Source organism: Neoarius graeffei, chromosome 13, assembly GCF_027579695.1.
Source record: "Neoarius graeffei isolate fNeoGra1 chromosome 13, fNeoGra1.pri, whole genome shotgun sequence".
Taxonomy (NCBI): domain Eukaryota; kingdom Metazoa; phylum Chordata; class Actinopteri; order Siluriformes; family Ariidae; genus Neoarius; species Neoarius graeffei.
The window spans coordinates 28,299,593-28,525,454 of NC_083581.1; the positions used below are offsets into that span (position 1 = coordinate 28,299,593).

General features: G+C 43.5%; 5 protein-coding genes and 1 long non-coding RNA gene across 14 annotated transcripts; 4 read left to right on the forward strand and 2 right to left on the reverse strand.

Moving 5' to 3' along the window:
* The first annotated feature begins 4,190 nt into the window (after positions 1 to 4,190).
* Positions 4,191 to 24,238, forward strand: ccn5 (cellular communication network factor 5). The gene is made up of 5 exons (XM_060937449.1): positions 4,191 to 4,298; positions 4,998 to 5,208; positions 9,430 to 9,678; positions 22,449 to 22,669; positions 22,895 to 24,238. Exons 1-5 carry the CDS (start codon positions 4,230 to 4,232, stop codon positions 23,174 to 23,176), a joined length of 1,032 nt encoding a protein of 343 aa, XP_060793432.1. The 5' UTR covers positions 4,191 to 4,229; the 3' UTR covers positions 23,177 to 24,238.
* Positions 24,239 to 45,327: 21,089 nt separating this feature from the next.
* On the forward strand, positions 45,328 to 48,916 carry si:dkey-78k11.9 (P2Y purinoceptor 1). Its single transcript, XM_060937457.1, has 2 exons — positions 45,328 to 45,886; positions 46,287 to 48,916. Exon 2 carries the CDS (start codon positions 46,372 to 46,374, stop codon positions 47,308 to 47,310), a length of 939 nt encoding a protein of 312 aa, XP_060793440.1. The 5' UTR covers positions 45,328 to 45,886; positions 46,287 to 46,371; the 3' UTR covers positions 47,311 to 48,916.
* A 9,591-nt stretch (positions 48,917 to 58,507) lies between these two features.
* On the forward strand, positions 58,508 to 139,107 carry pfkfb1 (6-phosphofructo-2-kinase/fructose-2,6-biphosphatase 1). Of its 7 annotated transcripts, none has more exons than XM_060937454.1 (15): positions 58,534 to 58,606; positions 76,150 to 76,271; positions 124,833 to 124,958; positions 125,463 to 125,559; positions 125,687 to 125,757; positions 128,861 to 128,945; positions 131,197 to 131,275; positions 131,403 to 131,459; positions 131,557 to 131,678; positions 131,778 to 131,985; positions 134,085 to 134,231; positions 136,225 to 136,329; positions 138,192 to 138,321; positions 138,429 to 138,643; positions 138,779 to 139,107. In XM_060937454.1, exons 3-15 carry the CDS (start codon positions 124,865 to 124,867, stop codon positions 138,836 to 138,838), a joined length of 1,470 nt encoding a protein of 489 aa, XP_060793437.1. In that variant the 5' UTR covers positions 58,534 to 58,606; positions 76,150 to 76,271; positions 124,833 to 124,864; the 3' UTR covers positions 138,839 to 139,107. The 7 variants fall into 7 exon arrangements, with proteins under 7 accessions (XP_060793434.1, XP_060793437.1, XP_060793438.1 ...); XM_060937452.1 differs by lacking the exons at positions 58,534 to 58,606; positions 76,150 to 76,271 and adding an exon at positions 122,499 to 122,717 and having other exon boundaries at positions 138,429 to 138,491; positions 138,579 to 138,643; XM_060937451.1 differs by lacking the exon at positions 76,150 to 76,271 and having other exon boundaries at positions 58,508 to 58,606.
* LOC132896546 (uncharacterized) lies at positions 119,882 to 138,240 on the reverse strand. The gene is made up of 3 exons (XR_009656080.1): positions 138,156 to 138,240; positions 120,349 to 120,497; positions 119,882 to 120,209 (listed from the first exon to the last, which is right to left on the reverse strand). It is a non-coding gene; the product is annotated as an uncharacterized LOC132896546 (long non-coding RNA).
* A 5,125-nt stretch (positions 139,108 to 144,232) lies between the features above and the next one.
* On the forward strand, positions 144,233 to 201,954 carry itih6 (inter-alpha-trypsin inhibitor heavy chain family member 6). 3 transcript variants are annotated; one of them, XM_060937458.1, is made up of 17 exons: positions 144,233 to 144,992; positions 151,156 to 151,191; positions 156,059 to 156,213; positions 159,954 to 160,064; positions 163,569 to 163,816; positions 164,116 to 164,282; positions 164,383 to 164,499; positions 164,603 to 164,774; positions 164,886 to 165,160; positions 167,774 to 168,977; positions 183,183 to 183,209; positions 183,556 to 183,573; positions 183,686 to 183,736; positions 183,932 to 183,985; positions 188,034 to 188,147; positions 194,032 to 194,406; positions 199,164 to 201,954. In XM_060937458.1, exons 1-17 carry the CDS (start codon positions 144,882 to 144,884, stop codon positions 199,430 to 199,432), a joined length of 3,504 nt encoding a protein of 1,167 aa, XP_060793441.1. In that variant the 5' UTR covers positions 144,233 to 144,881; the 3' UTR covers positions 199,433 to 201,954. The 3 variants fall into 3 exon arrangements, with proteins under 3 accessions (XP_060793441.1, XP_060793442.1, XP_060793443.1); XM_060937459.1 differs by lacking the exon at positions 183,556 to 183,573; XM_060937460.1 differs by lacking the exons at positions 144,233 to 144,992; positions 151,156 to 151,191; positions 156,059 to 156,213 and having other exon boundaries at positions 159,975 to 160,133.
* gdi1 (GDP dissociation inhibitor 1) lies at positions 200,829 to 218,232 on the reverse strand. Its single transcript, XM_060937461.1, has 11 exons — positions 217,923 to 218,232; positions 215,413 to 215,520; positions 215,128 to 215,227; positions 214,526 to 214,660; positions 214,208 to 214,406; positions 212,873 to 213,004; positions 208,653 to 208,752; positions 208,013 to 208,184; positions 205,482 to 205,626; positions 202,899 to 202,953; positions 200,829 to 202,795 (listed from the first exon to the last, which is right to left on the reverse strand). Exons 1-11 carry the CDS (start codon positions 217,965 to 217,967, stop codon positions 202,643 to 202,645), a joined length of 1,344 nt encoding a protein of 447 aa, XP_060793444.1. The 5' UTR covers positions 217,968 to 218,232; the 3' UTR covers positions 200,829 to 202,642.
* Positions 218,233 to 225,862: the final 7,630 nt, after the last annotated feature.

Sequence of the window (225,862 nt, forward strand, 5' to 3'; positions counted from 1 at the left end):
GTATGACCTAAAGTGTGACATTTTATACAACAGTTCTATAAATGAGAAATGAATATCAAGTAAGTGACATTTTGGGCACAATATGGACAAATGTTCTGTTTATTTTTGTTCTGCTAGTAGAAATAGATCCTGAAGAAGCCACACTCATTTTGTCGCATGTTGGCTATCTAGCTCACATTGATTTGTACTTTCTTGTTAAAGGTGCTTCTGGTGAAATTGCTGTCCATTCTTTCTTTTCCTTTTCATCTGACAAGTTTTCAGATTGTAAGTCAAAAGTTATATTCCTGAAAAGTATCGTTTGCCACGTCTACTGATGTCGAATTGTGGAATTTTACGTGCAGGACACAGATGAACTGCAAAAAACTGAAAACTGAATTTGAGGAGAAAATTACTTAATACTAGTGAAATTATCTTGCTGTATGGACAGATATTTTTACTTGATAAGACATCCTAGAATAAGTTGGTTGCAATCTAGAACTAGGTTTAATAATCTCAATTAATGTCTTGTATTCTTCTAATAGGAAATGCTAGATCGTTTCAACTATTTTCAAGATATTTTCACTTGCTAAGATATCATTTTTTGCAGTGTGAGTGAAGTGACAGTGAAACGTCCCAGTGCCATTATGGAAATATCAGGACCCTTGGAACACCCCTTGACCAATCTGATTAATGAAACAGACCATACTGTTGTATAACACAGGTTTTCTTTGAGCATTTAACTGTCTGTTATCCATTATCCGTAACTGCTTATCCTGTGCAGGGTCACAGGCAAGCTGGAGCCTATCCCAGGTGACTATGGGCGAGACACGGCGTACACCCTGGACAAGGTGCCAGGTCATCGCAGGGCTGACACATAGAGACAAACAACCATTCACACTCACATTCACGTCTACGGTCAATTTAGAGCCACCAATTAGCCTAACCTGCATGTCTTTGAACTGTGGGGGAAACTGGAGCACCCGGAGGAAACCCATGCAGACACGGGGAGAACATGAAAACTCCACACAGAAAGGCTCCTGTCGGCCACTGGGCTCGAACCCAGAACCTTCTTGCTGTGAGACAGCAGTGCTAACCACTACACCACTGTACCGCATGGATTTAACTGTAATACTATAAAATATGGTTCCTTACTAACATAGTAAGTTTTGTTTTTCTTTTTGTGATTGTATGACTTGATGTTTGTTTTTTGTTTGAATGTTCTTTGTTTGAGTGTTTTGTCTGCCGGTTATGGCATAGCTCCGGGCCCAGTTTTGGGCATCGATTTCCTTCAGGCCTTGGTCCGTTATGAGTGATGCCTGTGCTCCTCGCTAAGGACTGCAGTGAGCTTATTGCTCTCTTTAACATCAGGGTTGTCCAGCACTTTGTGCGGCAGTGCTTCATGTGGTGCTCCAAGCGATGTTGCCCTGTGGAGTCGTGTTGGCTGTACAGCCAGTTTGGGACATATCAGCACTCTGTGTGGTGGTGCTTCTGTGCTCACTTTGTAGATCCATGGCACAGTGTTCCAGGCATTGTTGTCTGATGGTGTCACAGTGGCTGTGCAGGCGGTGTGAGACATATCTTCACGCGCCTTTGGTGGGACTGTGGACAGCTATGCCACTGAAATTACATCCTGACCCTCTTTAGGTGGACTTTTTTTTCCGTCCCTCTAATTGTAAAGCAGCCTTGGGTGTGAGATAGGCGCTATATAAATGGAACTGATTATTATCATTTTATTATAGTAACTATTCAAGGAAGTAACAATGATCCCTACTGAGTCAAAAGTCAAATTCCTTGCTGTGCCAGGACCTGGTCTTCCCAGGTAGTCTCCTGTCGCAGTACTAACCAGGTCCTTAAAGGAGATACGCAGAACCATGGCCTCACTTTTTGTTTATAAATGCCTTGAGACCTCAAGAATGGCACAGGAATAGTTTTAAGCATTAACAATAAATCTAATATAGTAATTTTTATGATTAAAATGATTCATATAGGTAGCGGTCTGAGTGAATGACCTTGACATCTGTAACGTCACTGCAGGAAGGCTATCGGTCTCATCGCCATTTTCGCTATACTAAAACACAGAGCTAACTACAACTTCAATCCTCCATTTTGAGCTAATTTATCACCATGCCACTTAGATGTGTTGCTGGTGGGTGCAGCAACACAACAGAAGCTGGATTTATGTTGCATTCATGGCCCAAGAATGTTTCAACTGCAAAGATTTGGACATGTTTTGCGAGAAGTTCACAGGCACATTGGGCGCCTACGAAGTGGTCTCTCCTCTGTTTGCACATTTTACTGAAGACTCGTGCGAGACCTCTGATCTGTTGAGGAGCGTTGGCTATAAGCCTGTATTGAAAGCGGGTGCAGTACCAACAATTACAGGAAAAGAAAACTACAAGAAAAGGAAAGTAAGTTCAGTTGCACCAGTTCTACCAGAGTGTGAGCCGAGGGTTGTTGCTAAAACCTGGGACAGAAAGGAACGGGATGGGATGGGACATATTATCACTTGGGCAGTGACCTCCCTGTGGTTGTTGCTAAAACCGGTGACGTCCCGTCCTGGGTTTTAGTAATTGCCTGAGCCGAGCAGTAATGGCGGAGTACTCAGTGTGGAGAAATTGGAGAATGAGTGGACCAGCTGTCTGATTTCTCTGCTGGATATGCTTGACTCAGCAGCAATAACTTGCCCTTACATGGAAGAAGCAAATGAACGGATAACTGAACGAACCACTGAAAGTCAGATTGTTTCGAAACAATCGGCCACAAGGTCGGCCTTCAAGAAGCGAGAACACAGATGGGTAAGCTGTGACTCTCATTTGGATACAAAACAACAAGAACAACAACACTTGTTTACCTGCATTTAGATTAATACATGTAACTTGTATTGTGTATTTAAGTTACCGGTATAAGATTATTTAATTTGCTTCAGAATGTGATCGTCTCAATTCATCTGGTTATTTAATTAGCCTTTTACGTTTTATCAGTGAAAATGCATGCATGTACATGTATGTTATATAAGTTATAACACCTATCCTGAGTCAACCCACAATCAGTGAAGTCAAATCAGTCTTATTTGAGCAAGTGAGTAAAGGTATTTCTTACTTTCAACATAAATTTTTATTTATATGACTTTGGTCTATACCTGTCAAAGGCCTCGGCCTTAAAACCGGTTCCTACTGTGACGTCACGCACTCAGGGCTGGCTGGCTCAGCGGGGCAACTCGAATGCCAACTTTGCGGTCGATTTTAACTCTCAAAAATATATATATTTTTAATTCCCATTTATGTAGCATACAAGAGTCAATGAAGGAGATACTATCCACTCAGAAATATATTTAAAAATAAAGGTTCTGCGTATCTCCTTCAAGGCACATTGGGTGGCGCTGATCTCCGCTTCTACAGCCCTCAGCCTTTCACCTGTACAGCAGGGGGCTAGTCCTCTGGTAACCACGAGAGTTTGACTCTCCACTCACATCTGTATTGCAGTGTGCCTTGCCAGAAGGTACCATTTTTATGATGGTCTTTGATTTGACCCAACTGCAAGTAGAACTCATGATCTCCCAATCGAAAGGTGGACACACGAACCACTAGGCCAGCTCACAGTCCCCTCCTGAGTCATTTCTACTTATTTTACCAGCTCAAACATGACTCTTATGGCTGTGTATTTCCTGTAAATCTCCAGTATCATATGACAGGAAATCATGTGTACTAAATTATATTTCTTCTGTGTGCACATTTGTTGTTCTTTGTTTTCACTTTTATTCTTTATAAATATTTCCATTGTGAATAAATGTTAGCTGTTAGCGTAACACTGGCTCACAGTCACATTCCAGAACACTTAGTAAACGCTCCTCACCTAACCATCTGCATTTGCTTATCTAACTCCTAATCATCATGCAAATCCTTTGAAGCCTCACCACATTATCAGATTCATTTAGCAGGAATGTGTTGTGGCAGCCAAAACCAAATCCCCTTGCTGCGCCTGCTTTTGCTTCACAGGTTGTCTTTTGGTGTTTAAGTGTAGCTGTGAGGAGGAGAGAAGTGGAGACCGGAGAACGGACCTGGCCAGCAGTGATGTGGAATTTAAAACATTTTCTGATTACTGGCCAGCCACTGTTTACACCACAGACAGGCCATGACATCAGAGGGGGGGGGGGGGGGGGGGGGGACCTTTATAAAAGTGAGAGTGCTCTGAGCCAGCCAGTGAACAAACAGCAGCACCAGTAGCTCAGCATACCGCGTTGGGACAGTGGGATGGACAAAAACGTGCAAAACACATACCCTCTGCTGGCATGGGCACTACTTTTGTACCTGTGCTCTCAGGTGAGAAGCTTTCTCTCCACCTACACTATCTTGGAGATCTGAGGTGTTGAGGTAATTAATTCATGCTGCTTGTTTAATGTTTGCCAGTTCAGTTAGGATTAAACTGTGGAAGGTGAGTATGATGGAAAGTTTTTATTTTTATTTATTTTTTTAACGTTTAAGGTTGGGATATAGATATAAGTGTTTTATCTATAGTTTGTTTTGTTGAAATTTCTGCTTAATAGTTGTAAATGTCAGTTGGATTACAGACAAATCAGATTGTTCTGTGCTTCCTGTATAGTGTATCCGAGCTGATCCACACTAGATCTAGTCTGATCTAGTTCCAAGTTTTTGTCATTTCTAATTGAGAGCAATTTTTTATTGCCTCTGGAGTCTGAAAACTGGTTTTCAGGAGAATTTTTTTTCTTCCATCATTTTAGCCTCCTTACTCTTCAGTGTACACACACACACACACACACACACACACACACACATATATATATATATATATATATATATATATATATATATATATATATATATATATATACACACTATATATATATATATATATATATATATATATATATATATATATATATATATATATATATATATATATATGCTTAAAGAAGTGACCTAGTTGAAGCTGCACCTGCATGTAGCACTGAGACACTGATTCCTGTTTTATAGTAAACCACTTCCTCGCAACCATTTCAGGTATGCTGTCAACAGTGTGCCAGACCATGCCAGTGTCCCAGCTCTGTGCCAGCCTGCCCTCAAGGCGTTGCTCTCATCCTGGACGGATGTGGATGTTGCCAAGTGTGTGCCCGCCAGAAGGGTGAAACCTGCACTGACCTACTCCTGTGCGACAACGGCTTGGAATGTGACTACAAAGCCAGTTTCCCTGGAGATCCAGGAGAGTGTGTCAGTGAGTAGTGAGGTTTCCTGCCTTGTGCTGAACAGCGTGTTTCAGCATGCATCCAAAACAGGGTTTGTAAACAGAATTAGCAAGCATAGTTCCAAGGAGGAGGACAAATAGGGCTACTGTGTGAGGATTTACCTGCACTGGCCAATCTTTAAAATGTCTTAACAACATGCTCGCTCTGGCTTCCTTTACACTGTTGAGACTGAGGGTGAAAATGTATAAGCTGTATAACCATACAACCTAATATGATAGTAAAATATTATTATAGAACAATAAGTGTAGTATATTGCGAGATCAGCAATACACTATTACATTATTTTAGTAAAATAAGATGTATTGTTAATTCAAATAAACTTTTACCTATAGTAGTTTATCAAAACATCCATCCATTATCCATCCATCCATCCATCCATCCATCCATCCATCATCTATAGCTGCTTATCCTGTTCTACAGGGTTGCAGGCAAGCTGGAGCCTATCCCAGCTGACTATGGGCGAGAGGCAGGGTACACCCTGGACAAGTCGCCAGGTCATCACAGGGCTGACACATAGAGACGAACAACCATTCACACTCACAGTCAATTTAGAGCTACCAATTAGCCTAACCTGCATGTCTTTGGACTGTGGGGGAAACCAGAGCACCCAGAGGAAACCCACACAGACACAAGGAGAACATGCAAACTCCACACAGAAAGGCCCCCGTCAGCCACTGGGCTCGAACTCAGAACCTTCTTGCTGTGAGGCAACAGTGCTAACCACTACACCACCATGCTGCCCTTTATCAAAGCAATAATAAAAATTTACTCTAATTTATGCATGGTATATTCTTTAAAAAGTAGGCTATATAGCCTTAGATTTTTTAGTAGATTCTAAAAATCTTGGATGATATTAAGGAAGGCGGGTGGCACAGTGGTGTAGTGGTTAGTGCTGTCGCCTCACAGCAAGAAGGTCCAGGTTCGAGCCCCGTGGCCGGTGAGGGCCTTTCTGTGCGGGGTTTGCATGTTGTCCGTGTGGGTTTCTTCCAGGTGCTCCGGTTTCCCCCACAGTCCAAAGACATGCAGGTTAGGTTAACTGGTGACTCTAAATTGACCGTAGGTGTGAATGTGAGTGTGAATGGTTGTCTATGTGCCAGTCCTGTGATGACCTGGCGACTTGTCCAGGGTGTACCCTGCCTTTCACCCATAGTCACCTGGGATAGGCTCCAGCTTGCCTGCAACCCTGTAGAACAGGATAAAGCGGCTAGAGATAATGAGATGAGAATGAGATATTAAGGAAGGCTGATTATTTTCCTATATCAACCTGTCCTGACGGGCGGCACGGTGGTGTAGTGGTTAGCGCTGTCGCCTCACAGCAAGAAGGTCCTGGGTTCGAGCCCCGGGGCCGGCGAGGGCCTTTCTGTGTGGAGTTTGCATGTTCTCCCCGTGTCCGCGTGGGTTTCCTCCGGGTGCTCCGGTTTCCCCCACAGTCCAAAGACATGCAGGTTAGGTTAACTGGTGACTCTAAATTGACCGTAGGTGTGAATGTGAGTGTGAATGGTTGTCTGTGTCTATGTGTCAGCCCTGTGATGACCTGGCGACTTGTCCAGGGTGTACCCCGCCTTTCGCCCGTAGTCAGCTGGGATAGGCTCCAGCTTGCCTGCGACCCTGTAGAAGGATAAAGCGGCTAGAGATAATGAATGAATGAATGAACCTGTCCTGACGTGTTTTATTCCACACCGGTGCAAGTCCATCATCATATGGTCGTCCAGTCGGCTGATCAGCACTAGCATCGATGGCTAGATTCCTGTCCCCTTCCGGGACTGGAAGTACAGGATTTGTAGTTATTGAACCTTCCATAGCGTGTAACTTTACAATGCGAAATAAGGTAAGGTGATGGGGTCGCAACGCCACACACCACCATTATCCAACTGATTGTTGGGATTTTTTTTAATCGGGGTTGTCTCCCCTAGATTTGCTGCAATTCTGTGACACTAGGGGCAGCACTGAGAGCCACTGCGGACGGTCTTCATCATGCGAGAGGCTAGATGGTGTGGCCCCTTGCTGGAATATTGGCCGTGGTTTGCGCATCACATGATGCTGGATATGAGGAGATCAGAATAGGACACCAGGTGCATCAAGGCCACCTAGAAAGGTACTACTCCTCCAGAGATCCTTGCCCCCAGAGCAAAGCGGACTATCACAGACACCTTCCACCTGCACAATAAACTTTTCCAGTGGCTACATTCAGGCAAATGCCTCTGTAGTCATATGGTCAGGACTGAGAGGCTGAGGAGGAGGTATTTCCCAAAGCCATCAGGATACTGAATGAGGCCTGAGCACCATCTCTGTCACTGTGTCACTTTAATGCATCTGCACTTTACAATCTACAGCTAAAAATAATAGCTTACCTAGATTTGTCTATGTGTGTATACAACTTTTAAAAAATGTATATTTTAGAGGTTTATGCACAGTACTGCGCAGAGCTGTTTTTCCACACACAACATTTCACTGCCATTGTTTTTAACAATTGTGCATGTGACAAATACAGTCATCCATCCATCCTCCCTGTTATACCACATCAGGTTGCCAATGCGAGCAACTGATTTATTAAAGAATGCCAAAGCATTCTTTGGGCGGCACGGTTGTGTAGTGGTTAGCACTACTATCGCCTCCCAGCAAGAAGGTTCTGGGTTTGAGCCCAGTGGCTGACAGGGGCCTTTCTGTGTGGAGTTTGCATTTTCTCCCCGTGTCTGCATGGGTTTCCTCTGGTTTCCCCCAAAGACATGCAGGTTAGGCTAATTGGTGTCTCTAAATTGGTAGGTGTGAATGGTTGTTTGTCTCTATGTGTCAGCCCTGTGATGACCTGGCAACTTGTCCAGGGTGTACCCCACCTCTCGCCCATAGTCAGCTGGGATAGGCTCCAGCTTGCCAGTGACCCTGCATAGGATAAGCAGTTACGGATAATGGATGGACACAACGTTATTTTTACTTATTTATAGTTATGGCAAAGTAGGTCCCATTATCACTTACATTATAACAATTATATTATAAACAGTTGTTTCCTTGCCAGCCTTTCATTTTGTCTCATTTGAAGTTAATAAGACCAAAAAAAAACCCAGGTTGTCATTTTAAACTGTAAAGCTGTCTTGCCTGAAGACATAAAAAAATTAAAGGATCAGGTTTCTCTGACTAGAGACTCCAAAATGCCAAAACTGCTAATAATGTCTCCATACAGGCATCACCATATCAACAATTACACAACTTAAAAGAAAAAGAAAAGTCCATTTATGTGGAGCGTCCATCATAAAAGTCTCTGTGTAAGCTGAATAACTACTAAGATACTGTCAGAGCTGAATAACTACTGTCAGAGCTGCTGTTAAAGAAAATTAATCACACTGACCAAATTCTGACCAATCAGATTTAAGAACTGAATGTCCTGCATTATATAACAGTAAATACACACACTGGCCATTTTAATAGGAACTTGTTCTTGATTCTAAGATTCCTGTTCTTGGCTGGCAGGACTGGAACCCAATGTAGTCTTCTGTTTTCTGTTGCATGCTGAGATGCTTTTCTGCTCACCATAATTGTAAAGAGTTGCTATGAGTTACTACAGCCTTCCTGGCAAAAAAAACTTGATCCAATCTGTCCATTTTCCTCTGACCCTCTCTTATCAACAAGGCATTTGTTTCCACCCACAGAACTGTCACTCACTCACTCAATGTTTTTTTTTGTTTTTCACGCCATTCTGTGTAAACTCTAAAGACTGTTGTGTGTGAAAACCTCAGGAGATCAGCAGTTTCTGAAATACTCAAACCGGTCTATCTGGCTCAAACCAACACCCATGCCACAGTGAAAGAAAGTCACACTTTGAAATTGCAATTTTTTCCATTCTGATGTTTGAAGTGAACATTAACTGAAGCTCTTGATTTGTATCTGCATGATTTTATACATCGTGCTGCTGTCAAGGGACTGGCTGAAACAGACAGCAGGTGGATGGGTGTTCCTAATAAAGTGGCCACTGAGTGTACACATGTACCACATCCAGTGTTCGTTTTTCTTAACATGTTTGTCACTGTGCTCATTATTATTACTTGTGGCTATGCTCAAGCTCCTTCAAATGTCTTTTTTCAGTACACATTCACATTTGGGAATGTGCAACTCACTCATCCCTCAGTATGTATTTCTGTGTAACTTTACTCCATATTTTGTATCTGAATGCGCTTTGTCTCTTCTCTGATGCTCAGGTCAGGAAGAGCTGGGTTGTGAGCTGAATGGCATTTCTTATCAGGAGGGTGAAGTGTTCCAGCCATCCTGCAGCAGCCAGTGCAAATGTGCAGGTGGAGGAGTGGCCTGCGTGCCCCTGTGCCCTGAGGATGTCCGCCTGCCCAGTTCAGACTGCCCATATCCTCAAAGGGTCCAGCTGCCAGGAAAGTGCTGTAAGGAGTGGGTGTGTAAGAACTTGGACAACAATGTAATACAACCTTCTGATACAGGTGAGATCAAATAAAGCCAATTTATTGTCCTTTCATCCATATTTACATATAAAGCTTCATATTGTGCCCGGGAGATCGCGAGTTCTGGGTCATACCAAAGACCATTATAAAAATGGTACCTGCTGCCATCTGGCAAGGCACGCTGCAATACAGATGTGAGTATGGAGTCAAACTCTTGCAGTTACCAGAGGACCAGCCCCCCACTCTAACCCTAGCTGTATAGGCGAGAGGTCGAGGGCTATGGAAACGGAGATCGGCTCCGCACCCATGCGCCTCAAAATGCTGGTTAGTACTGGGACAGCAGACTGCCTTGGAAGACCAGATCCTGGCGTGGAAGGGACTTTGACTTGATTCATATTGTGCCACCTAAGATTTTGTATACAGGACACATTCAGTTCAAATCATGTAAGCTTAACAAGTGTAAGTCTAGAGCCCACTTACAGCTTCATAAATGTATATGACAGTATGGGTAACTACACAATACACTTTAAATGCATGGTACAACAGGAATATAATCACTGGCATATGCTAAGGCTGAGCTTGCAACTCTCAAAACAAGTGTTGCCAGGCAAAACAAACATCACCTAGCAGCACTTATTTTATACCTATATGTTGATAATGGTAATATTTCTCAATCATCAGCTGTCAGGTTATAGTCCTATGAAAATCCATGACCTTGAGTTTGACATTTCAAAGTCATTCAAGGTCAAAGATCATGGTGCCAAATGAAAGCCTATATGGCACTTCCTATAAGTTGATAATGGTAAACATCTGTCTACCATCAACCATTTTCAAGTTATAGCCCTCTGAAAATCTGTGACCTTGAGTTTGACCTTTCAAGGTCACTCAAGGTCAAAGATCATAGTGCCAAATGAAAGGCCATATGGGAGTTCCTATATGCTCATAATAGTAAACGTCTGTCTATCGGTAACTGTTTGAGTTATAATGGAAAATATATTATTTTGACCAAAAGGTTGACCTTTCCGAACCATTGCCCACCTACCCTGAAAATTTGAAGTCACTCGGTGCAACCATCTAGACAGCTAGATTGTTTACAGACAGACACACAAACAAACAAACCGTACTGATTACAATACCTCACCCCACTTACTCCGTCACAGGCGAGGTAATAATCTCATACATGACCAACCTGGAGTTGGAGAGTCATAGCACATCTTTATACGTACTATTAACCTGTTAGAAAGACACTAAATAAAAAATACAACATGATGGGTCATGCTGTCCATCCATCCATTATCTGTAGCTGCTTATCCTGTTCTATGGGGTCACAGGTAAGCTGGATCCTATCCCAGCTGACTATGGGTGAGAAGCAGGGTACACCCTGGACAAGTTGCCAGATCATCGCATTGCTGACACATAGAGACAAACAAACATTCACACTCACATCTACAGTCAATTTAGAGCCACCAATTAGCCTAACCTGCATGTCTTTGGACTGTGGGGGCTTGAAACCAGGACCTTCTTGCTGTGAGGTGACAGTGCCAACCACTACACCACTGCGCTGCCTGGGTCATGCTGTCACTGGAAAATAATCAGCATTTCAATATTTTTCTATAACAGCTCACCCCAACATGTTTTATTCCTCTTGTACTACAGCAGTTTATAAACAATAACAATTTTTTATTGAGTAAAGAAAATGTCATACTTGTTATCCATTTATAGTTACATTTAAAGGGCTGATGACACGTTTTTGACATCTTTGGCGATGTTTTATAACATAAAAAGTAATTCCCGATGATCCATATATTAATTCACGAAGGCGCCTATTTTACAAGTTATGATAAAAAACGTGGCTATTTGGGCAAATTTGACGGGGCTGCAGCACCCAGGAGACGAAAGAGGAGGAGGGGCTATATGACGTCAGCGAAAGAATCTTCCTCCTCACTTACCAGTTTGTTGTTGATGCGACAGGTGTTCAGTTTATCATTATTAGTATTATTATTATACATTATTATAATATATATAGTTATTATGCCTTTGCGTTGTGTTGCCGGCTTTTGCTCCAAAACCCACAAGGATGAGGTAAGTTTATTCAAGTTTCCCAGAGATCCCGAGCTGCATGCAAAGTGGGTGAAGCAAGTCAGGCGCACTCGTGACAAGTGGGAGCCCTCAGCAACATCCGTCCTGTGCTCTGAACACTTCGATTTGGATTGTTTTGACACCCTTCCCAGCTTAAAGGAATCTCTTGGGTGTTCAGTTCAGCACAAACGTGTGCTGCTACCATCAGCAGTGCCTACAGTATTCCGGAGGGGGTCTACTAGTAGCTATGCCGGATCCAGCAGTCGCCTGGGACAAGGCGACTCCTCCAAAGACAGTCCAACTGTCAGAACATGTGTTGAGAAACGACATAAGATAAAGGTACGTAGAGCTATAGAGTGCTCCGACATGATGCTAAAAATAGTAACCATGCAGTCTGCGCGGCCATCTTGGAAGTCACTTGCTCCAGAGCGCTCATAGAGTACACATCATAGAGTACACATCATAGAGTACACATTCATGATAATCATAAATGTAATCATAAAGTCGGCGTGATATCAGTCATGTATTTGCTTGTGAAAGCTTGTGGCTTTCATGTAACTGCCGCCTAGCAATGAGAGGCAAAGGGTAAAGAGGGTAGGCTATCATAGATTCTATTTGGAAGAGATCAATACATGATTGCTTAAAAATTAGGTATTTTAACAATTTGCATCTGTTTTGTGATTATTGTGACACTTGTGTGTTATATAGAACTGTATGTCTTATCAGCACATCGAGGATCTTCCACCGGAGGCTTTAGCAAGTACTCGTAGCAACACTACACTTTACCCTTTGCCATGCATTGTTAGGGAATGGTAGCAAGTACCCTGGTTTGTTGATGTGACAGATTTGTAGTAGCAGTTGTAGTATTTTGCCTTTGCATTGTGGTCTCTTATTGCCAAGTTGAAAGAATTTGTTTCTCAAAGCAAACACTGAGGGAAAGCTAACTTAGCCAGACAAGTAGGCTACAGATTGTCATTTGCTTACGCTGATGTAGGTTATCAAATATTTTGCTTCATTCAAGGATAAAACTAAGAAGCCATAAACTAGAAGACGTGCCTGCCAATATTATCCTAAATGTATCACGGATCAGGCATAGTCGTAAGCTTATTATGTTAGCCGTTTGCATGCTCCATTAGGAACTATGTATTCAGTGTAGCATACGGCTTACATGATATAAGCAGTGTTTACACATGCAAGACAACAATACACAATATTAAAATATTGATTCCGTAACATTTTGAACAAATACAGGTTGACCTACCAATCCTTGTTATCCAACCTTGTGGTGTTCAATGCTGGGCTGTCTGCCTATCCGCTGTCCATCTTGGGGTTGGAGTCGCTCTCAGATTGCACGGTAACAGGTTCAAACCTGTACGGTTGGATGCACCCGTGTTCGTCATCACTTGATTCTTCCGATCTATCCCACTCACAACACAATTCTAGACTCCCAGAAGAGGAAGAGCTAGAGAGTTCACCGGCGTTTTCATGCGCCATTTCCATTGAGTAGACAGCCAGTGAACCGCAGCGTGTTCTTCCGCTGACGTCACAACATGGCCGCGAGCCACGGACCCAGTTTTCTTGCGCTGTGCAATTAAAAGTTGGATATTCGCGTAACAACAGCTTCTTTTCACGTAATTATAACAGAAATCTAACATGTTTGCCATGTTGTATAGTTTATTTAAGAAATTGCATAGAGTCATGTTCATGTCATCAGCCCTTTAATGTCCGTAAAACAAGTTCATTCTCATTATCACTTACCTTATAACCACTCAAAATGGTTGTTCCCTCACTAGCCTTACTCTTTTTTTTGCTTAAAAAAAAAAAAAAAATATATATATATATATATATATATATATATATATATATATATATATATATATATATATATATATGCAGTTTGTCATGTTACCAAGAAACCTCAAAGTCCTCCATCTTGGACTGTTACAAAGCACTGACAATGGAGAGACTCCTTCCAAAAATGAATAACAGACAACATCACAATATGATTACACATTTTCCAAATCTATTTATATGGAATGTCCACCATACAAGTCTCTGTGCAAGCTGTTACTATAGAAACCATAAAGTATTAGATGGTGTTACATGGGGAAGCCATGGCCTAAAGGTTAGAGAAGCAGCTTTGGGACCAAATGGTCACTGGTTTGATTCCCTGGACCAACAGGAATGGCTGAAGTGCCTTTGAGCAAGACACCTAACTCCATCTGCTCCTCAGGCAGCTCTGGGTATGTTATACATCGCTCTGGATAAGAGCGTCTCGTAAAAATGCCTGTACTGTAGTGTAACAAGTGCATTAACATAAACCTGTGATTTGCTTTGGAGCCTGAACTATTGGCCAAGCTTGCTGTAATAGAAAATTAATCAACACCTTCTGACCAATCAGAATTAAGAATTCAGTGGTGTTCTGGTAACATCCATCCACTATCCGTAACCACTTATCCTGTACAGGGTCACAGGCAAGCTGGAGCCTATCCCAGCTGACTATGGGTGAGAGGTGGGGTACACCCTGGACAAGTCACCAGGTCATCGCAGGGCTGACACAGAGAGACAAACAACTATTCACACTCATTCACACCTACAGTCAATTTAGAGCCACCAATTAGTCTAACCTGCATGTCTTTGGACAGTGGGGGAAACCAGAGCACCCGGAGGAAACTCATGGGGCGAACATGCAAACTCCACACAGAAAGGCCCATTTTGGCCACTTGGCTCAAACCTAGAACCTTCTTGCTGTGAGACGACAATGCTAACCACTACACCACCATGCCACCCTCTGGTAGAACAATTAATAAAAAATCTCATTGATAATTTATCATTGTATTTAAGCCATTTCCATTTAAGGAAGAATACATGCTTTACTATTTTTCACTTCGGGATGACGAGGCCTTTTAGAGAATGTCACAAGCCATGTTTACAAGACAATAAATTTTCACAAATATCTGGAGACAAAGTTTGCTTTGGTCTTTTATCCCAGTTATTGCACAAACCACAACTGCAGTGGTTTATCATTAGTCACATTCCAGTCTGAGCTTTTTTATTGTGGGATCTTTAGCACTGAGTTGAAAATGTCTTGCCAAGATGGAGCTGAACTGCCCAAACAACAGCTGCTTCCAGAAACTTTCCATGATTCATAACCAGACTCGTGTTTATGTAAGCCAGCAATTAATGTTGAAAACTGGCCAACCGAGAGCGGACATGATGGTGCTGGCAAAACTCTGGTCACTATAGGGACATCTGGAAACTTCAACAAATGTCCCCCAAGTCAGACCAACAGCTAGAGTTTTCTTGCGTGCAATGCAGGAAAGGTTATATAGTCATGCACAGCAAGATATCAAATGAACCGCTCATTGTTATCACTTTGGCTTTCAAAATTTCCATTTGTAGCACTTTCTGATGTGGGTGGACAGTTGATGTTTATCCAAAGGTTTTATTGAGCTTTTCAGCTTCCTTTTATCTCTCTATCACTCTCTCTCTCTGTCTCTCTCTCTCACACACACACACACAGACACACGCATTGTGGTTAGGGAGAGAGCTCCCTTTCTCTGCTCTCTCTCTCCTTTTATGCTCTGTCCCTGTAACAAACAGTGACACACACACACATTAACTGACAGCAGGTGGAATGACTTAGCTACTTACCTTCCCCGACCCCACCCTCCATTCACAGACTGCTGCTGGCCATGCCCCCGCTGCCACACCATTGTTTTCTTTTTTTTCTCATACAATGAATTTTACTTGCATTAGTTTTAAAATGCTGATGGAGGCCTCACATGAGTGAAATTTAAGCTTGATATTGAGTTATTCCTCTTGTATTGTTCAGTACCCATAGTGAAACTAAATGTTAGGGGATGGAAAATGTTTGAGTAATTAAAATACACAAACACTACTGGTGGCACGGTGGTGTAGTGGTTAGCATTGTCGCCTCACAGCAAGAAGGTCCGGGTTCGAGCCCCGTGGCCAACGAGGGCCTTTCTGTGCGGAGTTTGCATGTTGTCTGCGTGGGTTTCCTCTGGGTGATCCGGTTTCCCCCACAGTCCAAAGACATGCAGGTTAGGTTACCTGGTGACTCTAAATTGACCGTGAGTGTGAATGGTTGTCTGTGTCTATGTGTCGGCCCTGTGATGATCTGGCGACTTGTCCAGGGTGTACCCCGCCTTTCGCCCGTAGTCAGCTGGGATAGGCTCCAGCTTGCCTGCGACCCTGTAGAACAGGATAAAGCGGCTAGAGATAATGAGATGAGACAAACACTACTATACTTAAGTCTTATTTTGCCACTTTTATACTTTAGTGTTTTTAAAGTACTCATACTTAATTACATATCAAAGACAAACCCTTACATTTTACTCCTTACGTTATTATTTCAACTTGTTGCACATCATGAACTTCTCTTCTACTTTCATCCAGGTAATGACAATATCGATAGAATGGGTTTAGTTTAGCATCCAATTTTGATCTAATGCTTCATCTAATTTCAATTTTCTTCATCGAATACTTAATTAGCAAACTATGTTGCATTAGCAGACTTACAGCTCGAATGATATTGTCAGGCAAAATGGAGTTGTTGCTTTAAAATAAAAATCATCTTCTATCAGTTTTAAATAAGAAATTAAAAACCTTTTTCACAGGAAATCATTACATTCATTTAATTCCAGCAGTTAGATTTACTTTTCGCTTTTTAATACTTGAGTACATTTAAATGGAGGAACTTTTTTGCTTTCACTGGAGTACATTTTTGGATTGATACTACTTTTATTTGAGTAAGATTTAGACACATTATCTATATTTTCGCTTAAGTACAATTTATCACCCTTTTTTTCCCCACCCTTGGTAGTTACAATCCCCTCCAAAAGTATTTGAACAACCAATTCTTTTGTTTTTGTGACACTGAAGTCATTTAGGTTTGAAATTGAAAGATGAATATGAAGATATTATGAATGCCCTGCCTAAAGAAAAGTTGTGCACTGTAATATTTGATTGGATCGCCTTTAGCTTTGATTACAGCATGCATTCGTTGTAGTCTTGTTTCGATAAACTTATGCAATGTCACAACATTTATTTCAGTCTAGAGTTGTATTAATTTTTCACCAAGATCCTGTGTTGAGGATGGGAGAGTCGAGTCGAACCACTGCATAAAGTCTTCTCCAGCACATCCCAAAGATTCTCAATGGGGTTAAGGTCAGGACTCTGTGGTGGTTAATTCATGTGTGAAAATGGTTCCTTATGCTCCCTGAACCACTCTTTCACAATCTGAGCCTTAATTTTATTCCCGTGCCATCAGGGAGGAAAAATCCATTGATGTGATAACCTGGTCATTCAGTACATTCAGCTCATCATTCAGCTCATCATTTATTTTATTGCCACATAATGTTGCTGAGCCTCGACCTGACCAACTAAAGCAACCCCAGATCATAACACTGCCTCCAAAGACTTGTACAGTGGCCACTAGGCATGATGGATGCATCGCTTCACATGCTTCCCTTCTTACCCTGACACACCCATCACTCAGGAATACGGTAAATCTGGACTCATCAGACCACATGACCTTTTTCCACTGCTCCAGAGTTCAGTATTTATGCTCCCTAGCAAACTGAAGCCTTTTCTCTTGATTAGTCTCACTAGCAAGTGGTTTTCTTATGGCCACACAGCTATTTAGTACCAATCCTGTAAGTTCTCATCACATTGTGAGTGTGGAAATGATCTTAACTTCACTATTAAACATAGCCATGAGTTCTATTCTTGAGTGATTATTTATTTATTTTTACGATTTGACTTCACCAAGTATTTAAGTGATCTCTGATCATGGTCAGTCAGGATCTTTTTCCAGCCACATTTTTTCCACAAAGTTGATGGTCCTCCACTATCCTTCCAGGTTTTAATAATGTGTTGGACAGTTCTTAACCCAGTTCCAGTCATTTCAGTAATCTCCTTAGTTGTTTTCTTTGCTTGATAATTTGACCCTTCTGAAACACAGTAACATCTTTTCCATGAGCACGGGATACATGTCTTCTGACACGTTTGTTTAAGAAATGAGAAGCTACTCACTGCATCAGTTTGGGTTAAAAGAACTGCTGCCAGCTGAAACACATTAATCACTGCAATAATTATCCAATCAAAGACACTTATGTATTTGCTAATTTAAATCCAAATGGCAATTGGATTTTTGGCAGTGTCTGAATATCCTGATTTTTATATCTGGATGTGTTAAACATCTTATGACACTTATGACATGGCACCTTTGGTGGCAGATCACCCAATTTTTTAAGTGAGCAAAAGTATAGTAACTGACAGTCTTAAAGTAAATTAAAATAAATAACACTTGTTATTCTACCCACATTCACTGGGTATGAGCAGTGACGCACTCTGATTGGCTATTCTGCTACTAGGCTATCAGCTTATATACCGTGAGTACAGAAAAACAAAATGGTGGCGCGTGTTGCTGAACCAACCGAGGACGAAATAAAAACTACTCAAAAACAAAAGGCCAAAAATACAGAAAAAGCAATAAAATGAATGAAAGTATTTGATGGCAAGAACATATCTTTTTTTATTTTTCAAAAATTATTATTATAACATTTTTCACAAATTGCTACTGTCATTTCATTTCACTGGTGGGCGGCACGGTGGTGTAGTGGTTAGCGCTGTCGCCTCACAGCAAGAAGGTCCTGGGTTTGAGCCCCGGGGCTGGCGAGGGCCTTTCTGTGTGGAGTTTGCATGTTCTCCCCGTGTCCGCGTGGGTTTCCTCCGGGTGCTCCGGTTTCCCCCACAGTCCAAAGACATGCAGGTTCGGTTAACTGGTGACTCTAAATTGACCGTAGGTGTGACTGTGAGTGTGAATGGTTGTCTGTGTCTATGTGTCAGCCCTGTGATGACCTGGCGACTTGTCCAGGGTGTACCCCGCCTTTCGCCCGTAGTCAGCTGGGATAGGCTCCAGCTTGCCTGCGACCCTGTAGAAGGATAAAGCAGCTAGAGATAATGAGATGAGATGAGATTTCACTGGTTTGTTTACATTCTAAGTGGAAATGATCTTGTTGGATGTTTTGTATAAAGTTTTCATTTATCGAATTTGCAAAAAATAAAAATGCTCTGTTTCTCAAAATCCACTGAATGTGGATAGAATAAAATAGTTATTCCACTCAATCTCGTCATACATGGCTTATAGCCAACTCGGCGCTACACACCTTGTCAGATCATGTACGAGTCGAATTTATGGAAGAACTGTTAAATATTTGGTTGCATATCCTTTACTTACAACAGCTGTGTCAAGCTGGAGACCCACTGACATCACCAAACTGCATTCTTTTTTTGTGATGATTTTCCTGGCCAGTTTCTTTGAGTTGTACTTTGTTATGGAGAGTTACCTTATAAATTGGCAAACAGGATATTTCTGTAGACTTCTGAATTCATTCTGCTGCTGCCATCATGAGATGGTAGCAGCAGAATGAAAAGGTCAGTGAGCCTGTTCCAGAAGCAGCCATGCAAGCCCATATCATGACACTACCTCCACCATGCTTGACCGATTAACTCATATGTTTTAGATGATGAGCAGATCCTTTTTTGCTCCACTCTTTGGCCTTTCCAGCCAGGTTCCAGAGCTGACGTCAACAATGTTTCTGACATCAACTGCTGTCATTTTCCTTGGCTGACTTGGTCGATGTCTGGTTGTTAGTATACCAGTGGCTTCTTTCTTTCTATTCAGGACATTCCAAAATGTTGCATTGGCTATGCCCAAGGGTGTGTGCAATGGCTTTGATCAATTTTCCCTCTTTTCTCTGCTCAAAAATGTCTTGCTTTTCTCCCATAGACAGCTCTCTGGTCTGAATGTTGGTTTATCCTTTTTAACAACAAATGCAGTCATCACAGGTGAAACCCAGAGCTCAAACCAAAAGTAGAATTCTAGAGCTATTAATTGTTATCCCCTTCATCCCCATGGCATATAATGCAGGGGATATAGCTATCGCTCTGTCTGTCTGTCCATCTGTAAACATTTTAGTTTCCAGAGCATAATTCAAAAACTATTAGGAATTTTTTCACGAAACCTGACAGTTATGTTAAGTGACTAGAGGAGTTGTGCCTTTTGACATTTTTGGATTTCTGTGATTTTTACTTTTTCTGTATTTCCATGCCAACCAATTCAACTTAGGAAAATTTGGATTGGTGTTTCATGTGGTGGCCAGGGGGATATGTCATCTCCTGATGACTCTTGTTTAAACGGTCAATCTAACAGGGCACACATGGGTGACAAGAAACACCTGTCAGTGACGTTCCAATTTTTTTTTTTTTGATCATTTGAAAAGTGGTTGAGTTCAAACCAAAGGTGCCATGTTCTATGTGAGTTAACACACTGAGATATATTTACAGTGGGGCAAAAAAGTATTTAGTCAGTCACCAATTGTGCAAGTTCTACCACTTTAAAAGATGAGAGAGGCCTGTAATTTTCATCATAGGTATACCTCAACTATGAGAGACAAAATGAGAAAAAAATCCAGAAAATCACATTGTCTGATTTTTAAATAATTTCTTTGCAAATTATGGTGGAAAATAAGTATTTGGTCAATAACAAAAGTTCATCTCAATACTTTGTTATATACCCTTTGTTGGCAATGACAGAGGTCAAACATTTTCTGTAAGTCTTCACAAGGTTTTCACACACTGTTGCTGATATTTTGGCCCATTCCTCCATGCAGATCTCCTCTAGAGCAGTGATGTTTTGGGGCTGTCGCTGGGCAACATGGACTTTCAACTCCCTCCAAAGATTTTCTATGGGGTTAAGATCTGGAGACTGGCTAGGCCACTCCAGGATCTTGAAATGCTTCTTACGAAGCCACTCCTTCATTGCCCGGGCAGTGTGTTTGGGATCATTGTCATGCTGAAAGACCCAGCCACATTTCATCTTCAATGCCCTTGCTGATGGAAGGAGGTTTTCACTCAAAATCTCACGATACATGGCCCCATTCATTCTTTCCTTTACACAGATCAGTCGTCCTGGTCCCTTTGCAGAAAAACAGCCCCAAAGCATGATGTCTCCACCCCCATGCTTCACAGTAGGTATGGTGTTCTTTGGATGCAACTCAGCATTCTTTCTCCTCCAAACACGACAAGTTGAGTTTTTACCAAAAAGTTCTATTTTGGTTTTATCTGACCATATGACATTCTCCCAATCCTCTTCTGGATCATCCAAATGCTCTCTAGCAAACTTCAGACGGGCCTGGACATGTACTGGCTTAAGCAGGGGGACACGTCTGGCACTGCAGGATTTGAGTCCCTGGCGGCGTAGTATGTTACTGATGGTAGCCTTTGTTACTTTGGTCCCAGCTCTCTGCAGGTCATTCACTAGGTCCCCCCGTGTGGTTCTGGGATTTTTGCTCATCGTTCTTGTGATCATTTTGACCCCACGGGGTGAGATCTTGCGTGGAGCCCCAGATCAAGGGAGATTATCAGTGGTCTTGTATGTCTTCCATTTTCTAATAATTGCTCCCACAGTTGATTTCTTCACACCAAGCTGCTTACCTATTGCAGATTCAGTCTTCCCAGCCTGGTGCAGGTCTACAATTTTGTTTCTGGTGTCCTTTGACAGCTCTTTGGTCTTGGCCATAGTGGAGTTTGGAGTGTGACTGTTTGAGGTTGTGGACAGGTGTCTTTTATACTGATAACGAGTTCAAACAGGTGCCATTAATACAGGTAACAAGTGGAGGACAGAGGAGCCTCTTAAAGAAGTTGTTACAGGTCTGTGAGAGCCAGAAATCTTGCTTGTTTGTAGGTGACCAAATACTTATTTTACCGAGGAATTTACCAATTAATTCATTAAAAATCCTACAATGTGATTTCCTGGATTCTTTCCCCCCATTCTGTCTCTCATAGTTGAAGTGTACCTATGATGAAAATTACAGGCCTCTCTCATCTTTTTAAGTGGGAGAACTTGCACAATTGGTGGCTGACTAAATACTTTTTTGCCCCACTGTATAAAGGAAACAAAAGGTAAAAATCTGAACTATCATCTTATTCATCCTTTGATCTAAAACCCAAATGTTTTCAGTGTATAGCAAAAACAAAAGAACTGGCCTTGCCGTTCCGATACTCTCAAAAGGGAGTATACAAGAGTGAGGGCATGGGAGTTTTTTTCAGTCCAAGATTGCCAGTTTAAGTATATGCACTTCACTTTTTTTCATATAAAATTATCAAGATCAAAAGATTACAACATCCATAACTGCTTATCCTGTGCAGGGTCGCTGGCAAGCTGGAGCCTGTCCCAGCTGACTATGGGTGAGAGGCAGGGTACACCCTGGACAAGTCGCCAGGTCATTGCAGGGCTGACACATAGAGACAATCATTCGTTCACATTCACACCTATGATCAATTTAGAGCCACCAATTAGCCTAACATGCATGTCTTTGGACTGTGGGAGAAACCGGAGCACCTGGAGGAAACCCAGAAACCCACGCAGACATAGGGAGAACATGCAAACTCCATACAGAAAGGCTCCCATCGGCCACTGGGTTCAAACCCAGAACTTTCTTGCTGTGAGGTGACAGTGCTAACCACTACACCACCGTGCCGCCCAGAGATTACAACATTCTTTAGTTAATTGCAATTAAGTTAATTACCTCAATCTGAGATGAAGACGTCTGATTTGCTCTTTTGGTCTCTGTTCAGTTTGTGTTAGTAGCTTTCACTGCATTTGGAGTTGAATACGTTTGATAAGTGTATTATGGTTACAGGTTACAGTTATGCCCAAATGTTGCCTGCACATCCTGGTTCCCAAGGCACACTCAGCTTAAACTGTATACACCAGAGCACAAGGTGGAGTGCCTGCTCGCATACCTGTGGCATGGGAATCTCCACACGTGTGAGCAACCAGAATGAGGCCTGCAGACTTGAGCAGCAGATCAGGCTATGTCAAATCCGACCATGCCTGGCTTTGCCACATCAAGCACCAGTGGTGAGCCATGATTAATTTAACATCAGTGCTAACACTTGAAATAATAATAATACTAAAATTCCAGGATATTGGACTGCATGTTTACTGTACTGTGTTTTACAAAAAAAATCCAGTTTTTCTTTATTGGTATAATTTTATTGTTGTAAAAAATTACAACCACATTGGAGAAGGAAGCATACACTGATGATGCATTAATCCTTGCTCTGTGTTTTTTTTCTGCATTAGTGGCCAAGGAGATGTAAGCCGAGCTATATGTCAGAATTTCCCACACGCCTGTTCTATCAAGGCTGCCACAGCACACAATTATATCGTCCACTTTACTGTGGCCTCTGCACTGACGGCCGATGTTGCACACCTTATCAGACCAACACTGTCTCAGCCACCTTCCTCTGTCCAGGGGGCCGCCTGCTCCACAAAGCTGTCATGATGATCAAGTCCTGTGTTTGCCATTCTAACTGCCCCTACTCATCTGGTGGAATCTACAGGAGGCTTCCTTTGAGGGGATAGATACTCTCATGCACTGACTCACATAAAACCCTGTTTGAAGCCTAGAAAGAATAGCACTTTGCACATACCACAGTATTTTTTTTTATTACCAGGGAAAGATTAGTAAATCCTGGGCACCTGGGTAGGAACTGGGCAGGTGCTATCCAGAAGACCTTCAGCAATTGGCTTTTTTCTTGCTTTTCCCTTCGCAAACTCTTTCACCAAATCCACCAAAGTCCAGCTCTTTAACAAGCTCCAACTCCATGGTTCGCAGTGACAGCATGTTAAGTCTTCTTTGGCCAATTTTAGTTTGTTTTTAATCCAACCTATTAGGCAAAATGGACATTCTTTGGCTTCTCTCTTCTTTTCATCAACACAGTGTGGATCTCTGTTTTTTTCCATCCACTTCTCTCTTCAGTTAGGACCTAACTGACTGCTCATTGGGTACAAATTCAGACCCATACACTAATAATTTTTCATAATTTATTTCATATTCTGTGACTTTACATTCATCAGCTTGGGTTCTATTAAAATCAGAAGGTTTTTCAATTTCATAAAACCGGTGAAATTTAGTTCCCTCTGAAATTTGGTCATTGTGCTATATGTTTATTTATGTAATATCTCACAAAATATCAAGCCACCCTGTAGCTGGGAAGTTATTTAATTTGAGGGGATTCCCTAGCAAATAATGTGCATGAAATCACGGACAGGGGAAGTCCGTGTGCGCATGTGCAGGTTTACGGCATCTTCTGAAAGGCAGTCTACCTTTAAATAACTAATGTTTGACAGTGTAAAGGTTACTTAGTCTAATGATTCATTTCAAATCTATGCTTGTTGGAGACCCACTAGTTGGAAGGTCCCCCGGACATCTGCCGAATGTCCCGGTCACTTATCCGTCTCTGCAAATTATGTCATTTTGTATAAAGAGCTTGTGATCACACATACATTTACAATGGCCTTGCTTAAGAATGTACTGGACTGGCCTGATTCTTCACTTACAGCCTGTGTATATAGATTTTGTGTGTGTGTATGATCAGAATTTTAACTTTGCTATGAATTTGAGAAGTCTGTTAAGATGTTAAACCCATCTCTTTTAGTTTGGTTTATATGATGGCAGCTATTAGGCCTGAGCACTTACAGCTTCCTTTGTAATTTAATTATCATAACTTGTATACTTACTGTCACTTAGTGATGAATACTTTTGCTTGTTTAAAACTGAGGTAGCAGTGTCAGTGTAGAACGACATTTCAAATGCTTCTTCCAAGCTTTGATCTGGAACCCTATTTTAGTTAGATATAATGGTTTTCTCATCTCATCTCATTATCTCTAGCCGCTTTATCCTTCTACAGGGTCGCAGGCAAGCTGGAGCCTATCCCAGCTGGCTACGGGCGAAAGGCGGGGTACACCCTGGACAAGTCGCCAGGTCATCACAGGGCTGACACATAGACACAGACAACCATTCACACTCACATTCACGGTCAATTTAGAATCACCAGTTAACCTAACCTGCATGTCTTTGGACTGTGGGGGAAACCGGAGCACCTGGAGGAAACACACACAGACACAGGAAGAACATGCAAACTCCGCACAGAAAGGCCCTCGCCGGCCACGGGGCTCGAACCCGGACCTTCTTGCTGTGAGGCGACAGCGCTAACCACTACACCACCGTGCCACCCTAATGGTTTTCTGTACCTTTTAAATTGGCTCTATCTATCATTTGATCTTAACCGAACTAGGCCAATGAAGATATAAATCCTGTTTCAGAAAAGTTTATGTTCAGGCACCCACTTGAATACGGGCTTGGGTGAAAAACTGTATGACCTCTTTCAAGAAACACCAAGTGTTGTGTTGCGAGACCCATTATTTTGCTCATGTAATTTGCTGTACATATTTGTAAATGCAGTTATTACATTATATATATATTGGTTTATAATTTATGTGTGCACCCTACAACATAATAGATTACATGTCTGAATCAAACAAGCATCTTTTATTTTCTAGCTTCCTGAGATTGTGCTCTGAGATCAATCATCGTCATAGAAATATCATACAAATGTTGGTGTTTGACCAAATTCTTAACTTGGGTGCTGAAGTCTGAGCTGCTTGTAAATGATGACTGGAACAGAAACCTAAATTTGGCAGAGTGGGCATGGTCAAGCATTGGCTGTAGACGGAGACAAGGTGGGTCAAACCAGTAGGTAGTGTGTGATGATTCTCACCTATGTCTGATTACTGGGATGTCTACTTAATTACGGTGTCTGCAAAAGTATTCATCCCCTTTGGTGTTTGTCCTGTTTTGTCGCATTACAAGCTGGAATTAAGATAGATTTTTGGAGGGTTAGAACCATTTGATTTACACAACATGCCTACCAGTTTAAAGGTGCAAATTGTTGTTTCATTGTGATGCAAGCAAAAATTAAGATGAAAAAAAACAGAAATCTGGAGTGTGCATAGATATTCACCCCCCCCCCCCCCCCCCCCCCCCCCCAAAAAAAAAAAAAAAAAAAAAAGTTAATACTTTGTAGAGCCACCTTTTGCTGCAATTACAGCTACAAGTTTCTTGGGGCATGTCTCTATTAGCTTAGCACATCTAGCCACTGGGATTTTTGCCCATTCCTCAAGGCAAAACTGCTCCAATTCCTTCAAGTTAGATGGGTTGCGTTGGTGTACAGCAATCTTGAAGTTATGCCACAGATTCTCAATTGGACTGAGGTCTGGGCTTTGATTAGGCCATTCCAAGACATTTAAATGTTTCCCTTTGAACCACTCTAGTGTAGCTTTAGCAGTATGTTTTAGGTCATTGTCCTGCTGGAATGTGAACCTTCATCCCAGTCTCAAACCTCTGGCTGACTCAAACAGGCTTTCCTCCAGAATTGCCCTGTATTTAGTGCCATCCATCTTTCCTTCAGGCCTGACCAGCTTTCCTGTCCTTGCAGATGAAAAATATCCCCACAGCACAATGCTGCCACCACCATGCTTCACTGTAGGAATGGTGTTCTCAGGTTGTTGGGTTTGCGCCACACATGGCATTCCCCATGATGGGCGAAAAGGTCAATTTTAGTCTCATTTGACCAGAGAATCTTCTTGCATGTGTTTGGGGAGTCTGCTACATGCTGTTGGGCAAACTCCAAATGTGTTTTCTTAAGCAATGACTTTTTTCTGGCCACTCTTCCATAAAGCCCCACTCTGTGGAGTGTATGGCTTAAAGTGGTCCTATGGACAGATACTCCCATCTCCACTGTGGATCTTTGCAGCTCCTTCAGTGTTATCTTTGGTGTCTTTGTTGCGTCTCTGATTAATACCCTCCTTGCCCGGTCTGTGAGTTTTGGTGGGCAGCCTACTCTTGTCAGGTTTGGAGTGCTCCTTGGTTCTTCTAGAACAGGTTGATTTATACAGATGTCATGTGACAGATCATGTGGTACTTTGATTGCACACAGGTGGATCTTAGTCAACTAATTATGTGACTTATGAAGTGAATTGGTTGGACCAGCTCTTATTTAGGGGTTTCATACAAAAGGGGGTGAATACCTATGCACACTCCAGATTTCTGTTTTTTTCATCTTAATTATTGTTTGTGTCACAATAAAACAACAATTTTCACCTTTAAAGTGGTAGGCATGTTGTGTACATCAAATGGTGCTACCCCTCCCAAAATCCATTTTAATTCCAACTTGTAAAGCAATAAAACAGGATAAACACCAAAGGGGGATGAATACTGTTGCAAGACACTGTACATTACATTCATTAAAAACAAACAAACAAAAAAACCTTTGAAATATGTAGCACTTTAAAACTCAACCTAAAATGGATACAGGATATTTATGGAGGCGGCACGGTGGTGTAGTGGTTAGCGCTGTCGCCTCACAGCAAGAAGGTTCGGGTTCAAGCCCCGTGGCTGGCAAGGGCCTTTCTGTGCGGAGTTTGCATGTTCTCCCCATGTCCGTGTGGGTTTCCTCCGGGTGCTCCAGTTTCCCCCACAGTCCAAAGACATGCAGGTTAGGTTAACTGGTGACTCTAAATTGACCGTAGGTGTGAGTGTGAATGGTTGTCTGTGTCTATGTGTCGGCCCTGAGATGATCTGGTGACTTGTCCAGGGTGTACCCCGCCTTTCGCCCGTAGTCAGCTGGGATAGGCTCCAGCTTGCCTGTGACCCTGTAGAACAGGATAAAGCGGCTAGAGATAATGAGATGAGATATTTATGGATGTGAAAAATATGTTCATCACCTTTTAGTGCATAAGGTTGCAGTAATTCATGTTTTGTGTTTTCAAAGAGGAAGGAAATTGTACTGGTGTATGTTTGCTCTTTGGATTGAGGAAGGAAATGGACATGCACAAACCAAATGAGAGAAACGAGTTTAAAAATATTGTGCATAAAGGAGTGTACAATGGGCGGCATGGTGGTGTAGTGGTTAGCGCTGTTGCCTCACAGCAAAAAGGTCTGGGTTCGAGCCCTGTGGCCAACGAGGGCCTTTCTGTGCGGAGTTTGCATTTTGTCTGTGTGGGTTTCCTCTGGGTGCTCCAGTTTCCCCCACAGTCCAAAGACATGCAGGTTAGGTTAACTGGTGACTCTAAATTGATCATAGATGTGAATGGTTGTCTATGTCTATGTGTCAGCCCTGTGATGGCCTGGCGACTTGTCCGGGGTGTACCCCACCTTTTGCCCATAGTCAGCTGGGATAGGCTCCAGCTTCCCTGTGACCCTGTAGAACAGGATAATGAGATGAGATGAGGTTGCAGTAATTCATGTTTTGTGTTTTCAAAGAGGAAACATACACCAGTAAAATCATTGGTCCTATACAGAATTACTGGTGAATCTTTGATGCTTGGGGGAAGGACTGCAAATTCATTGTTTTCCACTGCTTATCTCAGCCATCTCAGAGCTGAAAATAGCTGAAACCCTGTGGCTTGAAATGAGGAAGAAAATCGACATGCACAAACCAAATGAGAGAAACGAGTTTAAAAATATTGTGCATGGAGGAGCGTACGACGGAAATTGAAATCTTCCATTTTTACATTAAATGTTTAATGAAGGGTGACATGGTGGTGTAGTGGTTAGCGCTGTTGCCTCACAGCAAGAAGGTCCAGGTTCGAGCCCTGTGGCCGACGAGGGCCTTTCTGTGTGAAGTTTGCATGTTCTCCCCATGTCTGCGTGGGTTTCCTCCGGGTGCTCTGGTTTCCCCCACAGTCCAAAGACATGCAGGTTAGGTTAACTGGTGACTCTAAATTGACTGTAGGTGTGAGTGTGAATGGTTGTCTGTGTCTATGTGTACCCTGCCTTTCGCCTGTTGTCAGCTAGGATAGGCTCCAGCTTGCCTGCGACCCTGTAGAACAGGATAAAGCGGCTAGAGATGATGAGATGAGGAGTGTGCAACAACTGTCCCTAATAAGGAGTTGCATACAGCAATTATCTCTTCAACAGGAAGTGACTTTATGCTGTTATTTTCTTTCAGGGAACCTTTGCCACGGTTTCAAAAGCTGTTTTGGTGCAGATGCATTACTCAAATGCATTACTCAAGAAAAAAGATTCTGTTTCAACAAGGCAGCATTCTCATGTGTTTAAGCTCAAAATATGTCTTTAAGGTTTTCAAAGAAATATTGCCACTGACATGTCCAAGTTCAATACTTTGATAAAGTACTGAACGTTTGTGGACACCTGACCATCAATCTTTTATGTGCTTGCTGAATTCCAGATTTATTCCCCCTTTGCTGTTATAATACACTCCACTCTTCTGGGAAGGCTTTCCACTAGATTTTGGATCATGGTTGTCAGGATTTGTGTTCATCCATCCAGTCATCCATCCATTATCCATAACCACTTATCTTGTGCAGGGTCGCGGGAAAGCTGGAGCCTATCCCAGGTGACTATGGGTGAAAGGCAGGGTACACCCTGGACAAGTCGCCAAGTCATCGCAAGGCTCACACATAGAGACAAACAACAATAGATGACTTGCAACCACGTGACCAAAATGAGCAATACACGTCATGAGCGTCCGCCATGATATTAGATATACAAAGCAACTAGGATGGCAGCCGCTGAAAGCATGTCTGTAAACAATGCTGAATTTTCTCAGTATTACCATGATTTGAATGATCGAGCGAAGATTTGATACAAAGAGAAGATAGATATGTATGGTTTTGACCCCTATTATTTTAAAAAGTCAGACTTTTCTGAAGATAAGACGCTTCTACCGATCATTGAGTACAAATACAGGTCATTTAGTCCAATGACCATTTCGTCCAAAGCCTTTTTCATACGCACTATCAATTATTTTATATTTCAGGTATTTGTTTGCTCGCAAAAAGGAGGAATTCTCAATGGACTTTAACCAAAGCAGCTTCGACACTAAAGAGCATACTAAGGGGGGTGTAACACTTCCTGATGTGGGTGGAGCACAGAAGCATGGCAGGCGAGAGTTGATGTTTTACACAAATACTTCATTCTGGCTTTTCAGCTTTCTTTCTTTCTTTCATCACTCACTCACTCACTCACTCACTCACTCACACATGCATTGTGGTTGGGGAGAGAGCTCCCTTTCTCTGCTCTCTCTCTCCTTTTATGCTCCATCCCTGTAACACACACACACACACACACACACACACACACACACACACACACACATTAATTGACAGCAGGTGGAATGACTTAGCCACTTACCTTCCTCGACCCCGCCCTCCATTCACAGACTGCTGCTTGGCCACACCCCCGCTGCCACATACCCCCACCGCCTGACTCAGGCCGGGGAGTCATCCGGCCTGAAGCTGACTCCCCCCCCCCCCCCCCCAACGGGACACGAAGTCTGCCACCACCATCTGCGCCCCCGGCCTGTGGATCACCTCGAACTTAAATGGCTGGAGGGAGAGATACCAACAGGTGATCTGCACATTGGCATCCTTCATGCGGTGGAGCCACTGGAGGGGCGCGTGGTCCTAACAGAGAGTGAAAGGGCGCCCCGGCAGGTAGTATCGGAGGGCGAGGACCGCCCACTTGATGGCGAGACACTCCTTCTCAATTGTGCTGTACCTGCCTTCACGCATCGAGAGTTTCCGGCTGATGTACAGCATGGGGCGCTCCTCGCCCTCCACCTCCTAGGACAAAACAGCCCCCAGCCCTCTGTCTGATGCATTAGTCTGCAAAATAAAGGGGAGAGAGAAGTCAGGGGAGTGTAAAAGTGGCCCCCCACACAGTGCAGCTTTTACCTCAGAGAAGGCCTGTTGGCACTGCTCCATCCACTGGACCGGATCTAGAGCCCCCTTTTTAGTGAGATCAGTTAGTGGCTGGTGACGTCCGAATAATTAGGTAGAAACCTACGATAATAGCCAGCCAGCCCCAAGAACCGTCTCACCTCCTTTTTGGTCTTGGGCCTTGGGCAGGTCGCAATTGCTGGGGCCTTGTTAATTTGGGGACACACCTGCCCATGGCCCAAGTGGAACCCCAGATACTGTACTTCCACCCACCCAATCGCACACTTTTTTGGGTTAGCTGTGGGGCCCGCTCGCCTCAGCGACTTTAGAACAGCCCTCAGGTGTTCCAAGTGCCGTGGCCAATCATTACTGTAAATTACGATTTTGTCTAGATAGGTGGCCACGTAGGCAGCGTGAGGGCGGAGGACCCTGTCCATAAGCCGCTGGAACATAGCGGGCACCCCAAACAACCCAAAAGGGAGCATGACAAATTGGTGTAATTCAAACGGTGTGGAAAAGGCTGTTTTCTCTGGGGATAGAGGAGTCAAGGGGATCTGCCAATATCCCTTTGTTAGATCCAGTGTCGGATAAAAGCGAACAGCACCTAACTGATCAAGCAACTCATCAATGCGAGGCATTGGGTATGCATCAAATTTAGACACCACGTTGACCTTTCTATAGTCCACACAGAACCAGACCGACCCATCGGTCTTGGGAACCAGGACCACTGGGCTGCTCCAGTCACTGCGGGACTCCTAGACTATGCCCATTTTGAGCATGGCCTTGAGTTCATTCCGAACCACCTTCTTCTTGTGTTCGGGCAATTAGTAAGGGCGGGTACGCACTACCACCCCTGGGGTCGTTTCGATGTGATGTTCTATGAGGTGGGTACAACCAGGAAGGGGCAAGAACACATCAGAAAATTCCTTCTGCAACTTGGCTACCTCTGTGAGTTGGGCTGGTGTGAGGTGGTCTCCACAAGGGACTGGAGTAGTCCGAGATGTTATCTTTTTTACCTCCGGCCCCAGGTCCGTCTTCTCTGGGACTACCGACGCCAACACCACGGGGACCCCCTCATTCCAGCGTTTTAAAAGGTTGAGGTGGTAGATTTGCAGTGCCCCACCCCTATCCATTCGCTTCACCTCATAGTCGACATCCCCAACTCACTGTGTGACCTCAAAGGGCCCTTGCCACTTGGCGACTAATTTAGAACTCGACGTGGGCAATAATACGAGCACTTTGTCTCCCGGCGTGAACTCTCTAAGGCCCCTGTCATACAGCCGGCTTTGACGTTCTTGTGCCTGCCATAAATTCTCCTGGGTTAAGTGCGTGAGGGTGTGGAGTTTTGCGCGCAGGTCAAGAACGTACTGGATTTCATTTTTACTCAGTGAAGGTCCCTCCTCCCAATTTTCTCATAGCACGTCCAGAATGCCACGCGGCTTACGCCCATATAATAATTCAAAGGGAGAAAACCCTGTGGAGGCTTGCGGGACCTCTCATACTGCAAACAACAGGGGCTCAAGCCACTTATCCCGATTACACGCATCTTCACTTACGAATTTACAGATTATGTTTTTGAGTGTCTGGTTAAATCGCTCTACTAAGCCATCCATTTGTGGGTGATAGACACTGGTGCGGATAGACTTAATCCCCAGTTACCCATACAGCTCGCGCAGTGTGCGTGACATAAACAAAGTGCCTTGGTCTGTCAGGATTTCTTTCGGAATCCCGACCCAGGAGATAAAGCGGAAGAGCACTTCCGCAATACTGCATGCTGAGATATTGCGGAGAGGCATTGCTCCCGGATATCGCATTGCATAGTCCACCAGAACTAAAATAAAGCGATATCACCATCATGCTGACCGATCTAATGGCCCGATGAGATCCATCCCAATTCACTCAAACGGGGCCTCGATTAGAGGAAGAGGGCACATGGGCGCTTTTGGAGTGGCCGCGGGATTTACTAATTGGCATTCATGGCATGCCGCACACCACCAACAGATATCCCCGCGAATCCCTGGCCAATAGAACTGGGCCATTATTCGGGCTAGTGTTTTATCTTGCCCCAAGTGTCCAGCCATGGGATTAATGTGAGCTGCATGGAACACGAGTTCCCTTTGGCTCTTTGGGATTAACAACTGGTTTATTTGTTCCTTGGTTTGAGTGTCCTGCATCACTCGGTACAATCTATCTTTAATAATGGCAAAATAGGGAAAGGTCGGTGCTGCGCTTGGCTGAAGAGTTTGACCATCGATTACTCTCACTTGGTCAAACGCATGCCACAGAGTCTCGTCTTGTGACCGCTCTAACAGGAAATCCCCAAGGGAATCCCCGAGAGAGGGAGGAGGCACGGGCTGCTCCTCACTCTGACGTGATGTTGACATAGACGGCTCTGTGACAGCTTCTCCAGTCAATGCCACACCGGGATCTTCCCATGACCTACTAGTGCAGGACACACTGTGTGTTAAATATTCCATTAGGTTTTTAAATCCTGGCCAATCAGTACCCAAAATCAATGAGTGGGTGAGACGGGGACTAACCGCCGCCTTTATTCTATGCATTTGGCCCAGGAATAGAATTTGGACAGACACTAGAGAGTAATGGTGAACATCCCCATACACACACAACACTTTCACCGCTTGTGCTCCCCCCAGTGCCTCACCTTGCACCAGGCGTTGGTGAATTGAGGTCTGATTACAACTGGAATCCACCAAAGCATGATATGTAGCCCCTTGAATACTCACCGGTATGCGATACATTCCGGTCCAATCGGGGGCGATTTCTGGCACATCGGGGATCCGGATTACAGCACCAACCTCCCTTGTGGAGCTCTGACCTTGGAGATGCTCCGATTCCCCGCCATGCCAGCACACCGGCCCAGGCTTTCCCTCTGCACTGGTGTTATGGGTGTCACTCACCAGAGTGGGAGACAACAGAGACAGGAGAGGGGAGGACACCATATGTGCTCCTGGAGAGGAGCCAGCCGCCGTCTCCGTGGCAGGTGAATGGGGTGGGGAGGGGGATGAGAGACAGTGGGAGAAAAGAGAGAGAGAGAAGAGAAGTGAGGGGAGACGCCTCATCTGCCTGCCATTGGAGCTGCCTCCAGATGGTCCTCCGCCAGCTCGATGGCTTGCTCCAGTGACGCCAGGTGATGACACTGGACCCATTCCGACGTTCCTTCCGGAAGTCAAAAGACAAACTGCTCCAGTCCCACCAGATCGATGATCTTGTTGGCATCGTGGTTTTCTGCCCTCAGCCACCGCCGGCAGGCGGCATGGAGTTGCTGGCCGAATGCAAATGGCCAGCCAACTTCCTCCAATGCCAGCGTCCGGAAGCGCTGGCGATGTTGCTCCGGGGAGCGGCCGAGCCACTCCAGGATGGCTTTCTTTAGGTCCGCGTAGACCAGCTGGCTGTCAGCAGGGACCTGCTGTGCTGCGAGCTGTGCCTCACCAGTCAGGAGCGGGAGAAGGTGCGCCGTGCGCTGCTCCAGCAGCCACCCCCATGCCTCGGCTGCTTGCTCAAAAAGAGCGAGGAATGCTTCTGGATCGTCCTGCGGTCCCATCTTCGTGAGGGTGGCGGCAGCAGTGGTCGACGCCCCTGCTGACGCGAGCAGGTGCCGGAATGCCTGGCGATCTTCCTGCTGGGCCAGCATCAAGGCTTCAAAGCATTGCGCCTGGTTCTGCTGGGCTGTAGTGAGGGCAAGGATCAGCTCTTCGAATGGCGGGGACTCCATGGGGTGGTTCTCTTCTGTGCTCCCGGGTTTCGGCACCACTGTAACACTTCCTGATGTGGGTGGAGCACAGGCGCATGGCAGACGAGAGTTGATGTTTTACACAAATACTTTATTCTGGCTTATCAGCTTTCTTTCTTTCATCCATCACTCACTCACTCACACATGCATTGTGGTTGGGGAAAGAGCTCCCTTTCTCTGCTCTCTCTCTCCTTTTATGCTCCATCTCTCTAACACACACACACACACACACACACACACATTAATTGACAGCAGGTGGAATGACTTAGCCACTTGCCTTCCCCGACCCTGCCCTCCATTCACAGACTGCTGCTTGGTGGATTTTACTGAGGTGAATTTTTCAATTATCAACTACATTCATGTTATATATTATGCATTTCATTTGGACTAACTATAATGTCAAGTCAAGTTTATTTGTATAGTGCTTTTAACAACAGACAGAGAATTAAAGCTAGATGGCCTTTCGAGTTCATAAAATTGGTGAAATTTAGTTCCCTCTGAAATTTGGTCATTGTGATATATGTTTATTTCTGTAATATCTAAAAAAAAAACCCAGGCCATTCTATGGCTGGGAAGTTATTTAATTTGAGGGGATTCCCGAGCAAATAATGTGCATGAAATTGCTCACTTCGCGCAGTCATGCAGACAGAGGAAGTCCATATGTGCATGCACAGGTTTACCTTCTTCTTCTTCTTCTTTTGGGTTTTACTGCAGCTGGCATCCACAGTTTTGCATTACTGCCATCTACAGGTTTATCTTGACCGTGCACTGACAGTTCCATCATTCTGTCGCTAAATGAACAGCTCATCACACCGAGGTGTTCGCTGAGCGCCGATGTTTGGTCCTGCATTTCATTTCCTTCGCAACATAACGTCTTTTCTTCTCACTTTCCATTACTGTAGTTGGTCTTTCACGTTTCATTCGCACACTCACATCCTCTATTTTCTTCTCCTGTTTCAAATTTGTATCCCACAATGCCTTGCGCGAATGGGGAAAGCCCACCACGTCATGCATGACGTAGTATCTTGACTTGCATCATGATAAAGCAGGAGAACATAGCAGAGAATTTAGGGCCATGTGGCCTTAAATTCATTAATTGTTCTAGTTAAAAAGCCTAATAAAATTGGAAGTCTGTGATTCGAATTCGGTAGCTTTCGGTCCACTAAACAAAAATAATTGGGTGTTGGGAAAATTATTTTTATGACCTACACTTGAAAAATCTGAAAGGCAGTCTACCTTTAATTAAAGACCTTAAACATAAGCTAATTTTATCCCTAATTTATTTATCCCTGATGAGCAAGCCTGAGGCAATGGTGGCAAGGAAAAACTCCCTCAGAAGATGTAAGGAAGAAACCTTGAGAGAACCCAGACTCCAAAGGGAACCCATCCTCATTTGGGTGATAACAGATAGCATGATTGTTGAGAGTGGATAAATGTATGAATGCATGTAACTGTATTTGTCCGGGGGGGGGGGGGGGGGGGGGGCGCTGTTGCACCACATATGGCATGTAATTACGTGTGGCTAGTTTATAAAAGAGGGATGTTACCATCCTCTCTCTCTCTTGTTTTAGACTCTCTCGGAGAGCAGCATGTCGTGTACAGTTCAATAAACTATGCCAAGTTTGATGACTGAAGAGATAAATGTCTGAACGTCTGTTCATTCATTAGAATTATTATTCCGCAGTGCAAGGTAGGCAGAAGAAATAAGCCTACCTGTTAACAGGTTATGGACCCAGGTACCGAGAATGATTCTGAAGTTTGACGGACACATGTGTCGGCAGCTAACAAGACTGCGCTAGCATAGAAGTAGAGTTAGCCTACCCAAAAAGAGCTAGTTTAGCATCGGGAGTTCCAGGAAGCTAAAGCTAGGCTGAAAAGGAGCAAAGCTGAGCTACAAACGTAAAAAGCCATGGCGAACAGAAACAGGACTGAATGGACGAAGTTCGACGGGAGAGCAGAGGAGTATGAGCTCTGGGAAGAAAGGATGCTGTGCTGCATGCATGGAGTGGGGCTGAAGCAGACAATCTTCACAGAGCCCACTGGACCACTGACGGTGGAAGAAAAGGCTAACGACGACAAACTGAATGCGGACGCCTATTGTGCATTGGCGCCACTACTTGACAATACGAGCTTGGGACTGATATTCAGAGACACAAAGGACAATGGCCGAGAGAGTCTCAAAGTGTTGAGAGAACACTACATCGGGAGAGGTAGGCCCCAGATTGTCTCCCTGTACATAACAATGACTGCGCTGAAGAAATCTGAGAACGAGACTGTAACCGAATACGTTATCCGAGCGGAGCAGATCATTACGGCACTCAGGAATGCGGGGAAAGCACCGAGTGAGGGACTGATGATGGCAATGATCATGAGGGGGTTACCGGAGAAGTACAAGCCGTTCACACCGATGTTGACACGTGGTTCAGCGGACATGTCATTGGGAGAGTTCAAGGCAAAGTTGCGAAATTTCGAGGCCTCAGAAGACATAGACCCAGTCGCAGAAGAGGCGGAAGAAAGGGTGCTGAGGGCATAAGCGGTGCCAAGGAGAAAGACCGGGCCAGCGGAGATGGTGTGTTGGCAGTGCGGAGAAAAGGGCCATAGAAGAGGTGACTGCACAGAAAAAGTTTGGTGTAGTTTTTGCAAAAGCAGGGGGCACGCAGACAAGGCATGCACAAAGAAGGAGCATGAGCGGAGCACCCGATGTGCATGTGTCCAAGATGGCAATGGCGATAGATGTAGAGCAGATCATGGACCAGATGGTACCCGGGGAGTCGCGGGAGTAGAAGACTACACCTTCAGTGCACAAACAACAGATGCCAGCCTCTCAGGACAATGGCTGCAGATCCAGAGAAAGGGGCTGATCGTGGACACAGGAGCGACGTCTCACATCATCAATGACAGGAGCAAGTTCAAAAGCTTCGACAGCACCTTCAAGCCCGAGAGACACTGCATGGAGCTAGCAGACGGGAAGCGTACCATCGGGGTGGCGCAAGGCAAGGGAGACGCACAGGTATGTCTCATAAACAGTGAGGGCCGCTGGTGTGCAGTGACTTTAAAGAATGCTCTCTACATCCCCTCCTACCCTCAAGAACTCTTTTCAGTGAAGGCTGCCACCGATCATGGCGCCAAAGTGTTCTTTGACGAAGGTAAAGATGCCATAGTGTTGCCAGATGGCACAAAGTTCGATATTTATGTATATAAGAGAATGTACCGGTACTACTTGCAAACTGAGTGTGATGTAGATGTGTGTCATGTTAGTTACGATATCCAGACATGGCATGAGGTAATGGGTCACTGCAATTACGAGGATATCTTGAAGCTGCAGGATGTAACAGAAGGCATGCATATTAAAGGTGCAAAACGTAGGCCTGATAAAGAATGTGTAGTATGCATAGAGGGAAAGTTCACTCAAATGAGAAACAGAGATCTGACTGGTAAGGTAAAGACACCACTTGAGCTGGTGAGCACAGATCTAGCTGGTCCAGTAAACAATGAGTCCATAGACAGTTACAAGTATATGCAGTCTTTCACAGATGTATACACAGGGGCAGTGTTTGTTTACTTCCTGAAAGCAAAAAGTGATGCAGTCCAGGCCACTGAGAAGTATCTGGCAGATGTAGTGCCTTATGGCACTGTAAAATGCATTCGATCAGATAATGGGACCGAGTTCACTAGCAGAGAGTTTCAGACACTACTGAGAAAGAACAAAATCAAACACGAGACTTCCTGCCCTTACTCCCCGCACCAGAACGGGATAGCTGAAAGGGAAGGGCGCACTCTTTTCGAGATGGCCAGGTGTAAACTTATTGACAGTGGCCTACCTAAGAGTCTTTGGCACTATGCCATCCAGGAAGCAGCCTATACCAGAAACCCATGCTTTAACAAGCACACAGGCACTACCCCATATACAGCAATGATGGGTACGAAGTGCAATCTATCCAGGATGCATAAATTTGGGTCAGTGTGCTATGCCTATCATCAAGACAGAGGAAAACTAGATTCTAGATGTGAGAGAGGACTCTTTGTAGGACATGACAAAGACAGTCCTGCCTACCTAGTCTACTACCCCAGTAAAGGAAAAGTGCAGAAGCATAGACTTGTAAAGTTTGTCAGCAAGACAACCTGTGAGAACGAGACCCAGACACAGGAGCTAGGACTAGACCCCAAAGTAGGTTGTGACAAGGGAGTAGAGACTACACAGACTAGTATACTGAACACAGATGTACAGACTGATAGTCCACAGTCAGCATCAGAGAACGATAACGAAAATCACCCTAGGGTGATGCCACATGCATCAGACAGTGGGAGATACCCCACCAGAGAGCGTAAATATCTGAGGGATTATACTTCAGGAAATACTGACGATGATAGTACACTCACTAGTGTAGACTATTGCTACCGAGCAATTTGTGGTGTACCTCTGACCTTTAAAAAGGCTATGGCATCAACTGAGTCAGGAAAGTGGAGGAAAGTGATGGACGAGGAGATGAAGTCCCTAGAGGACAACCAGACCTTTACCCTGACTAAATTACCAGAGGGCAGGAAGACAGTGGGAGGGAGATGGGTGTACTCGATCAAGGATGACATTGACGGACATGACCAATACAAAGCTAGGTTTGTAGCTAAGGGATATAGTCAGAGAGCAGGGATAGATTATGGCAAGATGTTCTCTCCAACAGCCAATCTTACAAGTATATGTGTAGTGATGCAGAAGGCAGCCCAAGACGATCTGATCTTGCATCAAATGGATGTGAAAACAGCCTATCTGCATGCACCCATTGATTGAGATATCTACATGGAACAACCTGAAGGTTACAAAAAAGAGGGAGAGAAGCTAGTGTGTAAACTAGAGAAGTCAATTTACGGCCTGAAGCAGTCGGGACGTAATTGGAATGAGATGCTCCACACATGTCTAGTAGATGACAGCTTCACTCAGAATCCGACAGACCACTGCGTCTACACCAAAGAGTCTAAGGAAGCAGGGAAGGTAATAGTAGTTATCTGGGTGGATGATCTTATCATCACAGCCAGCAACAAAGGGAGTCTAGAGAAACTGAAAAACATGCTTTCTACCAGATTTAAAATGAAAGACCTAGGTAGTTTGAGGTATTTTCTGGGCATGGACTTCAGCCAGTCTGGTGGCTGTGTGAAAGTGTTGCAAAAGAGGTATGTTGAAAAGATACTGGAACATTTTGACATGCAGAAGTGTAGAATTAGAGAAACACCATGTGACCAAAAGTTAGACTGCTCTGAAGATGCGCCCAAAATGTCTGATGTGAAGAAGTACAGGGAGGCTGTCGGCAGCTTAATTTACTTGACAACCTGTATGCGTCCTGACCTATGCTTCGTAGTGAGCAAGTTATCGCAGCATTTTGCTGACCCTACAGATGAACATTGGGTTACAGTGAAACATATTTTGCATTATCTTAGAGGTACAGCAGACAAACAGCTCTGTTTCAGAAAGAGCGAAGAGGGCCTAGGCCTACGGGCATATAGTGATGCAGACTGGGCTGGAGACGATAGCGACAGACGTAGTACCTCCGGGTATTGTGTGAGTATGAGCAAAGACAGCGCCTTAGTCTCTTGGAGAGCCAAGAAGCAATCCACGGTAGCGCTATCCACATGCGAGGCCGAGTACATAGCCCTAGCGCTAACAATACAGGAGTGTATTTGTAATGGTTCACGAGGTGTGGGTGGAGCACAGAAGACGGCAGGACAGAGATCAGATTTTCAAAAGGCTTTATTGCCACACTTTTCAGTGAACAATTCTATATGGGCTAACCACACACACAGTCAGCGTCTAGTCCGGAGATGAGCTCCTCTGCTCTCGCTCTCCCGCCTTAAGTAGGGCACGGTCACTGGGAAGACACACAAACACAGGTTAATTGCCATCAAGTGTAGTGATTCTGCCACTTACCTTCCCTGACTCCGCCCTCCTGCCACAGACCGGCACTTGACCACGCCCCCGCTGCCACATACCCCCACTGCCCGACTCAGGCCGGACGGCCATCCGGCCTGCAGCCGACTCCCCCCCCCCGATGGGAGAGGAAGTCCGCCACGACCATCTGCGCCCCCGGCCTGTGGACCACCTTGAAATTGAAGGGTTGGAGTGCCAGATACCAACGGGTGATCCGCGCGTTGGCATCCTTCATGCGGTGGAGCCACTGGAGGGGCGCGTGGTCCGAACAGAGGGTGAAAGGGTGTCCCAGCAGGTAGTAGCGGAGGGCGAGGACCGCCCACTTGATCGCCAGACACTCCTTCTTGATAGTGCTGTAGCGCCCCTCATGCACTGACAGCTTCCTGCTAATGTACAGGATGGGGCGGTCCTCCCCCTCCACCTCCTGGGACAAAACCGCCCCCAGCCCTCTGTCCGACGCATCGTTCTGCAACATAAAAGGGAGAGAAAAGTCAGGGGAGTGTAATAGTGGCCCCCCACACAGTGCAGCCTTTGCCTCAGAGAAAGCCCGCTGGCATTGCTCCATCCACTGGACCGGATCTGGTGCCCCCTTTTTAGTGAGATCAGTCAGCGGGCTGGTGATGTCCGAATAATTAGGTATAAACCTACGATAGTACCCAGCCAGCCCCAGGAACTGTCTCACCCCCTTTTTGGTCTTGGGCCTCGGGCAGGCCGCAATTGCTGCTGTCTTGTTAATTTGGGGACGCACCTGCCCGTTGCCCAAGTGGAAGCCCAGATACCGTACTTCCACCCGCCCAATCGCACACTTCTTTGGGTTGGCTGTGAGACCCGCTCGCCTCAGCGACTTAAGGACGGCCCTCAGGTGTTGTAAGTGCCGCTGCCAGTCATTACTATAAATGATGATATAATCGAGGTATGCGGCCGCATAGGTGGCGTGGGGGCGGAGGACCCTGTCCATCAGCCGCTGAAATGTAGCAGGCACCCCAAACAGCCCAAACGGAAGTGTGATGAATTGGTGCAAGCCAAACGGTGTGAAAAAGGCCGTTTTTTTCCAGGATAATGGAGTCAAGGGGATCTGCCAATAACCCTTTGTTAAATCCAGCGTCGAGTAAAAATGAGCCATGCCTAGCCGATCGAGCAACTCATCAATACAAGGCATTGGGTACGCATCAAATTTAGACACCGCGTTGACTTTTCTATAGTCCACACAGAACCAGACCGACCCGTCGGCCTTGGGTACCAAGACCACTGGGCTGCTCCAGTCACTGTGGGACTCCTCGACGATGCCCATTTCGAGCATGGCCTCGAGTTCTTCCCGAACCACTTTTTTCTTGTGCTCGGGTAACCTGTAAGGGCGGCTACGCACTACCACCCCCGGGGGCGCCTCAATGTGGTGCTCTATGAGGTTGGTGCGGCTGGGCAGGGGCGAGAACATGTCCGAAAACTCGGTCTGCAACTGGGCAACCTCCGCGAGTTGGGTCGGAGAGAGGTGGTCTCCACAGGGGACCGGAGAGGTACTCGATGCCAATGTTCCCTTTTGCACCTCCGGCCCCAGCTCCGCCTTCTCCGGAACCACCGACACCAACGCCACGGGGACCTCCTCGTTCCAGAGTTTGAGTAGGTTGAGGTGGTAAATCTGTAGCGCCCCGCCCCTATCCGTCCGCCTTACCTCATAGTCAATGTCCCCGACTCGCCGTGTGACCTCAAAGGGTCCTTGCCACTTGGCGACTAATTTGGAGCTCGATGTGGGCAACAGTACGAGTACTTTCTCTCCCAGCGCGAACTCCCTAAGGCACGTACCCTTGTCATACAGGCAGGCTTGTCGTTCTTGGGCCTGCCGCAAATTCTCCTGAGTTAGGTGCGTGAGCGTGTGGAGTTTTGCATGCAGGTCAATAACGTATTGGATTTCATTTTTACTTGGTGAAGGTCCCTCCTCCCAATTTTCCCGCAGCACGTCTAGCTTACGCCCGTATAACAATTCGAATGGGGAGAACCCCGTGGAGGCTTGGGGGTTCGAGCCATCTATCCCAATTACGTGCGTCCTCACTTACAAATTTTTTAATTATGTTCTTGAGGGTGCGGTTGAACCGTTCAACTAAACCGTCTGTTTGTGGGTGATACACACTGGTGCGGATCGGCTTAATACCCAATAACCCATACAGTTCGTTCAGTGTATGTGAAATAAATGAGGTGCCTTGGTCAGTCAGAATCTCTTTCGGAATTCCAACTCAGGAGATAATGCGGAAGAGTGCCTCCGCAATACTGCGTGCTGAGATATTGCGAAGAGGCACTGCTTCCGGGTATCGCATTGCATAGTCCACTAGAACTAATATAAAGAGGTACCCTCATGCTGACCGATCTAATGGCCCGACGAGATCCATCCCAATTCTTTCGAACGGGGTCTCGATTAACAGTAGAGGGCGCAAAGGCGCTTTTGGAATGGCCGCTGGATTTACTAACTGGCATTCGCGGCACGCCGTATACCACCTACGGACATCACCGCGAATCCCCGGCCAATAGAATTGGGCCATTATTCGGGCTAGTGTTTTATCCTGCCCTAAGTGTCCAGCCATGGGATTAAAGTGAGCCGCCTGGAATACCAATTCCCGGCGGCTCTTCGGAATTAAAAGTTGCATGACTCGCTCTTTAGTTTGAGTGTCCTGCGTCACTCAATATAATCTATCCTTCATAATCGTGAAGTAGGGGACGGACGGGGTAGCGTTCGGCGGGAGCGTTTGACCATCGATTACTCTCACTTGGTCAAATGCATGCCTCAGAGTCTCGTCTCGCGACTGTTCTAATGGGAAATCTGCGAGGGATTCCCCAATAGAGAGAGGAGGAGCCGGTGGCTCCTCACTCTGACGCAGAGAGGACGTAGACGGCTCTGTGACAGCTGCTCCCGCCAAAGCAACACCGGGACCTCCCCCTGTTAAGTGGCAGGACCCACTCCTCACTAAATGTGTCGTTAAATCCCGAAATCCCGGCCAATCCGTCCCCAAAATTAAAGAGTGGGTAAGGCGAGGATTAACCACCGCCTTCACTATGGCTTTTTCCTCTCTGAAAAAAATGTGGACTGACACCAAAGGGTAGCGGTGAACATCCCCGTGCACACACAACACCTTCACCCCCTGTGCTCCCCCCAATGCCTCGTTTTGAACCAGGCTTTGGCAAATTGAGGTCTGATTACAACCAGAATCCACCAACGCCTGATATGTAGCCCCTTGGATACTCACCGGTATGCGATACGCTCCGGCCTGATCGAGGGCGGCCTCTGGCGCGTCGGGGATCCAAACCACCGCGCCCACTTCCATTGCCGTGCACTGTTGTTGAAGATGGCCCGGCTCCCCGCAGCGCCAGCAAACCGGCCCGGGCTTTCCCTCTGCACCTATGTTCTGGGGCTCACTCACCTGAGGTGGGGGAGAGACAGACACAGAAGGGAGAAATGGGAGGGCACTGCGGGTGCGGCGGGCCGGCTGGGGTGGCGCCGGCCCCCGTCTCCACAGTGGGGGAATGGGTCGAGGATGGGACACAGAAGGAGGGGGAGAGAGAGAGAGAGAGAGAAGAGGAGAGAAGTGAAGAGGCTGTCTGCTGTCCTGCCGCCGGAACAGCCGCCAAATGATCCTCCGCCAGCTCAACTGCCTGATCCAGTGACGCCGGGCAGTGGCACTGGACCCACTCCGCTGTTCCTGCTGGTAGGCGAGCGATGAATTGTTCCAGCACCACCTAGTCGATGATCCCCTCGGCGTCACGGTTGTCGGTCCTCAACCACTGCCAGCAGGTGTCCCGGAGCTGCTGGCCAAACGCGAACGGCCGGCCGACTTCCTCCAAGCGCAAAGCGCGGAATCACTGGCGCTGTTGCTCTAGTGTGCGCCCCACGTGCTGGAGGACGGCCCGGCGGAGGTCCGCGTAGGCCAGCCGGCGGTCAGCGGGGAGCTGTAGCGCGGCCAGCTGCGCATCTCCCGTTAGGAGGGGGAGAAGGCGCGCCGCGCGCTGCTCCATCGTCCACCCCGAGGCTTCTGTGACTTGTTCGAATAACGTGATGAAAGCCTCGGGGTCGTCCTGCAGACCCATCTTGGTAACGGTGAGGGGAGACGGGCCTGCGGCCGGAGTGCTGGTGGACCCCGCTGACGCGAGGAGGTGCCGGAACGCCTCGCGGTCTTCCTGCTGGGCTAGCACCAGGGCTTCGAAACGTCGCTCCTGTTCCTTCCGGAGGGTGACGAGCGCCTGGTGCTGGCTTTGCTGGGCCGTGGCGAGGGCGTGGACCAGGTTGGCGAACGGGGAGGACTCCATGGGGCTGATCTGCTGGTGCTCCACTCTGGTCCCGGGTTTCGGCACCACTGTAACGGTTCACGAGGTGTGGGTGGAGCACAGAGGACGGCAGGACAGTGATCAGATTTTCAAAAGGCTTTATTGCCACACTTTTCAGTGAACAATTCTATATGGGCTAGCCACACACACAGTCAGCGTCTAGTCCGGAGATGAGCTCCTCTGCTCTCGCTCTCCCTCCTTAAGTAGGGCGCGGTCACTGGGAAGACACACAAACACAGGTTAATTGCCGTCAGGTGTAGTGATTCTGCCACTTACCTTCCCTGACTCCGCCCTCCTGTCACAGACCGGCGCTTGACCACGCCCCCGCTGCCACAGTATTCATTTGGAACAACTACTGGGAGGCATAGATACCTATGTGTACAAGAAAACTGTTGTCTATGAGGATAACCAGGGGGCAATTGCACTCGTAAAGAACCCCGTGTGTAGGCAAAGATGTAAGCATGTGGACGTTAAGTATCACTTCATTAGGTCTATCATAAAGGAAGAAAAATGTAACTTGTTTACTGTCCCACAGACGACATGGTGGCAGATGTTATGACAAAACCTGCCTCCAGGCTTAAGCTGCAGAAATTTGCTGAAGTCATGTTTGGTGTGTAACATGTTTGACATTTGACTACGCCATTTTTTTTGTTGTTGTTTTTTTTGTTTTGTTTATTTGGTTATGTAAAAGTTGTACTGTATACACGTCATTTATAAGTGGGAGTGTTGACAGTGGATAAGTGTATGAATGCATGTAACTATATTTGTCCGGGGGGGGGAGCGCTGTTGCACCAAATATGGCATGTAATTACGTGTGGCTAGTTTTTAAAAGGGGGATGTTACCATCCTCTCTCTCTCTTGTTTTTGACTCTCTCGGAGAGCAGCATGTCGTGTACAGTTCAATAAACTATGCCGAGTTTGATGGCTGAAGAGACAAACGTCTGAACGTCTGTTCATTCATTAGAATTATTATTCCGCAGTGCAAGGTAGGCAGAAGAAATAAGCCTACCTGTTAACAATGATTATAAATAACTTGCTTCTATCATTAATGTATCTTTTGTTCCATGGGCCACTGATATCACGATCCATATTACAGTGTGTTGTGTTGCTGCACAAAGGTTTGATCATGTCTCTTTTAACTCTGGTAAAGTTAGTTAATTTTCACCATTCACTATTTCTGGGTAATAGCACATAAGTGTCACAGACTATTGTTAGACTAAACGATTTGCATGTGACATTAAAAGGAGAACTAACTGATTCTGAGTTTCCTCTGAAACGTTCAAGACCACTGGTATAAAAAAAAATGTGAAAAAATATCTTAGCCATCACCAACTGCGTGGTTTCAGTAACACCTTGAAGGTGGAGCTATGAAATGTCAACCACTGCAAACAACTACCGCACACACAGACAAACTAATAAGCTCACTTTTTTCTGATGGAAGGAATAAGAACATAATAATAAGAGTAGCACATTACATTACAGGCATTTAGTGAACTCTAAGTAACTCTAGACGTACAAGAAGTTTTATCCAATCTGCATGTCTTTGAAATGGAAGGAAACCCATACAGACATGGTAAGAATATGCAAACTCAAGATAGAAAGGTTCCTATCGGCTGTGATGTTCAAACCCAGAACCTTCTTGCTGTGAGGCAACATTAATAACCACTGCACCACCATGTTATGCCTTTTGAATAGTATCTCAAAATCTAGTAGTACAAACAACTAGTGGATTCTACAGTAATCATTGGCTGTAGAGTTGTAGGGCATAATTAACTTTAAAATATAATGGATTTTTAAAATAATTATAATTATTAATCATTGATACTGATATAAAATGGTAATCAGTTGCTTTCATATAATAAATTACCTACTTATGCTATATTATCATTACATTATACCATCTCTTTTTATGTGTTACTCAAGGTACAAACTTCTGCAAACCTAATTTCCTGCCTCGTGGTTTGTCCTTTCAGAAAAGCATGCATGCTCATGAAATGCATGGGCAGAACATTCAGAAGGCGTTCAAGAAACGGTTGCTGTTGCATCAGCTGAAAAGTGATGGCCAATATGACTGATGACTGCAGGAAAGTTAACTTTGATTTTCCGAAGATCTACTTACCCACTGTTTTTGTTTTTGTTTTTGTTTTTGGACTTCTTGGTAATGCTTGGGGCTTGAAATATATTATTATCAACTGGAGGAAACTTGGAAGCTGTAAAATATTTGCTTTAAACTTATGTATTGCTGATCTTCTGTATTTGCTTACCTTGCCGTTTCTGGTGACCTATCAAGTGAAGAGGCAACAATGGATCTTTGGACAGCCTTTCTGCAAGGTAACAAGATTCCTATTCAATGTCAATCTCTATGGGAGTATTGGATTTATCACATGCATCAGTGTGTACAGATATCTGGGCATTGTGCATACTCTGAAGGTGAAAGGCAGGATAAAAGTGCGCCACTGTATAGGAATAGCTGCACTGGTCTGGATTGTGGTGTTGCTTCAATGTCTGCCTGATATGTTTTTTCCTAAAACTTGTTTCAATAAAACCAAATGCTTTGACACAACTGGAAAAAACACCACTGAGCCTTACTTGAAGTACAGCCTTACACAGACAGTTATTGGATTTGTAATCCCTTTGGTGATAATATTGTGCTGCTATGGCCACATTGCCGTGATTCTAGCCATGAAGAAAGACATCGGAGATACCAGGCTGAAGTTGAAGTGCCTCAGACTGGTGGTGATCCTGGCTGTGCTCTTTTCCATATGCTACATCCCCATCAACATCTTCAGAAATCTCAACCTAATGACTCGCATATCAAAAGACAAGTATGGCATCTGTAAGTCATGGTACGCCAGCATATACATCGCCAAACAAGCAAGCGACGGGCTAGCATGTCTGAACAGTGCTATTAACCCGCTAGTATATCTGGTGAATCTGAAGAGAATTATAGAGCAAAAAGACAAGAAGGTCCAAATTCACCTGAATTTTGGCCTGTGACATCAACGAAGTAATGAACTAAATAATTATACATGTCTAAAACAAGTGATCAGTATAATCAGGTTCATGTGTGTGGGTGGGGTGGGGTGGTGGTGGGGGTGATATATTTGCTGTGTTTGTGATTTTATTTTTTATTTCGGTGGAATTTCTCAAAGTATTTAGTGCACTGAATCTTCAGACAAAAGCTCTTGCATGAGGTTCTGTGGTTTATTTTTCAATATTAAAACTGACTCTAAAAAGGGTAGTGGTAGTCTAAGATAAAGATTTTTTTAAAAAAGATAAAATTAGGCAGCACAGTGGTGTAGTGGTTAGCACTGTTGCCTCACAGCAAGAAGGTTCTGGCTTCAAGCCCAGTGGCCGACAGGGGCCTTTCTGTGTGGAGTTTGCATGTTGTCTGTGTGGGTTTCCTCCGGGTGCTCCGGTTTCTCCCGCAGTCCAAAGGCATGCAGGTTAGGTTAATTGGTGGCTCTAAATTGACCGTAGGTGTGAATGGTTGTTTGTCTCTATGTGTCAGCCCTGTGATGATCTGACAATTTGTCCAGGGTGTACCCCACCTCTCGCCCGTAGTCAGCTGGGATAGGCTCCAGCTTGCCCGTGACCCTATACAGTGTACAGGATAAGTGGTTATGGATAATAGATAGATGGATGGATGGAAAATAAAAATCTAAGATAAAAATAAATCTAGGATCTAATGTAACACAGTTCACAATATAAAATATTATAGAGAATTATTATATTATAATAGTTAGGTGCATGTTATTATTATTATTATTATTATTATAACTGATACACCAAAAAATAAGTGTGGTTTTTATCAATTATATAATGTGTACTTGAATATTTCTGCAACTATTAGCATTTTTGGCTGTATATTTTTGTTGTTGTTGTTGTTGTTGTTGTTTGGAAAACAAAAAGCAAAATGACCAAAATGTAATATAGTTTCAAATTTAAAAATATATAAAGTGCTGTGCAAAAGTCTTAGGAACATGTAAAGAAATGCTGTCGACCAAAAATGGCTTAAAAATATTGAAATGAAATGTTTCAACATTAAAAAAAATACTACAAACAGTAAGCAGTAAGCCATAATAAATGAAACAAAGTCAGTATTTGGTGTGAGATGACCCTTTGCTTAAAAAAAAAATAGTAGTCATCTCAGGTACAATGAGTGCAGTTTTATAAGGAAATGAGCTGTAGGTTTTACTGAGCATCTTACAGAACCAGTTCTTCTGGACACTTTGACTGACACTTCTGGACACTTCTGGACACTGGCTTCTTAATTTTGCACCCAAACCCAGTAACCTTCGTTATGTTTTCTTTTTTAATCTGAAAAGTGCTCTCTTGTGGAATGCTGCTCAGATGCAAACTTTTTTTTGGTGGCATTTAATTTTGTGCTGGAAAACAAACATTTGGACTCTAAAATGTTTTTGTACTGACTCGATAATGTAGACGTCGTAAAATAGAAATCTATAACAAAGTTTGTCTGAAAAAATAGGGTGTCAAAGACTTTTGCACAGTACTGTGTCTTTTAGTTTTCAATATTTGTCCTTACTGTAATCAAACAATAAAAATTCAGCTTACGTCTGTTTCTGATAACTCATTGTTAATCGTGGCAAATACTTTTGTTAAAAGTCATTAAAACAATTATTTTGCACAACTGAGTCTCTAATATTATAAATGCATTTTCTTAATGTTTATAAAGGATACATTTGTAGACTTTTTTAATCACAGTTCAAAAATCAACTAGAATCCCAATGACATTTTCAAGCTGATTATTGAAAGAAAATCAAATAATTGTTATTAAAATTGTCTCTTTGCTACAATAAGTGTCAGTAAAGAAAGACTGTTTCAGTAATGACAAACCAAATCATAACTACAAACTTCATCCCAAAATACCACAAAATTTATGAGATTTTGAAATGTTAGCATTTTCGAATGAACAAATATACACTGCAACAAATTGAAAACTGAATTTGAGGAGAAAATTACTTAATACTAGTAAAATTATTTTGCTGCATGGACAGGTATTTTTACTTGATAAGAAATCTTAGAATAAGTTGGTTGCAATCTAGAACTAAGTTTAATAATCTCAGAAATTGGTGTCTTGTATTCTTCTAATAGGAAATGCTAGATGGTTTCAACTATTTTCAAGATATTTTCACTTGCTAAGATATCATTTTTTGCAGTGTATACAATAGCTAGTAACAATTAAAGAACTAGTAGACAATGAAAGGCTAAATTCACAAAAGACACAGGCAAGATTCAAAATATTAACCTAATATCTGATTAATCACCATACCGATTATATCAGTAATGAAGACGTGGCATTTGTTTGTATGTATTATATGATAACATATTTTATTGGTCTATGAAATTTGTTTACCCCAACCCCGTGCAAAATTTTAAACAAAGCAGAAGTCTTTCAATCAACATCTTGGATGCTGCCTGGATATGGATCGTTGTCATCCTGAACCCAACACCATTCACTGATCCATCCTTCACTGACCTCATAAATGTGTGTGATATAAAATCGTATTTGAATTTGTCTGTACAGTGAAATGAGGATTTTAACACAACATTCTGAGCTGTAAGGTCATTCACAGGCAAGACTTTTTTCACTGTTTTTGTGAATAAATAACAAATAGTGTGGTCTGCTACATTAGCACACATCTTGAAATATATTTGATTTTTAATAGGAATTTTCTCCCCTGGATGGCTGTGGGATTGTGTTCTTAATTCTTAATGTTTTTGAGATCAAACAGTAAATAGTAAAAATACAAATAATAAAATAGCCTTATTCCATCCACAACTGTAGTAATCCACATTATGTCATGAACCGCTCAACTAAGTAAAGAGAAACGACATCTGTCATTACTTTAAGACATGAAGAAGTGACTTTTAATTCATAAAAATGAAGTAAAAACACTGAATTAGAAGGTGTGCCCAGATTTTTGACTGGTACTGTGTGTGTGTGTGTGTGTGTGTGTGTGTGTGTGTGTTATTTATTTTATTATTGTTACAAATTTATTTATTAATATAGTAATTTATTAATATAGTAATTTATTAATATAATTTATTAAACAATGCACTTAATAATAATAATAATAATAATAATAATAATAATAATAATACAATCATGCTAAGATCCTGTGGGATTTCATGATCCAATATGACCATGAAATAGAAAGCCAGATATTGTTGTAATAGATAAAATTGACAAACAATGCTTGATCATAGATGTTGCGTGCCCTGGAAAAATAAAGAAAAGGAAAAACAGAAAGACTTAGCAAGAGAGATAAAAAAAAAAGGCCATGGTATATGAAGAAGGGCAGTGTAATACCAATTATTGTGGGTGCACGAGGTACAGTCAGTCAATAGATTGAAAATTGGATTTAAAAAAAGGGGTAAACATCAGGGTTGAACGCTTAACAGCTCAATTACTCAGAAAGGTGCTTGAATGTTAACGGTGTCAACATTCATCTCCAGCTAGAGAAGCTGAGTGACAACGAAAATAATAATAATAATAATAATAATAATAATAATAATAATAATAACATTATATATGCACACATGAAACAGAAAGGCCATCCAGAGTTACTCTGTAATCAGAAAACCTACTTCTAGCTGCATGTGGTCCTAGCAAGGGCGCCGCTGGGGGGGTTAGGACGATTCTAAGGGCCTGGCACTGACAGGGGGGCCTGTGAGGGATATTAATATTATTTTAATAGTATTGCCTTGTGTAAGTTTTTGAAATAAAATAGTTCATTTCATCTGTTAAAATATGCAAATTATACATGGTTATGATTTGCTATAACATTTTTCTTGAATTATTTATGATATTGTCATTTCACCTCTCCACCATTTTTACTAATGGTACAGTCTGATTCTGGGCGCGGGACACGTGAAATGTGTAGCTCCGTGTATGCGCAGAGCTATTAGCGCAGCTTAGATCAGCTGGCAGTTTTTCTATGTGCGCAACAGAGGTGTGCATTCTAGAAGTTGCTAAGCAGGAGCAGGTGTGATGAATTATGAAGTCCGGATATCACACTGTGTGTGAAAAAAAAATCACCTTTTTTCATAGGTATCTTTCTTGTATAATTAAGTCTAGGTGTTTTGCCATTGTTCATGTGTGGATTTGTTGATATTGTTAAGTATTTAACTTTAATATTTTGCACATTAGCTGTGGTCAGAGATATCATTGCTATTGTTCATGTGTGGATTTATTGATACTGTTGCTAAGTATTTAACTTGAATATTTGAACATTTGCTGTGTTTTCTAATAAACGTGTGATGCCTTAAAGAAACCAAAAACACTTAGTGGATTTCTTGCAGTGCACTCTGTAATTGTATCAAAAAACTAGTGTAGTTATTCGTCAAGGCATACATTTGATCACATACAATAAGTCAATAAATGGAGGAAACAAAGGAATACATTTTGTAATCCTGATTATTGATGATGTTTGCTGGAGGGCTCTGGAGTATCCATAATGTGCATACAGAATGTTATAAATCCATACTGATACAGTGATGCATGCAATTTCTCTCAACACAAACATTTGGATTCAGTTGCTTGAGCTTGAAAATTTTACCGGGGGGGCCTAAATTGTAATCTTTCATAGGGCCCAAGATTTCTAGCGGCGCCCCTGGGTCCTAGTACAAGTACTTCTGAGTCTCCACTAGCAATACTATGGCAGTTTAGAAAAAGTAAAATTGAAAACTGTATAAATTTAAACTGAGAACTGAACCCTGATTACAGATGTGCAAAAACACCCATTTACTTCACCTCAAAGGGAAACATGCAGGTTTATCAGTGAGTCAGTTTCCTTTGTTGCTAAGAATACTATGCATTTACCACATGCAAAAGCAAACATTTTGCATTTTGCAATAACCATTTAAACCTCAAATGTTTTGATAATCGTATATCTACTTCTGATAGCACAATGGTGTAGTGGTTATCACTGTCACCTCACAGCAAGAAGGTTCTGGGTTCGAGCCTAGTGTCCGACAGGGGCCTTTCTGTGTGGAGTTTGCATGTTCTCCCTGTGTCTGCATGGGTTTCCTCTGGGTGCTTCGGTTTCCTCCCACAGTCCAAAGACATGCAGGTTAGGCTAATTGGTGGCTCTAAATTGACTGTAGGTGTGAATATGAGTGTGAATGGTTATTTGTCTTGATGTGTCAGCCCTGCGATGGTCTGGCAACTTCTCCAGGGTGTACCCCGCCTCTCGCCCATAGTCAGCTGGGATAGGTTCCAACTTGCCTGCGACCCTGCACAGGATAAGTGGTTACAGATAATGGATGGATGGATGGATGGATGGATATATCTACTTCTGCAGTGACATCTGCTGGCTAATCAATGTTTCTGACCTTCATTCACTTCATCAATCTCCTGTCCTCAGTGTGTGGTTGAACATTGAAAGTTGTAACTTTTCAACCTTTCTTCACCTTCTCCAGCATTTCCATCTATTCACTGGGTGACGGTAAATATTAATCCTTTAAATTAGCACAGTTTTATCGTGGTTAACCAATTTTTTAAACATTGCAATTGACTGTAAACAGTTCAAAGTCTATTTCTATTACAGTTCCCTAGATGTGTAAAACAATGCCAAGGCTAATTAAAGCTCTTTTGATGGCACCGGTGTCCCAACATTTTATTAACACCATGTTATTAATTTGTCAAACATCTGTAATCAATCACACAAGCAGTTTTTAACAGGATATTTTAACAGGATAAAAGTTGGCATATTTTCCAAACTGCAATAAAAACAAAAATCTGTGATTTGTTAACTCATGAACCTTTTTTTAAATGGAGAAAAGTACAAAGAAAAAATTTCCAATAGTTTTTCTGACCAACTTAATTATGTTTTGTAAATATTCATGAAGTGTTTTGAAGAATTTTATGTCTGCAACACACTCAAAAAAAGTTGGGACAGAGGCAAAATAAGACTGAAAAGTTTATTGGATATTCAAGTAACACCACGTTGGAAGATTCCACAATAAGCAGGCTAACTGGTAAAGTGATTGAGTATAAAACGATCATGCACCAAAGGCTCAGTCTTTGCAAGCAAGGATGGGTTGTGGCTCACTCTTCTGGGCCAAAATTCATGAAATAATTGTTAGTCAATTAAAAAAAGAACATTTATCAATGCAAGATTTTACGTATTTCAAAATCTACAGTACATTAATATTCTGAAAAGATTCAGGGAATTCAGAGACATCTCAGTGTGTAAAGGGTAAGGCTGGAAACCACTGTTGAATGTGCATGACCTTCGAGCACTCAGTTGGCACTGCCTGAGAAACCGTGATACTAATATGACAAATTTTGCCACATGGGCTCGGGAGTACTTCGGAAAACCATTGTCACTTAAAAGAGTCTGCCGCTACATCCAGAAATGCCACCTGAAACTGTATTACACAAGGAGAAAGCCATTTATCAATTCTATGCAGAAACACCACTGATTTCTCTGGGCCCAAACTCATCTCAGATGGACCAAAAGACAGTGGAAACTAGGCTTGGCACGGTTATGGGAAAAAGACCGAACCGTACGATACGCCTGTTGCGGTGCAATACGCGTATAAACCGCAGTACCCCTATTTAAGACGTTCGCCAAAAAAAAAAAAAGCCGAATGCCCATATGAAACCACGTGGTTCTCTTTCGCGCGAACAGGGGTGATAGCGTTCCGGCGCCGCGCCGGATTTCCGGCGTACCGCGGCGCCGGAAAAAAAAAATCTAGTTCGCCCATTATCCTGTGTCATTCTGAGATGCGCAGATAGACAGTAAAGGGAATTCGGAATTCCCTTTACTGTCTATCTGCGCATCTCAGAATGACACAGGATAATGGGCGAACTAGATTTTTTTTTTTTCCGGAGAGGGGAGGGGAGGTTTGTTTTAAACAGTGCAGTGATTGGTTTTATTGCAATATTTTATATTGGCTGTGTGTGTATTTTGTTATAAATCGTTCTAAGAATACAGTGGCACTTTAAGATTAGATAAGAAATCCAGCCATACGTTTCAAAACACTGCACTTTAATTTCAAGTGAAAAAATACATCCTCACTCTCAGGGATTAGAAGAGTTTTTGATTCGGTTTTTGTATATAGGTGGTTGGTTGGTCGCCACATAAAAGTTTAAGTTTTAACACACACATCTGTTCAAAAGTAAGCTTTAAGAACTCATTTTTATTTCTTCCAATTATGAAAACTCTGTATGTGACAAAAGACACCTGGTTCCTCTAGATGCCACAACATGGCAGCAAACACTCCTGACACTTTGTATAAATACTGTAGTAAATAAAAAAGCTGTTGAAATCATCCATGTCTTCCCTCTTGCTGTTTCAAAATACTACCTGGCTTTTCATCAGAGATTGTTCATAAAATGTGCTTATGTCAACTCAAACTCAGTTTGTGCATGATTATTTCATTGTAACTATAATTTTAACCTCTCTTAAATGCTGTATCCTAAACTATGTTTACTTAAGGTAAATAGTAGGCTATATGCCCAAATACAGAGTACTTAAGATTTAAAAAAAAAAAAAACCGCAATACGTACCGAACCGCAGACCTCAAACCGCAATACGTACCGAACCGCGACTTTTGTGAACCATGCCACCCCTAGTGGAAACGTTTGCTGTGGTCAGATGAGTCCACATTTCAGTTTGTTTTCAGGAAAACTGGAACTCGCTGGAATTCTCAGTGCCAAAGATGAACACAACCATCTAGTTTGTTATCAGAGAAAGGTACAAAAACCAGCATTTATGATGGTATGGGGGCATCAGTGCCCATGGCATGGGTAAGTTGCATGCTTGTGAAGGTACCTTTGATATATTGGGGCATATATTGGGAGTTTAGAGAGGCATGTTCATCAAGGTGACATCTTTTCCCAATGCTTATTTGAGCAGGACAATGCCAGGCCTCATTCTGCACAAGCTATAACAGCATGGCTTCATAGACAGACTGCATGTGCTTGACTGGCCTGCTGCCAGCCCAGATCTGTCTCCTATTGAGAATGTATGGAGCATCATGAAGAGGAGAATCAGACAACGGCGGCCACGGACTGTTGAGCAGCTGAAGCCTTGTATCAAGCAACAATGGACAAAAATTCTAACTGCAACAATTAGTATCCTCAGATTCCATGTGATTAAAAAGTGTTATTACGGGAAGTCATGGCCTAATGATTAGAGAAGCAGCTTTAGGCCCAAAAGGTCGCTGGTTCAATTCCCTGGACTGGCAGGAATGGCTGAGTGCCCTTGAGCAAGGCACCTAACCCCCAACTGCTATCCAGGCTGCTCTGGATATGTTGTACAACCCTGATTCCAAAAAAGTTGGGACACATTGTAAATAAAAACGGAATGCAATGATGTGGAAGTTTCAAAATTCCATATTTTATTCAGAATAGAACATAGATAATGTGAGGGAAATTTAGTGGATGAACATTCTTATTCTCTGTGTTTCTGTGTGTTGAGCTCAAGTGACTTAGTGTACTGAGAAAAGAAAGTTTTTCTAATGCTGTAATTGCCTTTCTGTGGCCTTGGCTGGTGATAAGCAGGGTGCCTGAATTCTCCATAACTATGCATCTGCCTGCACATACCAGAGCACGCCAGGTGCACGCTTTAACAAAGCTTCATAGAAAATCTTGAGCCAATCACGTGAAGATGCAAGCAGTAAGCGAATGCCTTTAGAATATAATAGATAACAGCCACTAAAACACAACTCAGAGTGCGCATACTCTTGGCATCATCAGATGTGGTGTCTTCTTCTATTCTTCTCTTTCCTTTCCTATTTTATATATCTGTTATATGATCTACTATAATAAATAACTCAAAAGACGACTGCTAAGCGTTTTGAAGTGTTTATTAGAAGTTTCCATTACAGATAACATATCAAATGTTTAAACTGAGAAAATGTATCATTTAAAGAGAAAAATTAGGTGATTTTAAATTTCATGACAACACCACATCTCAAAAAAGTTGGGACAAGGCCATGTTTACCACTGTGAGACATCCCCTTTTCTCTTTACAACAGTCTGTAAACGTCTGGGGACTGAGGTGACAAGTTGCTCAAGTTTAGGGATAGGAATGTTAACCCATTCTTGCCTAATGTAGGATTCTAGTTGCTCAGCTGTCTTAGGTCTTTTTTGTCGTATCTTCCGTTTTATGATGCGCCAAATGTTTTCTATGGGTGAAAGATCTGGACTGCAGGCTGGCCAGTTCAGTACCCGGACCCTTCTTCTACGCAGCCATGATGCTGTAATTGATGCAGTATGTGGTTTGGCATTGTCATGTTGGAAAATGCAAGGTCTTCCCTGAAAGAGACGTCGTCTGGATGGGAGCATATGTTGCTCTAGAACCTGGATATACCTTTCAGCATTGATGGTGTCTTTCCAGATGTGTAAGCTGCCCATGCCACACGCACTAATGCAACCCCATACCATCAGAGATGCAGGCTTCTGAACTGAGCGCTGATAACAACTTGGGTCGTCCTTCTCCTCTTTAGTCTGAATGACACGGTGTCCCTGATTTCCATAAAGAACTTCACATTTTGATTCGTCTGACCACAGAACAGTTTTCCCCTTTGCCACAGTCCATTTTAAATGAACCTTGGCCCAGAGAAGACGTCTGCGCTTCTGGATCATGTTTAGATACAGCTTCTTCTTTGAACTACAGAGTTTTAGCTGGCAACGGCGGATGGCATGGTGAATTGTGTTCACAGATAATGTTCTCTGGAAATATTCCTGAGCCCATTTTGTGATTTCCAATACAGAAGCATGCCTGTATGTGATGCAGTGCCGTCTAAGGGCCCGAAGATCATGGGCACCCAGTATGGTTTTCCGGCCTTGACCCTTACGCACAGAGATTCTTCCAGATTCTCTGAATCTTTTGATGATATTATGCACCGTAGATGATGATATGTTCAAACTCTTTGCAATTTTACACTGTCGAACTCCTTTCTGATATTGCTCCACTATTTGTCGGCGCAGAATTAGGGGGATTGGTGATCCTCTTCCCATCTTAACTTCTGAGAGCCGCTGCCACTCCAAGATGCTCTTTTTATACCCAGTCATGTTAATGACCTATTGCCAGTTGACCTAATGGGTTGCAATTTGGTCCTCCAGCTGTTCCTTTTTTGTACCTTTAACTTTTCCAGCCTCTTATTGCCCCTGTCCCAACTTTTTTGAGATGTGTTGCTGTCATGAAATTTCAAATGAGCCAATATTTGGCATGAAATTTCAAAATGTCTCACTTTCGACATTTGATATGTTGTCTATGTTCTATTGTGAATACAATATCAATTTTTGAGATTTGTAAATTATTGCATTCCGTTTTTATTTACAATTTGTACTTTGTCCCAACTTTTTTGGAATCAGGGTTGTATGTTGCTCTGGATAAGAGCATTTGTTAAATGACTGTAATGTAATTAAGGGAAAAGTGATGTAACTCAGTGGTAATAATGCCTCTGCCCAACTTTTTTTTGAGTGTGTTGCAGCATCAAATTCTAACTTCGTTTATATTAACAAAATACAGTTAAGTTGGTCAGTAAAACTATTGAAAATCTTTTCTTTGTACTTTTGTCATTTAAATAAAGGTTCGCATGAATTAAGAAATCACAGATTTTTGTTTTTATTGAATTTTGGAAAATATCCCAACTTTTCTGAAAACAGGGTTAGTATTTAACAATATCAGTTAAAATGTATGAAATATTATAGATAGGCTATTACATATCATAATGTAAATGATGCATGATTTTAACTTAATAATATATTGTTTGTGCTGTTTTATTCCATAAAGTGATCAACTTTTGAGCAGGGAATAAGATATAAGAATACAAAAAATGGTGTTATATTACAGTATTTCTCCATTAGATCAGTGTATAAAACCAGCAGCTTCAGTCTACTATGTACACCAAAAATATATATTGTAGACTTACCGTATGTTGTAGAATCTGTGTGAATAATCAGAGAGGATTGATGTGACCAACTGCCAAAGACAATTCTTCTGTATGTGATCAATGGAGCATGTGTGTAAATGCCAAAAGCCACAGCATGACCTTTGGTCTTGTTCTGTGTGTATCCCTTGGTCTGGATGATGTTAAAGGCCAAGGTCTGGCTGCCCAGATCGTATTTCTGTGTATAATCAGAGAGGGTGTATGAACCTCAGCCAGAGCCAAAGCCTCTCAGTTACAGTTAACAAGAGCATCCAGTAAGTACGGCATAGTGGTGTGTTCGGGCGTTTTCTTTTCAGTCTTCTTCTGGCGATGGACACATTTCCGAAAGAGATGCGCACGCGAACCCTCTGTGACAGTGTAGGTGAGGACCACGAGGATGGACTAATCAGATGACCCATAACTGAACCTATAGAGAGCACACACTAATAGACTATATCACCTAACTGCATGTGTACTACATGAATCGATTTTGGATATAATTTACATAAATAGTTTCACTGTTAAAAGAATGCTCAGTAAACAAAAATGTTTGGTGCTCCATATCTGTGGTTTTGCACTGAATCTAAGAAGCTAAGTAACGGAAGTCTGTGTCGACATCCTGTTCATGAGTAATATAACAGAGTTGAGATGTTTTATTAAGATACAGTGAGGTTGACTGTAATCTATAAACAGTAACAATCAGTCTTGTTCAACCACAGTCACGTTTCTTTTTGCTTGGTGCAACCTACAATGCTATAATATATAATAAAATTTACATAACTGGGCAGGAATGAATGAAAAGTACTATATTAACACCAAAGATACTGCATTGAACGATTAATAAATACTGGGTAATTATTCAGTAAGTGATAATAAAGTAGTGGTTTGTTCATAGTCTGTTGTGATTGAAGTAATAATTACAGAAACTTGCAATCTAATACATAGTACTTTAACTTGCTAACTACAGGTTATGCAGGTGATAAGCTTTTTAAACTTACAGACTATCCCTGCTATTTTACAAAATCATATTTCTTAATAGAAATTCCAAAATGTAGCTTAATAATGTCATTTGGAAAAGAATATGAAGATTTGGGCATGTATTTGCATAACATATTCTGGGTAAGACTTCTAATACTTGTTAGATACATTTGTCTCTTTGCTCCAGTGCAAAACTAACATCAGACATCAAGCATGTGATGGCTGGTCGACTAACTTTATCGTAGTAATTAGAACATCATGAATGCATCTCATGCTTTGTTGGTGTATATGAGCTGTTGTTTAAGCATTTTGTCATCTTTCTCTTTTGTTTTCTACATTTTTTTCTATTTACAGACCATGCATGCTTTCGTGAGGATAGTTAGCAACTCCCCTGGGTTCAAAACAGCCACTGCGAACATACTGACTGGGTTGCGTCACTCCAGCTGGTCAGGCTTTTAATAGCACCAGACATTTATGGAGTAACTATAAGAGCAGGACACAGATATTTTATAAGATATTTTATGTGAGTCAAGGATGGCTTAGTAAAACATTTCGTCTTTATATATTTTGTTGCTTTTAACTGTTGGTGTATTCATTATACAAGATCATCTGAACTTTTATCTTTTGGCATATTTGCCCTTAATTAGTATTCATGCAATATTCTGTACACCCACATATCCACCTGCTGTTTTATGCAGTTCTCGACTCAGCCAGTGCCTTGACAGCAGCACAATGCATCAAATAATGATGATACAAATCAAGACCTTCAGTTAATGTTCACTTCAACCATCAGCATGGGAAACATTGTGATCTCAAAGTGTAAACACTGATTATAATAAACACACATATTTAACTATTCAAAATGTGTATTGGTCAACCTCAGGCTACATTACAAGGTTTGGAAGTCAAAGATGGCTGCATTTTTTTCAGTCCTGTTACCAAAACTCTGAAAGTAACAGGACTGAGTTTTTAGCCTAGGATTAGCTAATACATGGATGTGGCAGTTCGTGTAAATGGGTGGAGCACAGAAGGACGGCAGGACAGAACTGAGCATACAGAAACTCTCTTTATTCAGCTTTTCAGCTGTAGATACACACACACACAGACACATGCACACACATTAGCTGTCTGGTTATGGAGAGAGTCCCTCTGCTCTCACTCTCTCTCCTTAAGAAGGGCGCGGTCACTGGGAAGACACACAAACATCAATTAACAACAGGTGAAATGATTCTGCCACTTAACTTCCCCGACTCCGCCCTCCTGTCACAGACCGATGCTAGACCACGCCCCCGCTGCCACATACCCCCACCGCCCGACTCAGGCCGGGCAGCCGTCCGGCCCGCAGCCGACTCCCCCCCCCCCTTGACGGGAGAGGAAGTCCGCCACGACCATTTGCGCCCCCGGCCTGTGGATCACCTTGAAGTTAAAGGGTTGGAGTGCCAGATACCAACGGGTCATCCGCGCATTGGCATCCTTCATGCGGTGGAGCCACTGGAGGGGCGCGTGGTCCGAACAGAGGGTGAAAGGGCGTCCCAGCAGGTAGTACCGGAGGGCGAGGACCGCCCACTTGATTGCCAGGCACTCCTTTTCGATGGTGCTGTAGCGCCCCTCACGCACCGACAGCTTGCGGCTAATGTACAAGACAGGGCGATCCTCCCCCTCCACCTGCTGGGACAAAACGGCCCCCAGCCCTCTGTCCGACGCATCCGTCTGCAACATAAAAGGGAGAGAAAAGTCAGGGGAGTGTAAAAGTGGCCCCCCACACAGTGCAGCCTTAACCTTAGAAAAAGCCCGCTGGCATTGCTCCGTCCACTGGACCGGATCTGGTGCCCCCTTTTTAGTCAGATCAGTCAGCGGGCTGGTGACGTCCGAATAATTAGGTATAAACCTACGATAATAGCCAGCCAGCCCCAGGAACTGTCTCACCCCCTTTTTGGTCTTGGGCCTCGGGCAGGCCGCAATTGCTGCAGTCTTGTTAATTTGGGGACGCACTTGCCCGTTGCCCAAGTGGAAGCCCAGATACCGTACTTCCACCCGCCCAATCGCACACTTCTTCGGGTTGGCCGTGAGACCCGCCCGCCTCAGCGACCTAAGGACGGCCCTCAGGTGTTGTAGGTGCCGCGGCCAGTCATTACTATAAATAATGATATCATCCAAGTACGCGGCCGCATAGGTGGCGTGGGGGCGGAGGACCCTGTCCATCAGCCGCTGAAACGTAGCAGGCGCCCCAAACAGCCCAAAAGGAAGTGTGACGAATTGGTGTAAGCCGAACGGTGTGGAAAAGGCCGTTTTTTCACGGGATAATGGAGTCAAGGGGATCTGCCAATAACCCTTTGTTAAATCCAGTGTCGAGTAAAAACGAGCCGTGCCTAGCCGATCGAGCAACTCATCAATACGAGGCATTGGGTACGCATCGAATTTAGACACCGCGTTGACTTTTCTATAGTCCACACAGAACCGGACCGACCCGTCGGCCTTGGGTACCAAGACCACCGGGCTGCTCCAGTCACTGTGGGACTCCTCGACGATGCCCATTTCGAGCATGGCCTCGAGTTCTTCCCGAACCACCTTTTTCTTGTGTTCGGGTAACCTGTAAGGGCGGCTACGCACTACCACCCCCGGGGGCGTCTCAATGTGGTGCTCTATGAGGTTAGTGCGGCCGGGCAGGGGTGAGAACACGTCCGAAAACTCGGTCTGCAACTGGGCAACCTCCGCGAGTTGGGTCGGGGAGAGGTGGTCTCCACAGGGGACCGGAGAGGGACGTGATGCTAATATTCCTTTTTGAACCTCCGGCCCCAGCTCCGCCTTCTCTGGAACCACCGACACCAACGCCACGGGGACCTCCTCGTTCCAGAGTTTGAGTAGGTTGAGGTGGTAAATCTGTAGCGCCCCACCCCTGTCCGTTCGTTTCACCTCATAGTCGACGTCCCCGACACGCCGTGTGACCTCAAAGGGCCCTTGCCACTTGGCGACTAATTTAGAGCTCGATGTGGGCAACAGTACGAGTACTTTCTCTCCCGGTGCAAACTCTCTAAGGCGCGTACCCTTGTCGTACAGGCGGGTTTGCCGTTCTTGGGCCTGCCGCAAATTCTCCTGGGTTAGTTGTGTGAGTGTGTGGAGTTTTGCGCGCAGGTCAATAACGTATTGAATTTCATTTTTGCTTGGTGAAAGTCCCTCCTCCCAATTTTCTCGCAGCACATCTAAAATGCCGCGCGGCTTATGCCCATATAATAATTCAAACGGGGAGAATCCCGTGGAGGCTTGGGGGACTTCTCGCACTGCAAAGAGCAAGGGTTCGAGCCATTTATCCCAGTTACGCGCGTCCTCGCTTACAAATTTCTTAATTATGTTTTTAAGGGTGCGATTAAACCGTTCCACTAAGCCGTCCGTTTGTGGGTGATAAACGCTGGTGCGGATCGGCTTAATACCTAATAACCCATACAGTTCCTTCAGTGTTCGTGACATAAACGAGGTGCCTTGATCAGTCAGAATCTCTTTCGGGATTCCAACTCGGGAGATAACGCGGAAGAGTGCCTCCGCAATACTGCGTGCTGAGATATTGCGAAGAGGCACCGCTTCCGGGTATCGCGTTGCATAGTCCACCAGAACTAATATAAAGCGGTACCCTCGTGTTGACCGATCTAATGGCCCGACGAGATCCATGCCAATTCTTTCGAACGGGGTCTCGATTAACGGTAGAGGGCGCAAAGGCGCTTTTGGAATGGCCGCTGGGTTTACTAACTGGCATTCGCGGCATGCCGTACACCACCTACGGACATCGCCGCGAATCCCCGGCCAATAGAATCGGGCCATTATTCAGGCTAGTGTTTTATCCTGCCCCAAGTGTCCAGCCATGGGATTAAAGTGAGCCGCCTGGAATACCAATTCCCGGCGGCTCTTCGGAATTAACAGCTGCGTGACTCGCTCTTTAGTTTGAGTGTCCTGCGTCACTCGGTATAATCTATCCTTCATAATTGCGAAGTAGGGGAAGGACGGGGTGGCGTTCGGCTGGAGCGTTTGACCATCGATTACTCTCACTTGGTCAAAAGCATGCCGCAGAGTCTCGTCTCGCGATTGCTCTAACGGGAAATCCGCGAGGGATTCCCCAATAGAGAGAGGAGGAGCCGGCGGCTCCTCACTCTGGCGCGGAGATGACGTAGACGGCTCTGTGACAGCTGCTCCCGCCAAAGCGACACTGGGACCTCCCCCTGTCAAATGGCAGGACCCACTCTTGACCAAGTGCGTCATTAAACCCCGAAATCCCGGCCAATCAGTCCCCAAAATTAAAGAGTGGGTAAGGCGAGGATTAACCGCCGCCTTCACTATAAATTTTTCCCCTCTGAAAATAATGTGGACCGACACCAAAGGGTAGTTGTGAACATCCCCGTGCACACAACACCTTCACCAATTGTGCTCCCCCCAATGCCTCGTCTTGCACCAGGTTTTGGTGGATTGAGGTCTGATTACAGCCAGAATCCACCAACGCCTGATATGTATCCCCTTGGATACTCACCGGTATGCGATACGCTCCGGCCCGATCGAGGGCGGCTCCTGGCGCGTTGGGGATCCGAACCACCGCGTCCACCTCCATTATCGAGCACTGCTGTTGGAGGTGGCCCGGTTCCCCGCAGCGCCAGCAAACCGGCCCAGGCTTCCTCTCTGCACTAGTGCTCTGGGGCTCACTCACCTGAGGGGGGGGAGAGACAGACACAGAAGGGAGACACGGAAGGGCACCGCGGGTGCGGCGGGCCGGCTGAGGTGGCGCCGGCCCCCGTCTCCGCGGTGGGGGAATGGGGCGAGGAGAAGACACAGGAGGAAGAGAGAGAGAGGAGAGAAGAGAAGAGGTCGTCTGCTGTCCTGCCGTCGGGACAGCCGCCAGATGATCCTCCGCCAGCTCGATTGCCTGATCCAGCGACGCCGGGCGGTGGCACTGGACCCACTCTGCGGTTCCCGCTGGTAGACGCGCGACGAACTGTTCCAGTACCACCTGGTCGATGAGTCCCTCGGCGTCGCAGCTGTCGGCCCTCAACCACTGCCAGCAGGCGTCCCGGAGTTGCTGGCCAAACGCGAACGGCCGGCCGACTTCCTCCAAGCGCAGAGCGCGGAAACGCTGATGATGTTGCTCTGGGGTGCGTCCCACCCGCTGGAGGACAGCCCGGCGAAGGTCTGCGTAGGCCAGCCGGCGGTCGGCGGGGAGCTGTAGCGCGGCCAGCTGCGCCTCTCCCGTTAGCAGGGGGAGGAGGCGCGCCGCGCGCTGTTCCACCGGCCACCCCGAGGTCTCTGCTACCTGCTCAAAGAGCGTGAAGAATGCCTCGGGGTCGTCCTGCGGGCCCATCTTCGTGAGGGTGAGGGGGGAAGGGCCCGCGGCGGTGGAGTTGGTGGACCCCGCCGACGCGAGGAGGTGCCGGAACGCCCGACGATCTTCCTGTTGCGCCAGCACCAGGGCCTCGAACCGTTGTTCTTGCTCCTTTCGGAGGGCGAGCAGCCCCTGGTGCTGGCTCTGTTGGGCCGTGGCGAAGGCGTGGATCAGGTCGGCGAAGGTGGAGGACTCCATGGGGCTGTTGTCTTCTGTGCTCATCCCGGGTTTCGGCACCACTGTGGCAGTTCGTGTAAATGGGTGGAGCACAGAAGGACGGCAGGACAGAACTGAGCATACAGAAACTCTCTTTATTCAGCTTTTCAGCTGTAGATACACACACACACAGACACATGCACACACATTAGCTGTCTGGTTATGGAGAGAGTCCCTCTGCTCTCACTCTCTCTCCTTAAGAAGGGCGCGGTCACTGGGAAGACACACAAACATCAATTAACAACAGGTGAAATGATTCTGCCACTTAACTTCCCCGACTCCGCCCTCCTGTCACAGACCGATGCTAGACCACGCCCCCGCTGCCACAATGGAATTAAGCCACATGGCGTCATCGCTAATAGCATGACCACACTTAGCACATTCTAGTGATTTACCAAAAATCTGTATTTTTAAAATAAACAAATATCATCTAAGAAATAATTTAAGTAACAGGACAGTATGTTGACATTGACCTTATCAGTCAAAGTTAAAAAAAAAAATCATCAGATATACAGAAAAGTAAATGAGAGAACTAACTTTTGGTCTTCCCATGGCCTTCAGAAGACACAACTGATGTAACTTCCTGTTGAGCATGTGATTTATGGAATGTTCCAAATTTGTCAGATGGGGTAATATGTTTGGGTAACAGGACTGAGTGAAAACCCAGGGACACGACTAAAATGTGTATTTTAACTAAGATATTGTGGATTTCTTATGAAAAAAATATATTTAAACCATGGATAGGATATGGAGTCACACAACAGTGCAAAAGAAATACTGTTTCTGAAGGATTTTAATCATAATATTTCATAGTTAAGTATAAAGTTAGAGTGCAGGGACAGGTAACACATGCTATTTTTCAGTGTTTTAGGTAGTTTTTATTAATCTTTACAATTATACATCTTAAATTTGAAATCAGATCAATGTGCAGGACATTCTGCGTAATAAGGAAATGTATTTTAAAGTACATTTTTATGTGCATTTATACATATAATTTTCTAGGGACGGAAATGGCACCGATTCGGTGGAATGGCTCATAAGGATCACAGTGCAAGCTGTTTAACTCTACTCATTTATTATACTACACTATTATTAGACTACACAAATATGTAAGTATAGGCATACATACAGCAAATGAACACAGACCTAACCTAAAGGTCTCCAAGCAGTAAGAACATTATTTATGTGCTGAGAAGCATGTTTGGTTAAGTCTGAATCCCACTTTGAACTTTGACATTAAATAGAACAAATCTAAGTTTGTGATCTCTCTTTTGCTCACACATAGGTACATATTTTCTGTGGCAGAAAAATAAGTCATAGCTTACCACACAAACCCCCAGAAATGTCACAGATCATCAGCGCTCAAGGTAGAATGTGTAAAATGTTGATCACATACAGTACAAGCAACTGTCACCACATGTTGTTCCTGTTTTTACTCACACAAAACTGAAGAAATCACACCTACTGAAGCAAGTATTTGTTTTTCAATTGAATTGTACAGGTTATAGGTCACATTAAAAGGTGGGAAAAGTTTTGAATGAGACCATGATAAATAATTTCAAAACTTTTCCCACTTTTAATGTGACCTATAACCTGTACAATTCAATTGAAAAACAAACACTTGCTTCAATAGGTGTGATTTCTTCAGTTTTGTGCGAGGAAAATAGCTAGGTAGGGGTCTTAATAATCTTATGCTTCATTCCTCATCCTAAGTGATTAAGCAAAAGCACTGCGTTGAGACGTTTGTCATGAAAACTAAGAGTTAGAGACCTACTCTTCTCTGCTTCTTGATTGCAAGAGTATCTAGTTTGTGTCTCATCTCATCTCATTATCTCTAGCCGCTTTATCCTTCTACAGGGTCGCAGGCAAACTGGAGCCTATCCCAGCTGACTACGGGCGAAAGGTGGGGTACACCCTGGACAAGTCGCCAGGTCATCACAGGGCTGACACATAGACACAGACAACCATTCACACTCACATTCACACCTACGGTCAATTTAGAGTCACCAGTTAACCTAACCTGCATGTCTTTGGACTGTGGGGGAAACCAGAGCACCCGGAGGAAACCCACGCGGACACGAGGAGAACATGCAAACTCCACACAGAAAGGCCCTCACCGGCCACGGGGCTCGAACCCAGGACCTTCTTGCTGTGAGGTGACAGCGCTAACCACTACACCACCGTGCCGCCCCTAGTTTGTGTCATCTGTCTCTAATTCTATTTTTACTTCTGAGATACCTCCGAAAACAACACCTGAAGAGGCTGCAGTAGCCTACAAGCCTAGGAAAACATCACAAAACAAGAATGCAACAGTTAAATATCTATCTATCTATCTATCTATCTATCTATCTATCTATCTATCTATCTATCTATCTATCTACAGTGGATATAAAAAGTGTACACATCCCATTAAAATGATAGATTTTTCTGGTGTAAAAAAAAAGGGACCATGATAAATCATTTCAAAACTTTTCCCACCTTTAAATGTGACCTATAACCTGTACAATTCAATTGAAAAGCAAACAAATCTGTTTGGGGGAAAAAATTAAAAAAAAAACATACAATAAGCTGGTTGCATAAGTGTGCAGACCCTTAAAGTGCATATCCTGGACCAATTTCGTTTTTTTTTTTTAATATGAAAGTATGTCTCTTTACACACTCATCCAGAAGGGTAATTTTGCACAAGGCCATCTGTCTACAGCAGAAAAAAATTAAAATAACAAAATGCGTCTGGAAAAATCCCAAGGGAGTCTGGAGTCAGATTCGTGACGTCACCTGCGGAAGCGCCAGCAGGCTGCGAGAGCTTGCACGGTTTCAGTGCACAGCCTGTGTAGACCAAGTTTAGCAGCTAGCGATTTTGCATTGAAATATGGAATTGTCAGCTTCAGCTTCTAAACCCATGGATTCATGTATCAATGCTCATCTATCTATTGTTACATAAATCATATTTTTCTAATTACTATTATGTATTTATATATTTCTTCATTTAGAAGAGTACTGGCTACTGTAGGAGAAAGATTTCATAAGCTACACACATAGAATCGGCTAAGCAGGATTGAATATACATTTAATGTGTTTGACAGGTCCCAAGATCTCAAGCCCTGACACGCATATCCCTTGATACATGTGAAGTAAAATGTAAAGAAAATGTGACCTTGGGCGCTGTGTGAGATGGCTGCCTCTCCAGTAGCTCTGTAGTTTTTAGCTCTTTAAACCTCTTTTTTCCCACCTTTTTACTTTTCTGCTCTTCTTACGAAGACATAGTGTGTTTTTCTTCATATCCCATGGATATTTTTAACTTTAACATGCAACCAGGAGCCAATTTTTTCATTTATTCAAGAGAGGAGCTGCTGGCCCTGAAAACAATGGGACAAGCCAGGATACGACACCCCATCCCAGCCAAGCTGAGGAGAAAACCCAGGGGCTGCAAAGCCGGGGCTAAGCTAAAGGCTGGGCTAGCAGACAACCGGCGGCGCTACAAACCATCCATTCCCTCCGTTATCATGGGGAATGTGAACTTGCTGCCGAATAAGGTCGACGAGCTATCCGCACTGAACAATCAGCGGATTTACCAGGAGAGCAGCTTATTTATTTTTACGGTGACATGCCTAACACACCTTGTACCAGATGCTACGTAACGTGGACCTGCGGGGATTCACTGCTGTGAGAGCTGACAGAGACACTAAAGCATGCGGGAAAGGCAAAGGTGGGGGACTCATCATTTATGTGAACAACCGCTGGTGTAACCCAGGACATTTCTCTGTAAAGACAGTCTTATGTTGCCCGGACTTGGAGCTGCTAGTATCACCATCTGTGTTTACATCCCTCCGAGGGCAGATGCAGCCACTGCATGTGAGAGGATTCACTCTGTCACAGCAAGGCTGCAGACACAGCACCCTGAGGCATTTATGATCATTTCTGGGGATTTTAAACATGCTACTTTGGACTGTACTTTGGCTGCTTTTTACCAGGCTGTGGACTGTACCTTTTTAATTTCCCTGAGGGAACCCTCCCAAAGGGATCAATAAAGTTCTATCTAATCTAATCTAAGTAAGTGTATTATCACCCAGCACTTTCGTGTTGTTTACTTTTGTGTGTGTCAATAAATAACATTATCCATGTACCACACAAACACAGGAATACCTAATTTAGAGTATAGTCTCTCTTATTTCTTACCCTGGCAACGGTCAACTTGTGAATCGCCAATTTTCTTGGTCTTTTTCTCGGCTCTGCTTTGGTCCTCGGCTTCCGGGAGCCTCGCATGAAGCGCTCCCATTTCTCTCTGATTGTCTGGTCTTTTGGAAAACGATGAGTACTAATCCCATCAAGATTGGTGTTGCTACACCCTCCTATGATACATCTGTTAACCATTTTAATAATTACGTGATAGCGTTGAAGAAATTTGCAGAAAACCACCAGGTCGTTTTCTCATAAACAAACCAGCGCTGACGTAGGATTCAGAAGGAGGCATCCCGCACGTGACATCACGAAAATCAACGTTTGTCGGGAAATCCAAATGCCAAGTTTTTTCAGAGGCGGACCAATTCGCCTCAAATGGCTTGATTTCAACTGAATTTTTCTGGTATTGCGCAAGGTAAAAAAAATTGCATAAAATGCAAAATGTGACAGATATTTGACCAAAGTTTAATATAAAATAGGAGAATTACATTGATCTTGCTCCTGAATTTACCCGTGATATGCACTTTAAACTAATACTTTGTTGAAGCTCCTTTTGATTTAATTACAGCATTCAGTCTTTTTGGGTACACACCAGCCATCAATTAAAAGGACTCTGATTAACCCCATAATAAAGTTCAGCTGTCCTACTAGGATTTTCCTGACATTTACTTAATTGCATCCTCCAGCAAAAGCCAGGGTTCACAGAGAGCTTACAAAGCATCAAAGAGATCTCGTTGTTGAAAGGTATCAGTCAGGAGAAGGGTACAAAAAAAATTCCACAGCATTAGATATACCATGGAGCACAGTGAAGACAGTCATCAAGAAGTGGAGAAAATATGGGACAACAGTGACATTACTGAGAACTGGACATCCCTCCAAAATTGATGAAAAAGTCAAGTTGAAAAGTGGTCAGGGAGGCTGCCAAGAGTCCTACAGCAACACTGAAGGAGCTGCAGGAACTTCTGGCAAGTACTGGTTGTGTACTAGAGAGAAACTCACAATTTCCGGTTATGAGTGAACGCTGGCGCATTTGGCTGCCGCTAATCCCCGGTCCTGCATTTGTTTGATTGTTATTTTTAGCATTTTAAGTATTTTACTTTCACGCTATCTGTGTTTTATTTTCCCAAACCTTCTCTGGGAGATGGGTTTCTTATCTCACGCTTCCTTGAATGTCATCTGCAAATACTAGCCTAAACAATAACGTTACCTGTTGAGCGGATTCCAGGACTACCTGTGTCAGATATTTCCAACGCCCTCGGAAACCTGTTTGTTCTTGACATCCTAAGATAAGCCATCTGCTACTGCTGAAATCAGGATATAGACTGTGTACTGACTGGGGATTCATCTTATCTACCTGTCTGGACTTTAAAACGGGAGTTTACTGAACTGTTGGCCAAACTGATGGACTAGGCTACTACTAACGCTGACTACCCTGTATTACCTTGCGCGAGGCCTCTTAGATGTGTCTGCCTTAACTGTTCCTTTGGGTAACTCTCTTACTTGCTATGTGGGTAAGCGTCTTGTTAGAATAGGGTGACCAGACGTCCCGATTTGGGTTTGTGTGTCCCGAGTCCAGACAAAAGTCTGTCGGGACACGGATATGTCCCGGTTTTTGCCACTCGCGACGTTTGCGACTGAGCAGCGTGGGAATCATTAGCAGAGAAATGTCTGCATTTACTATTTTGATGAATTGACAGGAATCGCAAACTTTCCTGGTTACTGCCCCCTGGCCCTGTGGCATGGGTGTTTATTTAGCCACATTATTCCAGACAACAGAACGTGTTGCCATGCAACAATAAAATAAACATTAACTGGCGCGAATGTTCTTTGTCTAGCAGCCAGCAGCAGTAATGCTGCAGCAATTATGCCGAAAAGAAAATGTACCTTTTCCAAAGATTTACAGGGCACCTACCCCTTCCTCCGAGAGGTGCAGAACAATGCGCACGAAGCCTACTGCACACACTAAGTGTTTTGTTCTTGTACTGAGTTGGGTAGCCTATGCTGCAAATGCTGTGCGCTCCTGTGGGGGCTTTCCTCGGGCTGTCGCCCCTCTCCTCCTTTATTGCTGTTTTGTTTGAGTGTATATTTACGGAAGCCGAGAGAGGCCCTTCATATAATCTTTTTTTATTCACCTTGTTATCCCGAGGTAACGACATAATTAATTCAGGATCTTGAGAAAACACCACAACTAATTCAAGATCTCGAGAAAACAAAACCGTTATTCCGAGATCTCGAGAAAACAAAACAATTATTTCATGATCTCAGCTGGATCACTGTATCTCCGTCGGTAGAGGCGAAGCCGGGCCAGTCTTCTGCGGAGGTGCCGCGGACTAATTTTGAAATTATCCCTTATTAAAAGACTTAATGCAATCTCTCCCTGTGTCAACCTCTGATCAAAATATTGCCTTATTAGGTGATCGATTATTCCAGACATTCTAATGACCAAAGTTGTGTCTATACCATAGGTGGCCAACCCGCGGCTCGCGAGCCGCATGCGGCTCTTTGCCTGGTGTCATGCGGCTCTCACCTTCACGTCCAAGTTGGTGTTCGTTTGTGGTTTTATGTGCGTTTTCGCTTCACTGCAGTTAATTACGGTTATTTTATTAAAGGTGCTTCGCTTGGTTTCATTACGGTATTTTCACATCATGACAAATGCGCAGGTGCGTGAGATGATATGCTAAATTCCCCTACAAGTAGCACTTCTGCTGTGTGTGTGTATATGTGTGTACATTTGAGTATGTGAATGTGTGCTGATGTGAATTCAGATACACTACAGGCCAAAAGTTTGAACATACCTTCTCATTGAAGTAGCGGGTGACCGTTTGTGATGCTAACTGCGTGTGTGAGTATTGTGTGAGCCGCATGACACCAGGCAAAGAGCCGCATGCGGCTCGCGAGCCGCGGGTTGGCCACCTATGCTATAGTGCATACAATTTTAGAGATATAGCCTACATGTGCATATGCATTCTTCTTGGTGTTCTCACAAACAGGTGAAATAAATCAGTTTAAATTTGGCCTATGGACATAGCCTGGCCTATTCTCAGCCATTACAAAATCTGTTGTCTGACCATAATTTAACTGATCTGTATACCACTATGCTACTAGATAACAAAATGCCTGTTTGTTTTATTTCATGTGAGATGTTGACAAATGTGAGCTTCAACAAAATAAGAGCACCTCTCTGAGTGTCACGTTTACGTAAAAAAAAGGTGTGCGTGCACGAGCATGGTCGCGCGCAAAAGTGTCCCGGTTTCAGACTAGGGAAATCTGGTCACCCTATGTTAGAATGAACTATTGCTCTCCCTAGGGCTGGCTATTTCTGTTGCCTGCCCTCTGGAGTGTCAAGTCGTGTATCCTGTTGGCTAACATGTTAAGATCAGGACACAGGCATCTGGCTAGCTGCTCTGTGTGTAGCCTACATTTGTTTGCTTGGATGGTGACTTGTCACACGTAGGCTACTCTGTTCAAATGCGTGCAACAGTGATTCTACTCTGGCTCCTTGTTTTGATCTAAGTCACCTACACTGGCTTCACAGTGAGCCAAAACTTTCGCATCGGCTTTCCTGGGACTTCTCCATGGCGCTTAAATATTCATCTGCCTATCTGCACTATTTGGGGAATAAAACATATAAATTCCCTGACACTCTGCTTGCGCACAAACATTTTGGGTTCCTGCATCGGCCTAAATATATAAATAGGGGCTCTGGACGGACGTTTGCTCGCCACCAACATCCAAATTCATTTTTTGATTCATTTTGGAGCTGGATCGTAACATCAAGCAGACTGTCGTTGAGAGGCGCTCTGTTGACTTTACGAACTTGTGTTCCATAAATTTAGTTAAAACTTCACAGAATTGCCCTTCCTCAAGAAATGCACAGTTTGCTTTATTAAATGTGTGATCTCTTAATAAAAAAGCACCCTACATTAATGACTTGATCACTGATGTTGGCATAGATCTACTATGTTTTACTGAAATTTGGCAAATACCAAATGATCTTCTGGCTTTAAATGAAGCTACTCCTGTAGGATATGAGTATATGGAGAAGCCATGTTTAACTGGGGGGGGGCTTGCTGTGATCTATCGCTCCAGTTATAGGATTGTATCTATGCCCTTGCAGGATTTTTCATCATTTGAATGTCTTGCTCTGAAATTTACTGGTGGTCTACCTCTACTGCTTTTGCTCATTTACTGGCCTCCCAGAGTTTCCTCTGTTTTTATTAATGAATTGTCTGAGCTGCTTTCATCTGTCAGTGCTCTATGTCCATCTATACTGGTGCTTGGTGATTTGAACATTCATGTTGACTCAGATAACTGTGATTTTGCTAAAAACTTTGTGGCTGTCCTTGATTGTTTTGATTTCACCCAATATGTAGATTTTCCCACCCACTCAAAGGGTCATATCTTAGATCTTGTTTGTACCTCTGGCATCACACCATCAAATTTATATTCTAGAGATTTCTGTGTTTCTGATCACATGGCTATTTTATTTAATATTGCGGTCCCTGAGCCTCTCCATCGCAGGCGTGCATTTCGCACCATCACATACAGGAACACAAAAAACATAGTTACAGCTGATTTATTTGACACACTACATCCTATTCTGACCATTAAATCATTAAACTCATCCCCTGAGGAGTTAGTCATGCTCTACAACTCTCACCTTGCTGACTCTCTCAATCACCTTGCCCCCCTGAAGATGCGTACTGTCTCTTTTTCTCACTCTGCTTCGTGGTTCACACCTGAGCTTCGTAAAATGAAGTGCTGCTGGTCGGCAGCTGGAGAGACTTAGTCGTAAAACTGGCCTGACAGTTCATGCGCTGGCATACAGTGACCATGTCTCTGCCTACAAAGAGTCTCTAATTGATACCAAGACCAGCTATTACACCACCATCATTACCAGAGGCCAAGGAAACCCTAGAGCCCTTTTTTCTACTGTGAACAAACTTCTCTTGCCTGCTAAAAACTTTCCTCTTACTCCTTCCACTGATTTTTGTTGTAAATTTCTTGAATTTTTTTCAAAACAAAATTAGCTCTATATACAAGCAGATCAAATCCACTCCCATCACTCCCTCTAATGTCCCCTTTCCCTGTCCACCACCAGCTGGATCTTTCTCTGCTTTCTCATTAGTTGATGAGCAGTATGTCCTCGGCTTAGCATCTAAATCCAGGCCTACCACCTGTCTCCTCGACCCTATGCCCACCCCTTTGGTTAAGATTTGCCTGCCAGTTCTCTGCCCCCTGCCGGTCAAGATAATACTCGTCCCTTTCAACTGGATTAGTCCCTCAGGCTCTCAAAACAGCAGCCATCACGCCTGTCTTGAAAAAACTGGGAGCAGCTATTGATGATTTTAAAAATTATCACCCCATTTCTAATCTTCCCTTCATTGCAAAAGTCCTAGAGCATATTGTTGCCAATCAGCTCCAAGAGCATTTAGCCCAATACAATCTTTGGGAGAAGTTTCAGTCTGGGTTTAGGGCCATGCACAGCACCGAGACTGCCCTGGTCAAGGTTGTCAACGATTTGCTGTTAGCTGCTGACACTGGCCATGTCAGTATACTTGTTCTCCTCGACCTTACAGCAGCTTTTGACACTATGTCACAATCTTTTATTGAGCTGCTTAGAAACTCTGCTTGGCATCACTGGTTCTTCTTTAGCCTGGTTAAAATCTTATCTTACCATGAGAGAACAGTTTGTGTCAATTGGAGACTTTAGATCCCCTAAATCACCCCTCCTTCATGGTGTCCCTCAGGGCTCTGTCCTGGGACCCTTAATATTTGTAATATACATCCTCCCTCTTGGCCACATAATGCAGCATTATGGGCTGAACTTTCATTGTTATGCAGATGACGCCCAAATTTACATTCAAACCAAACCCTCTCACCCACTCCCTCCGTCCAATCTTGTCAACTGTCTAAATGCAGTTAACAATTGGATGGTGCAGAACTTTCTTAAATTAAATCAAGACAAAACAGAAGCCATCCTCATTTCCACCCCTTCTATCTTGGAAAAAAATGGAGCACTCACAGCTATCTATTCCTGGTTATTTCACCTTCACTACTGTTGAAGTAAGAAATCTGGGTGTTATTCTGGACTCTACTCTCTCTTTTGACTCACACATTAAAACTATTACTAAAACAGCTTTCTTTCACCTGAAAAATCTCTCCAAACTCCGTCCCTTTTTAACTTCATCTGCAGCTGAAACGCTTATACATGCTTTTATCACCTCAAGACTGGACTACTGCAATGCCCTACTCGATGGCATCCCAGCCAAGCGACTAAATAGGCTACAATATGTCCAAAACTCAGCTGCTAGGGTACTCACTCACACCAGGCCCTGGGATCATATTATTCTTATTCTCTACAACCTGCACTGGCTCCCAGTCAAATACCGCATCCAGTACAAAATTATCCTGCTTGTCTACAAATCCCTACATAACGTGGCCCCTCCCTATTTATCAAATCTCCTAACTCCATATCAGCTCTCTCTAAGTCTTCACTCCACAGATGTCCACCTATTAGCAGTCCCTTACTCTCGGCTCTGCTCTATGGGTGACAGGGCTTTCAGTGTTAATGGCCCTAAGCTGCGGAATGCCCTGCCACTAGCATTGCGCCAATGCTCAACACTGTCCACTTTCAAAAAAGAGCTAAAAACACATCTCTTTAGCTTGGCCTTTTCTCTCTGATTTTTAATAACGTTATTATTATTATTATTATTATTATTGATTTCTCGTGATCTTATTATTGTTGTTCTTATCCTATTGTTTTGCTTTTTATTGTTTGTTTTTTATTGTTCAGTGTCCTTGGGTACCTTGAAAGGCGCTTATAAATAAAATGTATTATTATTATTATTACTACTACTACTACTACTACTACATGTGACAATCTCCCGCATTCTCCATATGTCTGGACTATGGGGTAGGGTCAAAGAAAAACATCCAGGCCCGGCTAAATTTTGCAAAAAATAATAAATACATCAACTCTCCCGAAAGCATGTGGGAAAATGTTTTATGGTCTAATGAAACCAAAGTTGAACTTTTTGGCCACAGTTCCAAAAGGTATGTTTGGCTCAAAAAGTCAAGTCAAATCAAGTTTATTTTTATAACGCTTTTAACAATAGACATTGTCGCAAAGCAGCTTTACAGAATTTTAATGACTTTAAATATGAGCTAATTTTATCCTTAATCTTTCCCCAAAGAGCAAGCCTCTGCTGACAGTGGCAAGGAAAAACTCCCTCAGATGACATAAGGAAGAAACCTCAAGAGGAACCAGACTCAAAAGGGGAACCCATCCTCATTTGGGTGATAACAAACAGACAATGTGATTATAACATTTTGAACAGTTTTAACATGAAGTCTGTTTTGTTGAGGTTATAATTCTTCACTGATGGAAACTTGAGTGCAAAACTGTTCATGACAACTAGTCCTTAAGTTAGCAAGTCAGCTGTAGTCCTCAGCCATAAAAGCATTACTGTAAGTGTCCAGAGCATCTTCCAAGTGTGACTTTCAACTGTCCATATGGGGCCGTCCTCCACAGGAGCAATGTGATGAGACTCCAGTCAGACATAGGGCATCAGGATGGATCAGGTAGGTCTGAGGAGCAGAAGAGGTCAGCATCTCGATCTCAGGATTGACATGTAACTCAGAGGGATGGGGGGAGAAAAAGAGAAAGAGAAAACACAGGTTGTTAGGTACCGTATGCCAAATGTCACCTGATGATTAGGAACAGTATACATTTTGCTCTGCGTGCAAGCAGGGACTCTGGCAAAACTAACTATGACAGCATAACTAAAAGGGGAGAGCCAGAAGGTAACACAGGCATGAGGGAGCCCCGGGACATAAAGCAGCCAGCCACTACACCGTCAACAAACTTAAGTGAGCAAGCGAGTGGGGGACTGACAGCATCCATACATCCAGAGATTAAATTGGGCCGGAGCCCTCCGGAGCTCAGCTCTGCCTCCTCACCTCGGCAGTACAGCCAGTAGGAGCTGAGCTCCCTCTGCTTCAGTGTTTATAATAATAAGAAAGAAAGAAAGAAAGAAAGAAAGAAAGAAAGAAAGAAAGAAAGAAAGAAAGAAAGAACAACTTTATTCATCACACACTTGTGAAATTTCTTCTCTGCATTTAACCCATCTGAAGCAGTGAACACACACATGCACAATGAGCACACACATGTAGCATCCCCTAGCTGGCCTGGCTATGTGTTGGAGTGCGCTCCCCAAATCCATGTGTGGCGAAAGATCTCTCTCTCTAGAGTCAACTAATGCACTAATTTAGTTAATTAGGAATCACTTACAAGGTTACTGTTGGAACTAATCAGTGGTACTAATCATAGCACTAGGCTACCTTCATCTCATCTCATCTCATTATCTCTAGCCGCTTTATCCTTCTACAGGGTCGCAGGCAAGCTGGAACCCATCCCAGCTGACTACGGGCGAAAGGCGGCGTACACCCTGGACAAGTCGCCAGGTCATCACAGGGCTGACACATAGACACAGACAACCATTCACACTCACATTCACACCTACGGTCAATTTAGAGTCACCAGTTAACCTAACCTGCATGTCTTTGGACTGTGGGGGAAACCGGAGCACCCGGAGGAAACCCATGCAGACACGGGGAGAACATGCAAACTCTGCACAGAAAGGCCCTCGCCAGCCACGGGGCTCGAACCCAGACCTTCTTAATGTGAGGCGACAGCGCTAACCACTACACCACCGTGCCGCCCAGGCTACCTTCAATAACCCTTTAACATAATCCAAATGTCAAATTAATAAATAAACCTTGAAATCCAGTCTCTTTCGTAATGTATCGTAAACACTTTACATGAATTATGTACCTCAACTGAATGCTAACCTTTTTAGAATTTTCACACTTTTTACCCTTTACTCCTTTAATCTTAGTATTCAAATGTTACTACTGTATGAATTACCCAAATAAAATATCCACATATGCACAAAAACAAAGTTTAACTATTTACTTAAAATTAGATTTACATATATACATTCAAGCAATATGCTTCAAAACACAAAATATTTTTTTCTTTTCAGTTCAGTTCTTTCAAAATAGTTCGGTTCACTTTCAATTGCAAATCAACTCAAAAGTCTCACTTCAGTAGCGATAGAAAAAATAAAATCCATAGGCTAAACCTTATCCTAAAGCCGGCAGTTTATAAACCTAAACTGAAATATTACCAAATAACGAAAAGGGTACCCAACCACACCAAGGTGTCAGTCAGAGAAAGATGCAGGCCTGTAGTGTGGCTTGGGAGCGGAGAGACCTAAAACAACATGGCCTCTTCAAGCCGTGGCGCATGAAATAAAACTCACTGCTGCTGTCACTGTCGTCATCACCGTCAGCCTCTCGGTAGCCTTGCAGCGCTGGCAGTGCTGGGGGAAACCGGCGTCGTCGTCACAGCCAAACAAATGTGCCTCCGAGGATTGGAATCTGCTGGTCTGAACACTGAAGTAGGGCTGGGCAGGCCACTCGCTTGCACAGTCCAAGTAGAACTCCAACGAGTGAAGTCGGGTTGACTAGCACTCATGGTATCCTTGCGGGAAACTTTTAGCCAAAGTATTCCATATAAATTGCGTGTAACACTACTATGCTCAGGCAGAATGTCCATACGCGACTCACTGTCCGTTTGTCACTCAACATTTACCCTTACATACATAAAATTAGCATCTTGCCAACTCTACAGTTCATCAGTGTCACTGCGTAACTCCTTACTCCTCTCTCATTCTCTCCCGCTCGCTCTTCTCCTCACTACCACCATTTCCTGTTCCTTCTCGACCTCCAACCCCAACTCTGATTGGCCAACATAACAGGTAAGTGCTTTACAAACTTAATTCTTTTCACATGTACACAGTTTTCACAGTTTTAACATAACATTCACATTTTAAAAGTCAATAAACAAAATAAAAATGAAAATAAAATATCACTTAGGAATTCAATAACTCCAAATTCCCACAGGGCTACACATACATACCCAGAGCAGTGGGCAGCCATGCTAACAGAGCCCAGGGAGTAGTTGGGAATCAGGTGCCTCGCTCAAAGGCACCTCAGCCCAAGGCGGTCCCATATTAACCTAACCGCATGTCTTTGGACTGTGGGGGAAACCGGAGCAAACCCACAGACACAGGGAGAACATGCAAACTCCACACAGAAAGGCCCTCACCGGCCACTGGGTACGAGCCCAGAACCTTCTTGCTGTGAGGCGACCATGCTAACTACTTACACCACCATGCCGCCCACAATGTGATACTTTTATTCATTTTCATCTACTCTAAAAACACAATCAATATGAGAGTTCGTCAATAATGATTTAGACAACAAAAAAATAAGCTAAACTGAATTACACCCATCAATTTAAAAAAAAAATTTTCATTGGAATTATCATTGAATAGACATGCGCTGCTAGAATGCTTGACATCACACAGCATCATCATACATTTAATGTTAAGGTTAATGGACTTCAGCTCGAGAAATTGGCACCACTGTTTTCTATCAGTCCGTCATTGTGGCAGCGGGGGCGTGGTCAAGCGTCGGTCTGTGACCGGAGGGCGGAGTCAGGGAAGGTAAGTGGCAGAATCACTGCACCTGATGTTAATTAATGTGTTTGTGTGTCTTCCCCAGTGACCGCGCCCTATTTAAGGAGAGAGAGCGAGAGCAGAGGGAGCTCTCTCCCCAACCAGATGACTTGTGTGTGTGTGCGCGGGTGTGGCTGGGAGAGTCAAAGTTTGCACTGAAAAGTGAAAATAAAAAGAGTTTTGTGAACTCAGTTCTGGCCTGCCGTCTTCTGTGCTCCACCCACCCATATGAACTGTCACAGTAGTGCCGAAACCCGGGACTGAGCACAGAAGAGAACAGCCCCATGGAGTCCTCCCCCTTCCCAGACCTGATCCATGCCCTCACCACGGCCCAACAGAGCCAGCACCAGGTGCTGCTCGCCCTCCGAAAGGAGCAAGAACAACGGTTCAAGGCCCTGGTGCTGGCGCAACAGGAAGATCATCGGGCGTTCCGGCACCTCCTCGCGTCGGCGGGGTCCACCAACTCCACCACCGCGGGCCCTTCCCCCCTCACCCTAACGAAGATGGGCCCGCAGGATGACCCCGAGGCCTTCCTCACGCACTTTGAGCAGGTAGCAAAGACCTCGGGGTGGCCGGTGGAACAGCGCGCGGCGCGCCTCCTCCCCCTGCTAATGGGAGAGGCGCAGCTGGCCACGCTACAGCTCCCCGCTGACCGCCGGCTGGCCTATGCGGACCTTCGCCGGGCCATCCTCCAGCGTGTGGGGCGCACCCCCGAGCAACAACGTCAGCGCTTCCGGGCTTTGCACTTGGAGGAAGTCGGCCGGCTGTTCGCATTTGGCCAGCAACTCCGGGACGCCTGCTGGCAGTGGTTGAGGGCCGACAACCGCGACGCCGAGCGAATCATCGACCAGGTGGTACTGGAGCAGTTCATCGTGCGTTTACCAGCAGGAGCCGCAGAGTGGGTCCAGTGCCACCGCCCGGCGTCGCTGGATCAGGCAATCGAGCTGGTGGAGGACCATTTGGAGGCTGTCCCGATGGCAGGACAGCAGACAACCTCTTCTCTTCTCTCCTCTCTCTCTCTTCCTGTGTCTCCTCCTCGCCCATTCCCCCACCACGGAGGTGGGGGCCGGCGCCACCCCAGCCGGCCCGCCGCACCCGCGGTGCCCTCCCGTTTCTCCCTTCTATGTCTGTCTCTCCCCCCCCTCAGGTGAGTGAGCCCCAGAGCACTAGTGCAGAGAGGAAGCCTGGGCCGGTTTGCTGGCGCTGTGGGGAGCCGGGCCACCTCCAACAGCAGTGCTCGGTAATGGAAGTGGACGCGGTGGTTCGGATCCCCGACGCGCCAGGAGCCGCCCTCGATCGGGCCGGAGCGTATCGCATACCGGTGAGTATCCAAGGGGATACATATCAGGCGTTGGTGGATTCTGGTTGGAATCAGACCTCAATCCACCAAAACCTGGTGCAAGACGAAGCATTGGGGGGAGCACAATTGGTGAAGGTGTTGTGTGTGCATGGGGATGTTCACAACTACCCTTTAGTGTCGGTCCACATTTTTTTTTGAGGGGAAAAATTTATAGTAAAAGGCGGTGGTTAATCCTTACCTTACCCACTCGATAATTTTGGGGACGGATTGGCCGGGATTTGGGGAATTAATGAGTCATCTAGTGAAGAGTGGGTCCTACCATAGTTTAGTAGGGGGAGGTCCCGGTGTCGCGTTGGCAGAAGCAGCTGTCACAGAGCCGTCTATGTCAGCTCTGCGTCAGAGTGAGGAGCCGCCGGCTCCTCCTCTCTCTATTGGGGAATCCCTCGTGGATTTTCCATTAGAGCAGTCGCGAGACGAGACTCTGCAGCATGCGTTTGACCAAGTGAGAGTAATCGATGGTCAAACGCTTCAGCCAAACACCACCCTGTCCTTCCCCTACTTCGCAATTATGAAGGATAGATTGTACCGAGTGATGCAGGACACTCAGACTAAAGAGCGAGTCAAGCAGCTTTTGATTCCGAAGAGCTGCCGGGAATTGGTATTCCAGGCGGCTCACTTTAATCCCATGGCTGGACACTTAGGGCAGGATAAAACACTAGCCCGAATAATGGCCCGGTTCTATTGGCCAGGGATTCGCGGCAATGTCCGTAGGTGGTGTACGGTGTGCCACGAATGCCAGTTAGTAAATCCAGCGGCCATTCCAAAAGCACCTTTGCGCCCTCTCCCATTAATCGAGACCCCGTCCGAAAGAATTGGGATGGATCTCGTCGGGCCATTAGATCGGTCAACACGAGGGTACCGCTTTATATTACTTCTGGTGGACTATGCAACGCGATACCCAGAAGCGGTGCCTCTTCGCAATATCTCAGCACGCAGTATTGCAGAAGCGCTCTTCCACGTCATCTCCTGAGTTGGAATCCCGAAAGAGATTCTGACTGACCAAGGCACCTCGTTTATGTCACGTACACTGAATGAACTGTATGGGTTGTTGGGTATTAAGCCGATCCGCACCAGCGTGTATCACCCACAAATGGACGGTTTAGTTGAACGGTTCAATTGCACCCTCAAGAATATAATTAAAAAATTCGTAAGTGAGGATGCACGTAATTGGGATAAATGGCTCGAACCCTTGCTATTTGCAGTGCAAGAGGTCCCCCAAGCCTCCATGGGGTTCTCCCCATTTGAATTGTTATATGGGCGTAAGCTACTCGGCATTCTAGATGTGCTGTGGGAAAATTGGGAGGAGGGACCTTCACCAAGTAAAAATGAAATCCAATACGTTATTGACCTGCGTGCAAAACTCCACACACTCACCAACCTAACCCAGGAGAATTTGCGGCAGGCCCAAGAACGACAAACCCGCCTGTACGACAAGGGTACGCGGCTTAGATAGTTCGCACCGGGAGATAAAGTACTCATACTGTTGCCCACATCGAGCTCCAAATTAGTCGCCAAGTGGCAAGGACCCTTTGAGGTCACACGGCGAGTCGGGGATGTCGACTATGAGGTGAGGCGAACGGACAGGGGTGGGGCGCTACAGATTTACCACCTCAATCTGCTCAAACTCTGGAATGAGCGGGTCCCCATGGCGTTGGTGTCGGTGGTTCCAGAGAAGGCAAAGCTGGGGCCGGAGGTTCAAAAAGGAACATTGGCATCGCGTACCTCTCCAGTCCCCTGTGGAAACCACCTCTCCCCGACCCAACTCGTGGAGGTTGCCCAGTTGCAGACCGAGTTTTCGGATGTGTTCTCGCCCCTGCCCGGCCGCACCAACCTCATAGAGCACCACATTGAGATGCCCCCGGGGTGGTAGTGCGTAGCTGCCCTAACAGGCTACCCGAACACAAGAAAAAAGTGGTTCGGGAAGAACTCGAGGCCATGCTCGAAATGGGCATCGTCGAGGAGTCCCACAGTGACTGGAGCAGCCCAGTGGTCTTGGTACCCAAGGCCGACGGGTCGGTCCGGTTCTGTGTAGACTATAGAAAAGTCAACGCGGTGTCTAAATTCGACGCATACCCAATGCCTTGTATTGATGAGTTGCTCGATCGACTAGGCACGGTTCACTTTTACTCGACACTGGATTTAACAAAGGGTTATTGGCAGATCCCCTTGACTCCATTATCCCGAGAAAAAACAGCCTTTTCCACACCGTTTGGCTTGCACCAATTTGTCACACTTCCTTTTGGGCTGTTTGGGGCGCCCGCTACGTTTCAGCGGCTGATGGATAGGGTCCTCCGCCCCCATGCCACCTATGCGGCCGCCTACCTCAACGACATCATTATCTATAGTAATGACTGGCCGAGGCGCTTCCAACATCTGAGGGCCGTCCTTAGGTCGCTGAGGCGAGCGGGTCTCACAGCCAACCCGAAGAAGTGTGCGATTGGGTTGGTGGAAGTACGGTATCTGGGCTTCCACTTGGGCAATGGGCAGGTGCGTCCCCAAATTAACAAGACAGCAGCAATTGTGGCCTGCCCGAGGCCCAAGACCAAAAAGGGGGTGAGACAGTTCCTGGGGCTGGCTGGCTATTATCGTAGGTTTATACCTAATTATTCGGATGTCACCAGCCCGCTGACTGATCTGACTAAAAAGGGGGCACCAGATCCGGTCCAGTGGACGGAGCAATGCCAGCGAGCTTTTTCTGAGGTAAAGGCTGCACTGTGTGGGGGGGCCACTTTTACACTCCCCTGACTTTTCTCTCCCCTTTATGTTACAGACGGATGCGTTGGACAGAGGGCTGGGGGCTGTTTTGTCCCAGGAGGTGGAGGGGGAGGACTGCCCAGTGTTGTACATCAGTAGAAAGTTGTCGGTGTGTGAGGGGCGCTACAGCACCATTGAAAAAGATGCTTAGCAATCAAGTGGGCGGTCCTCACCCTCCGTTACTACCTGCTGGGACACCCTTTCACCCTCTGTTCGGACCAAGCGCCCCTCCAGTGGCTCCACCGCATGAAGGATGCCAACACGCAGATCACCCGTTGGTATCTGGCACTCCAACCCTTTAACTTCAAGGTGATCCACAGACCGGGGGCGCAGATGGTTATGGCGGACTTCCTCTCCCGTCAATGGGGGGGGGGGGGGGGGAGTCGGCTGCAGGCCGGATGGCCATCCGGCCTGAGTCGGGCGGTGGGGGTATGTGGCAGCGGAGGCGTGGTCAAGCGTCGGTCTGTGACTGTAGGGCGGAGTCAGGGATGGTAAGTGGCAGAATCACTGCACCTGATGTTAATGCGTTTGTGTGTCTTCCCCAGTGACCGTGCCCTATTTAAGAAGAGAGAGCAAGAGCAGAGGGAGCTCTCTCCCCAACCAGACGACTTGTGTGTGTGCACACGCGCGTGTGTGGCTGGGAGAGTCAAAGTTTGCACTGAAAAGTGAAAATAAAAAGAGTTTTGTGAACTCAGTTCTGGCCTGCCGTCCCTCTGTGCTCCACCCACTCATACGAACTGTCACAGTCATACTTTATATGAGGATTTATGTCGTACGAAGTTGTAACTATCTGCTAAACACGATGCCTTAGCAAAGCAGACAGAGGTAAGTCATGGAAAGTTTATTTTGTCTTTAGTTAAGAAACTTTCTCAGGCAAAATATACTAGTGCAGCAGATGACATAAGTACCGTTAGCTAACACTGACAGACAGGATACTAGTCGAAAAATTCACGCCTCCATTTGCTGAAGTTCAGATCTTTTTGTCTGTAGTTCTGTCATATTTTATCTTCATTTACTAAGTTGTAGCTGTTTTCTGTGTTTTTAGCTTTCAGGTAAATCTCAGAAAATTGAGTTAGCTAATTTAATGGATGCCTGCTAACCTATCTTTGCGCATGGAATGCTAGCAAACCTCCCTTGTGATAGTGAGAACTGGCAGCCTGGACTTTTCCGTTGACTCGCGTGCTCCACTCCCAATCCAATGCTGCTTTGGGGTACTAAGACTAGACTAAATAACAAAATTAAACGATTCAGACATCCCTAGTCTCCCAGACTCTCTGGGAGTCTCCCGTATTTAGACAGTGGCCCTCGCGTGCCCGTGAGTGATAACATTTCCCGTAAGCCGTTTTTTTCATTCCCGCTAAAGAAGCTATCATTTTAAAGACGAAATGATTTGATGATGAGAGAGATAGAGGTCGTCTGTTAAGGTATATGTCTGCAAAAATACCATACAGGACTGATCACACTCTCTCTCTCCCTCGCTTCCCCCGTCTCACCATCTCCCACTCGCAAATTTCACTTGCGAGTGGGAGAAGCCGTCAGAAGCAGTGGCAGAGGCAGCGCGAGTGAGTGAAGGTAAGTTGGGGGGAGCGAGGGAGAGAGAGTGTGTGAGCATCAGTCCAGACATGTGGAATCCAACCAAACATGTTAAGCAGTGGGTTATGACCCGGAGGTCGGCAGACCATATAGCATGTAGACAGAGACAGGAAAGGCAGGAGAAACTTGATGTAAGTCCTATTTGGAAAGTTATAAATTAAATTGTAATGACTGGCTATTGCTGATATGTGGTTTGATGTTGTGACATGTAAGTAAGTTTAGCAAACAATTGATTTGATTGATGTAGATTTATGGTGCGAGATGTAAAGAACTATTGTTAATATGTGAATTGATGGTGTGAGATGTAAACAAGTAATGCAAATAATAGTGTAGATTGATGAGATGTAAATAACTATTGCTAATATGTGAATTGGTGGTGTATATTGTGAATAAGTTTTACAAATTACAGTGTAGATTGATGGTGAAACATAGGCTTAATAAGTTACCAATATGTGCATTGATGTGAGATATAAATAAGTAGGCCATAAGTTGATAAAATGTATTAAACCGATGGTGCAATAAATAAGAATGTTTTTAGAGATATTGACCACTGTGAGTGAAGAAGGGCTCCCCCTCTTTACAAAAGCCAATTTAACCACTGCATACATCCCAGTTTACCAAAACACTATGTCTGAGGACCTTCCAGATCTACTCCTTTACCTCATAAACACCATTAACAAATGGCTTGACTAAACAGATATGTTTTCAGCCTAGACTTAAATGCTGAGACTGTGTCTGGTTCCCAAACACTACTTGGAAGGCTGTTCCATAACTGTGGGGCTTTGAAAGAAAAGGCTCTGCCCCCTGATGTAGCCTTCACTATACGAGGTACCAACAGATAGCCTGCACCTTTTGATCTAAGTAGACATGGCGGGTCATAAAGGACCAGAAGTTCATTCAGTTACTGTGGCGCAAGACCATTCAGTGCTTTAAAGGTCAATAGCACTGGCGCCATCTGCAGGGGGGCACAGACCTTTTTGACTCCCCAAAGATAAAGTTGGGGGGGCAAAAACACCCCAATAATGAAACGTGAAAAAGTAGTAAACAGTACAGATGAATATGTTAACTGACGATTGAAACCAACTAAACAAATAATAGCCTAGCTTTGAATGCAAAATAAGTAATCTATAGAAACGTCACCTAAAATGTTATGATCGGACATGACCCGCCCCCTTTTCCACTTGCAATATTCCAATGTTTGGCAGTGAGTGATTGACAGGTTGCACTCCACAAAATTTACACTGCGTAGCACTAGGCCTACGCGGCCCAGGCAAAAATAAATAAATAAATAAATAAATAAATAAGGGCGGCACGGTGGTGTAGTGGTTAGCGCTGTCGCCTCACAGCAAGAAGGTCCTGGGTTCGAGCCCCGGGGCCGGCGAGGGCCTTTCTGTGTGGAGTTTGCATGTTCTCCCCGTGTCCGCGTGGGTTTCCTCCGGGTGCTCCGGTTTCCCCCACAGTCCAAAGACATGCAGGTTAGGTTAACTGGTGACTCTAAATTGACCGTAGGTGTGAATGTGAGTGTGAATGGTTGTCTGTGTCTATGTGTCAGCCCTGTGATGACCTGGCGACTTGTCCAGGGTGTACCCCGCCTTTCGCCCGTAGTCAGCTGGGATAGGCTCCAGCTTGCCTGCGACCCTGTAGAAGGATAAAGCGGCTAGAGATAATGAGATGAGATGAGATAAATAAATAAATAAATAAAATGGTTTGTTGTGTAGCAACCAAGGCAGCACTACTGAGGTGAAAAGTTCTGTGTGGCCTCCCGCAACCGTTTTCACTGAACAGTGAACATAGAAATGAAGCAAAATGGACAAGTGGATTATCCGAACCAACAGGCCGGCAGCCACCAGCGATGAAGGTGATCATGTTGTGCAGAATTTGGACACTGAAGTCTGTGTTAAAGCCGATGCGGATATATGAGTTTAACGCACTTAAGCCTTTTTATGGCGTATGGTGCACGTTTTTTTTTTTGCACTATTCTTGTCAGTTGTCTGCCGAATTCATCTCAAAGAAAATTGCATTAAACTAAATTTGTTTATTGAATAAATTGTGTTTCATACAATGTTTAAAGTCGTGAGATTTTTTTAATGCATCATAAGTTATGGTTAAAATGGGCGCTTCCCACTTGCAACGGTGAATAGTAATGAATGAAAATGACTTACAACTGAGTCTTTGATATTCAACTACATACACTGCCGACGTCATGACGTCACGGTGCAAGAACATAATTCTGACCCCCCAATGTTGACATGAAGTTGGCGCCTATGGTCAATAGTAGTATTTTATAATCAATACAAAATTTGATTGGGAGCCATTGCAGTGTGGATATGACAGGGGTGATGTGGTCATATTTTCTAGTTTTAGTAAGGACTCTTGCTGCTGCATTTTGAACTAACTGGAGCTTGTTTATGCACTTTATGCACATCCAGACAGTAAGGCATTACAATAATCCAACCTGGAGGTAACAAAAGCATGAACTAGTTTTTCCGCGTCATGTAGTGACATTAAATTTCTTATCTTAGCAATATTACTGAGATGAAAGAAAGCTATCCGGGTGATGTTATCGATATGAGTTTCAAATGAAAGACTGGGGTCAATAATCACCCTGAGGTCTTTTACTGCTGTGCATGAATAAAAAGGCCATCCAGAGTTACTGTGTAATCAGAAAAACTACTTCTAGCTGCATGTGGTCCTAGTACAAATACTTCTGTCTTGTCAGAGTTAAGCAGAAGGAAGTTAATAAGCATCCAGTGTCTAATGTCCTTTACACATTTCTCAATTCTATTAAGCTGGTGTCTCTCATCTGGTTTTGCAGAAACATACAACTGTATGTCATCAGCATAACAGTGGAAACTAATACCATGCTTACGAATAATATCACTCAGAGGTAACATATCTAAAGAAAAAAGCAGTGGGCCTAAGACAGAACTTTGTGGAACACCAAATTTTACCTCAGTATGTCTAGAAAAATCACAATTTACGTCAACATACTGATAGCGATCAGTTAAATAAGACCTGAGCCAGGAGAGGGCCATTCCCTTAACTTCCACAACATTTTCTAGTCTATCCAAAAGACTAGAATGATCAATGGTATCAAATGCTGCACTAAGGTCAAGCAACACAAGCAGCGAGACACAGCCCTGATCAGATGCCAACAGTAGGTTATTTAGTACTTTAACCAGAGCTGTCTCAGTGCTATGAAGGGGTCTAAATCCTGACTGATATGTTTCATGGATGTTATTCCTATGTAAATATAAGCATAACTGCTGTGCCACAGCTTTTTCTAGGATCTTGGAGATAAAGGGGAGGTTTGATATTGGCTGATAATTGGACAGCTGACAGGGATCAAGGTCAGGTTTTTTAATCAGGGGTTTGATAACTACAAGTTTAAAGGATTTGGGTACATAGCCAATCCTAAGAGAAGAATTTATTATTTTTAGAAGCAGTTCAATTACTTTAGGTATTATCTGTTTGAATAGATGTGTAAGTAAGGGATCTAGTATGCAAGTTGAGGCTTTTGATGCAGAGATTAATGAAAGTAGTTCGATTTCTCTAAGGGGAGTAAAACATTGTAATTGCTGATCTGATACAGTTATATTGTTAACTATAAAAAACAACACTGCGCATCACCAAAAGAACACCATACCCACAGTGAAGTGTGGTGGTGGCAGCATTATATTTTGAGGTTGTTTTTCTTCAGCTGGAACAAGGGCTTTAGTTAAGGTGGAGGGAATTATGAACAGTTCTAAATACCAGTCAAATTTGGCCCAAAACCTTCAGGTGTCTGCTAGAAAGATGAAGATGAATTTCATATTTCAGCACGACAATGACCCCAAGCATACATCGAAATCAACAAAAGAATGGCTTCACCAGAAGAAAATTAAAGTTTTGGAATGGCCCAGCCAGAGCCCAGACCTAAATACAATTAAAAATCTGTGGGGTGACCTGAAAAGGGCTGTGCACAAGAGATGCCCTCGCAATCTGACAGATTTGGAGTGCTTTTGCAAGGAAGAGTGGGCAAATATTGCCAAGTCTAGATGTGGCAGGCTGATAGACTCTGACCCAAAAAGACTGAATGCTGTAATTAAATCAAAAGGTGCTTCAACAAAGTATTAGTTTAAGGGTGTGCACACTTGTGCAACCAGCTTATTGTATGTTTTTTATTTTTTATGTTCCCCCCCCCCCAATAGATTTGTTTGTTTTTCAATTGAATTGTACAGGTTATAGGTCACATTAAAGGTGGGAAAAGTTTCGAAATTATTTATCGTGGTCTCATTTTTTTTTACATCAGAAAAACCTATTGTGTTAATGGGGTGTGTACACTTATATCTATCTATCTATCTATCTATCTATCTATCTATCTATCTATCTATCTTGCCATCCATTCATTTTGTCTTGGTATTAACCAAAGGCTAATTCTCAAATTAATTTAAAATATAGCATAATATGATACTCTAAATCAGCATTGATCTACACCTTAATTTACTTGTTTATTTTTAAACATAGATTATTTGTCTTACCAGTTTTCTTTGACTGAAATCATGAAGTGTTTTCCAATGAAACACGGTATAAACACAGAGCTATGCGCTTCAGGCACGCCGAGAAATTGTAAGAATGTTCACATTAGCTAACTAGCTAACTGCTAGCAGGTAGCTAAAAATAAAAAGGTGCTTTCATGTTTTAGACCGTGAGTTGGCCTAGTGGTTAATGTGTCCACCTCTCGACTGGGAAATTGCAGGTTCTACTTAGAGTCGGCCATACCAAAGACCATTATTAAAATGGTACCTACCGCCATTTGGCAAGGCACCACAGTACAGATGGAGTTAAACTCTCATGGCTACTGGAGGACCAGCCCCCCACCGTAACCCTAGCTATGTAATGTATGTACCGGTAATAGAAATGGAGCTCGATGCCACCCAATGCACCTTAAGGGCCTGGTTAGTACTGGGATGGGAAACTGCCTGGGAAGACATGGGAGGGACTTTGACTTATGTTTTATTACATAAAAAGTCAAAGTCATTTGACTTTTTATGTAATACATTTAAAACATCCTGGTTTTATGTTTTATTTACTACTAATTCTGGTCTATAATTAATTAGGACCTGAGCACTGTTCGGTGCGAAGACCCTATTGTTTTTCGAAGGATTATTATTCTTATTTTTCTGCCGTGTTTGGCTTTGTTTGAGGCATTTCCCATGCACGAAAACTCATGAAATTTGATACACACATCAGTCATTGTAACCGCTTCTCAGCCACAGACGTTTGGCCCCGGGCATGGCCCGGGGACTTCATAGTGCCCCCTAATTGAAACAAAACTCTTCAGAATTTATGGCCAGAACCTACTCCCCCCCCCCCATCTGTCCCTCTGAGTTACATGTTGGTCCTGGGATTGAGATGCTGGCCTCTGCTGCCCCTCGGACCTGCTTGATCCATCCTGGTGCCCTGTGTCTGGTTGGAGTTTTATCGCATCGCTCCTGTGGAGGACGGCCCCATGAGGACAGTTGAGGGTTACACCTGGAGGACGCTCTGGACTCTTACAGTAATGCTTTTATAACTGAGGACTACAGTTGACTTGCTAACTTTAGGACTGCAGTTGTCATGAACAGTTTTGCACTCAAGTTTCCATCAATGAAGAGTTACAACATCAGCGAAACTGTCTTCATGTTTAAACTGTTAATATTATAGTCATGCTGTCTGTTGTTGCCCAAATGAGGATGGGTTCCCTTTTGAGTCTGGTTCCTCTCGAGGTTTCTTCCTCATGTCGTCTGAGGGAGTTTTTCCTTGCCACCGTCACCACAGGCTTGCTCATTGGGGATAGATCAGGGACAAAATTAGCTCATGTTTTAAGTCGTTCAAATTCTGTAAAGCTGCTTTGCGACAATGTTTATTGTTAAAAGCGCTATACAAATAAACTTGACTTACTCAGAACCCTTAGATCAGTACAAAAATGACATGAATCATGATAGTTGTCCTAGCAACAGACACACACACACACAATAATAGTGACCTGCCATCATTGTGCATTTTGTTTCAGACATATGAAAACTCTGCATGCACACACACACACACACACACACACTGCAGACACAGGAAACCTAAGATGACTTAAGATTACAGTGTGAGCTAGAGATAAGGAGGAAACACGTATAGTTTTGTATATATATATAAAAATGTACATCTTCACACCATGGAACACACACACACACACACACAGTCTTTGTCTATCTCGCATCCGTCAAGCAGTCATGGCATTTGCAATATGCACATCACCTTTGAACATTTGATGAATATATGACATGTGACTGTTTTGTTGGGTGGCGGAATGTCCTGGGTTGCGGAACCACACGTGCGAAGGCCCATCAAGGCCGCTAGCAGCTTTAATTCTGTTTATTGTTACTTTAGGCTACTTCTAGACTACTAATATGCTAAGCTTAATTTTCTCAGCCATTAACACACAGCTAGCTAGCTATCAGTGCTAGGTTAATATACTGATTGCAGAAATGGGAATTAACAAAGTAAAATTACTGTACTGTTATTCTATTTGTGTGGTTTGTAAATATCTTTGAGTTTTCTTTCACCTAATACTTCTGACATTTACTTACTACATTCCAAAAGAAAAAAAATCTGTTCACTACATTTTCAACATTAAGTCACTGCATTTCTCAGTAAGCATATATTTCTAAATTCAATTCAATTCATCTCATTATCTCTAGCCGCTTTATCCTTCTACAGGGTCGCAGGCAAGCTGGAGCCTATCCCAGCTGACTATGGGCGAAAGGCAGGGTACACCCTGGACAAGTCGCCAGGGCCCTGTACTACGAAGCGGGTTTTCTGGCTTACCAGGTTAACTTCGAGAGTAACTTGATCACGTGCAGCGTAACTTCCCGATTAACCCATACTACGAAAGTTGGCTATGTTCAAACCGAGGTATGCTGCCATGGCAACTTACGCTGCATCTCAAACCTGCTCGTCTCAGGTTATGTTCTTGGTTAACCCGAGGTTTCCGATTAACCACACCCTTTTTAAACACCACCTCTCCACCGACATTTCCTCTAGAGACAATGCCAGCGTACCTGGATGACCCGTGCGATATCGGAGCACAGATTAGAGATGGAGTTTATGGCTCTTTGATGGGATCCGCATCTTTGTGATCCGTTCTTTGAAAAGAGCCGTTCAAAAGACTGGCTCATTTGGCTCTTTTTAAATATTTATTCAGTTTTAAGAAGACAGCGTCTAAAGAAGCCAGATCCCTCTGCTTAGACAGTGACATCAATATTTCTGGACATACCTTTTATATAAAGCAACCTCGACTTACATTATTGTAACCCCTAAACGCTCATAAATAACCATTAAAAAAAAATGAGGGCTTCAATGAATGTCCATGCAGAACGGCTTTTCTGTAAAAAAAAAAAAAAAAACCCACTCAAGAACATAGTTATCAAGAACGCAAGAATATTTTATAGAAAAACACTTGTTTTACAAAAATACAAAATAGATACAACTACAATAAATATAACACGAGCTAGTTATCACACAAGAACATTTTAATAGAAAAAAACAAACTTTCTATATTAAAAATATTGAAATTGTAACAAAAATAGATACAACTAAACAGTCAGATAAATAAAGTTATAACAAGAACAAGATTATTTTAATAGGAAAAAACAAACTATTAATGCAAAAAATATATTAGAAAAATAGATACAACTAGACAAACAGATAAATAAATAAAATACACAAAAATAGAACAAACAAAATGACGATAGAATAAATTAAATGAACGTCCGTGCAAAGTAGTTTTCCCACAATATTATCATTAATATCACACAACATTATAAACTGTATACAAAACAATTTGAACTATTAGGCAAACAGATAAAACTTGAATAAATAAAAGGCAAATGAATGCTTGCTGGGCGGCACGGTGGTGTAGTGGTTAGCGCTGTCGCCTCACAGCAAGAAGGTCCTGGGTTCGAGCCCCGGGGCCGGCGAGGGCCTTTCTGTGCGGAGTTTGCATGTTCTCCCCGTGTCCGCGTGGGTTTCCTCCGGGTGCTCCGGTTTCCCCCACAGTCCAAAGACATGCAGGTTAGGTTAACTGGTGACTCTAAATTGACCGTAGGTGTGAATGTGAGTGTGAATGGTTGTCTGTGTCTATGTGTCAGCCCTGTGATGACCTGGCGACTTGTCCAGGGTGTACCCCGCCTTTCGCCCGTAGTCAGCTGGGATAGGCTCCAGCTTGCCTGCGACCCTGTAGAAGGATAAAGCGGCTAGAGATAATGAATGAATGAATGAATGAATGCTTGCTTGCTTGCACGCGCACACACACCATTATGAATGATGTTTTTGTATTTCATTTTCACCTGTTGCCAGGTGCGTTTGGCACTGCTGTTGCCTCTGAAATGTTCACAGGACATACACCAACTTAGTCAAAGGGACTGAACAGTCAGTCATCCTAATTCATGTGACTCTGTGCACATATCAGCTTAAGTAGGCTACTCCATGAATTTACCATACCAAATTTTATTCAGGATTTTTCGGACATTAAACAAGCTATATATGACTGAGGCCACGTCGAAGGACCATTTTCTGTGACTTGTGATTGATCATGAAGCTTTCTCTCATCCTATACTTCTGTTCTGGAACATGTAGAAGGGAGAATGTACTTACGCATTTACCCAATCGGCAATTCGTTGCCAACATGCTTGCCGCTCCTTATTGGCAGCCGCTGTGTTAGATTTTGCTCTTAATGTTGTTTTGAACTCCTCGTAGCTTTGCATTATGACAGCGCATTCTTCCTCCATGAAGTACGGCGACCGTGCCATTGTGAACAGTGGTGATTTGCACTGATAACCTCCCCTTTAACGTGAACGCGCATTAACCCTGATTAGGTTAAACCAGGTTCAACAAATCAACTTCATAACTGGCGTCGTAGTACCGTTTAAGCCCAAACAAGATAACCAGGTTTTGTCAACCCCAGTTTAGCGGGGGAACCCTGGGTTACTTCTGGGTAGGTTAACCTCCGTTCGTAGTACAGGGCCCAGGTCATCACAGGGCTGACTGTTATGGAGCAGGGTGTCGAGGGCCTTAGAAGTTAACACACAGATACGGCAGGAGGCAAGAGATGACGTTTTTGCCTTTTATTTTTGCACACCACAGATAAGATAATGAGCCAGAGACCAATAACTAACTAAAATAAACCAAAATGAAAGTATAGAAAAATATAACTATACAATATTTACAAACATACAGAAAATAAACATAAACAAAAGATAAACTAGCCTAAGGCTCAAGAAAGCAAAATTCAAGTCAATGTACTCACACAGCTGAGTGTAGGACAGAGCAATATAAACACAGGTCTTATAATAAACACATGACCATTATAAATGATACCTGTCTCCTCCCTATAGTTGGCCAATACACTTGCCTAAACCAAAAAGCAGGGAGTTTTTAGTTAGGCACTCAATAATAACTCATCTCATCTCATTATCTCTAGCCGCTTTATCCTTCTACAGGGTCGCAGGCAAGCTGGAGCCTATCCCAGCTGACTATGGGCGAAAGGCGGGGTACACCCTGGACAAGTCGCCAGGTCATCACAGGGCTGACAGATAGACACAGACACCCATTCACACTCACATTCACACCTACGGTCAATTTAGAGTCACCAGTTAACCTAACCTGCATGTCTTTGGACTGTGGGGGAAACCGGAGCACCCGGAGGAAACCCACGCGGACACGAGGAGAACATGCAAACTCCGCACAGAAAGGCCCTCGCCAGCCACGGGGCTCGAACCCGGACCTTCTTGCTGTGAGGCGACAGTGCTAACCACTACACCACCGTGCCGCTCAATAATAACTAATTTAAACATTTTAAAATAGCGCTATAAAGAAGTACATATTCTCAGGCCTTACAAAAAAATAATACACAAATACATACATATAGGTACACAAATACCAACTATTCAGACATTTTACACGTTTAACCGTCACCGCGAGGGCGCGCACACGTGAACGTGCCCAATGATAAAAACATCCTCAGCACCATCACGCAACCCTTTGTCACAACAAGGAAGCGCTGCCACCGGTAAGACATGGAGCTTTTTAAATGCCAAATAAACATTGGTTGGTGTTCTTAAACACGTAAAAACCACTCGTTTGCACTCATTAAGGCCAGATGTTATGACTAGGCACAATAAATAAAGAAACAAAACATGTTGACAAAGCGTTGTTTCTGAGTTGTTTGTATTTGCGTTGATATGTGTGGAATGTAATGTATTTTAATACTATGTGCGTGAATGGTTGTTACGCTAAACATGTGTCGACCCATGTTAACTAACAAAACCACAATGCACAAAAAAAGGGTTAAAACTCACGTACTGCAGTTTATAAAGTCCATGAACCATCATAACAATGCGAGAAAAGTTTGAATGGGGGAAATGACAGTACATGCTTTCAATGGCGGCTGCCATAGGAGACGCCGTGATGGTGTGCTCATGGGTCGCATCATCACACTGACAACCATTCACACTCACACCTACGGTCAATTTAGAGTCACCAGTTAACCTAACCTGCATGTCTTTGGACTGTGGGGGAAACCGGAACACCCGGAGGAAACCCATGCGGACACGGGGAGAACATGCAAACTCCGCACAGAAAGGCCCTCGCCGGCCACGGGGCTCGAACCCGGACCTTCATGCTGTGAGGCGACAGCGCTAACCACTACACCACCGTGATAACAGATAGCGTGATTATACAGTGGGGTAAAAAAGTATTTAGTCAGTCACCAATTGTGCAAGTTCTCCCACTTAAAAAGATGAGAGAGGCCTGTAATTTTCATCATAGGTATACCTCAACTATGAGAGACAAAATGAGAAAAAAAATCCAGAAAAATCACTGTCTGATTTTTAAATAATTTATTTGCAAATTATGGTGGAAAATAAGTATTTGGTCAATAACAAAAGTTCATCTCAATACTTTTATATACCCTTTGTTGGCAATGACAGGTCAAATGTTTTCTGCAAGTCTTCACAAGATTTTCACACACTGCTGCTGGTATTTTGGCCCATTCCTCCATGCAGATCTCCTCTAGAGCAGTGATGTTTTGGGGCTGTCGCTGGGCAACATGGACTTTCAACTCCCTCCAAAGATTTTCTATGGGGTTGAGATCTGGAGACTGGCTAGGCAACTCCAGGACCTTGAAATGCTTCTTACGAAGCCACTCCTTCGTTGCCCGGGTGGTGTGTTTGGGATCATTGTCATGCTGAAAAACCCAGCCACATTTCATCTTCAATGCCCTTGCTGATGGAAGGAGGTTTTCACTCAAAATCTCACGATACATGGCCCCATTCATTCTTTCCTTTACACGGATCAGTCGTCCTGGTCCCTTTGCAGAAAAACAGCCCCAAAGCATGATGTTTCCACCCCCATGCTTCACAGTAGGTATGGTGTTCTTTGGATGCAACTCAGCATTCTTTCTCCTCCAAACACGATAAGTTGAGTTTTTACCAAAAAGTTCTATTTTGGTTTCATCTGACCACATGACATTCTCCCAATCCTCTTCTGCATCATCCAGATGCTCTCTAGCAAACTTCAGACGGGCCTGGACATGTACTGGCTTAAGCAGGGGGACACGTCTGGCACTGCAGGATTTGAGTCCCTGGCGGCGTAGTGTGTTACTGATGGTAGCCTTTGTTACTTTGGTCCCAGCTCTCTGCAGGTCATTCACTAGGTCCCCCCGTGTGGTTCTGGGATTTTTGCTCATCGTTCTTGTGATCATTTTGACCCCACGGGGTGAGATCTTGCGTGGAGCCCCAAGTCGAGGGAGATTATCAGTGGTCTTGTATGTCTTCCATTTTCTAGTAATTGCTCCCACAGTTGATTTCTTCACACCAAGCTGCTTACCTATTGCAGATTCAGTCTTCCCAGCCTGGTGCAAGTCTACAATTTTGTTTCTGGTGTCCTTTGACAGCTCTTTGGTCTTGGCCATAGTGGAGTTTGGAGTGTGACTGTTTGAGGTTGTGGACAGGTGTCTTTTATACTGATAACGAGTTCAAACAGGTGCCATTAATACAGGTAACGAGTGGAGGACAGAGGAGCCTCTTAAAGAAGTTGTTACAGGTCTGTGAGAGCCAGAAATCTTGCTTGTTTGTAGGTGACCAAATACTTATTTTACTGAGGAATTTACCAATTAATCAATTAAAAATCCTACAATGTGATTTCCTGGATTCTTTCCCCCCATTCTGTTTCTCATAGTTGAAGTGTACCTGTGATGAAAATTACAGGCCTCTCTCATCTTTTTAAGTGGGAGAACTTGCACAATTGGTGGCTGACTAAATACTTTTTTGCCCCACTGTAAATAACTCACTTCTGTAACTGTAATCCTATATGGTCAAAAAAGTACAATTGTGTAACCAGGAGATTCATTGCTTTTACATGAAGTCTATTTTATTGAAGTTATCAACTATTCATTGATGGAGACTGTAGCGCGGACAATGAGTGGGTGGAGCACAGAGGACGGCAGGACAACGTTTGGAGGTAGTGACAGCGTATTTATTAATAAACTTTTCAGTCTTAATAATCGCAGCACACAGACACACACTCAGCCTCCAATCCCGGGTCGCGCTCCCTCTGCTCTCTCTCAGCCTCCTAAAATAGGGAGCGGTTTACTGGGAAAACACACACAAAACACAGGTTAATTACAGTCAGGTGTAGCGAATCTGCCACTCACCTTCCCCGGCTCCACCCTCCTGTCACAGACCGATGCTTGACCACGCCCCCACTGCCACATACCCCCACCGCCCGACTCAGGCCGGGCGCCCGTCCGGCCCGCAGCCGACTCCCCCCCCCCCCCCCCCCCCCTTGACGGGAGAGGAAGTCCGCCACGACCATCTGCGCCCCCGGCCTGTGGACCACCTTGAAGTTGAAGGGTTGGAGTGCCAGATACCAACGGGTGATCCGCGCGTTGGCATCCTTCATGCGGTGGAGCCACTGGAGGGGCGCGTGGTCCGAACAGAGGGTGAAAGAGCGCCCCAGCAGGTAGTAACGGAGGGCGAGGACCGCCCACTTGATCGCCAGGCACTCCTTCTCAATGGTGCTGTAGCGCCCCTCACGCACTGACAGCTTGCGGCTGATGTATAGGACTGGGCGGTCCTCCCCCTCCACCTGCTGGGACAAAACGGCCCCCAGCCCTCTGTCCGACGCATCCGTCTGCAACAAAAAAGGGAGAGAGAAGTCAGGGGAGTGTAAGAGTGGCCCCCCACACAGTGCAGCCTTTATCTCAGAGAAAGCCTGCTGGCACTGCTCCGTCCACTGGACCGGATCTGGCGCCCCCTTTTTAGTGAGGTCAGTCAGCGGGCTGGTGACGTCCGAATAATTAGGTATAAACCTACGATAGTAGCCAGCCAGCCCCAGGAACTGTCTCACCCCCTTTTTGGTCTTGGGCCTCGGGCAGGCCGCAATCGCTGCCGTCTTATTAATTTGGGGACGCACCTGCCCGTTGCCCAAGTGGAAGCCCAGATACCGTACTTCCACCCGCCCAATCGCACACTTCTTCGGGTTGGCAGTGAGTCCCGCCCGCCTCAGCGACCTAAGGACGGCCCTCAGGTGTTGCAGGTGCCGCTGCCAGTCATTGCTATAAATGATGATGTCGTCTAGGTACGCGGCCGCATAGGTGGCGTGCGGCCGGAGGACCCGGTCCATCAGCCGCTGAAACGTAGCGGGCGCCCCAAACAGCCCAAACGGAAGTGTGACGAACTGGTGTAAGCCGAACGGTGTGGAAAAGGCCATTTTCTCTCGGGATAATGGAGTCAAGGGGATCTGCCAATATCCCTTCGTCAAATCCAGTGTTGAGTAAAAGCGAGCCGTGCCTAGTCGATCGAGCAGCTCATCAATACGAGGCATTGGGTACGCGTCGAATTTAGACACCGCGTTGACTTTTCTATAGTCCACACAGAACCGGACCGACCCGTCGGCCTTGGAAACCAAGACCACCGGGCTGCTCCAGTCACTGTGGGACTCCTCGACGATGCCCATTTCGAGCATGGCCTGAAGTTCTTCCCGGACCACCTTTTTTTTGTGTTCGGGTAATCTATAAGGGCGGCTACGCACTACCACCCCCGGGGGCGTCTCTATGTGGTGTTCTATGAGGTTAGTGCGACCGGGCAGGGGCGAGAACACATCCGAAAACTCGGCCTGCAACTGGGCGACCTCCGCGAGTTGGGTCGAGGAGAGGTGGTCTCCACAGGGGACCGGAGAGGTACGTGATGCCAATGACCCTTTAGGGACCTCCGGCCCCAGCTCCGCCTTCTCCGGAACTACCGACACCAACGCCACGGGGACCTCCTCATTCCAGAGTTTCAGCAGATTGAGGTGGTAGATCTGTAGCGCCCCCTCCCTGTCCGTTCGCCTAACCTCATAGTCGACGTCCCCGACTCGCCATGTGACCTCAAAGGGTCCTTGCCACTTGGCGATTAATTTGGAGCTCGACGTGGGCAACAGGACGAGTACCTTATCTCCCGGAGTGAACTCTCTAAGGCGCGTGCCCTTGTTGTACAGGCGGGCTTGCCGTTCCTGAGCCTGCCGCAAATTCTCCTGAGTTAGGTGGGTGAGCGTGTGGAGTTTTGCGCGCAGATCCATAACGTACTGAATTTCGTTTTTGCTCTGTGAAGGTCCCTCCTCCCAATTTTCCCGCAGTACATCTAAGATGCCGCGCGGCTTACGCCCGTATAATAATTCAAACGGGGAGAACCCCGTGGAGGCTTGGGGGACCTCTCGCACTGCAAACAACAAGGGTTCGAGCCACTTATCCCAGTTACGTGCGTCCTCACTTACGAATTTTTTAATAATATTCTTGAGGGTGCGATTGAACCGTTCAACTAAACCGTCCGTCTGTGGGTGATAAACGCTGGTGCGGATCGGCTTAATACCTAGTCGCCCATACAGTTCGCTCAGTGTCCGTGACATAAACGAGGTGCCTTGGTCAGTCAGAATCTCTTTCGGGATTCCAACCCGGGAGATGACGTGGAAGAGGGCCTCTGCAATACTGCGTGCTGAGATATTGCGAAGAGGCACCGCTTCCGGGTATCGCGTTGCATAGTCCACCAGAACTAATATAAAGCGGTACCCTCGTGTTGACCGATCTAATGGCCCGACGAGATCCATCCCAATTCTTTCGAACGGGGTCTCGATTAATGGTAGGGGGCGCAAGGGCGCTTTTGGAATGGCCGCTGGATTTACTAACTGGCATTCGCGGCACGCCGTACACCACTTACGGACGTCGCCGCGAATCCCCGGCCAGTAGAATCGGGCCATTATCCGGGCGAGTGTCTTATCCTGCCCGAGGTGTCCAGCCATGGGATTAAAGTGGGCCGCCTGGAATACCAATTCCCGGCGGCTCTTTGGAATTAATAACTGGGTGACTCGCTCTTTCGTCTGAGTGTCCTGCGTCACTCGGTATAATCTATCCTTCAAAATGGAAAAATAGGGGAAGGACGGGGTGGCGTTCGGCTGGAGCGTTTGACCATCGATTACTCTCACTTGGTCAAACGCGTGTCGCAGAGTCTCGTCTCGCGATTGTTCCAGTGGGAAATCCACGAGGGATTCCCCAATAGAAAGAGGAGGGGCCAGCGGCTCCTCCCCCTGTCGCGGAGATGACGTAGACGGCTCTGCGACCGCCACTCCAGCCAAAGCGACACCGGGACCCTCCCCCGTCAACCGGCAGGACCCACTCTTTACTAGGCGTGCCATTAAACCCCGAAATCCCGGCCAATCGGTCCCCAAGATCAAAGAGTGGGTAAGGCGAGGATTAACCGCCGCCTTCACTATAGATTTTTCCCCTCTAAAATATATGTGGACTGACACCAACGGGTAGCTGTGAATATCCCCGTGCACACACAACACCTTCACCCCTTGTGCTCCCCCCAATGCCTCGTCTTGCACCAGGCTTTGGCGGATCGAGGTCTGATTGCAGCCTGAATCCACCAACGCCTGATATGTAGCCCCTTGTACACTTACCGGTATGCGATACGCTCCGGCCCGATCGAGGGCAGCCTCTGGCACGTCGGGGATCCGCACCACCGCCCCCACCTCCATCGCTGCACATTGTTGCTGCAGGTGGCCCGGTTCCCCGCAGCGCCAGCAAACCGGCCCGGGCCTTCCCTCTGCAGCTGTGTTCTGGGGCTCACTCACCTGAGGGGGGGGAGAGACAGACACAGAAGGGAGAAACGGGAGGGCACCACGGGTGCGGCGGGCCGGCTGGGGTGGAGCCGGCCCCCGCCTCCGTGGTGGGGGAATGGGGCGAGGACGGGACACAGGAGGAGGGGGGGAAGACAGAGAGAGAGAAGAGGAGACAGAAGACGATGTCATCTGTTGTCCTGCCGCCGGAACAGCCGCCAGATGATCCTCCGCCAGTCCTACGGCCTGATCCAGCGACGCCGGGCGGTGGCACTGGACCCACTCCGCGGTTCCGGCTGGTAAGCAGGCACCGAACTGTTCCAGCGCCACCTGGTCGATGATTCCCTCGGCGTCGCGATCTTCGGCCCTCAGCCACCGCCAGCAGGCGTCCCGGAGCTGCTGGCCGAACGCGAACGGGCTGCCGACTTCCTCCATCCGCAGCGCGCGGAAGCGCTGGCGCTGCTGCTCCGGCGTGCGCCCCACGCGCTGGAGGACGGCCCGGCGAAGGTCAGCGTAGGCCAGCCGGCGGTCGGCGGGGAGCTGTAATGCGGCCAGCTGCGCCTCTCCAGTCAGGAGGGGGAGGAGGCGCGCCGCGCGCTGCTCCATCGGCCACCCCGAGGCTTCGGCGACCTGCTCGAACATCGTGATGAAAGCCTCGGGGTCGTCCTGCGGGCCCATCTTGGTCACAGTGAGGGGAGACGGGCCCGCGGCCGGGGCGCTGGTGGACCCCGCCGACGCGAGGAGCCGCCAGAACGCCTCTCGATCTTCCTGTTGAGCCAGCACCAGGGCTTCGAAGTGGCGCTCCTGCTCCTTTCGGAGCGTGACGAGTGCCTGGTGCTGGCTCTGCTGAGCCGTGGCGAGGGCGTGGACCAAGTCCGCGAACGGGGAGGATTCCATGGAGCTGCAGCACTGGTGCTCCACCTTTTCCCGGGTTTCGGCACCACTGTAGCACGGACAATGAGTGGGTGGAGCACAGAGGACGGCAGGACAACGTTTGGAGGTAGTGACAGCGTATTTATTAATAAACTTTTCAGTCTTAATAATCGCAGCACACAGACACACACTCAGCCTCCAATCCCGGGTCGCGCTCCCTCTGCTCTCTCTCAGCCTCCTAAAATAGGGAGCGGTTTACTGGGAAAACACACACAAAACACAGGTTAATTACAGTCAGGTGTAGCGAATCTGCCACTCACCTTCCCCGGCTCCACCCTCCTGTCACAAACCGATGCTTGACCACGCCCCCGCTGCCACAGAGACTTGGGTACAAAACTGCTCATGACAAACGCAGTCCTACAGTTATTATGGCAATTGTAGTCCTCAGCCATCATAGCAAAGCTGTTTGTATTAAGTGTCCAGAGCCACTTCTAAGTGCATAGGCTGTCCATATTGGGTCATCCTCTACAGGAGCAAAGAGATGAGAACTCCAGTGAGAAGTAGGGCATCAGGATGGATCAGGCAGGTTTGGAGAGCAGGAGAGGTCAGCATCACTTTTGTCACCTAATGGTTAAGGACAGCATACACTGAGAGCTACTTCAGGGAGAGGTGTGCATGGCTCTAGCTGAGCTGGCCCGTGGCCACAAGGAGAACCAGGACCTGATATTACATCGTTTGTTTGACGTTTGTCGTTTCCGGTTTGTTTCCTGAAATGGCGGCCGCTGAGTTTCTCCAAAACGCTAGACCGCTGTCTACCAGCTTCGTCCTGACTGAGATTAAAAGTGAACTCGCTTTGATTGAGCAACTTATTTCAGTCCTTCTACAAAAACAAGCTGATCTTGGTGCACGTCTTACCTTTTTGGATGATCCACGGCTACCTGGCCCGCCCACGTTGGATACTACTTTGACCCCCATCCCAGGTTGCTCTTCCTGGTCTACGGTGGCTGGTGGTAGGACTCGCCGCTCTCCTCCTCCGGTCTCGGCTTGCCAGGCCAGGATTGCTGCGGAGTTAGATCTCAACAACTCTTTTGCTCCTCTCGCAGATCTCCCCACGTCGCCTGCCCCACGGCGGAGTGGATTTGAACGTCCGGAGGACCAGGATCGAGAGACGTGCCCCTCGTCCATACAGCCTGCTTTCCTGCCGGGACGACCAGCTCTTTCCTCACCGCCGCGTCAACATGGAGTCCGTAAGGCTACCTCCAAGCAAAACAGGTCTCCAGGCAGCGACGTTTCAAGTCCTGTGCATGGCTCTGATAAGCGGCTCAGAGTCTCTTCGTCTCCGACGGTGGCTGCATCAGTTGCTACGGTTTCCCTCTCTCCGACGGTCTGTATTGGCCTCCGCTCCTCGGGTCCGTCTGACAGTCTGTCTGTTGCTCCGTTGCCTCCAACGAGCAGTACCCTTGTCGACTCTGCCGACACTGACTGTTTTCAACTTCCTCCTTACACTACTATCCACTTTAACCGTGATATTCTGTGTAATCCTGAAATTCTCATTGTTGGTGATTCGATTGTCAGAGACCTAATTATTCCTAGTGCTATCACTTACTGTATCTCAGGGGGAAGGGTTATTGACATTTCTCAACTCATTCCCTCACTACTTGACCGACATCCTTCCATCAACATTGTCATTGTCCACGTGGGAACAAATGACGTCATGGCCAGAACCTCTATCAAGCTTCAGGACGAGCTGGAAACTTTATGTCTCACCATAGAAAGTCACGGAAAACGCTGCATCATGTCTGGCCCGATTCCATTTAACTCCAGTCACTCTGAACATTTCAGCAGGTTGTACAGTCTCCATACCTGGTTAAAGAATTTCTGCAGTGCAGCTGGTCACGATTATATTGCTAATTTTGATATATTCTGGACAAAATCTAGTCTTTATCGATCTGATGGTGTGCACCCAAATAAACTGGGTCTCCTACAGTTAACCACTAACTTTATTCAGTTTATTGCTTTCAGTACACCTTGACATGCATCACAGCATGACCCAATTCAGTTCATAAATACACCTAGCTCTAGTATGGGTCCTGCTGATTCTTGTTGCTCTCCCTCTCCTGTTTTAGCACTTGGGGATCAATCTGCACTGGTAAAGTGTAGTTCCCCTCATCACCTGCAGATGGCCCTTCTAAATATCAGATCGCTCCGTAATAAAACATTTCTGGTAAATGACATTATCACGTCCCATAAGTTAAACTGTATTTTTCTTACTGAAACATGGCTTGATTCCTCAGGTAATTATGAACTTCTTGAGGCATCACCATCTGACTTTTCTTTTGCTCACTGCTCTCGTTCACATCAGAAAGGGGGAGGTGTAGCAGCCCTTTTTTCTCATGTGCTACCCTGTAAGACTGTTTCTTTTGGTACTTTCCCTGCTTTTGAATATTTAGCTCTGAGACAGTCTAACAATTTTCTTATAGTCACAGTCTATCATCCACCACAGTATAGAGTGGGTTTTATTTCTGAGTTTGGGGATTTTTTATCTAATATCGTGGTATGATTGTATTCTTATCTCTGGTGACTTTAATATTCATGTTGATAACATGGCTGACTCTTTTGCAATTCAGTTCATAGATCTGTTGACATCTTTTGAGTTCATACAACATATTTCTGCTCCTACTCACAGCCACGGCCACACCTTAGACCTGGTTATTTCAAAAGGCCTAGAAATCTCTATAAATGGCACCTTATGGCCCTTTTCCACTACCCTTTTTCAGCTCACTTCAGCTCGCTTCAGCTCACTTCAGCCCGACACGGCTCGCGTTTCGACTACCAAAAACCAGCACGACTCAGCTCGTTTCAGCCCTGCTTATCCCCTAAAACTCGCACCGTTTTGGAGTGGGGCTGAAGCGAGCCAAGCCGTGCCGAGTGAGGCTGGGGGCGTGAGGAGACACTCCCCTGTGCACTGATTGGTGAGGAGGAGTGTCCTCACATGCCCACACACGCCCCGCGAGCGCGCTGGGATCTGTAAACACCGTAAACCCGGAAGGAGAATAATTAGGAATTACGAGAATTTCTGAAGCCTTATGCGCCTCGCCTCATCTATATGCTCTTGCCAGTATCTGTCCGCGTTGTCGGTGACAACAAGCCACAGCACCAAGACCAGCAACACTAACGACTCCATGTCCTCCATGTTTATTGTTTACTCTCCGGGTCGTGAGACTACCGCTTAAAAGCTCACTGATGTCACTGTTTGCGCTGCTTAACGACATCACGTGACGTCCACCCACTTTCGCTAACTCCACCCAATGTGTCCACCCACTTCCAGCCAGCACGGTTCAGCGCGGTTGTAGTCGAAATGCAACTCCAACAGCCCCACTCAGCTCGACTCAGCACGGCACGGCTCAGCCCGACTCAGCCGTGTTTGTAGTGGAAAAGCGGCATTAGATGTTGGTTTTTCTGACCACCTCTGTATATTTTTCAGTGTTTCCTGGCCGACGACTAGATATGTATCCGGTGTGAAAACACTCTTAAGGCGCAGGATTAGGGAAGACACCTCAGATAAATTTATTATGACTTTTAATGCTGCTCGGTCATGTGACCTCAGCCAGGTATCTGTTATGCCAACTCCTATCTCTCCTATGGGTTCTGTATGTGACTCTGCTGTATCCCCCTGTTGTGACACCTTAGTCAATTCTTTCAACTCTTCTGTCACACGTATTATGGACAGCATTGCGCCATTGCAAATTAAGACTATTTCAGGTAAACGTAGGTCACCCTGGAGAACATCACAGAATATCAGCACCTTTAAAAGAACCTGCCGCTTTTATGAACGAAAATGGCGTAAATCTAAACTGCAGGCTGATTTTGTAAATTATAAGAATCATATTCTTATGTATAACGGTGAACTTAAAAAAGCTCGAAGGCAGTACTTCTCTCAGATTATTGCTGAAAATTCAAATAACTCTAAAATACTGTTCAATACTATTGATAAACTTATCAACCCTCCACTTACGATTCCCACAGAACTTCATTCTGTAGAGAAGTGTAATGAGTTTGCAACCTTTTTCAGTGAAAAAATTTTAACTATCAGGAGCAATATCAAGATACCCTCTCATACTGATGCCAGTTACCTTTCTCCAAGCCGATCTCTGCTTGTTAGCTCAGCCTGTTTCCCCAGTTTTACTCCTATTCATCAAGGTGAGTTAGGAGAGATAGTTCAACAGCTTGGTTCTGCTACCTGCTCACTTGATCCGTTACCTACCAAGCTGCTCAAACAGGTTTTCAGTTGTTTAGCTAGTGACATTCTCAATATTGTTAATACGTCTCTCCTATCTGGTACTTTCCCTTCTTGTCTTAAACATGCGTTGGTTACTCCTCTACTAAAAAAACATACCCTTGATCCCTTGGCTTGTGAAAGTTATAGGCCCATTTCTAACCTACCTTTTTTAGGTAAAATTCTTGAGAAGGTTGTTTACAAGCAGCTTTACTCTTATCTGTCTCATAACACTCTCTTCGATGCCTATCAGTCTGGATTCCGTGTGAATCATAGTACAGAGACTGCTTTGGTCAGAGTTATAAATGATTTCAAAATTGCCACTGATAACCATAAAGTATCTGTTCTTGTGCTTCTTGACTTAAGTGCTGCGTTTGATACTGTGGATCATATTTTAATTCAATGCCTGCAAGATCTAATTGGCATTCGCGGTACAGCTCTTGCCTGGATCTCTTCTTACTTAAATGGGAGATCTTTTTCTGTCACTATTAACAATTTCTGTTCTGACACTATGGACATCTCTTATGGGGTACCTCAGGGGTCAATCCTTGGCCCTCTGCTTTTTAATTTATACATGTTACCACTTGGGTCTATTATCCGGCGCCATAATATTTCGTATCATTCATATGCAGATGACACCCAACTTTACATTTCTTTTTCCCCTGACGACCCCAGTCCAGTAAATGATCTAATTAGTTGCATATCTGACATTAAAAACTGGATGGCTCAGAATTTTCTGTTGTTAAACGACAGTAAGACTGAGATTTTAGTTGTAGGCCCTAAGGCTCGCAGAGAACATCTTTGTACCTTTTTTACCCCCCTTCTGGTAAAACCTTGTGATGATGTCAGAAATCTGGGTGTGACCCTCGATTCCGATCTTAATTTTGAAAAACATATATCTCTTATTACTAAGACAGCCTTTTATCACCTGAGAAATATCTCTAAGGTACGTGGCTTCCTGTCTTTTCAGGACTCTGAAAAGTTAGTACATGCTTTTATTTTCAGTCGCCTTGACTATTGTAACTCCCTGTATGTTGGGCTTACTAAACAGGCGTTTAACAAACTCCAGCTGATTCAAAACGCAGCTGCCAGAACACTCACAAGAACATCTAAATTTGACCATATCACTCCGATTCTGAAATCACTTCACTGGCTCCCTGTAAAACAAAGAATCCAGTTCAAAATACTTCTGATCACTTTTAAAGCAGTAAATGGCCTAGCCCCAACCTATATCTCTGACATTATCCCTCACTATTATCCAACTCGTTCTCTCAGGTCATCTAGTCAAAGTCTTTTATCTGTCCCCAGAATTAACACAAATATGGCTCACGGTGCTTTTAGTTATTGTGCCCCAACGCTTTGGAATTCCCTTCCCTTGGAATTAAGGTCAGCTCAGTCTACTCCCTCTTTTAAAAAGGCTCTTAAAACGTATTTATTTTCACAAGCTTTTGGTTGAGTTGACATTGTTTTACCCTGTTTACATTGTTTTATCCTGTTTTTTCCTATTGAGCTGACATTGTTTTACCCTGTTTATATTGTTTTATGACGTTTTAGTGTCATTATTTTATTTTTTTTATATTTTTATATTTTTTTATATATGTCTAGTGCTGTTTTTAATCTTATTTTATTCTTTTCTTCTTTTACAGCACATTGAGTCTGTGTTAGCCACATGAAATGTGCTATATAAATAAAATTGACTTGACTTGACTTGACTGTGTGCTGAGTGCAAGCAGGGACAGTAGCAATACTAACTATGACAGAATAACTAAAAGGGAAAGCCAGAAGGTACCACAGGCATGAGGGCACCCTGGGACATAAAATGGCCAGGCTACTACACTGTCAACAAACCTGAGTGAACACGTGAGAGCGGGGAGTGGAAGGTGTAATAGCATCCAAACATAGCATCCAGTATACCAAAACATTCTATGCCTGAGAACCCTCCAGATCTACTCATTTACCTAATAAAAAGCTATTGACAATAGGATTGACTAAACCAGGGGCGATTTCTCAGAGACGACAAGGGAAGCTGAGCTTCCCCTAAAATTCTTTCCCCAAACTGCGGCGTCTACGACGTTGAATTCTCATTAAAACAATAACTTGCATAACATAATATATGCCCAAGATTGTATTTATGTTCATAACTATCCTGTAACTTATTTGAGTGATGTCTGACGTACTTGCAGTTCGCTACGAGAATCACCTTTGCTGCCAGGCTGTAACCTTTCTTATTTCAATGGGCTCTATGGACTGGCAGCAGTGTTGCCAGATTGGGCGGTTTTAAGTGCATTTTGGCGGGTTTTGAACATATTTTGGGATGGAAAACGTCAGCAGTATCTGTTTCTTAGACAAGGATTTTTTTTTAAGCTTGTTACTTCGTTAACCGTTTCGGCGAGAATCTCCCGCCTTCTTCAGAAACAGTCACCAGATGTCGAGTGGTGACGTGCCTTATCAGCTGATGTTGCGTTACGGAGGCATGAACGTCCCGCCCAATTTGACTGGACAAATACAACTGGACAATAAATGCAACGTCATCTATGAAATCCCTTGCCGTTCATGTAATAAAGTCTATATTGGTGAAACGGGCAGATGCTTCCATACTCGAAGGAAAGAACACCAAATAGAGTGTGAAAAAGAAACAACAAAAAGACTCACAAGATCTGAAAAAGAAAAAGCAAACCAAGAAAACCTAAAATCAGCCATTTCAGACCACTGTAAACGGCAAAATCACATAATGAATTGGGAAGAGGCCAGAGTCATTCGCGCTGAAGAAAATAGATTCCAGCGTTCGATTTTAGAGGCAGTGGAGATACATAAGCAGGCGCAGAGGACGATGAACCGGGATGAGGGAGCGTACGCGCTGTCGCACACCTGGAGCGCCATCCTGGAGGAGCGACCTGACAGCAGGAGGTGTGAACTACCTGTCAAATTGGGCGGGACGTTCACGCCTCCGTAACGCAACATCAGCTGATAAGGCACGTCACCACTCGACATCTGGTGACTGTTTCTGAAGAAGGCGGGAGATTCTCGCCGAAACTGTTAACGAGGTAACAAGCTTAAAAAAAAAAATCCTTGTCTAAGAAACGAACTTAAAATATATGTAATAGTTAGACATAATGAACATCCACTACATGTCAGCAGTATCTGACAACACTCATTACGTTTACATGCACATCCAAATCGAGCTACTGTTGGTAATCGAGCTGAAGCTCCCAGCAGGGTGCCAGAGAAATCCAATCCTACATGCACACAATGAAATCAGGCTATTGTGTGAGGTGCATTGTGCACCCGAGCCACAGGTGGCGCAACACGCCCCATCGTGTTGGTACACTTCCGGTTGTCGTCATGAAGAAGAGCTATTCAAGAGTGTAAACAAAGTTATCAGTTCCGTGTTCTCCATTGCGCATTTTTCTCCCGTCCATGAATTTTAATATATTCAACTCCTTAAGCTGAATGAGCATGAACTCTGTCTCCTCATTGCTCCAGAAGTGCACGTTTCTGCTTGCCTGTGGCAGTGGGGGCGTGGTCAAGCGCCGGTCTGTGACAGGAGGGCGGAGCCAGGGAAGGTGAGTGGCAGAATCACTTCACCTGACGGTAATTAACCTGTGTTTGTGTGTCTTCCCAGTAACCGCGCCCTATTTAAGGAGGCAGAGGGAGAGCAGAGGGGAGAGCTCATCCCGGGACTAGAACACGCGTGTGCGCGCTGTGTGTTTTTCTCTCAAGAATAAAAGTAGGCTGTTAAACTGAAAAGTCTGACAATGAAAAGCCTATTAGTACCAGAAGCTTTGTCCTGCCATCCTTTGTGCTCCACCCACACTTCAGAGAGCTCTACATCCACATTTTCTCTTCTTCGTTTGTTCCTCCTATCCTCTTCTGCTGCTCGCTACTACGGTTGTCATGCCGACCGAGGCTGTTGTGTTTCCCGCTTGTGGTCTCGTCACTCGTCACTTCTGGAAGTAGCTCGACAACTAGCTCGATAGGGTTTACATGCACAAAGTAGCTCGGCAGAAATCGCATAAACTAGGTCGTGTAGCTCGATTCCGAGAAATCAAGTTCGGTTCAATTTCAGCCGAATTAAGGTGTATACATGGCATTTTGAACTTCGATTTCAGTCGAGCAACGGCAGAAATTCAATTCTCTCTATGTGCATGTGAACGTAGTGACTGACTGGCAGCTGGGTATCTGTTGCAGTCTACGAGACGGCTCTGAACAGCCAATTTCGGCTAGTTGTTATTGGTTAAAATCAACAAAATCGTCACTTCCAGGGAAGCCGGGCTTCTCTGGGACTAAACGAGACAGTGGGAGGGACAAGAAGCCGGGCTGATAAAGGATTATTGGAGGTGGTGTTTGAAAGACATGAGGAGGGCGGTACTTCGGCGAGGAACACGGAAGTATGATCAGTCAGTCCCTAGCGGATGTCGAGAAAGTGTAGTCGTGTGCTAAAGTGCTGTCCGAATTTCTTTTCATATAAACGTTTCTTCTCATTGATGTCTCTGTACATTACTCTGTAAATAAATGTAAATATTACTCGTTGTGCTCTGTTAACTTTCATCCATTCTATCAGTTTGATCATTCGTGAATTCACTCGTTTATTTCATTTGTAGTTCAATCTGGTTGTAGGCTAGCTTGAGCCTTATTGGGATCTGCAGTGCTAACTGCTAACAGAAATTGGTAAAGTCTCTGGAAAGCACAACCAGCTGGTATGACAGGGTCACAGACCATTTTCTGGAAAAGGAGCGGAGGGCAGAATTTGTGTATAAATAGTGTTCATGTTCATGAATCTGAAGTGTGTATATTGTTCAGTAATGTTAAGAGAATGGTGGGCTCTGTGTTATAGGTTATACCTGGGTATAATATTCAAGGTTCTGTGTGTTGCATAGCCTACCTGGTTATGAATTTCCAGACTGTGTTGCAGAAGATGTTCAAGGATGTGTTGCACAGCTGGGTGTTGTGTTAAAGACTCTGTGTTGCATATCAGGGTATGATGTTCAAGGCTCTTCGTTGAATAGCCAGTGATTTTTGGATGTTTGATATTTTTGATTAAGGATATGAGGCACTAGCCTGGCAAGCCAGACTATAACATGAAATGTACAAGCAAAAATACTTTCTGCCACTAGGTAGGGTTGTCTAGTTCACTATGCTAATGGGGCACACCTTTCTATGCTTTGATATCCGGCCTACAGGTTTTACGATGAATGCGTAAAATGGGCTTCCCCTGTTTTAAAAACCAGCAGCCGCCACTGGACTAAACAGGTATGTTTTCAGCCTAGACTTAAACACTGAGACTGTCTGAAACCTGACCACAAATTGGAAGGCTGTTCCATAACTGTGGGGCTTTGTAAGAGAAGGCTCTGCCCCTGATGTTGCCTTCACTATTTGAGGTACCAACATATACTCTGCACCTTTTGATCTAACTAGGCATGGCAGGTCATAAAGACTTGAAATTCATTCAGGTAAACTGGAATTTGTATGGATGTTGTTGTGGTAAACCGGTATATATGAAAGAGCCTATCCCAGCCGACTATGGGCATAGTGTACTATTTACTGTTAAAGATTAGACAGGAAGGAGAAGAGAGTGAGAAATTAAGGGAGTAAGAAATTAAGGGAATAAAAAGAGTGAAGGGACAAAAGAGAAAGAAGACAAGTGGCATATATGGTAATTAATTTAATATGTTTACTTTCATGGGTCTAAAACATCCATTTCAGCCAGCCTACAATTTAAGAGTCTATAAATCTAAACTGTGTACCCATACCAGAGATTCTCACATTGTCTTTAATTAATGTGAACCTAAAACAGTTGCAGAATCGGCCTACAGTGCACTCAGTGAGGAAAATTCCACTTTTTATGCAATGCATGATCAAAATACATGAAAACCAGAAATGTCCCCCCTTTTTATTACAAAGATGAAAACAGTAGATTTAGTTTTAATGGTATTTTCACTGAGGGCGGCACGGTGGTGTAGTGGTTAGCGCTGTCGCCTCACAGCAAGAAGGTCCGGGTTCGAGCCCCGTGGCCGGCGAGGGCCTTTCTGTGCGAAGTTTGCATGTTTTCCCCGTGTCCGCGTGGGTTTCCTCCGGGTGCTCCGGTTTCCCCCACCACCCATGTGCAATGAACCGGTGCTACAGGTGCTCTAGCCCCTGCCCCTTTTCTGTTTGCTGTCCAAAGTGCCCTTTTCATAGGAACTGTTTTGTTGTTGTTTTTTTTTATATTTGTAAAAGATAAGTTAGCTCCAACATCAGTATTCTCTATAATTTGACAATAATATATGAAATTATAGATTTATAAAATAACGTTTTTCTATGTAAATGCGGGCATCAATCCGTGACGTCATGCATTCAGTGAACCTCTGTGCAGAAAGCGCATGCAGGCGGTTGACGGTGGGAGACAGTGCAAGGAACGGCATGGTAAGGTCACACTGAAAGTCTCCTTTCATTTCTTATCTGAACATGCAATATTGTGCAGCTTAGAACACAACAGTAAATGCGTAGGGTTGTTTATCATTTAATGAAGCCGCCTAGGCTATATTTAAACCATTTGCTCCATCCATTTCATTAACGTGGCAGATTCGGAAACTTTAGTTTGAACGACGGCGTTAATAACATATTCTAGCAGCTTCGAAAACTTAAGGCTGAATGACGACGTCCACAACATATTCTATAAAGACTATTCACTAACACACACACACACACACACAGAATGTTCAGTTGCAATTGAAATTTAGTTTTGAATAAAGTTAACTTGTGTGAAAAATTTGTTCCAAGTGCCCTTTTTTGAATGTTGAGCCCCTGCCCCTCCAAAGGTCTTTGCACGGCCCTGTCCCCCACAGTCCAAAGACATGCAGGTTTGGTTAACTGGTGACTCTAAATTGATCATAGGTGTGAATGTGTGAATGGTTGTCTGTGTCTATGGCTACATCCACACGACAACGGCAACGAGATGTTATTTAAAAATATATCGCGTCCAAATGGGCAACGATCAGTAAAATATCAGGTCCATATGGCAACGCAACGCTTGCTGAAAACGATGCAATACACATGCCACACCTCTAGGGGCGCTGTAAGACGGTCCCTTCGGAGACACCAGAACAATAAAAGAAGTAAGGACGCATGCGCATAAACTATTATGCGCGAGACTTCATATTAGCCACAAAGTCAGGAAAATATGTTCGTAAAATTACATTATAATGACCAAATACAATGAAAAGTATTTTTCCAGTCTCACCTGTGAAAGGTAATCCCATGTGATCTCGTTTGGACGGCAAACCTGTTGGTACAGTTAAACGCAGCTAATCTTTATTCTCCGCTTTGACCTATCCAATATGGCGGCGAGGATGATGTATGATTCTACGCGGAAGGCGGCATCTTTAATGGTCCGGAATAAATTGAATATTACACGTTGATGGATTAATTTGTTGTTTCTCACCTGTGAAAGGTAATCCCATGTGATCTCGTTTGGACGGTAAACCTGTTGGTACAGTTAAACGCAGCACATGAATCTTTATTCTCCGCTTTGACCTATCCAATATGGCGGCGAGGATGACATATGATTCTACGCGGAAGGCGGCGTCTTTAATGGTCCGGAATAAATTGAATGCTACACGTTGATGGATTAATTTGCTCTTCTACGCCCTTTTTGAGGAATGTATTGTAGGACTTAAACCATCATCTGAAGAGGTGAGATCGCTCCTTTTTTTCCCTATTTTTGCTGGCGGGATTGACTCTGACCTAAGGGCAGAGTCTCTCTCTCTCTCTCTCTCTCTCTCTCTCTCTCTCTCTCACTTGCACCATTACACAATAAATATTCACAGTGAAATATTTTGTAAGCGCGTTTCATGAACCAAGTTATAGGATTTGTTGACAACTCGCATCGAGTTCGTTACACTTCTACCCGGAGTGAAGCACTCAGTCATGTGATTGTGATGTCATCGTAAACAAATCCGTTCTACTCATCCAGACGACTTCACAACGGCAACGTTGCCAGATCTTTCCACTCTGGAACCCGTTCTCAAAAAGATTGCGTTTTGGGCACCCAAAATGCCGGTGCCATGCGGACGCCAGGCCTAAACGATAAACAATTGTATCGGAGTCACCTGAATCCGTTGCCGTGTGGACAGGGCCTATGTGTCAGCCCTGTGATGACCTGGCGACTTCTCCAGGGTGTACCCCGCCTTTCGCCTGTAGTCAGCTGGGATAGGCTCCAGCTTGCCTGCGACCCTGCAGAACAGGATAAAGCGGCTAGAGATAATGAGATGAGATGAGATATTTTCACTGCTGAACCGAAACTGTCCCCGGTTTTCTTCTCAGAAATCTGGTCACTTTAAAGTGTATGTAATTCCTCTAAACCCCACTTTTTTCCTTGTACAAAGCAACAATCATTATGTTGAGTGACCATGTGTTTTTGAACCATAGCTGATCCAAAAGGCCATAAATTAATGGAAAATCAATAAGATCCACCGATTTTCATGGAATCTGCCAAGACTGAACCAGAAAATCCCGAAGCGGTGCATGATGTCACACATGTAACAATCCAGGCATCAATTTTGTTCCTGTGCGCAGCAGTGGTTAGAGCGGTCTCGATATGGAATCACATTTTGGAGAGAGTTCTGATAGTGATTGGGATTCTTATATGTCAGATGAAGGGGCAGATGATTATCAAGGATATTCCGGAGTAAAGGTTATCTTTTTGAGTCCCCAAGACGAGAAACCGCTAGTTCACTCAGTTCACAACAGTCTTCCTCTGTAGTGCGTGCAAGATGGAGAGATATATATAAAGAGAGATCTGCTGAAAGTGGTGGTTACCTTTCGTCATGTTTTCCTGAACAAAGCTAAAAACAAATGGAGTTTTGCAATATTGCAATTAGATTAGATTAGATAAAACTTTATTGATCCCTTTGGGAGAATTCCCTCAGGGAAATTAAGAATTCAATCTGAGAGCATTTAACACGTTTCAGTTAATAATTAATGATGATTATGCAAGTGCATTTTTCTTTCTGTTAAAGTGCATCAGATATGATAAGATCGGATGTCGCGAGCATGTAAATGTTGTTCATAATCCTGTGTCTGGTGCAGTGTGTGTGATAATAGGGGAATCGACTAGATCAAATGTTGTTTATTAAATAAATGGGTTTCTTTTTGCTCCAGTAATTCCCATGTGGTCATTCTGGTGGTGATGAACACTTGATGAATCAGATTTATTATTAGCCGGTGACAAGAAATCTGCCCGCTTTGTTTGCACAAACCTCACCTACTGTTTTCTCAGAAATTCATGAACTGAATGTCCTATTGTATATGGATTTGAACATCCAAACACAACGCAACACTTTCACATTGTTATTTTTGTAAGATTCCTACAACAATATCCAATCTCGGTGAGTAAGCAAGCACGAAGTCAGATGAACATAAATGACCCAGATAACTGGGGTTCCATGTGTGACGTCGTGTGAGATTAGCCCTGAAGCAAGGCTGCCTTTTTCTGGCATCTGGAAGCCACGATTTATCGATAGTTTTGTGCTTGATAATAAAATAACAAATAATTTATATTATTTTCCCCCCTGCTTTATTAATTCATTTTGGTCATTACTAATGATATCTCATCTCATTATCTCTAGCCACTTTATCCTGTTCTACAGGGTCGCAGGCAAGCTGGAGCCTATCCCAGCTGACTATGGGCGAAAGGCGGGGTACACCCTGGACAAGTCGCCAGGTCATCACAGGATTAATGATATATATTCATTTAAAGCATTATAGTAAGGCATTACATACACTTTCATTCATTGAGACAAATGTATTAACTGTATGATGCATTTTTAATACCATGCTCTTTGGATATATCTAGTCAGCAAGTTTGTAGGTTTTGTTCCTTGTCTTAGTTCCAGTTCCCTAGTCTGCTTTTGGCCTGTGTGAATAATAATAATAATAATAATCTCATCTCATTATCTCTAGCCACTTTATCCTGTTCTACAGGGTCGCAGGCAAGCTGGAGCCTATCCCAGCTGACTACGGGCGAAAGGCGGGGTACACCCTGGACAAGTCGCCAGGTCATCACAGGGCTGACACATAGACACAGACAACCATTCACACTCACACCTACGGTCAATTTAGAGTCACCAGTTAACCTAACCTGCATGTCTTTGGACTGTGGGGGAAACCGGAGCACCCGGAGGAAACCCACGCGGACACGGGGAGAACATGCAAACTCCGCACAGAAAGGCCCTCGCCGGCCACGGGGCTCGAACCCAGACCTTCTTGTTGTGAGGCGACAGCGCTAACCACTACACCACTGTGCCACCCAATAATAATAATAATAATAATAATAATAATTTGCATATCTGTTTGTAATCTGATCTCTGTTGCAGACAACAAACCTTCAAAAATCTTGAATGAAAAGTTTGGTTGGCAATTGAAACTTATTTGGTAAATGAAACGTTTCCCATTCATTATGATGTTTAACAAAGAGACTAGGTACAGAATTAAGGACATGGTACCAGTGGCTCTCAATAAACATCTTGCAGTGTGGCCTGAGAGCAGACAGTACACAGGATCAGACGTGATTCAGGCCATGCTCAAGCCATCTAATCCGATTAACAATCATATCCAGACTGAGACCTCTCAGCCTTTTAGGTAAAGAGCATCACTTACTGTGTACTGTGTTTGATTAAACCTTGCACTAAAGTATCTAATTGATGCAAAAGTAGTGATTTTTCTACAAGGAAACTGATTACAGTGGAACTATACTTTAAAAATTATAGTGGTGGGAGAAAATTGATGGAAAAAGTTCACTAATGACTCTATGTTGGAATATAAATAGATAATGTGTTCTAAACAGATACAAATCCAGATATGAATAGCGTGATGAGTGACTGGCCAGATGTGAAGCTTGCAGGACAAACAACGACCATGCTTTTTAATGTGAGTACAAGTCAATGTACAATGCATTTGCAACATTTAATTAGTCATCCTTAGTAACTGTCTGATTAGGGTTGTGGTGGTTTAAATGAAGCCGCTAAATACTGTAGAAGCAACTAAATTTGTTTGAAAATATTGTGAATAGGTACAAACAAAGATAATAAGTGTAGGCTTGGGTTTAAAAACTATGGAAATTCATTTCCATAACATCTAATCTCATTATCTGTAGCCGCTTTATCCTGTTCTACAGGGTCGCAGGCAAGCTGGAGCCTATCCCAGCTGACTACGGGCGAAAGGCGGGGTACACCCTGGACAAGTCGCCAGGTCATCACAGGGCTGACACATAGACACAGACAACCATTCACACTCGCATTCACACCTACGGTCAATTTAGAGTCACCAGTTAACCTAACCTGCATGTCTTTGGACTGTGGGGGAAACCGGAGCACCCGGAGGAAACCCACGCGGACACGGGGAGAACATGCAAACTCCACACAGAAAGGCCCTCGCCGGCCACGGGGCTCGAACCCAGGACCTTCTTGCTGTGAGGCGACAGCGCTAACCACTACACCACCGTGCCGCCCATTTCCATAACATATTAAAAATTATTATACATACAAGGCAGTTTTTCGATGGAATAAAAACATGTTCTATTCCCTTCTAGCAGGTTTCATACATTTGGTTTGATAGCATACAATATTGTTAGCATATCACTTATCCTACGTGTATTACGTCAAGTCATCTCATCTCATCTCATTATCTCTAGCCGCTTTATCCTTCTACAGGGTCGCAGGCAAGCTGGAGCCTATCCCAGCTGACTATGGGTGAAAGGCGGGGTACACCCTGGACAAGTCGCCAGGTCATCACAGGGCTGACACATAGACACAGACAACCATTCACACTCACATTCACACCTACGGTCAATTTAGAGTCACCAGTTAACCTAACCTGCATGTCTTTGGACTGTGGGGGAAACCGGAGCACCCGGAGGAAACCCACGCGGACACGGGGAGAACATGCAAACTCCGCACAGAAAGGCCCTCGCCGGCCCCGGGGCTCGAACCCAGGACCTTCTTGCTGTGAGGCGACAGCGCTAACCACTACACCACCGTGCCGCCCTACGTCAAGTCAAGTCAAGTTTATTTGTATAGCGCTTTTAACAATAAACATTGTCGCAAAGCAGCTTTACAGAATTTGAATGACTTAAAATATGAGCTAATTTTATCCCTAATCTATCCCCAATGAACAAGCCTGTGGCGACACTGGCAAGGAAAAACTCCCTCAGGCGACATGAGGAAATATGTCACTCTACCCAATGGAGAATGAGCGTTGAATATGGTGTGACAGTTTGTATGGGATGGGTGGGTGGAGCACAGAAGGACAGCAGGCCAGAACTGAGTTCACAAAACTCTTTTTATTGTGACACTTTTCAGCGTTACACTCTCCCAGACACTCAAACACATGCACACACATCAGTCGTCTGGTTGGGGAGAGAGCGCCCTCTGCTCTCTCTCTCTCTCCTTAAACAGGGCGTGGTCACTGGGGAAGACACACAAACACATTAATTAACATCAGGTGCAGTGATTCTGCCACTTACCTTCCCTGACTCCGCCCTCCGGTCACAGACTGACGCTTGACCACGCCCCCACTGCCACAATGGTTTACGATATTGCATGGTTGTCAAGACAACATGACTTCAGAGATGTAAAACTTCTACACTAGTGAGCGACTGGAACAATTTGTAAACAAACATGGCCGCCAGGTTTGCTTCGTTAAATATGGAAGATTTTGAGAGAATTTTGAAAGAGAAAGACGCGTTGAACACCCGAAAGGAATGTGTATGTACATATAATAACAATAATAATAATAATAATAAGAGGAAGAAGAAGAAGAATATTGGCTGGCTTTTTTCGTGGAATATCAGATGTATTTCATTCAGCTACTTGTCTTCGACTCATTCAATATCATGCTAGCTGAATGGAATATATCTGATATACCACTCAACACCAACCAAGAGATGACTTGCAACCACGTGATCAAAATGTGCATCCGCCATGATGGTGGATATACAGTGGTGCTTGAAAGTTTGTGAACCTTTTAGAATTTTCTATATTTCTGCATAAATATGACCTAAAACGTCATCAGATTTTAACACAAGTCCTAAAAGTAGATAAAGATCACCTTCAAATTAACCTTCAAAGTAGAGGTTCACATACTTTTGCCACTCACAGATATGTAATATTGGATCATTTTCCTCAATAAATAAATGACCCAAGTATAATATTTTTGTTCCATTTGTTTAACTGGGTTCTCTTTATCTACTTTTAGGACTTGTGTGAAAATCTGATGATGTTTTAGGTCATATTAGTGCAGAAATATAGAAAATTCTAAAGGGTTCACAAACTTTCAAGCACCACTGTACAAAGCAACTAGGATGGCAGTCGCTGAAAGCGTGTCTGTAAACAGTGATGAATCTTCTCAGTATTACCATGATTTGAACGGTCGAGTGAAGATTCAATACAAAGAGAAGATAGATATGTGTAGTTTTGACCCATATTATTTAAAAAATCAGACTTTTCTGAAGATAAGGTGCTTCTACCGACCATCGAGTACCCAGACATCGCGTTCCATCTGGTTCAGCTGCCGAAGAAACAAGTCCAACCTTGGACGAAACATAGCCCATGTTCTGAGTGGGTGCCCAGTCTGGATTGTTTCTATCATATAATTTGCTGGCGCTCCTGTGAGCTAAATGGTAATACACATGTTAAAATTATAACAATGACCGAGTGAACCACGACAAGAGAATGCTCATTTTATAGCAAAATTCTAGCAACACGAAATAAAATTCTTCCATGATATCATTGAGAAAGCTTTTGAATCTCACCTGAGATAAAATGATTACCACAAACACGAGCTGTTTTGGTTTTAGCCTCTGTTAGATCAGCCCCGCCGATGTTGTTCAGCTGTGCTCGTCTCCTCTCCAGACTAAGCCTCAGAGTTTCCTCGCCCTCTTTCCGAATCACAGACGGAATTCTAAAAAATCAGAATGTGCCACGGTCACGAGTACTGTTGTGACCACAACCATATACAGCACAAAGATATGGCAGAGCTAAAAGAACGCTTAAAGCAGTGGAAAAACAGAGAGAATTGCACACGCGTGATTATGCTTTGTATGGAATGTCACTTGATCCCACATTTGTATATCCACCAATATGACCAACATCTGGGTTTCTATTTTGCTTTGACACCACTTACAAGTCCAGGATATTATTTAAATATTACACAGATTTGCCTTGCAGTTGTGACTTTTTATCTTGTCTCATCTCTCATCTCATCTCATTATCTGTAGCCGCTTTATCCTGTTCTACAGGGTCGCAGGCAAGCTGGAGCCTATCCCAGCTGACTACGGGCGAAAGGCGGGGTACACCCTGGACAAGTCGCCAGGTCATCACAGGGCTGACACATAGACACAGACAATGTGTCTGTGTCGAACCCGGACCTTCACACTCACACCTACGGTCAATTTAGAGTCACCAGTTAACCTAACCTGCATGTCTTTGGACTGTGGGGGAAACCGGAGCACCTGGAGGAAACCCACACGGACAACATGCAAACTCCACACAGAAAGGCCCTCGCCAGCCACGGGGCTCGAACCCAGACCTTCTTGCTGTGAGGCGACAGCGCTAACCACTACACCACCGTGCCGCCCATTGTGAGTCATTGTCATGCAAATTTTTAGACATGAAATGTAACAATACAAGCATAGTAAGGTGTGAACAAGGAATAGAACTTACTTGAGGTATTCTTTTCAGCATGAACTGAACAGGTTAACATGCATGTTATTGTGCTGAACAAGTTAACGAGCCTGTTGTTGTGCTGAACAGGTCAATGTGCCTGTTGTTGTGACTTGGATGGGGGAGGGGATAGTGTAATTAGCAGAAGTCCAAAGTCACAGCTTGTACTTCCAGGATAGACAGTTACAATTCTGAAAAAACCTGTGTAATATTTTCTGATATGTAGTGGAACCAAAATTTTATAAAAAAAAATAGTCCTGCACACATTTAAAAAAAAAACCTTACAGAAAAGCCACATGAACTTCACATGTGATTTCTCACATGTGAAATATGTGGAAAATGTGTTTTGCACATGGGAAACATGTTACTTGTACATGGGAGACGTGGTTTTGGCCCAATTTTATGTGAATCACGTGGGAATGTTTTACACATGTGGTAACATGTTTTCCACATGTGCTCTACATGGGAACACATGTGGTAACATGTGATCACATGTGAAATATATGGGAAATTAATGTGTTTTTTCTGTAAGGGAATTGGGTGTAGGCCACCCTCCATCTATCCATTATCTGTAGCCGCTTATCCTGTTCTACAGGGTTGCGCGCAAGCTGGAGCCTATCCCAGCTGACTATGGGCGAGAGGCCAGGTACACCCTGGACAAGTTGCCAGGTCACCGCAGGGCTGGCACATAGACACAAACAACCATTCACACTCATATTCACACCTACGGTCAATTTAAAGCCACCAATTAACCAAACCTGCATGTCTTTGGACTGTGGGGGAAACCGGAGCACCCAGAGGAAACCCATGCAGACACGGGGAGAACATGCAAACTCCACACAGAAAGGTCCTTGCCAGCCACTGGGCTTGAACCCAGGACCTTCTTGCTGTTAGGTGACAGTGCTAACCACTACACCACCGTACCGCCCGTGTAGGCCACCCAAATTTTTTAAAAATTACTGATTAAAAAATACAGATACAAATATTCTGGGCACTAAACAGATACAGATCCCATTAGTGGCACTGAATTGCACCAACGGTGATAGATGTTCTGTAGTTGAAGAAATGTAATGATACAGTAATGATTTCTGAGTTCTGTAACTGCTGGGAACATGACTGAACTTAGAGCCTTGGAGCTTCCAGATGGTTCATGAGTCAATCCTGTGGGCCTCTGTGTTGCTTCCTTACTGCTCTTCTTATCACAGTCTCCTCCTCCTCTCCCTCCCCACGCTCCCTTCTCCAAGGAAACAGTCAGGTGACCTCAAAAGGAGCAGCACTCACACGAGGCTGCTTTGTTTATGAGTGTGAGACTGTGACTTGGTGACTTTAGGCTCAGACGAAGAACACGGCAGTTAAATGCTAAATGACATGTCCACAGAACAGACAGAACTCATGCAGACCCCCTTGCTGAAAATCTGGGTGCCTGGAGCTGGAGGGTCACTGAACCAGAGGAGAGGCTGTGAGTGTGGAACAAAAAAAAATATTTCATCTTCATTTTGTTGTTGTGGATTTTGGTCTTAGTCTGCTACTTGTTTACAGGAGATTTCCATATCCAGTATCAAACTGCTTCTAATTAAATAATAATAATAATAATAATAATAATAATAATAATGTTTCAGCATTTTCAATAATCTGCCTGCGTGTACATGAGTTGTGTAACCTGTTTTTCTACAAATGTGTGGGTTTTTTCAGTTTGAGCAATAAATTAAGAACAGAGTTTATTATGCAGTAACTGCTGAGAACCTTCTTTCATTGAATCCTCTTTGGCTATGCTTTCTCCCTAAATGTCCTCCTCCCATCCAGTCTATCTATGCTTTCACCACATTCACTTTAATATTTCAGAATTGCTCAGTAGCTGACCATAACTAAAGAAAAAAAAGCATTTACAGTGGTTTATGGAAGCTGAAAATAGTAATAGAAAAAGTTGCAACTGTTGTCAAAAATTGTGGACCTTCATGCATGAAAAACTAATTAAGCATTTACACAATTTTTGCAGAAAACTCTGCCAGAAACATTGAGTGCTCTATTGCAAGTTAATGATTGCTCTTACAGTGACTACTTGTCCCACTGTCCAGCCTGAGAAACACAGCATGCTGTGAGGAACCATGTATGACTAGAGTCGAAGGGTATGAGCAGAAATGTTCAAAATGTTCTCCAACACTGCTACCAACCTCTTCATGATTTTTCCATCAACAATTTTCAACTTCCTTTAATGGCACTGGTCATCCTGAATGTTTTTGAGGTGATTGGCATATCCTGTAGTGACGTCGACCTACCAGTGGACCAAAAGAGAATAGAAAACTCTGGCCACATGAGACTGATAGAAAATTTTTTTCATTATCCATCCATTATCCGTAGCCGCTTATCCTGTGCAGGGTCGCGGGCAAGCTGGAGCCTATCCCAGCTGACTACGGGTGAGAGGTAGGGTACACCTTGGACAAGTTGCTAGATCATTGCAGGGCTGACACATAAAGACAAACAACCATTCACACCTATGGTCAATGTAGAGCCATCAATTAACCTAAACTGCATGTCTTTGAACTGTGGGGGAAACCGGAGCACCCGGAGGAAACCCACACAGACACAGGGAGAACATGCAAATTCTATACAGAAAGGCCCCCGTCGGCCACTGGGCTCGAACCCAGAACCTTCTTGCTGTGAGGTGACAGTGCTAACCACTACACTGTCTGATAGAAAAGTACATTTTTATTTTTCATCAGTGTTATCAGTTCAGTCCAGCTGTTCAGTCAGTCTATTGATCAGGTTGACTTCCTGGTACTTGTTGGACTGCACCAAAGGTCAAATCTGTTTGTTCTCCAGCCTCTCATAAAGGTGTCTTCATGATGGTCTATAGTCCTTAAAAGTGTTGGTATGTCCTGTCTTTGTCCTGTAATTGCAGCCATACAAGAAGTCATACTTTTCAAGGGCAGTTTCTGCCTTTTCTAGAGAGAAAGAACAGGTACTGTGGCATTTCACTGTATCACCCTGGGGCCAATTCCCACAGTCTTGCCTTTCCCCAACCATCTTCAGTCAGTCCTCAGACAATGTGATGGTGCTCTTAACAATGGTCAACGGGGTGTTGTGCTTAGTGGGGAAATCAAAGGGAGTGCAAAAATAAGGAAAGGGGGTGGGGTTAGGATTTATGCTTTGCCTGAAAAAACCTATGAAATCAAAGAACTGGGGTAGGTGTAAACTAGTAGGGGTGGGGTTGCCTGCTGACAATCTTCTTTACATTGTTCTGCTGCATTTTTGCCCTCACTTAAGTCACTTCTTCTTCCTGCTATAATTTGGCTGCCTGAATTGAAAACACTCGTCTTTTTGTTCAACAGGTCTTTCAGATCCTTAGTGAGCCATGATTTGCTATATAAAAAACACACTATCTTTGTGGGAGTTGTGAGATAGGTATCTGTTATACAGTGACTAAACCCCCTCAGATCAAGTTACCTCAACCACCACTACATTTTAAAATTTTGAGATATGTAATTTTTGTAATTTAACCTTTCTTTAATCAATATGTCCTGTCATTTAGGAAAAGTGTACTGTTGTGCTCATTGTGGTTTTCATTATTCTGCAGCATCACGACCCCAGTTTACAAACTCTCCAACCATGATTGTAATGGTGGGGCTGCCTGCCAGAGGAAAGACTTATATCTCCAGGAAGCTTACACGTTATCTCAACTGGATTGGAGTCCCAACTCAAGGTGATTGTTCTGCTATAGATTGACCAATGTTCATTTGGTTCAGTGTCTGAATCAGGTCATCAGTGACTGCATGGTAAAAATATAGATGGGCTGGGGTTATCTACACCTACACCATCTGCTCCGTGTAGAGCCAATTCTGGACCTGTAGACCAGTACCAGCACCAGAGCATATGATCTAAGAGATCTGTTAGATATGGACGAGTACTACCAAGAGGGCTTTAAAATGAAGGATTGAAGTTTGTATTTAACTCAGGCAGCTAGCGTAACTGTCAAAATGTAATGAGTGTAATGTAGAGCACTTTCTGCATATGAAAACCAAATTAGCAGAGTAGTCTAAGCATAAAGGTTATGAAAGAATGAACCAAGGTTTCAGCAAACTAAGTGACCGATGAAATCAGACAATGTTGTAAAATTGAAGATAAAGACAAAACGAGTTTGAGTATAGAAACCAAGATTATCCTAAGACTTTGTACAATTTAAAAAAGGTTATCTATTTGTCCACAGTCTTTAATTTGGGGCAGTACAGAAGAGAAGCAGTCAAGATTTACAAAAACTATGAATTCTTCCACCCAGATAATGAAGAGGCTATGAAGATCCGCAGGTATGGAGCAAGATATACATTCATATATTCAAAGTAAAGATATAACAGGCTACACATATGAATGCACTGCAATAGTTGATGTATGGATTAGTATTGTGTGGTAATAGTTTAACTCTGTTGTGTGCAGGGCTTGTGTTTTAAAGGCCCTCAAGGACATTGCCAACTACTTCACTAAGGAACAGGGACAAGTAGCAGTGAGTAAGGGGGAATATGAGAGTGCTGCTCATCAAAGCACAGTAAAACCTGTAGTATTATATGCCTCTGTATCCATTGATATGAACAGTGCATGTCTCAGAATACAAAAAATACAATTACTAATTAATATGTATCATAAATATGCAGTACTGGTATGGCAATATACCAGTGTAAGCAAATATACAGAGGATATTACACAGTTGCATGAAGATATGAAGTTTATCTTTAAGTGCTGAATATATGAAAACATTTTTCAACATGAGAAGATAAACTTCATATCTTTGCGTCACCATGTAATATTCTTTATATTATATGGACACATACACACACACACACACACACACACACACACACATGCAAATACAAGTTAATCAAAATAATTTTAATTTTGAACCAGTTCGCCATTTTGACAACGTGTGTCTAGTCAGCAGGAAAACACTGGGAGTGACATCATCGGAGTGAAATATCGGGAATTATTATACATACAGGCCACTTTTTCCATGGAATAAAAACATGCATTCTATGGATTACTTGCATGTGACGTCACAGCCGATCCAGATTGTGACAGACGCCATCTTGTCGGTCAAACGCCATATTCCGCCTTCTACTTCTACTTCTGGTTCTACTTCTGCTTTTACTTCTACCTTTTCTTCTGGAAAACCCTACTATATACAATTCTACTACAACGGCTGCGGCTACAAGCTCTCCCTACCTGTGCATGGTTTTTATGTTTTTTGTGTGTATTTTTGCGTGTTGTTCGTCTGTACCGGACTTCAATATCCACTACAACCGTATAGACTTACTGGACATTGGTTTCCAGCAGAAAATGACGGTTTGTAGCAATTTCCATCGCATAAACAACATTCCGGATGAGAAAAAAAAAAAACATTCCGGACGAGATTGCGAGACCAGCGGGGTCTCCGTGGATTGTTATCGGAAGCAAAGCGAAGGAGGTGGCGCCGGGAGCGGAAGCAAAAGCGAGGCTGCAGAGCCAGCCTGTTGACTAAGCTCAGAAAATAGCTACTCAAATCTCCACTGCCAAACCTCTACCTCTCCAACGCCAGATCCATGTAAACAAGACGGACGAGCTGGAATTACCTTATTCTATTCTATAATCGGCTGGTCAGTGCTATATTCAATACTTAAGTGACTTACCCGTCCAATGAGGATTCTTGTTTACAAGATGCCACATCTGAGTCGCTGACAAATCCTGAATTTCTGTAGAGATAACTGTCCAGAGATTTATAAGCACGCAGTGCTTCACCACTGAACAGCGAGGGAAAGTTAATGAGGTAATTATACACGTCCGGGTATTCCGCTGGCAGTTCAAAATCCGGTCGTGAAAACTCCATCCGGTAAGCCATAAGGGTCACAAATCGTTTATTTTAGACATATATCTAGTTATCTGTTCATTAGAAAAATGAGCCGTGTAGTCCGTCGGTTGAAATTGATCCATTCTGCACACGAGTGCAGCAGTATTCAGCGGTGTTTTTGACCGACAAGATGGCGGTTGTGTACTTTCCGGTCACATGACTCCAAGATCTCTATTCTCTTCTAGTGGGTTTACTGATGTCATGCAATATTGTTATCATCGCTTATCCTCCATGTATTACGCCACTCTACCTAATGGAGAATGAGCGTTTCAATATTGCTATAATATTGCACACTGTCAAGACAACAAGTCACACATCGGAACTCATGCAAAGATCCAATGACAAAACTTTTCTGCTGCGCATGCACACAATCATTTCTTTGTCGGCCGGGAAAGAGGGAAGATCCAATGCTAGGTTTAAGCACTAAATAAATAAACAAACTGAAACTAAAGACATGCTGAACACTCGAAAGGCTACCAAAACTTCATTATATATTCTTCACGCATATTTACTAGAGAAAAACATACCAACGGACATCGAAAAACTGGAAAAGAGACATGCCGGAGATGTAAAACTTCCACACTAGCAAGTGACTGTGACAATTTGTATACAAACATGGTGGTGAGGTTTGCTTCATTAAAAGTGGAAGATTTACAGAGAATTTTGAAAGAGAAAGACACGCTGAACACCCAAAAGGCTACCAAAACTTCACTGGATATTCTTCACGCATTTAATCTTCCACATTAAATATATGGAAAAGCTGGGAAAGAGTGTAATAGAAACTTCTAATAAACACTTCAGAACGCTTAGCAGTTGTTTTTTCAGTTATTTATTATAATAGATCATATAAAACAGATATATAAAATAGGAAAGGAAAAAAGAAGAAAGAGAAAAAGAAAAAACCCACCACCTCTAGTGATGTTGAGTGTGCACTCTGAGTTGTGTCTTAGGAATGTCATCTATTATACTCTGAAGATATTTGCTTACTGCTCGCATCTGTACGTAATTGGCTCAAGATTTTCTATGAAGCTTTGCTAAGGCGTGCACCTGGAATGCTTTGATATGTGCAGGCAGATGCGTAGTTAGGGAGAACTCAGGCACCCTGCTTATCACCACCAAGGCCACAGAAAGGCGATTACAACATGGGAAAAACAACTTTCTCAGTACACTAGGCCACTTGAGCTCAACATATAGAAACACAGAGAATAGGAATGTTCATCCACTAAATTTCCCTCACAAGAGACATGTCGGAGACGTAAAACTTCCACGCTAGTGAGTGACTGTGACAGTTTATACACAAACATGGCTGCGAGGTTTGCTTCATTAAAAGCTGAAGATTTAAAGTGGAAGATTAAAAGCAGAAGATATATTTTGAAAGAGACAGATGCGCTGAACTCCCAAAAGGCTACCAAAACTTCACTGGATATTCCTCACACATATTTACAAGAGAAAAACATATCAATGGACATCGAAAAACTGGAAAAGAGAGCAATAGCAGAAATATTGTCAAAGGTCAACTTGGAGGTGAGAAAAAGTGCCGGAGACTTTTACAAGAGGATTTCACTTGTGGACTTCACTGAGCAAAGCCCTTTTGTTTTGAACAACTGCAATGTAACTGTGGCAGCGGGGGCGTGGTCAAGCATCGGTCTGTGACTGGAGGGCAGAGTCAGGGAAGGTAAGTGGCAGAATCACTGCACCTGATGTGAATTAATGTGTTTGTGTGTCTTCCCCAGTGACCGCGCCCTATTTAAGGAGGGAGAGCGAGAGCAGAGGGAGCTCTTCCCCGAACCAGACGCCGGTTGTGGGTGATAAACGCTGGTGCGGATCGGCTTAATACCCAACAACCCATACAGTTTGCTCAGTGTATGTGACATAAACGAGGTGCCTTGGTCAGTCAGAATCTCTTTCGGGATTCCAACTCAGGAGATGACGTGGAAGAGTGCCTCCACAATACTGCGTGCTGAGATATTGCAAAGAGGCACTGCTTCCGGGTATCACATTGCATAGTCCACCAGAACTAATATAAAGCGGTACCCTTGTGTTGACCGATCTAATGGCCTGACGAGATCCATCCCAATCCTTTCGAACGGGGTCTCAATTAATGGGAGAGGGCACAAAGGCGCTTTTGGAATGGCCGCTGGATTTACTAACTGGCATTCGCGGCATGCCGTACACCACCTACGGACATCGCCGTGAATCCCTGGCCAATAGAACTGGGCCATTATTCGGGTTAGTGTTTTATCCTGCCCTAAGTGTCCAGCCATGGGATTAAAGTGAGCTGCCTGGAATACCAATTCCAGGCGGCTCTTCGGAGTCAAAAGCTGCGTGACTCGCTCTTTGGTCTGAGTGTCCTGCGTCACTTGGTATAATCTATCCTTCATAATCGCGAAGTAGGGTAAGGACGGGGTGGCAGTTGGCTGGAGCATTTGACCATCGATTACTCTCACTTGGTCAAATGCATGCCACAGAGTCTCGTCTCGCGACTGCTCTAATGGAAAATCCGCGAGGGATTCCCCAATAGAGAGAGGAGGAGCCGGCGGCTCCTCACTGTAACACGGAGATGACGTAGACGGCTCTGTGACAGCTGCTAACACATTAATTAACATCAGGTGCAGTGATTCTGCCACTTACCTTCCCTGACTCCGCCCTCCGGTCACAGACTGATGCTTGACCATGCCCCCGCTGCCACAGTAACAATTAACTATGACCAAAAGTAACTTTGGACTTGAACCATCAACCTGGATATAGCTTGTATATATATTTGGGTTGTTGTTCAGGCTTTTTGGACTTGTACCATTTTTTTGTTAGATCTTTGACTTTGTACAGTACGTTGGATCGACAGAACATTGAATTACATTCAGTCAGAATCAGCATTCAGTATTGATAAGTGACCCCCCCGTTCTTAATTTTTTGTAGAATCTATAATTGTTCCATTGAATGTGTATGTATAATAATCATCATCATCATCATCATCATCATTATCATCATAATAATATTGGCTGGTTTTATTTGTGGTATATCGGATATATTCCATTCAGCTAGCATGATACTGAACGAGTTGAAGACAAGTTCAATATCATGCTAGCTAAATGGAATATATCTGATATACCACTCAATGCCTACCAATATTATTTAAATATCTTACTCAGATCCGTGATGTATTTCACATGAAAAATGTGAGCTTTTCATCACAAGAAGATAAACTTCATATCTTCAAGTCAACGTGTGATTTTCTTTTTATGATATCAACACATTCACAAACAAAAAGTACCTAAATTTATCAAAACAATTCATTGATTTCCTCACGAGTGACATATACAGATTTATATTATGGTTTTGGTTCTCCAAGTCCCGGATGGAGCTCGTATGAAAAATAAGAGTGGCGTATTTCCCATTAAAACACTCGTGTCCATATAATATACAGAGATATTTCCTTTAAGGTATTGCTATACTAGTGTAGAAAACAAAATCTTAACAAAACTTTCTGAGACATAGTTACAAAGGTGGCATACAGTAAGTAAATATTAATGAATGAATGAATGAATGAATGAATGAAATATCCTAAAACAGTTTATGTAACTTTTTAAAAAATAAATATATAAAAATATGCATTTTTTAAAATAATCGATGCAGAACAGAGGTTAAGCCTCTGGGTTACTGATTGGAGGGTTGGTGGTTTGAGTCCAAGCCCCGCCAAGTTGCCACTGTTGGGCCCTTGGGCAAGGCCCTTAACTGTATTGGCTCAACCAATCCACATTGACCTCAAATAGAAGTGGGGGGAGAAAAAGAATGATGAAGCCATTATTTTTAAATTTAAAAAAAAATGACCATGCAAGCCAATTTGATCCAAACACCATCCAACAGTAACATCAGATCTGGGGTATCTTAAAACACACACACAAATTTCCTGATTGCACTGGCACTGGCAATAAAATGATCTGAAATAGGAATGCCATTTCTATTGGTAAAGCTTATAGCCAGTTCTGGCTGATTTTGAATTTACCTTTGTGATTAAGGCATAATGGAGTGATGAAGCTGAATCAATCTCAAATTTAATTATTTTATACAGGTATTTGATGCCACTAACACCACAAAGGAGAGGAGAGAAATCATTACCAGCTTTGCCAAGGAGAGGGGCTACAAGGCAGGTGCAGGGCTTCCCACATTTACATAGAACAAAATTAATGCTTCTCTAAAATAATAATAATAATAATAATAATAATAATAATAGTACTCATTTTCACAATTCTTCAGCAGTAAATAATTTATTTCCAGGTGTTTTTTATTGAGTCGATTTGTGATGACCCTGAAATTATTGAGGCAAATATAATGGTAAGGATCAGTGTAAGAATCTAAATCTAATCTAATTAAGCATTTAAGTTGAAGCACTTTTCATTTAAATCTATTTTTGATTGGCCACACACAACAGGAAGTAAAACTGAGTAGCCCGGACTATAAGAACTGCGACAAAGACGAGGTGGTGGAGGATTTTCTGAAGCGCATTGAATGCTACAAGATGACTTACGTTACCCTTGATGATGAAAACGACAGGTTAAAAACATCACATGCATTTTAAGAACAACAGGTAATACAAATTATCCATGTAGTTCAATCAGTTCTGTCTTCCGCTTCCTGTATTGTGTGCATTAGGAATATGTCCTACATTAAGATCTTCAACGTGGGCACCAGATACCTAGTGAACAAAGTGCAGGACCATATCCAGAGCCGTATAGTGTACTACCTCATGAACATCCATATCACACCACGCTCCATCTACCTCAGCAGGCACGGGGAGAGTGAACTGAACCTGCTGGGCCGCATCGGAGGAGACTCTGGCCTTTCTTCACAAGGCAAAAGGGTGAGACAAGGCCTGCTCTGACTTTTGGATCTGTATGAATAATAATATTTGTGAAATCTACATGATTCACTGATGTCCAGTTATGGATGATAATTGTATTAAATGGAGGAATAACATTAAATATATCTACAGGACTGTGCAAAAGTCTTAGGCCCCCTTTTTTTCCTACAAACTTCGTTATAGATTTCTATTTTATTTTATCAAGTCAGTACAAAAACATTTTGGAGTTCCAAATGTTCATTGATTTTCCAGCACAAAATTAAATGCTACAGGAAAAAAACAATTTGTATCTGAGCAGCATATTACATAAGAGACCATTTTTCAGATTAAAAAAGAAGACATAACTAGATAGATACTGTAACTAAAGTTACAGTAATTTGCGTTAGCTGTTACAAACCGGGATGTCTGGTCGCTGTACCCTATAGATCCTGAACAGTAAGAGATAGAGAATAAAATTAATGAGGAAAGGTTGTGCCAGCTGCCTTGAACAAAATTTAAAAAACTGATTGAAAAAAATCATGAAAATTGACAGTTATAAGTGATTGAAAAAAAATCCCGTTTTTCATGGATCATTCTGGATCAGTGATCCAGATCAGCACCAAAAGTTATATCAATGTAATTCAGCCCAGAGGTATTCTTCATGTGAAATTTGGTGATGATTGGTTGAAAACTGAGGGAGAAATAGCATCCTAAAATGTTAGGATAATAATAATAATAATAATAATCTCATTATCTCTAGCCGCTTTATCCTGTTCTACAGGGTCGCAGACAAGCTGGAGCCTATCCCAGCTGACTACGGGCGAAAGGCGGGGTACACCCTGGACAAGTCGCCAGGTCATCACAGGGCTGACACATAGACACAGACAACCATTCACACTCACATTCACACCTACGGTCAATTTAGAGTCACCAGTTAACCTAACCTGCATGTCTTTGGACTGTGGGGGAAACCGGAGCACCTGGAGGAAACCCACACAGACACGGAGAGAACATGCAAACTCCACACAGAAAGGCCCTCGCCGGCCACGGGGCTTGAACCCAGACCTTCTTGCTGTGAGGCGACAGCGCTAACCACTACACCACCGTGCCGCCAATAATAATAATAATAATAATAAAGTAGAAAGATCCTGAGTGAGAGTAACAATTTGTGCCAGCACTGCTAGTGCAAATTGATGAAGGCTACTGGGTTTTGGTGTAAAATTAAGAAGCAAGTGTGACAAAGTGTCCAGAAGAACTGTGGCTGGTTCTGTAAGATGTTCAGTAAAACCTAATTTCCTTATAAAACTGCACTCATTGTACCTGAGACTACTATTTTTTTAAGCTAGATGGCCTTTTGATTTCATAAAATCCGTGAAATTTAGTTCCTTCTGAAATTTCATAATTGTGATATATGTTTATTTCTGTAATATCTCACAAAACCCAGGCCATTCTATGGCTGGGAAGTGATTTAATTTGAGGGGATTCCTGAGCAAATACTGTGCATGAAATCGCTCGCTTCACGCAGTTAAGCAGACAGAGGAAGTCTGTGAGCGCATGCGCAGGTTTAGCTTCCTCTTCTTCTTCTTCTTCTTTTCCTTCTTCTTTTGGGTTTTACAGCAGCTGGCATCCACAGTTGCATTACTGTCGTCTACAGGTTTACCTTGACTGTGCGCTGACAGTTGCATCATTCTGTCGCTAAACAAACAGCCGATCACACCGAGGTGCAGTATAGCTTAAGTGCTGTAGGTATTATTAATGTTATTTAAAGGGTTTTTTTTTATCTGAAACGTACACATCGGTTCTTGTGAAAGGCAATGGAATATATGTTTAAAAGTTTTCCTTTTCCTTTACATGCTTATTTGTAAATATAATAACATCAGCAGGATATACTGTAAATGGCACCCAAATTGCTTAATCGCTCCAAAATGAGCGTGACTCAAACATGGCTCTGACTCCCAATCTCTACTCTGCAGCACCATCTGCTGGGAAAGAGCTTCTTTACTGTAAAAGGATCATCATTTTGATTAAAAGCTTCTTTAGATCCACCTCATGTATGAAGCATGATGTTTTATAATGCAACTTGTTTTGTATACACTAAACGACTCTGCTTTGTTTGTCAGTATGCGAGTGCTCTATCAGAGTTCATCAGAAATCAGGTCATAAAGGACCTAAAGGTGTGGACAAGTCACTTTAAAAGGACCATACAGACAGCTGAGGCTCTGGGGGTCCCTTATGAGCAGTGGAAAGCCCTGAATGAGATCAATGCTGTAAGATAACATCTTGACACAACAGCAGATACAGTACCAGTTCAAAGTTTGGACATACCTTCTAATTCACTGTTTTTTCTTGATTTTTATTAATGAAAAGTCACTTCTTCATGTCTTAAAGGAACAGTCCACCGTACTTCCATAATGAAATATGCTCTTATCTGAATTGAGACAAGCTGCTCCGTACCTCTCCGAGCTTTGCGCGACCTCCCAGTCAGTCAGACGCAGTCAGACGCACTGTCACTCCTGTTAGCAATGTAACTAGGCTCAGTATGGCCAATGGTATTTTTTGGGGCTGTAGTTAGATGCGACCAAACTCTTCCGCGTTTTTCCTGTTTACATAGGTTTATATGACCAGTGATATGAAACAAGTTCAGTTACACAAATTGAAACGTAGCGATTTTCTATGCTATGGAAAGTCCGCACTATAATGACAGGCGTACTAACACCTTCTGCGCGCTTCGGCAGCGCATTGATACGGAGCTCAGATATCAATGCGCTGCCGAAGCGCGCAGAAGGTGTTAGTGCGCCTGTCATTATAGTGCGGACTTTCCATAGCATAGAAAATCGCTACGTTTCAATTTGTGTAACTGAACTTGTTTCATATCACTGGTCATATAAACCTATGTAAACAGGAAAAACGCGGAAGAGTTTGGTCGCATCTAACTACAGCCCCAAAAAATACCATTGGCCATGCTGAGCCTAGCTACATTGCTAACAGGAGTCACAGCGCGTCTGACTGTGTCTGACTGACTGGGAGGTCGCGCAAAGCTCGGAGAGGTACGGAGCAACTCGTCTCAATTCAGATAAGAGCATATTTCATTATGGAAGTACGGTGGACTGTTCCTTTAAAGTAATGATGGATGTCGTTTCTCTTTACTTAGTTGAGCACTTCTTGACGTAATATGGATTACTACAGTTGTGGATGGAATAGGGCTGTTTATTGTATTATTTTTATTTACTATTTACTGTTTGATCTCAAACACAATAATAGGCAAGAAACTCGTCCACTAATTAACTTTTGACAAGGTACACTTGTTAATTGAAAAGCATTCCAGGTGACTACCTCATGAAGCTGGTTAAGATAATGCCAATAGTGTGCAAAGCATCATCAAGGTAAACGCTGGATACGCTGAAGAATCTAAAATATGAAATGTATTTTTTAACACTTTTTGTTTACCGTATAATTCTATATTTGTTGTGTATGACCCAAAACATTAAAACCACTGCAGGTGAAGTAAATAACATTGATTGTTGCATTACGGTGGCACCTGTCAAGGGATGGATATACAGTATTGGGCAGCAAGAGAACAGTCAGTTCTTGAAGTTGATGTGTTGGAAGCAGGAAAAATGGGCAAGTGTAAGGATCTGAGCGACTTTGACAAGGGCCAAATTGTGATGGCTGGATGACTGGGTCTGAGCATCTCCAAAATGGCACATCTTGTGGGGTGTTCCCGGTATGCAGGGTTTAGTACCTACTAAAAGTGGTCCAAGGAAGGAAGGATAACCGGTGAACCAGTGACAAGGTCATGGGTGTCTAAGGCTCGTTGATTCACATGGGGCATGAAGGCTAGTCCATATGGTCCAACCCCACAGACGAGCTACTGTAGCACAAACTGCTGAAAAAGTTAATACTGACACCTTTCTGTTTTAGCCAGGATTAACTTTTTCAGTGGTTTGTGCGACAGTAGATCCTTACCCTTGCCCATTTTTCCTGCTTCCAACACATCAACTTCAAGAACTGACTGTTCTCTTGTTGCCTGATACTGTATATCTCACCCCTTGACAGGTGCCATTGTAATGAGATAATCAGTGTTATTCACTTCCCCTGCAGTGGTCATGTTATAGCTGATCGGTGTGTGTTCCATATGTTATTGCATAGTTTTGATAGTCAAAATACAGAAAAACCTATGAATGAGTTGGGGTGTAGAAATGTTTGACTGGTACTGTATATCAAAACTGCATGTGTTATAATATCCATATCTCATTTCAGGGTGTGTGTGAGGAGATGACTTATGAAGAGATCCAGGAGAACTACCCCGAGGAGTTTGCGATGAGAGACCAAGACAAGTATCGATACAGATATCCCAAAGGAGAGGTAAGCTAGATTCACAGCACCATCCAATCTGTTTAATGACAAAATGGCACTAATATTTTTCTTCTAACTCTGGAATCAATCATTTTTTCCCAACTCATTAGGCCTCTTGGCTCAGGTTTTCGAGTGATTCTGAAAAAGCATTATTTTCGTCTCTCAGAAGAATTCCCAAGCATATAAAGTCACTTTTTGTCCTCTATGTGTATCCATAACTTTTGATTATCTCATCTCATCTCATTATCTCTAGCCGCTTTATCCTGTTCTACAGGGTCACAGGCAAGCTGGAGCCTATCCCAGCTGACTATGGGCAAAAGGTGGGGTATACCCTGGACAAGTCGCCAGGTCATCACAGGGCTGACACATAGACACAGACAACCATTCACACTCACATTCACACCTACGGTCAATTTAGAGTCACCAGTTAACCTAACCTGCATCTCTTTGGACTGTGGGGGAAACCGGAGCATCCGGAGGAAACCCACGCGGACACGGGGAGAACATGCAAATTCTGCACAGAAAGGCCCTCGCCGGCCACGGGGCTCGAACCCGGACCTTCTTGCTGTGAGGCGACAGCGCTAACCACTACACCACCGTGCCGCCCCAAGTCCGAGTCATTAAAGAAAATTTTAAGTGGAGTCCGAGTCGAATCCAACACAAGCCCCGCCCACCATCAACAGGGCAAATAACATGAGAGAGGGCTAACACTAGCTAGTTCATCAGTCAGCAAGCAAGCCCCGCTATCAACAGAGCAATGAACATAGTGTGTCACTTCCTTCTCTGGGTGGAGTCTTGCCAAATGATGATTGAAGTTCGAGGTTGTCCCCGTCGTCTCTTCGATAGTTATTCTACATATGGAACGCATACAGTAGCAGTACATTTTTTCCCACCACACAAGAAGTCTGTATAAGGAAAGCAGACAATCCTAGGGGCTTCTCTCCAGGCATTTTAGTGCCATTAACATTTGTTTGCTCCTGAATATGACGTATGAACAGGTGAATGTGCATTCCCTTGCACGAAATTAGTATAAAAATTAATGTAAATATAAACATAAATCCCAATTATTATGGCATGTTACAAATAAATAAATAAATAATCCGAGTCCTCGTCTCCAATTTACAAGTCTGAATGCAGTTAATGCACGAGTCCGAGTCCAAGTCACGAGTCCTTAAAATTAGGGCACGAGTCTTGGAATTGAGTACTACAAGCCTGCGTAACACAACATTAAATTTATCGATAAACTGTTTTTAAAAAACATATGATTAATTCTTTGTCATAACAAAATTAATCGTTGCCAAAGTGCTGCTGTATAAGGGGAATAAAACACTTTCAGACATGCTGTTATAGGAAAATGATCAACTTCCAGGTGGTAATAGTAACTCCTCTTCATATCAGGGTGCACTGCACCACACCATCATTGATTATTTTCCTATAATCATGTTTTATTCTCATCTCATTATCTCTAGCCGCTTTATCCTGTTCTACAGGGTCGCAGGCAAGCTGGAGCCTATCCCAGCTGACTACGGGCGAAAGGCGGGGTACACCCTGGACAAGTCGCCAGGTCATCACAGGGCTGACACATAGACACAGACAACCATTCACACTCACATTCACACCTACGGTCAATTTAGAGTCACCAGTTAACCTAACCTGCATGTCTTTACACTGTGCGGGAAACCGGAGCACCCGGAGGAAACCCACGCGGACACGGGGAGAACATGCAAACTCCTTATTTAAAACGTCATTACTAAAAACTACAAAGAGAGTCTGGATCATCTATTGCTGTGTAGTGAAAAGTTCAGGCTAATATGTCATGTTTATGTAAATTGTACCTCGAAGCTGACGTTACTTCTCTGTGTGTCGTCCAGTCTTACGAAGACTTGGTGCATCGTCTGGAGCCAGTCATCATGGAGCTGGAGAGACAGGAGAATGTGCTGGTTATCTGCCACCAAGCTGTCATGCGTTGTCTGCTGGCCTACTTTCTGGACAAAAGTGCAGGTTAGAAACGAAGGCCAGGCTTCTTTATTTCAGCACTGAACCCTTTGCTAATGTGCAACTCTGTGCACATAATTTGTAACAACATTGTTCATTTGGTTTCTCCACAGATGAGCTTCCGTACCTTAAATGTCCCCTCCATACAGTACTCAAACTAACACCAGTGGCCTACGGTCGGTATCAGAAGCCCTGCTTTATACTATTTCATAAATTCATAACAATTTTGCTGATTTTTGTTCATGCTTTTTATTTACATATAGGATGCAAAGTGGAATCTATTTATCTAAACATCCAAGCAGTGAACACACACAGAGAAAAACCGGCGGTAGTCACCCGAATACATAACACAGTACACATAGCGTACATACAGAATTAACAGAGCAGCAGTTTCAGCATTATTTCTGAATATGTGGATCAACATATTATATTTGTTTATTTGAATATTTTGTTTGTTTCTTAGAATGTGGATGTGACAAGACAGCCAGAAGAAGCACTTCACACTGTTCCAGAACATTACTAACACAGCTTATACAACACATCCACACAAAAGAGGTGATATTCAGTATAACAGCTCCGGTACTTATTCGCTGTTTATATCACTCTGCTTCTCTTTACTTGCTCCATAAAATTCAGTTTCTAAATATAATTCATTACACTGCAACTGTTATAACATGTTATGGATTGTCAGACATTCTATGCCGTACACTGCAACACACAACGCTCGATCCAGTCGTGGCTTCTTCTGAAACGAGTTTCATTGATGGAGGAAAAATAAAATATTTGACTCTACTGTGTCTGAAACTTCAGTTACTTGATATTTTTTGTTTATAGAACTGTTATATTACAGTACCGTAAGTATATGCTGTGGTAGTGAATATTAGCACAGCTGTTATTATTAGCGTGTGTGAAAGTGATGCTGCACTGGAGAGCTTATTTTAGACTACATGTCTGAATAAAAAAAGAGATCTTTAGAATGTTTTCTTGACCAATGTATGGTTTACCTTGTCTCAGAGAGAGCAAGAGAGAGTGCGAGTCAGAGATACAGATAGAGTGAAGGAGATATAGACAGAGACAGACAAACAGAGATCAGAATGGAGAGAAAGAGAGAGAGAGAAAGTGTGAGGGAAAGACAGACAAACAGAGATCAGAATGGAGAGAGAAAGAGAGAAAGTGTGAGGGAAAGACAGAGAGATCAGAATGGAGAGTGACAGACAGACAGAGTGAGAGAGAGAAACAGAGAAAATGTGAGGGAAAGACAGATCAGAATGGATGAACAGAGAGAGAGTAACGGACAGGCAGACAGTGAAAGAGTGAGAGAGATACAGAGAAACAGTGTGAGGGAAAGACAGATAGAGATCAGAATGGAGAGAGAGAGAAAGTGTGAGGGAAAGACAAATAGACAGAGATCAGAATGGATGAACAGAGAGAGACAGACAGACAGCGTAAGAGAGTGAGAGAGACAGAGAAAAAGTATGAGGGAAAGACCAACAGATCGGAATGGACAAAAAGAGAAAGAGAGACAGACAGAAAAACAGAGGAAGAGAGAGAGAAACAGACACAGAGTGAGAAAGAGAGAGAGTCAGAGATACAGATAGTGTGAAGGAGATATAAACAGAGAGACAGACAAACAGAGATCTGGATGGACAGACAGACAGAGTGAGAAAGTGAGAGAGACAGAGAAAGTGTGAGGGAAAGACAGACACAGACAGACAGAGATCAGGATGAATAAACAGAAAGAGAGAGAGAGAGTTTAGAGTTTAGAATTAGACATCAGGACCTCGGACAGCAACCAAACAAACCTCATCTGTCATCTCCACAGTTCATAACCTCAACAAACTGACCACAACTATTTCATGAGGTTTCACTAAATTCCTCTCATCCCACTGCAAGCAGAACTGGTAAAAATCATCTAAATAAATATTCTGGTAAAGTCTGAGATTCTTCAGTCAAGTTATAGTGGAAAAGTTCTTGTGAGTGTTTAGTGATTAGTGTACTATAGTACGTATAGTGAGTTTTATTTAATCTGTTCCTATTGAATTTTAGTAAAGCTTGGATATGAATTGAAATATGAAACCCTGCTATTGCGGTTATTTCTGTAAGAAGGAAATGATACAATGTTACTTACAACCCCGATTCCAAAAAAGTTGGGACAAAATACAAATTGTAAATAAAAATGGAATGCAATAATTTACAAATCTCAAAAACTGATATTGTATTCACAATAGAACATAGACAACATATCACATGTCAAAAGTGAGACATTTTGAAATTTCATGCCAAATACTGGCTTATTTGAAATTTCCTGACAGCAACACATCTCAAAAAAGTTGGGACAGGGGCAATAAGAGGCTGGAAAAGTTAAAGGTATAAAAAAGGAACAGCTGGAGGACCAAATTGCAACTCAATAGGTCATTAACATGACTGGGTATAAAAAGAGCATCTTGGAGTGGCAGCGGCTCTCAGAAGTAAAGATGGGAAGAGGATCACCAATCCCCCTAATTCTGCGCCGACAAATAGTGGAGCAATATCAGAAAGGAGTTCAACAGTGTAAAATTGCAAAGAGTTTGAACAGATCATCATCTACAGTGCATAATATCATCAAAAGATTCAGAGAATCTGGAAGAATCTCTGTGCGTAAGGGTCAAGGCCGGAAAACCATACTGGGTGCCCGTGATCTTCGGGCCCTTAGATGGCACTGCATCACATACAGGCATGCTTCTGTATTGGAAATCACAAACTGGGCTCAGGAATATTTCCAGAGAACATTATCTGTGAACACAATTCACCGTGCCATCCGCCGTTGCCAGCTAAAACTCTATAGTTCAAAGAAGAAGTCCTATCTAAACATGATCCAGAAGTGCAGACATCTTCTCTGGGCCAAGGCTCATTTAAAATGGACTGTGGCAAAGTGGAAAACTGTTCTGTGGTCAGACGAATCAAAATTTGAAGTTCTTTATGGAAATCAGGGACGCCATGTCATTCGGACTAAAGAGGAGAAGGACGACCCAAGTTGCTATCAGCGCTCAGTTCAGAAGCCTGCATCTCTGATGGTATGGGGTTGCATTAGTGCGTGTGGCATGGGCAGCTTACACATCTGGAAAGGGAAAGGGAAGACCTTGCATTTTCCAACATGACAATGCCAAACCACAGACTGCATCAATTACAGCATCATGGCTGCGTAGAAGAAGGGTCCAGGTACTGAACTGGCCAGCCTGCAGTCCAGATCTTTCACCCATAGAAAACATTTGGCGCATCATAAAACGGAAGATACGACAAAAAAGACCTAAGACAGTTTAGCAACTACAGTAGAATCCTACATTAGACAAGAATGGGTTAACATTCCTATCCCTAAACTTGAGCAACTTGTCTCCTCAGTCCCCAGACGTTTACAGACTGTTGTAAAGAGAAAAGGGGATGTCTCACAGTGGTAAACATGGCCTTGTCCCAACTTTTTTGAGCTATGTTGTTGTCATGAAATTTAAAATCACCTAATTTTTCTCTTTAAATGATACATTTTCTCAGTTTAAACATTTGATATGTCATCTATGTTCTATTCTGAATAAAATATGGAATTTTGAAACTTCCACATCATTGCATTCCGTTTTTATTTACAATTTGTACTTTGTCCCAACTTTTTTGGAATTGGGGTTGTAGTACAGAGTCTCAATATGTAAGTTTACTTCTTTAGTAAATATTCTTCACACTGGAATATGTTGATGGTTAATTTGGAGAAGATTTATTCAGTTATTAAATACTCCTTCATCCTGAACAGGGTCCAGAGCCTACCCCAAGAACACTCGGATTGCATCATGCACACACGTTTACATGTTGGACCAATTTAGCAGAGTCAGTCCACCTGCATGTTTTTGGACGGTGGGAGGAAACCAGAGAACCCAACGGAAACCCATGCAAACATGGAAAACATGTAAAACTCCACATGGTAACCCGAGATCAGGATAGAACCAGGGATTCTGGAGCTGTGAGAAGGGAACGTGACATGCTGTACCACCGTGCTGTCCTAATACTTTTTTCAAATCCTGTTATTTAAATTTGATTTACTGCTGCTATACATAAACGGTCAAAGTGTGAATGATTCACAAGATCTTCTGTTGTACAATACTGAAGTTATCAGAAGTATGAAATGGAATTATGTGGTAAATAAAAAAAGTGTTTAAAAAAACAAAATGTTTGATAGTTTAGATTCTTCAGCGTATCCAGCGTTTACCTTGATGACGCTTTGCAGACTGTTGGCGTTATCTTAACCAGCTTCATGATGTAGTCACCTGGAATGCTTTTCAATTAACAGGTATGTCTTGTCAAAACTTAATTAGTGGACGAGTTTCTTACCTTTTTAATGTGTTTGAGATTAAACAGTAAACAATAAATAATAAAAATACAGGAAATCGCCCTATTCCATCCAGAAATGTAGTAATCCACATTCTGTCAAGAACCTCTCAACTAAGTAAAGACAAATGACATTCATCATTACTTTAAGACATGAAGAAGTGACTTTTAATTCATAAAAATAAAGAAAAAAACATTGAATGAGGTGGTGTGTCCTAACTTTTGACTGGTACTTTAGGTAAAGTAAATAATGTTTGAAATGTAGCACTGAGGATGAAAATATGTCTCAAACATGTCATTATAAATGGTTCTGATAAAGGGGTAAACTTCTTTAGGATATAGGGTGGTGCAGTGGTTAGCACTGTCACCTCATAGCAAGAAGGTTCTGGGTTTGAACCTGTCAGTCAGCTGGAGGTCTTTCTGTGTGGAGTTGTGTGAATGGCTCTCTGTGGCTCACAGACTGGCGACCCTGTCCAGGGTCTACCCTGCCTCTCACCCAATGTCAGCTGGGATTGGTTACATAAATGGTATAGAAAATGAGGATGGATGGGCATGTAGATATACTCAGCACTTCGAGGATTTCAGAAATGTAGCTTGGGGATTATTTTGGTTTATTAACGGGAATGAAGCTTAGATAAGGTGGCAATTCAAAGACTGTCCCAATATAATGAGTTCAATCTCATACATCTAGGATATTACATGGTTATGTGAAGATATGAAGTTTATTTTCGAGTGGTGGATATATATATATATATATATATATATATATATATCTCATCTCATCTCATTATCTCTAGCCGCTTTATCCTGTTCTACAGGGTCTCAGGCAAGCTGGAGCCTATCCCAGCTAACTACAGGCGAAAGGTGGGGTACACCCTGGACAAGTCGCCAGGTCATCACAGGGCTACATAGACACAGACAACCATTCACACTCACATTCACACCTACGGTCAATTTAGAGTCACCAGTTAACCTAACCTGCATGTCTTTGGACTGTGGGGGAAACCGGAGCACCCGGAGGAAACCCACGCGGACACGGGGAGAACATGCAAACTCCGCACAGAAAGGCCTTCGCCGGCCACAGGGCTCGAACCCAGGACTTTCTCGCTGTGAGGAGACAGCGCTAACCACTACACCACCGTGCCGCCCATATATATATATATATATATATATGAGTGAATATATACCCACTTTTATCAAACCAATTCATCGATTTCCTCAAGAGTGACATATAGAGATTTATATCACGGTTCTGGTTCTCCATGTCCCGGATTGAGCTCAGATGAAACATACGAGTGATGTATTTCCCAGTAAAACACTAGTGTCCGTATATATAATACACCTCAGTATTGCAATTAAAGAAACATATCAACAGGGCGCTGTACGGAAAAGGACGCAGCGCACGCGCGCGTGCGCACACACACACACACACACACACAGAGCGGTCATTCACGGGTTAACAGTGTGAGGATACTTGGGGCCTCCAAACGATGGCAGGACTGCGCGAAATTTCCAGCAAAGAGTTGCACTTGAACTTGAGCCAATACACACCCCCTCTTTTCCTGTATATGTAGCCCTCCCACAGGTACGGGACTGTGTCATGGTCCGGTTCTATCCCGCGCCACAGTCCGGTTCTATTCTGTGCCACGGTCCGGCTGTGTCCTGTGCCACGGTCCGGTTCTCTCCTGCGCCACGGTCCGGTTCTATCCCACGATCCGGCTGTCTCCTGCGCCACGGTCCGGTTCTCTCCTGTGCCACGGTCCGGTTCTATCCCACGATCCGGCTGTCTCCTGCGCCACGGTCCGGTTCTCTCCTGTGCCACGGTCCGGCTGTCTCCTGCGCCACGGTCCGGTTCTCTCCTGCGCCACGGTCCGGTTCTATCCCACGGTCCGGTTGTCTCCTGTGTCACGGTCCGGTTCTATCCCGCGCCACGGTCCGGTTCTATCCCACGGTCCGGCTGTCTCCTGCGCTACGGTCCGGTTCTATCCCGCGCCACGGTCCGGCTGTCACCTGCGCCACGGTCCGGTTCTCTCCTGCGCCACAGTCCGGTTCTATCCCGCGCTACGATCCGGTTCTGTGAAGAACTTGTGTAAATACCCGGAGGAGGGATTTACGCCTTGAAAACAGGGAAACGCACAGCTTAAATAGTCACACAATGCGTCATTTGTGGGCTGCATGAAGCTGACGGAGGCTGAACAGAACCGTTATATTAATTAAAGATGGCTGTGAGTGTGTACGGGGTCGCGGTGAAGCTGCTCCTGATTGCGGTGTGTGTTGGAGAAGCAGCGGAATCCAGAACGCGGACAGATGCGCGAGGCGCCGCGGTCACGGTGAGCGCGTGTGTGTGTGTGCGTGTGTGTGTGATAATCTCCATTTATGGATCAAATGATGAATCTAAAGACATATAATTTCTTCCTTTTTTGAAGAGCAGAGTCTGTATTCATCTGTAAATCTGCAAAAGCACATTTTCTGATAGCCTGGTGTGATTTATTAGTGAGTACTTGTGTGTTTCCAGTGGCATTTATCCACTTGACAGCTGCCTTTATTCCAAGCCATTTAGTTCAGCAGAATTCAGCAGAAAATGTGAAGTATTTCTAATAAAAGGGCTCATCAAGAGGTCTTCCCTTTTCCTACTAGCTCTAGGTGAGAGTCAAGGGTTCTTACTTTTCTCAACAGTCTCATGGAACCTTCTCTGATCTGATAGGAAACATTGTATATGTTGAACATAATCATTTTTAAAAACATCCATAAAAAACCCAACAACAACTTGTGTTCTGCATTTTTATAATTTTTTCTCAAAGCGGAGGAACTCAGATCTTAGTGATATTATCTCATCTCATCTCATTATCTCTAGCCGCTTTATCCTGTTCTACAGGGTCACAGGCAAGCTGGAGCCTATCCCAGCTGACTACGGGCGAAAGGCGGGGTTCACCCTGGACAAGTCGCCAGGTCATCACAGGGCTGACACATAGACACAGACAACCATTCACACTCACATTCACACCTACGGTCAATTTAGAGTCACCAGTTAACCTAACCTGCATGTCTTTGGACTGTGGGGGAAACCGGAGCACCCAGAGGAAACCCACATGGACACGGGGAAAACATGCAAACTCCGCACAGAAAGGCCCTCGCCAGCCATGGGGCTCGAACCCAGACCTTCTTGCTGTGAGGCGACAGCGCTAACCGCTACACCACTGTGCCGCCCCCTTAGTGATATTAGTTTAAAGGAAACATAATGTACCGTAGATGTTTGCAAGAAGATTCCTAGCAGGGTTTACGGTTATTTAGCACAAAATTCTTTTAGCGCAAAGTCTTTTAGCACAAGTTCTAAAGTCTCTTAGCCCAACTCTAGCACAAGATCCAAGAATGCTTAATCTTTATTATGAATACTTACTGATCATGTTTAAAGATGTTTGATGGATTTTTTTTATGAAAGTTGCTGAGTTTCCGATCAAAAAGTGAATTTCTCTGTAAACTAGCCACAGCTTCAAGACTTGTCTTGATCATCAAACATCTTAGCGTAATCTCTTCTTCTTCATCTTCTTCTTGCTTCACAGTTGCCATATTATAAACAATTGATTTATTAATTTTGGTTGTTTTGTCATTCTTGAACATTTATATTGCACTTTTATTTAATTGCCATTCGTTCTAGGATACTTTAGTGGAAGTTTCTTTAATTTCTTTACATATCGCAACTGTTGGTTACTTCTTAGTCCGCAAAATTCATGTTGTCAAGCAGGGCAAGAGACATAATCCCCTGGTTAATTAATTCAGCAAATGCGCAATTATTGACAGTCAGTTGAATCTGGGATATAATCAGAAGTGACCGAAGTTATCTATGAAGGTGCCCACAATTCAAGGTTTGTTATGGCTTAAATACAAAGACCCCAAAGAATCGGCAGCAGAAATTCCGGCTTCCAGTCCCTAAGCAATCATAATAAACCCCTTCCTATATCAAGATGAGTATTTTTTTCGATTATTGTGACCATAATCCAGAGTTGTGCTAAAGAACTTAAAGTTGTGCTAAGAGACTTTAGATTTGTGCTAAAAGACTGGATTTGGGGCGGCACGATGGTGTAGTGGTCCGCTGGGATAGGCTCCAGCTTGCCTGCGACCCTGTAGAACAGAATAAGCGGCTACAGATAATGGATGGATGGACTTTGGATTTGTGCTAAAAGACTTGTGTGCTAAATGACCAGATACCCCTAGCAGGAGTGATTTGAAGAAACCCTATCTTTTAAGAACCTTTGTTGGTTTTGTTTGTTTGAGTGTACACAGAACAGCAAGAGCTACAACTGACACACATAGACACACATCTTGGTGAGAACCTTCTACTGACATAATTTTAATGCAGCTAATTAATACTATGCTACACCTTTAATGGAGCCAAACCAGTAACCAAATGGAAACTTTTGGTTCTTTTAATTAAAAAAAAAGAAAGAAAGAAAGAAAGAAAGAAAGAAAGAAAGAAAGAAAGAAAGAAAGAAAGAAAGAAAGAAAAAAAGCTGCAGTTTCTTGTTAACCCATCATCACCACCACCACCAACAACAACAACAACAGCAACAACAACAACAACAAAACTTTTTCCTTCATAAGGAGCAGCCAAATATCCCCAAAAGGTCTCAACTATCAGATGTATCAAAATTCTATCCCCTCCAAATCACTTTGAACCTTCCAAATAAACCTTAAGCCACATAGATACAGTTATACAAGTTGAAGAAGACTAAACTTGTGCCATGTCATATATGTACAGTGGTGCTTGAAAGTTTGTGAACCCTTTACAATTTTCTATATTTCTGCATAAATATGGCCTAAAAAATCATCAGATTTTCACACAAGTCCTAAAAGTAGATAAAGAGAACCCAGTTAAACAAATGAGACAAAAATATTATACTTGGTCATTTATTTATTGAGGAAAATGATCTAATATTACATATCTGTGAGTGGCAAAAATATGTGAACCTCTAGGATTAGCAGTAAATTTGAAGGTGAAATAAGAGTCAGGTGTTTTCAATCAATGGGATGACAATCAGGTGTGAGTGGGCACCCTGTTTTATTTAAAGAACAGGGATCTATCAAAGTCTGATCTTCACAACACATGTTTGTGGAAGTGTATCATGGCACGAACAAAGGAGATTTCTGAGGACCTCAGAAAAAGTGTTGTTGATGCTCATCAGGCTGGAAAAGGTTACAAAACCATCTCCAAAGAGTTTGGACTCCACCAATCCACAGTCAGACCGATTGTGTACAAATGGAGGAAATTCAAGCCCACCGTTACCCTCCCCAGGAGTGGTCGACCAACAAAGATCACTCCAAGAGCAAGGCATGTAATAGTCGGCGAGGTCACCAAGGACCCCAGGGTAACTTCTAAGCAACTGAAGGCCTCTCTCACATTGGCTAATGTTAATGTTCATGAGTCCACCATCAGGAGAACACTGAACAACAATAGTGTGCATGGCAGGGATGCAAGGAGAAAGCCACTACTCTCCAAAAAGAACATTGCTGATCGTCTGCAGTTTGCTAAAGATCACGTGGACAAGCCAGAAGGCTATTGGAAAAATGTTTTGTGGACAGATGAGACCAAAATAGAACATTTTGGTTTAAATGAGAAGCGTTATGTTTGGAGAAAGAAAAACACTGCATTCCAGCATAAGAACCTTATCCCATCTGTGAAACATGGTGGTGGTAGTATCATGGTTTGGGCCTGTTTTGCTGCATCTGGGCCAGGACGGCTTGCCATCATTGATGGAACAATGAATTCGGAATTATACCAGTGAATTCTAAAGGAAAATGTCAGGACATCTGTCCATGAACTGAATCTCAAGAGAAGGTGGGTCATGCAGCAAGACAACGACCCTAAGCACACAAGTCGTTCAAGAAGAATAAAGTTAATGTTTTGGAATGGCCAAGTCAAAGTCCTAACCTTAATCCAATCGAAATGTTGTGGAAGGACCTGAAGTAAGCAGCTCATGTGAGGAAACCCACCAATATCCCAGAGTTGAAGCTGTTCTGTACGGAGGAATGGGCTAAAATTCCTCCAAGCCGGTGTGCAGGACTGATAAACAGTTACCGGAACCATTTAGTTGCAGTTATTGCTGCACAAGGGGGTCACACCAGATACTAGTTATACCGGCGGCATGGTGGTGTAGTGGTTAGCACGGTCACCTCACAGCAAGAAGGTTCTGGTTCGAACCCAGCGGCCGGCGAGGGCCTTTCTGTGTGGAGTTTGCATGTTCTCCCCATGTCTGCGTGGGTTTCCTCCAGGTGCTCCGGTTTCCCCCACAGTCCAAAGACATGCAGTTAGGTTAACGTGGGGTGGTCTTGGGCTAAAGTGCCCTTGAGCAAGGTACCTGCTCCCCGGGTGCTCTAGTGTGGCTGCCCATTGCTCTGGGTGTGTGTTCACTGCTTCAAATGGGTTAAATGCAGAGGATGAATTTCACTGTGCTTGAAGTGTGTATGTGACAAATAAAAGTTTCTTCTTTGTCTACTGAAAGCAAAGGTTCACATACTTTTGCCACTCACAGATATGTAACAGGGCGGCACGGTGGTGTAGTGGTTAGCGCTGTCGCCTCACAGCAAGAAGGTCCGGGTTCGAGCCCTGTGGCCGGCGAGGGCCTTTCTGTGCGGAGTTTGCATGTTCTCCCCATGTCCGCGTGGGTTTCCTCCGGGTGCTCCGGTTTCCCCCACAGTCCAAAGACATGCAGGTTAGGTTAACTGGTGACTCTAAATTGACCGTAGGTGTGAATGTGAGTGTGAATGGTTGTCTGTGTCTATGTGTCAGCCCTGTGATGACCTGGCGACTTGTCCAGGGTGTACCCCGCCTTTCGCCCGTAGTCAGCTGGGATAGGCTCCAGCTTGCCTGCGACCCTGTAGAACAGGATAAAGTGGCTAGAGATAATGAGATGAGATGAGATATGTAACATTGGATCATTTTCCTCAATAATTAAATGATCAGGTATAATATTTTTGTCTCATTTGTTTAACTGGGTTCTCTTTATCTAGTTTTAGGACTTGTGTGAAAATCTGATGTTGTTTTAGGTCATATTTATGCAGAATAATAGAAAATTCTAAAGGGCTCACAAACTTTCAAGCACCACTGTAACTACTGTACAAAAGACAATGTTACAAAAACACCTCAATCTGCTAAAAAAAAATCATGCAAATCTACATTTTCAGCACAGACACTGCACACTCTGGGTATCTGTCTTTTATAAATACCTGACTTTTTCTTTACATTAAAGTTTATAGTCTCATCTCATCTCATTATCTCTAGCCGCTTTATCCTGTTCTACAGGGTCGCAGGCAAGCTGGAGCCTATCCCAGCTGACTACGGGCGAAAGGCGGGGTACACTCTGGACAAGTCGCCAGGTCATCACAGGGCTGACACATAGACACAGACAACCATTCACACTCACATTCACACCTACGGTCAATTTAGAGTCACCAGTTAACCTAACCTGCATGTCTTTGGACTGTGGGGGAAACCGGAGCACCCGGAGGAAACCCACGCGGACACGGGGAGAACATGCAAACTCTGCACAGAAAGGCCCTCGCCGGCCACGGCCTGGCTCAAACCCAGGACCTTCTTTCTGTGAGGCGACAGCGCTAACCACTACACCACCGTGCCGCCAGTTTATAGTCTGTCTAATTTATAGAAGTGTGTGCATGTGGAAAGAATTGTAAAGCTTATTAGAACTGTTTGTTTGCACTTGGATCCAATGACGTATGACTTGGAGTGTCAGAGTAATTTTATTTTATTTACACACACACACAAATACGGGAACAGCACACACTGTTCACTGTTTGTAATGTATTTCCTGCATCTCAGCAGGATATACGGTAATACACTAGCACAGTAATCATTTATGTGCATAATTAACATCTGAAATTCATGTGTGTGTGTGTGTGTACAGTACTGATATTTACCTCCATTTGCCCCTCTTTCATGAATGGCTTTGATTCAGTCTATTTTAATACGACATCCAGCCCCAACCACGTCTCACACACTGGCGTCAGAGTGACAGAGCAAACTGAGGACTGAGGGGCAGAGAGCTTCGCTTCTTGTCTTCTAATAGCTCACTGGTCTCTTATCCCTTCTTTTTCCAATATTATAGTACATTTAAATGTTAATCTGGTTCATCATGCACTTTGATTATTAATTACATAAAATAATTTTTTTTTATGTAAAATTGTTTCATTTATGATGATATACACACTTCAGATTGTAGTCAAACTCTCATTGGTCATGCTTGTTTTAGAGTCTGGTAATTCATACTTGTGCCAAAGACCAGTCTAAACAAAAAGGCAAGACTATAATTTGTGTCTTTGTGGCATAAACGTTCAAAGAATGGCTTTTTGCTGTGTACCATTTGGCTCCAGACTTTGAAAAACAATCTCTTAGAAAAGCCATCTAATATTAATTCTGAAAATTATTAAAATCAGTCGAAGAGACTCTCTAACTGTCATTCTGTGGTATTGCTTCTCTTCTAGCGATTAAGGCGTCAGAGCAAGACAGCTAAACCTGCAGTAAGTACTGGATTTTATAATACATCTACAGAAATAATTTTTTATCATTAACTTGTGAGAACATTCACCAATAATACTGACATGACTGAAAAATATGTTAAATGAACCCATATTTACTTTAATAATCTGCACACTGGTTAGTCCTGCCAAGGATTTTGGGCTAATCATAATTTTATATGGACTTATTCGTTGTTGTTGTTGTTGTTGTTGTTTTCTGAAGAAATTTGAGGATTTGCTACAGCTTTTGTCTCGCTCAAATACTCGTGTATTTGATAATGTAAAAACCACAAACGAATTTCATGTTTTATTTTCTCCTTTTGTCAATTCTTATTCATCTATCTGCCATATAAAGTGGATATTACATGGTTGCACAAAGATATGAAGTTTATCTTTGAGTGATGGACATATTTCACGGGGTGAGCAAAGCAAACGAATGATATATACAGTATTTTCAACACAAGAAGACAAACTTCATATCTTCGTGCCACCGTGTAATATTCTTTATATTATATGGACACATCCACAAAAAAGTACACGGAAGGTAATGAAAAGAATTTTAATTGTAAACTGGGTCACCATTTTGATAACACGTCTAGTCAGTGGGAAAACACTGGGAGTGACGTCACTGGAGTGAAATATCGGGAATTATAATACATACAGGACACTTTTTCAATGGAATAAAACGTATTTTATTCCCTTCTAGTGGGTTTATTGATGGCATGCAATATTGTTATCATATCGCTTATCCTCCATGTATTACGCCACTCTCTCCAGTGGAGAATGAGCGTGCAATATTGTTGTAATATTGCATATTGTCAAGACAACATGATGTCACACGTCAGAGCTCATTTGAATATCCAATGACAAAACTTTTCTGCTGCGCATGTGTACAATCGTTTCTTTGTCGGCCGGGAGAGAGAGAAGACAAGGCTAATCCAGTGCTAGGTTTAAGCACTAAATAAATAAACTGAAAACTGAAGACGCACCGAACACCCGAAAGGCTACTAAAACTTTATTATATATTCTTCACGCATATTTACAAGAGAAAAACATACCAACGGACATCGAAAAGCTGGAAAAGAGATACATCGGAGATGTAAAACTTCCACGCTAGCGAGTGACTGTGACAGTTTGAAAACAAATGTGGCTGTGAGGTTTGCTTCGTTAAAAGCAGAAGATTTTGAGAGAATTTTGGCTGCCAGGTCGCTCCGTTGTGTGTGGTTCTTGATATTGATTTTAAAAGTAACTAAGTAATTTACACAGGGAAAATAATAACAATAATATTCGTCTTGACTGCGCTAGCATTGACCTTCGCTAACACTACACCAGCTAGAAGGTAACTGCACTGCCACACTAACAGCACTGAGTCATGGGTAAGCTAGCATTGGCCTTTGAGAACACTGATATGAAGAGAGTGTGTATGTATGATAATAATAATATTGGCTGGCTTTTTTTGTGGTCTATCAGATATATTCCATTCAGCTACTCATCTTTGACTTATTTAATATCATGCTAGCTGAATGGAATATATCTGATAGACCACGAAAAAAGCCAGCCAATATTATTTAATTATTATACATACAAGAGACTTTCTCGATGGAATAAAAACATGCGTTCTATTCCCTTCTAGCGGGTTTCATTCATTTGGATTGATAGCATGCAACATTGTTAGCATATCACTCATCCTACATGTATTACGTCACTCTACCCAATGGAGAATGAGCGTTGAATATAGTTTATGATATTGTATGGTTGTCAAGACAACATGACGTCACACGTCGGAGATGTAAAACTTCTGCACTAGTTAGCGACTGTGACAATCTGTAAACAAACATGGCTGCCAGGTTTGCGTTATTAAATACGGAAGATTTTGAGACCATTTTGAAAAAGAAAGACACGTTGAACACCCCAAAGGAATGTGTATGTATAATAGTATTGGTTGGCTTTATTTCGTGGTATATCAGATATATTCCATTCAGTTACTCTTCTTTGACTCATTCAATATCATGCTAACTGAATGGAATATATCTGATATACCACAAAAAATGGCACCCAATATTATTGAAAAATGTCACTCAGATCCACGATGTATTTTTTTAATGAAAAATGCGAGTTTTTCAACATGAGAAGATAAACTTCATATCTTCAAGCCAATGTGTGATTTTCTTTTTATTATACTGACACATTCACAAACAAAAAGAACCCAAATTTATCAAAACAATTCAACGATTTCCTCACAAGAGACATATAGAAATGTATGTCATGGTTTTGGTTCTCCATGTCCCAGATGGAGCTCGTATGAAAAATACGAGTGGTGTATTTCCCAGTAAAACACCCTTGTCCAGATCATATATAGAGTTATGAAATATCTGAAATTTGGAAAAAAGGCCACACTTGTTGTTTCACAACCAGCCATAGAACCTTTCCTGAACCCCGTTGGCATGGATATCTCATTTAATCTTATAAATGCTTTAATCAAAACTTCAGAAAACTTTAAAGACAGGACGCCTTGAAATTCCATTCAAATTACTACATCCTGCTCTGAAAAATCATTGTGTTACGTAAACCTGAAGTACAGAGATCCAATCAGATTGTAACCTTCATATCCTGTGACTAGATAAGATCAGATAATGATCAATAATTACCTAAGACCTGTTTCCAAATGCAGCTAAATAAATGTACAGTTCAAGAATAGAATTTTAAAAAAGGACACACTCTGTAATATGTTATTTTTTTAAATATTTGCTGGTACCTGGTGTAAAAGTTTACTATATATGTGCATATCAGATATGAAGGAAGGTTTTTCCTAATATTTGTACAGGTACCATGACATCCTTAGCCAGACCAATGTGGTCTGAACAAGGGCCAAGCAAACACTCTGCAGGAATAAATGAACTACACAGAATCAAAGTGCACAGATGTATACTGTATTATAGTTTATAGAAGGGTTTCTCGGGCGGCACGGTGGTGTAGTGGTTAGCGCTGTCGCCTCACAGCAAGAAGGTCCGGGTTCGAGCCCCGTGGCCGGCGAGGGCCTTTCTGTGCGGAGTTTGCATGTTGTCCGCGTGGGTTTCCTCCGGGTGCTCCGGTTTCCCCCACAGTCTAAAGACATGCAGGTTAGGTTAACTGGTGATTCTAAATTGACCGTAGGTGTGAGTGTGAATGGTTGTCTATGTGTCAGCCCTGTGATGACCTGGCGACTTGTCCAGGGTGTACCCCGCCTTTCACCCGTAGTCAGCTGGGATAGGCTCCAGCTTGCCTGCGACCCTGTAGAAGGATAAAGCGGCTAGAGCAGGGGTGGCCAACCAGTTGGAGACCAAGAGCCACATTTTTTACTGTATTACCGCAAAGAGCCACATCATACACATGGGCACACGAACATCACCCATCCCTTCCTCTCTCTCTCACACACACCTCTGCTCAGCCAGATTAATAGTAAATGTCACACACCAACATATTTACTCCTATAGTACTAAGACCACAGGCTGAGGCCAGTCATTTTTAACAATGAACATTGTGTGCACTTACTATGCATGCTGCTTAGTGGGACTCATGGCATTACCAAAAAAAAGCCACACCATACACATGACCGCACATGAACATCGCCCCCCCTCGCTCTCTCTCTCTCACACACACACACGCACACGCACCTCTGCTCAGCCAGATTAATAGTAAATGTCACATGCCAACATGAGAGAAATTTACTCCTTCAGTCAGTACTAATACCACAGGCCAGTCATTTACAGCAATCAATATTGTGTGCACTTACTATGCATGTTGCTTAGTGGGACTTCTGACATTCCTTGCCTTGAACAATCCTCTTCAAATCTGGCTTGTATTCCGTCGTTGCCACTCGAAGCAGTTCTTTCACATGGGTGTCAGTCAGAACAGAACGATGCTTTGACTTCGTTTCATGGTAGAGAACACAGACTCGCAGACGTATGTTGACCCAAACATTGACAGTATCTTAAGCGCAGCCTGTTTCACATTCGGGTATTTTTCCAATGGCACACTTTTCCAAAACTCAATGGTGCCTTCCCTCAAAACAGGTTTCAGTTGGTCTTCCTCACGAAGATCGATCATCTCCAACTCAGCCGCAGCCTCATCTGTGACAAGCAGGGCTTTCAAACAGTCCATCTCCGCATTGAATGGGTCGACAAGGAACGTAATCTGTGGCCTTTTCAGTTGTATATCACGGAACCGGGTTTCAAAGCTTTCGTGCAGGTTTCAATTAGTGTTGCATATCTGGCTCCTTGCTTATTCAGGGAGGCGGGAAGCTTTGAAATGAGCTAATGACGACTGACATATAAGGCAGAATGGCTTGCCATTACGTTCAACAAAAAAGTATAAACTCTCCCACTCTGTTAAAAATGTCCTATGTTCGTCTTCATATTTTCGTTTTGCTGTGCATTTTTTCATTGCCATTTTGAGAGGCTACTTGACACAAGATACACCTTGCCCAAAAACTTAGCGATTATCTCATGCACATGCGCATTTGACATGACCTAAAAATACCGTAATGTACCCAAGCAAAGCGAAGATGTATTTGACGAAAATACCATACTGAACTCAAGCAAAGCGCACATGCACATAAAAAAAACCCACAAACACAAACTTCGATATGAACGTAAGAGCCGCATGACACCGGGCAAAGAGCCGCATGCGGCTCGCGAGCCGCGGGTTGGCCACCCAAGGGCTAGAGATAATGAGATGAGATGAGATGAGATGAGATGAGATGAGATGAGATGAGATGAGATGAGATGAGATGAGATGAGATGAGAAGGGTTTCTCAGATCCACTGCTGGTGACTCATTGTTCTGCACTTTCACTATTATGTACTCACTAACCATAACCTTTGATATCTTAGTTGAAGATCACAGATTACCACGTGCGATGCAACGTCATCTCCCGCTATGCTTTCACCACAGTAGAAAGTACAGTGTGGAACCAGCTCCATTTCACCAAAGAGGCAGCGTTTGAGGTTGACCTGCCTCCCTCAGCCTTCATCTCCAACTTTACCATGTGAGTCATAATGGTACTATTGATTTCTACACTTTTGTTCTCCTATCCTGAACACGTCTTAAAAGTAAGTGTTGAACAACAAAATACTGACCTAAGAACTAGAAATGAAGGAAAGGGCCTCTTAGGAATAAGCGTTTTAGATGCAAAAGTCCTACAAATCCCTGTAAGAAAAGCGGCTGCTACAGAAATGAAAAAATATTCGAATGAGACCATTGGTTTAAAGCTGCGATTTGAATTACAGCTGGCACTATTGTCAAATTGGCAGTTGTGGAGAAGTAATCAATGCCTTCTGATTCAAATGTTCAACAGCACCATGGTTTTACTACATAAGGCCTTTTATGGTTCATAAATTGTATAGAATTATGTGTTGACAAATACAATACAGTTTTATCCACAAGGAAGTAGCAAATAGTCAAGTAATAGTCAACAATAAAATGGGCAAAGCACAGCTAAGCTAAATCGTATAGGTGCTAAAGAAGGCAACTGGACTTGCTTGAAATCCTTGAAGACATTTCACCTCTCATCTGAAAGGCTTCTTCCAAAAGCAACCCTAAGAAGAGTCATTGAGGTCACATGGGTCATTGACCCTCTCCGTCATCCTGTAGGTGTTAGGGTCATGACCCATGTGACCTCAATGACTCTCCTTAGGGTTGCTTTTGGAAGAAGCCTTTCAGATGAGAGGTGAAACATCTTCAAGGGTTTCAAGCAAGTCCAGTTGCCTTCTTTAGCACCTACAGTTTACGATGACCTGGATGACCGAGAACCTTCACAGACACAGCCAAGCTAAATTATGTGATCGATTCTTGATAAGACGATATTTGAAGACAACACAAGAAAGATTCTCTTCATTCTCTGAGAGAAATGAAAGGTTTAAAAATGACCCTTTGGGGTTTAATCCTGAAATAAAATTTCACAGACGTTTTCTCGAAGCACCTCTGGGGGAAAGAAGACACGTTTGTATATGACTAAGAGGTCTGAAAACCACTTTTCCTTTAAAAAGAATTCTCAGTGTAAACAAGATGCCCACAAATAAGAAAATGGTAGGCTGGCTACTCAAGCGGCCAGGAGTTGAATTTAGGGGTGGAAGTGATTGACGAATGGGGAACCTTGAGGTCAGATGAATAGTGGGCTTTGTAGCAAGAAGTCAGAGAGCTAAGAGAGAAAATGACATGAGCTAGCCATGTTTCCCCTCCTCCTCCTCCTGCCCACTGATGTTTAATAAGGCACATGGCCAAGGAGTACACCCTCACGTATCATTACGTGTGTACAAACACATTCAGTCCACATGCAAGTACAATACACCTACACACATATGCCCAGGAGTATTTCCAATTATAAAGTACCGGTTGAATGTGTCGCATATGAATCAAGAATGTCTGTATTTGCACACAAAGGTTCACACACAAAACTGTGCATACACATGCTGACACTTGTCTTTAGAAAACTGACGTTATGCGGAATATAACAGAGTTCTGTATTCATCATCTCACTCTGCCATGAACAGCTATTCCAGATCTCTCTCTGGCTCACACAGCACACATACTGTTGCATCTGTTTTCCACTGGCCCTTAAACTCCCCTTTCAACGTTGCTCTGTCTGAGACAAGCCTTGTTTCAAAGCTGCCTGTTTATTTTGGTGGGTTTGGTGATTTTTATTTAAATATGTTTAAGTAAAGGGGTCAGCTTAATATTAGGTTCTTTGCACCACCTTAAACAGGATACACAGCGCGTTTAAGTGAAGTTATTGAGGGAGAAACAAATATGTGGAAATGATGGTGTAAGGTAACCTGAGGTCAGTGGGTAGCATAATGCCACTATCTGTATCTGTATCTATATCTGTATCTGTTTAGTGCTCTAAATATCTGCATCTGGATCTGGCTTTAAACCTGAATTCGGCAAAAACATAATTTTTTTGACACACTGGAAAGACAAAACCCAGTGATGGAAATGTCTTCAGTGTCAGCATGGTATGTGCGTTCTGGCTCTGAGAGTTCCTCAACCTCAGCGGCATCATTCCCCTGGATAATTGGTCTCAACTATAGATGTTTTTAAAACCCCTTTTGCTCAACGTTTGTACCTGTCTGCTGTATTTTCTGACCAGTTTAGTTCATTCTACAACCCCAATTCCAAAAAAGTTGGGACGCTGTGTAAACTAAATAAAAACAGAATGTGAAGATTTGCAAATCCTGGAAACCCTATATTTCATTGGAAATAGTACAAAGACAACATATCAAATGTTGAAACTAAGAAATTTTTTTGTTTTTGAAAAATATATGCTCATTTTGAATTTGATGTCAGCAACATGTTTCAGAAAAGTTGAGACCGGGGCAACAAAAGACTGAAAATGTTGTGTAATGCTAAAAAAAGCTCATTTGTTTAATTGGCAACAGGTCAGTAACATGATTGTGCATCAAAAGAGCATCCCAGAGAGGTGGAGTCTCTCAGAAGTAAAGATGGGGAGGGGTTCACCACTCTGTTAAAGACTGTGTGGGCAAACAGTATAACAATTTAAGAATAACATTCCTCAATGTAAAATTGCAAAGAATTTGGGGATCACATCATGTGTGGTACATAATATCATTAAAAGATTCAGAGAATCTGGAGAAATATGGAGAAATCTCTGTATGCAAGAAACAAGGCTGAAAACTGGCATTGGATGTCTGTGATCTTCAGGCCCTCAGGTGACACTGCATTAAAAGCAGACATGTGTCTGTAGTGGAAATCAGTGTATGGGCTCAGGAACACTTCAGAAAACCATCATCTGTGAAAACAGTTCATTACTGCATCCACAAATGCAAGTTAAAACCCAGTATAAACAATATCCAGAAACACCACCACTTTCTTTGGGTCTGAGCTCCTTTATGATGGACTGAGGCAAAGTGGAAAACTGCCCCGAGTTCTGACAACTCAAAAGTAGAAATTCTTTTGAGAAATCATGGACACCATGTCCTCCAGGCTAAAGAGGAGAGGGACCATCCGGTTTTTTATCAGTGCACAGTTCAAAAGCCAGCATCTGTGATGGTATGAGGGTGCATTAGTGCACATGACATGGGTAGCTTGTACATCTGGGAAGGCATCATTAATGCTGAATGATATACACATTTCAGAGCAATATGCTGCCATCCAGACTAAATCTTTTCCAGGGAAGGCCTTCCTTCTTTCAGCAAGACAATGCCAAACCGCTTTATGTGCCATATTAAAACTGCATGGCTCCATAGTAAGAGAGTCCGGGTGCTAAACTGGCCTGCCTGCAGTCCAGACCTGTCTCCCGTTTAAAACATTTGGTGCGTTATGAAGCTCAAAGTATGACAAATGAGACCCCGAACTGTTGAGCAACTGGAATTGTATATCAGGCAAGAATGGGACAAGATTTCTCTTTCAAAACTACAGCATTTAGTCTCCTCAGTTCCCAAACATTTACAGAGTGTTGTTAAAAGTAGAGGTGATGCTTTGCAAATTATCACATTCTGTTTTTACTGACAGTTTACACAGCATCCCAACTTTTTTGGAATTGGGATTGTAATTCCCAAAATATAAACAAAACTATAGCCTCATTTAGACCACCATGGCCCTGACCGGGCAATTACAAAGGATAAAAGGATTGCAAATATACAAATGCAAATAGCCTCAATAATCTTTAATTCACCAGAACTTTGGCTTTTGTCTAGGATTTGACATGACGTGACATTTGCTTTAGTTTGAATTATTCTTTTTTTTCCCTTCTTGTAAATAACACCTCAGCACATCTAACGGTAAAGTCCATGTGGCCGAAGTGAAGGAGAGAGCTGCTGCCAGGAAGATCTACGATGATGCCAAGAAGCAGGGGAAAACAACAGGACTTGTTGCCACCAAGTCAGTCCAAAAGTGTATTTGATACCTCCTCTGCTGGGATTACGCCATGTTTCTTTTGGCATTGACTGAGTGAGCAGACATTCACTTGAAAATGCTATAGGCCATGTACATTTTTGTTAAAGGTCTATACCGTAAATCCTCTAATATAGGCCGGGGCCTTTATTTCACTCAAGTGCATCTTGGTCCAGGCCATTATTGGAAGGAGGCCAGAATTAGAGGCAGGCCTCTATTTCTATTTGAGCAAAACAGACTACCAGTGGAATGAATAAAAACGAGATTTTGTGTCTATTTGAACCTATAAAATAGGTTGATGCTTGGTTGCCTGGTTACCACCAGACCTACCGGTAATCACAATCAGGGGCGCCTGCAGGGTTGAACTGTAAGGTACGCACTAGCGGTGTAATCCCCCCCCCCCCCAAAAAAAAAAAAAACGCTTGCGTGCTGCAGTTTCTATGAAGAGTCGATCTATAGGCTTATACACAAAACAACGATAGAACTTTAACTTGAAATTGAACAATAGCCTTCCATGAACACAGGCTGATATTTGAACAACATATGTGAACTACACACGACAATAAACAATAAACTCTTTATAGCCTCGATTAGAATCTAGTGAACTTGCTCAGCACTACCGCACGCACGACTCTGACACGCACTGTAGCGCAACGTGGGGTACAGAGACTCGCTGAAAAACTCCTCGGGTATTTTTCTGAGTTTACTGAAAATCAGAGTAGAAGGAGCCACCCACCCTCTGTCTGGTTTGAAGCGGTTCTGTAGGACATTGAGCTTTACAGAGTCCGGTGCACATTTTAAGGCATCTGGTTGAAGTTTACCTATGTCTGATAAATGTGATGTCAGTGATAGCGGGCTGACTCGGGGCTCATTAGTAAAGCTATCTGATGGCTCATTTGTCAGCAAGGTGGAGCAACCATCTACTTCTGATCGTAAGGGACATGGGGAGATGTAGGTGTTCTTATATGGAATTCATTGGATGTATGGCTAGTTTCAAACTCAGAGGTAGATGAAGGCAATTCCCTCAAAGGAACTGAGCTCGCATCCAGCTGCAGCGCACTGCTGCTCGGTTGCGGAGGAGTGGAAGCTGCCGGTGCCGTGTTACTAGCTGAGACTGGAGAGGACTGGCAAGCAGATGACACCCCTGGATCACTGCTTTTGGACTTTTTCGTAAAAGTCTGAAACAAGCTCGTTTGTTTCAGGGTTCTTTTACTCATTTTTGACTCGCTTCTCAATAAATTCTCGCACAAGCTCTGACTACTGACGATTGTCTGTCTCCGTTTCTCAAAACTGGAGAGAATCTCAGTGGTGCAAGAAAAGTATATCTGCATTGACCAATGAGCTTTCTTGGTCACGCACACCCCGCCCACTCCTGAAGCACACAAATGCGCCGGCACACACATGTCTCTCTCTTTCTCAAATTATGTTGCATTGCCAAAGCATTCAGGTAACAATTATAATTTAAAAAAAAATATCTCTCTCCCCAAGGTACGCCTAGTGCGTACGGCCATACGCCTGGTGGCGCCACTGATCACAATTGTCTTTCAGATCGGAACGATTGTGTAAGGACACTATGATCTCAGAAACATCGTTGGTTATAGCCCCGGCCTGTATTAGAGTCCGGCCATTATTTACCTCCTCCGACAGCGAGACCGGCCAATATTAGAGTCCCGGCCAGTAATGGAATACAGGCCAGTATTAGAGGATTTACGGTATGTACATAAAGCAGGGGTGTCAAACATACAGCCCATGGCCGGAGACCCATGCGAAAGAAGTTCTAATCTGGCCCATCAAGGGAAGTTAATGAGTGTTCTAAACTAAAATCATCCTGTAGACTGTAACAGAATTGAAAGATTTGAAGAAAAAAAAACAACAGTGAGTCTTTGTTCTCCCAAAAGAGGTAAAAATAGAGCAATAAACTCAGGAATATAAACTCAGTCACTGACTGTAAAGGTTCTCTTTGGATTGAGCAAGGAGGAACACAGAGACAGGCACGACAGTTTAAGGTGCACTTTATTTTTGCACTTTTCAGTGACTACTAAACATACACACAGACACCACACACCTTGGGGAACACAGCTCTCTCTTTCTCTCTCTCTCTCTCGTTACTGGCTGTCTGAAAGACACACAGAGACACATGTTAATAGACAGCCAGTAATTAGACACAGGTCTAGTAACTTGTCACATGTTACCTGCTGGTTCAACCTGACTGCCGTTCACAGTTGATGCTCGACCACACCCTCACTCCCACACTGACAAAATGTGTAAATGATATGTAAATGTTGTAATATGTAAAGTTTGTAATTAAGAGTTTCACACCAACAGGGGTAGATACTTATGCAGTCAACAATACGATGTTTAAGTTTCTTATTTGTAAATAATTTGTCAAATTATATTGAGCGTCCCTACTTCAAAATAATCTCATCTCATTATCTCTAGCCACTTTATCCTGTTCTACAGGGTCACAGGCAAGCTGGAGCCTATCCCAGCTGACTACGGGCAAAAGGCGGGGTACACCCTGGACAAGTCGCCAGGTCATCACAGGGCTGACACATAGACACAGACAACCATTCACACTCACACCTACAGTCAATTTACCAGGTAACCTAACCTGCATGTCTTTGGACTGTGGGGGAAACCGGAGCACCTGGAGGAAACCCACGTGGAGAACATGCAAACTCCGCACAGAAAGGCCCTCGCCAGCCACGGGGTTCAAACCCGGACTTTCTTGCTGTGAGGCAACAGCACTAACCACTACACCACCGTGCCGCCCCTTCAAAATAATAATAATAATAATAATAATCCATCCATAGCCACTTATCCTGTGCAGGGTCATGGGCAAACTGGAACCTATCCCAGCTGATTATGGGTGAGAGGCGGGGTACACCCTGGACAAGTCGCCAGATCATCGCAGGGCTGACACATAGAGACAAACAACCATTCACATCCACACCTACAGTCAAATTAGAGCCACCAATTAGCCTTAGCTGCATGTGTTTGGACTATGGGGGGAAACTGGAGCACCTGGAGGAAACCCACGCAGACACGGGGAGAACATGCAAACTCCACACAGAAAGGCCTCCGTCGGCCACTGGGCTCAAACCCAGAACCTTCTTGCTGTGAGGCGACTATGCTAACCACTGTGCCACTAATAATAATAATGATAATTATTATTATTATTATTATTATTATTATTATTGTTGTTGTTTGTTTGTTAAATCCTTCCTTTTTCCAAGCCCACTGGAATTTGGATGAAGTGTTATGTGGCTTATTCCCTAAAATGAGTTTGACACTCCTGCTTTAAAGCATACCGCAGTGCACAAATGTTTTCTTATTGACACTTTTTCAGAGAAGTACAGTATGTATTTCATAATAGGTCCAATTATGATGTTATTTAGCATTACTCATAAATGGGATTGTGTTAAAAGTGCCATAGATTTGTTGAGTTATTCATTCTTTCCTGTTTTAGTATTCTGTTCCTTTGATTTAAAGGGAGCGGGAGATTGAGAAGTTTCGGGTGGCTGTCACTGTGCATCCTGGAGTCCGCATGCACTTTTCCCTGATGTACGAGGAGCTATTGACACGCCGGCTAGGGTGCTATGAGCTGGCCTTGGGTCTCAGGCCTGGGCAACCTGTGCAGAATCTCTCTGTAGATGTTAGTATAGCGGAGAGGACCGGAATCAGCTTCATCAAAGTGTTACCGCTCAGGACCAGTCGCCTGCTCACCAACACTGACCAAGGTGCAAATTAGAGACAAACATGAAATTGTCTGTAATCACAATAGTATGGGGCTGAAACTCCTGGCTAAACAACTGCATGTTAAGGCTTTATCCTGTGTTATTTTAGTGTCATTACATTTGTACTCCCAGTTTGGTGTGGTTTCTTTTAAAAGATTCCTTTAAGATGAAACAGCTCCCAGTAACACTGAATTGAGATCAAGGAGCCTTTTAAGCTTTTTTTTTTTAAATCAAGGCAGTTACTTTAATAACCTTTAATGATTTCAGAATGCTGAAGCTAAACTCTTTGCACATGCTTACAGCTGAGGCAGAGCCTCCCTCCACTCAGGTACAGCAGAACTTATACTGTGCTCACATTCATTACAACCCCAGCCTGCAGCAGCAGAAGACCATCTCCCCCAAAGGTATCAATGCAGACTTTGTCCTCCAGTATGATGTTGAGCAAAGAGATCTCATGGGAGACATCCAGGTTATGACACTATCATACACACACACACACACACACACAGACTCTTCGTGCTGTGCCAGTAAGAGGTTTTCATATTTAGTTCCTTTGGTTCTATTTTCAGGTGCACAATGGCTACTTTGTTCATTACTTTTCTCCACGGGGCCTGCCAGTAGTTTCGAAAGATATCATCTTCGTCATTGACATCAGTGGTTCCATGATCGGGACAAAGATCAAACAGGTGTCATAAAGGTGTCATCTTATCAATTATGAAAATGTAATTCAATTCACCACATAATTCCTGGCCAGTAACTAGGCATCATATGTGTTTCTTCTTGACCCAGACTAAGGCAGCGATATCTACAATCCTGGGTGACTTACGTGAGGGTGACTACTTCAATCTCATTACATTTTCGGATAAAGTGCAGATCTGGAAGAAAGCCCGCACTGTGCTAGCCACAAAGCAGAACATCCGGGATGCGAAAGAATTTGTTAAGAAAATCGTTGCAGATGGCTGTAGGTGTCCATCAGTGTCCCTACAAATTTTCATAAAGTCATATATTTGACTTGAACACTGTATATAGACCATGAATAACATCTTTCTCCCCCGTATTTATTCATCTGTAGGGACAAATATCAATGCAGCTCTTCTCTCAGCAGCACAGCTGATCAAATCCTCTTCATCTCCTGATAGCCAATTGTCATCACCACGACGCGTTCCCATGATCATCTTTCTGACTGATGGAGAGGCTACAGTTGGAGTGACAGCACAAGAGGTCATTCTGCATAATGCTCAGAGTGCGATGGGTTCAGTCTCTCTGTTTGCCCTGGCATTCGGAGATGATGCAGATTTTACCCTACTGAAACGTCTGGCTTTGGAGAACCGTGGGATAGCACGGATGGTATGCAGCCATAATGCTTTGTTCTCAGTGATATATAGGAACTACAGTGTCTTGCAAAAGTATTCATCCTCCTTGGTGTTTGTCCTGTTTTGTTGCATTACAAGCTGGAATTAAAATGGATTGTGGGGGGGTTAGCATCATTTGAGTTACACAACATGCCTACCAGTTTAAAGGTGCAAATTGTTGTTTTATTGTGACACAAACAATAATTAAGATGAAAAAACAGAAATCTGGAGTGTGCATAGGTATTAACCCCCCCAAGTCAATACTTTATAGAGCCACCTTTTGCTGCAATTACAGCTGCAAGTCTCTTGGGGTGTGTCTCTATTAGCTTGGCACATCTAGCCACTGGTATTTTTGCCCATTTCTCAAGGTAAAACTGCTCCAATTCCTTCAAGTTAGATGGGTTGTGTTGGTGTACAGCGATCTTCAAGTTATGCCACAGATTCTCAATTGGATTGAGGTCTGGGCTTTGATTAGGCCATTCCAAGACATTTAAATGTTTCCCCTTAAACCATTCCAGTGTAGCTTTAGCAGTATGTTTAGGGTCATTGTCCTGCTGGAACGTGAACCTTCGTCCCAGTCTCAAACCTCTGGCCAACTCAAATAGGTTTTCCTCCATAATTGCCCTGTATTTAGTGCCACCCATCTTTCCTTCAGTCCTGACCAGCTTTCCTGTCCCTGCAGATGAAAAATATCCCCACAGCATGATGCTGCCACCATCATGCTTCACTGTAGGAATGGTGTTCTCAGGGTGTTGGGTTTGCGCCACACATGCATACATGTCAACCTTTGGTCAATCAAACCTGTATAACCAACCTCCAAAATCCATATTTCCCTTATAAAATCCGTATAAGATGCAAATTAAAATAATTTACCTAAAATTTGAATGATAATTAACAATGATATGTCCCAGTTACTTTTTATTCAATATTAATAACAATAAACCTTCAGAATGAATACAAAGCTCCAATGTTTGACAAAAACACAGTGTTATCAGCGTAGTTACGAAGGAAATACTTCGTTGTTTGGAGACAGGTTTCACCGAGCGGCTATTATGCGCGAAACTTCATATTAGCCACAAAGTCAGGAAAATCTGTTCGTAAAATTACGTTATAATGACCTAATACAATGAAAAGTATTTTTCCAGTCTCACCTGTGAAAGGTAATCCCATGTGATCTCGTTTGGACAGTAAACCTGTTGGTACAGTTAAACGCAGCACATGAATGAGGCATCTTTATTCTCGGGCGAGGATGACGTATGATTCTACGCAGAAGCCGGCATCTATGACTTCACGGTTGGCGGGATTCTCGCAGTGCGGTGTGCGCATGATCAAAAGTGGAACAAAGTCTCGCTACCACAAGATAACGCGCAATTTCATAAGACTCCTTACTGGCTGTCTGTGGTGTACAGTATGTTTGTAAATGTTATGCATTCTTTTATCATCGTGGGAATTGATTATAGCTCTAAATAAATATTGAAGTTTTTTTTTAAAGAATCCGTATAACTTTATTTATACGCCCGTATACTACGTTTATTGAATCAAATCCGTATAAAATACGGACATTCCGTATAGGTTGACATGTATGCACATGGCATGCCCCATGATGGCCAAAAAGTTCAATTTTAGTCTCATTTGACCAGAGAATCTCCTTCCATGTGTTTGGGGAGTGTGCCACATGCTGTTGGGCAAACTCCAAACATGTTTTCTTAAGTAATGGCTTTTTTTCTGGCCACTTTTCCATAAAGCCCCACTCTGTGGAGTGTACTGCTTAAAGTGATCCTATGGACAGATACTCCCATCTCTGCTGTGGATCTTTGCAGCTCCTTCAGTGTTATCTTTGTTGCATCTCTGATTAATGCCCTCCTTGCCCGACCTGTGAGTTTTGGTGGGTGGCCTTTTCTTGTCAAGCTTGTAGTGGTGCCATATTATTTCCATTTTGCTATAATGGATTTAATGGTGCTCCCTGGGATATTCAAAGTTTGGCATATTTTTTATAACCCAACCCTGATCCATACTTCTTCACAACTTTGTCTCTGACCTGTTTGGAGTGCTCCTTGGTTTTCATGTTGCTTGCTTAGTTGTGTAGCAGAGTCAGGGTCCTTCCAGAACAGGTTGATTTATACAGACATCACATAACAGATCATGGAACACTTTGATTGCACACAGGTGGATCTTAATCAATTAATTATGTGACTTATGAAGTGAATTGGTTGGACCAGTTCTTATTTAGGGGTTTCATACAAAAGGGGGTGAATACATATGCACACTCCAAATTTCTGGGGGGTTTCATCTTAATTTTTGTTTGTGTCACAATAAAACAACAATTTTCACCTTTAAAGTGGTAGGCATTTTGTGTAAATAAAATGGTGCTCACCCTCCAAAAATCCATTTTAAATCCAACTTGAAATGCAACAAAACAGGACAAACACGAAGGGGGATTAATACTTTTGCAAAACACTGTAGATTGTGTACTTGATTGTGAAGATGTAGAGTGTGAATGTTTAAAAGCAAAGGAGAAGAGGTACACAAGGAGGAGAAGAGAGATTAAAAGCAGAAAACTAGCAAATGACCAGTGAAAATTAATAGATCGTTCTTATACATCCCTCAGGTATATGAGGATGCTGATGCTGCACTCCAGTTAAAGGGCTTCTATGATGAGGTAGCTAGTCCACTACTGTCAGATATCAAGCTTTCCTACCTTGATACCCAAGCTTATGATGTCACACGGGCCCTTTTCCCCAACTACTTCCAAGGCTCTGAGCTGGTAGTCACTGGGAAGATTAAGCCAGATATACAGGATCTGAAAGTTTCATTGACAGCAAGTGGCACAAACCAGAAGGTGAAGGTAGAGAGTGATTTTGTACTGGCCAAGCTTGAAGTAAATGAGACTTCAACACCACTGGGTTGTACCAGAGAACTGCATGGCATCTCCAACTTTGTGCATCGCCTCTGGGCCTATTACACTATCAAGGAGTGTTTGATGGCTAAACTCAACAGCTCAGATCCATTAGCACAACGCTTGCTAGCAGAGAAGGCCACCAATCTTTCACTGAAATATAATTTTGTCACTCCAGTCACCTCTTTGGTGGTGGTAAAACCAGATATTGATGAGCCAAACCCAACCACTGTCTCTACAACCACAACTACACCCAAAACTGTCACTACCACTACACCAAGTATGACGATCACACCTACACAAATGTCAAGTACCTCTAAAATGACTTCTAGTGCTGAGGCATTGATCAAAAAGCCAGGCAAACCTTTAAAGCCCAGTAAACCTTTTCTCACCAAACCCCTTCAACCAGATCTGCCTATTCCTGGACATCCAGTAAATACTTCTTCTCCAGAGAACAATGGAGCAGCTGCATCACCCAAAAGGACCACAACTTTACCACACAACTTATCTAAGACCACCTCTGCCCCTCTTTTAAGCAAAGCCCTCACTGTTCCCACCAGCACCGTGAGAAATGATGCTCCCAATTTTCTCCCAATCAATTCCACCAGCACAGCTTCTCCACTTCTCAAGAGTTCAGTCGCAATGCCCAATATGGCTGAAACCACAACACCACTCAGCTCAAAGAAACATCAGGTCCTGCCTTTGGAGAAACCCACATTCTTATCTGACACTGACAATTTTGCCACCCCTGATGTTCCTGCTGTGCAATCAGACTTTCAGAAAGTCCCTTCATCAAATGCTTCACCTGAAGATCCTGACCAGGAAATAAACATTTCCACCCTTGTGGCTGCCTCCTTTGCCCCTATGCCAGGCATGACAGATGCACCCAGTCTGTGGGAAGCTACTGGTATTTTAGGTAAGACCTAATATCATGCAAGGATATTTTGAAATTCCAGTAATTTTCATCTGCAGTGTTACAAAGTTCAATGTGTTTCTGTTGTAGATTTATGTATTAAATGTTTGGTAGCTGTCATAAAGCAAAAACAATAGGTTATTAAGCAGGGTTAATATAGTTAACAAAAACTAAGGCTAAAACTAGAACTAAGAGTGAAAAACTAATTTCATTATCTGAAATAAAAATAAAAACGATAGTTTTCAAAAAAATTGAAAACTAAATTAAAAACTACAATGAAAAGCTAACAGTAAAACTAAATACTAATCAATTCTTCAAAATAAAAATAAAACTACTTATGCACTGTTAGTAATGCCACTGAGAATGACAGCATTAGCCAGACTACAAACATGGACACTCAGAACTACAACTCCCAAGGAGCACAGTGCCCCTGTCACCGGCCTATTAACATCAGTTGTCGTTCATTCCACTAATCACTAGTCACACTACTTAAGCTCCTCATTCACACACCTTCAGTGTGAAGTATCGTTCTGTGTTTTACTAGTTCATACCAAGCCTTTCATTCTCTGCCTTCTTGTATTTCTGACCCTCACTTTATCTCTTTGTTTATGCTACCTGTCTTGTCTCCATTACCCTGTTTTTTGATCGACCAACCCTTGCCTGCTCCATGATTACGCTTTCTGTCTCACAATTTGGCCTTGTTACCAGTTTGCACCCTGCTCTCCCCTGCGCATACATCTGTAAGTGCCTGCACTCTGACAGGATACTTTTTCATCGTGGATGTAGCAGAAGAGGCGAAGCAAACTGCATTAATCGCCCAAGGACAACTTCTAGGAGAACATAAACAGATGCTTGCAGACCTCAACACCCGAATGGCGCAGCTCGCAACTGTATGTCACAGGCCCTCCTAGCGCATCCTGAGGCTTCTCCCAGTCCTGCCTTACAACTTTCCATTCCGGAGAAATATGCCGAGAATGCTCTTGCTTGTAAGGGATTCTTACTTCAGTGCTCCATGTACTTCTCCACTATGCTTCATCTTTCTGATGAACACAAGGTCGCTAAATTTCTGTCTTTCCTCACTGGCAAGGTGTTACAATGGGCAAGCACTGTTTGGAAAAATGGCAGTGAGCACATGACTTCGTATGAACATTTCCTCAACTTGTTCAAGAGAGTGTTTGACCATAAACCCGAGGGAATTGAGGTCAGTGAAAGTTTGCTTACTATCTCTCAGGGATCTTGACGAGTCGCTGAGTATGCCCTGGACTTTAGAATGCTAGCTGCAGTCAGTAGTTGGAATGATCCAGCATTAGAAGCTGTTTCGCCAAGGTCTTCATCCTGAAATTTTCAGCAAACTGGCATGTAGAGATGAACAGTTGATGCTGAACTCCCTCATTGACCTTGCTATATGACTAGATCATCTACTGACTCACCGACCCTTGATTAAGGAAAGCTCTAAACCTGTTGCACCTTCTGAGGATACTACATCCATGGAGGTTTCCCACACTCGTTTGAAGCGTGCAGAACATGAAAGACGGAGGAAGGCAGCCTTTGTTTTTACTGCAGGAGTTCTGAGCATCATATTAGTCAGTGTCCCATCCGTCCCTCTCACACTGGTCCAGCTGAAAGCCCAGCCCATGCGGTGAGTCCGGTGAGAAAATTCAATACTAAATCCTTTAAAATTCCAGTGTTGTTAAAATTGGCATCCTCCAGACACGTTCTGTCTGCTTTTGTTGACTCAGGAGCAGAGGGGAACTTCATCAACAGCACAATTGTCCAGAAGTTCGACCTGCCCACAACCCCTCTGCAAAGTCCACTCAGCATCAGAACCATCAATGGGGAACCAGTAGGTGATGGTCTTGTCAATACTCGTACAGCTCCCGTTCAGATTCAGGTGGGGGCACTGCACTCTGCACTTATCTCCCTCTATGTGACCACAGCCATTAACCACAACATCATTCTTGGTTACCCCGATTACAACTTCATGATCCACTTATTTCTTCGCAGAATAAAGAAATCCTCCAGTGGTCAGCCACCTGCTTTCAGAATTGTCTCTCATGTCACCAAGTCACTCTCGCCTCCACCTCAGTTGAAAGCCCACAGCAGGACTCCATGAAGAATGTTCCTGAGTGCTTTCTGGACCTAAAGGAAGTTTTAGCAAAGGGAAAGCCTGCAGACTACCACCGCACCGACCTTATGACTGCGCCATCGATCTGCTACCAGGTATGTCACCTCCACATGGTCGCATATATCCTTTGTCTCAGAAGGAACACTCTGCCATGGAAGAGTATATCCAAGAGGCTCTTAAACAAGGTTACATCCGCCCTTCAAAGTCTCCCGCATCAGCTGGCTTCTTTGTGGAGAAATGAGGTGGTGGTCTTCGGCCATGTATCGACTATAGAGGATTAAATCAAGTATCTGTCAAGTATCCCTATCCTCTTCCTCTTGTTCCCTCAGCTCTTGAACAACTCCAGTCTGCCAAGATTTTTTCTAAACTCGACCTACGCAGTGCTTACAACCTCATTAGAATAAAGAAGAGCAATGAATGGAAAACCGCCTTCAGCACAACCGCCGGCCATTTTGAGTACCTATGGCCTTTCTTCAGCCCCCAGTTTGCTAAGGGACATGTTGGGCAAGTTCGTGATTGCATATATTGACGACATCTTAATCTACTCTCCATACGAAGAGAGCCATCTGGAACATGTCCAAGCCATCCTCCAGCACCTGCTGGCTAACCATCTCTACATGAAGGCAGAGAAATTTGAGTTCCATCAGAGACGAATCTCCTTTTTGGGCTATATCATTAGTGCAGAAGGAGTCAGCATGGACTCTGCCAAGGTATCTGCTGTCACGTCCTGGCCAACACCTACTTCTATTAAGGACCTTCAGTGCTTCTTAGGCTTTGCCAACTTTTATTGCCGTTTCATTAGAGGCTTCAGCACGATTGCTGCTCCTCTGATGGCCCTGCTCAAAAGGGACCCAAACACCTTCAGTGGAACCCCTCAGCAGAAGAAGCATTTAACTGACTCAAGCACGCTTTCACCTCCTGCTCCAGTTCTGCAGCACCCTGACCTAGCCAAACCATTCACAGTAGAGGTAGATGCATCTGATACTGGAGTAGGAGGAATCTTATTTCAGTGCTTCGGTGAGAAACACAAGCTCCACCCAGTGGCTTTCTTCTCAAGAAAACTCACCTCTGCAGAGAGAAGTTATGATGTGGGGAACAGAGTTACTTGCTATCAAATTAGGCCTCGAGGAATGGAGACACTGACTGGAGGGAGCCACACACCCCTTCGTGATTCTGACCGATCATAAGAACCTCAAAGATCTTAAAAATGCAAAGAGATCAAATCCACATCAGGCCAGATGGGTGCTTTTCCTCACTAATTTCAATTTTACTATCTTGTTCCATCCCAGCTCAAGGAACATCAAGGCAGATGCCCTATCCCATACCTTCGACTCATCTCATCAAGATTCAGTCACTCACTTCCAACTGCTTTGTCCAATCTATCACTTGGGACCTGGACCAAGAAATAAAGAACTCCCAACCATGGACAAGCCCTATCAATCTTCCGCCAAGTCTTCTTTACATCCCAAAATATCTCTGAGGTTGTCTCATCACTTGGGCTCACACATCTCTCACCATGGGACATTCTGGCAGCCAACATACCCATCAGATGCTTAGGAACAAGTACTGGTGGGAGAATATGCTCACAGAAATTAACCAGTTCATCTCCTCCTGCTCTGAGTTTGCCCAAGCTAAAGTTCCTAGAACCCCTCCTGCCAGCAAACTGTGTTCGCTCCCAATACCTCAAAGACCCTGGTCCCATCTAGCCATTGATTTCATTACAGACCTCCTCCCCCCCCCCCGGGCGGCATGGTGGTGTAGTGGTTAGCGCTGTCGCCTCACAGCAAGAAGGTCCTGGGTTCGAGCCCCAGGGCCGGCGAGGGCCTTTCTGTGTGGAGTTTGCATGTTCTCCCTGTGTCCGCGTGGGTTTCCTCCGGGTGCTCCAGTTTCCCCCACAGTCCAAAGACATGCAGGTTAGGTTAACTGGTGATTCTAAATTGACCGTAGGTGTGAATGTGAGTGTGAATGGTTGTCTGTGTCAGCCCTGTGATGACCTGGCGACTTGTCCAGGGTGTACCCTGCCTTTTGCCCGTAGTCAGCTGGGATAGGCTCCAGCTTGCCTGCGACCCTGTAGAAGGATAAAGCAGCTAGAGATAATGAGATGAGACCCCCCCCGCCCCAGGCAACACCACCATCATGGTAACTATAGACAAATTCTCCAAAGCGTTGAAGCTGATCCCATTACCCGGCATCCCCACAGCTTCCCAAACAGCAGAATTATTATTCCAACAGGTATTCAGGTACTATGGCATCCCAGAGGACATAGTCAGCAACTGGGGTCTCCAGTTTATCTCAGTTTTGGTCTTGCTTCATGGAATGATTAGGGGTGTCAGTAAGTCTCACGTCTGGTTATCACCCACAATCCAGTGGTCAAGTAGAATGGGCCAACCAAGAAATTGGATGTTTTCTGAGACTCTTCTGCATGAGGAACCAAGGGGACTGGTCTCAATTCCTCCTGTGGGCCAAGTATGCACAAAACTCGCTCAAACACTCCACGACTCAACTAATGCCTTTTCAGTGCACACTTGGCTACCAGCCATCCCTATTTCCCTACAATGACACACCAGTACAAGTACAAGCAGTTGAAGACTGATTTTCATGCAGCCAAGCGGTATGGGAGGAGGTACACCAATGTTACCATGCCATGTTACCTCAGACCTTTCAAGATACTTCGGCGCATCAACGAAGCATCTTACAGATTAGAACTTCCCCCTCACAGCAGGATATCCCCCATGTTCCATGTTTCCAGTCTTAAACCTGCCATTCTGGGCCCTCTTGCTGAGAACACTCCAGTCCAGGAACACCCAGCACTAAAGTTAGAAGGTGAGCCCATCTAGCAGGTGAACAGAATACTTGATTCAAGACTTAGAAGAGGTCAAGTTGAATACCTGGTAGACTGGGAGAGCTACGGACCTGAGGAACAAAGCTGGGTGGGAGCCAAGGACATTCTGGACCCTTTGCCCAAACAGGATTTTCATGCTCAACATCCTGACAAACCTGCACCTAGAGGTAGAGGGCACCCCAGGAAAAATATTCAGCTCCCAGAGGGAGCTCCTCGGGGGGGGTCTGTCAGTAATGCCACTGAGAATGACAGCATTAGCCAGACTACAAACATGGACACTCAGAACTACAACTCCCAAGGAGCACAGCACCCTCTGTCACCGGCTTATTAACATCAGTTGTTATTCATTCCACTAATCACTAGTCACACTACTTAAGCTCCTTACTCACACACCTTCAGTGCGAAGTATTGCTCTGTGTTTCACTAGTTCATACCAAGACTTTCATTCTCTGCCTGCTTCTCGTATTTCTGACCCTTACTTTCTTTGTTTATGCTACCTGTCTTGTCTCCATTGCCCTGTTTCCTGATCGACCAACCCTTGCCTGCTCCATGGCTACGCTTTCTGTCTCATGATTTGGCCTTGTTACCAGTTTGCACCCCGCTCTCCCCTGTGCATACATCCGTAAGTGCCTGCACTCTGACATGCACTTGTAAAACTAATTAAAATCAATTTGAAATAAAAAAAAACTGAAAATAATAATAATAAAATCATGAAAATTTCAAAACTATAATAACTCTGTAAAGGCAAGCCATTTATTGAAATCCAAATAAGCAGACAAAATAATCTACCGATCTTGGGCTCACACAATAGACCTGAAACTAGTGCTGTGGTACTCAAGACCAGTCTCAAGGCCACTTTTTGCAGGTCTTGATCACTTTTACTTGGTCTTGTCTCAGACATAGAGGACTCAGGATTTTATTTCAAGGCCGGTCAAGACCACAACTGTGGGGATTTCACTAAATTGCCTGTGTATTGTCTGATTTATTTCTTAATATCATTACTGTGATTGGATGTAAAACTTCCTGCTTCAAATGCAACCAATAACGTGACTCAGTGCTAATTTGAAATTGCTAATTCATTACTGTTAACAGTCGTCATCCCTCCCCGCCCCTTCACACACACTGGTCAGGTCTTGGTCTTGACATGGTCTTGCCCTGTCTTGGTCTTGACTTGATCTCAACACCTCAAAGTCTTAATCTTGTCTTAGTCATCACTTGGTCTCGGTTTAGGTTGTCTTGACTCCAACACTACCTGAAATGATGCCAAAAAATTTAGGCACTGGGGAAAGGAGGCTCTTTTTTCAAGTTTCTTCTTCTTTTTCTCAGCCTTTGCATGTGAAACAAGCTCACTGTGGGTGTCACTGTGTATTCTTTGCTGAAGTTATACTCTTTTTTTTTTTTTATGACCCTATAGTAAACTTGCAAATATTTTTATTCATATGTTATGCTAATATTGTATAAAAATCAGGCTTGTAGTACTCGAGTCCAGGACTTGGACTCGAGTCCGACTCGTGCCCTAATCTTAAGGACTTGTGACTTGACTTGAACTTGAGCACTGATGACTCGGACTTGGACTCGGACTCATGCATTAACTGCATTTGGACTCGTAAATTGGAGATGAGGACTCAGATTTTTTTTCTTTGTTTTTGTAACCTGCCATAATAATTTGGCATAAGATATTTATATCTACATTCATTTTTATACCAATTTTGTGCAAGAGAATGCACATTCACCTGTTCATACATGTTCAGGAACAATCTAACATTAATGTCGCTAAAGCCTCACTCACAACCCGCCATATGTGCTACTACGGGCGGTCTATGGTAAAAAAAAATTTGGCAAAACTGTGCTTGAGACTTGCGTGTGTTCAGCGCTGTAGAAGGTTACAGATTGCCTGTGGAAACTTTTGGTCCTGCACATGCAAATTCTACAGGTCTTGCAACAAATCAAGAACACATACACTATGTATGAGACCCGTACTCCTTTTGTACGCCTGAACCAAGTCATCAGCACGACTAGTAGGGGCTTTTTGCAATGACAGTAACGCTACGTTCACACTGCAAGGCTTGATGCTCAATTCCGATTTTTTTTGTGAAATCCGATTTTTCTTGTGAGGTCGTTCACATTAACAAATAATATGCGACTTGTATGTGATCCTCAGTATGAACGAAAAGCGACCTAAAAGTGTTCCGCATGTGCATTGCAGGATACGACGACGTCACACGCAGTGAGCATGGCCAGTGTTTACGGAAGTAACCTAAAGTTTCCTGTGTATGACAGTAGCCAGCATGGAGTACCTGGCGATGATGCAGCTGTTGTTGCGACGGAGCCAGAACATGCACAATAGCCTGATGTTAAGGAGGAGGTTGAGAAGGAAGAGGGCAAGGGTTTTGGCTCAGGCGTTCTGCGGGGTAGTGACTGCAACCTCCGTTCAAAGGAACATCAAAGCCATGTTGTTGTAACTTTTTTTGAGAGACCCGCCGCCTACTTCAGCATAGAATAGTGACGTTTGTGGCTTGTTGATGACATGTAAGTCGGATGAATGCGACCTGGCGGTTCAGACTGAAGTCGCATATGAAAAGATCGGATAGGAATCGGAATTAGGACCACATATCCAAATGGCCTGGGTCGGATTTGAAAAAATCAGATCTGTGTCATTCATATTGTCAATAAAAGATCGGATACAGGTCACATATGGGCGAAAAAATCGGATTTGAGTCACTTCAGCCTGCAGTGCGAACGTAGTGAAAATGAGTGACGCACGGTCATTGTATGAGTGATGTGCCTCAGAAGTACTACACAAGTATCCCACACTTGCCATTTGTGCGGACTGCAAGACAGAAGTACATCTCACTTTCTACCCCTATGTGTGGCCTGCACGCAGCGCACGCAACCTGCACGTGACACGAGGGGAAAGACTCTGGGTATTGGGGAGGAACCAAGGAACTGATCGTGTAGCATTGTAGAAAGGAAGAAGACCACCTCATTTGCTGTTTTTATTTGCGCATATGTTAATTTACCATGTAAACATCAAATAATAAAATGAGTATAAGGGAATAACGCATTTTATTACATTGTAAAAAAAATCCCAACTAAATAGCCCAACAGTTTGAGCACTGAAACACACTTTGACTCTGAGCTACTGTCCTGCTCCTACTCCTGCTGAGCGGTGGGACGGGGTGTCGGGATGTTCTTGTCCTTATCACTGAGCATGGCACAATGACCTGACAGCGATGATGGGATTGCAATGTCCTCACTTCTGGGCTTCGTTAGCTGAAACATGCATGAAAATCAGCATATATAATATTAATTACATAAGCATATAGATACTGAAATGAATGTTTAAAGCATGTGTATTTACCTGTGAACAGTGTTGGGAGTAACGCGTTACAAAAGTAACGAATTACTGTAATGCATTGCTTTTTGCGGTAATGTAAGGCATTACAGAAAAAAATGTGGTAATATTATACTCGGTACAAATGTCAGTAACACGTGTTACAATGCCTTTTTAACCTGGAATGAAGTGGTGGGCTTTTTTTTTCCTTCATACAAATTCGCCAAAATCACGCGAGATCAGCAGAGGTGAAACGTCCGCGCAAAATGTTTCACTTCCTTTTCCTTTAGGCTAGTCAGACAGAAGAGAGAGATGAGTGAACCTGCAGCTGATCTAATGTCGGATAGCACATTCTCCAGATGGGCACACGCTCATTACTTTAAGTTTGTGAAAAATAAGGATGTGAAGAACATCGTAGTCAAATGCAGTTTGTGTGCTAAACCTAAAGAACTGTCCACTTCCCGAAATAGCACCAGTAATTTAACTAAGCATTTACAGAGGTGCCATAGTAACATGAAGTTAGCAAGGAAGCAAGCGGAGGATGAGAGTGGCGATAAAATCACAAAGCAGCCAGAATTAACGTTCTGGCGCTCTGAGATGCTCCTTCAGCCTCAAGAGGTTAGGAGACTTGTGGCGGAGTATGTTGTTGAAGATATGCTGACAGTTTGTTTACATTTTTGTCCTGTATAACTGAGGTGTGGTTTTGTTTGTTTGTTTTTTTCTGGTCAGAAGTCAGACTAAAGTGATTGAGCTGCCTTTCCTTCGAGGGCTAATATGCCTAAGCACTTCAATATCATTAAAAGCACTTTGATTTTGTTATTTCTAATTCTGTTTTTCGAAAAGTGACTGGGTAGCCTCATCTCATCTCATTATCTGTAGCCGCTTTATCCTTCTACAGGGTCGCTGGCAAGCTGGAGCCTATCCCAGCTGACTACGGGTGAAAGGCGGGGTACACCCTGGACAAGTCGCCAGGTCATCACAGGGCTGACACATAGATACAGACAACCCATTCACACTCACATTCACACCTACGGTCAATTTAGAGCCACCAGTTAACCTAACCTGCATGTCTTTGGACTGTGGGGGAAACCGGAGCACCCGGGGGAAACCGGAGCACCCAGAGGAAACCCACGCGGACACGGGGAGAACATGCAAACTCCGCACAGAAAGGCCCTCGCCGGCCACAGGGCTCGAACCCAGGACCTTCTTGCTGTGAGGCGACAGCGCTAACCACTACACCACCGTGCCGCCCCTGGGTAGCCTCATATAGCTAATAGTCATTGTCTAGCTGTGATTTAAAAGGCTTGTGGGGGGGTTTCAGGCCAGTTTTATTGTAGGCTACGATTTGCCATATGTTCATTTTTGTTAAATTTCTGAAATGGAGTCATATCCCTTAGGGCTAATCTTTTTTTATGAAGCATAAACTATGCTTAATGCTGTAAACTTGAAAACAATAAAGGCATAGAAATGCTAACTTTGTATCCTGTCATATCTTTAGACAATACAATACAGTTCAATTAATGTTAATATGAATAGGCCTAAAGTTACAGTATTTCTATCACAATTTGCTAGACTTTGACCTTTTGTCTGTTCTTGATGATTGTTTCTTGTATTGTGCCATGAGCCATCACTGTGGCTATTATATTCTAGTGTTTTTAACCATAAGCCTAGCTCAGTCAGATACCGCATCACCTTCCACTGGATGTGTGATGAGCTAATTGAGCGTCTTGAGCTACATTTAGATTGCCAAATCCATACTTCGTTATTTTGGTGAGAGTAACTTAAAAGCAGTGGCGGCTGGCTCATAGGGGGCGCTCGGGCGCCGCCCTCCCAGATGTGGAGGGGGGAAAAAATATAAAATATATCGATATATATTTTTACAAATTTTATCAATGTCAGTTTTACTTAAGTGTGTGCCTACATGCGATCTGAATTATTTAAACAACATTTCCACCAACTGACTGTCATTCAATGGTGAATTTCCACCGACAGACGCGTATCATTTCTCTTCTTGGGCGCTCGGCAAAGCGCCCCAGAAGTGCAGCGGAATAGCCAATTGTGTATGGTTGCTCAGGAAAAATCATAAATATTTGGCCAATCAGGGCGGCACGGTGGTGTAGTGGTTAGCGCTGTCGCCTCACAGCAAGAAGGTCCGGGTTCGAGCCCCGTGGCCGGCAAGGGCCTTTCTGTGTGGAGTTTGCATGTTCTCCCCGTGTCCGCGTGGGTTTCCTCCGGGTGCTCCGGTTTCCCCCACAGTCCAAAGACATGCAGGTTAGGTTAACTGGTGACTCTAAATTGACCATAGGTGTGAATGTGAGTGTGAATGGTTGTCTGTGTCTATGTGTCAGCCCTGTGATGACCTGGCGACTTGTCCAGGGTGTACCCCGCCTTTTGCCCGTAGTCAGCTGGGATAGGCTCCAGCTTGCCTGCGACCCTGTAGAAGGATAAAGCGGCGAGAGATAATGAGATGAGACACACCGCCTAGTGGCCAGTGTTAGTAATTACCAGTCATACACACCGCCTCGTGGCCAGTGTTAGTAATTACCAGTCATACACACCGCCTAGTGGCCAGTGTTAGTAATTACCAGTCATACACACCGCCTCGTGGCCAGTGTTAGTAATTACCAGTCATACACACCGCCTCGTGGCCAGTTAGTAATTACCAGTCATACACACCGCCTAGTGGCCAGTGTTAGTAATTACCAGTCATACATACCCCCTCGTGGTCAGCGTTAGTAATTACCAGTCATACATACCGCCTCGTGGTCAGCGTTAGTAATTACCAGTCATACACACCGCCTAGTGGCCAGTGTTAGTAATTACCAGTCATACATACCCCCTCGTGGTCAGCGTTAGTAATTACCAGTCATACACACCGCCTCGTGGCCAGTGTTAGTAATTACCAGTCATACACACCGCCTAGTGGCCAGTGTTAGTAATTACCAGTCATACATAGCGCCTCGTGGTCAGCGTTAGTAATTACCAGTCATACACACCGCCTAGTGGTCAGCGTTAGTAATTACCAGTGATACACACCGCCTAGTGGCCAGTGTTAGTAATTACCAGTGATACACACCGCCTCGTGGCCAGTGTTAGTAATTACCAGTGATACACACCGCCTCGTGGCCAGTGTTAGTAATTACCAGTGATACACACCGCCTCGTGGCCAGTGTTAGTAATTACCAGTGATACACACCGCCTCGTGGCCAGTGTTAGTAATTACCAGTCATACACACCGCCTAGTGGTCAGCGTTAGTAATTACCAGTCATACACACCGCCTAGTGGTCAGCGTTAGTAATTACCAGTGATACACACCGCCTAGTGGCCAGTGTTAGTAATTACCAGTGATACACACCGCCTCGTGGCCAGTGTTAGTAATTACCAGTGATACACACCGCCTAGTGGCCAGTGTTAGTAATTACCAGTCATACACACCGCCTAGTGGTCAGCGTTAGTAATTACCAGTCATACACACCGCCTAGTGGCCAGCGTTAGTAATTACCAGTGATACACACCGCCTAGTGGCCAGTGTTAGTAATTACCAGTGATACACACCGCCTCGTGGCCAGTGTTAGTAATTACCAGTGATACACACCGCCTAGTGGCCAGTGTTAGTAATTACCAGTCATACACACCGCCTAGTGGTCAGCGTTAGTAATTACCAGTCATACACACCGCCTAGTGGCCAGCGTTAGTAATTACCAGTGATACACACCGCCTAGTGGCCAGTGTTAGTAATTACCAGTGATACACACCGCCTAGTGGCCAGTGTTAGTAATTACCAGTCATACACACCGCCTCGTGGCCAGTGTTAGTAATTACCAGTCATACACACCGCCTCGTGGCCAGTGCTAGCCAGTAAAGAAATAAAACAAAAGAGACTGGCTATGATATAAGAAAATTCTACAACCCAGAAACAGATGGGAGCTCCGCTTTTAGGCAGTGCCTAAATCTATATATTACATTTTTCCCAAAAAATATCCAATGTTCTTCAGTCGAAAGACAGATGCAGAATGCTGCAGACACGCTGGTTTTATACCCACTCCTGGCTTGCATCGCAAGCAAGTTATGAGTGATCGTGACGTGCTAATCACATGCATCACACATGCTTCACAAGTGCGGCCCGTACTTGGAGCGCAGGAAACTGGTAAAATGCGAGTCACACACACTCCACACTCACTGAACACGCACTGATCACGTGCATCAGATATACACTTTCCACAGGCTAACGGCACAATTTTTCCCACGCCTCGAGGAAGTCAGGTGTGCAACCTGTACTTGACAAGTACTTTGCCTGTACTCCTCCCCCAAACATTCCCCTGGGTTCACCGCAACCCTGCAGCACGGCTGCGAACTACCAAACCCTGTGACCCATGCATGTCCAAAACACTTACGGCGGGTTATGAGTGAGGCTTAAAAGGCCTGGAGAGAAGCCCCTAGGATTGGGGGGGGGGGGTTGGACCAAAACATTTTTTCTACCCCCTCCAAAATATGGAGATGATCTATCTAAGTATGGAAATACCAATATTTGGCCAACTGAAAAATGCTAACCTCCCTGTACCTACCCTCTGAAGTTAATAACCCCTCCAAATAGTCAAAAACTGCCTTTTTCACTAATATAAGCATTCCTTAATGGAAATAACTCCTAAATATAACATCAAAAATCACAGTAATAACATTTATTTCTCACAAAAAGAGTTGTTTAAGGCACTGGAAATGTTTCAGATGCAACAGATAAGGCTAAGTGGCAGAAATTGTGTCTGAAATGTCCATTTTGACAATCAGTAGAGAATTACATAGTTTGCACTGATTTGTCAGTGATTATTTACCTGCAAGAATACAAATAATGACTATTTAATACATTTGGAGATATAATTCAGATATGAATCATTTGTGCATACTGGTTCTTAAAACTAAATTAGTAACCTTAAGTAATGATCCTCTGTGCTTAAAAATAGTTCATATTTGAGGTATTACTGAAGAGTGTGACATTCATCAATAACTTTAAAACTTGCTGAAAAAGAGCAGAATTACCATATGTTTAATTTACTTGAATGTAAGGTTACTTACCACTAAGCTTAATACCTTAAAATAATGATCATCTGCACTGAAAATGTTGTAATCATACCTAGTGGCATACCTGAAGAGGTTCGCATTCATTGATAACTTTAAAACACATTAAAAAAAGCAGCATTCTAATATCAAACAGCACTGTAATGTATTTTGTCATATTGTAAGAATGGAAACTTTCAGAGGGTATGTACAGGGGGGTTAGCAAGGTTCAATTTAATAAAATTTGACATTTTCCCATATAGATGGACCATCTCCATATTTCTAGGGGGGTAAAACATGGAAAAGTCAAAATTCTTAAAATAATAACAACCCCCCCTACTAGGATGGTCCTCTTTACTTATACAGACTTCTCATGCAGTGGGAAAAAAATGCACTGCTATGTGTTCCATATGTAGAAGAACTATCAAGGAGACGACAGGGACAACCTCGAACTTCAATCGTCATTTGGCAACACTCCACCCAGAGAAGGAAGTGACATGCTGTTATTTGCCCTGTTGATAACGAGACTTGCTTGCTGACTGATGAACTAGCTAGTGTTACCCCTCTCTCATGTTATTTGCCCTGATGATAGCGGGGCTTGCTGAGTGATGAACAAGATTTTTATCTTTTTACCTAAAGGCAGCAACAGCCACCATCAAATGGTGCGGTTGGTGTCTTGTTCTTGGACTCGACTCAGACTCAAAATTTTCTTTAATGACTTGGACTTGACTTGGACTCAAAGTTTCGTAACTCGACTACAACACTGACAAAAATCTATGTATCCTAAACAATCCAAACCATTTTACTCACTTTTTATGGTTGCATTGACAAACATTATCTTCTCTGTCTACCAGATGTTTCTACTGTGATCCTGACTAAAGGTAAAGCAAACAATTTTAGTCCTTTATGTCTATCTAGAGTCCAGACTTCTATCTGGTATTTGTAGTAGTGATTTATCTTTAACACATGGCACTACAATCCTACATAGATGTAATTTAGTCAATGATATGTCTCAAACTTTTTGTTTAGCTTTTTATTTCTGGAATGCATGTTAAAAAGACTTCAGTAACTTCACTGTAGGTAATAAATGATTGCATCATGAATAATTTGGTTGATAGTGAAATGTTGGTTTACCAAACCAGCAAATTGTGCAAAGGATTTATTTTTGGTGATAACACATGCAGAGAACATATAAAAACTATACAATATTCTTTCTCACTTGTCCAGATGCTGATCATGTCAAAAGTATGTAACTTGATTGACATATTGTCCATGCAAGGGTTTTTGTTCGTTTGGTTGGTTTTTGTTTTTTTGCACTGGAGAGGTTTAACTAATACCAATTCAATCCATTTTCTAGACTATGATGTCTCTGAGTATGAACCTGACTACATCATCCATTATGGTTCTTGTAAGTTAGAATGTACGCTGCATGAACAATATGACAACCTCAAGCAATATATTCCTTCTTCGTCATTTATAATAAGATCTATTTAATACATACTTAAATTCTTTTGCGAGACTTTGTGAAAATACATTGTATCTCATGCAGTCTTTTACAGTACAAACATTTCATTTATAATTTTCCTTTTCTCTTTTCTTCCAGCCTCACCATATGACACAGATATAATAAGTTCTGTGGGAATCTTCTCCTCCTCAGGTAGGTTTTACAACCCTGAAGCTTTGGATTGCACCAAAGCTGCCAGAAAAGCCCTACAGCATGTTGTGAAAACAGCACAGGACATCGTTGGCACTGAGTTGCCGTCTTTGGATCTGCTACACAACACTTGCTGTGTCAGAATGGCCAAAAACATTATAAAGGATTTCACTCGCCCCGCACATCACTTGTTTAAACTCCTCCCATCAGGCAGGCGCTTCAGATCTATACGCACACGTACCAACAGACTTAAAAACAGTTTCCTTCCAACTGCAATAAACTTACTGAATTCTGATCTCTCTAAAGTCTAAGATATGACATGTGTCATACATTGTTTTTCTATTCAATCCACAACTTGTACATATTGCTTGATTTCCATATCGTTTTTGTTCAGTGTATTTATGTTCATTTTGTATATATTGTATCTATTTATTTATCACCTTTCTTAGCTCTCAGGTATTTGCTAAGTAAGTGCTGTGTTTTTTTGGGGGTTTTTTATTTTTGTTTTTTTTGTTTTTGTCTTAATATTTTACACCTTAATTTTTTTGCACCTTTGGGACCAGCACAAAATAAATTTTATTGTGCCTTAACAATGACAGTAAAGTGCTTGAACTTGAACTGAATCAGAAAAAGTTTGGACGGTATGGAGAATGCAAGTAAAAAAAGAAAGTAGTGATTTCTAAAATTACTTTGAATTGTATTTCATGCTTTGTCTGGTCAACTTCATTTGTTAATATACATCCATTCCTGCATTTCAGGCCTGCAATACATTCCAAAAAAGTTGTGATGGGGCAATTTAGCATGGGCGCAGATAGAGGGGGGGACGGGTGGGATTCGTCCCACCCAGATTTAAATTCACCTCATTCGGTCCCCCCCACTTATAGGGAGGAGAAAACGTCTATGCTGTCTTTCTTTGCATAAGGCAAACCTCACGGAAAAATCAAAAGACTAATTACCATTCGGTTTATTGAGGTGCACAGCAGTACATACATAGTTGCAACTGCGCAGACTGCACAGTTTGCGAGCTCGAGCTTGGTTGCTATGGTTACCCACAACATGTTTGACAGGCATATCGGGGACAGCTCCTCCTAGTTCAGGACCCCAACACGGCATGATGAAGGGTGCCAAAAGGCAGAAAACGATTGCATCGTTGTTGTTGTTTTTTTTCAAAAAAAAAACGACTGTAAGTAAACTGTGCCTTACTTTATCATATCACCTTGCAATTTTTTGATAGTCTGTTCAAAGTAATGTCGTAGTGAAAGTAAAATCGTACGGAGTAGAGATGCCTTTCTGGTAGCCTCCTTCTTTCGGTGGCAGCCTGTAGATACAGTGCTCTGAAGGCAGTTTTAATGTTTAATCTGGCGTTCCCTGCCATAATTTCAGCGAGCATATTGTTTCATAAGGAAACTTTGCGAAGAGTTGTTGACTGACTGCCGCTCACGCAACACACAGGCATAGTTAGAAAGTCAGGATGCACTGGTTTACACTTTATACACACACACGTAGCCCAGCCTCTCGCTATGTTTAACAGTTGGAACTTAGCGGTTTTAAAACTAGTTTTCCTAGGAACTAATTGTGCGAGGAACTAGTGTTCCTCACACAACACATGTTGGGGGTGGGGTTGGGGTTGGTTTGCTGGCAGCTTTGTCCCCCCCAGTTCAAAAAACGTATCTGCGCCCCTGCAATTTAGGGCTAGTAAAGCATTAAAACAATTTAAATACTGGTGTGATTTGAAACAGGTGAAGTCAATAGGTGATTGTGATCATGATTTAGTACAAAATCAGTGTCCAGGAAAGGCCTAGTCTTTGAGGAGCAAAGATGTGCAGAAGATCTCCAGTTTGTCAACAAATGCATGCGAAAATGATTGAAATGTTTAAAAACAATGTTCCTCAAAGAAAGATAGGAAGGGATTTGGATATTTCACCCTCTATGGGTCATAATATCATTAAATGATTCAAGAAATCTGGAGGAATTTTACTGCGTAAAGGTCAAGGGCTCAAGCCTAAGCTGAACCTCCATGATCTCTGATCCCTCAGATGGCACTGCATCAAGAGCCATCATTCATCTATAGCTGATATAACTAAATGGGCTCGGGATTACTTTGTCAAGCACTACAATATGGAGTTACATCCACAAATGCCAGTTAGAACTTTTACTGTGGAATTAGGAAGTCTTAGGTTAACTGTGGCCAGAAGCGCTATCAACTTCTCTGGGCTCAGAGGCATCTGGGATGGACCATCACACAGTGGAAACATGTATTGTGGTCAGATGAATCAGTATTCCAGGTCTTTTTGTAAGAAATCGATGCCATGTGCTCCAGACCAGAGACAAAAAGGACCATCCAGGACTGTTACCAGGAACAAGTCCAAAAGCCAGGGTGTGTCATGGTATGGGGTTGTGTCAGTGCCCTTGGCAAAGGTAATGTACACTTCTGTGATGGAGCATTTTTTATTTTATTTTGGTCGGACGCTACCCAAACAGATGATCACATCAGCTTTTCTTTGGCTAATCAGACACAAGGTACACCACCACTCTTCCCAGAGCAGTTGGGGGTTAGGTGCCTTGCTCAAAGGCACTTTAGTCAGTCCTGCTGGTCCAGGGAATCAAACTAGCAACCTTTTGGTCTCAAAGCTGCTTCTCTAACCATTAGGCCATGGCTTCCCTTGGAGCATTAATGCAGAAGGGTACATTGAGATTTTGGAGCAACATATGCTGCCTTCAAGACAACATCTTTTCCAGGGAGATTTCAACAAGACAATAAAAAAAATCAAAGTCCTTCCCATGCCACAAGGTACATTAGGCAGCACCGATCTCCGTTTCTATAGCCCTCGGCCTCTCACCTATTACATAGCTAGGGTTAGAGTGGAGGGTTGGTCCTGTGGGAGCTGTGAAAGTTTGACTCCCTACTCACATCTGTATTGTGGCGTACCTCGCCAGATGGCAGTAGGTACCATCTTTATGATGGTTTTTGGTATGACCCAACCACAAGTAGAGCTCGCGATCTCCTAGTCAAGAGGCGGACACGCTAAACACTAGGCCAACTTGCAGTAATAAAACAATGTAAAACCACATTCTGCACACATTACAAAGGCGTGGCCGTGGAAGGAAAGGGTGTCTGTCCCCACTGTCCCCAATAGAGAATGTGTGGAGAATTCTGAAATGAAAAATGACAATGATGATCCCATATTATTGCACACCTTAAGACCTGTTTGCAGGAAGAAAGGGACAAAATAACACCTGAAACGCTTCATCACTTGGTGTCTTCAGTCCCTAAACATCTTTTAAGTGTTGTGAGAAGGAATGGAAACATTACTAAGTGTTAAATGCTTTACATCCGGGCGGCACGGTGGTGTAGTGGTTAGCACGGTCGCAAGAAGGTTCTGGGTTCGAACCCAGCGGCCGGCAAGGGCCTTTCTGTGTGGAGTTTGCATGTTCTCCCCGTGTCTGCGTGGGTTTCCTCCGGGTGCTCCGGTTTCCCCCACAGTCCAAAGACATGCAGGTTAGGTTAATGTGGGACAGCCTTGGGCTAAGGTGCCCTTGAGCGAGGCACCTAACTCCCAACTGCTCCCCGGGCGCTGTTGGCATCGCTGCCCACTGCTCTGGGTGTGTGTGTGCATGTGTGTGTTCACTGCTTCAGATGGGTTAAATGCAGAGAGGAAATTTCATGTGTGTGATGAATAAAAGTTGTGCTTTCTTTCTTTTCTTTCTTTCATCCCAACTTTTTTTTAAATGTGTTGCAAAAATAAAAAAAATTAAAAAAAACAATAAAAATCATGAGGTAAAACATCAAATAATGTGCTGTTGTATTGTTTTTAATGCAATACAAGTCAAAGATTATTTACAAATCATTGTTTTCAGTTTTAATTCCAATTTCGACATGTCGTCCCAGCTTTCTCTGATTTGGAGTTGTATATTTTTCACTGTGTCATGATGCCAAAACATGCTTTTGTTGAAAAAACATATAGTTGGAAGGATTTTAATACTGTTTTGAGGATTATTGTTGAAAAGCACTAATTCCTTTTCATATACCTTTCGCTCTGTTTTTCACAAGTGGATGGAGACCCCCATTTTGTTGTTATGCTCCCGAAGATACATGAAAATCTGTGTTTTACTGTTGAAGGCAAGGCCAATGATGTGTTGCGTCTTCTGGAGGACCCAGTCAGAGGTAAATATAAGTGTTCATTTTACTAGTGCATCTCAAAAAATTAGAATACCATGAAAGTTACTTTTTTTCATAATTTAATTCAAAAAGGTAAACTTTCATATATTCTATATTCATTACATGTAAAGTGAAATATTTAAAGCCTTTTTTGTTTTAATTTTGATGATTATGGCTTATAGCTCATGAAAATCAGAAATCCAGTATCTCAAATTAATAGAATATTCCCTAAGATCAATCAAAAAAAGGATTTACAATACAGAAATGTCCAACTTCTGAAAAGTATATTCATTTATACACTCAGTAGGGGAGAGTGGGGAGGAGTGAGCCATGGGGAGAAGTGAACCACTTAAAATTTTTCTAAATTTAGCCAGGGTTTATCCCAGTTAACTTGTCATATGAAGTCACCAGGGAATTCCCCTGACTTCAACCCACAGTGGATGGAAGCCTGGCACCCTGCTCACAATAGGAGAACAAAAGTCTAAAATTCAAGGTAGTAAGTAAATATTTCACTTAACATGTTTTTTTCATCCTATTGTCTAATAAACCAAGATAACAATCACATTGTTGTTGTTGTTTATTAGGCATGTACTATGGTATTGTGTGATGACATAACCTGGGCCACATCCTTCCGTTCAAATGTAGGTCGACATCAGAAGCAATGGCGGGTCGTTTTGGGAGGAGTGAGCCACACAGTGCATGGGAGGAGTGAGCCTAGGCTCACTCCTCCCTTCAGTGGCCCACTCCTCCCTTAACTAATCTTGTGTCATGGTGATACATTACCGTACTAATACTTTTACATGTAATTAAGGTATGGGGCTATAATCCACAGATTACCAATAATCCTACCAACCAGTCGTTGGCATCAAACGTACTTTAGACCAGTTCATGCTTGATGTGGTCTTTTAACACGTTCATTTTTGTATGCTGGGATGGCATACGAGGTACCTATACTTCTGTTGTAGGCTTTAAGAAGCCTTGAGTTCCAATTTCAGGTTAGTTGGTTATTTGGCTAAGCGTGCCCATTACTAGTATCTCATTTCAGATTATTTTGGTGTTTCGGCTAAAGACAGGCCTCAGGTTTAATTATGTTTTATAGACTGTAATGCTGCTGTGCAAACACGTGTTCCTACAAAAAAAACTTATAATAGCTGGACTTTTTTTGTTAAGATTTTAGATTTTTTTGATATCTTTACTGTTTTACAAGTTTTACAGTCTGTTTTTTTTTAATACGTTTCGTTACAGTTCAAATAAAAGTTTGTATTTCATGACAAATGTCATTTGTTCATGATTTCAAGCCAGTGGTCCAGTCCTCCCCATGGGGTGGTTCACACCTCCCTTAGATCGGGAGGAGTGAGCCATAAAATTAACAGGCTTTTTCTCCCATCTGTAGAACTGATGGTTGCACGATTAGTTGTACAACTTGGTTCGTGTTGCAACTACTCTGAATACCTTTCATTTGCATAGGATCATTTTAACTTCAGCCCTTTTATTTTGGCTAGGGGTCCAAAAATAAAAAAAAAAAGCGGCTCACTCCTCCCCACTCTCCCCTACTTGGTTGGGGCTCCTTTACCATGAATTACTGTATCAATGCGGTGTGGCATGGAGGTGATCAGTCTGTGGCACTGCTGAGGTGTTATTGAAGCCCAGGTTGCTTTGATAGTGGCCTTCAGCGTATCTGTATTTTTGGGTCGGGTGTTTCTCATCTTCCTCTTGACAATACCCCATAGATTCTCTATGGGGTTCAGGTCAGACAAGTTGGTTGGCCAATCAAACACAGTAATATCATGGTCAGCAAACCATTTGGTAGTAGTTTTGGCACTGTGGATAGGTGCTAAGTCCTGCTGGAAAAGGAAATCAGCATCTCCAAAAAGCTCGTCAGCAGATGGAAGCATGAAGTGCTCTAAATCTCCTGGTAGATGGCTGTGTTGACTTTGGACTTGATAAAATACAGTGGACCAACACCAGCAGATGACATGGCACCCCAAATCATCACAGACTGTGGAAACTTCACACTGGGCTTCAGACACCTTGGATTCTGTGCCTTTCCACTCTTCCTCCAGACTCTAGAACTGTGATTTCCAAATTAAATGCAAAATGTACTTTCATCTCAAAAGAGGACTTTGGACCACTGAGCAACAGTCCATTTCTTTCTCTCCTCAGCCCAGATAAGACACTTCTGGCATTGTCTCTGGCTCAGGAGTAGCTTGATATTAGGAATGCGAAAGTTGTATCCCCTTTCTTGAAGATGTCTGTTCGTGATGGGTCTTGATACACTGACACCAGCCTCAGTCCACTCCTTGTGAAGCTCTCCCGAATTCTTGAATCAACTTTTCTTGATAATCCTCTCAAGACTGCGGCCACCCCTGTTGCTTGTGCACCTTTTCCAGCCACCCTTTTCAGCAATGACCTTTTGTGGCTTACCCTCCTTGTGGAGGGCATCAATGATCATCTTCTGGACAACAGTCAAGTCAGCAGTCTTCCCCATGATTGTGGTAGTGTGTACTGAACTAGACCGAGAGATACACTGTGTTCATACTGTGTTACTCAAACTCGAAATGAAATATTCTAATATTTTGAGATGTTTTTTTTTGTTTGTTTGTTTTTGTACTGTATGCCATACTGATTAAAATTAAACTACAACCCCGATTCCAAAAAAGTTGGGACAAAGTACAAATTGTAAATAAAAACGGAATGCAATGATGTGGAAGTTTCAAAATTCCATATTTTATTCAGAATAGAACATAGATGACATATCAAATGTTTAAACTGAAAAAATTTATCCTTTAAAGAGAAAAATTAGGTGATTTTAAATTTCATGACAACACATCTCAAAAAAGTTGGGACAAGGCCATGTTTACCACTGTGAGACATCCCCTTTTCTCTTTACAACAGTCTGTAAATGTCTGGGGACTGAGGAGACAAGTTGCTCAAGTTTAGGGATAGGAATGTTAACCCATTCTTGTCTAATGTAGGATTCTAGTTGCTCAACTGTCTTAGGTCTTTTTTGTCGTATCTTCCGTTTTATGATGCACCAAATGTTTTCTATGGGTGAAAGATCTGGACTGCAGGCTGGCCAGTTCAGTACCCGGACCCTTCTTCTACACAGCCATGATGCTGTAATTGATGCAGTATGTGGTTTGGCATTGTCATGTTGGAAAATGCAAGGTCTTCCCTGAAAGAGACGTCGTCTGGATGGGAGCATATGTTGCTCAAGAACCTGGATATACCTTTCAGCATTGATGGTGTCTTTCCAGATGTGTAAGCTGCCCATGCCACACACACTAATGCAACCCCATACCATCAGAGATGCAGGCTTCTGAACTGAGCGCTGATAACAACTTGGGTCGTCCTTCTCCTCTTTAGTGTGAATGACACGGCGTCCCTGGTTTCCATAAAGAACTTCAAATTTTGATTCATCTGACCACAGAACAGTTTTCCACTTTGCCACAGTCCATTTTAAATGAGCCTTGGCCCAGAGAAGACGTCTGCGCTTCTGGATCATGTTTAGATACGGCTTCTTCTTTGAACTATAGAGTTTTAGCTGGCAACGGCAGATAGCATGGTGAATTGTGTTCACAGATAATGTTCTCTGAAAATATTCCTGAGCCCATTTTGTGATTTCCAATACAGAAGCATGCCTGTATGTGATGCAGTGCCATCTAAGGGCCCGAAGATCACGGGCACCCAGTATGGGTTTCCTGCCTTGACCCTTACGTACAGAGATTCTTCCACATTCTCTGAATCTTTTGATGATATTATGCACTGTAGATGATGATGTGTTCAAACTCTGCAATTTTACACTGTCGAACTCCTTTCTGATATTGCTCCACTATTTGTCGGCGCAGAATTAGGGGGATTGGTGATCCTCTTCCCATCTTTACTTCTGAGAGCCGCTGCCACTCCAAGATGCTCTTTTTATACCCAGTCATGTTAATGACCTATTGCCAATTGACCTAATGAGTTGCAATTTGGTCCTCCAGCTGTTCCTTTTTTGTACCTTTAACTTTTCCAGCCTCTTATTGCCCCTGTCCCAACTTTTTTGAGATGTGTTGCTGTCATGAAATTTCAAATGAGCCAATATTTGTCATGAAATTTCAAAATGTCTCACTTTTGACATTTGATATGTTGTCTATGTTCTATTGTGAATACAATATCAGTTTTTGAGATTTGTAAATTATTGCATTCCATTTTTATTTACAATTTGTACTTTGTCCCAACTTTTTTGGAATCGGGGTTGTAGAAAAATGCTTGAAACATTTTAGTTTGTGTAATGAGTCTATAATATATAACATTTTCACTTTCTCAAATAACTGATGGAAAATATTGAATTTTTTCACAATATTCTAATTTTTTGAGATGCACTAGTATATAGCAGCAGCTCTGACAATAGTACGACAGCGTATTAGGGCCATTGTTGGTTAAAAATACAGAGGTGGGGGAGGAGAAAAAACTGAATTTCTGAGCTTAAAGTCGGAAATTTCGATCCAAAACTTGGATATTTTCCCTGGATTATAAAGGTATAGATCTGCATGGAGGAAAAAAAAGCAACAAAAAACTGATACTCTGAGACTAAAAAGTGAGAACTCCCAAGATTAAGAAGTCACAAATTTATGAGAAAAACAACTAAAAAATTCTGCGATTAAAAAGGCAGAAATTCTCACGACTTGCAAATTTATGACTTTATAATCTCAGAGAATATCCAAGTTTTCTTCTGGCAAATTTACGACTTTAATTTCTGAGTTTTTTTCTGAGAATCCCCCCCACCCCTCCTCAGCTCCATTTTTTTTAAACCTACAATGGCTCTTAATAAGCCATGATACAGTAATATTGATTAGCTGCAAAGTTTATTTTAATTCACTCATTCTAAAATATTCCCATTTCTCTCGGAACAACTTACACATTGACATATAACAGAAGCTCCACATGAACAGATTTAGAAAGTTTGTTTTCCTTATTTAAACCTCATATTCTGTTCACTGCTCAGAGATGGATGTTTTATTTGCCCTGGCCATTACTCTATAATTAAATAATATTGGCTGGCTTTTTTTTTGTGGTATCTCAGATATATTCCATTCAGCTACTCATCTTCAACTCGTTCAGTATCATGCTAGCTGAATGGAATATATCTGATATACCACAAAAAAGCCAGCCAATATTATTATTATTATTATTATTATTATTATTATTATACATTCCTTTTGGGTGTTCAATGCGTCTTTCTCTTTCAAAATCTTCTATATTTCACGAAGCAAACCTGGCGGCCATGTTTATTTGCAAATTGTCACAGTCGCTTGCAGCACAGAAGTTTTACGTCTCCGGCGTGTGACGCCATGTTGTCTTGACAACCATGCAATATCGTAAACCATATTCAACATTAGCCCTGTGATGACCTGACGACTTGTCCAGGGTGTACCCCACCTTTCGCCCGTAGTCAGCTGGGATAGGCTCCAGCTTGCCTGCGACCCTGTAGAACAGGATAAAGCGGCTAGAGATAATGAGATGAGATATTCAACACTCATTCTCCATTGGGTAGAGTGACGTAATACACGTAGGATAAGCGATTATGCTAACAATATTGCATGCTGTCAAACCAAATGAATGAAACCTGCTAGAAGGGAATAGAACGCATCTTTTTATTCCATTGAAAAACTGTCTTGTCCTTTATGTATAATAATTTATTATAATGCAATTGAAATGTTTTAGGTAATGATCTCAGTTGTCAGCAAATATGAATATTCTTAATGGTATATGTGTGCAACACACCTTTTATTGATCATTGTACTTTCAGGTTAACATGAGCATAATGTAATTTCAGCAAAACAAACATATTTTTCAAATTATTTTCCTTAATTATTAGTAAAAATGTCTTATACACCCCTCCCTGCAGGCATTACAGTGAACGGCCACTTGGTGTTGGGTCCTCCGAAGATTGGAATCGAGGACCACACTCGCACTTTCTTTGACAAGATAAGCATAAGAATTTCAAAAGGTGGCATCAGGATCACCTTGACAAGAGACTCAGTTGTAGTGAAGGGAGAAGGTCTTGAAACGCTGCCGACCAGACAGAAGGGATCTGTGACACTCCCAGGCTTGAAGATTGTGCTTGATGGACACCAGAGGTGTTGGATTGAGCTTGCAAAAGGTGTCATGTTCCTGGTTCTGATCCATCGATATAGTCACCCTGCCTATTTCCAGGTGGAGCATCTAGGATTCTACATAGCTGATGGAGAGGGGTTATCTTCTTTAACACAAGGTCTACTTGGTATGTAGCACAACATTTTATCCTTCTTATGGTGTCCAAAACATTTATTCACTCAGTTGTATGACAAGTGAGTCAGAATTCATCCAATGCAAGCATATAGCTGAGCAGTGGACAGTGCTCAAAGGTATAACCATGTGACTTGGGTAGTCATAAACTCATCACATTTTAGTGTTGCTGTCACCCAACTCTAGGTCTTTGGTTTGATCCTGAACTCGGTTTACTGTTTATTCTGCATGTTCTCCCCATAACCTTGTGGGTTTCCTCCATCCTGCCAAAAAACATGCCTGTAGATAAATTAGCTTATAGGCTACATGTTTAAAGTAAGACTGCCTTTCAATTTCATGAAATCGGTGAAATTTAGTTTCCTCTGAAATTTGGTCATTGTGATATATGTTTATTTCTGTAATATCTCACAAAATATCAGGCCATTCTGTGGCTGGGAAGTTATTTAATGTGAGGGGATTCCCGAGCAAATAATGTGCATGAAATCACTCGCTTTGTGCAGTCAAGCAGACAGAGAAAGTCCTTGTGCACATGCGCAGGTTTACCTTGACCGTGCACTGACAGTTACATCATTCTGTCGCTAAACGAACAGCTGATCACACTGAGGTGCTCGCTGACCACCGATTATTTATTAGTTTGGTCCTGCGTTTCCTTTCCTTCGCATATAACATGATGTCTTTTCTTCTCACTTACCGTTACTGTAGTTGGTCTTTCATGTTTCATTCGCGTCTTCCATTTTTCTCTCCTGTTTCAAATTTGTATCCCACAATACCTTGCACGAACGGGGAAAGCCCACCACGTGATGCATGATAGTATCTTGAATTGGGTCATGGTGAAGCAGGAAAAAATAGAGAATTTAGGGCCATGTGGTCTTAAATTCATTAATTGTTCTCGTCTCGTCTTCTTCCGCTTATCCAGGACCGGGTCGCGAAGGCAGCAGTCTAAGCATGGAAGCCCAAACTTCCCTTTCCCCAGACACCTCGGCCAGCTCCTCGGGAAGAACACCGAGGCGTTCCCAGGCCAGCCGAGAGACATAGTCCCTCCAGCGTGTCCTGGGTCTTCCCCGGGGCCTCCTCCTGGGGGGACATGCCTGGAACACCTCCCCAGGGAGGCGTCCAGGAGGCATCCGAAAAAGATGCCCGAGCCACCTCAGCTGGTTCCTCTCGATGTGGAGGAGCAGCGGCTCTACTCCGAGCTCCTCCCGAGTGACTGTGCTTCTCACCCTATCTCTAAGGGAGCGCCCAGCCACCCTGCGAAGGAAACTCATTTCAGCCGCTTGTATCCGCGATCTTGTTCTTTCTGTCATTACCCAAAGCTCATGACCATAGGTGAGAGTCGGAACGTAGATCGACCGGTAAATTGAGAGCTTTGCCTTTTGGCTCAGCTCCTTCTTCACCACGACGGACCGGTAAAGCGACCGCATCACTGCGGAGGCTGCACCGATCCGCCTGTCGATCTCACGCTCCATCCTTCCCTCACTCGTGAACAAGATCCCGAGATACTTAAACTCCTCCACTTGAGGCAGGACTTCTCCACCAACCTGGAGAGGGCAAGCCACCCTTTTCCGGTCGAGAACCATGGCCTCGGACTTGGAGGTGCTGATTCTCATCCCAGCCGCTTCACACTCGACTGCAAACCGCCCCAGTGCATGCTGAAGGTCCTGGTTTGAAGAAGCCAACAGGACAACATCATCCGCAAAAAGCAGAGATGAAATCCTGTGGTTCCCAAACAGGATTCCTTCCGGCCCCTGGCTGCGCCTAGAAATTCTGTCCATAAAAATTATGAACAGAACCGGTGACAAAGGGCAGCCCTGACGGAGTCCAACATGCACTGGGAACAGGTCTGACTTACTGCCGGCAATGCGAACCAGACTCCTGCTCCGTTCATACAGGGACCGGACAGCCCTTAGCAAAGAGCCCCGAACCCCATACTCCCGAAGCACCCCCCACAGAATACCACGGGGGACACGGTCGAATGCCTTCTCCAGATCCACAAAGCACATGTGGACTGGTTGGGCAAACTCCCATGAACCCTCGAGCACCCTATGAAGGGTATAGAGCTGGTCCAGTGTTCCGCGACCAGGACGAAAACCGCATTGTTCCTCCTGGATCCGAGGTTCGACTATTGGTCGAATTCTCCTCTCCAGTACCCTGGAGTAAACTTTCCCTGGGAGGCTGAGAAGTGTGATTCCCCTATAATTGGAGCACACTCTCCGGTCCCCTTTCTTAAAAAGAGGGACCACCACCCCAGTCTGCCACTCCAGAGGCACTGTCCCCGACCGCCACGCGATGTTGCAGAGGCGTGTCAACCAAGACAGCCCCACAACATCCAGAGACTTGAGATACTCAGGGCGGATCTCATCCACCCCCGGTGCCTTGCCACCGAGGAGCTTGCAAACCACCTCAGTGACTTCGGCTTGGGTAATGGACGAGTCCATCTCTGAGTCATCAGCCTCAGTCTCCTCAGTGGAAGACATGACGGTGGGATTGAGGAGATCCTCAAAGTATTCCTTCCACCGCCCGACAATGTCCCCAGTCGAGGTCAACAGCTCCCCACCCGCACTGTAAACAGTGTTGGCAGAGTACTGCTTCCCCCTCCTGAGGCGCCGGACGGTTTGCCAGAATTTCTTCGAGGCCGACCGATAGTCCTTCTCCATGGCCTCCCCGAACTCCTCCCAGTTCCGAGTTTTTGCCTCCGCAACTGCCCGAGCTGCAGCACGCCTGGCCTGCCGATACCCGTCGGCTGCCTCAGGAGTCCCGGAGGTCAACATGGCCCGATAGGACTCCTTCTTCAGCTTGACGGCATCCCTTACTTCCAGTGTCCACCACCGGGTTCGGGGATTGCCGCCACGACAGGCACCGGAGACCTTGCGGCCACAGCTCCGAACAGCTGCATCCACAATGGAGGTAGAGAACATGGTCCACTCAGACTCAATGTCCCCCGCCTCCCTCGGAAGCTGGGAAAAGCTCTCCCGGAGGTGGGAGTTAAAGACCTCCCCAACAGAGTGCTCGGCCAGACGTTCCCAGCAGACCCTCACCATACGTTTGGGCCTGCCAGGTCTGTCCAGCTTCCTCCTCCGCCAGCGGATCCAACTCACCACCAGGTGGTGATCAGTTGACAACTCAGCCCCTCTCTTCACCCGAGTGTCCAAGACATAGGGTCGGAGATCAGATGACACGACTACAAAGTCGATCATCGACCTCCGACCTAAGGTGTCCTGGTGCCACGTGCACTTATGGACACCCCTATGCTCGAACATGGTGTTCGTTATGGACAAACTGTGACTAGCACAGAAGTCCAATAACAAAACACCACTCGGGTTCAGATCGGGGAGGCCGTTCCTCCCAACCACGCCCCTCCAGGTGTCACTGTCATCGCCCACGTGAGCATTGAAGTCCCCCAGTAGCACAATGGAGTCCCCAGTCTGAGCACCCCTCAGTACCTCTCCCAGGGACTCCAAGAAGGCCGGATACTCTATACTGCTATTTGGCCCGTAGGCACAAACAACAGCAAGAGCCCTCTCCCCAATCCGAAGGCGCAGAGAGGCGACCCTCTCGTTCACTGGGGTAAACTCCAACACATGGCGGCTGAGCTGGGGAGCTATAAGGAAGCCCACACCAGCCCGCCGCCGCTCACCACGGGCGACTCCAGAGAAGTGGAAAGTCCAGCCCCTCTCGAGGAGCTGGGTTCCAGAGCCCAAGCTGTGCGTGGAGGTGAGCCCGACTATCTCTAGCCGGTACCTCTCAACCTCCCGCACAAGCTCAGGCTCCTTCCCCCCCAGCGAAGTGACATTCCATGTCCCAACAGCCAGCCGCTGTGTCCGGGGATCAGGTCGTCGAGGCCCCTGCCTTCGACTGCCACCCAATCCACACTGCACCAAACCCCTACTGCTACCTCTGTGGGTGGTGAACCCACAGGAGGTCGGGCCCACGTCACCTCTTCGGGCTGAGCCCGGCCGGGCCCCATGGGCAAAGGCCCGGCCACCAAGCGCTCGCATACGAGCCCCAACCCCGGGCCTGGCTCCAGGGTGGGGCCCCGGCTGCGTCCTACCGGGCGACGTCACGGTCCTGGATTTTTTCTTCATAGGGTTTTTTTTGGTGAACTGCTCTTGGTCTGGCCTGTCACCTAGGACCTGTCTGCCTTGGGAAACCCTAACAGGGGCATAATGCCCCCGACAACATAGCTCCTAGGATCATTCAAGCACACAAACCCCTCCACCACAATAAGGTGGCAGTTCTAGGAGGGGTAATTGTTCTATTTAAAAAAAAAACGAATACAATTGGAAGACTTGAATTCAGTAGCTTTCGGTCCACTAAAAAAATAATTGGGTGTCGGGGAAAATTCTTTTTATGACCTACACTTGAAAAATCTGAAAGGCAGTATAGCTTTAATTGTCTGTAGGTGTGAGCAAGCCTGTGAAAGTGTGTGCACATGGAGCCCTCCAGGGTGTATTCTCATCTCATGCCCAGTTTTTTTCCTAGATGAGACAGGCTCTGGCTTCACCACAACTCTGACAAGGATAAAGCACTTAATGAATGAATGAATGAATGAATGAATGAATGAATGTCTATTGCAAAGATATTAATTTTAAATTTAGATGTAATTATTATGCAGCATAGTCAATATAGTATTAGCAACTAGTCTACTGTGAGACTGTAGGTCTACATGGGAAAGGAGCATTCTTAAGTGGATATCATGCAACTACAGCATAATAGTGCAGATCTGAACCTGAGATCTTCCTCTTCCTCATCCAGGCCAGTTCCAGCACAGCACCATCGAGGTGGTGAGGAAAACAGACAGACATACAGCCCTGTTCCACCATGGTCAGATCAGCAACAACAGCACTCTGGCTTTGGGATTACTCAGGAAAGGGGACAAACAAATTCCAGTCACTTTACAGAATAAGACTTTGAAGGACACACTAACTAAGCGCCACTTGGCCCAGTGCTGGGTGGTGCCCAAGGTGGAAGTAGAGCGCCTCCTGGAGCAGCCTTACCAACGCTATGTGGTGGGTGACCTTTAAATGCCCTGCGGCTACATTTCAAGCTCATGTCTACTGACTCAAAGCAGGGTCATACAAGAATCTAGGACACTACAATGCAATGGTGGCATATTTACCCATAGTTAACATGGAAGCCTAGTGTGTACAGTATGGAAAAGTGACACTGTGGAAAGTTTTGACGTCTGTATTGAAAATACGACAAGTTGCTTAAAGGCCAAAGAATCCAGGAGTTGAATCGGGATGCACTCATGATAGAAAGCTACAGTTGTAGATGAAATGTAACAACAAATAATTACACTAAAGTAAAAAAAACTGTCCCTGTGTCCAAAATCACTCCCTACTCAATATATAGTGGTCTATATAGTGTTGGGGGTGAATGGACGGAGGAAGAAACACATAAATGGATATTCAAGTACAATTAAAAATAGTAAGAGAATAGAAAATAAGCTAAAATAGAATAAGACAGATAAAATACAAGAATAAAAGTTAGAGTGCAGAGCGAGGAATTAATCAAAAGCCTCAAATTTGATTGAATAAAGTATTCAGCCTTGATTTAAAAGAACTGAAAGATGCAGCAGACACAAAGTATTTTGTATTTATTAACTGGAGAAATACACTTGGTATAATAATATGCATTTATTATTTTGAAAACCCACCAGCCGACTGATCTGACACGTTTTAATAACGCGATAGTAATGACGTAAATAACAGCGTGGCGGACTAGTGTCCGAAAGTGTTTTTTCATTTTACTAATGAGCTCACTATATAGGGTGGTGTAGTGGTTAGCGCTGTCGCCTCACAGCAAGAAGGTCCGGGTTCGAGCCCCGTGGCTGGCGAGGGCCTTTCTGTGCAGAGTTTGCATGTTCTCCCCGTGTCCGCGTGGGTTTCCTCCGGGTGCTCCGGTTTCCCCCACAGTCCAAAGACATGCAGGTTAGGTTAACTGGTGACTCTAAATTGACCGTAGGTGTGAATGTGAGTGTGAATGGGTGTCTGTGTCTATGTGTCAGCCCTGTGATGACCTGGCGACTTATCCAGGGTGTACCCCGCCTTTCGCCCGTAGTCAGCTGGGATAGGCTCCAGCTTGCCTGCGACCCTGTAGAACAGGATAAAGCGGCTAGAGATAATGAGATGAGATGAGCTCACTATATAGTCCTCTATATAGTAATTCCGTATATAGTGAGTAGGGAGTAGTGAATGAGTGAGTGATTTTGGACACAGCATATATTTCTGGTACTGAATTTGTTTCAGGAAATGATAAAATGATATAGGTTACATTTCAAAGCAAGGATTTTTATGTCATGATTCTAGTTATTTTGTAGAAACATATACGGTGTATACAAAATAATCCATTAAAATGTGTATTTTTGGACGAGTGGTACTCAAACCCCGTTTTATTTCCGGAAAGAAACCAAAGGCGTTCGTATTTTCAGCATTTTATTCACATTTGAATTCTTTTTTTTTTTTTTCATTCATTGCACAAGACTGCTCAAACACTTGTGATAAAGTCACATCTTAGTCATCAACTGTTTCACGTTCATATGCCAGTGTTAAGTTTCATGATACACATACAGGAAAATAAATAAAGTGCAAAATAATATTTAAACAGCTACTAGAGTTCAACAACAACAAAAGAAACAGATAGGTCAATTTCAATAAGAGCTACTTTCACCAGTAAGATTAATGCTATTTGATCCAGTTTCCAGTGTTAATTTTTTGTTGGTAAGTTAATAAGACACATGGAGGAAAGAAGATGACATTGTACCAATATTTGTGTGTGTGTTTATAGTAGCATAGTCTTCTAACAGCATCACCGTGAGCTGAGATGTCCACCAAAACCATCTGCAGGAATGCAAAAACTAACCCTTAAAAAAGAAAAAAAGAAAGACCCATCCCACAAAGAGCACTTTTTGAGAGTAAAACTCTGGAATGAACCCTCGGTGGGATTTGGTCATTTATAAATAACACAAGGAAAAGTCTGAAAGTCCTGCTCCTTGTGTAATTTAAAAAATGCTAACACGAAGGTTAAATCGTTATATAGTGTTTAATGTTTAAGTATAAAGTGGGGCTGAAGAAGCATGATGGAAAGAACCACTCCAGCACAATTTCTATCAAAACCAACACAAAGAAAGAAGAGAACACACAACTCCAAGTTCTTAGACCAGGGTCCAGCCTAGTTTAACAAACCAGAACACCTAGAAGATATACAAGTGTCAAAACCACAACGGGGCACAATATTTATTAAAGGTAAGATTCACATTACCATGATTCCTATACAAACTGCTGCTGTTGTAGATCCTGAACACGGCTTCTACATGGGCAATGGAAATATTATGTTAATGGCTTTTAAACTCCAATTCCGTACTGCATACGTGGACTCCTACCCATCCTTATCCAACGGTTAAATAAGCTGAGCGTGTTTGTTGAGGCTTTAGGTTCAAAGCAGTGTTGTTTGGAAAGGTGCTGAATGAAAGATGCATGCATGCGTACTGTACTGATAATATACATATATATATATATTAAAGGCAATTCTTCTATCACTTAAATCAGCCTCCTTTTGTCATGACAATTGAATGAAGTTTCATAACGCGTATGTGCAAAATCATCAGTGTACAGCCTTGTACTTCTCAATAAACACACACACGTCCAACTAGCGGAAGGCTTTTCAAGGTGATTCTCTTGGTGTGTTCGTTTAACAATCCTGTTTATAAATGGTTTGGGAACTAAAAATACTTGTTTGATGTGTTAATAGGGATTTCACAGGTTATCTTCTTGTTCCTAGTGTTAATGGAGTTTGTAAAAGACACGAGGGCTGCTGTGAAAGGCATCATTCATAAACCAAAACGACTACCAAATAAATAAGGCTTGGATATGTTTCACTTCAACAAGATAGTAGCTCGGAAATGACGCATACCACGTTCATGAAAAATGTAAGACTGCTTTGTGAAGGATGAGCCGGGGGGGGGTGAGCGTAAGAGCGTTGTGCATCTGTGCTAAAATGTACATAATTTGGAAAAAGGAGCCGAGAGCGAGGAGGATGCAAGGAGTAAGACCGGTAGAAAGAAAATGGAGGACAGCTGAACTACACCTGCAGCCTGGTTTGATTGCTACAATCCTGCTTAACTGACCCCAGCTACAAATCATCTACTAATCAAGCTCAAACCCTCAAACCTGTCCCACTCACAGCTGTCCTCATCTACTGCCTTCTCCTCCCCTCCATCTCGTCTCCCTCCCTCACTGCTCTTCCTCCCCAAAGACGTCATTCTGTTTGCGCTTCATGTTCTCGAAGTCGAAGTCGCTGCCAGTCATACGCTTGTAGATGTCCTTGATGTCGTTGCAGGTCGTCTCGAAGTGAGTGGTGGCATCGTAAGACCGTGATGTGAAAATCTGAAAAAAATATCAAAATAGCTCAGATCTGCTTTGTTTAGCTTTTCTCTGGATATTTATTTACTTGGGTAGGGTTGGAAAATGTAAACACATGAGCACTCACCTGGCTATCTGACCCATCATCTGTCGGTTCGTACAGGTCACTGATAGCCACAAACCTGTAGGTTTTGAGGACAGAATGATCAACAACAACGACAAATACAACCCCGATTCCAAAAAAGTTGGGACAAAGTACAAATTGTAAATAAAAACGGAATGCAATAATTTACAAATCTCAAAAACTGATATTGTATTCACAATAGAACATAGACAACATATCAAATGTCGAAAGTGAGACCTTTTGAAATTTCTTGCCAAATATTGGCTCATTTGAAATTTCATGACAGCAACACATCTCAAAAAAGTTGGGACAGGGGCAATAAGAGGCTGGAAAAGTTAAAGGTACAAAAAAAGGAACAGCTGGAGGACCAAACTGCAACTCATTAGGTCAATTGGCAATAGGTCATTAACATGACTGGGTGTAAAAAGAGCATCTTGGAGTGGCAGCGGCTCTCAGAAGTAAAGATGGGAAGAGGATCACCGATCCCCCTAATTCTGCACCGACAAATAATGTAGCAATATCAGAAAGGAGTTCGACAGTGTAAAATTGCAAAGAGTTTGAACATATCATCATCTACAGTGCATAATATCATCAAAAGATTCAGAGAATCTGGAAGAATCTCTGTGCGTAAGGGTCAAGGCCGGAAAACCATACTGGGTGCCCGTGATCTTCAGGCCCTTAGACGGCACTGTGCCATCCGCCGTTGCCAGCTAAAACTCTATAGTTCAAAGAAGAAGCCATATCTAAACATGATCCAGAAGCGCAGACGTCTTCTCTGGGCCAAGGCTCATTTAAAATGGACTGTGGCAAAGTGGAAAACTGTTCTGTGGTCAGACGAATCAAAATGTGAAGTTCTTTATGGAAATCAGGGACGCCGTGTCATTCGGACGAAAGAGGAGAAGGACGACCCAAGTTGTTATCAGCGCTCAGTTCAGAAGCCTGCATCTCTGATGGTATGGGGTTGCATTAGTGCGTGTGGCATGGGCAGCTTACACATCTGGAAAGACACCATCAATGCTGAAAGGTATATCCAGGTTCTAGAGCAACATATCCTCCCATCCAGACGACGTCTCTTTCAGGGAAGACCTTGCATTTTCCAACATGACAATGCCAAACCACATACTGCATCAATTACAGCATCATGGCTGCGTAGAAGAAGGGTCCGGGTACTGAACTGGCCAGCCTGCAGTCCAGATCTTTCACCCATAGAAAACATTTGGCGCATCATAAAACGGAAGATACGACAAAAAAGACCTAAGACAGTTGAGCAACTAGAATCCTACATCAGACAAGAATGGGTTAACATTCCTATCCCTAAACTTGAGCAACTTGTCTCCTCAGTCCCCAGACGTTTACAGACTGTTGTAAAGAGAAAAGGGGATGTCTCACAGTGGTAAACATGGCCTTGTCCCAACTTTTTTGAGATGTGTTGTCATGAAATTTAAAATCACCTAATTTTTCTCTTTAAATGATACATTTTCTCAGTTTAAACATTTGATATGTCATCTATGTTCTATTCTGAATAAAATATGGAATTTTGAAACTTCCACATCATTGCATTCCGTTTTTATTTACAATTTGTACTTTGTCCCAACTTTTTTGGAATCGGGGTTGTAATAGGCAGCAAGTGAACAGTCAGTTCCTGAAGTTGATGTGTTGGAAGCAGGAAAAATGGGCAAGCGTAAGAATCTGAGTGACTTTGACAAGGGCCAAATTGTGATGGCTAGATGACTGGGTCTGAGAATCTCCAAAATGGCACATCCTGTAGGGCAGGGGTCTTCAATCCTATCCGCAAAGGGCCGGTGTAGCTGCAGGCTTTCATTACAGCCAAATTGGAGGCTCACTTGATTGTTGATTGGAGACGAGGGTGAAATGATTAAACAAGTGAAATCAGGTGTAGCTCCTGCTTGGTTGGAATGAAAGCCTGCAGCCACACTGGCCCTTTGTGGATAGGACTGAAGACCCCTGCTGTAGGGTGTTCCCGGTATGCAGTGGTCAGTACCTACCAAAAGTGGTCCAAGGAAGGACAACCGGTGAACCGGCGACAGGGTCATGGATGTCGAAGGCTCATTGATTCACATGGGGGATATGGTCCAATCTCACAGACGAGCTACTGCAGCACAAACTGCTGAAAAAGTTAATGCTGGCTAAAACAGAAAGGTGTCAGCACTGACTTTTTTTCAGCAGTCTGTTCCAACACATCAGCTTCAAGAACTAATTGTTTATATCCCACCCCTTGACAGGTACCATTGTAATGAGATGATCAATGTTATTCACTTTGCCTGTGTATATTATACACATAAGCATGAACACTCGAAATACGTAATATCTTTTGAATGTATTTTTTTAATGTGTGTCTCAGTATTGATTTTTTTTTTTTATCTTTTATGTTATTTGCACCGGCAAAGAACAGCTGATCAAATTCGCTGTACTGTACTTGTGCATTACAATGACAATAAAGGTCAATCTATCCATCTCTCATATATAAAAATAAAATCAGAATTGTGGCAATTACAGCTCCAACATGTCATGTACCCCTTGCAGAAAAGTGTCAGAGTGAGTATAGTGAACATGCAGTAAACATACTTTTGGTCAATGGGCTCCAGCAGCTCGAGTGCAGGCTCAATTTCAGCTTCAGGGTCGGCAGTTTCCACGGTGGTGCTCACAATAGCGATGTACTTGCCCTGGGCTGCCACATTATGGGCATAGGAGATCATACACACGTAGATATCTGTGCACAAAACAACACATGAACATTATGTCACAGAACTAGTCGCTATGCAAACAGTCTAGGTCCGAAATTCCCATTTTATTTGAACCGTGACCAGCTTGAAATGATGTAAGCACGCCCTCTATTGGTGTTATTGTGTAATTACTTTGCATAAACTGAAAGGAATACTGTACTTGGAGATGATCGAAGATGCTCTCTGTAGCATGTGCACTATGCAATGTCTTGATTTATGCTGATAGCTCAGGTGTATTTTTATATTATAATTATGAAGCCATCTTGAATGAAGGCTTTCCCTTGGTGGAAAACATACTGACAGTTACAAAGTACTGAGACTGGAGACTCAAACATTTCCTTCCATGTTGAAGTCTCCATCATATCAGTGAGAAGATGCTTTTCCTTGTTATATAACATGTTTTGATCCATGCATTATTGGACCTCCATACAAGTCCTTTAGAATGAGTTGTTACTATGGAAACAAGCACATTAATATAAGCCTGCGATTTGAATTGTAATGTTTATAGAACATTAACCAACATCATCTGACCAATCGGAATCAAGAATACAAACAGCACTGTGGTATATGGCCAAAATATCAGCTCACAATGCACGACAAATTATGATATTAAGTATGTATTACTTTTTGCTATAAACATGACAACAAAACTTTTAATTTAATTTTTTAAAAGCTTTCCCTTTAGCAAAGAAAGGGAGGTAAAATAAAACATTTTAATGACTCAATACACAGTACTGTGCAAAAGTCTTAGGCACGCTTTTTTTTTTTTTTTTGTTCATACAAATTTTGTTATAGATTTTTATTTTCCATCCATTATCCATAATCCTGTGCAGGGTCGCGGGCAAGCTGGAGCCTATCCCAGCTGACTATGGGTGAGAGGCAGGGTACACCCTGGACAAGTCGCCAGATTATTGCAGGGCTGACACATAGAGAAACAACCATTCACATTCACACCTACGGCCAATTTAGAGCCACCAGTTAACCTAACCTGCATGTCTTTGGACCGTGGAGGAAACCGGAGCACCCGGAGGAAACCCATGCAGACACGGAGAGAACATGCAAAACTCTAAATAGAAAGGCTCCCGTCGGCTGCTGGGCTCAAACCCAGCATATATAATACCACAAAATACCAGGATGCAAATTATGCAATGCCCATATGTAATCAACTCTCCTCGCGCGTAGCAAGTCTACCCCTGTAGCGTTCAGACGTCCCATTTTATATCGGTGCTGCCCCGCAAACTAGCATTTACTCCAGAGTAAATTTCTTAAACCACCTCCCGAGCAGGGTTAGATTTGCACCGGTTTAAGCAGCTTTCAGGGACTACACCGGTATAACTTTGTACTGTGTGAATGCTCTACCGGGGCAGCCCCGGTGCTACACCAGAGTAAAAGTTGCTGTGTGAACACCCCTAGTATTAACCACTACACCACCGTGCTGCCTTGACTTCTATTTTATGACTTCTATATTATCAAGTCAGTACAAAAACATTTTTGAGTCCAAATGTTCTTTTTCCGGGGCGGCACGGTGGTGTAGTGGTTAGCGCTGTCGCCTCACAGCAAGAAGGTCCGGGTTTGAGCCCCGTGGCCGGCGAGGGCCTTTCTGTGCGGAGTTTGCATGTTCTCCCCGTGTCCGCGTGGGTTTCCTCCGGGTGCTCCGGTTTCCCCCACAGTCCAAAGACATGCAGGTTAGGTTAACTGGTGACTCTAAATTGACCGTAGGTGTGAATGTGAGTGTGAATGGTTGTCTGTGTCTATGTGTCAGCCCTGTGATGACCTGGCGACTTGTCCAGGGTGTACCCCGCCTTTCACCCGTAGTCAGCTGGGATAGGCTCCAGCTTGCCTGCGACCCTGTAGAACAGGATAAAGCGGCTAGAGATAATGAGATGAGATGTTCTTTTTCCAGCACAAAATTAAATGCCACAGAAAAAAAAAAAGTTTGTATCTGAACAGCATATTACACAAGAGAGCACTTCTCAGATTAAAAAAGAAAACATAATGCAGGCTACTGGGTTTTGGTGCAAAATGAAGAAGCGAGTGTGACAGTCAAAGTGTCCAGAAGAACTGTGGCTGGTTCTGTAAGATGCTCAGTAAAACCTACAGCTCATTTCCTTATAAAACTGCACTCATTGTACCTGAGACTACTATCTTTTTTTTAAAGCAAAGGGTCGTCTCACACCAAATACTGACTTTGTTTCATTTATTATGGCTTACTGCTTACAGTATAGTATTTTTTTTGTAGTGTTGAAACATTTCATTTCATTATTTTTAAGCCACTTTTGGTCGACAGCATTTCTTTACCAAAGACTTTTGCACAATACTGTATATATGCAAAGAGGTGAAGCTGGAGATGCAAGTCGTGCACTCAGTGCTGACCTGACTTGCGGTTAACTTGGTTCTGCGGGATGATGATCTGACACGAGTTGGCATCATTAGTGTTTTTTATGGGATGGCTGAGGATGCAGATGAGCCGAATCACTTGGCCTGCTTTGCGCACGCGGTCTGGGATGTAACTGGGGTCACAGATCAGCTGCTTGCATCGTGCAACCTGATAAGAAAAGTCAGAAGATTGAGTTCATTTGGATAAAGATAGCAAGACGCAAACGTTACTGCAAGTAGAAACGAAGCAAACACACACACACACTGCGTTCTTTTCCTTACAGTGGAAAGAACTGCCTTTTTCTGGCAGGTGAACTCTATTCATGTTTGGTCTGGAAATGTAGACACGTGTACATCTTTTACTGTAAATGCTATGGCTAAACCGTAAATATTGGCACCTCTGGAGATGTGCAGTATTTTACAATTACTGATAATGACCATTTCTGTTTGTGGTACGTCATATCAAATCTACTATGTACTAAGTGAATGGAAATAGCATCAGTTTCCATGTAAAACCATGTAATCATTATGTTTAGTCATGTTTCATAATCATTTATGTCAGCTGCCCAAATCAAGTCATGCCAGCAAACTGTAGTCTCAGTGGAGCACAATGTGAACACTGTTCATTTGAGTTTACCTCGCCTTCAGATTTTACTCCAATGACATGGCCACCCTCCATGACAATCTCATCCACTGGCTTGTTCAGCATGTAGGTTCCTCCATAAATAGCACTTAGCCTGTTCAAGCAAACACAGAAGAATGCAATACCTACATTTTGTTCATATGTCTATGAAAGCAGGGTTCTCCACGGATTGAAAATATAGGGGGGTGGGGGTCAATCAGATGACCTTGAAACAAATTTGCATAAATTTACATATTCCATTTGCATAAAATACTCTCAAATAGTAATCATTTAGAATAGAGGAATCAATTGGACCGATACAAAATCAATTTGGATCGATGTTTTCGATGTCGACAGTGGAACGCTTACGTGTAAAACCGGATCGCTCGAGAGACATTTCGACAGAGTGTACGCACTTCAAGAGCTACAGTAACACTGACAGCCAGGTTATATCCTCACGGTTTTATAGGCAATATCACGCTTGCCACACCAACTTTGAAATTTTTGTTTTTATCCTTTATTTCTCTGCCGACAATAACAATCAGTTATCTCGAACTTGGTGTCGATTCACACGTTATTATAAAGGCGTGTTATCTCCCGGCGCAAGAACAATGTGTGAAAAACACTGAAGTGTGAAACGCTTTTCTTAGACCCTGGGTGCCCACTACGTCGATCGCGATTGACCGGTCGATCTCGAAGGCAGGGATGGTAGATCTCATGATTGATATGTAAATATTAATATATTTATGAAATTTAAAAAAAAAAAAACGTCGTGGTCATTTTTTACATGTAAACAAATTCGCTTTTTCCCTGAAGCGAAATGTCAGCCAAGCGCTGCGTCAAAAAAAATGTTACATTAGGTTACCATGACAACCAGTAAAATGAAACTGCTGGTTTCAAAGATGCAGCGCCGTGATTTAGGAAACTTCCGAAACCTCGCCTCGGAGCTGGAGATGCAAGGGAGGGCGTTTGCACAACTTAACAGTGCGCGCTACACTGAGCAGATTGAAATTCTCCAGTCAGAGTTTGAGAAGCGATTTCAAGACTTTGCTTTGCTCGAGCCACTAGCTACATTCATGCGCCACCCATTCGGGGAAGATACTGAGGTGGATTCCCTCGCCTCAAAAGTTGCGGCACTGTTTCAGCTGAACACGTCTGCCGTGCAAGACGAGATGCTGATGCTGCAGTCTGACATCGAGTTGAAGTCCAGGGCGCATGGGCCGTTTTGGAATTTACTCACGGAGGCGAAGTACCCGAACATGCGGCAATGTGCCACCTCCTTAACCGCATTGTTCGGCTCCACTTATTTGTGCGAGTCGGCCTTTTCGCATATGAAGATCATTAAGTCCAAATACCGCTCCAGTATATCCGACGATCATCTCGAGGCCTGCTTGAGGCTCGCTACCAGCAGCTACTGTCCGGACTATGCAGCCCTCTCTGACTCCCTCCAGTGCCGATCATCATCGGATTAAGATCTGATTTAGGGCCTACATCAGTATGCTATGTATTAATGTTGTGCTGTTGCTAAGTTCCACGGTTAAAAAATAAAAATAAAAAAAATATAAAAGAAGGAAAAATGTTTTTATATAAAATTGTTGTAAATGTCAAATCTTTGTCTAGCAGGCTATACAAAAGTCAATTGATGTGAACAAAAATGTTTTGGGGTTTACAATGCCTGTCTGGATGCATTTAACTTTTTTTTCTAAACATAGCCCTTTTTTTTTTTTTTTTACAGTGGGCTTGTTTCATGTTTACTTATTAGTAGTTTGCGGTTTATAAAAGTTAACAGTGATTTGAACAAAAATACGTTTAGGAGTACAAAGCTTATGCATTTAACATAATTTGAATGTAAATTTCAGTCACCTTTTTGTATGCATGTTTGCATATTATTAAACAAATTGCATATGAATGTTTATAAATTAAAACAAGTGTCATTATTGTTGTTATTATTATTATTAGTAGTAGTAGTAGTAGCAGTACTAGTAGTCATAGTAGGCCTAGTAGTGGTAACAACCTAGTCCGAGTAGATCATATTAACATGGCCATTTTAAAAGTAGCTCGCGAATCAAAATATTGTGGGCACCCCTGTCTTAGACTATAATCGTCAGACTGACTAAACTAATTGCTGGTAAATGAGTTTCACACTCAGGTGTTGTCACGTTGTCGGTACTCCAACAGAGAAAGGCTATCTGTCAAAGAAAACAAAGGGACGTCTCTCCTTTTGTAAAGGGGCGGCAGAAATTAAACGGGGGCGGAATCACAGAAAGGGGGGGTGGCCTGCACCTCTAAAACCCCTCGTGGAGAACCCTGGAAAGTAATATCGAGAAATCCCGCTTAAGAACCAAACGATTATGTAATGAAATGAAATGGATACTTTTAACAGATTTGTGCATAAGGACTGCTGCTGGATTCAATCACAATCTGCTCATACTGAACATCCTTTCAATACTTACAGTTGTTGTCAGAAGTTTACATACAGTGACATGAATGCCATCTTGGATATGAATGTCATGGCAGTATTTGGGCTTTCAGTAATTTCTCTGAATTGTTCTTTTTCTCTGGCAGAATGTACAGCATACATCTTTAATTTAAAAAAAAAACACACTAGAATTTGGTGCACAAGTTTTAATTTTCTTTGGGTTTTCTGAAATCAACACGGGGTCAAAATTATACATACAGGGTCAAAAATATGCATACAGCACACCTAATATTTGGGTAAAATGTCTCTTCGCAAGATTCACCTTGACCAAACATTTTTGTTTACCATGAACAAGCTTCTGGCAGAATTCTGGTTGCATATTTCACGACTCTTCGTGGTAGAATTGATAGAGTTCAATTAAATTTGTTTTTTTGTTTTTTTCTTGGCATGGACTCGACTTGTAAGCATGGTCCATATATTTTCAATAGGGCTGAAGTCAGGACTTGTTTTAAGCTTAATGTTAGCCTGCTTTTTCCTCCACAACCAGCTCTGATGCGTGTTTGGGTTCATTGTCCTGTTGTAACTCCCAAGTCCCAAGTTGTGTTCAAGTTTCTGATGGTTTATGCTGAAGTATTCTGATGTAGTCCTCCTCCTTCGTTATTCCACTCACTTTGTGCAATGAACCAGTTCCACTGGCAGCAAAACAGCCCCAGAGCATGATGATCCTACCACCACCAGCAGCTGGTACAGTGTCCCTCTGTGGTCAATGTGACCAAACAACTCAATCTTTGTCTCATCTGACCATACAGCTATCCTCCAGAAGGCTTTTTCTTTGTCCATGTGGTCAGCTTCAAACTTTAGTTAAACCTGAAGGTGTCAATTTTGGAGCAGGGGGTTATTTCTTGGATATCAGCCTCTTAGTCCATGGCGATCTGAACTGTAGACAGTGATCCATCAGCTTCCAGTTCATGGCAGGGCTGTGCCATGGTGATTCCCTGACCATCCAAACCAATTTCCTTTCAGCTGAAGGTGACAGTTTGGGTTTTCTTGAAGCAAAGTGGCTTGGCAAAGTGACTACACCTCACAATAACTTGGATACAATTGTTTGAACTGATCTTGGAATTTGCAGTTGTTTAGAAATGGCTTTAAGAGACATTCCGGATTTGTGTACATCTGCGATCCTCTTTCTCAGATCTGCACTGAGCTCCTTGGACTTTCCCATTTTACTGTGTGTTGGTTAATCCAATGAGTGCTATAAACAAACCCTTTTTTATGATGGCACAGAGAAGCCACCAGCTGTAGTCAATCATGATCACTAACAGGAAGTTAAGAGACCTCGGCCGTGGCAAGATAAGAGACATTTTGGAAGTTTCAGCACCTCTGAATTAATAATCTAAGTGAGCGTATGTAAATTTTTGACCCTGTGTTGATTTCAGAAAGCCCAAAGAAAATTAAAACTTGTGCACCAACTTCTAGTGTTTTTTTTAAAGCTGTATGCTGTATTCTGCCACAGAAAAAGAACAGTTCAGAGAAATTACTGAAAGCCCAAATACTGCCATGACATTCATATCAAAGATGACATTCATGTCACTGTATGTAAACTTCTGACCGCAACTGTAGCACTGTGTGAAAAGCAATTATTTATAATTCTACTATCTGGTGGCACACAACTTAAGTTCCCTTTTGAGTCTGGTTCCTCTTGCAGTAACTTCCTAATATTGTCTCAGGAAGTGGTGTTTTTTGTTTTGGCCTTGGAAAATCACTACACATATCAACCAAGTTGGTGGAACAATGGGTTAAGCCATGATTTACTCACCTGGCAAAGCCCTGAGGCAGTTCCCCCAAGCCATACAGCGGGTACAGGTAAGGGCTCTTCCCGTAGCGAGCCAACGATTCGCTATACAGCTTGATGCGATTAATAGTTTCCAGGCATGGCTGCTCGAGGTAACTGTTGAAGAGAAAATCCCAACTATTTAATACAGAAAATTAAAATGATGCATGCAGTTTTCTGACATACTCTGCTTTAAAGCTGGCTATCAGTAGAAATTAATTTACCTATTCAGCATTTCTGCTCAGTAGCCACCTTTAAAACCTTAATCTTAAACTACCGCAGTGCCAACAGCACATATGGGGCAGGGAAGAGACTGCTGGTGAATGAAATGGGTTTTTTCCTCTCAGATATACGTGGCATAATACATGACAAGTCATGAATTCTCAGAAGCAAATATGAGTCTTTCATGCTCCATAGCACAGCTAAACCATAACTTTTTCAGTAGGAACATAATTACCATCCAATTATTCATTGTCTTGACAAAGCAACTGACAAGACACCAGCTTCAACTGTTTTTATTTATTCTCAAAATGTAGTTTTTAAAGTCGCCTTGTAACGATTCAACCAATTCACAATTCAATATGATTCATGATATTGGGCTCATGATTTGATTTTCCCATTAATTTTTTTGGAAAAAAAATTCAATGAGAAATTTTATTACTTTAAAAAAAAAAAGCCGCAAAATTTATTTTACTATTATTTATCAACTTAAATATTCCTTTTGTTAAATTAAAAAAAAAAATTTTTTTTCTTAAAAAAAGTGCAACAATAAATATTTAGCCACGTTTGTAAAGGTTGGAGTAAAACATGATAGCCTATTAAGTAAAGTATTCTTTTTATTAAAAGTGAAATATTAATAATAAATAGGCCTTTTTCGATAAACATTTATGAATATTTGTTCTGCCTCCATTTGCTTCTCTTTTCTTTATGTTTCAGCAGTCTGTAAAAAGAGAGCTCTGATTTCTTATTAAATATATTTGTACAATCAATCACACAGCAACTCTTTCACATTTTACATCTGCTTTTTATGGCATTACAGCTGTGTTACATCTGCCTGCAGTGAAGTCAGTGCAGTAAACGGTGCAATTGCAGCACGGAAAACCTAAGAGATTACGTAGCCTGATAACAAATGCGATTCATTTTTTATTTCATTGATTCAAATCATCATCATCATCATCATAAATCCGCATTAATTGCCATAAATCAACAATTAATCCATTTATCGATTTAATTAATCCATTGACCTATAATCCTTCTTATCCATTTCAAAATATCTATAATAATGATCGTAATAATAACTGCATTAAAATAAGTTCATACTCGTCTGTTCTGTAGAGAGCCAAGGCATGTCCGGTGAAATCAATAACATCCTGGCCCAAATCAAACTTCTTATACACTTCTCCCATTGTGGTCTGCTTGGGGTCGACGCCTTCGAAAGTCTTCGGGTCGTTCTCATCAAAGTTGGCCACAAAGACTAGGAATTTCCGGAAGCGTCTTTTCTCAAACATGCCCATTAGATCTGGAGGAAGTGGGTGACAGAACAGTCAGGCATTGGGGCTGGAGTTTAATCTGGTTTTTCTACATAACATAACGTTTACACACAGTGAACACTTCAGAAACAAGGAAACTAAAACCTACTGGATGCCAGTGCTTCAGTCTCTGTCGAGGGGACTTTGTAGATCTTTCCTCCTTTATACACAAAGCTTCCTTCCACCACTTTGAAGTCCAAGTATCTGGTCACCTCAGTGTACAGCAGCATCTTAACTAACTGCCCTGAAGATATCAGACCGAATCAGACTATCCTGAGCACTATTTGACCAAAGATAACTTTAACAATTAGGAGTCAAACTAGGCTTTATGGAAGGAATAAGACACAATAAGCCACAGGCATATGCAATTATAGAAAAATAATCAATAACTGGGCAGTGTGATATAGCCTGACGTGAAGCTGAGTTAGTGACAAAGATTACAATTTTTAATTTTATGACAACATAATTAAATGTATTATTAGTTGTAGATTATGTGAGCATCCAGCACATTAATCATAATGTATGCTGTTACTACAGAAATAACACATCAGAAGGAGAGCACTGATATTTTGAATTACAGCAGGTACTACTGCCAAGCTGGAATTGGAGAAATTAACAGCGCTATGGTATAAATTATGCTAATGTATGACTTACATTTTAATCTGCATACATGCAATTTTGTTAGACAGGAAGATATGACTGCTTTATTACCATTGGCCATGAGAAATTTCGGGATGAGGTCAACATTCCAGTCTCTTCCCCGACCCATCGACTCTGAAGGGCCATCTGGAAGCTCAAATCGCTTATAAAGCTTCAGATTAAAAAGAAATCAATAAAAGGTCAATCCACTTTGTGTCATCTGAAATACTATGTCAATAAAAATGACAAGAGTGCTTTTCAGACCTCTGAAGGTCTAAATGTATGATTAGCTCACATGAAAACAGCTTTGGATAGAACATTTAGTAGGCAGAGCAGATGGTAAGCATGTATCCTCACCTCCTCCAGAGGGGTGATGGAGGAACTTTCCCCACCATAATATGGGTTCCGGTCCATGTGCAAAACCTTCTTTCCATTGACTGACATGATCCCAGAGAGAATGCATTCCTACAGAAAACAAGTATATTATTTATTATTATTTATTATTATGTAAGATTGTTAAACAGTAAAACGTGGTTCCATTATTAACATACCAATATATATTTAAATTAATAATAGAATAAATATAGAGAAATTTAGTTATTTATATATATATATTTCTGTAAAACTGCTTTGTGACAATGTGCATTGTTAAAAGCGCTACACAAATCAAAATGAACTGAATAATAAATAATGTTTTGTAATAAGATAGCTAGACAGATAGATAGATTTACTTTATTGTTCCCAAGCTGGGAAACTGTTTCATTGCAGCAACAAGTTATCAGACATGCGAAAAGAAAAAGGCACACTGTACAATATAAAATAGAATTTTAAAAAAAGATCCCAAGAACAAGCCGACTATACAATATGCAGATAAAAATGTAAGGATAAAGAAATATATCTATATATGTGCTTTGTACATTTAAATATGCATTAAAGTGCTAAAAACAAGAATTGTGATAAATGAATATAAAAACTGTTCAAAAGTAATAATAATATCCATCCATCCATTATCTGTAGCTGCTTATCCTGTTCTACAGGGTCGCAGGCAAGCTGGAGCCTATCCCAGCTGACTATGGGCGAAAGGCGGGGTACACCCTGGACAAGTCGCCAGGTCATCACAGGGCTGACACATAGACACAGACAACCATTCACACTCACATTCACACCTACGCTCAATTTAGAGTCACCAGTTAACCCAACCTGCATGTCTTTGGACTGTGGGGGAAACCGGAGCACCCGGAGGAAACCCACGCGGACACGGGGAGAACATGCAAACTCCGCACAGAAAGGCCCTCGCCAGCTGCTGGGCTCGAACCCAGGACCTTCTTGCTGTGAGGCGACAGGGCTAACCATTACACCACCAGGCTGCTCATAATAATTTCATCTCATCATCTCTAGCCGCTTTATCCTGTTCTACAGGGTCACAGGCAAGCTGAAGCCTATCCCAGCTGACTACGAGCGAAAGGCGGGGTACACCCTGGACAAGTCGCCAGGTCATCACAGGGCTGACACATAGACACAGACAACCATTCACACTCACATTCACACCTACGCTCAATTTAGAGTCACCAGTTAACCTAACCTGCATGTCTTTGGACTGTGGGGGAAACCGGAGCACCCGGAGGAAACCCACGCGGACAACATGCAAACTCCACACAGAAAGGCCCTCGCCGGCCACGGGGCTCGAACCTGGACCTTCTTGCTGTGAGGCCACAGCACTAACCACTACACCACCGTGCTGCTCATAATAATAACAATAATAATAATAATTGCATTTGCAACATTTTTTAAACTAAAATTATGCCTCCCAAATATATTTTATATATATATATATATATATATATATATAAAATCATCTCTGTACATCAGTGCCTCGGTTAAGTTTAATTCATGATCTCATCAAGGTGAAAGGCCTGAGGCCTTCATTCTCATTCATGCACTGCATTGTGGGATGCAGCTCCACCCAGTGCATCTTCATATCAGACACCGAGCTCATGGCTACCAAAGAATTAACTGAAGTCTGCTGATACGTATTGATCTATATAATAATAATAATAATAATAATAATAGCTGAATAAAATAATCTGCTACTGTTGCTGTAAATGTGCCTCATATACATGTTTGGTTTAATGGAGGGAGGAAAAGTGCAGAATGGTTGAATCCCAAATGGCTCCTGAGTCTCTTCATGAGTGGAGTGCATGAGCTCCAGGATGAAGTCATGCTTAAACACAAAGCTTAGAGAAATACATGAAGTTATAGCAAATCATGTCATGTAAAAGGCAATGGATGGAGCAACATGTAGTGTTTATGGTCTGTTTTGACGCACAATCATGACACAAAACAGGAGATTCAGCATCTCGAATAAATGACATCAGCAAAAAATAAATTAATAATAATAATAATAAAAATGTATATATATTTATATATATAAATAAATGTCGGGTCACGCCTTGTCAACGAAGCCCACCGCCTACAATGATAGAGCTTTAATTTTTTCCCCATCCGTTTCCGACAAACCCCGCCTCCAGCCTTACTATTGGTTAATTATCATCACCTCCAAACAGTCTGCTGATATGAGGTAATAAGAATGCAGGAACCTGGAAACACCATCCAATCATCGCGCAATAGGCGGGATTTGTCTGAATACTGGTGCGGAATAAAATACCGCCGGGTCCTGAGGATGCGTCAGCAGCAATAGGCCTTATTGATGATCGCGCAGCATCCATTTACAAAAAGAAAAACGTTTTTTCTTCAGCAAAACAATCACCAGTTTATATAAAACAGTCTCGGAAGGCCTGCAGGTTTGTGTTTGGGCCTGTGAATAAGCCCAGCCGTGTGTTTCTGAGGTAAATGTGTAATGTACTCACTGTGAGTCCGGTGCCCAGGACGATCACATCATATTCCTCATCCATGGTGGAGTACAATGGAGCTGGAATATAATCCTTCTGATGTCAGTTTTATTTAAAATAAGGTGTTAAATTAAAGCAAGGACAGCAGTTTCCTGAATTCAGCCTTGGTAGCAGTGAAACTGACGCTTTAATGCGATCAGTTTGCGTGTTATAATGTATTTATCAGTGTAAAGCGCCACCGGCGAGCACCAGCAAAGATGGCCCTGACTACACCACCGACTCCAGGCTCTCTGATACATCCGCGTCATCATATAGTCCGCGGTTCTGCTTTTGTTTTTTTTTTTACATCATGATGGAAGAAAATCTTTATCAGATATCGTTTATTAAATCTAGGATTTATATTGCAGCATTACATGTTATGCTATGATGCACTTTTTATTTCAATTTATTTTATTTTTTCCGAACCCACAGTTGGGCAGGGTGCATCAGGCTCACTCATAAGGCGTTAAAGGGATGTATCCTTCCGCCTGCAGCCTTGCTAGTAAAGCTTCTTTTTCTCTGGGAAGCTGATGATGGAAGCCTGGTTCAGCCACCATTGTAATGTTTTCTCATAATTAAGACTTAAGGTCTCGTAATAATGGCTTAATATTTCATAATAATGAGATAATCTAATCATAATTATGAATTTCTCATAAATACAGTGTTGAGCGTAAACACCCCCTTTGAAAAGTAACATTTTAAACAGTATCTCACATCACATCACATTATCTCTAGCCGCTTTATCCTTCTACAGGGTCGCAGGCAAGCTGGAGCCTATCCCAGCTGACTACGGGCGAAAGGCGGGGTACACCCTGGACAAGTCGCCAGGTCATCACAGGGCTGACACATAGACACAGACAACCATTCACACTCACATTCACACCTACGGTCAATTTAGAGTCACCAGTTAACCTAACCTGCATGTCTTTGGACTGTGGGGGAAACCGGAGCACCCGGAGGAAACCCACGCGGACACGGGGAGAACATGCAAACTCCGCACAGAAAGGCCCTCGCCGGCCCCGGGGCTCGAACCCAGGACCTTCTTGCTGTGAGGCGACAGCGCTAACCACTACACCACCGTGCCGCCAACAGTATCTCAATGAACACAAAATGTTGACAAGACAAAGTTTAATATAACATCTGTTTAACTTATAACATGAAAGTAAGGTTAATAATATAACTTAGATTACACATTTTTTCAGTTTTACTCAAATTACGGTGGTGCAAAAACGAGTACACCCAACAACAAAAACTACTGCATCTAGTACTTTGTATGGCCTCCATGATTTTTAATGACAGCACCAAGTCTTTTAGGCATGGAATGAACAAGTTGGCGACATTTTGCAACATCAATCTTTTTCCATTCTTCAACAATGACCTCTTTTAGTGACTGGATGCTGGATGGAGAGTGATGCTCGACTTGTCTCTTCAGAATTCCCCAAAGAAAATAATTTCTTTACACCACAAAGGTGAAGGCTACAAGAAGATCAGCAAAGCTTTACTTATCAGTCAGAATACTGTCGCAAAAGTGGTACAAAAATTTAAGAAAGATGGAACTGTAACCATCTCACAGAGACGTCCAGGTCGTCCACGGAAGTTAACGCCTCGACAGGAGTGTCTTCTGATGAGAAGGGTTGAAGAAAATCGGCATGCAAGTTCACTGCAGTTATCTAAAGAAGTAGAAAGCCAAACTGGGGTGACTATTTCCCGTGGCACAACACGGCGTACTCTGCAGAGGAATGGCATGCATGGATGCCGTCCACGAAAGAAGCCTCTCCTAAAGCCCAGGCACAAAAAAGCCCGCCTAGAGTTTGCCAGGGCTCATGCTGACAAACATGAAGACTACTGGGACTCTATACTCTGGAGTGATGAGACCAAGATAAATGTTTTTGGAACTGATGGCTTCAAAACTGTATGGCATCGCAAAGGTGAGGAATACGAAGAAAAATGTATGGTGCCTACAGTGAAACATGGTGGTGGCAGTGTCCTTATGTGGGGCTGCATGAGTGCTGCTGGTGTCGGGGAGCTGCATTTCATTGATGGCATCATGAATTCACGGATGTATTGCTCTATACTGAAAGAGAAGATGCTACCATCACTCCGTGTCCTTGGTTGTCGTGCACTTTTCCAACATGATAATTATCCTAAATGCACATCTAAGGCCACTGTTGGATTTCTGAAGAAGAACAGGGTGAAAGTGATTCAGTGGCCAAATATGTCTCCTGATCTGAACCCAATCGAACACCTATGGGGAATTCTGAAGAGACAAGTTGAGCATCACTCTCCATCCAGCATCCAGTCACTAAAAGAGGTCATTGTTGAAGAATGAAAAAAGATTGATGTTGCAAAATGTCGCCAACTTGTCAATTCCATGCCTAGAAGACTCGGTGCTGTCATTAAAAATCATGGAGGCCATACAAAGTACTAGATGTAGTAGTTTTTGTTGTGGGGTGTACTCATTTTTGCACCACCCTAATTTGAGTAAAACTGAAAAAATGTGTAATCTAAGTTTATATTATTAACCTTACTTTCATGTTATAAGTTAAACAGATGTTATATCAAACTTTGTCTTGTCAACATTTTGGAAATTGTTTGTATTCATTGAGATATTGTTTAAAATGTTACTTTTCAAAGGGGGTGTACTCATTTACGCTGAGCACTGTAGCAGAAAGTTTCTCATAATTATGATGCATCTCATAATAATGAGATATCAAGTCAGAATTTTGTGAAACTTTTCATTATTATGAATGATTATACATACAGGACACATACAGGAATAAAAATACGTGTTCTATTCCTTTCTAGCGGGTTTCATTTATTTGGGTAGATAGCATGCAATATCATTAGCATATCGCTTATCCGACATGTATTACGTCGCTCTAGCCAATGGAGAATGAGCGTTGAATATGGTTTATGATATTGCATGGTTGTCAAGACAACATGACGTCACACATCGGAGATGTAAAACTTCCACGCTAGCGGGCAACTGTGACAATTTGCAAACAAACATTGCCGCCAGGTTTGCTTCGTTAAATACTGAAGATTTTGAGAGAATTTTGAAAGAGAAAGACGTATTGAACACCCGAAAGGAAGGTGTATGTATAATCTCATCTCATAATAATAATAATAATAATAATAATAATCTAATCTCATTATCTCTAGCCGCTTTATCCTGTTCTACAGGGTCGCAGGCAAGCTGGAGCCTATCCCAGCTGACTACGGGCGAAAGGTGGGGTACACCCTGGACAAGTCACTAGGTCATCACAGGGCTGACACATAGACACAGACAACCATTCACACTTATGGTCAATTTAGAGTCACCAGTTAACCTAACCTGCATGAGCACCCGGAGGAAACCCACATGGACACGGGGAGAACATGCAAACTCCGCACAGAAAGGCCCTCGTCGGCCACGGGGCTCGAACCCGGACCTTCTTGCTGTGAGGCAACAACGCTAACCACTACACCACCGTGCCACCTATAATAATAATAATAATAATAATATTGGCTGGCTTTTTTTCATGGTACAGGGGTGCTTGAAAGTTTGTGAACCCTTTAGAATTTTCTATATTTCTACATAAATATGACCTAAAACATCATCAGATTTTCACACAAATCCTAAAAGTAGATAAAGAGAACCCAGTTAAACAAATTAAACAAAAATATTATGCTTGCTCATTTATTTATTGAGGAAAATGATCCAATATTACATATCTGTGAGTGGCAAAAGTATGTGAACCTCTAGGATTAGCAGTTGATTTGAAGGTGAAATTCGAGTCAGGTGTTTTCAATCAATGGGATGACAATCAGGTGTGAGTGGGCACCCTGTTTTATTTAAAGAACAGGGATCTATCAGAGTCTGATCTTCACAACACATGTTTGTGGAAGTGTATCATGGCATGAACAAAGGAGATTTCTGAGTCCTCAGAAAAAGCATTGTTGATGCTCATCAGGCTGGAAAAGGTTACAAAACCATCTCCAAAGAGTTTGGACTCCACCAATCCACAATCAGACAGATTGTGTACAAATGGAGGAAATTCAAGACCATTGTTACCCTCCCCAGGAGTGGTCGACCAACAAAGATCACTCCAAGAGCAAGGCGTGTAATAGTCGGTGAGGTCACAAAGGACCCCAGGGTAACTTCTAAGCAACTGAAGGCCTCTCTCACATTGGCTAATGTTAATGTTCATGAGTCCACCATCAGGGGACCACTGAACAACAATGGTGTGCATGGCAGGGTTGCAAGGAGAAAGCCACTGCTCTCCAAAAAGAACATTGCTGCTTGTCTGCAGTTTGCTAAAGATCACGTGGACAAGCCTAATGGAAAAATGTTTTGTGGACATATGAGACCAAAATAGAACATTTTGGTTTAAATGAGAAACGTTATGTTTGGAGAAAGGAAAACACTGCATTCCAGCATAAGAACCTTATCCCATCTGTGAAACATGGTGGTGGTAGTATCATGCTTTGGGCCTGTTTTGCTGCATCTGGGCCAGGACGGCTTGCCATCATTGATGGAACAATGAATTCTGAATTATACCAGCGAATTCTAAAGGAAAATATCAGGACATCTGTCCATGAACTGAATCTCAAGAGAAGGTGGGTCATGCAGCAAGACAACGACCCTAAGCACACAAGTCGTTCTACCAAAGAATGGTTAAAGAAGAATAAAGTTAATGTTTTGGAATGGCCAAGTCAAAGTCCTGACCTTAATCCAATCGAAATGTTGTGGAAGAATCTGAAATGAGCAGTTCATGTGAGGAAACCCACCAACATCCCAGAGTTGAAGTTGTTCTGTACGGAGGAATGGGCTAAAATTCCTCCAAGCCGGTGTGCAGGACTGATCAACAGTTACCGGAAACGTTTAGTTGCAGTTATTGCTGCACGAGGGGGTCACACCAGATACTGAAAGCAAAGGTTCACATACTTTTGCCACTCACAGATATGTAACATTGGATCATTTTCCTCAATAAATAAATGACCAAGTATAATATTTTTGTCTTATTTGTTTAACTGGGTTCCCTTTATCTACTTTTAGGACTTATGTGAAAATCTGATGATGTTTTAGGTCATATTTATGCAGAAATATAGAAAATTCTAAAGGGTTCACAAACTTTCAAGCACCACTGTATGTCAGATTCAGCTACTCGTCTTCGACTCTTTCAATATCATGCTAGCTGAATGGAATATATCTGATATATCACTCAACACCAGCCAATATTATTTAAATAGTCATACTTATGACATAGTCATAAGTTGATTATTTATGAAATAGGTGGAGGATCCTCACTACAGCGTGAGGGATAGGGCGAGGCAGGATATGAGCGGACTGAAATGTCACACACTGACCATGTAAAGACAACTAGAGGATACACCCTAATCCTAGTCCTAACCCTTATAAGTCGTACCTCTGATATATGGTAAGTACATGACATCTCGCTTCACCCACATCACGACCCACCCCATCCCACAGGTTGCAGCGAGGGGTAATTGGAAACAGGCTTCCATAAGTGGTTGATGATTTATCTATGGGGCTGTAAATTACAACACACAAACCAGTTGATTATTGTTGTATACAATACCATCCTGTGTCAATTAATTATTTGAATCAGCTGCAAATTAGGACACTGGATCATCCATCTGTTATCTATACCACTCAGGTCAGGGTCGTGAAGGAAGCTGGAGCCAATCCCAGCTGACTTTGGGAGAAATGTGGGGTACATCATGGGCAGGACACCAATCTGTCACAGGGCTAACACAGAGAGACAGACAGCCATTCACACTCACATTCACACCTATGGCCACACTTGTCCAGGGTGTACCCTGCCTTTCGCCTGTAGTCAGCTGGGATAGGCTCCAGCTTGCCTGCGACCCTGTAGAACAGGATAAAGCGGCTAGGGATAATGAGATGAGATGAGCTGTTATAACCGTACCCATGTGGGTTTCCTTTGGGTTCTCTGGTTTCCTCCCACCATCCAAAAGCATACTGTTAGATGGTTTGGCTACTCTAAATTGACCCTAGGTGTGAATACGTGTGTGAATGTGTGTGCATGGCACTTTGTGATAGACTGACATCCTATCCTGGTATCATCCATCGGGCTCCAGATTCAAGTGGCTCCTGAAGATGAATGAATGAATGAACTGTTTTACAACCAGTGAACTTTATGATAACCTACAGCCTGTGGTTGGTTTATTAAACACACCTAGGTTACACCTAGCATTTTATCAGGTACACTCTGACCAGTCATTGTTTGATGATTTGGATAGTGGACTATTCTCAACACACGAGATACTGACCTGGCAGTGGCGTGGTGGTGTGTGTGGTGCTGGTATGAGTTAATCAGATTAATCACAATTCTTAAATTGTTTTTAAACATTTTAATAAACCCTTCGTCCTTGTGCATGGCACAGTGATGCAATGAGAGTTTCACATGTTCTTCCAGTGTCTGTGTGTGTTTCCTCCAGGTTCTCTGGTTTCCTCCTACCTCCCCAAAAATGCCAATGGGTGGAATGGCTATGCCAGATTACCCCAGCATCCCATTTTGCCTCATGCGGTATGATCCCAGGATAGGCTTTAGATTCACTGTAACACTGTAACGATGACCAGGATAAAGTGCTTACTGAAGATGAATGAATGAATGATGACAAGAAAGCTAAGATACATTCTGAAACTGTCCTAATATATGGCCAATATTTGGCCTATATGGCCAAAAGTATGTGGACACCTGACCATCAAACCCATATATAAGCCTTCCTCAAAATGTTGACACAAAGTTGGAAGCATGCAACTGTATGTCTTTGTATGTTGTAGCATTACAATTTCCCTTCACTGGAACTAAGAGGCCTGAACATGTTCCAGCATAACAATGCACCTGTGCACAAAGCAAGCGCCATGGAGACATGATTTGCCAAGACTGGAGCGGAAGAACTTGAGTATCCTGCACAGAGCCCTGACCTCAACCCCTTAGGGATGAACTGGAATCCTGACTGCTCCCCAGGCCTTAATGTCGGACATCAGTGACTGACCTCATTATTGCTGTTGTGGCTGAATGTAGAGCAGTGGTTTCCCAACGATTGAAGACCCATTGGTTCAAGCCCCAACACTGCTGCCACTGTTGGGCCCTTAAGCAAGGCCCTTAACAATCTCTGCTCTAGGGGATGACTGTGTCATGGCTGACCCTGTGCTCTGCCCCCTTCCTAAAAATCTGTGAAATGCAAAGATAAGAATGGGATGAAACGGTGGTGCAGTGGCTAGCACTGTTGCCTCACAGCAAGAAGGTTCAGGGTTTGAACCTCATGACTGATGGGAGCCTTTCTGTGCATGTTCTCCCCATGTCTGTGTGGGTTTCCTCTGGGTGCTCTGGCTTCCCCTACCGTCCAAAGACTCTAAATTGCCTGTAGGTGTGAATGGTTTGGTGGGAACTGCTCTATGTCCTTGTAGCTAACAAATCTGCAGTAAATAGTCAACTACAACTGACATATGAGAACAACATAAGAGTATTGTACTGGACATGCATCAAATAACGCCTTCTTCTTTGAATAAGCAAATCACCACAGCCACTCTCCAGAATCTAGTGGAAAGCCTTTCACAGAAGAGTGGAGGCTATTGCAAGAGCAGAGCAGGGACTAAATCTAGAATGGGATATTTTAAAAAAATAAATAAAATAAATAAATCACATATGAGTTTGATGGGCAGGTGGCATGGTGGTATAGTGATTAGCATTGTCGCCTCACAGCAAGGAGGTCCTGGGTTCGAGCCCAGTGGCCGGCGAGGGCCTTTCTGTGTGGCATTTGCATGCTGTCCATGTGGGTTTCCTCCAGGTGCTCCGCTTTCCCCCACAGTCCAAAGACATGCAGGTTAGGTTAACTGGTGACTCTAAATTGAGCGTAGGTGTGAATGTGAGTGTGAATGGTTGTCT

What these genes read in the sequence shown, in the direction of transcription:
- si:dkey-78k11.9 (XM_060937457.1), top strand. Translation starts at nt 46,372, where the DNA reads ATGGCCAATATGACTGATGACTGCAGGAAAGTTAACTTTGATTTTCCG.
- pfkfb1 (XM_060937450.1), top strand. Translation starts at nt 122,615, where the DNA reads ATGCTAAATGACATGTCCACAGAACAGACAGAACTCATGCAGACCCCC. An exon ending in GGAGAGGGGCTACAAGGCAG is followed by an intron (nt 131,276 to 131,402) that starts GTGCAGGGCTTC and finishes ATTTATTTCCAG; the next exon opens with GTGTTTTTTATTGAGTCGAT. An exon ending in ACAGATATCCCAAAGGAGAG is followed by an intron (nt 136,330 to 138,191) that starts GTAAGCTAGATT and finishes TGTGTCGTCCAG; the next exon opens with TCTTACGAAGACTTGGTGCA.
- gdi1 (XM_060937461.1), bottom strand. Translation starts at nt 217,967, where the DNA reads ATGGATGAGGAATATGATGTGATCGTCCTGGGCACCGGACTCACA. An exon ending in GAAATTTCTCATGGCCAATG is followed by an intron (nt 214,661 to 215,127) that starts GTAATAAAGCAG and finishes TGATATCTTCAG; the next exon opens with GGCAGTTAGTTAAGATGCTG. An exon ending in CCAAGTTAACCGCAAGTCAG is followed by an intron (nt 205,627 to 208,012) that starts GTCAGCACTGAG and finishes TTTTGTGCACAG; the next exon opens with ATATCTACGTGTGTATGATC.
- itih6 (XM_060937458.1), top strand. Translation starts at nt 144,882, where the DNA reads ATGGCTGTGAGTGTGTACGGGGTCGCGGTGAAGCTGCTCCTGATTGCG. An exon ending in GCAAGACAGCTAAACCTGCA is followed by an intron (nt 151,192 to 156,058) that starts GTAAGTACTGGA and finishes TTGATATCTTAG; the next exon opens with TTGAAGATCACAGATTACCA. An exon ending in ACAGGACTTGTTGCCACCAA is followed by an intron (nt 160,065 to 163,568) that starts GTCAGTCCAAAA and finishes TTTGATTTAAAG; the next exon opens with GGAGCGGGAGATTGAGAAGT.
- ccn5 (XM_060937449.1), top strand. Translation starts at nt 4,230, where the DNA reads ATGGACAAAAACGTGCAAAACACATACCCTCTGCTGGCATGGGCACTA. An exon ending in AGATCCAGGAGAGTGTGTCA is followed by an intron (nt 5,209 to 9,429) that starts GTGAGTAGTGAG and finishes TCTGATGCTCAG; the next exon opens with GTCAGGAAGAGCTGGGTTGT. An exon ending in AATACAACCTTCTGATACAG is followed by an intron (nt 9,679 to 22,448) that starts GTGAGATCAAAT and finishes TTATGGTTACAG; the next exon opens with GTTACAGTTATGCCCAAATG.